Source organism: Microcebus murinus, chromosome 12, assembly GCF_040939455.1.
Source record: "Microcebus murinus isolate Inina chromosome 12, M.murinus_Inina_mat1.0, whole genome shotgun sequence".
Taxonomy (NCBI): Eukaryota; Metazoa; Chordata; class Mammalia; order Primates; family Cheirogaleidae; genus Microcebus; species Microcebus murinus.
Window position 1 is genome coordinate 20314644 of NC_134115.1, and position 288358 is coordinate 20603001.

At 39.3% G+C, this 288358-nt stretch overlaps 1 long non-coding RNA gene and 2 pseudogenes across 1 annotated transcript; 2 read left to right on the top strand and 1 right to left on the bottom strand.

Moving 5' to 3' along the window:
* Positions 1-53121: 53121 nt before the first annotated feature.
* Positions 53122-186968, bottom strand: LOC142874361 (uncharacterized). Its single transcript, XR_012922179.1, has 4 exons — positions 185790-186968; positions 130618-130726; positions 70872-70952; positions 53122-53791 (listed from the first exon to the last, which is right to left on the bottom strand). It is a non-coding gene; the product is annotated as an uncharacterized LOC142874361 (long non-coding RNA).
* Positions 157416-158303, top strand: LOC105868690 (ATP synthase F(1) complex subunit gamma, mitochondrial pseudogene; annotated as a pseudogene).
* Positions 186969-187091: 123 nt separating the features above from the next.
* Positions 187092-188786, top strand: LOC105868719 (torsin-1A-interacting protein 1-like; annotated as a pseudogene).
* Positions 188787-288358: the final 99572 nt, after the last annotated feature.

A 288358-nucleotide genomic window follows, 5' to 3' on the forward strand; every position in this document is an offset into this window, starting at 1 on the left:
AAATAATATTTATTGGTCTTTAGGCTTCAGTAAAAGCTAAAGACAAAGCACAAAATAATTATAGTTTCAGAAGGGAAGATAAATGTTTCACCATGACTATGCAAAATTAAAAGAGTCTCTGGAAATTGGGAAATGGAAAGGCAAGAGAGAAAATAGGAGGAAGAATAGGGATATAAGCATAATACTTAGTTTTATGACAGTAACCACGAAACAAACTAAAAATAACAGTGCATAAATGTGGTTGCTCCTTGGGAGTGAAACTGAGGTTGAGGAAGAATGAGCAGAAAAAATTATGCTTTTCATTTCAAATTCCTCTCTACTTATGAAAAGTAAGTAAACAAGTATGCATTATGTGTTTCCTTTAAAACAATGATATAAATAAAAAATTAATATGAACAAAAGGAGCCCTTCCATGAAAAATGCATAGCATGATCTGAGCTATTTGTTGGGGTGGACATAGACTTAGGAAAAAGCCTTAAAGGCTATATACCAAACCACTCGTGGTTTCTACATTTAGAAAATGAACCACTGGTGATTTTCACTTTCCTCACATATGACCTGATTCGTTCTTTACAATGAGCACACAAAAAAGGTTTTACTCTGGAAAATTAAATTTTAAAATGTATCCTTAAATCTTACAATTAGCCAATTATAAAATATCCATATAACTATTTCTAGATTTTTATATTTTAAAATATTTCTAATATTTTAATACTTTGTTTAAGAGGCATTATGAATACATATGATATTTTACATAAAATGGGATTATATAGAACATAATCATAATTTTTCAAATTAGTCACCATCCATTTATTTACATGTTCATGCCTCCATTCTATCACTTATTACCAACTAGCCATCATGTTCATTTGTCCAACATATCTGTTTTCTCCAGAGTATAAGATCCTGAAGTTAAGAATTGTGTTTTAATAACTCTGTATCACCAATCACTTGCCCAGGAAAGGCATGCAACATATATGTTTGAGGTACTTCTTTCTTGTGTGTGCAGTCACTGAAATTCCCTTTCTTAAATATTGTGTTCATGCACACAACAGAAGTGGCAGGGTGACTGTGCCAATGTGCTGGCCTCCACATAGACCAGTGTTCTCAACTCTCTCAATACTGTCAACTAGTGGCAATTTGACCCGGATAATTCTATATTGCAGGGGCTGCCCTGTGCACTGTGGCAGGTTTAGCAGCATCCCTGGCCTCGGGCAGCAGCACTTTCTTCCCAATCATAACACCCACATTGCAAATTGTGTGTTTCTTGAGTGGCTTCACACTGGATAGCTTACCCATCCTTTAAACATTGTAGCCCTTTATAGTAATCATCTTTTGAACTCTCCAAGAACAGTAGAAACTAAGAATGAGGGTGATCTTCATCTTTGTCATTAAAGATGTTTATCAGTATCCCATCAATACTGAAATATGTGAGATGTTTCAGTAAAAATTCAGCCTTCAGAAATTCCAGCTGGAAACTCCAGACAAGAAGGTACCATTCTCTATGTTCGCAGGTATCCCTAGAACTCCGGGGTAAACATTTCAGGCTCTCCCAAGAGCTCCCTTCCATGCACCACTCCATGCATTATGCAGCTCGGCAAGCCTTCAGGGAGGGAAAAGATGTCTTCTTCCCCCTGCTTTCTAAAATTACATCCTAATCTTTATGAATGACTCTCAAAGCCCCCTTTCTTGGCTTTATGGGAAACATTCACTCTTCTGCTCTCCATGAGGAAGAGAGAAAACATCATTTTTCAGATTTTTTTAAATTTATTTTTAATTATTATGGATATACAATCATTGTACATATTTATGGGGTATATGTGAAATTTTGATACAAGCATGCAAAGTGTACAGATCAAATCATGGCAATTGGGATACCCAGCAGCTTTAATATAACATTTTTTAGAAGACTGCAAACCTCAGTGACTTTCCCCCTTTCCCAGTCATTATGGGCTGAATTATGTCCTAAAAAATATATGTTAAAGTTTGAATGTTACTGTGTTCAGAGAAAGGATCTTTAAGCAGGTAGTTAAGTTAAAATGACATCATTAGGGTAGATCTTAACCCAATATGACTAGTGTTCATATAAGAAGAGGAGATTAAGATACTAGAATACAGACAAGTACAGAGGGAAGATTGTGTGAAGACACAGGGAGAAGGTGGCCATCTACAATTCAAGAAGGAAAACCTCACAGGAAACCAAGCCTGCTGACTTTTTGCTCTCAGATTTCTGGCCTCCAGAGCCCTGAGAAAATAAACTTCTGTTGTGTAAGCTACCACATGACAAATTATGGCAGTTCTAGCAAACTATTATACACCCAGACTTGCTGCTATCCACTTGGAGTAGGAAGATGGCTGAATGAGAAGGGAAGGTTGTGCCTCTGCTATTAAGCCCTGGAGACGTGTCTAGTCTCAGTTTTTTGTGGTTTCATTTAAATGAAGGATACTTGGACCCTCTTCAACTCTGAGCCCTTATCACTGATTCCAGAGTGACAGGGGGGAAAAAAAAAACAAACTCTCATTTGTTGTTGTATTATAAATGCATCTACTGGGATGTTAACATCATCCAAAATGAAAGCCAGAATTTCAGCATTGCAGAGAGAAAAATAGCTCCTCTGTTGTCCATTGCTGCCATACATCTCATAAACTCCTCTTCAGGCAATAGCACCTTGCCTATATGAACCCAGGTGAAGGTTCTATGATGCAGTGGCATGTCTGCTCAGTGATTTCATGGACGATATACCATAAACATGGCTGACTTGTGGAATTATCTCTTTGCATTGCTGGCTGGGAAATTGTTTTCAAACACTGGTCAAGGTCTGGATGGCATCTTTCTAAGTGGACATAAATCACTACCTTGAGTGCTCTGAACAATACGGAGACAGGAAATGATCCTGGCAGTCACCTAACCCAATCCCTCATCAGATGTTTCAGTGACTTCCTTCTACCTATGGCCATGTTAGGTTATACATAAAGCAGAACACTTGAGAAGTATAACCAGGCAAGGATTCCATATGCATAACCTCATCTAGAGAGTGAATGAAGCCTTATGCATATTCACACCTAAAGCATTGTTTTTAAAGAAGCTGGTCTTCAAGATTCCTGGTTGAATAGGAAACAGTGTCTACAATCCTGGTCACTTCCCTCCGCACTTTGCCATTCCATGCCCTGCTGTATGATTTGGGTCCACTAGAGTGAAAAAAGGATATCACGAGAATTTGATAGTCCAATCTCAGCCTGGGAGAAGCAGTTAGTTGAATTAATCACTTTTACCTTTTTGTTTCTTCATCTTAAAACAAGAGGATAAAAGTAAATAGCCATAAATGTTGCTTTCAGTTGTTAAATTCCCCAAATTTCATGCGATATGTGTGTATGTATACGTGTGTGTATATATATATATATATATATATATATATATATATATATATATATTCTGAAACTCTTCATCCTATCTTATTCTATTCATCTAATTTTGCCCACATTCTCCTGATAAAATTTTTCTGGCTGTGTTAGCTAAATCTCTACACAGACCTTTTCACTCTGGGTGATGTTATTCCAGTGAAACATCCTTGAAATTACAGCTAACTTTCACAAAGACTCGAAGGAAATGCTAAGAGTGTTAGTTTTCTACCACTGCCATAACAAATTACCACAAAAATGGTGACTAAAAACAACACAAATTCATTATGTCACATTTCTGTAGGTCAGAAATTTAGGTTGGCTTAGCTGGTTTCTCTGACAGAGGTTTCACAAGGCTAAAATCAGGGAGTCAGTCAGCCAGACTCCTGACGAGAAACTGCTTCCCAACTCATTCAGGTTATTGGCAGATTCATTTTTTGTGGTTTTAGGACTAGGGTCCTATCAGCTGGAGCTGCCCTTAGCTCCTAGAGACCTCTCTCTAGTCCTAGCACATGAGTTGTGTATCTCAGAGCCAGCTACAGCACACTAACCCTTTCTCATGCTTAGAAACTTTGACTGCCACTTCTGCTAAATCTCCTACTTCCAGCCAGAGAGATCTCTCTGCTTTTAAAGGTTCATGTAATTAGATTGCATCCATGGGAATAAGCCAGGATAATCCCCTTCTCTTAAAGTCCTTAATTACAACTGCAAAGTCCCTGTTTTCCTTGAAACATAATGTATTCACAGGTTCCAGGAATTAAGACATGGACATTTTGTAGAGTCCATTATTCTTCCCGCCACATGTAGTGAGAGCAGAAGGGATTGGTGCTTATAGAAACAATTTTCTCTATAGTATTGGTCTGTCCAAGGCTCTTTGTTTTCTCTAATTCAACCAGATGCTTATAATAGTAGCTAATATTTAATGTGAATTATTATGTGTGTAGCGCTTGACTCATATGATCATACATTCTTCTTTCATTGAACTTTATTGAAATTTGTAGATATTTCTGTTTTTACAAATCTAAGTTTTGTGGCAACCCTGTGTTGAGCAAGTGTATTGATATCATTTTTTCAACAACATGTGCTGACTTTGTGTTTCTGTGTCAGCATTCTTTAGCAATAAAGTATTCTTTAATTAAGGTATGTATTATTTTTTAGACATAATGCTAGTGCACACCTAATAGACTACAGTACAGTATAAACCTAATTTTTATATGTACTGGAAAACCAAAAAAAATTTGTGCGACTTGCTTTATTGCAATACTCACTTTATTGTGATAGTCTAGAACCAAACTTGCAATGTCTCTGAGGTATGCCTGTATTTAAATGCATCACTTCATTCAGTCCCCATGAACTCTTAGGCAGTATGTCTATTGTTTTCTCCATTTTACATTTGAGGCAGCAGAAGTTCAAAACCTTAAATACCTTGTCCACACAATTAGGTAGAAGAGCCAGGATTCAAACCGAATCTCTGTGACTCCAGAGCACACACCCTCAACATTGTGCAGCTGAGAAGTCAGGGGCTCACAGAGATCATGTGACTTCTCCAAAATGGTTAATAAAAGTGTCACGAAAGAAATCAGATCTACACCAGCTTTTGCACAACCTGCTTTGCCTGGCTGCCTCTCCAACTCGCACACGCTTGATGCCTTCTGTCCCAGTTGTTCCAACCACAAATTTGTCCCTACTTCACTCGCTTTTATGACTGTCTTCCCCACATGTCTGAAAGTACAGCTTCTTTCATGGTCACCATAGTCTTTGGAAATAGTGGCACTTTTTTTTTAATACTATAAATGCCACACTTTATAATGCTAAAATATAAATTGGATAGAACTCGTTTCTGGAGCTTGGACTCCCATGATTACTTTCCAGCACAGTAGCCAGAAAAGAGAGTAGCTACCTAGACCAAAAGGAAGTGGAAGGATATCACACCATCATAAATTCAGTACAAATGACTAGAGTTCATAATATTCCTTCTTCTGTTTCAATTTGCAAGCACTTGCTCAAGCATGTAAAGAGGCAAGTGGTCCTAGAACTGTTAGGGCCCACCACATAATTGGTGACACACAATCCTAAAAATGTACCCAGTCCCTAAGGCTGAATACAGCTTTCACCATAATATAGAGAGCAATTAATGAGCACTTTCCCTAACTCATAGGTAGGGCATTTGGAAATTTTACTGAAGTTTCTTCCAAGTATGGATTTTGATACCCTGGCCAATTCTGTGTAAAGCACTATTTTCAGACACATTCAGCAAATTCAGGAAGTTATTGTATAAGCCTCATTTATTGAATATTATTAAGAAATGAGATATTTGGTATAAATTAAGTATTCATGATCATTCTTGCATAGCCAATCAGTTAATCATAATCTTTACACACTTTCTCATTTAATCACCAAAGCAGCCCATACAAGGTGGGTATTATAATTCCCAATATGCACAGGAAGACTCTAAGGCCCAGAAAGGATAAGTAGATTATCCAAAGTTAGACAACCAGAGGCAAAATTCAGGATTCCAACCACATCTGTCTGATGCCAAAGCCCCTACTGCCTTCCCTGTTACTTTGCCAATACAGTAACAAAAGCCAAAAGTTCTAAAGTTTGATATTTTTCTAAACTGTTCTCAGATTCCTGCTGTATGAAGCAACAGCTCTTTCACATAATTTAGCCATTGTTGTAGTAATGGAACTAAAGGTTTTGATGACAACACTTTTGTTTACCTCCAGGTTGAACTGTCTTCTGGATAATAGAGATTGTTGGAAATCTGAATGCTCGATAATATGGGACGTTTCTATATATTACAAGTTTTAAACTTTTTTGCTATTTTTTAAAATGACTTATATTCATATCCCTTTTTATCTAATCTTTTCAAAATGTCTTGTCATCTTTCTTTTTAATTTGCAAAATAGAGCTATTATTCACTACAACCAAACATGCCAGCAAGTCATGCTGAGAAATTTAATGAAGAAATATGGTTTAGCCAACCTTTAGCTACTCCAAAAAGCAAGCTTAACAAACCACAAAGTATAAAATGTTGGTATCATTACTCTATTATATCTAGAGTGAAGGCACTGGAAAAAGATTAAAATAATATTATACTTCAAATTAGCTATACAAGCTAGAGCTGATAGACTTGTGTAAAGTATAATTACCTGAGAAATTCTATTTATTCAAATCCACACTCAAATATAAATATATTCTGATTTCATAATGGAATCCAGTTATCAGTTTGTAAAAGTCTCTCTACCAACTTACCACTAAAATAATTTTTAAAAAGTAGAAAAATATAAAGATCTCATAATCACATTGTAATTAAAGCAAAGCCTCTAGACTATTGCCAGACTCTTAGAGAAAATTCCACTTACTACTTATAGAAATGAACTGGGAGCTGACCTAGATTGGAATGGGGGGGAGGAGAGGACTTGCCAGTCCTAAAGATGGTTTTATTTAGGTAGTAATATTCTCCAGGAATTAGAGGGTTGCAGGGGCGGGGAGAAGGGGAGTAAGCTCACAACTAATGGACGCAGTGAGCATTGCAGAGTGGAAGGGCATGCCTCTAATCCTCACTTTGGTGAGGCAAAGACATAAAATGTTTGTACCCTCATAATATCCTGAAGTAAAAATAAATAAAAGATGGTTTTATTTGTTCACCACTGTCTGCCACCTGGTTCAGGCTCCCAAGACTCAGATGAACCAGGAAATAAATGGGTGGTCGTCTCTGTGCTGCAGTGATGGGCTTTGAGGTGGCCGGTGTGCTGCTACGCACCCCCAGTCAGCACCAGCCCCTTCTGTAGCCATTCAGCACCTGTAATTTATCCTACTCAGTTGACAGAAATTGGAGAAAAACAGAAGATTGGGCCCAAAGAAGGGAGGAGGAAGATGACTAACCCTAGAACCAGATCAGAGTACCCCTCTCCCCCAAGCCCCAACTTCAAGGGCTGGGGTCCAATCAGGAGCAAAGGGGGACAACAAAACCCCAAGTCTTGCTGAAGAAAGAGGAGGAGACAATACCTGAAAAAGATGGGATCTGAGAGTGGAAAGATAGAGTTTTTATCCAGAATTCACTGGAAAATTATAGAACTTCCAAGATTCCATTCCATGGGGGAAAAGGGAACTTTGACAAATCATTAATAAACAAAACATTAATCCATTGTATGTATTTACCCACTAAGCTGAGTCTTTTCAATTAACTGGTCATTTATACAAGAATGCATACTTCCCATTCACCATATTCACCCTAATCTATTCTTCATTTCTATGATTCTGTCATTTTAAAGATGTTACATAAATGGGATCATATACTACATGACCTTTTGGAGTTTGTCTTTTTCACTCAGCACAATTCCCCTAGATATCCACCCAGGTTGTCGTGTGTATCAGTAGTTTGCCCCTTCATATTGTTGAATAGTATCCCATGGTATAGATATGTATCAGTTTGTCTAACCATTCACCCATAGACCAAGGGCCAGTTCCAAAACATTTATTAGAGTGTTTGAACTTGCCTGCCTCATGAAAAAAAGATTTGTCAACTTACCTATAGAGATTGCTTTGGCCATGTAAAAGGAAAGATAAGCTCACTTTACCTTTGAGAGAATGGAAGGAGTTAGCAATCGTTAAGTGCTTATTAAATGGCTGTCATTTAGTTTTCGAAATAGCTCTACACTGGAGATTATACCCCTTTTACTAATAATAAAAGCAAGGCTCCAACGGGTTAAATAAATACCCCTCCCCCCAGCTACTAAGTAGTTGATCTATGATGAGGATCCAAATCTTTTCCACCCAAAATCCATACTCTCTGGCCTCCACTACAGCATACTGACTATAATATGAAAGAGGAAAACCAACAGGCCACCATGGATTAAAAAGCAGCATCCAACCCTGAAGAACAATGACACCAACCACAAATGAATTGGAAAAACAAAACTATGATTGCCCCCTTTCCAGTTTATCCTGACTACAGTGGCTTTTACTAACCCGGATTCTTTTACTTAACACCCCCATAACCCAGAATTACAAACCCAAAGTCCTCTTATGTCTAACAAAAAAAAAAAAAAAAAAAAAAAAAAAACCAAGCAAAAAACATAACCAGAGGGGGGGAAAATGAATAAAAAGCTAGAATCAATTGGTGGTTTTGTGGCAAATATGGTATAGCAAAGAAATCTCTGATAAGTGTGTGCTCCCACAAGGAATTAAGTGCTTGCAGATAAAATAGGCCCCCTTCAATTCCTCCCACATGCTGACAGGGCACTGCTCCATAATTTTTTTGTCACAAGCTTTCAGATAAATCATTAGAACCACTACCTCTCTCGTCAAGCTGGTTTCAAATGATACCGGAGCACCACGCTGGGGTCACAGGGCTGTCCCCCCTGCTCGCTTCTTGTGTGTGGCCACACCTCCAGCCACCTTCGCAGAAGACTGGCACCTTGCTTACTAGACAGAGATAAATTCCTCCCTGGCATGCTCATCAGACACCAAGCCAAACTCATCTCCCTTCCTCCTCTCCTTTCCTCCCTCACTCTGGTTATTTATAGAGATCACAGGTGAATCGGGGGAAATTATTACAGCGCAATGACTGCTGAAAGGCTAGAAGCTAAAGAAGATGGATTATCATGGCTCTGACATGATTTGTATGGATTTCCAAAATTAAGCTGTTCGCTTAGAGTGACCACCCTCCTGCCGCCCCTGGCTTCGCAGCCGCCCTGGTGATAACCTTCATCTGCACTTGCGAGCCCAGGAAGCTGAGCACGTTTCCCATTACCTTTCAAGCGAGTGTGTAGGGTTCTTCTGGCCCCCTCAGTAATAGCAGGGCTGCTGGTGAACAGAGTGATAAACACCTACTGAGAGGGATGTAGCGTGAAAAGATCTCATCACCTGCCATTAGCGCCCCGATGAATAATGCAACATTTTCCATGGCAGGTGTCAGGGGTGGGAGGGAGGATTGCTCCTGTGAATGCTCTGGTGAGCACATCAGCGCAAAGTAAGAGGTGAGAGCAACAGATGCATGTGACAAAATTACACGAGCTATTGTGTTTTAAAAGAAAAGGGAACTTTTACTTCCCATATACCTGGCAGGTTTCCTTTTTTTTTTTTTTTTTTTCTGTGCTCTTACAGTCAAGGCAGGCCAATGATGCTTTCTCTGAAAACTTTTACCACTCTGATCTGGACCACTTGCAAAGGGGACACTTTCTCTGCCATTCCATTACTCGGCTAATAGCACATTTCTCCCTCTGCTTCCAGTTTTTCTCCGATTTGCACAGCTGGATCTAGGTTTGTATATATGGGTCTTTTTCATATTGTCATTAAACTTTATAGGCTTGGGCTTAAATAGAAATGTCAAATAAGAGCAAATGTAGTAATTTTTGTGTGCATTTGTACCCACGTCTGCATGCACACGCACGCACACATTAAAGTTGTAATTTTTGACCAAAAGAATGGGTAGCTAATAGGCTTACTGCCTTTGAGAACCTGCCTGAAGAGAATAATATCAGACCAGCAGAACCTAAGACAAAAATGGGATCCATTACTGGTTATTCATGAGATACAAGTTCATTTGTCCTGAGAGCCACAAATTGAGGCGATTCTTAGCCTCAAATCAGACCATGAAAAAAACTTGTGATGAAGTTTAGGTCAACTTCCCTCAAAACTGGCACAAGTTTTGGGCACTCAAGGGTAGCTTTTCCATTTTTCAGGAAGTTATCCCATAACTTCCAATGCAGCCAGATATGAGATTTAAATTCCAGGACTAATTAGCCACCACCCTCAATCTTAAATCCTGCATTTTCTGAGCCCAAAATGTTGAATTCTTTTGTTGTATTGAGCGTCACCATTTAAGGCAAGTATGAAACTAAAAAAGATAGATTTAGTCCTCTGGTTAAAATTAGGCTAGAGAATCTTTAAATGTGAAGCACACTACTGCCACTAAAACAGTTCGTGAATAGGACGTAGCGTGGCTTACTCCCCATGCTGAATTCTGGATCCTCCCCTATCAACGGAGCAAAGAAAGTCCCCAGTCTTTTCCCCCATATCGTGAGGGAGTGGGCAGGGCTGGGCCAGACTGAAGCACTGAGTTTAATCAAAATGAAGTTTGCCTTTAACTGCATTGATTCCCCTTTTCGCCACTTTGGCCATCACTTTTTGGAACAAATATCTTGACAAGAATAAGGGCACTTAGACAGTTGATAGGACAGAAATGGAATGTCCCAGAGAGTCAGAGACAAACAGTCAACATATTATCCCTTTTACATTGTTATCTCAAGAGACTGGTACCCATATATTCCCTTCAGCTCTTCGATAATGTCTGTGATAGTTTAGTCTTGCCTTCCTCCAAAATATGCCAGATTCCCATATTACCAATAGTTCCTTACTTCCTCAAAACTTCCAGCCCCTTCTTAGCAAAGCTATCAGAATCTGCTCATTAATTCAACAATATTTATCAAGCACACATGATGTTGCCACAATGCAGCTAAGTGCTGGAGTTGATCATGTCTTTGCCTGAGGGCAAACTGCATTCTAGCCAAGGACACTGGTGGTAAATAAATGACCAAATAAACAAATGAGCACCTAAGCATTGTGATAATTGCTATAAAGGAAATAAAACAGCAGGGTGATGTGCTAAACAATAACCAGGAAAGGTGGCTACATTCATACAATTAGTCAAAGCAGACCATGTAGGAGTGGGCATTTGACCAGACAGTAAAGAAGGTAACACCAGCTGGGTTAGTCCTGGTCCTCTGAGAAGTAGACTGTAAGATAGGATTAAAAGTACAAGGAGCAGAAGGCATAGATTGTCATCAGACCACAATGCAAGTCTAAGCTTGCCTGGATAAAAGGTAGAGAGGGAGAGAAGTTGATGAGCAGAGTCCTAGACTTCTATGCAATCTAAGAAAGGTTCAGCAAATCCATCATGGATTCCTAGGGCCGGAGTCAACAGACAAAGCAGTCCTGTGTCTCTGAGGAATGGGGCTGCCCTAGTGACCCCACCACTTGATTGTTGGAGGGGAGCAGCACAGAAAGGCACAGCCTTGGTGTAAAATCTGTTATGGGGATTAGAACTCAGCACCTGGGGCCCTCAGCCAGCCCCACCCCCTACAGGAGAAAATCCACGAGGCTCATTCTCACAGCCGCCATAACAATCTTATGAAAAGCAGGAGAGAGAGAATTTCAGAGAGAAGGAGGAGCAAGGACAACTGCCTGGGAATGAGAAAACACCTGGGATGAATGAAAGGAGTTTGGGTTGATTTGACAATGGTAGATAAATAGAGGCCAGACCATGTTGGGTCTTATAAGTCACAGAAATAAATATGACTTAGTTATTAAACAAACACTCAAAAAATTGGAGCGAGGCATTGCTGCAATTGCTTTACACATGTAAATTCTGCTCATTATCACCACCTTTATAAGGTGCTATTATTAATCTAATTCTATAAGTGAGCACGCTGAGGCCAGAAAGATAAAGTAGCTCGCCCCAGGTCACATTAGCTTGTAAGTGGCAGGGCTGAGATTCAAACACAGACACTGCCTGCCTGCAACCACCATACTACACGTCATCTCTGGTAGGGGTCATGAATTTTATTCTAATAAAAACAGTAAGACACTGAAGTGGCATAAACAGAGTTAACTAATACATACTAATATGTAGTTTCAGGACATCTACTCATCCTCTTAGTCCTTCAAGAATCTTTTTAAATAAAACTAAGATAAATTTCTTACAGTTTGAACTAACTAAGTATACAATAATGGATACTATGTTGTGCTACGTTTACAGAGTGACCCAATTAGTCGGTTTCGCATAGAGAGAGAACAGAAGCAATGGCAAGGGTATGAACATATATTACTACTACAGGGCCATAAAGCATTGGGACCAATTCTTTGGTCTTCTGTACATTTGATAACTTTTCTTCTTAAATTATCTATCGTGGTTTTCTATTTGTTTGCAAACAAGAAATCTTACTAATACAATGCATGAAAGTAAAAGAAAGCAGTAAAATGAGAAAGATTGGAAACGGTATATAGGTCCAACAAGTTTAATTATCACTTAAACTATGACATAGTCATGAATGAAATACTGTGTGGTCAATAATGTGAATTTTAAGGTAAAGTATTTCAATGTCTTCCCCCCTCCCACATGCACACATACATTTTACATACACAGTAAAAGCTCCAGATTTTTCAAGTTAAAGGACAGCAGCCACTTTGCTAGTGGGAAGAGTATATCATTGTGCTGAGCAAAGTAAATAAAAGTCAAGTACATATGTAAAGGAGCAGAAGGGATCTCACTCTTTCATTGAACTGACATTTTTCTAAGGAAAATCAAGACTTACTGGGCTGAGAATGTGGTGCCCATCTAAAAGGAAAGGAATTACCAAGGTAATAAGGAGAAGGTCATGCTAAAAGATGCACAAAAAATTGAGACAGCTGCAAAAGGAAAAGAGGTCACAAAAAATCTGAATCCACATTGAATATTTCCAAACTAAGCTTAGAGCATAGATGTCTCAGACACTTAACTATATAAATAGAGTGTCCACCAAGCTAATTTTTTTTAGAGGGACTGGTTTGGAAAATAGTTCCATTAATCTTGTTTGTGATATTATATTTCTATTTTAAAATAATTAGAAAATAATTAGTTGCCCGTAATGCTGTACTGGCAATAGATTGAAGTCAAGATATATATCTTTTCTATTTAATTACCCCCAGATCTTAAAACTCTTGTTTGCCCTTAGTGGAGATTTCTTTCTTGAATTAAATTTCAATATTTTAAGACACTTAATAAGTGGCTTAAAAACACCCTCCAATGGAAATATCAAATGTTATCCATTAAATTGTCTTAGATACTTTTTTTCTAATATCTTCATCCAACTACCTTGTAGAAGTCTTGAAACTAATTATTGGGTTTTTATTGACTTTATTAACAAAGCTAGTTCTTGTTGGTTGTTTATAATTTTTTAAAAAAGTTTTATTCAATAATCAAGTCTACTGAAGAAATCTGAGAAAGTGGAATTTGGATGTTAGTGATGAAACAGGGGAAAAAAGAAGGCATGTGAGACAAACAGGCTTGTAGAGCAAAAACCAATTACAATGAGTTGAAATGTGTTCCCCAAAAACATATGCTCAAGTCCTGTGAATGTGACCTTATTTGAAAATAGGGTCTTTGCAAATGCAATTTAAGATGAGGTCATGCTAGATTATGGTGAACGCTAAGTCCAATCACTCATGTTCTTAAAAGAGAATAGAGATGTACGTAAAAGAAGGTCATGTGATGATGGAGGCAGAGATTGGAATGACACAGCTACAATCTAAGGAATGCCAAGGATTGTCAGCAACTGCCAGAATCTATGAGAAAGACATGGAATCGATTCTCTCTCAGAGCCGCTAAAAGTAACTAACCCTGCTGCCACCTTGATTTTGAACTTCTGTGCCCCAGAATGGTGAAAGAACACATAGTTGTTGTTTTAATCCACCAAGTTAGTGATAATTTATTATGGCAGCCCAAGGAATCTAGTATAACAATTGTGAAGTTCTTTTGTTTGGTGGGGGGGGCTTCTCTTGGACGGGCCTTGATCCATATTACAAAGTGCTTAACAAATAACAAAAGACTAACTTTAAAAACTTCTTAAATTGAAAAATGCAGTCTGGGGTTTTCACAGCATGAGTAGCTCTACCCTTCATACGAGTCCCATGTTGCAATAGCCTTGAAGGCTGTCAGAGGGGCAGCACATACAGGAGGGGCTGAGTGCAGCCATCTTGTTTGCTTACCTGCTCAGACGAGCAATGCAGCACTCATAATGCTTGGTGGATGTTGTCTTGATGGAGGGTATTCACGGAGCTTGGGGGGAAAAAGAATAGCAGGCCAACTCCTCAGCAACTTGAGCAGCTGTTGGGAAGCCAGCAAGATTGGGTCATGTGAACATGCTTCACCAAGTTCATTAGAACATGCCAGCACATATTACCATAACTGAAAATCATAAGCCAGAACATTCACTTTAGGGACTAGGTTATTATCACCAGGCTGTTCAGTAACATAGCTTCTCACAGATGTTGTTAACTGTATCCACTATCCTTGGACAAAGCTGAACTATGACGACCCTCTTTCCAATTATAACAATCACATCTTTGTATGCCATTGTTCTTGAAATGTGATGAATTCACAAGTTTGTCAAAAGCCTGGTCTCAAAAATGTAAGCATTTCTCCTAATGAAAACTAACTATGACTCCATGAGGACTTTCCCAGTGTTAGGAATAAAAAATAGAAAATCTTTTGAAAGAATTATTTGATGCTATTGTTAATGTTGTTGCTATTGCTGGCTTCTTAAATTATCTGGGGACAAACTTGCACATTCTCTTAAATCTTAGTGATAGGGCAGTTTTTTAGATGTCAGACTTTCTAAAAAAAAATACATGTATATTATATGTGTATTATATGTGTATAAAGGGTATACAGAAAAAGAAAACAGAAACAAAAAAGAGAAAATATGTGAAGTATATAAAAATAAAGTGTAATTAGGTGTATTTCAGTATTTCCATATCTTGAAGTAAATTATAATGTTCATCTCCAAGAACATCTAAACAGTTGTCAGATTTTAAGCACATACTTCATTTTTTATATAAACAATGCTAAATAAATTTCTTTGAAATATCACATCTATGTAGAATCATTCCTTTCTTAATGAAGAGGATTCATTCCTGTGATATGCTTTGTCAGTCGCTAGATAACCAAAAGCAAAGCAACAAAAGAACAAAAGGCTGCCTTCTGCAACAGCAGATAAAAGAAAAATGATATAAAAGGATTATTTAACAGTACATAAAATACTGTCAAATATGACAGTACCCATCAAATATATATTCAGGGATCTTGAGGTTGAAGGACAGCAGGGCATAGTCTTTTTGTTAAATGTTGAAAGATAAAGAGATAGCCTAGGGCAATAGTTTGGTATGAGGAAATTCAGCTTATGGTTGGCTTTCCACAGGAATATTTTCATGAATTTCAGGATCCTACACTATAGTTAGAATTATCTAAGTTTCTACATTTCAGTAGGTTTTAAGATAACTTCTAGCTAGCCTACATATAAGAACTTTTTTATGTTCTGGAAATCACATCCTCTACAAAGCAAAGCAATGTAGAGACTAACTTACAAAGAAGATATAAGATTTAGTCAACCTTTCCTGGTTTGTGTGCCCAAATTCTCCCCCTCAACACATATGATTACAGCATTAGAGCTTCAGAAGCCTTGTCCTTAAGATGTGACCTTGCCTTCCTGGTCCAATTTGTTTGGACATGGGTTGGACCTTTCATTCCACTAGGGCAATAAATTTATTTCCAGGAAATCGGAATTAGGCATACAATGTTATAGACATGATTTGGTTTGTTTCCTGAATGGAGAAAATATAAACTTAGGAGCCTTAGCAGCTATTTTTCTATGGTATGTATATTGGACAGCTATGTATATTGGACAATTACAAGTCTGTAATTTAAAAATAAAAAAGAAGAAAGAAAAGGAGAAGGGAAAGCAAATTCATGAAGAAGAAGGAAGATAAAAGTAAGTTTAATCTAGCATTTCGGCTTCTGGTTCCAGTTTGTTCCTAAAAACCAGATGCAACTATATTCCAAAAGATGTTCTTTATAATTACTTTCACTTTTTATTTAAGATATTTTTGATGAGCTTTTAATATTTTTAACACATTGACTGCCACACAAGAAAAGGAACATTTTTCCTGGGGCCACAGTGTTTTATTAAAACAAAACTATCCTTTCTAATGTGTTATTTTTTATGTTTTCTGTGCAGTTATCTGCAACACAATCCATGTTTTTAGAATTAATTGTCAATATTAATTGTAACAATAAGAACATCACAAGTAAAACTTTTACTAACCAACTATAGGGTTTTGCTTCACATGCCCTGGGCTCAAAACTAACCTAAGTTAAATACAACTCACCTGGAAGTCAATGTATTAAGTTAAAGAGTGCCAATAATATAAAAATTGGTAGAAAAATGAGTTAAATGGTAGAACTAGACGAGTTAAACATAAAGTGATATTGTGGGGTTTCATCAATCTCATGGTGGGGTATCCACCATTTTCATCATGCCTTATCATACAAGGAAAACCCTGTATGCACATGAAATAAATAGTAAAACAATTTTTAAAAAATGAAGAACAAAAAAAGAATCTTAAAAGCAGAGATAAAAAACTTTACACTCAAAGAAGTAACAATAAGACACCTGACTCCTTTACAGAAACAGTGTAAGCCAGAAGGTAATGAGAAACATCTTCAAATTTCTGAACAAAAAGAGCTGCCAACCTATAATTCAAAACCTTGTGACATGCTTATGGATCAGTAGAATCAACATTGTTAAAATGTCTATACTACCCAAAGTGTTGTTCTACAGATTCCGTGCAATCCCTATTAAAATATGAGCATCATTTTTCACAGATCTAGAAAAAATGATTCTACACTTTGTATGGAACCAGAGAGGATCTCATATAGTCAAAGCAACTTTAAGAAAAATGAGCAAATTTGCAGGCATCAATTTACCAGACTTCAATGTATACTACTACAAGGCTATGGTCACCAAAATAGCATGGTACTGGCACAAGAACAGAGACATAGACCAATGGATCAGAACAGAGAATCCAGATATAAAACCATCCTCATATTGCTATCTGATCTTTGACAACACAGACAAAAACATACACTGGAAAAAAGAATCCATATTCAATAAATGGTGCTAGGAAAATTGGATAGCCACATGTAAACCAAAACAGGATCCATACCTCTCACCACTCAAAAAATCAACTCACAATGGATAACAGACTTAAACCTAAGGAATGAAACCATAAGAATTCTAGAAGAAAATGTTGGAAAAACTCTATAGACATCCTAAAACTCTTATAGACAGCCTAAACAAGGGATTTATGGAAAAGACCCCAAAAGCAATCAAAGCAACAACAAAAACAAATAAATGGGACCTGATCAAACTAAAAAGCTTCTGCACAGCCAAAGAAACAATCATTAGAGCAAATAGACAACCTACAGAATGGAAGAAAATATTTGTATGCTGTACATCTGATAAAGTTCTGATAACTAGAATCTATAAAGAACTCAAGCAAATCAGCAAGAAAAATCAAATAACCCTATTAAAAAGTGGGCAAAAGACATGAACAGAAACTTTTCAAAAGAAGACAGACTAATGGCCAATAAACATATGGAAAAAATGCTCAACATCTCTAATCATCAGGGAAATGCAAATCAAAATCACAATGAGATATCACTTAATTCCAGTGAGAACAGCTTTTATCCCCAAATAACAAATGTTGTCATGGATACAGAGGGATAGGAACACTTATACACTGCTGGTGGAACTGCAAACTAGTACAGCCTCTATGGAAAATAATATGGAGATACCTCAAAGAACTAAAAGTAGAACTACCATTTGATCTGGCAATCCCCACTACTGGGTATTTACCCAAAGGAACAAAAGACATTCTATAAAAAAGACACTTGCACTCAAACATTTACAGCAGCACAATTCACAATTGCAAAAATGTGGAAACAACCTAAGTGCCCATCAATCCATCAGTGGATTAATAAAATGTGGTATATGTATGCAATGGAGTACTACTCAGCCATAAAAAATGGTGAGCTAATACATCTTGTATTATCCCGTATGGAATTAATCGATCAACACTTATGTGCACATATGGAAATAACATTCATGAGATATCATCAAGCCAGAGGGAGGGGGAGGACGAGATGGGTAAATTCATGCCTAACGCATACAGTGTATAGTCTGGGAGATGGGCACATTTATAACTGACTCTAAAGGTACAAAAGCGATTTACATAATTAAAACATTTGTATCCCTGTAATATTCTGAAATTAAAAAAAAAAAAAAACACTTGTGGCAATGTCCTTCAAAAGTGAAGGTAAAAATAAAGACATTCTAAGAAAAACAAAACTAAGTGAATTTTTCAACGGGAAAGAAGAAAGTGGAGAAATAACTCTTCTTTACACAGGAATGCCACAAAATAAATATGGAGGAGTTTTAGGATCCACCTCACCACCACACACATTAAGGATACAGAAGAAATTGTATCTATATATAAGAGACTACAAATAAGATTGCATCACCTATAAAACATTCTTGCAAAATCATTAGCCATCAAGCCCCTAGATCTACCTTCCAATTTACTAGCACTTCACAAGTTAGAGCAACAAGGTAAAGGAGACTATGTAGACACAACCAGACACATTCAAAATAAAGGACTTTTTTTTTTAATTATTATTATTATTACTACTGGTCTGGACTCTTTAAAAAAAAAGTCAATGTCATCACATTAAGTGAAATAAGCCAGAAACAGAAAGGTAAATACCACATATTCCCACTCATATGCATCACGTCAGCGTGTAAATCTTCATTAGTTCTTTATTCTGTAAAAACAATCTATACAAGGCACATTTGGAAAAAAGTTTAAATATAGAATGAATATTAGAATGTATTGAATTATTATTAGTTTTCTTAAGGGTGATAATGAAATTGTGTTTATGTAGGAGAATTCTTTATTTTTAGAATGTATATATATATATATATATGCTAAAATGTTTAGAGTAATAGGTCATGATGTCTAAAATGTACCTTCAAGTGGTTCAGCAAAGATGAGAGAGAGAGAGAGTTAACTGTTGAAAGTTGAGTGGAGAATGTATGGGAACCTATTTTGCTATCCTTAATTTTTTCTGTATGTTTAAAACTTTCTCTAATTTAAAAGTGGGAGAGAGAAATATTTTTTTAAATCCCTGGTCAAAGCAATTTAACCAATACCAATTTTCCCCGAAAATAAGGGTCTTATATTTATTTTTCCTCAAGAAGACACCCTAGGGCTTATTTTCAGGGGATGTGTTACTTTCCCTTCAAAGCCTCAGTTTATAGCACGCACAAGATGGCTGGGACCGGATAGGGGGAGCCGACCTTGTTGGTGGGGCTGCTTGCACCTTTCCGGTCACCTCTGGGATAGTAGCTGTCACGATGGGGCAGATGAGAAGGGCTGCTCGTCTTCTTTACCGCTCCACGACGAAATGCATGGTTTGTGCAGATACGCTGCGTAGCCACGCCCATCACTAGGTCTTATTTTCGGGGTAGGGTTTATATTGTGCAAATGCTTAGAAACCCTGCTAGGGCTTATTTTATGGATAAGTCTTATTTTGGGGGAAACACGGTAGTGTAAGTACTTATTGGTCAGGCCTTTATCTGTTGTTGTAAGTGCCAGAGCTCATTACAAAATGACTTATGGGGTGGGGGGTGGTGGGCAGAAGCAATTTATTGTTTCTCATAAATAGAATAAACGTAATTTAATATCTATTTTTGGATATAGATGCTTAAATAGTGTCACCACAAATCTTTTGGGTCCATCTCTTGCCTGAGATTTCTCCTAAGGCAAGCCTAAAAGGACCATGGAAACCACCCGGAACCTCTCCTTTATCACCTACCTGCTCTGCAGCTCTAGCAAAAAGGCGATGCCTCTTCCAACTAGTCCCAGCATAATTCCCTCACATCAGCTTGGCTCATATCTCTGGACTAATCGCTGTGCAAAGCATAACTGAATACACAGATGGGCCAGTTCTAAGACATACTCCTACCCTTAGAATCATGGGTGGAGTCAACTGTAGTGACGGAAGTGATTTAAAGGTCATCATCCAAAGGCTACTGGAAGGAAAATCTAGCTGTTGTCACCTCAGAGAGATGGGTAGAGTGGGAAATGGGCAGATGAGCACAAAAATGATGAGCACAGTAATGATCATCCACAGATTCTTCCCTCTTTGACAGGGGTATGGATAGTCAGAGACCTGGACCCTATAGGAGATCAGAAATAGGTACTGACATCTCTAGTGAAGGAGGCCCAGGAATAAAATTGTAACAGAAAATTATTTTAGCAAATGTATCGAAAGGAAGCTGTCAACTATAAGAAGTAGAAATTCTGAGTAGAATGGGCTACAAAGGAGGTTCCTAATCCTTGGGGATCTTTGAGACATCCGCATCGGCAATGTCTCCTCTATCTGGCCATAACAACTGCCCCTCATCATCTGGTTTTCAGGGATCCACTCCATACAGACTTTCAGGGTTCAGTTGCCCCATTGGGCAAAGTCTCTGTATGTTAATTATAAACCAGCTCTTTCTACTCAATAGCCCCCATCTGGTCTAGACAGAACATTCATGCATTGTAGGCACCAGAAAATTTACACATTGCCATGAATCTGCCTCGCTTTGCCTGGCTATGAGGGTAGCCTGCTAGCCAAAGTCCTTAGCCTTTACTGGGAATGATAGTAAGAGGAGTTTAAAGAGTAAATAAAAAAGGAGATTTTCAAAGTCCTTAGCCTCTAAATTTCTAAAGCAAAGATCAAATACCAGCTCCTTGTGTTCTTTCAGCCTCAACATACCAATAATAATATCTCTGTGCTCCTTTATAAAACCCCTTGCTTGGTGTAAAATGAAGAGAAATTCCCACCTGCAATGAGAAAGCAAAATGCCACTGCTTACCAACAGCCTCTTCCAGAAAGTACTCTCTCTCTCCTCATTTTAACCTCAGCCTTTTCATAGTCAAAGAGGGATGTTGGGTGAGAGTGTAGAAAACTGGATTTTTTTTTTTTGATACCTCCTTTGCAAATCAAGCATTGGGGATCTAGCATCCACAACTCTCTTTTGGAATGACAGATTATTAGCCACCTATTGCTTTTATTCTTGGGTCTTCAATCAGGGCTGAGATGCAAAGGATCCCATATTATTAATAACATCCTATTATACCTGACTGGCTTAACCCAGTAAAGATTTATTCCAGGGAACTGATAGCCTTACCAAGCAAACAGAAATAGAGTTATGACTTTAAAGGAGAAAGGCTGTTTTGCAGGCAACCAAATATGTATCACATGGCAGAATTCACATTCTTACCTCGGACAGGACCTATTTACCTTCAAATGGCTGGGGACAAATGGAAAGTATAAGAGGAGGTATTACATATCTTGGAGATAGAAAAATTTGAAATTCGACTATTTTTTTAAAACAGACCACTGGAGTCTAAGCTTTTAAGATTCCCTCTATGTTTTCTGACCACCACATTTTCAGTGCCTGGCATGAAGCCCAAGGTCTATAAATACTTACTGATTGGCAGACTATGAACCAGTTACTTCATTATAAAAGAGTTTGTTCTCAAAAGATTCATTAATGCCAGTATCCTTGCATATGTGATTGCATAGTATAAACATGGACAGTGCATTCTATATACTGTAACTCCTATTCTTCAAATGTTCCTGCTGTACTGTGTATTTGTCAAGAGTTAAAATTTAAGAGTTTCTGCATAAATGCCATTTAAATCCACAATCCAATTAATGCATTAAAAGCTGACAGAGTTTTGCTAAAAATCACCATTTGTCATGTATTCTGTGCCCTGGTATTATCCCCACAGATATATAAGGCTAAAAAAGGCCACCTATTACTGTAGAGATGTATCTAAAAAATCTCTCAGGCTGCCTGTAATAATCTCCATTATGTATAATGACCATTTTGATAATAGTCTTTAGAAGAGGTAATGGCCCTGCTGAACGGTTATTACCTGTCTGTTCATGCTGGAAGCAAGATACAGAAGCCAGAGGGGACAGTCAAATGGTCCTTGTGGTGTATTCTGAGGAAATAAGAAATATTTAACAGAATGCAAGAAACAGACAAGCAAGCGCCTTTTGCGGCAGAACTGGCCGCCTCTCCGCCACAAGCCTTCCTGAATTTCATAATTTAAAGCAAATGCTCCCAATAATGGACCTGCTCTCAGCCTTCAGACCAATTTTGTCCAAAGCATCACCACCTGGTCTATTAAGAGGAAGGGGAAAAGACAACCGAATGTTATCATATTCCTTCCCACATTATTGTTAGTGGCGTAAACTGATGTCAACAGCTACTCCCGTGGGGGAAAGTTGATTGTCTCTAATCAGCCCTCAAATGGGAGGCCTACCTGTGGCTTAGGTCAAACTCTGGACATGTCATGGTTCCAGGGACCGAATTTGATCCAGATTCAGCTACAACTATAATGAGAAAACAGACAATGTCTCTGAAAAGGGCAATTTCAGAGATTCAATAGTTCCATGTCCATGGGACAAACATCAAGCCCCATCTCCTGGGAGCAGAACAGATTTTTTAAATCTCAGAGAAGAGATCCCTCCTTATTCCTCCTTAAGCCTTTCTTATGTTTTCACTAAAATAGAGAAAGAAATAAGTGTGGCTAAATGTGTAACATAGGCTTTGAATAGGAAAAATGATCTGAAGACGACTTTTTCCAAAAGGGTTGAGAATGAGATCACAAGTTGTTCATAGACATTATTGAGGGGAGGGTAGAAGTTCCATGGTCAACTGAAGTCAGAAAAATTCTGGGTAACATCAATATAAACAGAGATCTGTTTGTTTTTGCAGTGAGAGTCTTAGAGCCTATAACATGTCCATGTATATAGTGACTCTCCAAAAAGGGGATAATATCATACAGGATAATACAATGCTTTTTCTCAAAAGCATCTATCTACAGGCACTTTGTTTATTTACAGGAATATGGGAGATAATTCTGTCCTTGTTCTGTATCTGTGATGTCCAGGATAGCAGCCACTAACCACATATGGCTATTTAAACTTAAATTAATTAAAATTAAGTGAAATTAAAACCTGGCTCCTCAGTCACACAGCCTGTGGCAAGTGCTCAGTTAGCCACTGTGGCTAGTGGCTGCTTCGTTGGAGAGTGCAGATACAGAACTCTTACATCAGTGCAGAAAGTTTTACTGGGCAGCACTGCTCTAAATAAGAAGTAGATTTTTAAACCGAAATTTGAAATGCAACTTTTTACCTCTCAACAGATAATTGTTCTAAAATATATACTTATTCTCAAAATAAATTTTCCTTCCACAGAAAAGAGAATGGGAAATATAACTGATATCCAATATTCATATTCATTCTAAATTAACATGAATTACAACACTTACGGGGATAAAATCTAAGTAAATTAGAAAGCTGAAGAAAGTTGGGAGGGCCTGAAATCAGAGAAACCTCCAATAACAACAGTAGAGAAGAGCTTGAGGATGAGAAGAAAGCTAAGTTGGTGGAAAAGTATTTCTGGCACAGACATTAAAAGAACTACATAGATTTGTTCAAACCAATCAGTGATCCATACCTGAAGCATTCTTTGCAAAACTCCACCCTGTGAATAGTGCTCTGTTCTAGGGACTATAATTTAGGAAATATTTTTATTAATCTTTGATGATTACAAGGAGGGAGAATTGATTTGAATTATATAATGCTTAGCATAGTTCTTGGAACACGATAAATATTCAAGACATGTAAGTAGAAGGACAGGAAAAATTCAATCTAACAAACAGTGTGCTAAAGACTGATACAAAGATACATGAGATTTTGCCCTTGTCCTCAAAGAGCTCATAGTAGTTCAAGTATAAAAACACAAGACTATATGTAGAGACACATAAATAAAGTATGTGGACATCTAAATGAGGTTGAGATCATTTTCAGACGGGAAGATGAGGGAAGGTTTCATGAAGAATGTGACATTTGAAATGATTCTGTAATGGTTAGAGTTTTCATTGGTTGAGATGAAGGAACAAAAGTGTTGTGGGAAAACTCAGAAACAATCTTTTTAGTGAAACTTAAGCTTCATCTTCTCCTTGAAGCCTGTGCTATTCCAATCTTCACAGACCTAACAGATCAAAAACCACATTGGTCATTTGCCTGATCTGGAATTGTAAGTATCTGTGACTCCTAAGATGGGGTCTGAAATTAGACACCCAAAACCTACATTCATCTATCGAGAAGTAGGCATGGGATCTACCAAGAAGGGGTGGCTATAAGTCTGTGACTATAGGAGATGGAATTCCAGTGTGCAGAAATCCTCCCATCCCCCAGACCGACACTTTCTTACACGAAAATGATCTGGAGTTTGTGTGACTCCTAATTCTCCTCTTCTCTAGAATAAAGACTTAGATTTAGACTAAGTCAAGATTTCTAGAAACAACACATCAGATAGAGGGATCAAATGCTTTTCATGATCACATGAGAAACAAACATGAAAATCAGTACCCGAGATGGAATAGGAGTTCAGGAAGAAAAGACAAGAGATGGAGGCAATGATGGCAGTTAAGTTCAAGTTTATCCTAGAACTGGGTAAAGTCAGATTTTAGAAATTAACAAAGAGGGACAAAAGGAAAATTAATATTAATGAGCAACTTTTATGTGCTAAGCAATATCTTTGTCTGGCTTCCCCAGACAAAAGAGTCTGAAGCAAGAACTAAGTGTTGATGCTTTTAAGAGGTGCAATTCTAGGGTTGGAAAAGAGAGGGAAATGTTAGAAGTGACATAAAAGGACAGGAAAAGATGCAAAGTATTGCATTTTCATGCTAGTCACAGGTCATGATGAGCCATGGAGCAACATAGTCTGGTCTGCTATGGAATTTCTCCAAACAAGAAATATGGAAAAACTTGGCCAAGGAACAGTCTTTGGGAGGAAGGGATGGAGGAGAGAAATTTATTTCCACATTCTCCCCATGTCTTGTTGCCCATTGGTCAAAATGTGTGCCTTAAGAAGTTAACTGCCCCACATATCTGGATGACGTCAGTCCAAAACCCACACCCTCTGTTATGGATTCAAGTCCAGAAGTGGCAAAAGAAGTCAGAAACATGGGGCATGTGGCTATTCCATCTGGCTACTCAGTGACAACCAAGGAGGGCCCAACTTGTCCAAGTGAGCAAGTGGTCAGCCGTGGTCAGCCCCAGTCAGCTAAACAGTATGGACCCAAACAGAGTCACTGGCCATAGTGGCTGAGGCTGAGCCTGCTGCTGAAGGTCTGGGAAACAATGGCACCTAGGGAACTGGGGGAAGCCTGTGGATGTGCCCGACATTAGCCATCATGTCACATGAGTTATGTAATCCTACATGGTCAGTGCTGTCATTGCTGCATTACTCATAGTGCATTTGGGTTCTATTTCAATCACTAGATCTTGACTACAGTCATATTACGAAAGCAACAAAATTACCCCAAATTCAAAGTCCAACAACCTGAACTTAGAAGTTCCACCTTTCTTTCCTATTTCATTTCTGCTTCACCTTAGATACTGAACTTGGTGTTGTGCTTATATGTGATAACGATTCTCAATTTATGCATTGTGTTAATTCACCTATCTATATAATATATATGCCAAATTCTAATCTTTAGAGACGATAAACTTCCTGCCCAAGGTCTCACAGCTAGTAATTGGGAGAACCATACTTGAAACTTATGTCTGTCAGAGTTCATAGTCACTCTCTGCTTCATCATGGCTCACACCCAGCAATGCCTTCCCTTCACCCAGCCCTGGACTAAACACACTCTGTTTCTTCCCTGTCAGGGTTCTCCCCTTTTTGGAATATCCTCACAAAATATACTATACTCATTTTATAAAAGATGTAGCTTAGGTACAATAAGTTTAAGGACTTCCAAGAACATAGGCATCAAGTCAGTGACAGCATTAGACCTAGATTTAAGTATACACAATGATTCTCTAGTTCTGAGACTAGAATTACAAAGATAATTCAAATTCAAATAACACACATGTAAGAGCAAATTTGCGTTCACTTCCAGGGGCAGGATCTGAAGGAAGTATAAATACAACAGATTTCAATTAAACTCAAAACATGCAAGTTTATAAAATAAAAACTAAGACTTCTGAAGCTTATGTATACTTTTTGCAACATTTCTGGAAGTTAAAATATTGTTGACATGTTTGAAGTGAAAAGAAAAAATGAATATAAATTTTATCCATGAAATATTCATGGATTGTTTTATTTGATTTTTGCTTTATTTTTTAATGTGACATAATTTTTGAAGGACAAGAAAATCCTTTTTTAAAAAATCCCTCATTAGCTCATTAATTTACAAAAATTACATGTCTGGCATTTCATTCCCTTGGTTCAAGATTTTGATTTCTGATAAAATGTAAACATTCTAAGAAGGCTAAGAATTGTATCTGTTGCCTAGTTTTTACACTTTAAGTTGTCATAAGGGTAAAATCCCATTGTTGGGAATAGGTTTGGGAAGAGAACTTAAGGTAGAAGGAAAAGAAGTTTCTTATTAGATGGTTGGGTCTTCAATTAAAAATATCAACTACTTAATACTTTTTCTAGAGCTGGTCTGACATATGTCACCACCAGGAAAAAAACATATCTTGGCAAGATCTTATAATAATGAGGGGCTGTTTATAGGATATGTTCCTTCTTAGCACCAAAATCATATCCACAATTGACAGGTAAGATACACCTGTCCAGCTGTCCTCTCCTAAGCAATCTGAGCTGAGCTGTAATGTCATTTTCCTGCATCAGAATATCTCAGTATTGCTTTCTGCAATTTCTCAAAGACTTTAAGAACAGAGTCTTCAACAACTATATTTTTACCATTGTAGCCATCCACAGTTCTATTACACTCTGTATAGCCCTGTGCACATGCTAGAAATTTAGATGTGCACTCCGCAAAACATTTCTATGGAGACACTTGTGGTCTGGGGGGCATGTCTGCCACCTGCTTTCTGAGTTACATGGTTGTAAGTCTCTATCCAAGATGCTCTTGGCTTTTTAATTTGAGGAGAGTAGTGAAGGCTGAGAACAATGAGAAAAAAATCTCTCCCAATGCTCAGAAGTCATAAAATCTGTCATCCTTTCTGAATCATATTATTGAAACCATCTTTTCTTTCCATTGCCTTTCCTGTATTCTATATTTAAACAACTTTCTGACCATGGCTTCTTTGTGAAGGCCACACTGCTAAAACTGAACAGCAAAACAAGGTATATGGGAATTTTGATTAACACAGAAAGGGCATTAGCCAAGGAGGCCACAGCTTACATCCCAAAATTCAGTTGGCTACTTACTTCCTCAACTTTCCATGCACTGGGCCATGTCCCTTTATGTAATTTCTCAATCATTTTATATCCATTTTGAATGAATGCTCATTTAATGGGAATTTGAGATTTGAATTTATATGCTTAGAAACTCAGCCAGTTTAGATTTTTGTCTGTAACTTCGGAGATAGGTGGTTTTGAGTATGTCACTATCTATAAGAATGAAAGCATTGTGGTAAAACTATGTGGATATAGAGGAGAATTCTCTTCAGCCTCGAGATTCCCATCTATGAAATGAACTTTCTAGATCTTCCAACTTTAATGCATATCGCTCTAAAGAGGAAGTAAGAAGGTATTTGACGCACATGATTGTCACTGCTAAACACTCACAAGGTATGATGGAAAATAGTACAATACAAGAGTTAAAAGCATTTTAAAGAGTTAATAGCATTTAAAATTGAAGTTGTATTTAAAAATACATCAAAATATTAAAATTTTAACTTCTGAGGCTATTATTTGAAAACTATAAATCTTTTTTTAAAAATCAGTAGGATCAAAGAATTCATCTTTTTATAAAGCTTTCTTTTAACATAAATAATGAAATCCAAGGAGAAAACTCAGTAGCAACAAACTGAATAAATTAAAATGCATGATACATGATGTAAAAGCCATGCATTACACATAATAAAATAGATGTAATTAACATATAAACAAATAAACTAGACATCATTGTCTCATGTATCTGTGACATTGATTTAAAATGAGAGTTAGATTGTTGTTATAAAACTTTACATAATTCAGTAACTTTCATCCTCTCATTCACTATTAGGTATTTTGAAAAGATGCATTAATGCTTTTCTAAGGTAATGAATAGAATGCATTTAAAAAAAGATATTTCTCAGTCCAGTCAATGAGATTTTATACCATGCTGCCTTGAGTGCAAACCTCAGCTGGAATTTTTGTCTACAGAATTATGAGAAAAGGCCCTATAATAGAAATGAAATTAAGGCAACTAAAAGCAATGTTTTCACTTTCCCTCAGGACTAACTGTATAGTCATGACCGTACTCTTGTTCCATCCAAATCTTGTGAAGCTCTTCAATTACGTGGATTTTAAAAACATCTGTGAAAGGGAAAAAAGATTGGAAAATAAAAAGGTAAAAGATAACTCAGGAGTATATGATTAATCTGTCTTTATAGAGAATGCCAGCAATAAGAAAAATCAGTAAAAGTTGGCACCTAGGATCTTTCTAGGAATTATAAGATGATTTGAAAGGGTATTCAAAAAAAAAGAAAAATATTAATTTCTCAAGCCTTATTTAAACTATTTGTGATTTTATTTCCAAGATTTTAAACTAAAATTCAGATTACAGAACAAATACTAGGCGGTATTTTTAATTATAGACATTATTTTATTAAAGCAGAAATCAAAATTTCTAGGGCCAGATGGTTGGAAGGAAAAGAACAGAATACAATCTTGTATCCTTGTCCCCTTGAGGTCAGGATACAAGTTCAAGTTACTGCAGTTTGATGATATTAACTCCCATTGTGATACAGACTTAGGTATGGATGCTGAGAATATTTTGCTATAAAGAACACTTTTTGTATGATATATAATTTCAGAGTTTGAAATATGTTTAAAACTGCCTAGTAAGACCACAGATCTATTGCTTGAATGCCCTTTAGGAGCCAATGAGTTCTAAATATAGAGGGGCAGGAAGAAGCACTCTTATAAACTCTCTGGGTGTCCAAGAAGGCATGTTCACCAAACACAATGGATATGATGATTCATTTCCTCTTCTGTATATGCCTCCCCCCCCCCTGAATTTAATTCAGAAGACAAAAAATACATTTTTGGTAGGAAGCAGCCAAAATACCTGGGACTTGTGCACTTATCCTTAGTACTTTGAAGCATTCCAGTAAAGTTCAGGACAATAAGCAAACAATTACATTGAGTAACTACTAAATGCCAGGCATTAAGCTGGTGAAGTAGGATGGGTGAGACTGTCATCACTTGACCAAGTGGATATCTTGTGAGCAGCTATTCACTTGATACCAAAAACTCTTCCATTGTGTGGCTCTGAGCATTCGCATGCACTCTTTTCTCCACCTAGAGAAATGTCCTTTACTTCTTTTCTTCCTGATGAATGTGCTTTTATCATTCAAGACTCAGATTAAGAAACACATCCTCAACTAGTCCTTCCCTGATTTTCTCCTCCTCTCTCAACTCAACCTGATTTAACTACTCACTTCTTTTCATTTTTCATATATAGTCCATGAGAAGAACTCCATGACAATGGTTCCGATATTTGCAGAAAACTAAAACATGCTGTTAAAGTCTCTTCTTCAGTTACTTAAATTCTTCCATATGATACTGAGTTTACTTTACACCAATCTTATAACTCATCTGTGGCCAGATTTGACTTTCTAGTTAATTCCATTAAAGTCATAACCAGAACCAACACCTGTACTTTATACATTGTCTGAATAATAACTTATTGAACAAAAGCTCCATGTGGGCATGGGCAGTGTCTATCTCATGGCTATGCGTCCATCACTCACCTGACTTTGTGGAGTCTCAATCAATATTAATAGATTCAATAAATGAGAACTATTGGACAGGCATGTGTGATGAATGAGATAAATTATTGGATGGATTAAAAGTATAGTGAAATTATTATTTCCTTTCCTCCAGATAGTACAATGCCCTCCAATGAATGTACCTTTGGGTTATATTTGATTTGAAGTATTCATATAACACAGAAAACTGGATTTGTATTAATGGTCACTTGAAATTGCTGACTCTTTTTCTCTTATGAATTTTAAGCCCCTATCTCATATTAGTGTAGTTGGAATATTGACCCAAATTTCATAGTTTAACAATTTTACCTATTAAGTTTAGTCTTGTTAGATTCACCCTATCATCCCAGATCTAAATCATTTTAAATATCACTGTTAACTAATATTTTGTACCAAGTATAACTGATGTGCATATACTTATCATGACATGCCCAGGCAAGTAACAGGCTGCACCTAACTTTGACACCAGTACTCTCTTAAAAATATTTGTTTAGCCCCTTTAGAGATGAATTTAATTCTATTTGATAGAAATGGAAAGAAAGTTGTCATTGGACTTCAGAGCATACAACTCATTTATTAATACAATAATGTCTATCACAAGCTGTGGCTATGTATGGGCCTGATTTTTCCTTATTGCCTTATTTTCCCCATGATAATATTAACAATATTTTGTTAAATCAAAAATATAAATATCACCTGCTAAAGAATCTGTAACATTTATAAAATTAATTTTATCCTTTAAAATATTAAAGACTTTTTAAAATTTTAACCTCTTAAGCTTAAACTGTTCTCACAGGTCTTGACAATTTTCAGTTAACTATATAATTTTTTAAATGCTTTTATGATTTGAATAAAACTTCTTTTTTGCAGAACAAATAGCATAGGCACTTTATCTACCCAAAGTGTCTTGCCAGCCATTGTCAACTTTGCCCTGAGTCCATGTCAAGTAGAGTTCTTGCTTTGCTAGTTGATGCAAATAAATGTGCTAGGGTTGGCTTATACCAGTTCTAGAAAGCAGACTGTGAGCATCTCTTCCCAACTCTACATTCAGTGACATCTTGTTGGTATCTTAAAATTGGCCCCCTTTGTAGTAATTTACCTAATAAAAATTGAGGACAAGTTCTGAGCTTTCTGTAACACCAGTGCACCACTGTGCTTTGTCCTTCCTGACCACGGGGTTCCCTAAGAAAATATTCCTTGACACTGTTTTTCCCCAATGCCTTCTATTTATTCTTTCTTCCTTATCTTTTAAAATGAAAATAAGACCAGAAAATATCTTAGGTTTTGGTACAAAGATCAAAAGCATTCATCATATTAGTTAAAATATACCCTTGCCAGTCATGACATACACCTTATATGATAATAGCAGATGCAATAAGATAGAGAATGTATCTTGCTGTTAGGTAAAAGTCCTAGGTGGTATGAAAGCACTCCGTCACAAAGTCAAGAGCAGCCCAGGCACTTGGTGTCTTCTGCCCCACCATCCCTCAAGCAATTATGCAAGAAAGTCCAAGCAAGTCATGTTGCAACCAGCAGGAAGGGGAAGAGGTGGAGGGGAGGGCAAGCTCCTTCCCTTGAAAGATGGGACATGGAAATGCAGCTCTCTTCTGCTCCCATTTCACTGCCAAGACCAGTTGACTACATGAGAAGTGGAGATTGGACAGCAATGAGCAGTATCTACCACATGCTTATTGTTTTTCAAATCTTGTTTCAGTTATTTGAAAGCTAGCAAATGAGTATGATAAAAATTCCAAAAAGTACAAGAATCTACAGTGCAAAGCAAGTCTCCCTTTAGCCACTGTCCTCTAGTTTCCCAACTCCTCTACCCAGAGACAACCAGTTCCTTCCATCTTTACAGAAATAATCTATGCATCAAATACAACTTAAAGCATTTTCTTTGTTATGGGCCTTTCCATTTTTCTGTTAGCCTCAATCGATTCTGGGCTTTTCTCTATTGACGTTGCTCTCATGCTGCTCCTCTGGGCCAGCATCAGCTGTATGGCATTCCTTTCGTCACCAAGTCACCCTTTCCCTCCCTTGTGCAATTTTATGGCTTGTATAGTTTATGAGTAATTTAAAATAGCTCATTTAACCCATATGAATCAACCAGGTTGAGCCCACTTAATATCAAGCTCTCATAAAGAAGGATGAAGGGCTAATTTATTGATGACTACATGAGGACAGTGGAGGATGTGACACTGATTCTTGTCCTCCCCTTTCCCCTCCTCTCATTCCAAAACAAAAAGTTCTTACAGAATGAGCCTTTTGTCCCTCGGGAGAGCTGCTAGTTCTATTTTAAAACAAGTTAGAAAAATTGCTTTGGACATCAACATAATATCCAAACGTGATGGATATTGAATCTGAATACAGTCCTGCTCGTAACTACGTAGTAATAATATTCTTTGAGAGTTCACTGCCTAGTCCTGATCCTGTGTATTAGAGCAGGTCAGAAACCACCAGAACGTTTCCCCCAGGGCTGTTGTCTGAGAAATGGGAGGAGACAAATATTGCCTCATTTATTCTTCAGGTGAACTCAGAACAGTAGCAGCTCCATAATGGCTGGTACTTCTGCTTTGGCTTGTTTAGGGAGACAAAGTTAATCAAGCACTAGAAATCAAAATGTTTTTATAGCTACACAGTGTTGGTCAGTACCAAGTTATCTTGGAACTCCATTTACCTGAAATACATATTTTACATAAAAATGTTATCTATTTTACTTCTTTTTCAAAGTTGAATTGATCAAAACATACATTATTTGTTGCAAAATGCCTGCATGCAATGGTAGCAATCCAATTTTAAGAGCTTCATCTCGCTGATGATCTGTCTCTAATTTCTAAAATCCACCTTTCCTAAACCTAGGATCCTCTGTCCCCATGTCCTAGAAACACGTTAGCATGTTTCTAATGTTTCCAATCACACACAATTTTTGGTACATAGCAGGGAGGAACTTAATAAATAAATAGTTTTTAAAACTGTTCCTCTCATTTGATCAGAATTAGATTGAGAATAATGATGTCATCATCAGTTTTTTAGAAAGATTATTTTGTTGAATAAGGTAAATAAAAAATGGTCAGATGTTCTGTTTGTGGCTGAATGAGACTCCCAAACAATATGCCGACCATTGCAGTCTCCCGTCACTATGATGGCCAGTCTCTGTGATGGTTCTGTAATTAAATCTTAAATATTTGGCCAAAGAACATGTAGTATGCCCAACAGAAACAGCATTTCCATTGCTCTCTTGTTTTACCCTCACTAACTACTCCATAATGAGGTTTAATCCTTTGACTTACGGGTTACTAGTAAATGTGAACGATCGTTCTGCTAGATACTTTTCTACCCCGTTGGCATTGCATCTATAACACATCCTATCAATCTCGTGATATCTACAAAATTATATTTACCACTTAGTGTTGAAATCTCAAAATCATCTCAATGATAAAAAAATTGAATTATAAATTAATATTATAAACCAATTTTCCAGTTGCTTTCTCCTATGCATAATAGAAATGTTCCTTTATGATGTTTTCTTTATTTCTATACCTGAAACAAAGCTCCTTATTATTTATCTTTATGATTTTATCAAGATGTTGTTCTACAATTTCCTTTTCCATTTAAATCCCTTGATTTTATCTAATTAGTTGACATTTAACCACTTCGGTACCAGCGTCGACTATAGTCGATAGCCACGGATGAACGCTCACAGCGACTTTAGCCAACAGTCACGATAGGACTTTTCTAATTTTTCATGTATCAATTTAAAATTGTAAACATTTAAAAATAATGTAATGAAAACATATATGTATATGTTACCTATTCTGATTTATATTACAAGTAAAGCTGCCTGTAAAGTAAAACAAGCTTTCAGTGCTTTAAAGCTTTCCTCATCACACAAGAGCAAAACAGACTCGTCGTCAATGCACAGCACACACTGTCATGGGGACTGTGAGTGCCGGCTGTGGGCAAGGTTTCGTGGTGGGTGAGCGCTGTACCGAAGTGGTTAACAGGATCATGAATCAAAGAAGTGTTTATGGACAGAAGAGCATGTGGTGGAAGATTCCCATTCGTGGAACAAGCCCTGACGAAAGAAAGCCATTAGGGGCCCAGAGAATAGTGCAAACTTTGGAGAAGAGATATCATGGAAGTGGGTTTTAAAGGAAGTATGACAAGTCACTAAATGCTATTGTTTGTTCTTCGCATTTTAAATTTAGTGGGGCCCATGGACCACATCATTCAAGAAAGATCCTGCATCAGAGAGCTACCAAATATCAGGTTCAGTCACTTCACCAATACCATGTGAATTTCTAGATAATTAATTTTGCTAGGCATCCCAAATATATTTATTTGCTCAGACTTTTGCCAGTTCCTAAATGCCGATGTCTACGTTGTATTTAAATGCACAATTATCAAGTGTTTCATCTCTGACCATCACTGTGTATCCTGTAAGATACAATCTTTAGAAAGCAGAACCCAACAGAGCTTGTCATCTGCCAGAAATGGAATCAATCCACTCAATAGTCTACGTAATCCTGCTCACTTATTTTTTTTACTTATTATTATTATCATTATTATTTTATTTCAGCATATAATGGGGTACAAAGGTTTAAGTTACACATACTGCCTTTGCTCCACCCGAGTCAGAGCTTCAAGTGTGTCCATCCCCCAGATAGTGCACACCACACTCATTAGCTGTGAATATCACTTTTTAAAATATTTTATAAAATATCTTTTTAAAAAAACAACATGCTCCCCCCCCAAAAAAAAAGAATATTTTGAGAAGAAATCACACCATTGGTTTATTTTTGCAATTAAATGAGATAATGCACAGAAAGGGATCCTGCAAAGTAGGGTATAATTGTGTGCCCTCAATAAATGTTTACGATCAACATGAGCTATATATATGATGTCCTATATACATTAAATTTAAAAAGAATGTCACAGAACATATACTAAATTAGATAAGAACCATAAGAACATGAAAATGATTATATGCGAAAGCTAGATAAAATATCACCATTCTGATAGCCAGAAGGAGACCATCTTTTCACCATTTTCCACATTGCCTGACTTTTAGGATCTACAGCATCAAAACTGAGAAACAGACTTCCTCATTGGGGAGTTCATGATAAATTCAGTTTATAAAATAAAATCGAAAGAATTCTAGAGAAGCTCTTCCTGGGATATATTTCATTTTTTTAAAAGGAAGAAATGATTTTAGCTCTCACCCCAGCATCTTGACAATGAGCTAGTATGTTATTAAGATATCTGTCAAAAACAGTTCAGTTAGCAGGAGCGGAGCTGTGGAATGTGTCCTCAGGGAACTTTTGAACCAATGCCATTAATGTAATGTTACAAAACAGGAAACAAAATAGACAACACAACCCCATTATTAGCTATAGAGTAAGACCTGGAAATTTCAGGCTGTATGATTCTTCAGGGCAGCAGTCCCCAATCTTTTTGGCACCAGGGACCAGTTTCATGAAAGATTATTTTTCTGCAGACCCACGGTACAGATGGTTTGGGGATGATTCAAGCACATTACATTTATTGTGCATTTTATTTCTATTATTATTACACTGTCACTTGCCACTCACTGATAGGGTTTTGATATGAGTCTGCAAGCAATTGATTTCCTATCATCTCTGTGCAGTCAAATCTCTCTGCTAATGATAATCTGTATTTGCAGCCACTCCCCAGCGCTAGCATCACCACCTCAGCTCCACCTCATATTATCAGGCATTAGATTCTCATAAGGAGCATGCAACCTAGATCCCCGGCATGCGCATTTACAGTAGGGTTTGCACATCTGTGAGAATCTAACACCGCGGCTGATCTGACAGGAGAAGGACCTCAGGTGGAGATGCCAGCGATGGGGCGTGGCTGTAAATACACAGGAAGCTCTGCTTACTCACCTGCCACTCACCTCCCTGCTGTGCAGCCCAGTTCCTAACAGGCCATGGACTGGTACCAGTCCCTGGCCCAGGGATTGGGAACCACACCTTCAAGGGATGACTCATGGTACCTGAAATATATAAATGATCCATGAGATAAGAATGTGGCCAGGAAAAAAATTTTAAAAAGCAGAGAGACAAAGAGAATCTGCTTCTCAGGCATTGGAAAAAAAAAATAATATCCGTTTTTGTTTCCGAGGGCAAGCAATAGATATGTAAGAATGGACTCTTTGATCTCAGCCATGTCCCAGTTCTCAGCAGGGCCTGAAGAGCTGTGGTCTAACAGTGCCATTCCTGGCCTATTGGTTCTCACCACGAGACAGGCTTTCATGGCAAAAGAGAGGCAGGGCAGTTAGAGGCAGAGCTTTTAAAGGCAGGGCAGGGATCCCACAAATATATCAGAAGTACCACGGCATTTCAGAAGGCCAAAGCACTGCAGTCCCTAACAGCTCTCTAATTCTTCCTCCATCCATCTAATAGCAGACACTTGGCCTCCTCTGCCTTGGACCACTCCTACCGCTATCAGAGCCCAGGCATCTGAAGAAAGACTTTGGCCCGGTGCTTCCTCATATTTTCAGGTCCTCTTTCATTTCCATTCTTTGGCTTCAAAATCAGTACAAATTGACAAAATGGAATCATTTCTGCTTGGCACAAGGCTTGGCAACCAGATAACACCGATTAAAAAAGAAGAAGAAGGAAAAAAAAAACCCACATTTACTCTCCTCCACATCCATCGGCATGCAAAGTTCCAAGATGGAAATTTGTTTCTCCTGCAGTTTTATGACACTTCTACTGCCTGATTATCCCACTTTATGGCAATTTGCATCGTTATGGGCCTGCGGCAAATGAAACAAATTGCCATAAAATGTTGGGAAAATCCTAAATCATGGCTCTGTCTGGCCTGCTGAATGATGACACTGGGGTTGAATTCAGATGGCTCGGTTCATTTTGCTACAAACAGTCATGCCAGCCTTAATGGGTGCCACTGGCTCGCACATCAGGCTGCGTGGTGACTACTAAATGAGGCAAACTAATAGAATTTTTTTCCGATGCACTAAGCAAGTCTTCAGTAAAGAAAAACACATTGATTCCGAAGTTGTTTACTACCAACTAAATAGAACCCCTATAGCTTTTCCCATGCAGCCCACATTAGAGCTAAATTAACAGCCCTCATATGTATCCATTCTACTAGTACCAGACAAAAGTGCTTACATCATTAGGAATGTAAGTTGCCTCAGTCTAAATCATGATACAGAAGATTGTCTTTCTCATTTAACTGCCTAGCTATCAAAAGTTGTAATATCAGGCATAGACAAGCCTTTAAAGAAAAAATAAATGCACTGAAAGGTCATAAATAATTGCTGCATTTTAATTCAGTGGTGATGTGTTAGCTTTAAAATAAAAGGAAGAGGACCCTGATGGCTAGACATGCAAAAATGAGAGAGATCCAGGAAGGGTGACAAATTTGATGAGTGTTATGATCGTTGGTGATCACAACCTTTTTTGTCAACCCCTCCTATGAGTAAATTTATGAAAGAAGAATATTCATAGTAAGAAACCCTCTTGGCTCACAACACAGAAGATTCATTTGAACAATGAGGCTGAAATAAAAGCAATGAATTGTATTTTTCATAACCTTCTGTATGTCACATCCTACTAACTTCTACGTCATCCTCAATATCCTGAACCAAGACACTAGGAGAGGATGCTTAGCTCTTCCTACACACAGAGGCAACTCTTCCAGAACCACCCACCCCCCATCTCCACTATGGAGGTTTCTAGTGTCATGTAAAACAAATGGTGGAGAATGCCGAGATATGAAGAGGCCCTGAAGGAAACTAAGAGTCCTGGGTATGGGATTCAAATTGTGATGAACAAGCTCCATCAAGAACTTTTTTCCCAAACAATTGTAAATACTCTAGAAAGCAAGGAGCTTTTATGGAGACTGGTTTGACATTATTTAAAACATTTTTCATGTTATATTTGACAAAAAGAAAGTAATTCAATTAACAATCATCATTTATTGAGAATTTAGCATGTGCCAAGCATTGTACTGACAGGTTTAAATGATTATTTGATCATTTCAACCACTTATAGGTGACTAACCTAATTTTTAGAGAGGATAAACTACTTCCTCAAGGATGGATGTAGTAAGAGGCAGAACTAGAATCTGAAGAAAGATCTAGTCTCATCATGAATTGCATGCTCTCTACCACAATGTCACACAGTGAATGTAAAAATCAATTTTTCTGCTAAATTAACATTATTATTAGTTAGACAATAAACTTCAAAAGGATAAAAGATCCTCAAATAATTTTAACAAGTATCACACATTTGGCTTCTCCTGGATGATTTTTATAACTCATTAGTGTAGCCATTTCTTCTTGTAACTCATTTATCCGTTTCTATTTCACTGTCATTTGCTACACAAAGTATCAAATTCTTTCAATAAAGAATGAACATCTTTTGACTCAGGACTTCACTTTCCTTCTTTGAACTCATTCATTTCTAAGGTCACAGAAGCTGCACCTGCTAAGCCAAGCACATAACACTAAACAATTAAAGTTCTTGTATTTGCTGTTTACAGCAGTTTGAATTCATGTTAGATGAATGACAAATGAATGTGCATATTTCAAAACTATACATATTTATTCTGATGTTCACTGAAATTTCACATATGTTATCATTTTATTTTCTGAAGTAGGAAGCATAAAAGCACTTCTAAAAATCTACATTGTCTTGAACCACAGGTCTTGATTTATAGTTTCTAAAGCACCTGCTAAGTTTATGAATCTGTATATTGCACTTAGATTTTGGAGCAGCCCTTGGCTTATCTTATATATTCAATCTCTTGTCTGAAAGAAGCATCGCTAAGCTAAAGTTCTGTAGTACCAATCAAGTTTGGGTTTGATTTTAAACCAATAGCTTGGTAGCTTTGGGACCCACCTGCATTGTTCAGTTCTAGTTTCCATTAATACAAACACATGGCAATTTCTCAGTAAATGTTCATGTGCCTGTGTGCTATGGATATGGCTCAGGGGAACTGGACAAGTCACAGGTTTCCATTCCTCCTCTCAACTCTCCAAAATGTATAGTGCAAATACAAACTTATTGATCTCTTTTATAAGAAGCAACCCAAATTCTTTTGTGGTCCAAGTATCTCTATTCAAGTATCCATTTTAAGAAATAAGATGTAAAACTCATTTAATTTCTTTTCTATGTTTGAGGCAATAGATTAACCTGCAAAAATAATAGCCACATCATGATGTGAGACTACCAATAATAATGTAAAAGTTGCCTTATTTTTATTTTTAGAAGTTGACCTACTGCTTGGTCTAGACTATAGGTAATCTCTAATCTCTAATAAGTCTTATCTACAGAAACTCTAGTTAAAATTTTCAAAGAATCCAGTCCATCAACCAAGTGTGTTAGAACTTTCTTGTGAGTCAAAAAGAGGTGTTTTGGGGTTAAGAGTGCAGATTTGAATCTCTAGTTCAAAATTGTAATTCTTAATAGTCTGACCTTGGGCAAGTTACTTAAATATTCTGCACATAAAGTTCTTTATTTTTTTCTTTTTTTAATTTCAAAATATTAAGTGGGTACAAAAGTTTTGTCATATGGGTACACTCTATAATGCTGAAGTGAGGTTTTTCAATGTGTCTGCTACAAAGATGGTGTTTATTGTTCCCAATAGGTAGAGTTTTATCCCTCGCCCCCTTTCCAACTTCCCCTCTTCTTAATTTCCAATGTCCTTTGCATCTTTTTGTTTCCACGTGTGCCGATCACTTAGTTTCCATGAATTAGATGTGGTTTCATCTTTTCCATGAAAAGATGTGGTGTTTGTTTTTCCATTCCGGAGATACTTCACTTGGGATAATGGTCTTTAGTTCCATCCAAGTTGCTGCAAATGACATCATTTCATTCCATTTTATGGCTGAGTACTACTCTATAGTACATATATACCACATTCTCTTTATCCACTTTTGTATTTATAGGCACTTAGGTTGATTTCATATCTATGCAATTGTGAATTGTGCTGTGATAAACATTCAGATGCAGGGGTCTTTTTAATAAAATGATTTCTTTTCTTTTGTGTAGATACCTAATAGTCGGATTGCTGAATTAAATGGTAGGTCCACATTTACCTCTTTGAGGAATCTCCACACTGTTTTCCAAAGAAGTTGTACTAATCCATAGTCCCAGCAACCCAGTGTATAAGCATATATTTTCATCTGCATCCATGCCAGTATCTGTTGTTTTTTTGACATTTTAATAATGGCCATTCTGACAAGGGAAGTTAGTATCTCACGATGGTTTTAATTTGCATTTCCCTGATGATTAGTGATTTTGAACATTTTTTCATATATTTGCTGGCCATCTGTCTATCTTCTTTTAAAAAAATTCTCTTCATGTCTTTTGCCCATTTTTTTTTTTCTTTTGCCCATTTTTAATGGGCTTGTTTATTTTTTCTTGCTGCTTTGTTTGAGTTCTTTGTTGATTCTAGAGATTAGTTCTTTGTCAGATGTATGGTCTGAGAATATTTTCTTTGATTCTATCGGTTGCCTGTTTACTCTGTTAATTGTTTCCTTTGCTGTATAGAAGCTTTGTAATTTAATTAAGTCTCATTTATTTATTTTTGTTGCTGCTGCATTTGTCTTTGAGGGTCTTAGTTATAAATTTTCTTTGCCTGAGCCTCTCTAGAAGAGTTCTTTTCTACATTTTTCTCTAGAAGTTTTAAGTCTTTACATTTGAGTCTTTAATCCATCTTAAATTAATTTTTATAGATAGCAAGAGATATGGGTCCTACTTCATTCTTCTGCATGTGGCTAGCCAATTTTTCTAGCACCATTGAACAGGGTGTCCTTTCCTCTGTATATGTCTTTGCCTGCTTTGCCAAAGATCAGTTGGCCATAGCTATATGGTTTTGTTTCTGGGTTCTCTATTCTGTTCCATTGGTCTATGTCTCTACTTTTATACTAGTACCACGCTGTTTTGGTAACTACAGCCTTGTAGTATAATTTGAAGTCAAGTAATGTGACGCTTCCAGATTTGTTCTTTTTGCTTAAGATTGCTTTAGCTATTCAAGCTCTTTTTTTGGTTCCAAATGAAGGTTAGGATTATTTCCTCTAGATCAGTGAAGCAAGATGTTGGTATTTTGATGGAAATTGTGTTGATTCTGTAAATCACTTTGGGCACATTTTAATGATTTTGATTCTACCAATCCATGAGCATGAGCTATTTTTCCATTTGTTTGTGTCATCTATGATTTCTTTCATCAGTGTTTTGTAGTTCTCCTTGTAAAGATCTTTTACCTCCCTGGTTAAGTATATTCCTAAGTATTTTATTTTCTCCATAGCTATTTTAAATGGTACTGAGTCTTTGATTTGACTCTCAGCTTGATTGTTATTATTATATAGAAATGTGACTAATTTGTATACATTGATTTTGTAATGTAAGATTTTGCTGAACTTATTTATCCGTTCTAGGACTTTTTTGGTGGAGCCTTTAGAGTTTTCTAGATATAGAATCTGTCTACAGCCATACCACCCTGAACATGCCTGATCTCATCTGATCTCAGAAGCTAAGCAGAGCTGGGCCCAGTTAGTACTTAGAAGGGAGAATTATATTGTTGGCAAACAGGGATAGTTTGACCTCCCCTTTCTCTATTAGAATGCCCCTTCTTTCTTTCTTTTGACTGATTGCTCTGGCTAGGACTTTCAGTACTATGTTGACTGGAAGTAGTGACAGTGAGCCCACCCTTGTCTTGTTCCAGTTCTTAGTGGGAATGCTTTCAACATTTCCCCATTCAGTATGATGTTGGCTCTGGATTTGTCATATATGTCTTCTATAATTTTGATGTATATTTCTTCTATGCCTAGTTTATTGAGGATTTTCAACATGAAAGGGGTGCTAGATTTTATTGAATGCTGCTTCCACATCTACTGAGATAATCATATGTTCTTTGTTTTTGCTTCTGTTTATGTGGTGAGTCACATCTATTGATTCATGTATGTTGAACCATCCTTGTATCCCTGCAATGAAATCCATTTTTTTGATGTGCTGCTGAATTTGGTTTGTTAGTATTTTGTTGAGGATTTTCGCATTAATTTTCATAATGGATATTGGTCTATAGTTTTCCTTTTTTGTTGTGCCCTTTCCTTGCTTTGATATCAAGGCGATACTGGCTTTATAGAATAAGTTAGGGAGGATTCCCTCCTTCTTGCTGTTATGGAATAATTTCTATAGTATGGGTACCATTTCCTCTTTGTAGGTATAATAAAATTTGGCTGTGAATTCATCTGAACCACAGCTTTTCTTTGTTGGCAGATTTTTAATTACTGCTTCAATCTTGCTGGCAGTTTTTGGTCTGTTCAGGATTTCTATTTCGTCCTGATTCAGGCTTGGAAGGTGTGTGTTTTCAGGAATTATCCATTCCATCTAGGTTTTCTAGTTCATATGCACACTGATTTTTGTAGTATTCATTGGTGATACTTTGTATTTCTGTGCTATCAGTTGTAATATCACATTTTTTTCATTTCCGGTTGAGGTTATTTGTGTACTTTCTCTTCTATTCCTGGTTATCTGGCTAGTGGTCAATAAATTTTGTTTATCATTTAAAAAAACCAACTTTTTGTTTTATAGCTCCTTTTTGGGGGGGTGCTTCTATTTCATTTAGTTCTGCTCTAGGCTTTGTTATTTCTTTTCTTCTGCTGGCTTTGAATTTGGTTTCTTCATCTTTTTCTAGTTCCTAGAAATGTGACATCAGATTGGTAATTTGTGATCTTTCTGGGTTTTTTGATGTAAGCATTTAAGGCTATGAATTTCCCTCTTAGCACTGCCTTTTCTGTATCCCATAGATTTTTGAAAGCTTGTGTCCTCTAGTGATTCACTTCAAAGAATTTTTTGATTTCTATCTTAATTTCATCATTGACCCAAGAATCATTCATCAGTGGGTTGTTTAATTTCCATGACTTTGTGTGGATTTGAGAGTTCTCTTGGAATTAATTTATAGTTTTATTCCAGTCTAGTCTGAAAAGATACATGGTAGGGTTTTGATTTTTCTGATTTTACTGAGACTTGCTTTTTAGCCTAAGATATGATCAGTCTTGTAAAATGCCTCATGTCGTGATGAGAAGAAGGTATATTCTGTAGGTTTGGGGTAGAGTGTTCTGTAAATGTCTGTCAGGTTTATTTGTTCTGGAGTTCCATTTAAGTCCAGTATTTCTTTGTTGATTTTCTGCTTCAATATCCCACTTTTGTCAGTGGGATATTGAAGTTCCTGGTTATTACAATGCTGCCATTTATTTCTTTGCTTAGACCTAGTAGAATTTGCTTTATGAATCTGGGAGCTCCTGTGTTAGGTGCACATATATATAGGATTGCTATGTCTTCCTGCTGAATTGCCCCCTATATCGTTATATAATGACCATCTTTGTTTTTTATTTTATCATTGTTGATTTAAAGTCAATTCCATCTGATATGAGAATGACTATACCAGTTCTCTGCCATCCATATTCTAAATTCCATTCTGACATTTTGACAATTTGCTTTTGGTTGGGGCCCTTTGCTGTAGAACTATTGTGATCCTTTGGGGGTGTCAAACTTGCTTGTTTTTTCATGTTGCCAGAGTTCTTTTGCTAGTTTCTTTTAATCTGAAACCTCTTCTCTCAGTTCAGGACAAATAGCTTTGCAATGCTCCTGTTCTCCTTTACTGGGAACACTCCCATTTAGGAAGAATAAGGAAAGGTCTCTAGATGATGCTTTTGTGTCCTATTCCAGAAGACTTATCAAGTAGGAGAAGGGTAGATGCACTGCAATGTTTTAGTGTAGCTCTTCTATGTTGTCCCATTCCCTGTGGTTGTCACAGCCTAAACTGGTGTTGGAGGATCTTTGTGTGGAGTGGTGGGTCGGTCCCTAGGCCACTGTTGGCAGCTCACACAAGTGGCTGGGAGAATCCTTCTCCACAGAGGCAGGCATTCCAGGAGATTGCTTTGCCCATGTATCCCTGAAGTGATGGCAGTGGCTGCTTAGCAAGGCTATCTAGACAGTGGCAAGTTTTCCTGAAGATGAAAAACAATAAATAAGATGATTCCAGATAGATTGTGATAGAGAATGGCTTGCAGGTGGGGTAGGCAATTTTAGGTAGAAGTTTTAGAGAAGTTTTCCTGAAGATGAAAAACAATGTTAATAGCTAATGTTGTACTTAGCTAAGCTGGACCCTACATTTTCCAGAATTCCCTTCCTCGCACAGTCCAGATGAACATGGGACACAAAAGATATGTCACAGATTTGGAAGGCGGAAGTGAAGCAATCACATTCTCTTTGTGCTCAGAAGGGCAATGCAGGACACCAGGCACTGTTGCACCACACACTTTGTTGCTGATCTGCTGCCTCCCTTTGTTGGCATAATGCATGTGAGTCCTTCAGCTCCCAGCTCTTCCATTTCTCCAACTCTTGCTTCAAGTCAATGTTTGGCTCTGAAATGAGGGTGCCAGCTTCTCCTACAGGACATCCACATCATTGAAGTGGAAAGCTTGGAGGCAGGGAGACACCAATCTGAGTTCTAGTTCACCCTTGTGTTCCCCTTTGTCCTTGTTCTCCTCCACTTCATTTTCACTCTTTCCTTGCTGATCATTGTGATATAGGTCCAACATCAGACACAGAAGCAGCAGCTTCTACAAATTGCATAAGGTCAATCCCCTTTAATAAACCCTATATTCTCATAATTTCTAAAGTTCTATTTCTACTATCAAACTCTGAGAGTTACACGAACATGCTGCATCCTTTCTATGGAAAAAAAAATACATATTGCTAAAGGCTTTATACTGTGATCCTATTTAATCCTCATAGCAACTATGGAGCATATACTATTATCATCCCCATTACAAATGAAGAAACTAGGCTCACCAAGACCAAGCACCTGCCCCATGTCACACTCCTAGTGAGTGCTGAAGCTGAGATTCAAACCCTGGGAATGTGATAAGAAAGTTACAATAGTTAAATGCTGTGCTGCCACCCCTAATTATATTCTTTAGGGCTGATCTGCAAGATCTAGGAGTTTACTAAGTGCTATTTTGAGCAGGGATTAAGCTCAGAAGTCTCTGGACTCGTAGCTGAGAACATACAATTGCTCAGGAAATAGAATTTGAGAGATGGAAAGAAAATTAAAAATCATTGAGCCCAATTACATATGAAAGAAATCTCAGAGAAGTGATTGTGCGAGTTGAACAAAGTGCCTTGATTAGGAGCTTCTGCCTAAACTCTGTGGCTTTCTCCCATGCCACACTCCCATGGAAGTAAGCTTAGCTCCACCTGCATAAGGCAATCCTGTAAGGGTCTAAGAAACACCATGGATCACCTCGTGAACCAGAATTAGTACTTAAGATTTGTTTATGTGTATGTGACTATGTCTCTGGTATCCTTTGGCCCAAGGTAAAATAATTCTATTTCTCTATTTGGGTGCTGCAAGGGCCCTTTATGGAGTTAATTCAAGTCTTTCTCAACACTTCAACTGAAAGTACTATTAGGAAAATACCTTCCAATAATTCTGCTAATAGTTTCCAGCAAACTTAAACCTGGAGCAGCATTCGAATGAATTTATCTGTAGTGGGCTTCTGCAGGAATCAATAAGTCATTCTGATTCATTCTCAGTTTTTAGAGGAAAGTATTTATTTTCTAAGGAGGAGATTGAACAGAAATGAGAGTCATTTGTATGGGGTGAAGAGTAGCTTGCTAACCAAGATTACCTCATTTTCCCTTTTTACACCTAAAGGATTAATCTATGGGAATTTTGGAATTTAAAGCTATAGATCTCTTTTTGGGATCTCTCCAATATCTTATAGAAGCACTAAATATTTCCATGGGGTTCTAATAATTTGCACTACATTGAGATTAGAATTTTGCCTGTAAAAAAAACCTTAGAAAGCCTAACTGGTTGAAAACTAGACCATGCTTCATCTGCCAATATAAATATACATGAAAATGTGTCTAGGAAAAAAATCAATTATATTATTTCACCAGTGAAGTTAAATAACAAAAATACAAGTCTTATCATTTTAAGGAGATGTAGGAAGTTATTACTGGTACCCAAAACTATGATTTTTCAATAACGAACAATTTTTTTTTACAACAATGAAAGGGTTTACACGAGTAAGAATTCTCCTGAGGAATTCAGATCAAGAATAAACCCCAAAGCTCAGAGATCTCTGTGAGACCATGTCCATTGATTTTTACCTTATGGAGATCTCAGTGCAATTGGAATGGATTGGTGTCTCCCGACTTGGAAGACATGGCCATTAGAACTTCAGAACATCACACTAAGAATTTTAAAATGTAAACAGAAATTAACCAGTATTGAATTAATAGGATTGAAATGGCATTTTTCTTCCTTCAATAGATAGTTCTAAAAAATGTGAAACCTGAGGCTCCTACGAGTCAATTGTAAAAGCTCTATGACTGTCCTTAGGACTAGATCATCTTAAAGTCAAAGTCAGCCTCTGCCACTTGGGAGAGACACAAATAAAAGGATCCATGAAGTCCAAGGCCTTACCCTGGTCCTGGCCCAGATGACTTCATAGACGCCAAGGTATGAACACAGACAGATTGTAGGACACCTAAAAAGAGAAGCCACTTTCAAAGATTCTGCCAGGTATAGCCTCTTAAGGCTAAAATATATAATATATTATGGTTCCAGAAACTGAGAAGAGGCCAGTCATGAAAGACCCCCAAGATAGGCTTTCGTCTCTTTTACCACGTAACACAAGAAAGCTCTGTCAGCAATGTGAATAATTGTGAATCAGCTGAAAAGATAACAGAATATAAAAGACAGCCTCTACTGCCATACCATGATCTTTCCCTGGGGTGCAGCACGCACTCCAGGCAAGTTTTATCATCAAAACTTGGCTACTAGGAGGCTAGGGAAAGCTGAAATGATTAAAAAAAAAAAATCAATGTTTTAAAAATTATTTCTAATTATAAAATATTTCAAACATACAGAAATAATATTGAAAATATAACAAACACATGTACCCACCACTAGAGTTAACACATTTTTAATATTTTACTATATTTGCTGCAGCTTACTTTTGCTTTTCCTTACAGACAGTTAAAATGCAATAATTTCTGTATCTTATTCCCTCTCCAAAATCCTCTCCTTCTACTCCTCAAAAGTTAACTGCAGTCTATAAGTTAGTATGTATCACTCTAAAGCATATCGTTCACTTTTAGGTAAATATATATATATATAGGACTTCATTTAAAAATATAATATGGTTTTTTGCAAGATACAAAGTTAGCACATAAATACCATAATGATTCTATATGCTAAATGAATTATCTAAAAAAGAAATTTAAAAAAAATCCCATTTACACTAGCTACAAAAAAATAAATAAAATACTTAGGAATAAATTTAACCAAGGAGGTGAAAGCTCTGTACAATGAAAATGATAAAACATTGATGAAAGAAATTGAAAAAGACAGAAATAGATGAAATGATACCCTTTGTTTATGGATTGGAAGAATTAATATTGTTAAAATGTCCATACTACCCAAAGCAATCTACAGATTCAATATAATCCCTATCAAAATTCCAATGATATTTTTCATAGAAATAGAAAAAAAGTTCTAAAATTCATATAGAAGCACAAAAGAACTCAAATAGCCAAAGTAATCCTGAGTGGAAAAAACAAAGCTGGGGGGATAATACTACCCGATTTTGAACTATATTAAAAGCTATAGTAACCAAATCAGCATGGTACTGGCAAAATAAAACAGACATACAGACCAATGGAATAAAATAGAGAGCCTGGAAATAAATTGATTCATTTATAGTCAATTGAGTTCTGACAGTGGGGCCAAGAACACTCAATGTGGAGAGGACAGTCTCTTCAACAAATGGCACTGAGAAAATTGGATATCCATATCCAAAAGAATAAAATTGGACCCTTATGCCATAAACAAAAATCAGCCCAAAATGGATTAAAAGCTTGAACATAAAACCTGAAACTGTAAAACTACTAGAAGAAAACAGGGAAAGCTACATGACATTGATCTGGCCAATTCTTTTTTGGATTTGACCCCAAAAACTCAGGCAATAAAAGTAAAAATATATAAATGGGATTATATCAAACTAAAAAGTATCTGCATAGCCAAGAAAACAATCAACAGAATGAAGAGAAAATCTATAGAATGGGAGAAAATATTTGCAAACTGTGGATCTGGTAAGAAGTTAATATTCAAATATATAAAGAACTCAAACAACTCTATGGCAAAAAAACAAATAACCTGGTTAAAAAATGGGCAGAGGTGGTTAGAACTGGAACCCATACTATTAAGTGAAGTTTCCCAAGAATGGAAAAACAAGCACCACATATACTCACCAGCAAATTGGTATTAACTGAACAGCACCTAAGTGGTCACATAGGTACTACAGTAATAGGGTATTGGGCAGGTGGGAGGGGGGAGGGGGGTGGGTATATACATACATAATGAGTGAGATGTGCACCATCTGGGGGATGGTCATGATGGAGACTCAGACTTGTGGGGGGAGGTGGGGAAATGGGCATTTATTGAAACCTTAAAATCTGTACCCCCATAATATGCCGAAATAAAATATATATATATATATATATATATATATATATATATATATATATATATATATATATTAGGAAAATAAATTCCACAAAGTTCCAAAAGGAAAAAAAAAAAAATGGGCAGAGGACCTGAATAGACATTTTTTTAGAGCATGCAAATGACGAACAAATATATAATATGAAAAAATGCTCACCGTCACTAATCATGAGGGAAATTCACATTAAAACCACAATGAGATATCACCTCACACCTGTCAGAATGACTATTGTCAAAAAGATAAAAGGTAACAAGTGTTGGCAGGAGCAATCACACTTCTGGGTATATATCCCAAAGATTTGAAATCAGTATGTTGAAGAGATGTCTGTACTTCTAGGTTCACTGCAGCATTATTCACAAATAGCCAAAATTTGGAATTAACCTAAGTATCCATCAACAGATGAATAAAGAAAATGTGGTATGTATATGTATATGTGTGTGTGTGTATGTGTGTGTGTGTGTGTGTGTGTGTATATACATGATAGAATAATGTTCAGCTTTAAAAAAAGGAAATTTTGTCATTTGCAACAACATGGATGAACCTGGAGGACATTATGTTAATTCATAAGGCAGGCACAGGAAAGCAAATACTACATGATCTCACTTAAATGTGGGATCTAAAAAAGTTGCACTCATGGAAACAGAAAGTAGAATGTTGTTTACCAAGGACTTTTTGGGGGGTGGAGGGGAGATTTGGGGAGTTGATAGTCAAAGATTACAACATTTCAATTAAATAAGAATAAGCTCAAAAGATCTATTCATAACATGACAACTTTAGTAAATAACAACTATATTCTAGAAAATTGCTAAAAGTAGATTTTAGATGTTCTCACCACAAAAAAAGAATAAATATGTAGGCAATGAATATGTTAATTAGCTAAATTTAACCATTTCACAATGTATATATATTTCAAAACATGATGTACATGATGAAAATGTACAATATTGTCAATTAAAATAATTAAAATTTAATAATATAGTATGGTTTTATATAATTTTTAACCTACAGAAATGATACTTATACCAGAATTTCTCAACCTTGGCACTATGGATATTTTGGGCTGTATACTATTGTATCCTATTTCTGCTATAACAAATAATCACAAAAATAGTGGCTTGAAACAACACAATTTATTGTCTTTAGTTCTAGATTTTAGAAGTTTGAAATGAGTCTTACAGGGCTAAAATCAATGTATCAACAGAGTTGGTTTTCTCTCCAGGCCCTAGTAGAGAACCCATTTCCTACCTCTTCCAAATTGTAATGGCTGTCCATATTACTTGACTTGTGGACCCTCATCTGATGGCCATTTCTCCCCCTGTTCCAGTGTAAAGTCTCCTTCTCCCTTCTTTGAATTTCTTATTGCCCTCTCATAAGGGCCTTGTGATCACATTTACTTATAGTCCACCAGTATCATCTAGAATAATCTGCCCATGTCAAGATCCTTGACTTAATCACATCTTCAAAGTCCGTTTTGCCATAGAATTATATTAAAAAAAAAAAAAGCTTTAGCTACAATAAATTTAACATAGTTTATTTGAGCAAAGAACTATTCATGAATCAGGCAGCACTCAGAATGAGAAGAGGTTCACAGAGCTCCATCTAGCTATGTGAGCAGTGAGCTTTTATAGACCAAACATGGAAACAAAGTAGAGAAATCACTTAGTTGATTGGCTACAGGTAGGCTTCTTCCCTATTTGCACATGGTGTAATGAGGCATTTGCCGTGTTTGGGCATGGTATGATTAGGTGGCTGCCTGTGATTGGCTGGAGATTGACTATTGCAAAAAGCATACTCATAAGTTAGGCTTTGGTTTGTTTGCAGACTAAGTTAGATTGCAGTTTGTTACATAGGAACTCAAAGTAACAGACAGCCTTAGGCTAATGGCCTCTTGCTTCTTTAATTTAAGAGAAAGTAACATTCACAGGTTCTAGAGATGAGCATGTGACATTTTTCGGGGCTGGGGGGTATTATTGAGCCTCTCCCAGGGCAGATAATTCCTTGTTTTGTAGGGGACTGTCCTTTATATTATAGAATGTTCAGCTGCATTTCTGGCTTCTACTCACTAGATGCCAATAGCACTCCTCCCCCAGTTTTGACAATCAAAAATGCTTCCAGACATTGCCAAATGTCTCCTGGGGGGAGGGGTGCGGGGGGGGGGGTGTAAAATTACCTCCAGTTGAGAACCACTGTTCTACATGTATGTTTGTCACTGGTATATTTCACTCTACATTGCATTTGAGAATTATCCCTGTTGATACATTAAGACCTAATTTATTAACTTTAAGTCCTCCATAATATACTATTGCATGAATAAAAACTTTTTTCCCAATTTTTTTCTTTATAGCAAACAATGCTGCATAAATCATATGAACATATTTCCTTTACACATGTACAAAGAGTTTCTCTATGCTAGGGCAATGGTTCTCAAACTTTAACATGGTCAAAATCAGCTGGAGAGCTCCTTCAAACACAGATTGCTGGCCAATACACCTAGAGTTTATGAATCAATAGGTCTGAAGTGCGGTTCAAATTTCTGAATTTTTAACAAGTTCCCAGGTGATGCTTGTTTGGGGAGCACTTTTTGAGAGCCATTGCTCTATGATATCTTCCTAGATGTTTGATTGCAAGTATGATTTACTAGGTATTGCCAAATTACTACCACAGTGGATATGGCAATTTCACTCCCACTCACAAATAATGAATTAATATTTCCCTATGACCTGACCAAGAATTGATGAGGGAGACTGTAATTTTCTGAAAAAGTGAGGGATTAGAGTGGCAACACCTAGTTTATTATTTTGTATTTCCCACAGTACTAAAGAAGTCACACATATTGTTATAAAATTAGTAGCCATTTGGGTTCCCTAGTCTGTGTATTTCCTGTTCTTATTTTTTGCATGTTTTTTACAAGTTATTAATAGGAGTTTGTTTTACACTCCAGATACTGAATTTTTGTTATTTGTACACATTGCACATATCTTTTTCTAGTATGTATTTTTCGTTTTGAATTTACTTGTAGCTTCTTTCAATAAAAATACTTTTTTGAGACAGAGTCTCGCTTTGTTGCCCAGGCTAGAGTGAGTGTCATGGCATCAGCCTAGCTCACAGCAGCAACCTCAAACTCCTGGGCTCAAGTAATCCTGCTGCCTCAGCCTCCCAAGTAAGTAGCTGGGACTACAGGCATGCACCACCATGCCCAGCTAATTTTTTTCTATATATATTAGTTGGCCAATTAATTTCTATTTTTAGTAGAGACAGGGCCTCACTCTTGCTCAGGCTGGTTTCAAACTCCTGACCTCTAGCAATCCGCCCACCTCGGCCTCCCAGAAGGCTAGGATTACAGGTGTGAGCCACAAGACTTTTATTTTAATGTAGTCAAATTTATCAATCTTTTCTCTTATGTTTTTTTCATTTTTGGTCTTCAGAATCTTTTTCTGTCTCAACATCACAAACATATTTCTGCTTCATTTTATTTTAATTTTTTTTTCATATCTGTGGACTTTAATCCATCTAGAATTTATTTTGTGCATGATGTACAGTAGGGATCCATTTTATTCTATATGAATAGCTGGTTGATGCACCCCCATTTATGGAGTGCTTAGACTCATAAATTTCTAATGTGTCTTGTGCCATATATATCCATATGTCTATTTTCAGCTTTTTATTCTATACCATTGAGTATTTCTATGCTCAAATCCTACTGTTTTAATTACTATAGGTTTATAACAAGTCTTTATAAATGTTAGGTTAAATATTCCTACATTTTTGCTCAAAAATGCCATGGTTCTTCTCTTTATTCTGCAATATAAATTTTAAGATCAGTTTAAATTGTATAAAAATAATCTATAAAATTTTTATAGTTTTTGCATAGAAATTATAGATTTAAGGCCAGTTGCTATAATTATAACTTCAAGTCTTCCACCTGGTAGCATGATAAATCTGCCCACTTATTTAAGCCTTCTTATATGCTCTTTAATAAAGCTTTAAAAGGGTTTCCATAAATGTCTTCAGAATCATGTTTGCATATTTGTTTCTAAGTATCTTCAAATATCATGCTATTCTTAATATTTTCATTATATGTTCTAATTGTTCCCTTTGTATAGGCAAACTTTTCATGTCTATGCATGGATAGTGCATCCAGCAGCCTTGCTGAACTCCCTGATTAGTTGAAAAGTCTATCTATAGATTTGCAAGGATTTTTCTAGGTAGATGATATTATCTGCAAATAATGATATATATGTTTCTTCCTTTCCCATTCTCATGCTTTGTCTTATGGTGCTATCTATGATCTCAAGTGCTATACTGAGAAGAGCTTTTGACAGTTAGAATCTCTGACTTGTTCCCGGCTTTGAAAATATTGCTTTTGTCCTATCATTATGAAATATAAATTTGCTACAGCTTTTTAAATTACCATTTACCAGATTGAGAAAGTTTGCTAAGAAATATTTTCATGGGTAAATGTTGAAAATTAATTACATGTGTGTCTTATATTTATTGGTTGATTTTTTCCTTTAAGTCGTTACTGAGATAAATCTCACTGATTTTCATTTTAAGATAGGTATTTATTCTATTGAAATTATAGATGAACATGTTTTAAAGAAACAAATGACTCTATTTACTTGTGAAACACAGTATGCTCCTTACCATTTCTTCATCCACAAAGGCAGTGACTTTTGTATCTTTTAACGGATTCTTTGAGTATCTATTTCTGTGTTTCTACATAACTAGCTTGCATTGCTACCGTTTGATTTTTCAGTTTTAATTTTCTATTGAGTTTCCACTGAATGATCAGCTTTTGCTCCCAGCTCCCACCACACACATATTCTCTCCCTTCTTTCTATCATCCATCCTAATAGAACTATATACTAATTTTACTTAGATAAATATTCTGTTTATATTATTACAACTATGCAAACACTATTCACAGCTGAACCATGTAGTAAACTATGATTATTTTCCCTTTGCTAACAACTTAATTTTCAAAGCATATATTGTCTTGTTTTTATTTGCTAAGTTTTCTATGAATTTACAATTAATTCAAGACCAAACTCAGCACTGTCTAAAACTCCTTTCAAGATTATCATATATATCCAGTAGTTTATCAACTTTACCTTCCTGAAGAAGTCTCTCCCACATCCTCTGACCTGCTCCAACCTGGATAGTTCCCCAGCATACCTGATGCACAGCTATTATCTTAGAATCCATCTTCACCATCATGCTAGATATTCCCTTTACATTTCTCCTGTGACGGATCTTCTATATGCCATGTCCCATGTCTTTATTATTTCGGTTTTATCCTCTGCTTTCATTCCTGGTTTATTCCTCATTCTTTGAAGTATCTTCTGTAGGAGATTTTAAAGAAAGAATGTGTAAAAATAAAATAGTATACCTGAGCACAGGATTCTGGGAAGACAATTATTTTTCTTCAGAATTTTGAAATATTACTCCATTGTTTTCTACCTTTTGGTGTTGATATTGACAAATAAAAAGCCAATTATTACTCATCTTTTGTACATTATCTTTTTTTTTTACTGGAACCTTGACAATCATAATTCTGGCCCCCCTGCACTGAAATTTTACAGTGATATGTGTTACAATGGGTCTCTTTTTATCCATTATGCTTACTTATTTCTTTTGTACTTTGAAACCCATGACCTTCAGTTTGAGAAAATTGTTTAATCTTTTGATTGATAATACTGATCTGCTTTTCCCTCTCCTTTGTAGAGCACCATCATTTGGATGTTGTACTGTCTTCTAATTTATTATCTCTTCTATTTTTAATATTTGTCTTTGTTCTGTCATATTTTCCTAATAGTATGTATTTATCTAATTTTAGGAACATAATTCTAGATATGTCTATTTGATTGATCTAGCCATTACTTTGTTCTACCCCTCCTTATTAATTTCTGTGTGCTTAATCTATTGATTACTGAGAGCAGTATGTTAAATCTCATTCTGTGACTTAAGATTTGATAATACCCTTGTGAAACTGTGCCAATTTTTGCTTTGTATACTGAGGCTATGTTCTGAGGTGTGTATAGAATCTGGATTGTTATAGCTTCCTGATGAGTTGTTTCATTATGTAATGATTCTGTACTTAGTAAGGATGATACATATAGCTTGATCCATTTTTTCTAGTCAATATTAGACACATTATTTCCTTACCTCTACTGACAACCTTCAGGTGTGTCTCTTTGAAATAACCTAAATCAGAAGATCTCTACTTTAAACTGGTAAAATTTATACATTAGATACTTAAGATATATTTGGATTATTTTGTACTTTTAATTTGTCATGCTTCTCACAAGTTGTATCCTTTCATGCCTTGTATCAAATAATCAAGTTTTATTCATTTTTTCTTTCTTCCTTCCAGTACTATTGAGTGAATACTTGGTATCAGCAGTGGTTCTAGAAAGAAGCCCCTTACAGAATGGGGTTTCTGTATTGGCTAGAATGACATTCTAACAATCAAGGGGAAATTGGGTTGCCTCTACACAATGAGGCAACAGGGTGTATGTCTGTAACCCAGGACTTCTCTAGGAAACCTCTGAATATATCTATGTTCAACAGAACAACAACTACAAAAAAAATTTAAGTCAGTATCACTGAGCATTCAGATACTTTAGAAATGAAGATTTAGTTAATCTAGGAGTTTTAAAAAAAATCTAATCTGCATCCCCTTCTTCTGTCTATGATTTTCTCAAACTCATTTAAGAGAATATAGAATACATAATTCTACTCTCCTATCTCTCACCTCTCTTTATCTCATTGTGCTGAAACATGGGTATTTTCTTTATATGTGTCTTCTAAGGTGCAAATTTTCTCTTCTCCTGAGTCTAAATGGATATTTAACTTCTCTATTCAATTTTAATTTCAAATTCTCATATTTTTTTTTTCATTTCCAGAAGTTCAATTTAATTTCTTTTTTTCAAACCTGCCTTGGCATCATTTGGTGCACTTTTTTATATTTCGCTGTCCTTCTTTTTTCTTTGTTAAACATTTAAAAGATACTAAATCTATAGCTTTTTATTATTATTTTATCTCAGGGTTTGGCATGCTAAACTATTTTTTTCTGCTGACTGTAACTCATGATAAATTATTCTTGATGCTTTTTATGATAGGTTTGTCTTAAATGGGAATTTTTTTTTCCTGTGGCCTGGGTTGTGAAAATACCCTCCAACTGTGTTTGCATTTATTTCTTGCTGGTATTCTAGGAATATCACCAGCCTGGGACCACTTTTATATTAATTTATCAGTTCGGTGGTATGGAAAACGCTTAGGTTCAACCCAAGTGTGGCTCACATGTGAATCTTAACAGGCTCCTCCTTCACCATTAAAAAAGATGTACTTTACTTTTGGATGTAAACCACCCCTGCCTTAGAGTTCCAATTTTCACCACGTTTCATCAAGTGACACTCCTTTGCCAATTGCCAGGACAAATCCTACTCATATCCTAGCGAATGAAAAGATACATAAAACAAATAAACAGCATAAAATAGTCAATATTATTGCAGAATTATTTGTTTCCAAATAGCTATTTCATCATGATCAAAATAGGGTTTAGGCATAGTATACTGGGAAGGGAAAAGAGCAAGTCCAAAGGCACAAAGGTATACAATCCTGGCATCTTATAGAAACAGGGAAGAGTGCTAGAAAGTTGGAAAACAAAAGATGTGATGTGTATGGTGTGATCAGTTGGGTGGACCAATCAGCTATCGTGATTTTATGAAATCCTCTTATCAACACAGAGGGGATGAAGTTCTGATTAGAAGATTATATATCTTATTTCTGATTAGAAGATTATATATCTTATAAGATATTATATATCTTATTTTTAAGATAAGATATATCTTATCTTAGTTAAAATAATGGAAATATGAAGTAATGGCATACATAAATTCTGCTTTTTTATTTATTAAATCATTTCAAACACAGGGGAAATATATAGTTCATAGGCTTTTGTAGTAAAAATTGGCAATTTCTTATTTAGTACTTGTTCATCTTCAGGTTTTGGGGGGAAAAGGGAGCAGCTGAGCAGGATTTTCCTCTTGGCCACTGTCCAAGGAAGGGGCTGGAGAGGAAGATGGAGGTTATTAGAGAGGACTGGATACAAGCCCAGCCTCGGCAGAATGAACGGGGCATGAGACAGAAGGGAATAAAAGCACCTGTGAAGGCATATTGCCAGCTCTGCTTTTCAGAGGATGGAAGAAATGGAAATTCCTGTGCTTTTGAGAAATGGACACTAGACATGTATACAAACTTGAGTCCTAAAGCACATAAATCTGACACCTTTTTTCTAAGGAATATCTTGGATTTTATATACAGTAGCAGAATAGAAATAGAATAAACAAAATTCTATGACCATGTTAACTAATAGTTTCAAAATACGGATGTACTATAAAAATCATCTGGGGAACATTTTTTAAAAATGTAAATGCTTAGAGCCTACCCTAGAGACTAGGGTAGACATTGTCCAAGTGATTCTTATATAACTAGCCCAGCATAAGTAGGCAGACCAGCACTTGGAAAATACAGATAAAATGCTCCTTGATTATACTTTATATTCATTTTCAATTTTTAAATCAGTTCTCTTTATCTTAAATTAATGTCCATTGTTTTAAAAATTATCTTAGAATTAATTATTGAGTTATTATTCCAAGGATTAAAATACAGTCACTTCAAATTTTCTAAATATTTTTATCTCATTTTTTGTTATTGTAAACACTGCATGGTATTGAAAGTCGAATTATGTCCCCATAGACAAAAGACTAATAATCAATGGTATTTGAAAATTAGGTAGCCATCTGGAAAAATAAAGTAAGTTAGATTTATTCCTCATATCTTACTTCAAAATAAATTCTAGAATTATCGAAATTGCAAATTTTTAAAATGAAATACAAACACAATAAATATTTTTTAATCTCAGAGTTGGAACAAACCTTTTTAAGTATAATACAAAACCTAAAATCCATAAAAATTAATACTGATAAATTTTAAAATATAAAACAGAATATTTCTACATGGTAAAAAAAAGTCATTTTACAATGTTAAAAGATAAACCACAAACTTGGAAAAAAATATTTACAACTCATTAATTATAAATATTTTTACAGAAATACTAATCTATTTCTGAAAATATTTCAGAAAATGGATATCTATATCTGTCATCTCTAATTATAGAGAGGATAGAGAGAGAAAGAAAGAGAGGTATGTAACTAGGCGTAATATGAATAGAGTTCCTATAATCAATAATATAAAGACAAATAAATCAATAGAAAAATGGTGAAAATTAACAACAGTTCCCACAGAAAAGGAAATAAAAGTCCCTTTTAAAAGGAGGACAAGGTGCTATACTTCATTCATAATAATATACATACATATGAAAACATACACATCATCATATGAGTGCATATGAAAAAATAGATATAACCTTTAATCTTTTGAAATTGAAAGATCAGAGTTTGATAACACATAGTGCTTACAAGAGTGTGGAGAAACTGACTCCCTCACAATTGCTTCGTGAGGGTGTAAGATGGTACAGCCTCCATAGAGGACAATTTAGCAATATCTACCAAAACTTTTGAAATACAGATTGAGAATTAGAAAGTTCACATCCAAGAAATTATGCTACAGCTATAGTCACAAAGGTGTAAGATGACATATGTACTAGAATATTTACTACATTATTATTATTAACAAAAGTTAGAAACAACTCAAACACCCAAGAGGGAATTTGATAAAACAAAGCTGCCATTAAAAAGAATGTGGCAGCCTTATATTGAGAAGCAGAAGAATATAACAAGTATGTTTTTAAAATTATGTTGTATACATATACTTCTTATTGTAGATACTTTATATCTTTATGAATTTTGTACTGTATGGATATATTACTTATTCAAAACTTACAAATGCAATTTTATAACACTGCTGTCAAATATACATGCAATAGGATGGTAAATGGAAAGCAATACTATAAAAATTATAATAATGGTGTTATGGTGATAAGATTATGGGGTTTTACTTTTTAAAATGGTCTTTAATGTTTTATATATTTATAGTAAGAAAACAGAGGGAATGAAAAATGATAAATAAACTTTTATATATACACACACACATTCCTGTTCATAGAGAGGTTATAAAATCTCAACTACTAGAGAAAAGAAAAAATATATAAAGGATAGTTCCTCCCCCCAAAAAATAACCACTGTTAGCATTCTGACGTTTTTCTATTTATATATGTGTTTGTGTGCTTACGTGTGTGTAGCATATAAAAATAAATATACATATACATGTAAATATATATTTCAGAAGATATTTGTGGCAGTATATTCTTTACTATACCGGTTTTTATAGTGTGAGGAGTTTAAATTATGGTAGATTCATAAAATCAAACAATACAGCAATTAAAATGAGGGTTCTGAATAATATCTATACATTTACTGTTACTCCTTGTATATATTTATTTTGGGGGGTTAATTAGCCTGACATTAGTAGATACTTGCGTATACCCCAACTGTAAATTTTAAAGAATACTCTTTTGACCAATAATATATTTGAAGTCCCTTAAAAGCAATGCCAGAATCTTGAACATAAGCTCTTAAATAAATAATAATGTTAAATATGATAATAATAATAATATGTTGCCACCACTAAGAATGCAGACTTCTAATAATATAGTTCTTAGCCTAAACCACCTACCAATAGTAGTCATGTAAAACAAGTACCATAGGAATTCAGGCATACTTCACTTTGTGGTCATGAGCAGGATAAGGATTAATTTTGAAGCGCTGCATTAAACTTTCTCATTTCAAAGTCACATTTTGGGGAAAAATAAAAACAATTTTTTTAGTGTTTTATAATATTATGGAGAAAAAATTATACTATATATTAATTATTGAATTTTAATAATTCTATTATGTCTATCAAAAACTATAAGTCAAAAAGTGGGAAATAAATATAGCAGCTACTCTATAATTTCATTCAAAGGCATTTTTTCAACATATGAATTCTATTCTTACATATTGAATTAAAGATTAGTGTATATTCCTTAATATCAGGTTTGTATTAACTTCATAAAGAAGTAATAAATGTATTTTTTTCCATCTTGAAAACCTGGCGATCAATGTTGTTATAAAATGTGATCATGTTAAACACTTATTTATGTGCCTTGACTTGTAAAACTTTTTAAAAGTCCCCAATGTCATTTATTCTTAATTCTGAACTTTCTTTGCATATTTCATTCCCCCCTGGGCTTTTATGCCCTTTAGACATTCAAAATCTGACTTTAAAATTCACATCTTCTGATGAATCTTTTCAGTTACATCCCACCACCCCCATCCTAGCTCCATCTGCAGATATCAATTCTGCCTTTCTGAATTGAAAAACACTCAAGATTAGGAATAATATCATGCCTTGCAATGTTTTTACATCTTTCCTTAATACCTACTTCATCGATCGGCACACAGTAAGCACTTAATGAATGTATTTAGTGATTGGTTCGAGGATCCTACAAATACTTGACTTTGTAATAGACATCAATTGCTACATGATAGACTTTAATATCTCCTTCCTCATTGCAGGGAGATGGAAATGGGTGTTAAAGAAACCCAGCCAAGTGTTCGGTCTCCTGGATCATAATTCCTCTTAACAACTGTGCTCCAGGTCTAAAACTATTTGGTTCTTGCCAAGATCTTATTTAGAAAAGCTGTAAAGTTCAATCCCATTTTATCAAACCATATTGTCTTCTTCCGTCATGATTTTTTTCTCTTACACAGAACAAGAACTGAGTTCTTCAGCATAAGCTAAGTTATCTATATTAATAAATCCTATTAATAACCTGTAAACCTCAGTGGCTTGACACAACAAATGTTTATTTCTCACTTATGCTATGTCTATATGGATGGAAGGAAGGGGCTGGCTCCGCTCTAGAGTCTTAAGAAAGGGAGGCTCCATTTCTCGCTGTGCAGGAAAAGAGGGAGCTGGAGGGTTTCATGTCACACCCAGAAACAAACAGTACTCATGCACTCACAGCTAATGGCCAAAACTTACTCATGGCTTCACCTAATGCAAAAGGGGCTGGAAAATGAGCAGCCCATGGGTATTCGGTGAGCATTAACCATGTCCTCCATAGGAACAAACACCCCATTCATCCTAATTCTGCATGGCAGTGTCACCATAGAATCTTGGTCATAGTGTGTGCCATTTATCTTTGCAAGTATTCCCAAGTGAGTTCTAAATGTTAAAAAAAAAAAAAAAAAAATCCAAGTTACCAGTTCATGCTATTCAACTCTCAAAACTCAATTAGGCAAACTTTCACCCAGAAACAACCTATTTTAATCTGTTTTCTTTTTTATGCTTCATGTCTTGCCTAAACAATGAACTTGACTCATTCATTCCTCCTTTTCCTTTCAGAAATATTTTCTGTCTTCTTTGTTGCTCTAGTGGTCTGCATTATCCAGCTCTTTTTAGAAGCATCCCAAACAGAACATACTCAGAGAAGAAGCTCTCCTTACCCTTATCCTTTCCCAGTGAAGATGTCATCCTTAACTGGGTTCTGCCTCACCTTCTGTTTGGTCTCTTCCACTTTCTTATTCTATAACAGGATCTGACACTTCATCGTCTCCTTCTTCCCTTTGCTAAGCATCCTCTTCTATCCTCTTAACATCTGTCAGTTCTTACCTGTGGCTACATGTTAGAATCACCTGGTCAACTTTTCAAAGTGAATGATGTTCTGAGGCCCAGAAGAGGGACCTAAGATGTCCGCCCTAGGATGTGGGGAGAGTCTTAGAAAGGGTTTTGCAAGGAAGTGCCACAGGAAACAGGTCCTGAAGATGAGTAGGAGTTTACCAAATAAAGAGGGAGAGTATCCCAGGTAGGAATTTTGTCAGATGAGCTTTCCCAGAGCAAGACAGGAACAGAGTCAGGTCTGTGAGTTTAAAAAAAAAAAAAATCCCTCTGGGGTCTGCATGCAACATAGACTGGAATGGAAAAGACTACAGGTCTGCAGGTCTGGACACAGAGAGGGCATTGATAGGATGGTCTTGGCAAGAGGTGGCCACATCCCTCTATCACTTTATTCATTCAACACTAATTGCTTATTTGTGTGGCCACATATTTGCATAGAATTATTTCAGCTAGAAACGTGTTCCATTTCAAAGAGCAAAATCACCTGATACTATAGCTTAAACAAATAAAGGTTTATTTTTATCATACACAAAGCATACAATTTTAATGCTTAGGTTTCACTTAAAAAAAAAAGTTAGCATCTCTGGGGCGGGGGGCTTCCCACAGCAGTCATCTCTCACCAGTGTACCCCCAGTTTGTTTTCTTCCCTTCCTTGTGTCATGTCTCCACTCCGTTACAGTGCCTCCTGGGATCATTTTCCAAATATAATTAACCCTTTGTACTGTGTGGTTCCACTTAGAGGCAGATTTTCTTCTGCCTCTGCCACCCCTGAGACAGCAAAACCAACCTCTCCTTTTCCTCCTCCTCAGCCTACTCAATGAAGAGGACGAGGATGAAAACCTTAATGATGAACTACCACTTAATGAATAGCAAATTTATTTTCCTTGTAATTTTCTTAATAACATTTTCTTTTCTCTAGCTTACTTCATTGTAAGAATACAGTATAAAATACATGTAGCACACAAAGTATGTGTTAACCAATGGTTTATGCTATCGGTAAGGCTTCCGGTCAATAGTAGACTGTCAGTATTAATACTTAGGTTTTGGAGGAGTCAAAAGTTATACCTGAATTTTCAACTGTGCCAGGAGTCAGTTCCCCTAACCTCCACGTTGTTCGAAGGTTAAATGCAAATTATTTGGACCTAAAGTTTTTTAACTGCTTTCAAAAATAGGAATAATCACAGTGCCTATCACATACAACTGTTGAAAGGGTTAAGTGAGCTAATAGATCTGAAGCATGTCTTACTTCCTGGCAAGCTCTAGTCCACACTCAAACAGGGCTAGCTCCTTCTCCTACTTCTCACCTCACCTGAAATGCCCTCTCCGTAAAGAAGCCTTGGCCAGGCACGGTGGCTCACGCCTGTAATCCTAGCTCTTGGGAGGCCGAGGCGGGCGGATTGCTCAAGGTCAGGAGTTCAAAACCAGCCTGAGCAAGAGCAAGACCCCATCTCTACTATAAATAGAAAGAAATTAATTGGCCAACTGATATATATATAAAAAATTAGCCGGGCATGGTGGCGCATGCCTGTAGTCCCAGCTACTCGGGAGGCTGAGGCAGGAGGATTGCTCGAGCCCAGGAGTTTGAGGTTGCTGTGAGCTAGGCTGACGCCACGGCACTCACTCTAGCCTGGTCAATAAGCGAGACTCTGCCTCAAAAAAAAAAAAAAAAAAAAAAAAAAAAAAAAAAAGAAGCCTTTATGTTACCTGAATTCCACTCTGATTCTTTCTCACACTCGAAAGACTTTTTTCTTTCCTAGCATTCAAAAAAATTGTAATTGTGCTTACTTGTTTTTTTATATGTCTCCTCCCACTGCAATGAAAGCTCAAAGAATAGGTGCTCTGATTCGTTGACTATGGTTTGCTGGTGTCTGACACACTGTAGGGACCCAATGTATAGCTTTTAAATCAATGCTTCCCCTGCGAGATAAGAAGTGGGTTTTGTTTTAAGCTGCTAAGTTTGTGGAAATTTGTCATGGAAGTAACAGAAAACCATACCATCTAACCCCAAGACTTGGCCTTGGTGAGATGTCTAATAGAGAAAGAGGCCCATGGTTTTAGAGAGTAATAGCAGAGATCCAAGGAGATCTCTGCAGCAAGTAAAGCTACAGTGCTCACTAAGATCCTTTAACTTCAGAAGAAAATATGTTTCTGGAAACCAGGAAGGAATGCTATTTCCTTTTACCTATATGTCTTCTCACAGACTTTGTCATTTAGGGTAGAAAGAGGTGATCATTCTGAGGTGATATACAACATGTAAACCTATTGAGACACTCAGCAACTTTTAATGACCTGCCTGCCTGGTTGGTGATTGCCAACTAGGGAGAGACTCACTCTAATTAATGCCACACTAAATATCAGATGTTAAAAAAAAAAAAATGAGAGGCTTCTTAACACTCCATTTCTCTGAATCAAACTATCCCCAAGTATGAAGTATGCTTGTGAGTGTGCACAAAAGCAGAGGCACTAAGTAGGCTTTTTCAGATTTAAATGTTTTTGCAGTTAAGGTATGTCTTTTTTTTTTAAGACAGAGTCTCACTCTGCCACCCAGTCTAGAGTGCAGTGGCATCATCATAGTTCACTGCAACCTCAAACTCCTGGACTCCAGTGATTCTCCTGCCTCAGCCTCCCAAGTAGCTGGGACTATAGGCGTGCACCACCACACCTAGATAACTTTTCTATTTTTTTGTAGAGATAAGGATTTTCTCTTACTCAGGCTGGTCTCAAAGTCTGGACCTCAAGAAATCCTCCTACCTTGGGCTCTCAGAGTGCCAGGATTACAGGCATGAACCACAGCACCCTGCCTAAGATATGTCCTTTAAAAAGTGTATAGTAATGGTGATTTTTCTCCTCCCCCTTTCAAAAAACAAAGCTGTTTTTAAACCAAGATTAGTTTCATAGAGGGAGGAAATATAGTACTTAGCACTTAAATAGTAATATGTCTGCTAGGACTGCCTTAATAAAGTGCCACTGAGTGGGTGGGTTAAACAAAAGACATTTGTTTGATCACAGTTCTGGCAGCTGGAAGTCCAAGATCAAGGTGTTTACATGTTTTGTTTCTCATGAGGTTGTTCCCAGTTTGCAGGTGACCATCTTCTTGCTGTGTTCTTACACAGCCTTTCTTCTGTGCATGTGTATCCCTGGTGTCTCTCCCTCTTCTTATAAGGACACTAGTCATATCGGATTAAGGTCATACCCTACTACCTCATTTAACTGTAATTACCTCTTGAAAAGCCCTATTTCTAAATACAGTCACATTGGGAGTTAGAGACTCAACATAGGAATTGGGGATAAGGGAGACACAATTCAGTCCATAAAATATGAAGAATGAAACTAGTGATTTCAGAAAGGAAAAGCACAGCTAAAATAGAAATTGGATTTTGCCTTTCCATGATAGACCTTCCCCTCTTGTCTTCTGGAGTGCTGGATGGCTTTCGGGACAGCCAAGGAAGAGTCAGTGGGAACATTTCATCAAAGATGAGCCATGGAAAGGATGGGTCACTGGGGTTGTTGGGATTGAGCAGAAGGGAATTGATATGGGAGGCAGCATGGGGTCAGAAAGAGCAAAGGGTTTCTGGGAGCAAAGGGTTTACCTTACAGAATAATTATCAGCCATATCTCTAAGTGATGCTAACCCAGTTTCCCTCTTGATGGAATTGTGAAGGTGCTCAGAAACTTGTCCTGAATATAGTTTGTCTGGATGCCATCAAAACACTTCAGAAGGACTCCGTGATGGGAACTCAATGGTGGATTTGCACACTCTAACACTCATATTCATGGATGGAGTCATGCCCCAGCCATGTCTCTAGTTGACGGCTACAGAGTTCTTTCCTTGGTTCTTTCCTTGTTGAAATTTGATATCAATGATTTAGATGAAGATGCAAAACACACTTACAAAATTTTCAACATGAAAACATTGGGAGGAATAAGTGTTATGCTAAATGAAAAGTTCAAGATCCAAAGATACCTTGACAGGATGAAAAGTTTGGACAAAGCTAATATGACTAAATTCAACTACAGTAAATGAGAAGTTCTGCACTGGAGGAAGGCAATCCTGTGCGAACAATACTGAGAAAACCCCACTTAACAACAGGAAGAAAAATCTGTTCAAATTAGGAATCATGGAAACAGACACATACTGAAAGCAGGACCCTAAACTGAAGCCATTCAACAAGAAAATGGCGCAAGGCAAGAGCTTATTGGACCTAGAATCAAAATTCTTTACACGATGATTTCCTTCTCCCATCTGTCCTCCTCCCACAGTTCTTTAGCTTTTGATAAAGAGAAAAATGTCAATAATCCCATTTGGTTTTATCTATAGCAAACTAACACCGAGATTAAAGAGAGCATCAACCAGTCCCTCAGCACCACATATTCCAGAGTGAAACCTAAGGTTTCAGATCCCAATAAGATGAAATAAGATGTACCTCATTTCAAGGTACATTACAAATGCTGCCTTTGGATACAGATTCCTGACATCTTTCTAGATTTCACTTTTTATAACCCCGAATCAATGCCTGTTTTCTTTTGAATTCTTTTTAATTGTCAACTCATATGCATTCTCCAATAGATTGTCAGGTCCTCAGCAGGCAGCAGGAATCATGTCTCATTCATCCTACTATCAGTGTTTGCCCAGTGACTAGTATATAGTATTGGCTTAAGAAACATTCATTGAATAAGTGAATAAATAAGTTTTTAGCTGGCCATAAATTTAATATGGTTCAACACTTTGGTCTGGCCACTATGAAAACTTACATAATGTAAGACTGCATCATATATGTTCAGAGGATAGAAACCTTTACAGCAAATACATACTGAAGACATTTATCATGTTCTTTCTATGTATGGGGAAGTGTCTTTGTCATAAGGCATTCTAAGCAGCGAGGCCCAGTTTTCTTCTCATTGCTCACCCAGGAAATGATCACCTTGCTTCTCTGCCTAGCCTGGCAGTCACGTTACCCTCTTACTCTGTGAGCTTCTTACTATGGGGGTGGTAAGCCAAGGCTCATTCCTCAAGGCCTAAAAACATTTGTTTTCTCTTCTGTGAAACTTTTTCTATCCATCCCTAGCAGAGATGATCATCACTCCTTTGTATCACACCTTTCCCTGGCACATGGTACTATTAAACAGATTTATAAAATGGAAATCGCCACATTCTCTCAGTTAGAAAACTACGTTTTTAAAATACCAATGATTTATATATAGAGTACAAAATTAAATGCTGTATTGGCATGTCAGTTGTAAAATACACAATGGCTCTAAAAGTGATCAAATATTTTTAAATAAGCATCCTATGATTGAAGAATATAATAATTGTTAACTCACATGCACTCTCCAACAGATTGTCAGGTCCTCAGCAGGCAGCAGGAATCATGTCTCATTCATCCTACTACCAGTGTTTGCCCAGTGACTAGTATATAGTATCAGCTTAACAAACATTCATTGAATGAATGAATAAATAAGTTTTTAGCTGGCCATAAATTTAATATGGCTCAACACTCTGGTCTGGCCTCATTGAAAACTCACATAATAAAAGATTGCATCATATTAGGATGTTCAGAGGATGGAAAGCAATAATCATAGAAAGAATCAATCACATTTGGAATATGATATTTGATATTTTAATTGTGTTAAATATTTTAAAGGGGACATTGATTGTCCAGGATGACCAGGACAGCGTTAGGCCCAGAAATCTTTTCATATAAAGAAAGGCTTAAAGAACTGGTAGATACAGCCTGCAAAAGAGAAGCAAGTATAAAACACGATAGTTGTCTTCACACATTTGAAAGACTGCCTATGTAGGTGTAAAAAGTCCTGATGTGTGGAGCTCCAGAGTGGCAAAGGCCAGTGCGATGACAGTTCTAGGAGTAGACCTGATCCTCTATACAAAATACCTTTACACATTGCTGCTATGAAGCAATGGAACAGATTGTCTTATGATATCCTGTATGTCTTGCCCCCAATCTCAGGATGAATCAAGGCAGAACCTTAACAGCTAAGAGTTATTCAGCACTGGTAAGAACAGCAGATCAAACTAGATGCCTCATTAGGCTGCCTGGAATATTTTAATTCTCTGACTTCATCAATATTGATTCCTTTCTGGAGACGACCACCATTACAGTGGTCACAATTGAAAAATGACAGGTGTTCTAGGGGATGGCCTGACAGGCTCCGGCCCCAGATCTGTCTATCAGTGGAAATGCATCTATCCATCCATTCATTCATTTATCCAAACAGCCAACAATTATTGAGTGTCTGCTGAGTGCCAGGTATTGTCCAAAGCCCTAGAGATAGAGTAGTGAGCAAAACAGACATAGTTGCTGTGTTCATGAACTTAGTGCCTAGGGCAGACAATAATAAGAACACATAAACAGAAATTACAACCCATGTTAAGTGCTATGAAGAAAGGCATGGGATAATACAAGAGCCAGCTGAGCTAGTTGGAGGAACCAGGGCAAGCCATTAACCCTCCCATTCATCCACAATAATTGCTAATTCTCGCCTCATCATGACTTTGATGAATTTAGAGTTTGTACCTGGGGCCCTCATTGTCTTTGTAACCCTGGAGAGGGTCATCTGATCTCTGTAAGCCTCGGTTTCCTCATAGCACGTAGGTAGTGAATCTGTGTATGCAGCAACCCTGCAAAGCCCAGTGCCTGCCACAGAGCACATTCCCAATAGCGGCAACTGGAGTTATTAAAATAAGTAGCAACCACCCCTGGTGCTTAGAAAGAAAAGTGCTACACACATTTTTGATGTCGTTACTTTTACTCTTCTAAAAATCCCCAGGCTGTTGCGTAAGAGGGAGACTAAGATAGCCAGAGGCCTGGTGATGTTTATCTCCATCTCACTGGAGGGCATCAACAGTCTCCCTGCGCCCGCACTTCCTTCCTGAGAGTTACTTGTCTGCCATAGGATAAAAAACATCCTTCTTTCTTTCATGTCCAACTCTTTCTTCCTTCTCTTCAAACATCGGAGAAGGTGAGAAGGGACACTTCTGGAGAAGCGAGACCACATCTGCCTCAGCCAGGGCAGCCACCAAATGAAAATTCACAGCAGCGGCTCCCTGGCGTTCCAGGAGGAGCCCAGCCCGGTATGAATACATAATCCACATTTCAAGCAGGATTATGGATATAAATGAAAGACGAAAAGCACATCAGGGTACCAATTCGTCACACATCTCCACACAAAAGCGCAGCCTTGTTGTTCTCCTCCTCCCCGGCTTATCCTACTTCCCACTGCACTTTGTGGGCCAAACAGGCACAACGTTGAAAAAGATAAAGAAAAAAAAAAAAAATAGGGCAGAGAGATAGTCAGACAACCAGACAGACAGGTGATTTGAGTGGGTCTGTGAGTGACATCCATCGCCTCCCTTCCTGTCAGACTCTACATTCCACCTGAACTTCTGGGGACAGATGATCTCTCTCCACCAGAGCTTGACTGTCACTGCAGCGAGTGGCATCACAGAGCACTGCCACCGTCTCGCCGGAACCTGCCCCTACACGCGTTCCCCTGTTATCTCCCACTTGTCTTGATAGTTAATACAGCTGCTCCAGTCGCTATATCCCATTAGGTCGGAGCGATGAAAACGAACGCCGTTTTCTTGATGGCTTATGCAGAACTGCTGTAATTTGAGGCAAGCCTCTCAGGCTGCTTCACCCCGTCTCCCTCCATCCCCCAACCCCTGGCACCTCCACCCCTTCCCTCGTTGCCGCCCCTCCCCAGCCCCTCTGCCTCCCCGTCTCTGTCTGTCCTTCTCCCTTTTCATACTGAATATATTGGGGCCCTGGCAGGCTGCCATTCTAACTGCACATTAGAAATGGTAGAGTTTTCCTCTATCTGATTCTATAAAATGAGTTCACCAGAAGGTGCAGACCCAGCACATTCGTGGTTTTTCCTATAAATTACTTTAACACTGTGTCCAATCATATATATAATTTCAGATTTTCAATTTCAACTCACTGCTGTGTCAGCACAGACTCCACTGATATGTCTAACGTATTTAGCTTAAAATGAAACGGATGGCATTTCATTACCAGGAAGATAATATTTTTGAATATGTTTCCTGCATGGCGGGATCCATCATTATTCTGCCATTTTATGTTCAGTGTGTGTAATAGCTTTTTAATGCTTTGACGTATTTTATTTATATGTGTAATATTTTTCTAATATCACAGGACAGTTTAACTCATTGGACACATCAGAAAATCTTAATTGAATGCTTTTAAATATTAGCAAAAGGGGGAAAGGCTGAACAAATTGCCAATATTTTTGTTTAAGATTTCATGAAGACTAACAAAAAAGGCACAAAAATTGTTCAACCTTTTGTTCTTTTCTTTTATCTATTCTCCCCAACCTTCTCCCCACCCCCTCCCACTCAGTAGTCTTCCCATAAATATACACACTTTGGAGAGGAAATAAAAAGATAAAGAAAAATCCCCCAGTCCCCCGGGACTTAGAAGCTGTCAGGGTGAAAGCAAGGAACACAAGAAATATTGAGCAAGCCCCAGTGTGAATGACAGGAGCCCTCTCATTGGCTGAAGCTTCTGACAGTGCTGAAATCTTTAATACCAGGTTCCTGGCTCTTTGACCAAAGTCATGGAATGTTTGAAAGGAGACTTTTCTCAAAAGCTGTCTTTGCAAAGAAAATGCAAAGGAATGTTTCACCTTAAAAACTTGCAGGTAACCTACTTTGCTGAAGGCATTTCAAATGAACAGGTAAGTGCTAGAGAGAGCACTTCTCTATTCTGGTTCTTTCTCTTTTCTATCAGAGCAGTACCTTACTCCAAATGAAAGATTTGGGAGTCAATGTGGGAAAAGTAGTTTGCCTTTCTCACTTTGAGTCAAAGCAGTTCAGTGGGCTACTGGCTGCTCCACACTGCTGGAAGCCCCTAGCTTGAGGTCACTCACAAGAGAAGGATGTGAGAATTCACATTTTCCTTGCCAGGGAAACACTGCCTTTATTGTGTTTAAAGTGCAGCCCCCATTTCTCTAACTCCAGACATGGATTCTAATAATAATTCTAGGCCACCTCTTATCACCTATGGGACTCCAAGCAAGTCACTGTAGTCCTTCAAGCACTAGAGTATTTATCTGTAAAACTGAGATAACAGTTTCTTCCTTGAAGTTTGCTGCAAGAATAAGACATAGTTCATGTAAGCACCTAGCCCAATCCATGGCTTACACAATAGACATACAATAATAATTATTTTTGCTATAATTAAAAATTGTTTTAGTCTTAAAAGTGAACCAACATTTTCCCCCCTCTCCTTCAAATTCTCCAATCTAAAACCAAACTCCAATCTGTATGCTGATAATGTCCATCCTATATAGAAAAGTCATCATAAAAGCACACACAATTACAATATTTCTTTTACTCAAAGCTCATTTTGGAGTGAAACTGAGTTTAGCCTCAGGATGTTTTAAAGAGTTATTTCCACATTGCTAGTTTAGCTATTTTATTTACCTTTTTGTTCTTAAAAGAGTAGAAAATAATAGTATAAGACTCTAAACAGAGCATGCCACTAACAATTCCTTGGATCAAATTTACAATTTGAAATTTCTTGTAACTTTTTCTAGCTCTCGCAGTGGGAAAAACAATGCTCTAGGACAGAGGTGAGCAAATTTTCCTCTAAAGGGACATATAGTAAATATTTTTGGCTTTGCTGGCTCATTTCTGCCATTGTTACTCCAAGACAACTATAGAAAACAAAGAATGAGGCCGCTTGTCATGGCCCTCACCTGTAATCCCAGCACTTTGGGAGGCTGCAGCAGGAGGATCACTTGAGGCCAGGAATTCAAGACCATAGTGAGACCTCATCCCTACAAAAAAATTAAAAATTAGCCAATGTGGTAGTGTGTAAGTATAGCCCCAGATATGCAGGAGGCTGAGGCAAGAGGATGGCTTGAGCCCAAGAGTTCAAAGCTACAGTGAGCTAAAATTGTGCCACTGCATTCCAGCCACTTTATGACAGAGCAAGACCCTGTCTCAAAAAAACAACAGCAGGAACAAAAGAAAATTCAGAATGAATGAACAAGGTTATGTTCCAATAAAGCTTTATTCACAAAATCAGTTAGTTAGCTTAGTTTACAGACCAATCTGATCTAGGACATTAATATACCTTAATAATTTTTGTATTTCTCAAAACCCAAAAGTCTCACAGTATATAATCACAAAGCCAAATACATGAAAAAAAAAAAAAAAAGGAAATGTCAACAATATAACCCTTTAGGTGGGGAAAAAGAATTTTAAGAATCAGATTACTAGATTCTGTATATTTTATTATTCTAATATCTATCTGCTTGGATATTCACAATTGTATAGAAATTTCAGTTTTTCACCCTAAGCCCCATTATAGATACTGTAAAGTTAATCTAATTTACTGACCAGTTGGACAATTTTGTTCAAGATAGAAATAGCATAAATAATTCAGACATTCAGCAAACTCCACTGAACAACCACTATGTGCTAGGTACAGCTGAAAAGCAGAGGATGAAATAGAAAAAATCCACATCATCAAACATTTACATTTTAATGATGAGAGACAGACAATATGTAATTAAACAATAACAAGATAAGTTGATTTACCAATAAGTATTAATGGCAATCAATAAGGTTGATAGAGGGATGGGTTTGTAGGGAAAGGGGGAGTCCTGGGAGAATGGCCTCTTTGAAGAGAGGGGACAACCTGATATTTGGAAGGAAAAAATGACCATGCTCAGCCCTTTGAAAAGTTAGAAATAACAATGCAAAAGTTACAAGGCAAAATAAAAGAGCTTGGAGAGTAGAAGGAAAAGAAAGGAAGCCAGTGTGGTTGGTGTTTAGGAAATGACAGGCACTAGGATAGTTAGATTTGCAAAACCATAAAGACCAGATTTTGTCCTCATCAATAGAAAAGTGTTTGCACTGGTTAGTTCCTAGTTATATAATTTGCTAACCACATTGAAGGAATCATCTTGAAGTGACCTCATAGCCAACTACAGAAGAAAAATTAGAAATTCTTAATTACTCTATTACAGGTTCCTTCTGAACCCCATTTCTAAATTCCTACTGTCTCAATTCCTGCTGTTCTAAAAGGAGGTGGAAACATTTAGATAGGCATGTGCAGATCAGCATTGCCTTATTTGGAGTTACTCTTTCAGGAAACAAAGCAGAAGCTATTTAATAATATTCCCTCTTCAAAGTTATAAGGCACTTTTCATCTAAGAATATCAGAGCACTCTGTCGCAATTAAATCATTAATCCTCATGACAACTCCATCAAGAAAGTATGTGCTTTATTATCAGTGAGAACACTTGGCATTTTACATGCTGTCCTTGAGGATGCTAGTCAATCACATGCAGTTAATTAACACATTCGACACATTCAGGAGACCAGCCTGAGGTCAGTATTCTGGTCCCCAGTCACAGATAAGGAAACTGAGGTCCCAAAAGGACAAGGCATTTCCAGCCAATTTACCAAAACACGAGTGGTAACAGAAACTACTTGCTACCTTAATCTTGGTTAAGTCACTTTTTATGCATTGAGCTCTCAAACATTTAAATACCTATAATTGTATAATTGATTATAAAATCATCAGCCTGCACCAATCTGAGGGCAGGAACTTGGCCTTCTTTAACATTCCCCACAGTTACATCTTTACAGCAATAGGAGGTTTGCACAATATTTCCACACACCTTTCTGCTTTGGGTATCATTATGATCTTAGGATGTTGATGCCACTATTTTGCAAGAGAAGAAATAGAGTCTCAAAGAGAATATAATATTTGCCCATCATTACATGGCTAATAAATAAAGAAGGCAGACTTAAACTCAGGAATTTGGACTTTAAGTGCAGTGCTATTTCCTCTGAACCCATGTTTCTCCTCTAACCTCTTAGAATTTTATTATAAGATGGTTTGCCCTTGACCTGCATCCAAGATATTTTGTTGTCTGACCCCCAAGATGGTGCTGATTATGTATTTGTGACACCCATAAAGTTGTCCCATGGTATGGAGTTTGATAGAAGGGTTATAAGAAAAGTTTCCTTCATTGATAATAACACCTACCATAAACAAAAGGGAAAAATAAAGCTGCACTATTTTTGTTTTTAACTCACTGTGTTGTATTTTGATATATTCAGTCAAAAAAATAGAAACCAGTCTAGGTATCTCAAACAGAGGGAATTTAATTCAGGGAATTAATATGAAGCATGCAGAATAGGGAGAGGGCTTTAAATTTAAAAAAAAAAAAAATAGGGGTGGGGAGGGATGGTAAGATCCAGATGCTGCTAATGGCACTTAGTTGAATGAAGCCCATGAGCTGAATTGTTGCTACACACTTTGGAGACACCACTGCAGTCAACTTCAGATTTATAGAAGGGGCATCTCCTCGGCTAAGGATGGGAACACTGAGACAGTGCTGTTCTACCTGGAGTTGAACACACCCCAGCAATTGCCACACTGAGTGAGCCCAAAGCCACAAGCCCCTTTCTTCTTCCCATCTATTGATCCCCTTTCAATGCCTCCTAATGACAGATGCAAAGGCAACCACCTGGCCAGGGAGCCTGGGAAATACAGATTGCAGACTCCAACCCCCAGCCCTGTCAGGGAGCAGTATGGGAAGTTGAGTCTGGAAGACATCAGGGAAATAAACTGCATGTTGTGTATTGTGAAGGCTTAGGCAGATCAAGCAGTAAGTGCTAGCACTGTCTTCAAGCACAGACAGTGCTCTGCACCTGAATGAAGATGTAGGAGGCATTATGAAGGCTACTCCCACACGCCCCCCGAAAAGACTGAAAATAAAACATGACACCACCACTTCCGGAAAACAATATGTACTGAGCTGAAAGGTTGATGTTCTTTTTACTTTAAAATCCATACAGGAGGACAAGAAGCCCACCAAGGCAAGAAGACAGTTGTCATTAAACAAAAAACATGTCATATGTGTCCTTGGATAGAATATGGACTCTGCTGTCCATATGGACTCTCACTTCCTAGCAAGTGGTAAAGGGGGGAAAAAAAGAACAGTAAAACAAGACACATGTGATGTTGGCAAAAGAGGTAGGAGAAGGAAAGGAGAACAGCAAGAAGATCCTGGGTTACAGGGAAAGCAGGATATATTTTCAGATTAGAACAAATGAAGAAAATATTCCAGGAAGAACCTATTGCAAAGGACACAGAAGGGAAGGAAGAGAAACTGAAAATAGGTTCACAGAGCCTAGACAGGTTGACAGTCAGTCAAAAGTGCTTACAAGAAAGCTATAAGCATAAGGCTGGCAAATGGCCATTAAGATCTGAAGCACAAAGCTCAGGGCAAAGACAACCAAATGCAATATGCTGCCTCAGTTTCCCAGAGATGATTAGCCTCCAAAGGAATGAAGAGATCTAAGGATCTAACCAGGATCTAAGAGAGACTGAAGTAAGCACAAGGCTTATTTATGGCCACTGCACCACCACCCCCTACCACTCTACCCATCCCAGCTGACATTGTACATTAGAGAATTGCCTCTTTAATGTCTAGTTCTTCTCATTTATTATGTCCATACATAGTAATTGGAGCACTCACTTTCCTAAGTACCTTGCTGTCATATGGGTTTCCCAGAATTCTAAACTGGTTAATTTTTTAAAATCAAGGTGTGACAGTTGCTTGGAATTATCTGATTTCTTCCATTTAACAGTTTTAAATATTGCTCCCACTCCCAACCAGGAACCCTCTGATAAATTAATTAATCAGGCAATTAATTAATTAATTAAACACCTCAAGTTGTCTCTTCTACCAACCTTCCCAATGACTATGTCACAGTTGTGCAGTCTCACACAAAGGTTGTAACATACAAAGGCTACAAAGTTGGAGATCAAGCTCTCTTTCGCTGAATTCTAGCTTACAAGACCTTCCTATGTGGCTACAGAAGTCTATCTAGAAACATCCTATGAGGCATGTGAAAATACAGCTAAAGAAACCCACAGTTAGTTTTGGGGGGTGTTTTTTATCTGCTAGGATGGATTTACCCCTCCTCACTTGGGGTGCTAAATTAATGCAAGCAAATAGGTAATGAAATGGCTGAATAACTGCAAATGCCATGCAAAGTCTATTCAAGATGTGTTTTCTGGCTGCACATCCAGATTTATCTGCATATTATCTGTGACATTTTCTTCATAGTAGTAGAAGTACTATGGTATGTTCCTTATTCCTTACCATATGAGATTTAATTTTTCTTAGCAAAGCATTCAGGTTTCTTCAGATCCTAATACAGGCTTAAAATTTCAGCTTCATCTCCCACCATCTCTAGATACATCCCCAGCTGTAGGCAGTTCAGCCACTATCTCTGAGCCAACACGTTCTGCCTTCACTCCCCCTGTAGCAGCCTCCACCCTTCCCTGTACTCCTCTTTCTCCACCTGGAAAATGCCTTTTCATTCTTCAGAGTCCAGCTCTGCTACAGACTGAATTGTGTCCCCCTCCAAAAATTATATGTTAAAGTCCTGGCCCCCAATGTGACTGTATTTGGAGATAGCACTTTAAGGAGGTCATTGACATTAAATGGGATCATAAAGCTGAACTCCTAATCCTCTAGGATTGGTAGCCTCTAAAAAGAGGGAGATCAATCTTTCTCTATACTCTTGCACCAAGGAAAGGCCACGTGAAGATACATCAAGGAGATTGCTGTCTGCAAGCCAGGAAGGGAGCTCTCACAAGGAACTGAATCAGCCAGCACCTTGATCTTGGACTTCCAAGCCTCTGAAACTGTGGGAAAATGAACATCTGCTGTTGAAACCATCCAGTCCATGGCATTCTGTTATGGCACACAAAGCAGATTACTACATGCTCCAGTGAAGTCTCCTGCTTCTGTAAATGCTTCCAATGCTTTCTACCAGGCAGTCAGTCATTCCCTACTCAGTGCTCCCTCAGCACCTTGTGCATACCAACAGAGATGACAGCTCTTACAGAATCTGTGCCATGGTAACTTCTCAAATTTTTATTTCAGCATCCACATACCCCCTGTGCAGCCCATGTTGTTGAAGATGAGAGACTCAGGCTTACACCAATTATCCTAATTCCTCACTGCAAGTAATGATTCATAGATGGACACATTCCCAAATCGAGCCAAAGATGCAAGAAAAGAGGTTTTACTTGCTCACTTTGAAAAAAAAAAAAAAAAAAAAAAAACCTTCCCTCTTCTTCTCAAGAGAGCTCCTGGAAAAAGAAAAAGAAGAACGAAGCTTCTTGCAAACATGAAAAGTCAGTTTTTGAATGATGATGATATTATGGAAGATAACCATGAGAGAGAGAAACAGGATCCTTAAGGATATCCTTGATCCTAAATCAAACCAAACATGAATCCAATAAAGCTAGATAGACATGTCATATAAAGGCTTAAAAAGAAAAAGATCATTATTGTTTAAGTCCATTGTAATTGAGTTTTCTCTTACAAGCAATGGAAAACCACTGTACCTCATACAAGTACCTGTATCGTACCCTCTTATGATTAAGATTATATGTGTATATCCCTCTCCTTCAGAAGATCATGAACTCCATGGTCTTCCATGAGCATGAGTGCCCACCATGTAGGAGAAAGCCCTAACATCGTCTTCACATCCCCAGCCTCTGGCCCACGTTAAATTGTCCGAAAACAAGGCTGCTGGATTTAACTGAATCGAGGTAGGAAGCAGTCCCACTCACCATGAGTAGGTCCTGAAGAAATGCAATGACCTCTCAGCTTCTTCATTTCTCAGCGTAGTTTCAGCCTGGCCTTCCTTCCGTCCCTGCGATTAGCACTCCTCTCTCCCAGTTGACATCTCCCTGTACCCCACACTTCAAATCCACGCTGCCACCAATGGCCAATCTGCTCTAAATCCCCAAAACCAAAGTCCCCCACATCTCTCTTCCCACTTGTAACACCTTGTTCTGACCACCCCCATGACCATTTTGGATGAAAGAAATGATCTCTAAAACTGGTTACCTGGCTCGGGTCTTGCCTTCCTTTCCTTCATTCTCTCTCTAATCTGCAACCAGCCTGATGACTCTAAAATGCAAATCTGCTCATGGTGTTCCATAATGGGAAGCCTTTGCTAGCTTCTCTTTGTTCTCATGTTAAAATCCAAATCCCTCACTATTACAAGCAGCCCTTGAAGATCTGGCCCCTGTTGCATTTTGCCATCCTCATTTTTCTCTACCTGCCCCTCGCCACATGTTAGAATACCACTCCACTACCACCACTATCTCTAACACATGAATCTGCCCCTTGGGCCTTTGGATGAGTTACTCTATCTGGATCACCCTTCCCCCAAATTTTCATCTACATAAATCTTTCTACCCTTCAGGACTCAGGTCAGCCATCACTTCCCCCAAGAAATCTTCTAATTTTCCCCCTGCCACTCAGCCTGTCAGCAGCCCTTTCTCAGTAACTCCAAAACAATCCAAATTTACCTATTTCAGCATACTTGTCATCCTGCATTGTCTTCAACTATTAATGTCTCTTCTGCCAGGTGTTCAGCCACTTCCAGCAGCCAACTGTAGGCAGGAACCTTGTCATATTCACCACTGAATATCCAGAATCCCACTTAGTTCACAGTGGGTGCTCGGAAAACTCTTCTAAATAAATTAGTGAATGAAGATAATACTGGATAGTCAAAAACATTCTAGCTTCCAGCTTCTTTTTCTCACTGTAAGACCTACCTAAAGGCCAGGCATGGTGGTTCATGCCTGTAATCCTAGCACTCTGAGAGACTGAGGTGGGAGGATTGCTCAAGGTCAGGAGTTCAAAACCAGCCTGAGCAAGAGCGAGACCCCATCTCTACTAAAAATAGAAAGAAATTAATTGGCCAACTAAAAATATATAGAAAAATTTAGCCAGGCATGGTGGCTCATGCCTGTAGTCACAGCTACTTGGGAAGCTGAGGCAATAGGATTGCTTGAGCCCAGAAGTTTGAGGTTACTGTGAGCTAGGCTGATGCCACAGCACTCTAGCCCAGGTAACAGAGTGAGACTCTGTCTCAAAAAAAAAAAAAAACCTACCTCAAATGTCCCCTTTCCCAAGTTATATTCTAAAATAAATTAATTCATTCGTGTTTTACTAAACAATGTCCCTGAAGGCAACAGAAGTCATTATCAAGCAATTCATTTGTGGCTCAACTTCCCACTTCGCTGGTGGACTTACATCTTTCCGCTACGCTTGAGTGTCTGCATGAGTCTAGTTAAAGATGAATTTTCAGGTTGCAGTGGTTTGCTGGCCACATATGGAAAACACAGACCGTGAGTACATCTAAAAGTAAGTCCTAATGCAGCTCCCTCTTTCTCTAGTCTCAGTGGGAAAAGAGAAGATTCCTAATCAAAGAGGAGAGTACCGCATTCTAAGTTCTCATCACTCCCTACAGAGCTCAGCTGCATACTGGTGGGACAGGTGGCATTATTTCACAGTCTGCAGGTCTCCACAGAGTCTAGCAGAAAGCAGAACCTCCCTAGTAGATCTACTAGGAGGCAATAACAGCAGCCCAGGCCTCAGGCTACCCTGGAGGGCTGGCCACAAGCCCAAGAAAATGGAGGGTCATCTTCCCTCTTAAGGAGAAGCCCTGGCACTCAGAAGCCAGGTTGCCCAGCCACAAGTAAACACTCCCCATACGCCCCCACACCCAATCCCTTTAAAATATTTATCTAAGAGCCAATTGCACTCTTATAACTTAAAGTCATTGTGGCCCTAGAGTTGCCAAATAAAATACAGGGCTCCCAATTAAAATTGAATTTCAGGTGAACAACAAAAATATTCTTAGTATAAATATCTATTTGAACAACGACTATTTTAGTATAAATATGGCCATGCAATAATCCTTATACTAAAGTATTTTCTCTGTTTATCTGCAATTCAAATTTCACAGGGAATCCTGTGTTTTTATTTGCTGAATCTGCCAAGTTTATATGGCATCCAAAATTCAAAACTGTTGTATTTAGTCAGCCTGCTTTTTACTTTTCAAGGTCTGCAGGCTTCAAGGAAGTAGACGGTCTAGTAACTAAAGAAAAAAATTGGAGATGAAATAAAAATCCCAAAAGAGGATTCTCCTAGAGACTTTCACTAATGCAATGACTTGATGAGGGCATAGGATATGGATTTATTTTCAGTTTGTTTGCTTGTTTTCTTCAATGAAAAAGTGAATTGTGGTGGGGTCCCCCCCCCACTTTTATTTGGGAGTTGTGTGTGAGTTTCATACGATTTGAGCTACGAGCTTTCGCCAGGGGGCAGCAGATATTAAAGACATCAGGGGTCTGTGAGACATTTCCTCTTCCCTCTCAGAATCAACGGAAAGCTGGCCCTGTTCTTCGTGAGAGTTCATCTCCTCATCTCTCCTGATCTCTTCAGGATCCGGACATGGATGAGTAACTGCGAAAGCAAGAAAGGAAGAATTGGGTGATGTGAGCAGAGAGACACTGCGGAAGTTCTCCTGGGGCTCCTCAGAAGGAAACGAGTCCAACCTTGCACGTTAGTTAGCTTGACTCATTTGCTGTTCATGGTGAGGAGACTGAATCACAGCAGCCCATAATAGCTAAATAGTAATGTTTTCTTTGGCTCGTTGCTCTGTGGTGAAATTTCCCCCTACGGTCACTGATACCATCCCCAGCACCCTAAATTGCAAAAAGTGTGCCCCATTCCCTCTGCGGGTGCGTTCACAGGCTCTTGGATAAGATGTCTCTATCGGAAGTCTTCAGGTAAGTATCCTGTCACTGGCGCTCCATGTTCTGTGCACCATCTTTTAAAAAGCCTGATTTCAAAACTTATTTCCAAGTCAGAAAGTAAAAATTCTTTAAGTCTTTTCTAAAGCAGCGGCATCCTCTTCCCTCTTCTTGATGTGTCATCAGCAGCTTTAAAAGCAATCCCCTTGTGTCTGTCACAGTGACTCAAAAAACTAGGCCAGTGATGATTCTGTCATTTAGTGGTTCTGCGGCGTATGTGCCCTACCGTCTTTCATTTCTATACTTCAAACTACTAAGTGGGCCACACGGAGACATCTTTTTATCACAAAGTACTCCGCGTAATGGCTTTGGGACACTGGAAGGGAATTGGAGACGCAGGGAGAGGCTGACTTTTTGCATAATTGCTGTTTATTTTCTGTGGCAAGTCACTAGTTGGGAAAACATGTATTTGAGGGACATTTAAGGTTTGGCATTTAAATCCTTGACTGAAGTGCCATTTCCGTGGTGACATTTGAAACTTGACCACCCTAGATAGCCTGGTTGCCAGACAGCAGCCACTTTGGCAAAGAAGTAACTCCAGAGGGATGGGAAGAGGCTGTCTTCTAAAACGAATAAATAAATGTCTGCTCGGGCTCCTGTATCAGCCCAAACAAGCAGCTGTGTTCAAAAGGTTTTTCCTATCTTGGAGAGTCAGAAAAGGTGAGCTGTTCCAGAGAAGGCCAGAGAAAAATGTACCAGAATGTGTGTGTGGGGGGGGAAACCACTTATTTTTTTTAAGGGAGAATGAAGGAGCTCAATTGTAAGATAAGAACGGTACTTTCTCTCCACCACCATTTGACCCCCTTTGCAGGGCATCTGAGTACAGAGCACATGAGTAGAGCACGATGCCCTGACCATGGTCATTGTGTGGCCTGACACTGACCTAAGTCCCTTTCAGTGGAGACTATTGTTTTCTCTTCATATGTCAGACCCCCTGTTATCTTTAGATTGCTGTAAGGTAAGAAGTTATTAACAGTTGAAATTCTTTTCCTTAATTTCTTCCCTGCCTCTCACCCCAGTAACTCTGCAGTCTTTCCCACTCACCAATTTCTCTTTCTTGACCCTCCCAAAACAAAAGACTTAAAGAGAGGCAAGATAGAGTCAAAGAGAAGAGGAGTGGGTCATGAGGGGAGAGAAAAGCCCTGAAGAAAGTCTCTAGAGGACTTGCCGCACAGGTTTTCACTCCCTAAGAAGCTGGAGGTAATTGAAACTCTCCTAAAAAAGGAAAGAGACAGACCACTCCCCCTCTCCCATAATAACATAACAATAATGACAATAATAGCAAACACAAATACAAAGTTTACACTGTCCTAAGCACTTGGCATATGTTAACCCATTTATTCTTTACACACCCTATGAGGTAGATACTACAATTATCACTTTTAGCAGGTGAGAAGGCAGGCTCAGAGAGGGTAGATAACCTGCCCAGCCTCACACAGCATATATGTTGCAAAAGAGCCTGAAGAACCACTCAAACCCAGCAGCCTAGCTCTGCTGTCTCTAGGCTGCCTTCCGTGGGTGGGAAGTGTTCATTTCTGTTCACACTACCCTCCCACTCTCTGTTGACAGCCCATATTTCTCTTCTCTTGGGGCTGAAATATGGAGAGACAGATTTATTGTTTCATAGATTTCACTGAATGTTCCCAGGGTCCAGAAATGAGGACCATAACAAAAGAAGGCAGGAACCATGCCAGCTTCACTCCACAAATCAAGGTCATTGCCCCAGCGTTCCCATATCAGTTGGTCTGGGCTCATTCAGAGAAGCGGGACAAAGTATGAATAAGAGTGAACCCCGACTGACTGTAGAAGTAGCTTGGGGTGACTTAGGATGAATTTGTTATGGGGATTTCACTTGCACGATTGTGGGGGCTGGTTAAGTCATCTCTGTAAGGCTGTTGTCCGTCCCCAGGAGTACTGCCGAAGCCCGAAAGCGAAATTAATCAGAGCTCGGAAATTTCAGAATTGCCCGAAAGCAGGAAAAGTTAGAACCCCACAAGGATGGTATAAAGTCTGTAAAAGTTCTCATTGACTCTGACATTGACCTTGATGGCATGAGTATCCTGCAGGAGCTGGGTGGGCAGGGGGGCACAGCACTTGTCATGAAGCTAGACACACACACACACTTGGCACAGGAGTTGAAGGAGCTGCGGGAAGAGGAAGGGGAAAGTGAGCAGGTAAAGGCCCTGCCCCGGCCTCACACCAATGAGGTGAGCCAGCAGAAAGGTGACCCCGAGTGGGAGCTGCAACACGGCTGCCACTGCATTTCTGCCCTCCAAATCGCCTGCAAGGATATCGCCTCCGACCCAGCCTATCTGGCTGTGCACACGGAAGGGAGTTCTCCACATGACTCACTGAAACTGCTCTGCACCACGGTCCTTGTGTAAGAATCTCACTATCTAACCAACTTTACCACTCAGCAACTATAGGAGACAGAAAAGTAGAATGCCATGGGCATAAACTCTGCAACCAAACAGATCTGAGTTCAATTCCTAGCTCCAAGAGTTATTTGCTGGGTGAATTTTATAGACTCTAATTTCCTTATTTGTAGAATAGGGATAATGATAAAGCTATCTTCACTGAGTACTGTAACAATTAAGTGCGATAATACCTGTAAATCATGAGGTTTTATGTCTAGTGCTAGAAAATATTCAGTGATATTTATATGCAATATAAAGGAACATATATATAATTATAAATATATAGGAATAAAGCTAACAGTTTTTATTAATGCTTTCTAATTTTGCAATAAATTATGCAATGATCGGATTAATTGAAGGTGTATTTTCTTAGCCAAATAGACTTTTTACCATGTTTCATGAAGAACAACAATCTAGGAGGTCTCCTAACTTGGTATCCCATATACACAGAGTTTTTGAATAAGATACACTAATATTAAAATAAAAATGACCCCTTACTAAAATGTGATTAGGGAATCCCTTAGGTAACTGAGTGGTTTTTGTTGAGGGTCTTTGACCTAAATACGCTTATTGTAAGCCAGGAGAAATCAGTAACAGGAAGACAATGGAAAACAAACACAGAAGCTTAGATCTACCCCACAAATTAAGTCTATGACTTGCAAGAATTGTGTGATCTCTGTGAGTTATAGGATCCCTGAAATTCAAAATTGGTATGAACCATAGAAGCAGTTTAATCAAACCCTGCCCTGACATGTCAATCTTCTCTAGCCCATTCTTGATAAGTCTGGGACTTAGAAATGTCAAGTGATGAGAAACTCACTCCTCCTGGAGGCAGACCTATCCATATGAAGACAACTGCAATTTTAAAAATGTTATTACTTATATAGTTGGATGCTGCCTCCTTGCAGCTCAGAGCTGTTGGTCATTGCTCTGCCCCCTTTAGCCACACAGAAAGAATTTAGCACATTGGTCTGTAGTCTTTGACAATCTGGTTAATTCTATGGATCTACTCCACCCAAAAGGTTAAATGCTCCCATACACACAAACTCTGCACATAAGCCCAAGGAATGCTCAGATCTCCTTTAACTCCTGGTGAACAAGTCTTCCCACAGACTCCCTTTATGTGAAGGCAGCAGTCAAGTTCCTCCTGAGTCTTCCTTTGTGCAGAGATCCATCGACTGGTTTTGGGCATGATTTCAAGATCTCTTACTACCATGGGCCTGTTTCCATGAATCAGGCCTTCTTTCCAATGTTCCTTTTAATGGGTTGCTCTCAGAAATAAACACAATGCTACACACTCCTGCTTCCCAGGAGTGACCTGGGAACTTCAGAATGTGGTAAAACCATCACTACTTGTGCCACTCATGTCCTGATCCAGTATCAGCCCAATATTGCACTAACTTCCATAGCAACCACATCAGGATGCCAGTTTGATTTGTATTAAATAGGGCCTCAGTTTTCTATTTTGCAGAATAAGAGTATTGGAAAAGAACACCTCTGAGTTCCTTCCAACTCTTAACAGTATAAATCTGCTTAAAAGGATACTAAATTAAGGTGATAACCTCACCAACAAATTCCAGGGCTCTCTTATTGTTCAAAGGAGACATGGAAGAAGATAATGGTAAAGACGTAATAGGTATGTTATATTTTTTAAGGCTTTGGCCACGGTTATGAGACTAGGTATAAAATGGAAAAGTATAAATTGTAATATTTACTAAAATGCAAAATTAAGGAGAAAGAAGCTTTTCCCATATTACCTTTGAAGAGCATTTTCAGGTTAATAAAGAGCTTTCATAAACATTAATTTCAAACTATCTTGTTTGGAAGACCACTTCTGAAGCTTTATTACACTGTCCTAATTAATGCTCAGCAAAGAAACACTGTGCTGGCTTATCAGTCTCTCAGAAATGAGAGGTTCCCAATCATTACCAAGCTCATCATTTAGCATTTATGCATGTGTAGGAAGCATATGAATTTGTAGGCTCCAGTTCAGCTGGTGTTCCACTGCTGAACTCCACTAATTTAAACGACTTGAGGCCAGATGTGTTGTAAAGTGGCGATTTATCTAGATTAGTCATCGCACATTGATAGCCACAATCCTTTTTTGCAAAATGTGCAGCACATTCTGAACCTAAGAAGCCTCAGCATTATGAATTCCTTTCACTTGGTTGAGTGTTTCATTTGCCTGCTAATATAAAATTCATTGAGGCAGCAGGCAGCAATCAGAGCTGTTGGGAGTTCTAGTCTAGTGCACCGCAATCCCACTGCAGTAAGACTAATGGCAAAAAGGGCACCCCAGAATAACCCACTTACCTGTTTGGAATAACAGTGGGCTTTCTGTGTATGTGAAGCACATGTACAGGGTTTACAGTGGTTTGGGATAAATTTGCAATTCTGGCCACCAGAGACCAGGACTATTTCCACTGCGGTTCTATAACTACTTAGCAAGAAATGCTTCAGAGTGCTCAGCAGGGAAAGGAAATGTGATAATTGTGGGAAGATTGGACATTATATTAGAGTGAGCTCTTTGGCACAAAAGAATAATGTCTGTGAAATGCTAGTTTCAGGCCGCATAACACTGAATTTTCATCATGCTGCTTTGAAAAGGCAAAATGAAGGGACAACAGGCAGTGATGCTTAGATCTGAACCAACTGAGCAACTAGCTGAGGGTTCTATATCGAAGAAGGGGAGAGGCAGATGGGCAGGAGAAGGCTCCAGGTCATTCTATGAGCTACGGAATTTTAACTTCTAGCTGCCACACTTGAAGCGTGGCATTTCAGCTCACCGAGGCATGAATAAGGCCTATTTTTTTTTTTTTTTAAAAAAAGGCTTGTGTCATCCAAATTCACAAGAGATTAGTTTATGTGAAAAACACAATGGAATACTTTTCAGAGAAAAATACAGAAGCCATTTTTGGATACTAAAATATGATGAGAAAGTTTCTTGGTGACTATATTGTCTTGAAGCTGGGAAAAATTTAATGGGATTTAACTCACTTAAGTTTCCCTAGACCCATATCTTCCCTGGACCCCATTTATGCTTTACAGCATAAATGAAAAAACATTGCCCAGTACTTATCACCAGGTTTCCTTTGACTAATGCTTAAAGTCACACAATTAGCAGGTGGTAGAATTGAAATTCCAAATAGTCCTATTGAACTACAAAACTTTTGTTCTTTATTTTCACTACCCTATTTCACCAAGTAACTATTTTTTAAGCACTTTTATTGACAAATATTTTTCATCGATGCATTAGTCAGGAGAGACTTGTCTATGTTGCAGTAATAAATAGTACCTTAAATCTTACTAGCTTGACATTTCACATAATCAAGTGTGGGGCATGCAGTTCTTCCAAGAAGCTCTTATCCAAGTAGTGACTTAGGAACCTATACTGTTTTCATCTTGTAACTACACCATCTAGAATCACCATCTACCAGAATTCAAGAGGAAAGCACCACATTAGCAGCACATAGGTCACATGGCTCTAGCCCTGTTGACCAGAGGGCAGAGAAAAGCAGAAGGATGACTCTTTCAATTTGCTTGAGAGGAGGCAGAGTTCTGCTTCTCAAGATAATAGTGGATTCTTCCTCAAAACAAAGGGGGATTGAAAGCTGGACAGCCAAAAATATTATGAAATGACCATTATGTCCAATATGTAAAGCTCATTGTGCTAGAAGCTATAGAATATAAGTAGTGCATGACTTCAGCTCTGAATGAAAATTATATGCTAGAGGTCTGAGACACTGATCTACAGAATCAGCTATAATTTCAAGGATAATGCAAGGCAGTAAAACAATGGAGAGGAAGCATGACAAATGTTGTTTATGGAACTAACCAGTTTAAAAATTCCAACTGGTACATTTCAAATTTCTCCTAAGTGATGAGGTCAACTAACTCTCCTCATTTATTCAGAATGGGGAAAAAAATATCTGAAGAGAGAAAAATGATTGTTTGCTTAGAAAATTTGGAGACAAAATTTTGTTTCTCTTGAACTTAATGATTTTTTCATTTTCTTAATATTACTGAAACTCCGTTTTTTGTCTGGAAAATTATTATAATACACACTATATATTTCCTTGAGTGATGTCTACTAAGTAGGTACTCAAATAGATAGTTTTCTCTCCCTTTTCTTAACCCTTCATCATTTTTTACTGCATTCAATAAAGGAAATAACAGTTGTACCTGCCATAGGTTGGTCTCCTGGCCTTAATCTTTGACTTCAATCTCACTGTTAGAACCTACTCTATTATAGGCCACATTCAGATCCCTAGTGGCTTACCAAGGGGTGGCAAGGTAATTTGATGAAATATTTTTGCTATTGTTTTAATGGATGATAATTCATTGGTATACTATTCCTCCAAAGTAAAATATATATGAACAGTAGTCCTCACTGTCTCAAGTTGATGTTATGAATAAATAGTAAGATTTTTTGACAATGTGTCAGCCCCGGAGGCAATTATAACCATGTCAGGGATTCTCTATCTCAGCACTATTGACATCTGGGGCCAAATAATTCTTTGTTTAGGGAGATAGGGGCTGTCCTGTGCATTTTGGATGCATTCCTGGCCTCTGCACACCAAAAGCCAGTTAGCGGAATCCCCTAACCCTCTTCTCCCCAAATTGTGACCATGTGACAATGTCTCCAGACATTGCAAACATCCCTGGTGATGGGGAGGCAGAATTTCCCCCATCTCCCCATGCCCACAGTTGAGAGTCACTGATCTATATATTAACAAAGGAATACTTTCCTTCTCTCTATGGTAAATGCTGGTGTTGCCTTCCAAAAGCCATTACACATTTTGTCGACAATAACAGAATCCTGATTTCACTGAGGTACACACGTTCCAGAGGTAAGGGTGATTTGATTCCAAAATCAGAGGTAAATCCTCAAAGTCTAATCCAAACATGGTAATCCTAAGGCCTTCACCGGAAGTGGTTCAGGAACAGTCAGATGACTCAACTCTGGCTAAGAAGACATAAAGAAGAGACTTCTGCAGGGCTTCTGTGACAGGTTTTATTACTGTCAAAAATGCGCACAGGAATACCTGTCCTACTTTTCTATTGGATATTATCATGCCTGCATATGATTACTGGAACCACTAAAATCACAAAGATTGTAGCCAGCATGAGAACAAAGGCAACAAGCTAAGAGCAAAGAACCTAGGTCTCTGATGTCATGGAGACATGAATTTAATTGATCCTGGAATTACTCCACCTCCAGACTTCTTACAAAGTATATTAATAATATGCCCTTTTATTTAAGCCAGCCAGTCACAGTTTCATGTTAATTAGAGCTAAGCATTCTGTCTAATACACTCCACATGTCACACCAATATAGTCAACATCAGCTCCAGCCTGTAGGGCCTATTTGACTAAGGCCGTTTCTATATAATTGAAAGGAACAGATAATACCAAAAAATAGGCAATTCAGTGTTTCTTATTCCTCAATGAATCATAGAAAAAAACATTTTCAGTGACTACTTATTTCCTCCCTCATTCACTAAATAAACATGTATTGTTGTGCCAAAAATAAACTGTACTAGGTATGACAAATTTGTACACTAAATCTTGTTATTCCAGGAGATCAAAAAAAGGTAAACATCAGATCAGAACTACATTAAAGTTACCCCCATATAAAAGGGTTTGTTTATTCATTTGTTTATTAATTTAACAGATATTTATCAAATATTTATTTCATAAAAGGTACTCTATGGATGTTAGGGAGGATAAACAGATTAGATCCAATTCATCCTGCCCCCAAGTTGCTTAAAGTGCAGTAATGAGAAGGCATATGCAGAAATCACTATAATACCTAGGTTTTGACTTTTAGGAATCATAAGAGTGGTATAGATAGAATACTATGGGAATTCACATCAAGTCAATGTTGCTTGTAGTCTTAGGCGATCAAGGAAAGTGATGAAGGAGCATTGAGCCCTGAAGGGTGGGCAATATTTATTTGTTTAGACTGGGTGGGGACATGGATTTAAAGGCATGGCGGCGTAAACAGGGCTGTATGAGGAGCTCCAAGCCACGCGGTTTGTCTGGAATCCTGAAGGTGTGGAGAGAAGTGATGGCCACACAGGAAACAGTGATTGTGGCTGGATCATGAACGGTCTTACACATCATGGTAAGGAAAGCTTGTAGCAAAGAACGCACAAAAGGCCAGTGAAAATTAAAGAGGACAAAGATCCTAAATGTTACAAGTTAGGGAATATATTTTTTTAATGATCAAAAGAAAGATGAAACCAAGAGAGAGGAGTATCCAAACACTTTGATTTACATAAAATAATGTTAATATAATTGTCTCTAATTATCATCTCAGTATAAGAACCCAAGATGAGAAATTCATGAGGTATCCAGTGGACTCTTTTGGCATTACAGAATTGACACATTAGGAGGCAAGAAAAAAGAATGGGTTATACATGATATAGGTAACACTTTCTAAAACTTTTACTTTCTCTCTCTATCCCAGAAAAACTCTTACACGTAGCCTATTTTCTTTAAGGCTTCTGCAAGTTCTCAACCCTCAAGTAAACACAGATAGTGTTAGCTTTTTAAATAAAGATGATTTGGTTTCTAGTCATATTCCCAAGTTGATTCAGTAATTCAACATAGATTCTGCTCTCAAATTATAGCATAAATCATTTACTATATAGTAGGTGGTTTAATGATTTCACAGAAAATGTAAAATCAATTTCGATGCAAATGCAACTTCAATAGAAATCACCACTTCCCCCACTTATCAACTGTGTGACTTTGGAGATATTATCTAACCTTTCCAAGTCTATTTCCTCGTGAAAAAATGAAATAACCATATCTACCTTTGAATGTTGGTGAGAGTATTGAATAAAATGATATATCTAAATCACCAAAACAAATTCTGTTCCATGGTAAGTGCTCAGCCAAAGCTGGCGGGGGGGTGGGGGGGGTGACGGGCAAGGACGGGGGGAAGGAATCATTTAATCAAGTCTCAGAAACAGAAAGCTGCTCAAAGTAGGATAAATGAAAAGGGGCATTTATGAAAGGACAGACGACTATCTCACAGAAACCAAGGGAAGAAATTATAGCAGGGCCAATAGACTGAAACTAGCGAATGGAAAGCCAGAAGCTGAACTCACTGAATGTTCTCTTTTAGGCCACGGTGTCTCTTGTCCACCTGTCTGTGTATCTACCTGGCCCCTTCCCACTCTGCAGACTGGCCACTTCTGCCTCACTGAGCACAGGGCAGAACTTACCAGCCCAAGCCCAGCTTTATATCACTGTAGACCTAAATGCCAAGCAATGCTTCGAACTATGCGGAGGGCAGAGTCGGGCCTGTGCCCATCAACCATCCCACCCACTGGACGTGCCCACCCATTTCTGAGAAAGGGTTCCCTAGGAATATGGAATCACTCATCACACCTAATTTAATCGATTAAAAGGAAATCCATAATGCCCTGACTTTAATACCTTCCACATTTAACAAAGAAAATAGTGATATATCCCTGGAAGAATCCTATTTCAGAGTTCAGAGGAGCTAAAGAGTTTTCAACAATGGCCTCTGCCAACTGCTTAGTTTCAGCTGAGGCTGTGCAAGAACAGCCCCAGCTCCTCTCCTCGGTGTAATATATTCTGGTCTCTCTCTTCCATTATGGCTGTGTGTGTATTTCAGTTTGGCATCTCCCTCCTTAGTGAAGCGGAGGTGATCATATTTCAGGAGGTGCTAGTTCCTGCGTGCGGAGTTGCCTCTGTGTTATAATTGCTTTCCGCCATGCAGCTGCTGCACATGAGCTAATCTACATGCTGTATTGCCTCGTTTACAGCAAGCTGCTCTCACACTGAGTTCAGAAAGAGGCAGGCTCCACCAGCAAATCTTGCTTCCCGAAGCATGTCATTTCTTTGGACGATCTGCGGCCCGATAATGACCATGTCATGATTGTGCAGTGATAGTTCCAAATGCCCCAACACACTTGATGGATCTCAGCATAAATTGGCCATTCATCAACATGTAGGACCTTTAGAATTTCCATATTTGAGCTGTTATGCCATAATGTTGATTAATTGTTAGAGGTCCAATGTAACCTCTACATCCTTTGTTACTGGGAGGTTACCGCTACCCACGTGGCTTCATTAGTTTGCCCAGGAGGAAAACAGTGCTAGATACCCTTTAATAATAAGCAATGACCTTCTGGTTTCTTGGTGAGCTCACAGGTTTCTTAAAGGATAGCATGTAAGTACTTATACATATCACCTATAGTTTAAGACAGAGTCTCTTTGAAGATATTAACAGGGTCCAATCTGTACACTTTCAAATCAGAGAAAAAAGTGAAAGCTATCACTACATTCAAAGTATGCCTTGTTCCCAATTTAATGAATCTGAATCGATTATTCAAGTTGTTTTTTCATAATTTCTAATTTACTTATTACTGGTATCCTTTATTGTCATTAATGGAATATATTCATTGATTCAAGAATACTTATTGAGCACCTACTATGAGCTAGGCACTGTTTGGGGGACACTAAGGATAGAGCAATAAAAAAATGCCAGTGGAATACTTCACCCCTATTTTAATCTTTTCAGTACATTTAAATGTTCCCCCCAAATCTGGAATGTCTGTGTATCTAGACAGATGATTTGGAGCAGGGGTGCTCAAACTTTTTAAACAGGGGGCCAGTTCACTGTCCCTCAGACCATTGGAGAGTGCACACTGTGGGCCCGGGACAAGTCAGCTGCTAAGCAGGACAGGCAGCTGCGACAAAAACACCGGAGGGCCAGATAAATGTGCTAGGCGGCCGCATGTGACCCTCAGGCCGTAGTTTGAGGACGCCTGATTTGGAGTTTTAACCCATATCTCTTTGGTTCTGAACTTTGCTCCAAAGTTCATTCCCATATTCCTGTCACTAACAGAAGTGTTTATCTTGAGATCTTCTGAGCGTCAAAAATTTGCATAAAAAAAAAAATGAAGACCAAAGAGTGGACGCTGTGAGAAGACAGAATTTGGTTTCGTATAAGAAAAGTTAGTAAAGAATTAGGGCTGCCCAATAACCAAAGGGCTGTTCTGTGAAGTGGCCAGGGCCTCATCACTAGTTTTCCACCAGAGTCATAAAGAGCAATTTTCAGAAATGCTGTGAAATGAATTCTGACATTCCTTATAAGAAGATCAATCACAATGGCCCCTTCTGATTCTAAGATTCTGTTTCTTCTAAAGCCATATCTGTTAACATTCTCCATTCTGCCAGTGAAAGAAAGGAGGGGGGGGGGACTTATAGCTGTTTCAAGTACACCAAGCATAAGCAAATGCTAAAGTACACTTCTTTCTCAACATCATCTTCTCCATCCTTATTTTCCGTCATGGGTTCTGGTGTCCTGTCTTCTCTCCTTACTGGTTTCTGCTTTTAGCAGCCTTTTTTATCTTGTGTGAGCCTTAAATTTCTCACTCAAATCATTGTTAGCTGTCATCTTTTTGTGCACATCACAATCTAGTTTAGGAATTTTCTAGTGACCTTCCATACATTGCATGTTCATAGTTCCATCCAAAGTTATTGCTGATAGGGATCTGTACTAGTTTCCTGTCATGGCTGTAACAAATTGCCAACCCTTTAGTAGCTTAAAACCAACACAAATTTATTAACTTACAGCTCTGGAAGTCAGAAGTTCACAATAGGTCTCACCGGGCTAAAATCAAGGAGTCAGCAGGGCTGCATTTCTTCTGGAGGCTCTGGGAGATAAGTCACTCCCTTGCCTTTTCCGGCTTCCAGAGGCTGCCCACATGCCTGGGCCCATGGCACCCTCCATCCCTGAAGCCACGAATGGCGGGTTGAGTCCTTCTCACATGACATCCTTCAACCACACTTCCATGGCCACATCTCCTTCTCTGACTCTGCCATCTTCGAAGGCCCTGGTGCTTACATTGGGCTCCCACAAATAATCTAGAATAATTTTCCTATTTTAAGATCCTTATCTTAATCACTTCTGCCAAGTCGCTTTTGCTACAGAACATAACATATTCACAGGCTGTGGAAATTAAGATGTGGACTCTTTGGGAGACCATTATTCTGCCAACCACTGGACCTTAGGGTAGATTAGCGAGGTCTTACAGGTGAAGAAAGAGGAGGTATTTGATCACCAAAGTGCCCTGAAGTAAAATCAGAGCTACAATTCACGTTGCCCACCTTCCAGCCCAGTACTCTAGAATACCCCACTGTCACCCTCGGTAGAATTATAACTTAAGAAGAACCATAGCTAAAAAAAAAAGAGTATTATTAAAGCAACTATATTCCTAAGACTAAAAGTTTTTCTGAATTCTATAAATTCTTCTATGATCTAACAGTTTTTTGATGATTAAATATTTTTTAAGGTAATTCCCTGGTTGTCTAGAAGAGTTAATATCTCCTTTTAAATTGACTTGATTTGCAGAAAGAATTCTCATTTCATGCCATAAAGAAAGTTGAAGAAGGTCATATTCACTTTCTTTATAAAGGAACCTCCAAATCAAATAAATTGCTTCATTTTATTTACTTATCATTGGGATTAATATTTGGGTAGTGGTTATAATTCCCTCTTTATTTTTTTGATTGATTGTTTTTTAATGGACTTTATTTTTTTATTTTTTTTTTTTTTTTTTGAGACAGAGTCTCGCTTGTTGCCCAGGCTAGAGTGAGTGCCGTGGCGTCAGCCTAGCTCACAGCAACCTCAAACTCCTGGGCTCAAGCAATCCTGCTGCCTCAGCCTCCCAAGTAGCTGGGACTACAGGCATGTGCCACCATGCCCGGCTAATTTTATATATATATTAGTTGGCCAATTAATTTCTTTCTATTTATAGTAGAGATGGGGTCTCGCTCTTGCTCAGGCTGGTTTCGAACTCTTGACCTCGAGCAATCCGCCCGCCTCAGCCTCCCAGAGTGCTAGGATTACAGGCGTGAGCCACCGTGCCCGGCTTGGACTTTATTTTTTAGAGCCATTTTACATTCACAGCAAAACTGGGAGGAAGGTATACAGAGGGTTCCCATATACCCCCAGTCCCTGCATATTTATAGCCTCCCCATTATCCCCTCCAGAGTGATACGTTTGTTATAACTGATGAACCTAAATCGCTACGTCATCATCCCCCAAAGTCCACAGTTTACATGAGGGTTTATTCTTGTTCCTGTACATTCTCTGGGTCCTTTTGTTTTCACAAGTAGCCAACCCATCCTTGTGAGATCAGGAGTAGGTGATGTGTAGCTTCCCATCTGTTGGGGAGCCATCTGGCTGAGCTCTCTGACAGTGGCTGATGTCCCATGGATGCTTAGTAAATTGAAGACGAGCACAGAAATGCCCCATTAGCTACCCGCTTTGAGCCCAAGCTCCTCTTTCCATGCAACAGAAAATGGCAACAAACAAGCCCCTGAATCGTCCCTACCATGGAAGAGACCACCATCATTAAGGACAAGGATGTACAGCTCTCATACCAAAGTACCCTCTTGTTTCCTAATAAACTTCAGCATCTCAATTCTTGGTATAGACATCTTTAAAATGAAAACATTTTACCAGCTATCAGACACCAAGCAAACTTCAAAGAATAGACTTTTCAACATTCTCCACCAAGGGCTGCGTTCGATAGGGTGATGACATGGTCCAAGGACTTCTGACTGATGGCTCTCCCACAGAGTGGCACTTGGGGACCATCCCACAACATCTTGCCTCCCCAACCACTTGACACTTAAACAATACTCGGCACAACATGGTTTACAGTACAGTTTTAAGTCAACAATAAACTAGGAGCCAGAGCCTGATAAGAAAAGAAAAAAAAAAATTAAACAAGTCAATCATGAAGCTAATTTTAGAAAGGGAATGGAACTCAACAAAAGAAACAATAGAAAGGAGATGCATTCCCCAGTTGAAATGTGAACAGAAATACAAAGCCGATGAAGCAAAAAGAGCCCAGAAACTCTTCAACAAGAGGCTGAGCTGCCCTGCCTTTCCACCGAGAACCAAAACAAAGCCTTGCACATCTCCTGTAATTCCTTTCTCTTGCACATCTGGGCTTCCCACAGCCTGAGCAGCCATGGAGCACTTGGACGCTCTTAGTAATAACTCGGGTGCAGCCTTGTGTGCATCAGATATGAGGCTCCTCTCCAAAGACAGCCCTCTGCCAACCGGGCCCCAGCACCTCGCCCTTGCAGCCTGCTGATAACTGCAGCTTGTCTGTAATTGTTGCGGGAACATGCACTTGCTTTCGCTGATGATTTTGGCACCCTGGCAGGGCTCTACCCAAAAAGGCACTGAACAATGGGATGTGATTGTTTTGAAATGTGCCCAACAGGAAGCCCTCCTCCGACATGCTCAGGCCCCAGGCTTTAGTGATTGAATGGATTAATGGAGTTCAGCTGTAGTTTACAGTTTATCATCAACCAAGTGTTGCTCTGGCTGCCTGTCCTCCCTTCTCCAGCTTCTAAAGAAAAATAAAGGGGAAGAAAAAAAGGAAAAGAAGAGCAGCAGCCCCAGAACATGCACTGTATAACAATCCGAACAAGGGAAAGGGAAAAAAAAAATGCCCTCGGTGCCCATGAAACTGACAAGGCTCCCCCAAAAATGGCTTCTGGCTTTCAGTTTGTCATGCAGAGCTGTCTCCCCTCGCTCTCCCAACCTTCTCCCCGTTTATAATCATCGTTCAAAGTGGTGAAAGGCCTAATTGCCCCGAGCAGTGTGGTCAATCTTCCTGGAGATTTAGCTGCCTGCTTTCATCTGGCAGCCTGGGAGGGAACTCAGCATTTCCCTCCAGGCAATCTATATGGTCTAGCAGTTCGCTGCAGAAAGTGGTGCCTTATCGATTTCTGCCATAGCTTCCATGGCTGACTCAAGGATCAGAGGCTCTGACAATGACTAACAAGTTTAAACCATTAGTCCCATTTGTAACTACTCAGCGAAAGGCTTGTCAGTCACAGCCTACCATATACTGCAGCTTTTAGCAGATTTCTAATCCCATTCATTTTGCCACAATGACCCCTGTAGTTAATGGGGGTTATCGGAAAACTATTTTTTCCCTTCAAAAGTGAAGCCTTTTTCTTCTTCTTCTTCTTCTTTTAGGAACATAAAAGCCATTTCAGTTGTGATGTTTCAAAACAGTGACGCAGGCAATAATCAGTGCCCCTCTTAGGAGAAAACCTGTACCCTGGAGCATGGTACATTGTGTCTGATCCCGAAAACTTGAACAGAGAGTCAGATGGCAGGTAACAATCCATCTAAGCAGATCCTCGTTGTCCTACTCTTAAGAGGTTTGTCTTACTACCTTTTCTCTCCTCCCTCTCTGACCTAGAAAAGGTTCATTTCAGTGCAAGAAAACATCTTTCATTCTGGATAACTAATCAATCACTCGGGAGTGGTTCTGGCTAAAGCCCTGTTACTCAAAGTGTGGTCCCAGCACCAGTATCACCTGAGAGCTTGCTAGAAATGCACAATTTCAAGGGTTGCCTTAGACCTACTGAATCAGAACCTGTATTCTAACCAAATCCTCATGCAATTTCTCTGCACATGAATGTTTGAGAATCACTGGTCTAAAGAAGCTATATTTCTTTTCACTTTATTTTATACTAAATAAAGCAAAATTTAACATTTCCACTACACGGTAGGATATTTTTAAGAAAAAAGTGAGTTTCTCTGCATAATAGTTCCAGTGATTTTCTCCTTGTGGATCTGACAATTGAACGTTTTTCATCTTCATATCCACGGTACCTAACCTAGTACCTAGAGTAGAGTAAGTACAAGATGAATAGTTGTTGAACGGATGAATTTACAAGAATGAACAAATGAAAGAGAATGAGGAAAGAAATGCGATGTGTCTGTCAGTGATATCAGGAGCCAGGACTGATATTAGAAACCTACTCAGAGGACCCAGCATGGAATAAGCCTCTCCATTCATTCTTTTTATTGGTATATGATAGTTGTATATATCTGGGGGGCACTTGTGATATTTTGATACATGTATGCAATTTGAAATAATCAAATTAGGGTAATTGGGATACCCATCACCTCAAACTTTTGTCTTTGTGCTGGGAACATTATAATTCTTCTCTTCTAGCTATTTTGAAATGTACACTAAATTATAGTTACCTATAATTTAGGTAACTGTGCTATCGAATAATAGAACTTATTGCTTCCGTCTAACTGTATGTTTGTACCCATTAACCAGCTGCTTTTCATACCCCATCCCCCTTTCCATCCCAACCTGTGGTAACTACCACTCTACTCCGTACCTCAATGAGATTCATGTTTTAAGCTCCCATATATGAGTGAGAACATACAATATTTGTCTTTCTGTGCCTGGTTTATTTCACTTAGCATAATGACCTCCAGTTCCATCCACATTGCCACAAATGACAGGATTTTATTCTTTTTATGGCTAAATAGTATTCCATTGTGTGTATATACTACATTTTCTTTATCTACCCATCCATTGATGAACATCTCGGTTGATTCTATATTTGAGTAAGGTGAATAGTTCTGTAATAAATATGGGAGTGCAGGTGACTCTTGGATATACTAATCTTTTTTTTATATATATATATATACTCAGCAGTGGGATTGCTGGATTCTATTTTTAGTTTTTTGAGGGTCCATTCATTTTTAATTGCCTTTACTAAATGATTACACAACCAAATTGATCCAGTCCTAAGATGGATCACAGATAAAACAATGCAGAAGTTGGGGCTTTTCCTAGAGCATCTCTTTATTTCTACTTCTGGTCATTGTCCCCTGATCTCTACTGCTTATTCTCTCCTGTCACTATCATCCAGGGTCTCATGTTTGTTTCCACTGATCATCACTGTCCATCTTCTAAAACCCTGTGCTCAGCTGGTTCAGACCAAAGTATCTGAAAACCAACACATACTAGCATAGAAGTGACTGCTAAGGACTTAATATGTTGAGGGTTATTTCTTGACAACCCAGGAAGCATACCACCTAGACAGTCTATTTTATCTAAGGGCCAGATCAGCTCCATCATTGCCAAATTAATTCCAGGAAAAGACAAAGTAACCTTCCTACAAGACATTCGTGGAAGAAATTTCCTCATGTAGCTGCTTCTTGTCTTGGGCTGGCCCTTCAACTTCCCAGAAAACATGTTTCAATAATGTATCTGTGGTCACAGGTCTTTATCTACACACTTGTCATTAAAAAAAAAAAAAAAGTATTTGTGGAGAAGCCTTGCCTCCATCTTATCTTGAAAAACAAAAATTGTAAATTTAAATGTAAGGGCAAATTTGATGGCAAAGTGAAAGACCACAGCCATCTGTATCAAAGAGAATCCTCACACCATGATTTTATTTTTCTTTCTAGTTTAAGACAAGGGCTTGGGAAATAAAATTTTCTTCCTCCAGTGATTACCTTTGCAAATGATTATTTCTGGAGCTTTGATCTATAGACTGCCATGTTGTGACTACTTAATTGCTGCCTGAAAAACAGAAAGCTGATTATGTGTTTTCGTTTTAAGGTAATCCTTTGACATTTTGAATAGTTACATAAATAGGTTGCTTTGTGGGACCAGCAGGAAATTATTCCATCTGGGGGCAGATGGTGCTGGTGACTATACGTATACATAAAAGGTTGGGTGGGTGGCAGGGCAGGGGTGGACCTGTACACACACCAGCACGGAGGATGCCACAATGCTGCCGTGTCACAATTCTCAGCCTGAATTTGTATACCTTTAAAAAATTATTCATCGATTTCCCACACACAAGTTAAAAAGTGCCCTGAGAGTCAGGGTCTCCTCCCCCCAACCCACCCACTATGAGTTTTAATATGTAATTGGAGAGCATGTAAAATAAATGGAAATGTCATTTGGCTTGTAACAAAAGAGCTAAATCATAATGGATTGTTGAGCGGCATCTTGTGGCCAAAAGTGAGTATGACACCTCTGCAGAAAGCCAGCTCTTCTGGCCAGCATGCCACTCCAAAATGTGTCGTCACCTAGTATCTGGCTTTTGATAACGTTAATAAGAGGCTGTGCAAAGTTATCAATGCAGCCTTATCATTATGCCACCTTAAAATATTTTTGTGAATGAGCGCATTAACTTATAATTAATCATCATGCATTAATGTAAATGTATCCATGTAGGAACATTTAATCAGCACTCTTTCTCTTTCATAATATTTTAATAACAGAGCACTAAAGGAGACTTACAAGATATAAAGTTATGTGAGCAGTGTTTATGATCTAAGCCGTTTCAGCAAAATTTGAAAATCAAGAAAAGGAAAATAATTAACGCTTCCTTATGAGATGAAATATGAAATCGTTCAGTGATTTCCTAAATAAAATTCACTTTCTCAACATTATATAGATCATAAAGAAAGGAAGAAACTGCATCTCTCTCCTCTGTGTCTCATAGAATCATGTGATTTTGATCAATACATGAAATGATAATCTAATGGACCTTCATAAATAGAGAACTCAGACACAGCAGCTATATACCCAATAAGCTTTTTTTATATGACAGTAAAAGAGCTAGCTGTCAGTTCAATTTTCAAAAATCAATTCAGTATTTTAAAATCATGCAGATTTTACCAAATTTCTCATTCTGGATATCATTCTGGCACCATAGGCACAAAACCAAACAAAAAAAGAAAACAAAGACAGTATATGAGCTATCAAGTCAAAACTCAGATCTCAAAAAAATACTGGAGGAATTCAACAATTGTAATAAATTTTATACCACCTCTAGTTAAAGTATTAATGTATGTGGCTCAAAAATCTCAGTATATGCAGGGGAAGTATTACTTTTCACCAGCTTACTGTGGACAAACTGCTTACCCTTTCTGGGGTTTTCATTCTTCTGAAAAAGGAGAGGGCCTTCTATCCCTAATACAGCATACTGTTTTAAATTGTGCAAGCTCAGACATAAAATTGCTACTGAAAACAAAAGACACCTGCTTAAATAAATCTGCTGTATGTATCAGACAAGGTTTAAACAGGAAAACGGAAATCGTTCAAGTATTAACATTTAAAGCAGAAAAAGAATTTAATGCAGAGAATTGGTTACACTGGTGATAGAAGAGCCGAGAAATTCAATGGCAACTGTCAGACAGTGAAGCAACCCAGAGAGTAGCAACAACAGGAAGCCACTAACACCCCTCGCTAGAGGAACAACTGGAGGAGGCAAGGGAAAAGATGGGCCACAAAGCACAGAATGAAAGGTGAAAAACCATGACTTCTTCCTTCCACCCTGCTCCAAGCTCTCCCTGGTGCTTCCCATTGGCTAAACACAGCTGGGAAACAGCAAATTAACAACTGACTTTCAAAAAAAAAGCTCTGATTGGTAGCATTTGCTGATTTCCATAGGGTAAATACTCTCACTCCCAGCTGGCCAATTTCAATCCACCACTTGTACAGTCACTGAATGTGAAGTTGAGAAGAAATGCACAGCAGCACACCATTAGGTACACATGCAGGCATAATACCATAAACAACCTAAAGAGCAGAGTACAGGTATAATACCATAAACAACCTCAAGAGCAGAGATAGTCTGAAAAGAGTAGTAAAATAATTAGGAAATGATGAGTTTGGGTTATATATTATCTTTGCGTTTAAATACACAATAATTTATTTAACTAGAAGGTTAGATAATTTAAGTTTTAATTATGCTATTAACTGATGTTAATAAATAGTTCACAGGATTTTTGAATATTTAACAATCGGCTCTCACACATTGATATGAGCCAGCTCCAGCAAACCTTGTCCAGCAACCAAGGAAACCTGGAAAACGAAGCCTAAATGTGGCTGAACAGAGCAGGGAAGAGCTAGTAATAAAGCTGAGGCAAACAGATACAGAAAGGGTACATTATAAATCCACACAGGGCACACAGATTAAAGATTACTCAGATCTATCCAACAGGCAGGAATTTAGCATCTCTATAACTGACTTCTTGCTAAACCCTGGTTAGAAAGATCATAATTAGGTTCACAGAATACTTGCCAGGGGAAAATGTCTATCAATTGATCCCAATGATGTCATTTCCAATTTTTTGTCTCTTTTTTTTTTCTTTATTTACTACTGTCTTTTGAAGATGGCAATTTCCAGAGCACCACAGATCAAGAAAGGGAAAGCATACCAGTGATTTTTATGCTAATGAAATTTTGATTGATTTCTCTCACTATCACATTTTTTTGCAAATTGATTCATCAAGATGAGTGTATGGTGGGAAGCCCCATGACAGAAAGAATTCAGAAATGCTTAGAGAAGCAAAGAGTTTTATTTGCATATTGTTTTTTGGGTTTTTTTCCTTTAACAGACCTTGGGAAAGTCACTTGGGCTCCCTGGGTCTCAGTTTCCTCATTTATAACATTAGAAATGAAGGAGTTTAATTAGATAATTTCAAAGGCCGTTTCTGGCAATTGTGTTCCATGATTTTATTATGGTGTGTATGAATGCAGGTTAACTATTTTATTCTAATTCTCTTCCTTTTGTTTTTTCTTCCTCTCTTTACCTACCCATTGTATTTGCATAGATCATTCCTTTTGATCAAAAGCACAAGCCAAAAAGACATAAAAATAGAAAAAAAAATGAAAGATGATAATCAGGAATCTTTTCTAAATGGCCACATCTTGGGAAAGCCTGATCCAGCTTATTTTCTGGGAACTAATGATCGGCTGAGATGAGTTGCTGATAGGCCACGAGGCAAGGACCATTAACACTTGATTGTCACTAATTCTGAGTCAATGTCCCATTTCAAAGTCATTAGTAGTATTAAAAACTGCAACAGAGCATACACACAAAGGAAAAAGAAAAAGAGAAAGAAAGCATTAGTGTATTATTAAGATTAACATATCACTACTGGAATACAAAAGAAATTTCCATGAAAGCCTTAATTCAATAAATGCCTATTCAGAGGCTTCTTTGTGAAAATGCTATACAGAGCATTATATGAGATATAAAAATATAAAAAATAGAAAATATTTCTTCTACCCTCAAGAAGTTTAGATTCTATACAATATGAGGTTCATATGGATTTTGTACTTACTTGGCACTGATGATCTTGTAAAACTTCCAATTTCATTTTTTTAATTATGTAACAAACCAACCAGCTTCAAAAGCCTTTCAGAGCATGTTCTATATATCTACTTAAGTCTAATTATTTAAATAAATGTTTATGAATTCTCTGCCAAGTGCCAGTCACTGTGCTAACAAAGCTAACCTTCCAGTGGCGTTACAAACAAGAATCCCACTGAGTGCTATGAAAAGAAAAATAACAGATGACAATTACAGCAGTGCATGGAAATGTCTCCTAATTCAAATTTGAGGAGTCTGGAATGGCTGCTATGGCAGTCATCGGCTGTCTTTGCCTGCTCAGCCTCCTTTTGCTTCTTTTTGAATCCTAGCACTGAAACCACCCTTTACACAAATCAATAATGGTTTGCAAGGGGGAAACTGTGGTAAGGGCCTAGCCAAAAATAAGGCACAGGCCTAACTAAAAATAATGATAATCATTAGCCACTGTCTCCTGTTTGTTTCTCTGCAATTGCCACTCTGGAGCCACATATCTGGTGGGCGTAAAGATTCTTAGCTTTCTCCATAGATAACATCACCTTTTTGAAACCTAGGGGTAGTTTCTGAGATATCTTCCAGGTCCTGAGTTCCAGTGGAATGGCTGACCCACCCAGACCAGTGGCCCATACCAAGGAACTGACTCAACTGGCCTTGTGACCCCCACCCAAGAACCTGGTCAGCCAAGAAGACAATTTCTACAACCCTATGGTTCCACCCCAAACATAGCCAGTTAGCAGGCTCAATTGCCTATGCCAATCTGTCTTTAAAAACCCTATCTCTCAAATTCTCAGGAAGGCAGATTTGAGAAATTTCTCCCATCTTTCCACTTAGCACTATGCAGAATAAACTCTTTCTCTGCCGTAAATCCTGCCGTCTTAGTGTATTGGGTTCCTCTTGGGAAGTGGGCAAATGAACTTGGTTGGGTGGCAACAGCATCTAATGTCTCTTTGGAAACTCTCTTCTTTCACTGCAGTTGAAGAACTCTCCCATTAACTGTTGAGAGCAGCCCTCTCTGCTCATGGAATGAATCTATGACCAAAGCTAGGTCAATTGTACAATTATAAGATGTTTTCTCCCAGAAATATTAAGAGTAGAGGAATATCAGATCCAAAACATGGCTGGAGTTCTTCCAATGGCAAAGCCTTAAAGAGACAATACACTGGTTTCTATCTCTTAGAGTCCTGGAGCAGCCATCATTTGTGTCTCTCCCAAGTCCTGAGTTTTGGGGAGTGTTTTTTTTTAATGTTTTTCCATTTATTGTACACTCTGCATGCCTGCAGAATTAGCACCACATGGACACCACCATGGCTCATTTCTTGGAGCTTCTGGAGTAATGGTCCAAGTCATATTGGGCTCACTTGAGCCACAGCTAGGTATGCTGAGGAACACTGCACTGGAATTTAGAGAGCAGAGACCTGAGGTAGCCCTGGGCAATGAGTCCTGAGGTACCTCCTATGCCCAGGGCCCTTCCTTTAAACTGTCTTGCCCTCAAGGCCCCTGGCACTCTAGCCTCTGATGGGCATGGCAGTCCCCTGAGATCTCCAAAATGCTTTTGAGGTCATTCTTTCATTATTTTGATGAATAGCACCTGGCTTCCTTCCATCCATACTAACCTCCTTAGTGGTTGCTTGGTCACCCCCTTGGTATTCCCTCCCAAACATGCCTTTTTATTCTTCATAGGGCCAGGCTGAGAGTTTTCCAAATCTATAATGCTGCTATAAAAAGGGCTTATGTTCTGCTTCCCTTTCAGTTATAAATTTCATCTTTAAATCAATTCTCTCTTTTCATACTTTTCTATAAGCAATTAAGAGAAGCCATGCAACATCCTGAATGCTTTGCTGCAAAGGGCTTTATTCTGCCAAATATCCCAATCCATTGTTCATAAGTTCTGCCTTCCATAAAGTCCCAGGACATAAACATAATTCAGCCAAGTTCTTGGCCAATACATAACAAGTATGGTCTTTCCCCTAATTCCAATGTCTTGTTCCTTATTTACACCTGAGACTTCATCAGAATAGCCTTTACTGCCCATATTTCTACCAGCATTTTGTTCATGACCATTTAAATAATCTCTAAGAAGTTTCAGACTTTTCTTATAGTTAGCCTTTTCTTCTAAGTCCTCATCAGAATCACCATAAATGCTTCATTCATGCCAATATTTACTTTTTACAGCATTTACTTTGAAACTGTGCTAGCCTTTACCCATCACTCAGTTCCAAAACTGCTTCCATATTTTTAGGTACTTGGTATAGCAACAATCCACTCCTTTGGTAGCAATTTCTGTCTTAGTTTGTTTTGTGCTGCTATAACAGACCACCTGAGACTGAGTATTTATAAAGAACAAAAATTTATTTCTCACAGTCTAAAGACTGGGAAGTCCAGGATCAAGGTGCTAGCCTCTAAGGAGGCTCTTCTTGCTGTATCCTCACAAGACAGAAGGTGCAAGAGAGAGTGAAGCCACTCCTGCAAGCTTATTTTATAACAACATTAATCCATTCATGAGGGCAGAGCCCTCATCACCTAAAATCTTCTAAGAGGCCCCACATCCCATCACTCTTGCATTGAGAATTAAGTTGCCAACACATGAATTTGGGGAGACACATTCAGACCATAGCACAAAGTTTGTTTCTGTAAAACTACTGATTACATCCACATCCAAAACCTCTGTGAGAATATTGCTTCTGACTCCAGTTCTTTTTCTTCTTGTTGCTCCAGTCTGAACCTTTACCCAATAGCATCCTGTTTGTCTAGATCAATACGGAAGACACAATGAATAAAATGGTATCATGTGAGCTATCAAAAGCAGCCCCTCAGTGTCAGCCTTCTCTTGCCTTTGACCGTCTCTATGTTTGTCAAGTGCTAATTCAGGAAGAAGATTCTCACCAGCAAAGGAATGTTACTGGAGATCTGTTTTTCTCTTATTTATTGTTACCTCACTTAAGATTCTGATAAAAAGAGAATTAGGATAATAGCAAGGAGTACACATTGATTTTATAGCACTATAAGAATTAAATCATTCATCCATTTAACAAATATTTGTTGTGTGCCTGCTATGTGCCATACATTGTCCCAAGCATAAGTACTAATAAATAAGACAACGTCTTTGTCCTCATAGAGCTTATATTCTACAGTTGGCAGCCAGACAATCATCACATAAATAAATAAAACAAGATGGTTTCCAGTAGCAATAAGAGCCATGAAGAACATAAATTATTATGATAAAGAGCATGTGAGGAAGAAAGAGGGATTACTTTGACACAGAGCAGTCAGGAAAGACCTCTTTGAGAAGGTGATTTTTGAGCTGACACATGAAATGTAAGAAGAAAAGGGCCATTCAATGATCTAGACTTTAGAGTCTACAGGGAGCTTTTTGCTGACAGTGCAAAGTCTTCCAGCAAGAGAAACTCAACTTGTTTAAGGTATGGAAAGAAGTGTGGTTGAGGGAGGGAGACAGAAATGAAGCTGGGGAGGAAAGAAAGGGCAGATGCTGTCTTGAAAGTCAAGACAAGCAGTGTATATTTCTTGCTTATAAAATAGGGAGTCAGGCCAGGCGCAATGGCTCACGCCTGTAATCTTAGCACTCTGGGGGGCTGAGGCGGGTAGATCATTTGAGCTCAGGAGTTCGAGACCAGCCTGAGCAAGAGCGAGACCCCGTCTCTACTAAAAATAGAAAAGAATTAGCTGAACAACTAAAAATATATAGAAAAAATTAGCTGGGCCATGGTACATGCCTGTAGTCCCAGCTACTCGAGAGGCTGAGGCAAGATTGCTTGAACCCAGAAGTTTGAGGTTGCAGTGAGCTAGGCTAACACCATGGCACTCTAGCTCAGGCAACAGAGTGAGAATCTGTCTCAAAAAAAAGAAAAAAATAGGGAGTCAGAGGAGGAGTTAAGTAGGGAAGCAATGTAATCTTATTCCTTTATAACTAATACACAACAAACTTTACCTCCATCTTAAAACGTGAGCACATCCTACATTGTAAAATGGTGAGCCAAAACATACTTAGACTCAATCAATCTGATTCATATGCTTCATATGCTAAGAGTTTTCATTCTATTTGGAAGAAACGTGAAAACTATGAAGAATTGCATTCTGTGTTTCTCACCATTCATTTGATCCAAACTGTACAGGATAAATTTTCATTAAGTCTTACAGCAAGCCCTCTCTGCCTAAATTATTTCATAAACTCATATAATTACAAATTATAAGTTTGCTTATAATGAAAGCCATCAGGATTGTTTAAAATGCAAATTTAAACGAAAAAGATCAACAGCCTAATAAGGATACTATAAATTTCATTCAGTATTCTTCTGTATTTGAAAAATTTGAATTCCAAACTCATATTCCCCTTGAAATCCTTGTTAATTAATATTAGACTTAACTCATTTTCATTTAGTTTTTGTAGGTTCAATATTTAAATTATAACACCTAATGAATGATTAGCATTTTGAGGTATTACATTGAGTGATTATTAAGGGTCCAAAATACATAAACCACTAAAATTATTAACACAATTCTAATATAATCTCATAAAAATAGAATAAAAACCAATGAGTGCAAAAATCCTACACTGTGATCATATTGTTATATTTAAAATTAATATAAAAGAAAAAACAATGCCATTATGGCTTTTCAGTTTCAACATTTTGATCAATGACTTGTAGGAAGGCACTAATATCGGGCTGATCCAATCTGTAGATGAGAGAAAGCTGAAAAATAAACACAAAGTTGGATAAAAGAAGCAACTTCTCAAATCTTAGCAATAGACAAGAATGATGGGCCAAATATCACCAGACAGAAATGAATAAGACCATAAACACGTGGGATGGAGAAGATGTTTCTCAGTCAACAGCCACTATACGAACCTAAATACTAGAGATTTCAGCTGTAAGCCCAGTGCTTCAAAACAATCTTAACATAAAGTTAGCAGAAGTATTTCAGTGGTTCAAATAAGGAAGCCAGTGATCTCTTTCTGCAGTGTGCCAGCTGGATCTTCCCTGAATATTTAATTTGGTCCTGAAGACTAAAGGCTGATGATCACAAAGTGAACATGCAGACAAGATTTACAGCTTAGTAAAAAGTCATATGAGGAAATACAAAGGACAATTGATGCCATTGGTATGGAAAGCAAAAGAAAGTAAGGAGAATCAAATAGTTGTTTTTTTTTTCAAATGCTGCAGAATTCCCATGTAGGAGTAAATAAAATGAGAAATAAAAATTCTTTTTATGCAGCCTTGATGGGAGGCTGTTTCTACCCTAGAACCAATGTGTGGAAATTACAGGAAGGTGGTTTTGAATCAATATAAGTGAAAACTTTATAACAATTATGTTATAAAACAGAGTGGCTTCCTTAGTCCATAGGTAATTCTCTGTCACATGAAATCATTCAAACTGAAACCAGACATCCAGAGTTGAGGATATTGTCGAGGTTAGGATGACATCAAATGTTGCTTCAGGTCCTCTTCCATCTTGAGGTTTTACACATACTATTAGAGCATAGTTGTTAACATGATAGTGATATGTGTTAAGAACGAGGACCTCAAGACGGTAAAATACTTGCTAAATATTTATAGCAGAATGGAGAGTGAAAGGCAATTCCAGATATGTTGCAAAAATAATCAGCTAACCTACCATACATATAATTTCCCCTTTGAGAAATTGTTTAAATGCCTCCACAATGATGAAAGTCACACAGCTGGAAACCAGGCAACGAGCATGATCATTGCCTCTCATAGAGATGTTTCCATTCCTCATCACAAGCGTAATACCTCCTGGGAGAGAACTGGTTTATACAACGAAGATCCAGGGTCCAAAGCATTGAAACCACTAAATAAGTCAAGTACAGATGTCGTCAACAGAATTCACAGAGAGTCTGAGCCATTCCAATGAATTCAGTCATTGAATTGATTTATTTGTAAGCCATCATTATATATTTGTTTTCAGGTAAGAAAAAAAGATTTGTAGCACATACTCAAAAAGATACCTTTTAACCACTGACTGATCATAGGATCAAGGCCAATAGTGGACTATATTTGAAGCTATGGGATCTGGTCATAAACAGTTGAAGCTGGTTAATGAATCTCTAAAGCAGCATTTTCCAAACTGTGAAATCAATATTTGCACAGAGAGAAAAAAGAGTTGGTAGTCAAAAAGTTTTGGAATCACTATGCTAATATGGTACTAAACTGGCTTCCCCACTAAAGGACTTCTCAAAGTTTTAATGTTTCCTGTGAATCTCCAGGAAAGTCTATGCAATGTAAGAAATATACTCTATGTTCAGAACAAGGCACCTCAAGACACAACAGTTATACTTTTAAGAAACAGTATCAGAAAGTAGAGAATAGAATGCAGTTCCGATTATGGTTTATAAATAATCAGATATCATGTATACCAAATGCTGACTTGGTAAACTTTTAACAACCAGTTTTATGGGAAATATATGCATGTATGTACATATGTACATAAGTTTATCATAAATGTTATTCACATAAAGATGTTAGCACACAATTAACAATTATCATAAAATAAATAATATTCTTTATCATAAATTTCATATGGTCAATTAGTTCTTACAGAATGTTTTACTTGATTTTTGCCTAACTCTTATATCTGTAGCCAACCTATGGTTGCAATTAATGAATAGGCACAGCTTCAATATGAGTACTGGTTGATATTTTTGTTTATTTTAATGAGTAATACCAAAGTGAAACATCAAAGAGTTATGCCACAATATTTTTAAGCAACTTCTTTGTTGAATCAGACAATAGTATTGAATACTAGAAAACTATTTCCTCAATTTTTTGTGCTTTGAAAATGTAATGGCTAAAAAGACAACAAATTTTTTAGTTTAATTGCATTATTAACATTTTCTTCACCACTTTCTTCATTCTGGACAGTCATCAAAACAATAAATCCAAGCCCCGATTTATAATGTCTTCTGATTCCTATGATGTAAATATTCTTACCATGCTCGATTTCAGACAATCAACCTGACATCACTGAATGCGGAGTTGGGAAGGTGGCAAAGAAGGGTGACATTACACACTGCTGTTTCCACCACTTAGATACAATCGATGTAAATAACCTCAAGGGCATAAATAATTATGAAATTTAGTAAAATAGGAAGCAACAGTTTTGAAAATGTATTACCTTTATCTATAAAGGTAATACCTTTATATACAGCTGTGTATAATGACCAGCTCACTAAATGCCTGAACATTTAACAGCCAGCGTTTGTTATCTAGTGTGAACTGGCTCTAGCACACCACTCCTGTGACTAGAAAACCCTTTTATCTCTAAAGAAGCCCTCACAAGACATGTAGAACATAATTCCCAAACCTCTTTATCTTTCACACTTAACATTAAAAATACATATACGTACATGTGTATCTCTAAGATATATATATATATATATATATATATATATATATCTTTAAATTGTTTTTAAAAATTATACGCCAGACATGATGACAAACCCTTGTAATCTCAGCACTATGGGAATCCAAGGTGGGAGCATTGCTTGAGGCCAGGAGTTTGAGACCAGCCTGGACAACATAGTTAGCCCCTTACTCTAAAAAAATAAAAAATTTAGCCAGGTGTAGTGTCACGTGCATAGAGTACTAACTACTCAGGAGGCTGAGGTAAGAGGATCACTTGAACCTAAAAGTTCAAAGTTACAATGAGCTATGATTGCACCACTGCACTCCAGCCTGGGTGATAGAGCAAGACCCTGTCTCAAAAACAACTGAAAAATAATAGTAATAATTTCCTTTCACATTCATATTTGAACTCCACTGACATACAAAAATAGCCTTTACATTTTGAAATACCTGTTAAATTGCTCATGTTATGCTTCAACTAATGTAGGTCCTTTTCTTGCTGTAGTTCTGGTGTTCAGTAATTGGTTCATTTGAAGACTAGATCAACCTTGCTGGTCATTCATTTCTAAATTTAGATTACGGTGGTAGAAAGAAATCTAGGCAGTGGGGAATAATATTGAGAAACCTTCTTGCCAGTTAGTTATGTCTCATTGCTCTGGCTGCAGAGGTGTGCCAAGAAACCCATTGCTGGAAAGTGTTATACTTTTGCATAATAAGAAACTCAGGATCCGTGAGTATTTCAGAACAAGTGACTTCAAAACAAGTCCTTTCCCACGAACAGTTTCCCTGGATCTACTGGTGCCAATGGACCTCATACTAGAATGGAAGGTGAATGAACATATCCTGGGAGCAAAAGCGAGAGCCTGAATGGAAAAGAGGGAAACCCTCCTTTTGGAAGACCGGCTCACTCATTGATGAGTGACCATCCGTGAAATGCTTGATGGCAAATGCTGTACTTGGCAAAGCCACTGGTGGAAGGATGGTTTTTATGTCCTCTTCATGCTTATAATGGCATCCATCAGCTCATCTTTCTCTGAGCATTTAGATTTCTCTTTTTTTCAGTTATTTGACAAGGGAGGTTATTTCATGCTTAAGTACAAAGTTGATTATATCCAGGTTTTCATAAGTTTCCTCCAGACTTGAAGCTTTTGATGACACTCTTTTAAGGCTGGCATCAGTTAAAGATTATTCTGGTCTTTTATACTCTTTTTTAAATAAGGCTAAGCTTGTCAAGAAATTTACATCTTTCTTCGATTTGTTCAGCAAGTTTTATAGGCAAGCTGTTTTCCCTTCTTAAATAACACCCTATGTTTAACTGATTAAAAACTTCTGAACAAGAACAAGAGAACTATAAAAAGTGCAATGACTGCTGCACCTACCCACCTCCTACCATAGCCCATTGTGATTTCTTTAGGCAACCCTAGTGTCTTAGACTGTTTTGTGCTGCTAAAACACATACTTGAGACTGTGTCATTTATAACAATCATAAATGTATTGGCTCAACCATTCTGGAGGTTGGGAAGTACAATATCTGGATACCAGCATCTGCTAAGGGCCTTCCTGCTGCATCATCACATGACACAAGGCAAGAAGGCAAGAGAGAACTAAAAAGAGCCAAACTCATCCTTTTATAAAGGCACCAATTCCACCCATGAGGGTGGAGCCCTCACAACCTAATCATCTCTTGAAGGTCCCTCCTCTTAACCTTGCTACGATAGCATTAAATTTCAACATGAGCTTAAAAGGGAACAAATATTCAAACTGCAGCATCTACCAAAACCCTGTACAGCTTCTCAAAGACCAGCCTCGATTAAAGCTTTGCTCCCTTCTGGAGCTCTCCTGGCCCCTGATCTCTCAGGAGAACTCCTACCAGGAGCCAAGGATTCATCAGGCCCCAGAGGACACCCACGACCACCATCCCCAATGCACAGCATTTTCCCAAGAACCCAAATCCACATCTGACCAGAACAACTGAGTGATGATAGTTTAGCTAGAACAGCGATGAAAAAGAATTCACGTGCCCACTCTACTGCTTAATGTTCCCTTGTCTCTACTTTTGACATGAACATTTTAAGACATAATATGCATAAAGAAGAGTGTACAAATCATAAGTGTATCATTTGACTAATTATCATAAATCAGACATATCCATATAGCTAACACCCAGGTCAAGAAATAGAACAATACCTGACCCCCAGAAACCCTGCTCCTGTCCCTTTGAACCCGTGTATAATCTCTCTTTTTTCCAAGGTAATATATATTCTGACATCTAACACCATAGATTCATTTTAGCTATTTTTGAGCATATAATATATATTATTTAAGTTGAGTTTTTTGCAAAACTTTACATTTGTGTGATTAATCCATCTTGCATATAGCGGCACTTCATTCATTTTCATCATTGCATAGAATTTCATTAAATGAATATATCACAATATATTTATCCCACCATTAATGAACATTTGGGTCCTTTCCAGTTTCTGCTAAAAAAAAATGCTGCTATGAACATTTATTGCATATATCTTGTTATGAAAATATGTACACATTTTTTGTTGGCTATAACCCTAGGACTGAAACTGGTAGGTCAGAGAATAGTCATATATAATTGATTTTGCCAGTTTCCAGAGTGGTTTACTAAACTTCCATTTTTACCAGCAATCATAAGAGTTCTAACAGCTCTGTGTTCTCCCCAAGTCTCACTAGTATTATCTCTAAATTTAGCTTTCCTTATGAATTGTGATTTTAAAATATTCACAATATTTTCAATATTATAATACTAAATTACATTTTCCTAATTATTAATACTAAGATTTAGCACCTTTCTGTATCTTTATCTCTCATTTCAACATTGTCTTTTGTGAAGGGCTGCTACAGTTCTCCCACTTATTTATTCAGTGGGCTCTTTTTCGTTTGGATTTATAGAAATGTATAACACAAGCCTTTTCTTCGTTTCCAAATATCTCCTCCCAAATTGCAGCTTGTGTTTTTCAGTCTCTAAACAGGGACTTTTTATACAAAGAAATTCTTACCATTGATGTGAACAAATTTAACGGTGTTTTCCATTATAGTCAGGACTTTTCATGCCCTGTTTAAAAATCTTTCCTGACCTCCAGATTATGAAGATATGCCCTAAATTACCTTCTAGGAGCTCTATTATTTTACCATTTATGTACTATCCACCTAGATTGGTTTTTATATTGGTATGAGGTACAAGTAGGCTTTCTATTTTTGATATGGATATATAATTGACAATGTACCATTTATTGAATATGAAACTATTCTTTCCTTACAGACCTTAAGTGTACATTATAATAAATTAAGTCTACATGTATTCATGGGTCTTATTCTGGACTCTACTGAAATCCATTAGAATATTACATATCTGTGTGCCAATATCATACTGTCTTAATTACCATAGCTTTATTATAAGTCTTTGCATAAGGTAAAATCATACCACTCTACTCAAGATTGTCCTTGTTGTCCTTTGCATTTCCACTAAAATTTTAGAATTGGGTTAATTAATTTAATTAATTAATTGAATAACATGCAAGCAGGCATTAAAAAGAAAAAGATACTGGGTTTTGACAGAGACAGTATTGAATCTACAGATCAACTCTGAGAGATTGACATCTTTATAATAATGAGTCTCCCAATCCATGAACACAGTATATGCCTCCATTTATTGGGGTCTTCCATATTCTTCAATGGTTTTTGAATACATGAAAAACTATGCAGAACTTTCTATTTCCTCTAGTGTCAGTTTTGGTAGGTTGTGTTTCAGCAGATTCGTCCATTATATCATAATTTTCAAATTTACTGCATTAAGTTGTATGATGATACACCATTTTTTATAGCTAATATTGTTCTGTCTCTTGATAGCTGGAAAATTTGGCAGGGCTTATAAATTTTATTAGTCTCCACAAAAATAAATTGGCTTTGCAATCTGCTCTATTTATTATTTTCCTATTTCATTTGTTTCTGAATTTGCCTTTACTATTTTCCCCCTGGTAAATTTTAGTTTAATTTGCCATTCTTTTGGTGACTTCTTGAAAGAATACTCTTAGATAATTTATCTCTAGCTATTCCTTTTTCTAATATAGGCATTTAAGACTACACATTCTCTCCACTCATGGCTTTGCCTGCATTCCACAAGTTCTGATACATTATTTTCATTACCCTTCATTTTAAAATATCTTCTAGTTTACATTGTGATTTTCTTTCTGATCCATGGATAATTTAGAAGTGTTTGTTCAACATATGGGTATCTTATCTTTTTATTATTAATTTCTAGTTTAATTCTACTGTGGAATTTAAATGTTTTAAATCCTTTGAAATTTGCTAAGATTTGATTTATAGCCCTGTAAGTGATTCATGTGCACATGAATAGAATGTATTCTGTTGTTTATAGGCATAGGATTCTCTGTATGAGTATTAGGTCATACATGTTGTTCAAATCTTCGGTATTCTTATTGACTATTCCCTTTTTATCTTTTCAGTTACTGAGAGATATATGTTAAAATTTCCTCCTATGTTTGAAAATTTGTCTTTGATAGATAAATAGATGATATACAGAGATAGAGATATATAAATAAAATGAGAGACACAAACAGAGACCAAAAGACTGAGACACAGTGACAATACTTTGTATAATGCATACAAATTTAGAATTGTTGTGTCTCTTCCTTCTATATTCTTATACTTTAAGTCTATCTCTTATAAAGTAACATATTTGTATTTTGCTTTTTATCCAGCCAGTCAACATGGGGGTATTCAGCCATATACATTTAATAAAATTATTGATATATATGAATCTAAATCTACCCATCTTACTATATGCTTTCTATTTGTTCCTCTTGTTTTACAACATTCTTTCTATACTTCTTGCCTTATTTCAAGTTGATTATATATTTTATTCTATATGTTCCCCTCAATAAGCTTGTTAAATATATAATCTTATTCTAACATTTCAGGGTTTCCCCCACAAGTTACAACATATATCTCAATTTATTGAAGTCTTATATAAACCAGTGTTTTAATATTTTATTAATATGTTAATATTTTACTTTAGGGATATAAACCTACAGTTATCCTCACTAAAATACAACATATATAACTTTTTAGTGAAAGCAATTTGATTACAATGCTTCACGATCTATGAAAATCCAGATTTAACTCTCTGAGATAAAATTAGAATAACTGATTTTAATCTCAAGCTTATGTCAATATTTGATTGTGTGACATAAAAAACCTACCTCAGAAAAATATATAGACATAAAAGGAAAAGTTCCCCACACTTACTAAAATATGACATGTCTTTCAATCTCACCCTTCAATTAGGTAAAGTTTCTCTGGATATTTAGCTAGTACATTTTTATACTCCCCGAATTCAAGTATTTATTTCTATACATTAGTTGGAAATTTTTACATTCTTATTTTTAAAAAATTGTTTTGAACATGTGTAATATGCTTCAATTTGTCAGAATATTTTTTCCAATGTTAAGTATGCTGATAGAATGTTTAGACCATTTTTAGCAACAAAATCACATAACAATTATAACCTTTCCAAATGCCATTTTTCAAAATGCTCTTTTCATAACATGAGTATCTTTTGAAAAGCAGTTACTTTCTCATTCACAATTAAAATATCACCTTTTATGTTGAAGGGACTGATTAAGAGTGTATATTTTAAAAATATATTTTGAGGGATGTACTGAAGAGAGCCACTTGTTATCATATAAAAGGTCATCAAATTTGCAGCATTGACTGTTTGTAAAAGAACAAAGTACAACTTATCTTTTAGCTTTACATCTCTTTTCGGTAAATTGCCACAGGATCAAGAACAAACTTCCATGTGGTTAAAATTATTTTCATGGTCACTCTTCATTCCATTACAAACACTGTAAAGATGCAATATTTAAAAATCTTACTTTAAAAAGAAAAAATAACCACATCAATGACACCACGTAGCACTGTGGGCATATCTAGCTTCAACTTCTTTACTGCAATGTTTCTGCTTATTAATGTTGCAGGAAATAAATTTCACTTGTGGTTCTTACTTTGTGTTTTTCGCCCAGAATCCTTTTTTCAATTCCAGTGAAAGCAGCTATCCTTGCCCAGACTTTCCAGAAAAGAATTGTTTCAAAGAAGTCAGTTAATCTATAAAAAATATCTTATTTGATACTTGCTTTTTTATGGGTCACAAAGGAGGTTTTTTTATGTTCTTTAATTGAAACAGAGACTCATAAATACCATAAACTGAGACATGATAGAGCCATCTGTACTTTGAGGCAGCTATACAGCAAACGTCCCATGTTTGCTCTAGTATTTGTTTTTTCAAATGATCAGCAGTATTTTCCCTGGGCTTTCCAGTACTATATGCTGGCAAAGGAATGCATTTTAGTTTATTGCCATATTGTTTGCCAAATACAGTGTTAGTTATATTTACCATAACTGCAAAAGTAAGGTATTTCCCAATAGCATGTGAAATCTTTCTTTTTCTTTCTTAATTACATGTATTTATTCATTTAATAAATACACTGATTGTCTATTGCATGCCACATATTTTTTAAGCTCTTAGGGTATAGCATTAAATTGAAAAATGATGCCTGCACTCAGAAAGCTATTTGTTAAATCTCAAAAGCTGCTTCTAAAAATGTATCATGAAGTTGAGTAAATTTTAGTAAAAGATGAACTCACGATTTTAAATGTCACTGAAAATTCTAAAGATTTTTCTTCATGTTTGGTTACTTTGTTTTTAATTGTCTTGATAATGGCTTTGTCTTCCTTAACAGTATTGAATAAAAATCCATTTTTCAATAGTTCTTTTTTTTACTTATTACTTGTCTAATTAGATCATCATGGTTTTTACTTCATATTGTCACCACTACCACTTTATTGTTAACTGATGCTTGCATTATTACCCTGTGCTTTAAAATATGGTGTCTCCATAAAATAGGGCCCAAGCAACAAATAGACCACTGTAGTTATTTTAACAGAGAATTTAATACAGGAAATTGGTTCAAGAGGTATTTAGGACTTTAAAAAAAAAGAGAACACTGTGGTCACAGAGATAGGAACTTTAGAAGGCAGCTTCCACTCCTGGGCAGAGATCAAAGGGAAGAAGAAGGGGTTAACAGACCTAGAAGCCTGGGGGACGCTAGGGGACCTGGGCCCCAGATCCCTGGAGAGATGCCAGTGCCGGCTCCCCAGGTGCTCACAGAAGGGGCCCATGGAGTAGGACTCAGACCTCTGAGGAGGGGCCACTGCCTGGGCCTGGCTGGTGCTGCTACTAGTGAGTTTCTAAGTGTGAAAAGAAGCTGAGAACTAGAACCAACTGCCATTGAAAACAACGGGGATGACAATAGCAAAAGCAGCAGGCAAGTAGGAAGGAGCAAGTTCTTGCTCCTCCCTTCTACCAACTGATAAAGCAGAAATATGGTTTGTGGAATCAAACTCCCCGGGGTCAGAGTGCAGAGTGAGGCAAGAGACAATAGTATAGTACTCAGTAGTATCTTTGCAGAAATATTTTAAATCATGTGTTCATTTTGGGAGGGCCAGTTCACTCAATAGATACCTATTATTATAGGAAACCTAATTCATAAAATCACATAACTAGGCTGTGTAGACTGCATTATGTCTCAATGTGTTAAAAAAAAAAAAAAGGCGGGGGGGGGGGGGAGTAGGGAATAAAACATGCCCGTGAGCACACACCCCTGGGTTGTGGAATTCTCACCTAATGCATATCACATGTGACTGTCTAACAAATGGGCCAAGACAGAAGAAGTCAATGCCAATCAGGATCATGAATACAAGTAAAGATTCATGACTTTTATTCTTAATATAAATATAAATTGAAGTTCTAATGTTTTCTTACCACACTTAACTAAATGGTTTATAAAAGTGGGTGCCATCCCTTTGGAGATCATTGTTCTAGACCAGGGGTTGGAAAATAAATGGCCCATGGACCAAATACCATCTGCTGCTTGCTTTTTAAAAAAATAAAAATAAAGTTTTATTAGAACACAACTATGCCTATTTGCTTACATATTGCCTACAGTTGCTCTCACACTACAACAGCAGAGTTGAGTAGCTGTAACAGAGACCTATGTCCTGCAAAGTCTAAAATATCTGCTATTTGGCCTGTAACAGAAAAAGTTTGCTAACCCCAGATCTTGATATCACTGCCCAATCAAAGTTTTTTGCAATGATGAAAATATGCTATATCTGTACTTTCCAGGATGGTAGCTACTAGCCACAAGGGCTTGAAATGTAATTGGTGCAACTGAGGAAATAAAAATTTTGTTTTATTTAATTTTTATTTTAAAAGCTACCTGTAGCTAGTGACTACTATATTAGACAGTACAAAAAACAAATAAACAGAAACAGGAAAAGTGACAGCTCTAGAGCCATCTAGAATTGATTTTTGATTATACTTTAGAGTCTTGGTGGAGATGTATCGGAGTGTGCTGGCATTTCTATGCCCCCGTGGTAGACATTTCTCATGAGCACCAATCTTCTTCCAAGCACATTGAGGATTATGATCCCTCGCACCTTTGAAGTCAAGTGTGGCCCGTATAACTGGGTTTCTATGACAAAGTGATGTGTATCACCTCCAGGCCAAGGCATTTACGTGTCACGCTCACCTCCCCAGTGCACCCCTGTCCTGCTGAGACAGGCTGTGTTGAAAAGTCAGTGTCACAGAAGATGCTATGAGCTCTCTGCACTCAGCTTTTGACTGACAACCGTATGGAGGAAGGCACTCCTCCAGCCCCTGCTGGACATGTGCATGAGTGACGGGTCAATATTTTTTGTCTCAAGGAACTGGTGTTCGGAGGTTATTTTTCACCCCAGCATTAGCTAGTCAGCCCTGACAAGATCCCTTAATACAGCATTCAACTGGCCTCAGAAAATTCTACCTGCCTTCCTTGTCTTGCATGTATCAGATAAAGTTAGAGGTATTTTATGCTACCCAGGGAGACATGACTGCAAAGTGAATAATCTATTAGCTCTGGGTTTCTTTGGTAATAGTGAGTTCCTAGAGCTCTGTGACAGGATGATTTGGAGTCGTTTTGCCACCTGATGCAATAAACGACTTTTAAAGGTCTGTTCTTCCCCTCTCAGGTCCCTGCTTCCTGTTGCACCTGGAGGATTAGATAGGGAGTCATGCACGTGAAAATTTGAGTCCTGACTCTGTAACTTTGAGCGAATCACTTGGTTTCTTTAAATTTCAATTTCCTCTTGTTTGAAATGTCTGTAAGTACAGCAAATTTTCCTGACGAATACAAGCATCAGCAATGATTTATAATAACTGTCAGTGTCCCCATCACCCTGAAAAGAATTCTATTCACCCGCTCCTCCTCTCATTCGAAATCCCCTCGGCATTCCAAGTTGCCTCTTCGTACACGTTAAGTTCTTACTCAACAACACTTTCTCTTGCTGCCTGAATTGACCATAATGTCTCTCTCTTCTGAACTGTCATTCAACTCTACATAGCTCCTCCTCTTCAATAGAAATCCAGCAGGAATGTCACCTTCTCACTAAACCAAGTCAATGTTCACCCTCCTCTTCCCACCTGACCCCTGCTCCGTGCTCCCGTGGTACCCTGTGAGCCTCCGATGGTCCCATTCACCACAACTGCATTGCTGCTTTCCATTCTTTCTCTTGACAACTCATTAATGGCAGCTCTGTGGACTTATCCTCATATCCACACCCGGTATCTACTTTGCTCTATCCTTAGTAGAATTTCCAGCACATGACAGGCCATTTGTAATCATGAAAATCAAGCAGGGAAACAAGGAGGAAGAAGAAAAAAATAGAGAGGAAAAGGAATCAGCTGGAAAAAAAAGAAGGAAAGAGAAAGGAAAAGGAAAAGGAAAAATTAGGCAATTTTTGATGTCTATCAAATAGAAAATGCCTGGAATTAATTATAGTCTTCCCTTCCAAGAAAAGTGTACTTTCCTTTTAAAGAATTAGTTCAAAATCTTTCTCACTGAGTCATGCAGAATTTTTAAATGATTTTTTTTTAGTTGACAGGTAATCTATAAAAGGAAACAGTTCATTGCAGATTGATGAAATGGAGGCAGATTCTTTTCTTCCTCTTAGCTCCCATCTCCACATTTTCATAATTATTTATATTTCATTAATCTGTTAACTATAAAAAGCAATTCAAGAGGTGAAAGGAAATATATTTGGTTGCCCACATTACTAATGCCACAAAGAAAGAATTGGCAGACATCTATTATAATAGCTGAGGCCCGGTCCTAGCACAGAAGAGCTTTCATAAAAAATGTGTCGGACCTTCTTTATTACAATCATGCTTCCTCTTCGGGAGGGAAATGGCCCCAGTAACACACTGTAATAAAGCATTACAATTTTTTAAACTGGGAAAGAAAGCAAACCCTGTGACATGTAACATAAAAACCAAAGGAGAATCTTATAAGCATTCTGGGGGCCACATAAGGTAGAAGCCGGTGAGGTTATCATCAATTTTTCCTTCCTGCTGCCCCAAATATGCTACCAGTTCAGGTTGATGGCAGGTATAAGGGGAAGGTTATCCCTCCCAGTAAAGGACATGGGAGCAGTGACAAGAAAGAGAAAGAAACTAATATTGGTTATGAAACTCAAGGAAAATCACTGCTGAATTATTTATGTCTAAGTTTGAATGTTCCCTTGCTGTTTTTAGCTGTCAAGAAGTCTAAAAAGGAAGTCACAGGATTTTCTCCCTCCAGCCAAAAAAAAAAAAAAAAAAAAAAAATATATATATATATATATATATGACAGCTTCTTTGAAAAAGTGGCCCTTGGAGATGAAGACCTAGAAGTCTTAAGGTATAGCATAGAGTTCAGGGTTAGTTGGGGTGAAAGCTCAGAGGAGAGGTATTTCCAGGTGCACCAAAAAGTCAGCACTATCAAATTGCTCTGAGACAAGAGTAGCTAACAGAAAATTATCTGTCATCCTGAGAAGTCCTTCCATGATCTTTCAGAGGCCATATGTCTCTTAATTTGTAAGATGGTCAGCAATTGTGTGCAGTCAACCACACTGTCTCGGTTCAAAATAATGAAAGAAACCAAAGTTCAAGATGGAGAGGTCAAACTGAACCCATTCAGCATCTAGAGAAAGAAGATTGCTACTTCTTTATTAAGTGAATTGCACAGATTGGGTCTCGGCTGACCCAAGTGACGTTTTCCTGTACTCTGGAAGGTCATCGTGTGCTGATGGTTTGGAGTCAGCATTCTCAGTGAGGTGAGGGAGAAGCCAAATCTTTGTGACCACATGCATTGCTCTCAGGGGCCCCAAGAGAGAAATTTCCTGACCCCATTTATCAGTGAACAACTGGATGGATGGTTGAACAGAAAAGAGCACTATAGGTTTTCACCTCCAAAGAAATCAACTGCTGTAATTTTTGGAAGGCAAAGAATATTATTCTAGGGGTTCCGAGTGCAAACCCCATACCTGTGACAGTGAGACCCCCAGATATCATCACATATGCTAGACAGTCTGATATTCCTGTACTCTCCATTAGAAGGACAAACTATTGAACAGTAAGATCTTAAAAATTTGGTTAAAAAAAGATTATCTGTCAATTAAAAATAAAATAATTTTTAACACTATTTTTGTTGAGAACCAAAGAAAAGTTCATCACAACATTAATTACTCATAAAATTGACTCTACTATAAATTAAGTCTTGTCTCCCAAAATACAGTTAATTGCCAATATAAACTTGAAGTTTCATAATGTTTTAGTTATCTCCCAGGGACCAATAAAAATCTAGCCTCTGTACTCTGGCCTTATTATTCAGGGAACCACATATTCTGACTTGCCTGGGACAACTGTAGTTTCCAGCTCTTATCCTGGCATAATTATTAATCACATCTTCTTTCATTTTCCAAAAGTGACCCAGCTTGGACAGTTATATGGTCATGCTATTTATAAATGGTTCACACTGAATATACATGCTTTGTTCCTTCTTATTTGGAAGGTGAAATGAGCTTCTACACAAATAAGAAAAGTCTCAATGTAATACCATGTGTTACACAAAATCATAAATAGGTTTAGCCTCACAACTGGACATCAGAACAATGCATCCCAGGATGCTGAGATTAAGCTAATAAAATTATCCTCAATGCCTTTACCAGTGGAATTTCTCCCTCTAGCTCTCTTGGGTTACATGGCATTTTAAAATTTGACATTATTGACATGATCTTATAATACCAACATCAGATTTACCGTAAAAAGAGAGAGAGGCTGCTGACAAAGCTCACATCTGTAGTGTACCTGTTAGCGGCACGTGTTGTTTTTTCCTGCCCTAAAGTCTTCCTCTGAGCATCTTCCATGTTTCGAGTTATGCCTTCAAAATTGCTCAAGACAGCTGGGCTTGTTGCCTGTTTCTTGTTAATTAATTCTTGTATTTAGGCCTCTGTTGTTATTACCATTTGTTTATCAGCTGTTGTCCTTGTCATAATATTTGTTTATCTCTCTAAATAAGCTAAATACTAAGATTCTGAAGTGAACACAGCACAGTAATACAAAGCTTCTGAAGGAAATGAAAAGAGGGTATTGGAAAATCACTGTAGATTTTGTTCCTGACAAACTACTTACAGGAATAGATTCTCATGAAAGAGTTGAAGGAAAAGAGGATGTATCACTTCCTTGCATGGAAACTAGCAGGTCCATGTTATGGAGGACATGAAGGTAGAATGAAGGGATTCCCGCCAATGTTCAGGAGGGCACTCCCACCCTGTTGAGATGAAGTCACAGGGGTGGCCCCACCTTCAGGGATTGCTTAAAAAAAGGAGTGAGTGGGATGCCCTGGTGTCTTTGCCAACGATCCTTTGTCCAGGATGAATGAGGTCCCGTGGTGCCTCTCTTGGAGGAGAGGACCATGCCCTGGAGACAGCCCAGCCCTTGGCCCTGTGACTCTGGAGACAGACACAAGCCACAGTCAATCTTCCAGCTCTTTCTCAGCAGCCACCACTTCCACCAAACTGTTACCACAGCATCTTGCTCACCCACATCCACACATGTCCTCTCCCAAAGGGTTTGTTTTTCAAGCTTCCACTGTAGGACAGGGAGTAATGATGAACCCAAACAATTATCCACCAAGTAAAAAATGAAACATACGAGCAATGAAAAGCTTGGTTTTCATGCTTTTGACGCCAAAGGAGTGCCATCCTGACTCAAGATCTGGTCTTTGCCTTGGGTCAGATACTCTTTCATTAGGAGAAGGGAAAAATGAGAGAATCCACTAGAATAATGTGAGCCAACCCAGAAGTCAATCATGAATTGGATAAAAATGAAATGTCAGTATCAGCCCTAAAAAGGAACTAGTCATTAACATTCATCCATTTACAAGGAAGAGGTCACTTTCTTCACATGTGCATCGCTGAGGGTGCAGTCACCATGCAAGGGCCATGTGCTAGACCCCACAGAAGTACTTTCTGGACATAATCTTTGAATATTAAATACTAACTACTTTTCATTATGGTTGCAGTGTATTTTCTCAGATTGTTTTTATTCTAGAAAAGAGGACATGGGGGATAGAGAAGAGCATTGTCACTCATGTCAAATTCTTCATTTTTTTCATTTCAATAGACGCTTCTAACTTTTACCTTTTCATGGATTTACAGATTTCAATTCTTTTACAGTACCAAAAATGTTCATCTACACGTGCCATTTCTCTCAGAAAAAAAAAATTATTACTTCTTCTTTCTAAGCATTTCCAAATATGAACTCAGTTAATCTTCGCAACAATCCCATGAGGTAGGCACTATTATAACCCACTTTACAAATGGAGAAAATGGAGCCAGAAGGGCTAATTAACTTACCCCAAATCACTGAGTTTGGTTCTAGAGTTGAGCTTTTAACCACTATACCGAGTTCAGTAGCCAGGGGCGGCTGTGTCCATCAAAAAGAGGTTCCATCAATGTGCAACATACCAAAGGCAGCCAATTCACAAGAGCAGCTCCAAGTACAATTTGGCTCAATTAAGCAAACATTTATTGAGCACCTACTAGACACCAGACATTGTACTACATGGCAAGATCAACCAGATTAACTAGGCAAGGGGCACTTTGGAGAGGAGAGAAAAATATATTTGAGAAAGGGAGGAGATGGTGGAGTCCACAGAGCATGCTGGGCGTCAGAAAGAAGGAGGCACAAATGAGGACGAGAGCAGTGGTAAAACAACACTGCTAGAGACAGCTTACTATTTTGTTAAAATCTGCTTTTTCATGATTAATGCCTTTTCCTTTTGCTACAATAAATTTATCACCTCAAATTTATCAGGATTGATATATAGGAGAGACACAGTTCAGAATTTACCTCTGACTCACAATTAATTAAATGCATTGTTAAAATAAAACGTGCTCTTTGTGTTTCAATCAGATTCACCCTACCTCCTCGTACCCCTACCCAAACCACCTCTTTGTTTCCAGTGGCTCCAGAGAGAGAGAGAGAGAGATTTTTCCCTCTCAGCCCTTTTCAGTCAAGTTTTGTAGACATTTATCAACTGTGTAGTTTCCAAGTCGGGATGTCTGTCACTTAACCTTCATCCTCCTTGAATTTTCATCCTGATAGGTTTGGATTAAACCACAGACTGATAAATGAGCACGGCTTTGGAGACACAAAAGAGCAGTCATTAAGGAAACCTCTCTGAAGGTATGAATCAAAGCCAGAAATCTCTTGTTCCCCCCACCCCTAGTTCACGGATCGCCTGCAGTAATACATTTTTATTATTTTTATTTATTTCTTTTTTTCCCCTTCAGTTTCCAAATGGTTTTCATCATCATTTTCTGCTTGTTTTTCTAAAAGAATATAAGTATGTCCCGACGGCAGACAGTTCTGTGTTTACTGCACTAATGTGACCAGCAAAAGCATTTTATCAATTTGAAATTTAATCCAGGATTAGGAAGCAAGGGGAAAAAAGGAGGATGAAGGTTAAGTAACAGGCCCCCTGATGTGAATGGTACGTTTCACTCATAAAGATTTAGGATAATTAAGAAAGTGATTGATTTTTTTTTTCTTTTAAGGCAACTGTTTTAGCTAAACCAGAGTTTGTAGTAGGGACATTTCTTCTATTTATTAAGCTTCCAGATTTCCAATTCTTTAAACCACCACTTACTTACATATGATGTTTGTTTTCTTTTTGGATCAGGAAGTTGCACACCATTTTAGTCCTTCTCTGAATTTTTTCTTCTCCACTAGACCAAAAGGAACTAAATAGCAAAAAAAAAACAAAAAAAAAAAACCCTAGGGCTTGCCAAAGACAACAGTTGTATCAGACGTGACAAGAGAGTATTGGAAAAGATTTTCGTGAGCCACCTTAGAAAATAGTACAGAGTGTGTCACAGTCACACCTGTGCATGCCTGGTTGCTCAGTTTCTTTGTTCCTGAAAGAAAATGCCTTCAAAGTCAAAGTAATGCCTTACTATCTGATCAACATTAGTTGCAACCCAAATGTTAGCTGCCTGAATTTGCTTGAGCTTTTACGAGTCATTCTTATCTTTTAAGATTTTAGCAAGGTTGGCTTAAATCCCAATTTATATAATACAGGCAACCCACCATCTCATGTCAGCTCTGGGAGTTTGGGGATGGAGTGGAGGCTTATGTTCCACGAGCCTACTCAGTTTCCCCTTCCACCGAATTCTCGGCCCCATTCCACATATAGCTAACTATTCCTATTGGCCCTTTGGGGTGCCATATTGCCCTGGTAGCACTTGTCCCCAAGGTCCTCCTGACACAAGGCGGTGGGCAACAAACCCTTTTCCAAGTTTTGGGAACAGCAGAAGAGGATAATAAAAACCTACCACATAGGACTATTGAAAGTATTCGATGCCTACAACAGGGCTCAGAAACAGTAATCAGCTGTATTGTATAGTGTGTCTTCAACATGCTTCACGCCTAAGCTGGCTGTAGGGGTGACATACAAGATCTCCTCTACTACATTTAACAGAAAAGGAGACAAAGGAAGGAAAAGGTGAATGACTTGCACAGGAGGCCATTTTTAGCAATACATTTATCGACTTCTTGCTACCTTCTAACTACTACCACACTAGACCCATTGTCTTGCACGAGTAATGTTAAAGTAATACAATAAGCCCCATAACCGGAGAATGTACCAAGTACTGAGGAATAAATTACCCAGAGAAATTAATACTGCAAGGACTAGACTTCTAGCCTTTTGAAAAAATTCTTTTAAGCCTTCAGTTTAAGATTCATGACAACCTCAATCCCACCTTAGAGCTCAGTTGCATTGAGGATACAATAGCCAGTGCCAAAAGACAGGGAAAGGAGTGGTATGTAAGATGCTACCTCCACCAATAGACTGGAAACTATCTACAGACCATAACACACAGAGAAAGTTTTCCAAGGAAAAGCACAGAAGTCCACTGCTTTCCTAGGACCAGAGGATCTCATTCTTCCAGCGAGCTTTGGTCCAGCACTGCTGGCCATAGTGGCTGGCTCCCTGAGACAGTGGTCTCCAGATTTTTTAACATCGGTAAGGAATCCTGCATTTCAGCACCCAAAAGAAATAAGAAACTCCTATCTGATTGCTGATAAACACATGTTCACTTCTCTGGGCTCCAAGTCCACTTCTGATAAACAGCAAAGAGCCAGCTACTCTTACCAGGACCTAGTGGGGTTTTGCAACCCAAGATGAGTCACATGCTTTAAATGAAAAGCAAAAGAGGTGAGCAAAACCACAGGCCAGGTAACAAGGGTCACTCTTTATTCCTGTAACAAATACTTCCAAGGACAAATGCACAAAAAATCATCTAAACTATACAAAAAGGCGGAGAGAAGGAAAAATCATGTGTTATTTCAAAGAGTAATTCAAGAGTTTTAATGATCTCTGTTTTCCTCTTTGAGGAAGGTTAAGACCCAAGATGCAGGGTCACTACCAAAGCTCTTATTAGGAGTGAGATTTAACCCTTTACGGAATCAAACACCTAGAAACATGCTAAATAATGGAATATGGGCAAATGGTGACAAATACAAAAAAAAAAAAAAAAAAAAAAAAACACTGATGCCAATATCATGAAAGCTACATCAAAGTGCTAGACAAAGTTCATGGGCATTGAAATCAGACAAAAACTGGGTCTAAATCTCAGCTCCATTACTTTCTGTTCAACCTAGGGCAGGTTACTTAAACTTTGTAAGCCTCGGCTTCCTTTTCTATAAGATTAGTATAATAATATCTACCTCTGTTTTTTGTAAGATTGAGATGAGATAACATGGCAAGTGCCTGGCTTACAGAAGATACTAAAATTATTGAAAATCCTCTTTCAAAATTCCAATACCACACCGCAGCCAGCACAACTTTGCTGGTGTTAAAGACAGGTTTAACTGTTCTCTGATACCTTCTGCTATGTTCTCAAATCAGCCAAGCTTTTATTGACATGCTGAGTATTCTGATCTGTGGCCGCATTTTTTTAAACTATCAACAACTATTTTCAAGTCATTCTCCAGAATTTATTTTATTTCCTCCCCTACCCCAATATTTTTCTAGGGAGTCATTTGATCAGATTTTCTTTTTCAACATTACCAAAGTACTTAATTAGAAGATGGCTTTTCATCTCCTACCAGATCACAGAGGGAAAGCATGTGGTTGTTGTTATCCAACAGCAACTCTTTTTTCATTAATTTCAAAATATTAAGAGGGTACAAATGTTTTAGGTTACATAGATTATTTTTGTAATGCTTGAGTCCTGGCTATAGGTGTGCCCATCACCCAAATAGTGTTCATAGTACACATTGTGTTGGTTTATTCCTCTCCCTACCCCCCTGGTTGCTTTCCACTGAGTCTTACTTCCCTCTGTGCACTTGTGTGCTCATCAGTTAGTTCCAATTTAATAGTAAGTGTACGTGGTGTTTGCTTTTCTATTCTTGTGATACTTCATTTAGGAAAATGGTTTACGGTTCCATCCAGATTGTTGCAAAGGGTATTACTCATCTTTTTTATGGCTGAGTAGTACTCCATGGTGTACATATACCACATTTGATTAATCCACTCATGAATTGATGGCAATGGCCGCTCTTACAGATGACTTCCGGGCACAACTCAAGGCCAGATGCAGCTTCGTTCCTTCCCTGTGGTTTCAGAAAGGACTTCTAGGTGGCAATTACTAGCACAGCCTGTGTGCAAACAATTAAGGTACCCATTGTTGTTACCTGGCCAACTTCAGTTTCAGTTTCAGTTTTGCCCCTTCAGTTTCACTGAACCAAAGCAGAATTTGACTTCTCTTCCTTTTTGTTTGGGACATTTGGTATCATGTGCCATAAAGGTCTACACACCAGCTTGTTCAGCTCCTCTCACTGCCCTTCTCTCTCATCCACATGATTCAGAAAACCAGAACCTACAAACTTTTCCTTCCTACCCTCCTTCCCTCGTTTTTATTCTCTCCCTTCTTTCAATCAGAAAAAGAACAGCTATACGATGTGAGAATCAAACTATACTATAGTCATCGTGGATAATCACTTTGCATGGAAAATGGCTTTTTACCAGCAGATGACAATCCTAATCCCTACATTCTATCCAATAAACAATTATTGAGTGTTCATTGTGTGCTGGGCCCCATGCTATCTGCTGAGAATATGAAGATATTTGAGACATGATCCCTATCCCCATGGAGTTTTATATAGAAGTGGAAAAGTCAATAATGTATTGAACTACTCTATGATACTATAATAATATAATATTACAATACTACAATGCTCTATGGTGGCAGGAAATAATAGGGTGTGTAGTAACTGCTTTGGGTGGGTAATTTTGCTGGGGAAAGTCACGGTGGAGAGCTGTCCTTAGTTCAAGATTTTATTGTCTGAGGGAGAAAAATTGTCAAAACTTCCTAAAGTTTCTCCCAGATTGTTTTCTCAAACCTCCCTGAAAATCCTCCACGGTGCCAACAGAATCATGTTTGTAAAGCACAATTTAAGCCACGCCCGTCTCAAAATCACTTACAGGCACCCCATCTGCCTCAGAATAAAACCCCGAAGGCTAGAGCTTTTCTGCCACATGTTCCTCTAGCCACACTTCATGGCCTCTCTCCACTCTCCAGAACTATGGTGAACTGTCTCAGGCTCCCTCAAGTCTCCATGGTCTTGCACACCTCAATTCCCCTTGCCAAAAGGTTCTGCATCCCTTCCATTCCCCACCCCTTTTCTTCCTGGTGAAATCCTACTTATCCTTTGATATCTACCTCAGACATCAGCTCTTTTTATGACACCCTACACCCTCCCTTTGCCCAACCCCCATCTCCCCATCCAGGGAATTCTGCACCTCCAGTAGACAATGTTGGTTGGCTGAAAGAATTCCTACTCCCAACCCCACCGTTTTATCAGTCAGATCCCCACAGGAAGTAGACGGTACATTCAGATAGGGCAATTTGAGAGCTTTGTAAAGAGACTATTTACAAAGGAATGTCAGTGGAGAAAACCTCATAGATGCTGCGTATGGGGACGAGAGACAGCAGGGCATCTCCAGGCTCAAAAGCATAAGGGGAGGACACCTGACAAGCTTCCAGTGCAGCCCACTGCCACCACAGAGGGAGGGAGCCAGGGGAACAGACACCCCAGGACAAATCCACCCTTGTTCTCCTCTCTCCCTCCGCTGTCTACTGCTGCCCATCTACCAAACCCAAGGGCAAAGGGTCTTGTTGATGGCATTTATCTGTCAGCCTCCTGATTCAGAGAGCAAGTCTTAGAAAGGAGGAGAGAGAAATTGAGAAGCACTACATTCTCATTTTCTGTTCCCCTTGCAGCTGGGGGAAATGGGGGAGAAAGGGACAGCATTTGACACAATCAGGGCTTATGAGATGTCAGTGGAAAAGCTTTTATTCTTTTGATGAACAAGCCAAGTTGGTCCTCCCTGGCGCCCCCTTCTGCTCCACCCCAAGAGGGGACGTGCTTCCTGGAGCTAGGGCTGCCATCTTAGATGCTAGGGGAAGGTCCAAGAAAATACAGAGACACCAGCCCCATGCTGTCCGGGGCATTCAGCCCACACCGCAGCCGCCTGCTGCCAGACTGTTTGTTGTGTGAAAAATATAAACCTCTATTGATTGATGCCATGTTAAATGTTTCTATTACCTGCAAAGGAAAGCATTCCTGAGGTGGCCTCCTTGTGTTTGTTTCCATATAGCAAGTCCTATGGCCACTGAGTAGGTGTCTGTCTTCCCCTCTAGAATGTGAGTTCTGTGAGGTCAGGGCTGACACAGGGCAGGCCCTAATTGCTGCTTGTGGAGTGAGCAAATAAATCAGTACACCAAGCACTGCGGACATATAAGTAGGACTCAATACCATCTTGATGCCTCTTCCAAGCGCTGTTTCTTTCCTTTGCCTTATTTTACCCTAAGGAACTTCCTCTTGAATGCCTTGCTCCCTGTGTGTTCTCATCTTCCCTTTGCCCTCGAACGTCCATCGAATATCAAGCAGACTTGCCTTGCACAAACTGTTTGCATTCTGTTTAATACCTATTTTAAAAAATGATTCTCACTCTAAAAGCGATGGGCTGATTAATGTACTCAAAATATCTTGCACTACACAGCCAATTCCTTTATCCTTCTTCTATTCATAATGTATAACCCTTCTCTCTTCCAATGTGTATAAAAGGACCCGTTCCCCACCAGCATTATTTGTAACTGCGGAGCTTGAGGTGGTACTAGATGTCAAAAATGAAAAATTGCTAAATTCAAAATTGCTTCTCCCTTTGTTTTAAAGGTGACCTGCAAGTAGTTTTTATTTTTTTTAATGAACTAATTGTAGGATTATATGCTGAATGCCCCAAATGCAGACAGTGAGAGAACACTCAGCACATACCTGCTACAAAATACCTGGTATTGTTTCCGAGCCTCTGCAAACCCAGAGGTTTTGCTGACACCCGCGTTCCCCGCAGCCCTAATAAGGAGATGACTCAAAGGCAGCTCTGCTTTTGCATTGGGATAACGGGAGTGTAGGGCAATGGTAAGCTGGGCCGGGAGTAGGGAGGCAGTTTGGCTACTTGCTGAGTGATCCTGGGCAAGTGGCCTTAGCCAGCAGCCCACCCTCTTCACTGCCCCCCACTGAAGAACCAACAGTTATGACTCCCTGTTCAATATCCCCCATCCATAAAAAGAAGCTGTCGGAGCTGTGAGTGATTTTCAGGACTCACTAGGCCCCTTTTGTTTGATCAGAAAAAATTCTGAAAAATATGTAGAGAACCTGGCTATGTTCCCCAGTGCCGGAGCCTTCTCCCTCTGGTTCCAAACGCAGCCTGAGACCAGACTGGGATTTGGAAGATCTCAACTCCTGTCCCGTGCTGGGATGCAAAGGCACTACTCCCTCAGCATGTCACGGATTCATGACCTCTTTCAGATCATCTATGATTCTAGCCAGGAACAAAATTATGCCAAAGAGGAAGTGGACGTTAATTAGATGATGTGGTCTGGGGAAATCACAGAAACGGCCCCTCCCCACTGAAAGCAGTGTCCTGGGATTGACAGGAAGTTCCGCCTTATTTACTCTGTCTCTGGTTACCTGCCACCTACTAAAATGAGCACAACCTTTCCAGGGAGCACATTAAATTATTCATTATCTACTATGACACCTCAGAGAGCATGGGTTGTTCGGATTCCATCCCAATGAGCCGGCGACTTCAGCAGCAGCAGAGCAGCAAGCAGGGAAACTTCGCCGCGGAGGCCAAAGGGAGAAAATCAGAGCGAGTACAATTGCAAAACCCGGACACTAGAATGAAGGATTCTCAGCACCACTCGTTTATATTTATAAAGTGCCTACTCTGTGCCGTGGAGTGTGCTAACGGTGGCTGATACATTGTAATGTAACTTTCTAACCACAAAAACCACAAAGGACACCCAAGATGGACTTGACCCACTTCACAGGGGGCCCCTCAAGCCAGCACTTCTTGATGATTCCTCTCTGGGAGTTGGCAAGCCCTGGCCCCCAAGTGCAGGGGCTGCAGGGCCTCCAAGCTGGCCTCGCGAGACTCAGGCATCACTGACCTTCTGAGTGTGGTGCCTCTTGCCCACCACGCCCCGCCGCACTCCAGCTGTTTCCGTGAGGCTGTGGTTTTCCTGTTCTTTTGCCTGCTGATGTGGCAGCTGTGTGGGCCTGACAAAGAACAGAAGAGGGAACACTACCAATCAGGGAAAATATGAGACCTAAATCACTATCTGTGCATGAATTTATCATACCTCCCTACACACGAAAACGAAAACAAATAAGCCATCAGGAGGACCATGCTAAGTGCATCCTGCAGAGTCCAGCTCGGTCCTCTGAATTCTCTGTGGGCACCTGAGACTTTTGCCACCTGAGTCCCTGAGGGGACCAAATCCCAGTCTCGGCTCTCACTTCCTCTCCCTGAGGCTTGCTGGACCCAGGGCTCTTTCAGACTCTGTTTTGTTCAAATGTTAAATCTCCCAGCTGGGAACAGTTGGTGTTTTTGTTTGTTTGTTTGTTTTGTTTTTGGCTTCCTATTAAAGTATCAGAAAGAGACTGGAAACAAAAGCCCAGGTCTGGCCTTCCGGTGAAGCTACTTGGGTCTTGCCAAGTGCACACAGGGAAAGCAGCCACTTCAAGAGGTTAAAGCATCAGCACATTGTGCCTCTGGATTTGAAAATGCCAAGCTGGTACTTTCAGGTCAAATGGAAATACCACGCTGAACTCTATGCCTTGGGAGCTTAAGACAGATTATGTTACTGCTGAGAACCTACCTAGTCTGAATCCATCTGCAAAAATGAACTACAAGAGCAAGCCATCCACAATCAGGTAATTCCTATCATAAACCTAATGAGAAAATAACTCAGAAGCCACCAATGGCTTTTGCCCAAAGAGATGAATAATGTGGAGAATCCTTGGCTGCGAGAAGAACAGGAGAAATTAATTGCTGAAGCCTTCACAGCATGTTGAAAGCCAAGAATTATCCCCTGGATCTGCACTTATAATTTACAGCAGCTGCCTCCTTCAGACAGGCCAAAGTGACTCTCAGGCAGAGCACAAAAGCACAGCTGATTGCAGCGATGAATCTGCAGCCGGGTCAACACTCAGCCGCCACGGAGGATGCTCGTCCTCGAGCGCGTGGGCAGCACCCAGCCTGGAGCCCAGGACTCCCCTCACTGACTGTGGCTGGCACTTATCTCGTGATAAAGCATCTCCCCACTCGCTATACTATCGTCATAATAATTCTTTTAGAATTCCACGGAGAGATGGCTGAAGCGGTCTATTTATTGATACTTTCCAGCTACTGGAAACTACAGTTGTCACAAATGCATCATTAAAGAGCATCTTAAGCCCTTAGTGAACTCATTGCAATATGGCCATACAAGCCACAGAGAACAACATATCCAGACATTCCCTTGGGGGCAGTGCCTAAAGTTAAGGTACTTAAAAAAGAATATAGGCCAAAAAAAAGTAGGATAGAAGCAATTAGGAGAAAATGAAGCCAGAAAAGGATTTATTAAAAATAAATAACTGTTGTAAGGGGTAAAAACTTATATATACGCAGAGCCTTAGAGAGGCATGGTTTCTGCTAAAAATAGATACAGGTCTTGGGGAAAGCAGATCATAACCTTTTGTGACAATCTATTTCCTGGTTCATACCTGAAAGCAGTGTTTCTATCTGAAAGACAAAGTCTTAAACTACACACAGAGTTAACTTGCCCGCCAGACCATTTCTACTTGCTTAATTTGAGCCTCAAATGGTGAAAGTACTATTTGGGAAAGAATAGGAACGGTGAGAGCAGGATTTAAACAAAATGAACATGTGCTGAATGGCAGATTTTTTTTTTGAATTGTTTTAAAGACTTGCAGCTACTCTTCATATTATCAGTCCTGAAAAATTGGGCTGCAGATTTGGTTATGGGTTCTCAGCAGAGAGAAAGCGAAGGACACTGTTACAGAAAGGCCCAATTCTCCAGTTAAACTCCTTTGAGAAGAACTTAGCACAGTGATCTCATGACCACCTAAAATGCCAAAAATAATCAGATGATTTATTTAGCTTAAAGGGCCAGCTGCTTTTAATTGATGTCCCTAAATTAGGCAAGATACTAAGTCCCATCAGTTATTTACACCTTGCTATGAGTTTGTTTAATAGGTCCTTTTCTAAGAAGGAGCACTGACAGGAGGAAAGAGAATATGTGTGATGAGTAGGTTGCTGGGCATGAAGACAAGGGTGTGCATTTCATAGTGAAACACGTTTCCCTCTCTAGGAGTACCATGTTCTTCCTCGGGTCATTGTACTCACATAGATATTGAGACATCTTAAAAGTGCTTAGGGCATATTATAGTGGTCATTTAGTGCATCAAAACCAGGGGGGAAGATGATTGGATGATACACAGGACGGCCAAACTCCCTGGCTCCAATGGCCTTATTTCCCAGGTAATCTCCCTCCTTGCTCCCGTATCAACCACACCTTACCCCACCCATAGACGATTCCAGTTGCACAGGACGACAGGAGTTTGGGTCCACTTATATATAAGCCACCTGTGTGATTCTGGGGAATAATTCAGAGACACGCCCCGACCTGTCCCCCATGGATAATTAGAGGCAGTTTCTGCTGTTGTTAGTGCTTGTTCCTCCTGCCACCTGCTCTTTGTCAAATGTATTAACTGTGAAAGCACACATTATGGCCCAACCCCCTCAGCTCTTTCTTTTCTTTTTTCCCAGTGAGAAGTGTAACCCCATAACCCATATGCCAACCTCCTTCACAATAATTGTTAGACATAGGAATGGGACCCAGCCTTTGAGAGGGGCCCATCCCCAGGGCACGGTGGACTAGCAGGCGGAATTGTGCAGGACTCAACCCTAACAGTGACACCACGTGGCAGCAACAAACAACGGTGATAACAGACTCACCAAGCAGACTCCAGTTCCTCCCACACCAGGAGGAGAGGGCATCCCACTGCATCCTCCACCCCCACGCCTTGAACTGAGCCAGCCTCTGTGGCTCCTGCACAGATTCACAGGAGAGGAAGATGCTTGGGCTTCCTAGTGAGAAAACAGGCAGGTGCTCTAGTAATATTAATAGTTGGGAAAATTACATTGCCACCCTCAAGTTTATGTTAAGTCCCTCTGTTCTATTTCCTGAAAGAGAGACATAAGACCAAAGTTTAGCAACTCTATGACAAGACATACATTTTGAGCAGCAAGATTATTTAGGAAAACAAAGCACCCTTCCATGTCATCTAGCAAGAGTTCTTTCTCCCCAGCCTCTTCCCTCCTCTCCTTCTAGAAACCTCTGCCAACAGCACCAGCAACCTTAGAACCTACCTTGCTCCTCGCTCCCCTCTCACACCCTCTCAGTTAATTCCTGCTAAAATATTAACTGCTAATTAAAGTACCAACTGATAGTAATGACTTCAGATGAACATACCTGGAAATATTAGCATTTGTAAAGATGACTCTTAAAAGAAAATAGCTGCCTCCCTTGTGTTTCTACCACCTTTGGAGGCTGCCCTGTGAGCAGGCCTCACCCTTCTTTCATTTGCCCCCACTAAGGAGTACGGTGGGTAAAGGCTAGACATTCCACTCCCAACAGGGCCACCCTTTGTCCTAAGTGAATCTGGCCTTAGGATGCCCTGTGCCTAGATTTATTAAATGTACATTGGTAGAATCATGATTTTCACTTAGTTGGCATGCTATCTTTTATTTAGGAATTTTTCAGTTATATAAACTCAGACTGGTCTCTAGTCCATTGGGCCAGAATTTCCCAGGAGCACTCAAAGGCTTATGTGGAGAGCTCCACATCCGTGTAGAACCAAGAGTCCTAATCCTTGCTCCGTGGTTTGCTGGAATTCCTAGAGGGGAAGACAGTGTAGACAGCAGCTGACTTCCTATGAAAACTTTTCAGTCCCCCGGTTCAGGGTAGAGTGAGATTTCAGAGCAACTGGGAGCAGTTCCTCCTCTTGAAAACTGCCCAGACTTTTCTCTTAATGTCTAGCACTATTTCACATATGTGAAATGTTCACATATGTGTCTCACTCCTCCCACCTGATGCTCCAACGGAGTGAGGTCTGATTTGTCTTCCCTTAATAGCAGGGATTCAGTAAATGTTTGTTGAGTCTATAAATGATGAATAAATAAGTGAAAAAAATGAATGACTATTGCTTCTGATGCTGGCAGAAAAAACAAAGATGCTCACCAATTTAAAGCTGTTCTTCAAAATATGCCAATTGCAACATGGAAAGTTGGCGGAAACTCCCTCTAATAAGGACATGTGAGCATCATCAAGAGATTTCAGCCATGCAGCACTGTGATGCGAAAGACAACTGTGTGCTTTGGCAAAGGATTATTATATAAGTATTTTCAGAAGCATAAATAATAACCAGTTTCTACAACTATATTTTAGGATGTGGTAGACTACGGAATTTAGTATCACATAAATCAGTGTATTAAGTGTGCTTTGCCTGAGAACCAAAGGAAGCTGAGAATCCTTTCACCCACATCTAAAGCACTGCCTGATGTCACCAACTACCTAGATTATATGTTATAGCTTGAAATGTGTCCCCAAAAAATCCATATGTCAAAGTTCTAAACCCTAGTACTCAGAAATGTGACATTTTCTGGAAATAAGGTCACTGTAGATGTAATTAGTTAAAATGAGGTCACACTAGTGTCCAGTGAGGCCCTGATTGAAGATAACTAGCATGCTTACAAAAAGGAGAACTTTGGACACAGAGAAGCACACAGGACGCCATGTGAAACTGAAGAAAGACTGGGATGATGCAGCGGAAGCCAAAGAGCGCAAAGATCCCAGCACACAACCAGAAGCCAGGGGAGAGGCAGAGGCAGGGAGCAGACTCTTCACAGCCTCAGGAAGAACCAACTCTGCTGACATCTTGACCTCACACTTCCTGTCTCCAGAACTGTGAGACAATAAATGGCCGCTGTTTCAAGCCATCTAATTTGTGGTACAGCAACCCCAGGAAACTAATGTCTTGTGCTACCTCCCCCCCACCTAGCTCTCTTCTCTCATCTTATCCACTCTCCAACTAAATGACCCCCACGATACAAGCCTGGTTCCTCAGAGTATCAGCCTGAACATCCTGGTAAACAGTGATCATCACAAAATCAACCCCCACTCTTCCAAGTAGGGCAAACCACCCACAGTGTTGTGTTTCTCATTGTTTCTTTGAGGACACCAGAAGCTTCACCATGTGCACTCCTGCCTCAGGCTCTACCTGTGTGCGCCAAGTCTCATCAGCTGGGCAGCCTAAGACAAGCCCCAGCACCTCTGTCTGTAAAGGTGGTGTCATTTCACTGTTTTTCAACTTGGGTAACTAAGAAGTCTTTGGGAAAGTATAATTTACAAAACATCCACGCCTAGACATTTCCTGAAGAATGAGGGCAGGGGAAAATGAAGGTGTCTCTGCGGCAAGAAGGGTGACAGAGAGAGTATAATATCCACAGTGGAGACACAGGAGACGGATCGGTGGGGATGGCTCATGCCCAGACCTGAGCCCACACAAGTGTTCCAGCCGCAGTCTAAACACAGGAGCTGAGTCTCCTTGTGTAGGACCAAATATCTCAATGATGTGAACCTAGCCCTTGGTTGGACCTCTCCCTTCATAAGGCCACAATAAACAAGAACACATCAGCAAAAGGCCCCTTCTGCCATTTGTCAAACTTACTTGACCACGAGAACATCAGTCAATCACATTAATTTATTCAACCTTCGTGGAGGACCTATACATGCCAGGCACCGTTCCAGGGACTGAGAATACAACAGCAAATAAGAAATAAAAATCCATCCCTCGTGGACTTTATTATTCTAAATGGAAAGGGACAGAGGATAAGCAAGGTATAGAAATAAACACATAGAGTAAGTCCTGGTGGGGACAGGAATGGGAATGTTCAGCCGAAGTTTTCCGAAGAGCACTGTATGTTTGTTTTGCCATGTCATGTAGAGCAGCTAGAGGTAGGCCTGATGGAGGAGGTGACATCTGAGGGGCCAACTGGAAGTCACTATGAGGGAGGGAACCCTGCTGCTGTCTAGGGAAAGAACCTCTCAGGCAAAGGAAACAGCACAGGCAAAAACTCCAGTGGACGTGAAAAGTGCCACACACCATGCACACACAAACTAATAGCGCTATTAGAGAGTAAAGTAAGAATCAATATTCAGCAAAACCTTTCAATTCAGAGAAAACAGAAAAAGAATATAGTTTAACGCCAACAGAATGCATGAGCTCGTTCTTTCACTCCACAGTGACCTTTGCCTCTCCTTGCACTCATCTTGGCCATCGAAAATGCAGCAAAACTACCCGAATTACATAAAGGCAACAAGATTTCTGAGTCATGCTGGTAACAGGGTTACGTGTTACCACAGCAAAGCCCAGCCTACCCTGACTCATACAAAGGTGCAGAGAGTGACAAGAATTAAACAAATAGTTGAAGAAAATAGGATTTCTTTTATAAGTTAAAAAAAAAATGAAGTTATCTTCAACTATCTGTAAATTATAAAGTAGACATAGTCTGGAACATTCTCAGATACAGTGTTGATAGGTAGATTTCAAATCATTCCCAAATTAAATAAATATATAAATTTTGTAACAATTAGACCAGCCCAGTACCCACTTGAGAAAACAGGATCCAACCAGAGATGCTGCCAGCAGCTTGGGGTGGAGCGTGTAAGTTTTGGAATTCCTGAAGTAGCCCTTTTTGTCTGTCTGTTTGTTTTGTAGCTATCCCTTGTTGTCTAATATCTCTTGGCTTTGACAGTGGTGTGGCTAAAATCCACCAACATTCATCCCAGGGTGGCAGGGTTGGTGGTTTTTTTTTTTTTTTTTCATTTCAGTGGCCTGTGTAACTCACAGCTGTCATCATCAGGTATCATTTGATACCGGAAAAACATATATACTTGTGGTTTCTGACCTCAGGCATTTATCAGAGTTTACCCTTACTAATTATGTCAGACATAAGGTCATTAACGGGGTTCAAATGGTACCAGAGGATCCCCAAATAAATTCATTTTTTTAAGAGTAAATGTGTATTGACTGGTGTTCTTCTTGACACATTTCTGATAAACAAGAGATGAGGATATTTTCAGTGTATGTTAATACTACAAATTAGTCTAAATTCCCACCATGAGAAATGCAAATTCCTTTCCTGAGAGCTCTGCTCCCTTGTTTGCTTTCGATGAGGTCGTGATTACAATACTGTAAATACCAGACTTTGCTTTGGCTGATGTTCAAGTGATTTTTATTAAGACCTTACCAGCCAAATAATCATTCACTTACTCATTTTCTGCACACATCCACATGCCATAGCAAAACCGCCTTTCCCCCCACCGATTGGGCTTATCCCTTCCCTCAAACATATTTTCATACATTAGGTTTTCAAGCAGATACTAGCCCTGTACATGGTGGGCCCTCAATCAACGTAAAACAACAATATCTGTGCACCTCTTAGGGAGCTCCGTGATATTAAAAGTTTTTCATTACTTTTCTCGCATTCTCTCTTTTATTCAGCAAAGCCTACCCTGTGGGTGTATTTTTTTCCCCCTCAAAACATCTTTATGCTGTATTCTTCTCTTCTGTGACTGAAATTCATCTATGTTTATTCCTCAAGCTCTTGCACTTAGATATTTTATTACAACTCCTTCATACCCTTTCCCGTTCCCAAACCTAATCCTTTCCTCTTTACCCGGAGGGCCCCTGCCAATATAACTTCAGGTGAAGCAAATGAAAATACTAGCTTTTGCCCCAGGCTTCAGCCTTCCTCCACCAAAATTAAAACGTAAAAACACTATATGGATATTAATATTATATTCCCTGCCCTGTACACCTTCTATAATGTTCTGTGGTCTGTCAGTCAACAACATTTATTGAGTGTCCACTCTGAAGAGTAAGTTGGTGCCCTTCTGAGGAGAGATGATAAAGGAAGAAAAAGAATTTTTTGTTTGTTTGTTTGTTTTCTTTACTACTAGTAAAAGTTCTGTCTTGTTCTCTGCTTGGAATTCTCCCACCCTGGCACCTGCGTCCACCTGCTGGAGGAACACTTGCCGTGATGTGTTGTCCCTCTCAGACACCCATTTTCCTGGTTCCCCAGAGAACTCTTCCCGGTACCTACAAATTGTCAGTCTATAATAAGCTACAACATCCCATCAGCTCCAAAAGGTCATAATAGAGACAGTGAACTAAAATCTGCGAACCCCACTGATGCTCCAGGAACTGTGGTAAATGCTTTACATTCCTTACACAGGGTGTCCCAAAAGTCGCCATACATAGGGAAAATGGGAAATTGTAGCTAAATGGACCTTTATTTACAAAATATGCATTACAAAATTTTTCCTTTGTACAGAGATTTTTGAGACACCCTGTATATTCCTCAAGGCTACGCTACAAGATAGCCATTGTTGCCATCTCACAGGCCTTACAAATCAGAATCAGAAAGTTCCAGTAACTTGACATGTTTATAAAAGTGGCAGAGAGTGGAGAGCAAACTCAGATCTGTCTGATTCTAAAAAGCTCCCACAGACAACAAGTTTATTTTTGTAATTGGTCCAAAGAAAAATGCCCATCCCTTTATAAAAAACTCAATAGAAACCAAGTAGGTGGGAGGCGGAGGAGGGGATGGGTAAATTTACACCTAACAGGTACAATGCACGCTACCTTAGGGAGGGGCACACTTATAACTTTGACCCAAACTGCACAAAAGCAAATCATGTAATCAAAATGTTTGTCCCCTGTAGCATTCTGAAATAAAAACAAAAAAATTTGGAGAGGGGATCAGGAAATTCAGATTATGCCATGAATAAGCAATGCATTTGCAGCATATGCTTATTGAAACCACTCTCAGTGGTGTAGCAGAGGCCAAAGAAAAGATGTAGGGTTTAGAACTGGGCGAGAACATGGGAAAGATAAAATGGAATGCAAGTTTGCAAGGGCTTTAGGAATAGTGGAGATGGGTTTCAACAAAAGAATCAAAGGATTTCCTGGGAATCATCTGTTAAGGACCCAATTGATCGCCAAAGCTGGATGATCTTGGGAAGGGTGCTGGGAACAGTGACAGAGGCTGTGGCCACACCGTTCTTGAGGACAGGACTCTTTCCCTCTAGAGAGTCCCCTGCATTTCTGCCCACCCTGATGGGTCAAGGTTCCAGGCATCAGCTACAGCAACAAAATGGCTTCAGGAAGGATAAAGAGAGCCAAGATCTCTGATACCTCGTGCTTTTGCTATGAAACCAATCTTACCAGCCTGTTCACAAAGTCAGGGAGTCAATGCAACATCAACAAGCCACACCACCACCACCCAAGGCAGAGGTGATCCAAGTTATAGCCACATATCACTACTCTATAACACAAGGGATCACGTATCAAAAGGGTCAACATGATTGGGAAGATATTCACACAACTCACAAGTAAGAACCAGATTAGCTCTCAGTAATCACCACTCAAATCCTCTACTTACGCATTTATAAAATGAGGTAGGGGTTGCCCATCCAAGTGCTGGCAGGGACAGGAAGGTCACATGTGTGAGAGGCAATAGGAAATGGCGGGGCCTGTGCAAAATGGGTCTGACACGCCTCATCCAGAAAGAGGAGCCGCAACCCAGTGAAGGCAGTTGTTGACAAGTGAGAAGGGCTGCCCAGCATTGCCAGATCTTTCCATCGTCCAAGATAATATGGAAATAAGTAGTATATGTGTATTCTCTGGATTTTTTTAAATTGGCAATTAATAAAGCATTTTTAATAGTCAAAATTGAGCTGGGTTCGAATCCCAACTCCTCTACCTACCAGCTGTGTGATTAAAAAAAAATCATTCAACCTCTCTGTGCCTTAATGTTCTCAATTGTAAGATGGTAATTATAACAACACCTACATCGATGGTTGGTTATGATGGTTAAATGAATTATTATATGTAGACCCCTCAAAATGGTACCTGCCACAAGCATTACATGATTTTGCTAATGTTGTAATTCAAAAGGATTGAGCAGCATCATTAGCGTTAAGTATTGCCAAAATGGGATGCTAATGAATAGAGATGGAGAATTAGAATGTAAAACAAAGCTCACAACTGCACAGTCCAAACCTACTATTGCCCTCCTTCAATTAGTCACTCTTCCCCACAAGGTCACAGTAAAAAAACTGCACAAAGTTGACACCGTTATCATTTTTATTGCTGGCCAGGACTGGAGTTAGCATTGAGGCGAAAGCTGGTCTGGCCTGGTGCTGGGGCACAGGCTAAGGCCCCTGACTCTAATGTTGAACTCTTGAGAACTACATTTGAATACACAGATGACACTTTTGGCCTAGCCTCTGTCACTCTAGGTGGTCTAGAAGCAAACTGTATCAAGGGCATGCTGTGGCTCCTTTCCCCAAAACCAAAACTTAAACTTCAGACATAGCCCTGGCTGGGGAGAGGCAGGGAACAAGGCCAATTTTGCAAACACACACACACACACCCTTCCAGAGGCAACAAATAAATAAGAGTTCTCTGGGTTTTATTGCACAGAAGGAAATTGGTATAAACAACCATGTCTGGTCTCTCCCAGGTTGGACAGCAATTTCTGGAAGGCTTTGGGGGACAGGCCCTCTTATTTCCCCAGGCTCCTAGAAGGAAGAGACAACTTCTAAGAGAGGGAAGTGCAAAGGTAATCCCTCTCCTAGCACTGTGACACCTCCATGTCCTGGAAGTTGGCCACCACCATCTCTTCCTCCCTGGAGATGGAGTGATTGAACCTGGGTGATCCTGACTCACCCTCAGGAGAAGTAAAGCAGAGAGGGAGGAGGAGGAGCAAGGACCCTTGAGCTCCTGCTACAGACCAACTGTAAACAATAAATGGGAACAATAAACACAGCAGGAGAGACCTGCTGTTACATCCCTGAGGTCCTCACTTTTTCTTATGTGTGAAACGTAAGTCCCTTCTCACTCTAATGCTCTGTGAACTATAAGGCCGTGAGCTCAGGTGCCATGTCATACCACTGCTCAACTACAAAAACCATATTGCCATGGCCTTGGCCTACAGACAAGCTATCACAAATTGAGTCACCGAACTTCATCAGCCTAATTTTGTAGCTTGTTCACATTCAAGAAGTGCCTTCTCTGTACTCCACCCATGTTCACTGAAGGATTTCCACCCAACCAGGGAGCTTTGAGATGTGGAACTCTAAGACAAGTGGAAAGTCACTTTGAAAACCCCGGTTCTCTGGCCAGTGAGGATTAGGGCATTCTGTTGGTCAAGGGTACATTGATTTCAGGCACTTCTGACTTGCTGAAAACAATTACCACTTGTTGTGCAATTCTTCAGCTTGTTCTCAGCTCAAATTTCATCTGGACGTTTCAGAGTTAGCAGAGCATATAAAGGGTAGTGTTTTTCACCTGCACACACATTTTTCACATGCTTTTAGTGATTGTGTAACTCAAACATCACTTTGTTTTAAACCTCCAGACATGCTATATATATTGATGGGGAAAGGAAGTTGTAGGAAAGGGAGATGTTACCCTCATTTTGATTCCTATATGAAAGGGTAGACTTGAAGGTAGGCTTTATTTTACCAGCACAAACATGGCCTCCTAATGAAAGAGACGGCTCAGAGCATTACAAAGAAGATAGAACTCCATAAGGGACATAAAGAAGACAGAATCAACAATTAAGATTCTATCTGACAATCCCAGTTTCCAACATGAGTGCAGATTTAAGTGATGCAAGATTTTTCTTTGCAATGAAAAGAAATCAAGAGCTCGCTGTAATTTCTGTCACACCATATTGTGATGCTGTTATTTAGAAAACTAAACATATGTATATATAATTCTTCAAACAAAGAAGTTGTTGTTGTTCTTTTAAGTGTAAAGCCCACAGCAGCTATGTTTGTTACAAACATTGGATCTAATCCAGGGAGGGGGAAAAATTACTTTTTCTGCCACAGGAAGTCTTACTTCATTAGCTCTAGAACATGGTTTTTCAAAATTAGTTTCCTTCCCTTTAGACCCCAAGAAAATATGAAGATGGCAAATTGACTTTGGGTCTTTGCTCACATAAGTCACAACATTTTAAAGAGCACAGAGGAATTTGAGACTAATCCTTAGAATCAGCTATCTTTTTCCTTCCACGTAGTATTATTGTAAGATCCAAAAGAAAGAGCAAATAAAATAAAATGGGACGAATGTCAGAGGGAGGGTATTTGGTGTTATTTATTACTGCTGATAAATAGCATTCAGCGCATACTATGTGCAAGTCCCTGATCTAGGCATCTTTGTGTGTATTAACTCATTTAATCTATCTAACCACCTTCTAGTTTAAGAGCTATTATTATACCTGTATTATATTAATAAATGAAGAAACTGAGATACATTGAGATTAAGTAACTTTCTTAGTAAGTGAGGGAACTAGAATTCAAATCTAGGCAATATGGCTCCACCTTTGTAACCACCACGTTTTTTAATTGCGTACCACTATGTGCAATACTAAGATGTTGCTAGTGCTTTAAATTCATTGTCTCTTTGAATCCACACAGCACTGTAGATTTCCACACCCTAGTTTACAGATGAACCAAATACAGATCAAAGGGACTAAGTAACTAGACAAGGGGCACACAATAGGCAAGTAGCGAAATCAGGATTCAAACCCAGGCCTTACCAGACCTTAAAGTTTATATGAAGTTTTCTGACAAGCACCCTGTGCTGGGAGGCAGGAATTCACATAAAACATGTGCCATGGACCCCATGCCCAAAGATGATGCCTCCACCACCTGTCTAGGGAGGAAGATAGACAAGGAAATAGATGTTACGATATAATGTGATCATCCCAAAAGGCCCTTATTTTGTAACCACTAGACTGAGATCTTAGAGTTCAACAGTAGGGTCTTGTCTTTTTATCACCACCCCATTTACCATCAGTCCTGGATTGGAGCAGGTCCACCATGTCTGTTTAGCTCATCTTCTACAGTAAAGCAGCAAATCCAAAGAATCCACGAGCCTCCCTTGTGCATCCAGGGACAAAAAGGGGAATAGAACACAGATTCTGACCAGTCCAACATTTTACCTACATAACAAGCTTAGCTTGAGCTTTCCAAGATAAACTCAGTAGTTTTGAGAAAAGAGAAGAGGTGCTTAAATATAAAGAGCTCTAAGAAAGAGAACTGGAGACTGAGAGAAATCATGGAATGAAAGCAATCAGGGGGTCCTCCCAATTTGGCTACTGGGACCTAATGTTTCATTAAGTTTCTAAATTTGGTCCTGGAAGTGTGAGCAGAATGAGGAAACTCTGTCTGTGGATGAACACTGGTCCTTCTGACTTCCAGGTGTGAGTCAGAGGGTGAAAAAGGAGTGAATAACTTACGTATCTGTCCAGATGACTGATGGTGGGGAAAAATCTCATTTTTCACAAATTATGGGCCTCTTTTTTTGCTGCTACTAATGCACAGAAGATTAAAGTGAAGTCTATATTTCACAAAAGGGAGGACCAAATGATTTAAACCCTTTGTTATAATGACCTACTTTGGAGTGAAGAATCAATTTCTTTTACAGCAAGAATCTGTTAATTTAGGGAAAGGGGAAGAGGGAGGAAGCACATGAACCAAGCATATAGAGAAAACGAGGAAAAGGCGGGGAGAGAAAATAGCTAAGGAGGTTGGGTGGGTTTTTTCTGATTCTATTATTGTATATCAAGCAATTTCAAAGTCATTTTGCATAGTGAAGAAAGGATAAACTTTGGATTCTGGTTTGAGTCCAGGCTCTGCCTCTTAGGGGCTGTATTAGTTCCCTATAGCTGCTGTAACAAATTAGTACAAATTTAGTGGCTTAAAATGACAAAATTCATTATCTTACAATAAGTTTTGAGGGTCAGAGAGAAGTCTGATGCAGATCCCACTGGGCTAAAATCAAGGTGTCAGCAGGGTCATGTTCCTTCCCGAGGCTCTAGGGAAGAATCTGCTTCCTTGTCTTTCCAGCCTCTTAAGCTGCCCATGTTCCCCAACTCTCGGCCCCCTTTCATCAACAAAGCCAGCGATGGCCAGGATTTTTTTCATATCTCATTCTGTTGGCATTGACTCTCATTTTGCCTCCTGCTTCCACTTTTAGGGACCCTTGAAGTGACATTGAGCATCCCTAGATAATCCCAGATAATCTCCCTGTCTCGAGGTCAGCTGATTCCTCCGTAAGTCCACCTGCAAACTGCCTTCTTCATGGAACCTAACATATGCATGGTTTCTGGAGATTAGAACATAAACATCTTTGGGGAGCCATTATTCTGCCTACCACAGGTCCTGTGGTGCCTCAGCAACGTGCTTAGCTGCTGACCCTCAGCTTCCTCACCTCTCAGATGGGAATAAACAAACTTGCCTCATAGGCTTTCTGCAAAAATTAAACATTACATCTATAACTCACGTGTAAGAGTGGGCTCTTGGTAAATAGTGCCTATCAGTATCATTACTAACTCTTAGTAAACTGATGGTTACTAAGAAGGCAGCAATGTCATTAAAAGCTTTAGTTAATGATCTAAGTAGCCAATGACAGGATATGTTGACATTCTTATTTTAAGTCTTTTTTTTTTTTTCCTTCCTTTTTCATTATAGCACTCTCTAGAATGTGTCTGGGAGGCCATCCTCAACTTAAGTACATCTATGTGCTCCTGCAGCCTGGCACAGGACTGGCAGGAAATAACAAACTTGGCTTTCTACCTAAGCCAACGGGGCTTTTCCCACCTTTGCTTTTTTGCACAGAACCCTGCCTGGAGTCAAAGGGAGCTAAGAAAATAGAGAAGTTAAAGTAGTGTCTTCAGTAATTTGGCTTCTTCTGTCACATAAAACAACAGGATCTTTCTGGCAGGAGCCCCTTCAGATCTCAGTATGTCCAAAGCACCCTATTGACCTGCCTGAGCAAATGGCAGTGTCTTATGTTAGAAAGGTTGAAAGTTCTCAATTTTGGAAGATAAAAATAAGAGAATTGCCAAGAAATGCACCTTGCTTCTCACAGTATTACAGTGTTACAGCTATCAGACATTGCCTAATTATTATCCAAACATTCTGAGCAAGCTCCCTGTCAGTGAAGCTAAGCATATTAGAAGTTCTTCTGGGCGCCCACCAATAAACTAGATCCTTTACTTCACACCTGCTGAGACTATAGGAGTTTCAAGGCAATTGTCCTAAGGAGCTAGCCAGGCATAAGACTCAGCTGAAGATGAAGAAGGAGGCATTTGGAGGCACAGCCAAGCTACAGCTGATCCAGGATGGGGAAGTAAGGGGTTTCTTCATGGTTACCATAAAATCGGTGACCTCTAACAAGCACTTCCAGGTCAAATCATTCTGTTCTTTACAAGCACAGATACTAGGACAAGTTGCTGCACACAAGAGCCACCGAACTCCAGGGATCTTAGCTCCCCACAGCTTCTCCGTGGACCAGGAAGGCCTTGTCCCCTTAGTTCTAACCACAGAGACTTGTGGTACTGGGGCAGCAGCCTTCCTGTCAAATCACTTCACTTTTTGTTGGGAGAGGATACATATCTCACCCATTGTCATGTGATGAAATAGAGCAGAACTTGGACTAAAACTACATCTTCTGATTCTGTGGCTTTTTCCCCACCACACCAAGATGTCCCTTCAAATTAAAGAAAAAGAAGTGGTTGCCAGAATACACTCAGTATAATATAACATTTAGAACAATATAGATGCTGCTTGTATTTGATGTCATTCAACTTTGACAGGAAAAAAAATCTTTGCATGTTTCCATAATGTGCTGACAGTCTGTTCTCTTAGAGAAAACAAACTGTCCAAAATTATCTGTGCCCTGACCTCTCCCCCTTGCTCATTCTGGAAGATTCGGGGAATAGCACTACTAAATGGAGGCTGCAGCTGGTATCTAGGGAATCAGAAAACTTCCAAGAGTGGCAAGGGCAGTAATAGGAGAAGGCAGAGCCCTTGAGCCAAGCACTCACACAAACAGGCTCTCCCGCAGACAGCTGAGCCTGCCCCAGAAGAGGGAGAGGCAAAGATTCAAGGGCAACAAGAGGGGTTATTGGGCAACCATCCGTGCATCAAAGGACAAGTAGCTATCTCCCTCTGACACGTGCGCGGAAAAATGGAGCAGACGGAAAACCATAAATGTCAAAATGGTATAGCTCCATGCAATCACTGAGAGAGCTAATGGGGCTACAAAAAGAAACACACACACCCACACACACGTTCAGAGTCCCATGAAATATAACCGAACGCGTCCTTATGAATTTTCATACTCCTCTGTGATCCATCACAGCAGAAACTACACCCCCAGCTGTCATCCATCCTGAAGAGCAACACAGGCGGGCAGGGAGACACAGCACCCAGGGGATTGGCGGCCTCCACTCGCTGAGGTGCCTCCCCCTACCCCTGCAAGCTATAAATCGGGAGCTCGCAAAGGAACCAAGTACACCCGCGCCTGTGAGGCAGTGGGGGTGGTGAGGGCATCCCCGTCTGTCAGGGAATCCACCCGCACCTCGTGTGCAAAGCTGGGAGTGGAGAGATGTCCTGAACGAAGTTCCGTCTTCCTCCACACCCTGCTCTCACACCTGACAGGCCTGGTAATCTACTTCCGGATTTTCCTGCTGAGGCTCCATTCTATGAAATAGGCACTTTTTTGTTTGTTTGTTTTTTTAAGAAATTCTGGTTTGAGACCCCAATCTGATCCTTCCCTAGCCTATTAACCTAGGGACTCAGGAGGAGCTGTGGGAAAGAGGAAAGAAAGGTAGAAGAGAGGCTGGGACAGAGGAAAGAGAGATTGAATACCGCTGACACCTCCATATATACTATCTCACTTCATCCCTGCAACAATGTTCACAAGAGAGCTTGATTTACTTCCATTTTACAGATGGAAGAATTGAGACGCCAAGAGGTTACTTGGTTTATCTATGTGAGGTTACTTGGTTTATCTATGTAACAAGATTAGTCCATGCTTGCTTTAGTTTCTCAGAAAGCCCACTAAAGCTAAGAACCATAGGCTGTGAGCACCCCCACATTGCAGTCTTGCTAAGAAGTGGCCACACCCACGCTTGGATCCCACGATCACATTCAGCCTGTGTAAGCAGAGTCTGGAGCTTGTTGAGAAGGAGAACAGGTGTAAGAGTTGTCCATCCAACAGGGACTTCTACAGGATGAGGCGAATGAGGTTCCAGTCCTCGGCTGGAGGCTTACTGAGTCAAAGAAACTCATTAGCCTACCCTGGTACAGTCACAAGAGTAGGATGCAGTTTGACAACGGGATATTTGTTCCTGGGAGTTTGTGGGCTGACCAAACCTCCATGTGGTTGCTGCCTTAAGCCCAGAAATTCAGAGACTTTTGAAGGCAGTAGAATTCCAGCTTGTTGTCCTAGCACATGACACAGCCTCAGGGTGTGTGGGCCTCCCAGGGACCCAGTACAGTCTGAGAAGGGGACTTGGTCTTATTTGTCTTCGTGGGACCCAAGAGGGTTTACTGGCAGGGCAAGAAGGCCCCAGCCCTACGAGGCTGTGGGTTAGCCCACGACAGATAAGACTTCAGGAGGGATTTAAGAGAACAGACCAGGACATCATGCACTGCAGGGGTGCCCAGGAGGTGCCTCTGAAGGACCCATGGAAGGCATGGAGGACCTGAGAGTTGCCAGTGGTAGTCGTGGAAAAACTGCAAATAGCCCCAGCGAGCTGGAGACTTTTGCCTCTTTTCTTCTACACTTTGCTCCTCCTGCCCCAACTCTGGAGGGCCCAGAAGACAGGAAGGGAAAAAGAACAAAGAAAGTAGGGGACATAGGAAACCATGCCCACCTTCCCATTGCAGAGCTGCCCTGAGCTGGGATCTGGTACCGATGAAGAAAGAAGATAGGGAAGAAGAGTGACACTTTCAGCTGCTACGTGTGAGCTTCAAGTTTTAAAATGGACTGGACTAAAACTTTATAACGTCTGAAAAGGAGCTTTAATTATCAAAAGGCTGTCAATGACTAAAAGGCTTTGGTATCCTGGCATGAGAAAGTGGGGTTCAATATGGCTTGATAGAAGGTGGTGTTGGGGAGAAAAACAGTGCTTTCCTACTTGGACCCTATCAAAGTCAGCTCAGCCAATAGTTTGATCATATTGAATATTATAGATGTTTGCAAAGTCAGAATTTGAACTTTTTTTTCCAACTCCAAAGCAAAGATTATTCTCATATTATGGGAATAGAAAATCAATGTCAAGGCCGGGCTCTGTGGCTCATGCCCGTAATCCTAGCACTCTGGGAGGCCACGGTGGAAGGATCACTTGAGCTCAGGAGTTCAAGACCAGCCTGAGCAAGAGCAAAACCCTGTCGCTACTAAAAATAGAAAAATTAGCCAGGCATCACGGCACATGCCTGTAGTCCCAGCTACTTGGGAGGCTGAGGCAAGAGGATCAGTTGAGCCCAGAAGTCTGAGGTTGCAGTGAGCTATGATGACACCACGGCACTCTAGTCTGGGCAACAGAGCAAGACTGTCTCAAAAACAAACAAACAACAACAAAAAAAATCAATGTCAGTTGAGGTTAAACTTAGAGTTAAACAGACATTTTGGAATCACTTTTTCCCTCAATTATCAGTGGCAGCACAAATCTGTTTCAGGAATTCAGGGGATCTGTTTAGGAATTCACGTAGGGATCTGTCATGCAAATCAGTCCAGTTCCATATACTTTTGTCCACTGTTGTGTCAAAGTTGGTAGCAGGAGCACACTCTGGCTGTCCAACTTAGTAGAAGACACCAAGAAGCAAGAACAGACAAATATTCCCTCCTTCACCAAACTTTTATTAGGCTCCTCTGAACCCCTGTCTGCTAGGCCTGCACCTCGGCCTGCTTTTAACAAGAATTCTTCTAAGTCACTTTGGCAAGAATCCTCCTACCCTTGGCTTTTCCTCTTAGCACTTTTCCATGTACTGAGCCCTTCACTGAGTGTATAAATCCCCAGGTGTTTTTGCTGTCTTCGGAGTTGAGCTCAGTCACTCTGCCCTGTTACAACAGTCTCTCCTCTACCAAGACTTGAAGAAAATCCCTCTCGTCATTTTTAACAAGTGCCCGGTGAATGTGTTCTGTTTAACAGTACCGACTCCAGGAACCTTATTGACTTGAACACTGTGGAAAGATAACAAGAACAGCTACCTCTGTTTCATGTGTCTGTGGTTTTGCCAAGGCTGGTTTCTTTCACTGTTGCCAAACACATTTTTAATTTTCCCATTCTTTTTGGTTGTTTGAATTAAAGGAAAAGAGGGAAACGATTTGAAAAACAAAGAGAAAACATTTTTAAAATATTACAAATAGACTGAGGGGAAAGGACCAATTAGTACCTGTGACAAAGAAAGGCCCTGCATTAAAGGCTGGGGAGGAAGAGAAAAGGAAGGGGTTGGGGGGAAAGAAGAGAAAGGAAGAGGATTTAGCCAAGTCAGGCTTATGTACTAAATGTTATAGCTTTATAAATTCCCAGAAGTACAAAAAAGATCTCAGTGTATATAATGCTTTAAAAAAGTCACAGAAGGAAAAAGGAAATGAATTCAACTCACTTGCTTTCAGGGCTGCCTTTAAAAGAGAAAAAAAAAAAAAGAGGTAGATAAATGCTGCTAACAGAGCTCTTTGCAATGTTTCAAAATGAATAAATAAAACCTTCCCTGCCAACTTTTTTTTATTATTATGTCTGTCTCTGACTTTTTAAATGCTTTCCTTAAAAATGTTTTCATGCTTCCTTTTCCCTGAACGTTTTACAGTTCGCCTTCTTAAATTTCACTGGAGACCTGCAAATCAAGTTGCATCTTGCTGATTTGATAGCTGCTTTTACGCAGCCCAGCGGAAGGCAATGCCTTAGCATCACTCTTGCTGGGAAGAGAGTTTATTAGCAAGGCCTCCCCTGCTTGGCTGGCAGGAGGACGTGCTAGGAAGGCCAGACGAGGCTCGAGGCTCCGTCCGGCCCAGGGGCCAGCCAGCAGGTGTCTGGATCAGACAAGCAAGCCACTCAGTGGTGACCTTCAGTCTCATAGCGACAACAAAGGAAATCACCTCTTTCCCCAAACATCATTAGAGGCCCTTGCTTCCCCACTCTGGTTGGGAGAGGGGAAGGGAAAGTGGGCAGAGGCAAGAGAAGAAAAATCCTTGTTTTGCAATCCTAGTAATTAGTCCTAGAGGATTTCTCCAACTGCTACTGCTGGCAGGAAGTCTTGGAAAGTGGCGGCTGCGTCAGGCTTGCTGCACCGGCCACCGCGGTGCGGGCTCCCTACTTGAAATTCAAATGAGAGCTGCTCTGACCTTTCCTGTCACATATTTTATTTCAGAGACAGTTTACAAGGCCTCTCCACCATGCAGGTCATGTTTTAGTTTAAACAGAAATACTCTCGTAGGTGTTAGATGCGAGTTAATGATTACACTGAAATCGTTCTAATTAGGCTCTGTTGTTACATGCTGCCCTTTGGGGGCTGCTGCTGTTGTCACATAAAGTATTTTGTAGAAAAATAATTGGTCTGAGGTCTCTTCCTCCTTCTTTCACATACACATCTCCTCTCTCCCTCTTTTTTTTTTTTTTTAATAATTATTGATCTTTCAGCACTTGATCAGGAAGATCATTCTCCTCCTGGTTCTTATGAACCTTCAGGAAGACATTGAACTGTCAACTGCAGCTGAGAAGGAGGTAACCTCCGCCAGTTCAGTCCAGCCTCACTTCCTCAGAGGCGAAATGAGGATGAGGTTCCTATTAGGGCTCCTCCAAAGCATCCTTACATTTTGTTTTGTTCTGTCTCGTTTTGCAAGGAGCCCCCAGAAGGAATAGTTGACATATTCCGGGAGTCTTGTCACCTTCCTGGGCCGTGTCCTGTGTGGTGTGGGCAGTGCTTATTTCCCTGTAGGGTTGTTTCTGTGTCATTTACCTACATCTATATGGATACGCCAGGCACAGTGCACTCTGGAGCAATTCTCAATCTTGTTACTGCTAGGATGAGCCTATATTGATTTTTCCCCCCTTTCTCTCAACTTTTGTCTTTTCTCATTTACCCTCAATAATTGACCCAGCTGCCTTATAGAAAAGGCACTTAAGCAGTTTGAGGGCATATACTTAACACTGGAGGAAGAGGAAACAAAGTAAGGGAACACTGAGTGAGCCTATTCTAAAGAATGGACAATACTGATGAAGATGAGATGGCCTACCACTTGGAGAGAAAAACACTTTTTTCCCCTAAACTTCTGACAGTTAACAGCTTGGCTGAAGAGTTAAAAGGAGCAAGGATGAGGCTTCAAATGAAGGGGCAATGATTCAAACTGAGGCGAGTATGCTAACCTACTATCCCAAGTAGGAGGAGAGGGTGCTTAACATCCTCTTCTGTAATTGAGAGACTTCACTACACTTTTTAAGGTTGCTTCCGTCCTACAAGCTATGAAAAAAAAATATTCTGAGGCCAGCTTGTCTCAGCCACTTTAAATCTACATCAAGTGTCATCAGAGAATTCAGAAAATTTAAAAATAAAAGACTTTGCAGCAAAAAGCTTTTTGAAGCAGGTTGGCAAAAAAAAAAAATTTACTCATCCAAATCACAAAAAAAAAGTATGAAGAATCAACAAAATTATAAAAGCATTGCTACTGTTTACCTATCTTAAAAATTCAATATCTCTAGGATTTGCTGTCTGGCCCAATAATCCAAGGACTGCTCAAAGTGTGGTTCACAGAGCAGCAGTGCCTGCTTCCCCTGGGGGCGCTAGAAATGCGTAATCTCAGGCCCCCACCCAGACCTGCAGGGTCAGGATTGTCACTTTAACAAAAGCCCAGGTGATTCACCTGCACATTCAGTCTGACAGGCCTCGTTTTACCTTCTTACCTTCAGAATTTCTTCCTCTCCACAGAAGGATTCCCTGACTCTGTAACTTGTATCCTGTGAAATCCATCTTGTGTCTCACACCACCACAGGGAGAAACGTGAGCTCCGTCTCCTGGCTCAGTTTCCCCAAGAAGTTGAAAAGAATAAAACAGAGACATTAATTGGGCTTTCAAGAAAAAGCATAGTAACGACAACTTCCTTGAGAAATATGTCATTGCAATGTTTTGGTCTATTTTCTTTTGGCATGGGGGGGGGAGCAGTGCAGGGACAGTATTCAGGGAACCTTGAATCCCTAGGAAGAAAGTCATAATAATTAAAATACTGAGTTAGAGACTTCATGTTCTTTTTAGCTTCACTTAAGAGCTAAAGTGAGTTATCAGTCCACAAAAACCCTTGTTATATGAATAAACATTCTGCCAGCGATGCTAAGAATTCAATTAGTGTTCTGTGCAAGTATGAATGGACTAGTTTCTCATTGGTTTATTAGCTTGCCCCTTGTTAAGACCTAGTTTTAGGGGTTTGTCTTCCTTGGTATCTTTTAAATAAAAATTTTTTCAGCAAGTATATACATACACACTCACCATATATATACAAATATATCCACACTGAGTGTATGTGTGTATACCTTATCTGAATTGTTTAAGAGAGCAAGTCTTTATTATATATAAATACACATGCATCTATATAAGTACATGTATATATACTGTGCCTGTCTATGTATATCTGATAAAGACCCTTGCTATCTCTTCTAAACAATTAAAAGCAAGTTCATTTCATGACCCCCACTGACCCTAGACTGCAGCCTAACAGCCTCCTGCCTGCCAAAACCTCCAACTGCAGTGTTTGTTGCTAACATCTTTGTCACTGCCTAAACAAGGCATCAATAATTAAATTCCCATTTATAAAAAGAGGAAATTATTCATGCCATCAGCACTCCCCATCAATAACGGGAGGAAACCTAACTATCTCATTACCCCATCACACTGTGTGCAAACAGAACTGCCCGTTGTTGACGATAAATATTTGATAAGTGAGGAAACAGGAAGGATAAACCAAGGATGCAGTGCAGGGCTGCGGAGTTGCCAGGGCACGTGGCCCTGGTGGCTGTGGTTTACCTCCTGGGTCATCCCCGAGATCGCCTCCCGGATCAGCAGAAAACTGACCACAGCTGAGTGGAAAGCAGGACCTCGCCTGCCTCTGAGTCATACGGCCTTGCTTCCTCTATTCACGTCTAGAAATAAAACATTATAAACCTCTATTTTCTCTTTTCCTCCTTTGCTTTTTCGATAAATTCGAGAAGTTTCTCGATCAATGTTTTAAAATAAGCCATTGGTTCTGAAACATTCTACTGTGCCTCAACGTCCTGCCTGCAAGTCCAGTGGAAACCGCGCTGGTCCATGAGGTGGGAGCTGTGGTCCTGCTGGGAAGCATCGGGGCAGCTGCTTTGCCTCTTTGTGCCTCAGTTTCCTCACGTCGGAATTGAGACTTTTGGAAGAGCTGATTTCTCTTTCAGCTCTTATAAATAAACTGTTTCTTCTCATGGAAAATCTTCCCCCAAAATAAAAAACAAAATACAGGAAAATCACAAGTGACCCAAAAGTAGTGAGGCAGTATAACTTTAAGTTTGGTACTGACTTTGCTGCTGACCTCAGAGGAATAGTAAATCCAGACCCCATGTTCCTCTGCTCCATTGAATAGAGATAATGCTGATTATTGTCTTTTGCAAGGTTGTTTTCTGTTCCCATACACCATCTATTCTCCGCCCTTCTCAGTCCTTCTCGGCATCTCTGGGCGCTGACCCCTGCAGACAGCATCACCCATGTTCCCTTCTTTTCTGGTTTCCTGTTGGACTGGGCCAATGGAAGGTTCTGGCAAGAGATTGGAAGGGAGGAGTTGAGAGATGCTAGGATATTTCCTTGCCACTCTCTCCCCATTTCTGCAACCCTTCCGTGACAGCAGTTGTGTCTTCCCCTAGCTACAGCTCCCACCAGATGGCCCCTTTCCATGGCTCCCGTTTTCACTGAGCTCTGGAAACCTCTTTCCTCCTCTGTCCCCTTAGCCCTGGGCATAGCAATAGCTCCCACCGTAGCCACCTCTGCCCACATCTCCGTAAGAAGTCCTTTCCATAAAGCCCTCTATTAGGTCTCTCTGAGGTCAGCTCCATTTCATAACAAAACTATGAGAGAAATCCAGGTTAAATATTAAGAATAACCGATTTAAAATAATTTAGGTATTGTATTAGTTTGCCAGGGCTGTCATAAAAAGGACCAAAGACTGGCGGCAAAAATAACAGAAAATTATTTTCTCACAGGTTCTAGAGTGTAGAAGTCCAAGATCAAGGTATCAGTAGGGTTGTTTCTTCTGCAGTCTCTCTCCTTGGCTTGTAGATCCGCCCTGTCCCTGTGTCTTCACAAGGTCTCTCCTCTGTTGTGTCTGTGTCCTAACTTCCTCTTCTTAAAAGGACACTAGTCAGATTGGATTAGGGTCCACTCTAATGACCTAATTTTAACTTAATTACCCTGTTAGGACTCTAACGTTCTGGTTAGGATTTCAACATATTAATTTGGAAAGGGACACATCTCAACCCAAACAGGTACTTTCAGCATAATTTCAATAGGAATTTTCAACATAGTTAAACCACAAGTTTTCATGAATGAAAACTGGCTATATTTCTAGCATATTCTTCAAGTGAGGTCTCCCAGATCATAAAACCAAACCACAACTAATGTCATGCTATCAATAGGGTATGTGGTACCAGAAATGAACTCCAGCCAAACATTGGTCACACTGCAGTGCTGTCCTTACCCACCTCGACCAGAGGAAACTGTGGCCAGAACGGGAACATGCTGTGGTGAAAGAGGTTAATTGGGAAGCAGAAGATGGGGGCTGCGAGCTGAGTGGCCTGTCACTCAGGGTTTCAGACGCCCCACATCTGCATTCATAAAACAGCAATCAGACCTACCGCTTCATGAGGTTATCAAAAGGACCAAAGGAGACAGTGTAAAAGGCTTTTGCAAACTTAAAATACTGTTCTATATAAATAATGCAATGGCCCTAAGTTTACCTGTATTACAATATTTTCTGTTTTTTAGAGTATTAAGGGTTTAAAGACAATAAGTCTTTGAAAAGAACGAAACATTTGCCATACATTCATTTATTTCTTCCACAGCTCCTAGCTAGGCACACAGTGGGTTTTCAATAAGTATTAGCTGAATTAAAGTTTCAGGTGTGCAGTGTTTATCAACCTGATTTCTAATTAAAGAGCAAAACATTAAACAAAGACACCCAGTTCTGGAAGATGAAACTGGAAGCATCTATTAGCTTGCCTATTACGTTGAGCTTATGAGAATTTCCCAACATTTTCACCAATATCTTTTGGTAATTAAAACACATCAATATATTTAGAATGCATTCAGGAAAACATTTATCAGTATTACGTCCAGGGGCCATCAGGTATGGTGCATGATTCTTGCCTGATGATGAGAGAGCTTCTTCAGTTTCCTGGCATGGTCTTACCCATGGCAGATATGTTCCAAGACCCCAGTGGATGCCTGAAACCTTGAACAGTACTGAACCTTATTTATACTATGTTTTTTTCCTATAAATACATACCTATGATAAAGTTTAATTTGTAAATTAGGCACAGCAAGAGATTAACAATAATAACTAATAATAAAATATAACAATTATAACAATATACTGTAATAGAAATTACATGAATATGGTCCTTCTCTCTCTCCCAAAATATCTTCTTGTACTGTACTCATCCTTCTTGTGATGATGTAAGATGATAAAATGCCTACATGATGAGATGAAGTGAATGACATAGGCATTATGACATAACATTTAAAACTTATGAACTGGTTATTTCTGAAAATTTCCATTTAATATTTTCAGACCACAGTTAACCTCAGGTAACTGAAACCATAGAAAGTAAAACTGCAGATAAGAGGGTGCTATTGTACTTACATGGAAACTTTAATGTAACTGGAATTTTTATCCAATAACAACTCCATCCTCAATCACCACATCATGGTTCTGTGTCTACTAGGAAATTTTATTTTAAGGTAGACTGAGTTTTGCATCATTTTTATGTTCTATTAAGTGACACTGATTGCTGGAATCCTAATTCTTCCTCAAATTCATGCATGGTAGAAAGTGTTATAAAAAATACTAAGGAAGTCTAACTGGAAGTAGGAAGTATCACATGATGAGTAATGGGAATTATAAATTTGGATACTTTTTACTTTAAAGAAATACTTCATTGAGTCTTTTGACCTTCCCTTGATCTCTTTTGGCAAATCCCTTCATTTCAATTCAGTATCACACACTCAGATCATTATAATAGATGGTCTTTCCTTGAGTTAGGGTTGGTAGGTTTTCTCTAATTTAGTTATATCATGATTAAAAGTATGATTTTAATTGAAATAGAACTGTGATGTATGCTTCACAATTTACACAGTTGCTTTCTTATTCATAACCACTTCCTATTATATAACATTCCTGCGACATTATTACAAATCCAGAGAGAGGGAGAGAGAGAGGATTATGGGGAGTTGAATAATCTCCAAAGTTTCCATTTCAGATGCTATCTATTATATTACCAGAAATAAAGAGGAACGACGAACAGCTAAGGGAGAAGGAAAGGAGAAATGAGAACAGCAGATGTTTCAATGGGAACAACAAGAAAATTATTTTTCCTGTGCTTGGACAGGAGGATATGTAGCTGAACGTGAGGGCAGGACCCAACAGGGTGTGGGCTCTGAAGTCAGACTAGCTGGCTTCATGCTGGCTCTGCCACTTCCTAGCTGTGTCAATGTGGGTGCATTCTTAACCCCTCTATGCATCCATTGTCTCTTTTGTATTAATAAAAGCAGGATAATACAAATATCTACTTCATAGGGTTGTTCTGGGAATCAAAAGAACTAACTAATGTAAGACTTAGGGCTGAGCTTGGTGACTAATATCTGAATAAATATTAGCTGCTACTGTTATCATCGTTGTCATTGTTGTTATAAAAATGTTCAGTCCTCCTTAAGTTAAAACTTTGCCACTGGCACCGTGAGGCCTGTCTGAGCGACCTTCAGTGCGGTTGGGTCCAAGTTTGAAATATGGCAACTTTGAAAGATATTACCAGGCGACTGAAGTCCATCAAAAACATCCAGAAAATTACCAAGTCTATGAAAATGGTAGCAGCAACAAAATATGCCCGAGCTGAGAGGGATCTGAAACCAGCTCGAGTGTACTGAATAGGATCTTTGGTTCTTTACGAAAAAGCTGATATTAAGGTACCTGAAGACAAGAAGAAGCACCTCATCATTGGTGTGCCCTCAGATAGAGGACTTTGTGGTGCCATCCATTCCTCAGTTGCCAAGCAGATGAAAACTGAGGTGGCTTCACTCACAGCGGCCAGGAAAGAAGTTATGATTGTTGGAATTGGTGAAAAAAATCAGGGGCATATTTTATAGGACTCATTCTGACCAGTTTCTGGTGGCATTCAAAGAAGTGGGCAGAAAGCCCCCTACTTTTGGAGATGCGTCAGTCATTGCCCTTGAGTTACTAAATTCTGGATATGAGTTTGATGAAGGCTCTATCATCTTTAATCGTTTCAGGTCTGTCATCTCCTATAAGACAGAAGAAAAACCCATCTTCTCTCTGAATACCATTGCAAGTGCTGAGACTATGAGTATCTACAATGATATTGATTCTGATGTGCTGCAAAATTACCAAGAATACAATCTGGCTGACATCATCTACTACTCTTTGAAGGAGTCTACCACCAGTGAGCAGAGTGCTAGGATGACAGCCATGGACAACGCCAGCAAGAACGCTTCTGATATGATTGATAAGTTGACTTTGACATTCAACCGCACCCGCCAAGCTGTCATCACGAAAGAGTTGATTGAAATTATCTCTGGTGCTGCAGCTCTGGATTAATGAACCATCCTCAGATAAGAGGTAAAGAAGGAAAATTCAGCCAGCTGATTTGTTTTTAACTTACTGCTATTTTTGTCAGAAGAAGTTGTTGCTCCACTGCTGAAGACAGCAAGATATTTGTAAATTATCTTACAATAAACAACTTAAAATAAGAAAAAAAAAAACTTTGCCACTGGTTAAGATCCTTCCAAATGTGTCAACATCTGAGTCAAAGGTAGGCAAGTAGGCAACGTATATCCCAGCCCTTTTGTGAGTTAAGAGGGATGGACTGGTCTGGCCCTTCCCAGCCCTCACATTCAATGTTTCCATTCCATGAGCTCATCAGACCTGCCAAGCTTTCAGGCTACATATATTCTAGAACAGGAAGCAATCTAGAAAATAGGAGTGTCAATTTAACATATTTTGTGATGAAGAGACAAACTTAGAGAGATTAGCTCCGGCTGGATTTCTTGCACGGGTCTATGTGTCAGGCATGGGGCTAGAGTGGGGATGACACTGCTGAATGAGGACAGGCTCCTCCTCATTACACACCCAGCCGGTGTTGCCACAACCCGCCCACCTCCTTATTTCTCATACTCCTTAGCGCAAGATTCTAAAAAATTAATCCATGCATGGCTAGATAGAAAAATGACCTGGAAGACCAAAATGTATGTTTCTTGAGGGCCAGAACCTTGTCTTAACCTTTTCCTGTTTCTTCCAGAAAACCTATCACTTCGCCTCACACACAGCAGGTCTTGAAAAAAAAACTTGTTTAAAAATATTGACTTTGTTCGATTTGCAATGATATATCTACCATCATTCTTTCCTCCCTCTTAGCATGATTTGACAAATGAGCATAAAGAAAAGATCATGAAAAGAAATAGTTCATAATAAAAATTTTTAATTCCTTTTAATTTCAGAACTCCTATCATATTCCTTATGCCCATATGTCAAAAAGTAGATACTAGTTTCCTGAGGGGCCACTACAGGAGCACAGGGTGACATTCCTAAAATGTCCTTCTACCAACATGCATCACCAGCTGCTCACTGTCCACTTTGGAAGATATACCCATTAGCACATGTCTTAGTCCGTTTGGGCTAATATAACAAAACACCATAAACTGAGTATCAAAACAACAGAAATTTATTTCTCATAGTTCTGGAGGCTAAAAAGTCCAGAATCAAGGTGCCAGCAGATTCAGTGTCTGGTGAGGGCCCCCTCTCTGGTTCACAGATAGCACCTTCCTGGGGTGTCCTCACATGGTGGAAATGAGAGCGCTGGTCTCTGCATCTGCTTATAAACTCACAGATCCCACTCATGAGGGCTCCACCCTCATGACCTCATCACCTCCCAAAGGCCCTACCTCCTAATACCATTACATTGAGAATTAGGTTTCAACGTATGAATTTGGGGGGGACATAAACATTCAGTCCATAACAATACACATATAATTACTTTGTCACATCAAAAGACATTTTTTGTTTCAAATTAAATGCAAACTTTGGATGGCTGCCAAATCCTATTTATCAATGTAACAAATAATATTTACCAATTGCTTCATTTCCCTAAATTGTTTTCCATCCTCAGAACACGTTGTTTGCATCTTAATTTAGCACTAATTTTTCTACACTTGAAACTTCTCCCATGTGTTTTACCTTGTTCCTGCATCTGACAAAAGTAAACACTGTCTGGGACAGCTCTGGCAACTTGCTAAAACAATGGATTAGTGCATCCTGCCTTAGGCAAAGCCTTTCTTTCTGCCCTTTAGGGATTGCACAGCTATCAGATGTAATTTTGATTCTTGATATTTTAGCAATCATGCATGGACTTCTTTAGGCAAGTGAAACTGAAATATCTCTCTGACAACATGTTGGAACACGTCCCAGTCAAGGACACAAACCACAGTTGCCTCCCTGTAAAAGATGAAGAAAGCTAAAAAGGAAGGTAGCCATGGATGAAGAATAAAAGAGAGAATCAACTCGGAATTCAGACCTTAGTCTGAGTCATGGTTAATCTTCTACCAATCATAGCTTCATTTTTTTTGTTGTTTCCATATTTACTGCAACCAGGACATGGAAGACCAGAAAACAAGAAAGCATTTGAGACAAGTAGAGATGACAATGAGATCTTAAAACCAAATCAACTCCTCCTTCACGCAGACAATAAATAAATTTTGTGGCTCCTGAGTAGACAAGAGCCCACCCTAAGGATGGCTCCAAATTAAGATCTTCATGTGCAACCAGGTGAGCCACATTAAGGAGACAGCAAGTGGTAACTCTGGTGACAACGACTCTCTCCTTTGAGCAAAACTTTAGTCGGATTCCTCTGAATCCTCTGCTTGACTAGGATTGACCTTGGGCTTCCCTTCCTAAACTTGCAGAACCCAGTTTGAATAAGAATTCTGCTAAGTCAGTTTAGGGAAAATCCCCTACCTTTGGTATCTGCCCACCCTTGCTATCTTATCACCCTCACTTGCCTTAAGCAATAATTCTATTAAGTCATTTTAGCCAGAAACCCCTTATCCTTGATGGTTTTCTTCTCAGTAATTTTCCATCCACTAACCCCATGTTGTCCCTTGATTATAAATTCCCATTTATCATTATTGGAGTTGGATCCAATCTCCCCATTGCAAGACTCCATTGTAGGGGTCCCCGTACCTATCGCCATGCCCTGTCCCGCCTTTGAATTAAGTCTTCCTTACCCTCTTTAGGAAGTATCATGAATAATTTTTTTAATACTTGCATTGGGAAGAGCGATGTCAAAAATCAGACTGGTTGTTCCTCTAATCAAATTCCCCTCTCTACTTTTTTCTTACTCCTCAGCTTGATGAGCTTCAGGGCACCCCATCTCAAAGATCTGCAATCAGTCAGCTCAGTGTTTCCAACATTAGTGTGCATCCGAATCCCCCGTGGAGCTCGCTCAAAATCCCCATCCTCAGAAGGTCAGGGTGCTGAGCGCCTGAGCATCTGTGTTTTTAATAAGCCTCCTATGTGAATCCAACACGAATGTAGTTCATCTTACATAGACAAAACGGTGACAAGAGATGTTGGCACAGTGTCCCAGGCCACATAGTGAATACTAATGCTCGTTAGGTATGGAGCTGGGCTTGGCTCTAGTCCCTTCTTGATATCCTGGTTGCAGTAATGAGCCTGCACTTCTTACAGCATCAATGGTCAATGCCTCTGCCTGACTTTCTAGGTCCTTCTTAATACAATACTTTGCAACTAGACTCTCTCCAGTCACCCTCATCCCACCTCCCTGGGTACCCTCTACTTAGGCCAAGCAGCCTTCTGTGTTTTGTCCCTGATCATATGTTGTCATCTTCACTGGAATATCCTCTCTTCTCTGCCCCACCAATAACTCCACCAGTTTCTCAAATTTCTGCTCAATTCCCACTGCTTCCTCAAAGCCTTACATGACTGTTCTACCTTCCCTCTTCTTTCCTTTAATCACACTTCAGTCCTTACTGCACAGCTGGGCCATTAACTGCATATTCTTATAGAGTTGCTATGATGATCAATTTTACATGTCAGCTTGACCGAGCCATGGGATGCCCAGATAGCTGGTTAAACATTATGTCTAGGTGTGTCTGTGAGGATGTTTCTGGAAGAGAATGGTATTCAAATGAGTGGACTGAGTAAAGCAGATGGACCTCCCCAGTGCAGCTGGCTGTCATCCAATTCATTGAGGGCCTGAATAGAACAAAAAGGTGGAAGAAGTTTGAATTCGCTTTCTGCCTGACAGACTGAGCTAGGACATCAATCTTGTGCCATTGGTGTTCCTGGTTCCCAGGCTTCAGACCTGGACTGGGATCTATACCACTGGCCCTCTAGCTCTTAGGCCTGGAACCACACAGCCAGCTTTCCTGAGTCCCCAGCTTACAGGCAGCAGATCATGGGACCTCTCCATACCCATAATTGTGTAAACCAATATCTTATTAAATATACATCTATCTATCCTGTTGGATAGATATCCATATATATCTCCATCATATTGGCTCTGATTCTCTGGAGAACCCTCATTAAAATGCTTTTGTTTCTTTTTATATTATTTATATTATTTCTTTTAATTTTTATATTGTTTCCTTAAATTTTTTATATTGTTTCTTACATAAAATAATTTCAAATAATTTCTTATAAAAGAAATTATTTCTTATAAAATAATTTTCAATTATTTTGCCCAACTATAATAGATGGTGAGTTCCCAAAGTCAGGGCCCATCCTCTACATTTTTTTTGGTATTTCTCATAGCACCTAACAAAGTGTTGAACATATAGTGGGAAATCAATAGATATTTGCAGGTGTCTTGTTATTATTCTGCTGTCATTACATTGCCAATTGACATATGTTTGTCCTGTTTTTAAGATGTAACCTCTTTAAATGAAGTTTTATTATTATTGTTATTATTATGATGATGATGATTAGATTGAGAATCACAGGCTGTCAGGCACTTGGATATAAACCAAAGTTCATAAATTGCCAGTTTTACAACATATTTTGTTTGTCCTCCAAAATAATTTTGAAAATTAACCATTATTTCAAAATTAGGAGATTTCACATAAAATGAAACCTCTCTTAGAAAATATAAAATCTGAGAATTCTGCGCTCACATCCGTGCAGGTCAGAGATTGCCTTGGGCTAAGTAAAAGCAGGGGCCTCCTTTAGACAGGAATTGCGTGGTCCAATTTGCCACAGTCACCATCCTTCCTGTGGTGTTCCCAACATCAAAAGTGAGAGTCACGAGTCATATTGCATCATGCTTGACTGCTGTTTCATATCTAGCAGGAAAACAGCTGCTGGGACTATCACTCTATCAAGGGAGAGAAATCAAAAGATATACCAAAAAGGCTGTTCATTAAAAAAAAAAAAAATAGGAGAGAAAACATGCCTTTATAAAGCAAGGAATATGCCTATATGTTTAACATGCAAACAAAGCCAGTCTGTACCTTTTTTCTCATGCCCTCCCTGCCTCAATCACTCATATGGGATGTCAAAGGCACTGACATTTGACATAGGCCCTAAGTGAATGGCCCAGCCATAACATATTGGTGAGGCAGGCTAAGCTAGATTGCTGTTGCCATAAGAAAAGGCCCAATAACAACAAATCTTACCTCTTATTTATCCAACGTGTCCACTAAGAGTCAGCAGGGGGCACTGATCCAGGTCTCTTCGCTCTTACTGATAAAGCTATCACCCCCTTGAAAATTGCCATGCATAATGATAAGCAGAATAGAGCTCTAAACAGGTCTCACATTGGCAACTAAATGCTCCAATGTGAAAATGATGCATAACCCTTCTACTCACAGCTGACTGGCCAAAATTAGTCACATGGCCTCAACTCAACCGCAAGGAAACACAAGCCCACCTTGTGCCTGAAGCCAAAGGACTAGAAATAAGTGATGAGCAGCAGTGATGACCAACCCATGAAGCCAGCAGTACCCTGATCCTGAGAAGGCTAAACCTTCCCCTGGAGCATGAGGACCAGCCACTGGTGGTCACTTTTTTGATGTGGTGCTTTGATCCTCAGCTGGATGGCCAGGGTCCAGCAAAGCTTTCATTTAAAGCCTTTGCACAAAGAAGAGCCCCACTTTGTTCTTACATTTGAGGATCCCTAGAGAAGCATAAGAGAACTGATTATTCTTCAAATCTGTGGCAGGAGTCCCTACACATCTTAGCCGTCAATATCATTTCAATAAGAAGGATGCTCTCCCCATTAGTTTAAGCCACAGTTATATGTGCAGCTATGAAGACACTAACCGATAAGAAAGGCAAGATTTTCAAGTCATAGGGGTAAGAATTTCATCAAGAAGAGTGTAATTTGTTCAGGTGGGAAGCAAGATGAGAGGAACCACATAAGCTCACTGTGCAAAAACCATGTCTAATTCAACATTTTGTGTGGCACCTTGCATATTATGGCTTTAACCTTTTAACAACTTTAATAATATCCTTGAACCTTATTCTTCTCTGAAAGGCACATCATAAACGACACCTTTAAAAATGATGCTAGAAAAACTACACTTAGTGTTATTTCTGGCAAGTATATACTACTTGTAATGTATAAAAAGTATTCACTTAATTTGCCTTTTAAGACCACAATGAAAAAAAATCACAATCAAGGAATAGGATTGAATCATTGAAGCCCATAATAAGGCCTGATCATTCAGATCCATATGAACATCTCTGCATCCATCATCAGAAATCAGCACACTCTCTGGGACATACTCAGCAAGCCTACTCAGCTCCTCTTTTTTCACAGTGTTGAAAATATTCACATACTCTTTACCACATGCACTGACATTTCTCCCATAGTCTTCTTGTGTGGGGAGAAAACATTTTAATCAGAACTCAATTTATCATAGAGAATAATGAGTGCTTTTAAAAAGCACAGATAAAGATAGCTTTACAAATAAGCTAGGAATTTCATAAATTGCTACCTGCTGAAAGCACACAATGAGGGCCCTGTCATGGAATCACAGTGAGATAATAACAGTTTTATTTAATAAAATTTGGTGACCAACTGAACACATAGATTAAGAATTATGCAATAAGGATGTGTTTTTGTATACTTTCTGCCAGCCACTCTGTCGGAAATCCAGACTGTATTCCCAGCAAGCCAAGCTAGACGATTCCCAGTCAACAAACAGTAAGATGTCTTGATGTCTGTACTAAAAAGTCTAATTTGGCCATTTGGTCACTCTTAGTGCATGGCTTATGCAGGCAAGACATCTGAAGATTTCAAAGTTTGGCTTATGATTAACATAACTGTCATAAAAGCAAAGAAAAAAATGTTTTATATGAATTCTTTTAAAATTGAAAGCCAGATAGATGTGTGTTCTAAGAAGATGCAAGAAATAAAAACAAGAGGACAAAATGTAGATGGCAACTTTAGAGCCAAGAAAACCTCCAATGCTAATATCATGAAAAAATACTTCTTGAAATCACACAACCTAACAATAACAAAACACAGATGAAAATCCCAGAACATGCAGAATATTGTGGGATCACTCTGAGATTTTAAAAGACTTGATATCCCATTGCAATGGCCCCATTCTGCCATCACATAGCCCCATCGGGCTTCCAGAGAGCTTCAGCCTGTGACGTCCCAAACCACTGTAACAGTCCCAGAAGAGTCCAAAGGATGATACAGACAGAGAGGTTTTTAAGCTCAATGATTTGGAACCGTCGTGACATGTGGGGCCCCATGAGTAAGTCTAGCAGGGAGAAGGTGGGGAATAAAGGGAGATTGTGAGGCATTGGAGTGTCCCCTGGCACAAAAAGTTGATGCCCAATTAGATTTAGAAAAAGTGACAAAAGAGTTGATGCCCAATTAGGTTTAGAAAAAGCTCTTCTCTGTAAACCTCAATTACCTGTGATGCCTTATGACATTCAGCATTTACAAAGTATAATTACACAATAGTGTCTGACATTTAACGTCTATGGATAATTTAAAAGACTTCTACTTCAAAAAGGCTGCTCGTGAGCAACAGTAATCACTTCAATTAGCTTGGCACCATTACAATGTAACAAGACCATTTGACTGCCTATTAGAACCAGCCAAGCTCTTCAAGTGTGTTAATTTAGCAGTCATTGCTAATTTCTGGGCTTTGCTACATTTGCATAGGAAAACATAGCCCTTTAAGCAAGAGAGGAAGTTTCATTCGTGAACTGGCTTCCTATTCTTAGAGGGGCTTTTTATATTTTCACATACAAATCAGAAACATATTCAAAACGTGGGCATCTTTAAATAGGACTGGGTAAGATAAGACTCTTACCAAATTTAAGCAACCTACTGGTTCTCTAAGTTTCATTTCATAATATGTGTGTGTGTATATATACTTACACATACAGATAGAAGTATATATATAAACATATATAAGAAATATATAATAGCCAACATGTAACATATATTGGATATTATAAATATATTGTATATTATGATATCCAATATATTATTAAAATATGTTTTATCCAACATATAATACATACTTTGTAATGAATTTAAAGTAAACTAGGCAAAATTATAGTTGGAAAAAAAGCAAAGGCTTTTGTCTCTAAAAATGTCTTCAGTGGCCAACCAATCCACTAGAATTAGAGCTATGGGTATAACAGTCTCCTTTATTGTTATTTTTGTTGTTGTTGTTATGCTTATTATTGAGAGCACCTGCATAAACGAATCGGGCTTTGTTTAAATCATATTCTTTTACATGGATATTGCCTTTTACCACAAAGAATTTCTATTTTACAGAAGAGGAAACTTACGCACTGAGTTGCAGTATACAAAGTGATGCGCAGGCACAAACACACACACACACATCCCTAAAGATTACAACATAGACCTTTTAGCTTCAATGTCAATCAAAATGCATTGAACATATTTCATAGCTGAGCACTATAAGTACTAAATGCTTATGAGCAGAAAATCACTAAAATAACTTGACATAGTCTGGACTCCTGGTCTAGTGCTCTTTTGCCAGGATGCAATAGTCTTTTCCTAACTAGGGTCCTCCTGACTTGCTATGGTTTGTATGGGGTTTGTCCCCACCAAAACTCGTGTTGAAATTTGATCTCCAGGGTGGTCATATTGGGAAGAGGAGCCTAGTGGAAGGTGTTGGATTAAAACATGACTCTGATCTCTTTGATCTAAATTTACCTATCACTATTTAGCTATTTATTTAGGAAGGTATATTATGTTCCAATTTATAATTTCTTCTGTTGAAAAAAACTTCAAAGATGCAGCTTTTTTTTTTTTTTTTTTTTTGAGACAGAGTCACACTTTGTTGCCCAGACTAGAGTGAGTGCCATGGCATCAGCCTCACTCACAGCAACCTCAAACTCCTGGGCTCAAGCGATCCTCCTGCCTCAGCCTCCCATGTAGCTGGGACTACAGGCATGCGCCGCCATGCCCGGCTCATTTTTTCTATATACATTAGTTGGCCAATTAATTTCTTTCTATTTATAGTAGAGACGGCGTCTCACTCTTGCTCAGGCTGGTTTTGAACTCCTGACCTCAAGCAATCCACCCGCCTCGGCCTCCCAGAGTGCTGGGATTACAGGCGTGAGCCACCGCGCCCGGCCAACACTTGTTATTGTCCATCTTTAATATCATGGTAGCCTAGTGAGTGTAAAATAGTGTTATCTCACCATGATTTTCATTTGCATTTTCTTACTTCCCAACAATGTTCAACATTTTTCCATGTGCTTATTGGTCATTTGTATGTCTTCTTTAAAGAAATGTTTAAACTCTTTTCTCATTTTTAAATTGGGTTGTATTTATATGGTTTACTTGTAGGAATTCTTTAAATATTCTTGATACTAAAACTTTATAAGATATATGATTTGCAAATATTTTCTTTAATTCTGAGGGCTGTCTTTTCACTTTCTTAATAACATTCTTTAAAGTTCAGTTTTTAATTTTGATGAAGTTCAAATTATCTATTCTTTCATTGGTTGCTTCTGCTTTAGGTATCATATTTTAAAAACTCTCTGATCCAATTGTCTAAAAAACTGTCTGATCCAAGGTCATGATGAGTTACACCTATGTGTTCTCAGGAAAGTTTTATAATTTTGGTTCTTACATCTTTGGATATATTTTGTATATGATGTGAGGGAGGGATTCAAATTCATCCTTTTACACATGGACATCTACTGTCTCAGCATCATATAAAGAAAAGATTATTCTTTCCCCATTGAATTGTCTTGGCACTCTTTTAGAAAATCAATTATCGGTAAATATACAGTTCATTTCCAAATGCTAATTTTATTTCATTCATCTATATGCCTATCCCTACAACAGTAGCACATAGTCTTGACTATTGGGCTTTGCAGTAATTTTTGAAATTGGCTAGCATGAGCCCTGCAATCATTTTCAAGATTGTTTTGGCTCCTCAGCCCCCTTGAATTTCCAAATGAATGTCAACATCAGCTTGTTAATCTATGAAAAAAAAGGTGAAATTCTGTTGAATCTTTCAATTCAGGAATAGTACCATTGACAATATTAAGTGTTCCAATCTATGAACACAGGATGTCTTTCCATTTATTTAGGGGTGTTTTTTTAAAACTTACTTTCAGCAATGTTTTGTAGCTTTCAGCATACAAGTCTTGCATGCCTTTTGTTAAATTTATTCTTAGATATTTTATTATTTTTATGCTACTGCAGATGAAATTATCCTATTTGTCTTTTGGATTGTTCATTGTTAGTGTACAAAAATACAACTAATTTTGGTATATTGATATTGCACTCTGCAACCTTGCCAAATTCATTTTTCAGCTTTAAAAGTTTTCTGTGAATTCCTTAGAATCTTCTACAAACAAGGCCATGCTACATCTGCAAACAAAGAGTTTCACTTCTTTCTTTCCAATTTGAATGTCTTTTTTTTTTCTTTTTCTTGCCTAATTATTCTGGGTAACACCTTCAGTAGAATATTGAGTAGAAGTGGCAAGTGCCATATCTTTATTCTAGTTATTTTTTATTGGTTTCCCTGGAGATTACAATTAACATCTTAATTTATAACAATCTAGTTTGTATTAATACCAACTTAGTTTTAATAGCATTCAAAAACCTTGATCCTATATAGCTCTATTTCCTCTCCGCCTTTGTGGTGTTATTGTCATACAAATTACATGTTTTTACACTGAATGCCCACTAATACAAATTTCTAATTATTGCTCTATGCAGTTTTCTTTCAATTACATAAGAGAAAAAGGTTACAAAGAATATATTTATACTATCTTTTATATTTACCTATGTGGTTACTTTTACCAATGCCTTCTATTTCCTCATATAGATTCAAGCTATCATCTAATGTCCTTTAATTTCAGCCTAGAGGACTCCATTTAATGTACTTGACACTTGAACAAGATGGGGGTTAGAGGCACTAGCCTTTCACATGGTCAAATATTCATCTGTAACTTTTGACTCCCCAAAAACTTAACTACTAATTGCCTACTGTTGATCAGAAGCCTTACCAATAACATAAACCATCAATTAACACATATTTTATATATGTATTATATATTTTTATAATAAAATAAGCTAAAGAAAAAGAAAATATTATTAGGAAAAACATAAGAAAATATATTACTATTCATTAAGTGGAAGTGGATCATCAAAAAGGTCTTCATCCTTGTGGTCTTCACATTGAGTAGGCTGAGGAGGAGGAGGAGGGGAGTTGGTCTGGCTGTCTCAGGATCGCAGATGCAGAAGAGGTGAAGAAGAGATGGAAATGGAGGAAGGAGAGGCAGGCACACTTGGGGGTGTAACTTTACAGAAATATCTCATAATTTATGTCTCATTTTTGCTTTTTCGTTTTTCTCAAAATGTTCCTACATGGTACCAATTTTTCTACCATTTGCTTTAGTTTCAATGCTTATATCATAGGTCTGTGTCCCAAAATAAGTCAAAGCAGTCTTAAATAATTAGAACCCTTCTGCCAGATTGTCTAATGTCAATTGGTTTCCTGGCACTGCTTTTTCTACATCTTCTTCCTCATTGTCCAGCACTCGTTCAGAAGCACTCATTTCCATCAAGTCATTTTCTGCTAATTCCTCTGGTGTGGTGTCTATTAGCTCTTGAATTTCTTCAAGATCCATATCTTGAAACTCTTCACTCACCACCCTTTTTGCCATAACTACAATCTCTTTCATGATTTCCTTGATTGGCTCTATCACAAACCCTATGAAGTCATGCCCAACACCATGCAGTTTTCTCTAGCGGGAATTTATTGTTTCACGTTTGATGGCTTTATGGCTTTTTCTATAACAATGATGACACCTTTAATGGTGTAATTCTTCCAGATTTTATGATGGTTTCTTTACCAAAGCTCACTTCCATACAGTTGACAATGCTTTCCATAGAATATCATGTATAATGAGCCTTAAAATGCTTTATAACCCCCTAATATACAGGCTGAATTAGAGACATGGCATTTGGGGGCAAGTGGACCACTTGATGCCTTCAGTATTGAACTCATGGGGTTATGGGTGGCCAGGGGCACTGTCTAATACCAAAAGTATCTTAAAAGTCAGTCCCTTACTGACTTCAAGGACAAAGCATCAATGTAATCAATCCAGAAAGAGTACTGGTCGTCCAGGCCTTCTTTTTGTACAGCTAAAAGACTAGCAGCTAGCATTTATCTCTTCCCTTCAAGGCTCAGAAGTTAGACATTTTATAGGTAAGAATAATTCTGATCATAAACCTGATTGCATTTGCACAATATGGCAGAGTTAGCCTATCCCTTTCCGCCTTAAATCCTGATGCTCACTTCTCTTTCTTACTAATAAATGTATTTTGTGGCATTTTTTCCAGAATAGGACAATTCCATCTGCATTAAAAACTTTTTCAGGAAGATATCCTTTCTCTTCAAAGATTTTTTTAACAGGATCTGCGAACTTATCTTCTGCCTCTTATTTGGCAAAAGCTGTTTCTTCTGCTATATTGAAATTTCATAAGCCAAACTTCTTTCTAAAATTATCAAACTATCCTTTGCTGGCATTGAATTCTCCACCTTCCTTTAGCTTTAAGTTGTCATATAATGCCATTGCTTTTTCTCAACTCATAGAGTCCATAGGTATGCCTTTTTATAGCAATCCTACACTCACATAAAAGCTGCATTTTCAATAAGAGATAAAAAGGAATTTTGCAAAGAATGCAACGTTTTTGTGCTTGCTGGTATAGCTGCAGTGACGGCTTCATGAATTTCCCTTTCTTTTCTTACAATGATCCTTACGCTGTATTCATTTATCTTTAAATGGGGGGAAACCACACTGCAGATCTCAATCTATGGTACATATTCAGCAATTCATCTTTTTCTTGTAATGTCATGACTTTTCTCTGCTTTTTGAGGGCATTTCCAGCACTGCTAGTGGCACTTCATATGGGTCCCATGGTGTTATTCAAAGTTTACAGTATTGCACTAAACATGATGAAAAATATGCAAGAACCATGAGAGATCACTTTTTACTGTGCTACTCAATTTACTGGAGAAATGAACTGTTCATGCAGAGATGATTAGCATCACACGGTGTTTTAAGCAAATACTGACAACACTTGAGCTCACTGCAATAGCAACAGGAGGTGGCTACAAAATTATTAAAGTAGTATAGTATGTCCTACAGTCAATTTTACATGGTTATGATTTAATACTTCATCTTTACATTTGTTTTCATCTCTCAACTGCAAATGGCAACATGTACAGTTTGTGTTTATGTGCATCAGTTTTTATAAACTTTTAACCTTTTATAATAGATTTGTGTATATTTTATGGTAGTAAATAATAAAATAGACTAGCATCTACACATATTTTATGCATTCATGGCATAATCTAATTTTGTCTCAATTATTTTTGATATTTCTTGGGTATAAGGTCCATCTGTGAGTTTTTTCCAATTGTCACATATCTCCAAAAACTTTTCCAATATACTTACTGGAAATAAATCCACATACAAGTGGACCTGTGCACTTCAAACCCACGTTGTTCAAGGTTCAACTGTATTTCTTATATAAGAGATTTGCTAGTGACAAATTCTTTCAGTTTTTGTTTATCTGACACTGTCTTAATTTCTCCTTCACTTTTAAATGAGTTTTCCTGGATGTAGAATTCCTGGCTAACAGTCTGTTTCATTCAGCACTTTGATTATATCATCCCACTTCCTCTGCATACATGGGTTCTGATGAGAAATCAGCTGTTCATCACATGCACGTGAGTTGCTTCTCTTTTGCTGCATTAAAGACTTTGTTTTTGTTTTGGCTACCAGCAGTTTGATTATGCTCTTTCTAGGTGTGGATCTTTTTTACTTTATTCTACATGATGCCATTGAGATTCTTAGATGTATAGATTAGTGTTTTTCACCAAATTTGGGGAGTTTTTAGTCTTCATTTCTTCAAAGATTCTTTCTGCTCCTTTCTCCTGTCTTGCTGGGACTAGCATTATGGGTATTTTATAATGTTAATTATGTCCAGAAGGTCTCTACAGCTCTATTCACTCTTTTTTCATTCTTTTCTCTTTCTTTTTCTCACTGAGTAGTCTCAGTTAATATATCTTCAAGTTTTCTGATTCTTTCTTCTACCTGCCCAAGTCTGATTTTAAACTCTGCTAGTAAATTATTTTATACAGTTATTTTTTTCAACTCCAGCATTTCTATTTGGTTATTTTTTATATGTAATTTTTATATCTTTATTATTACTCTCTGTGAAGACATCATTCTTATACTTTCCTTTAGTTCTTTAGACATAGTTTCCTTTAGTTCTTTGAACATATTTTTAAAATCTAACTTAAAGTTTTTACTTAACACATTAACTGCCATGTGAGTTGTATTCAACTCATGCTAGTGTTGAGCCTGGGCCTCATGAAACATATGTAACTCACATGTCTCTTTAGCTTGAGCCAAGTGAACTATTTTTCAAGTTGCGTGTAACTCACACACAGAAAACAATAAAAAATAACAAGTGTTTCATTAAATTAGAAAGAATTGTTTTGTTTTTGAAGTTTTTATTCTGTTTTTGTAATAAAACACCAAGGCCCCGGGGAAATTGTTTTTTCCTAGTGTGGCAGTCAATGTGTTAATCCAATATCTAGTCTTTCTCTGGGACAGTTTCTGTTGATTACTTTTTTTTTATTTGTATGGACCGCAGTTTCTTATTTTATTGCATGTCTTATTTTTTTCTTCAAAACTGGACATTTTAAATTCCATAATGTAGCAATTATAGATATCCGACTCAACACTCTCCCTAGGGTTTTATTTTGTTGCTTTTTGCTATTGTTTGTTTAGTGACCTTTTATGAACTAAATCTGCTAAGCTTGTATTCTTTGTCACATGTGGCCACTGAGGTGAGCTAATTACTGCATAGAGTTTTTCCTAAGCATCTGGAACTAATAAGTCTCCTACTCTTGGCTGAAAGGCTTTGTGCATGCTGCAGCATGGATTCTTTACTCAGCCGGACAATTGACAACTCTGTCTTAGCCTTCATTTCCTGTCTACACAGAGCCCCAGAGCCAGAGGTGAGAGTTTAGGTCCTTCCCAGGTCTTTATCTATCATGTGTAGAGCCCCCAGCATGCACACAATCTACAGCCTTATAACAACACTTGGCCTTATAGAGTCCCAAGAACACGGCAGGGGTTTTCAAAGCCCCTATGGACATCTCATCTCCCACCTTTTCCTTTTATGCATTTGGTTAGCCTATTGCTTGCCCCAACTCTTCTCCCTGCCTCAGGCAGCTTCAAAATTAAATGATTTCTTCTAAATATTTTCATAAATGCCGCTGGAGAAAAATTTTCTTCCTAGATGAGTTTTCAGTCAGAACAAATAAAACAAAACTTGCAAGTGAGTGTTTAAGGGAACCACCAGACAAGTTAAACAGTAACAGTTCTCTAAAAATGAAGCTTTGGAGGAAATCCAGTGCCCTTTTGTTCCCTCTGGTGGCTGTCAGGATGCTGGTGTTTACTCTGTGAGTTACTATCTTTTTATTTCCAGTTATGAATTTGTTTATTTAAAGTTCTTGACTTCTGCGCAAGTGATTTCTAAGCTCATAAATTTCCAAAATGCAGAACCATATTAAGTTTCACATCCAGAACCAAAAATTCCAGGAAAATACACCTTATCCTCTATTGCTTAGCAATAAATATCTTTTTAAGTTCCATGGACTCAATCAACTGTTAACATGTACTTAATGCCCTTGGTTTGTCTTTGCCCTGGCTCCCCTGGATAAAGTGAGTAAAGTTTTACTTGTAGTAGTTCTCTAGTGGTGCTATTACTAAGTACCACAAACTGGGTGGGTGGTTTAAACAACAGAAGTGTATTGTTTCACACTTCTGGAGGCTAGAAGTCCAAAATCAAGCTATTGGCAGAGTTTGTTCCTTCTGAGTGCCGGAGGGAGAATCTTCTCTGTGCCTCTCTCCAAGCTTCTGATGGGCTGGTTTGCTAACAGTCTTTTTTCCTCTTCTTCATTTATTTTGTAAGTGTTTTATTGAAGCATAGAACAGAGAAAAATCTGTAAGTTAAATGTTTATATCTCGATGAATTTTCATAAACAATACACCCTAGTAACTAACACCAGAAGTCCTAAATCTGTTTAATATAGCTTATGTCTCAGCATCTATTCTTAGGTCTGACAAATTTGAAACCCTATCACCCCATCACCTTTTGCCTGGTTGTTTTTAGGTTTTCCAGTTTTCTTATTGCATTTATGGAGGAGAGAATATTTGTAAGTTTTTATTCTACCATTTTCACTGACATCACTCCAAATATTTTCTTTTACTAACAAAATTCAAAATTCCTCAATTTGATTCAAATCTCTCCCACTGTGTATCCTAGCCAAACCCACTTCCACCTCCTCACCCTCTTTCAATTACACGAACTCTCCATTTCAACTAACTTGATAGTTGATTTCCTTCCTATTGCCTGAATATATGATGCTCATTCCTACCTGTGGGGCTTTCTATACTGTTACCCTCATTTGGACTTTTCCTTTTGTCTGTCATCAAAATCCCATCTATCCACTGGGTCCTGCTCTCAGTTTCCTTCAGTCTTCCCAAGCACTCCTATCTGTGAAGGTTTCTTCCTTCTCTTCTCTGATAGCACCTAGAGTCTCTTACATTCATTGTATCGGCTGACTTTATATTGTCTTGTACTTTTTTCATGAATCATATCTTGTTTAATAAATAAGGCTTTAAACTACTTGAGAATTCACCCATATTTAAATTTAACTTCTTGAAAATTAGTCCATATTTAAATTAAAATGATTCCAGAGCACATGTTTAAAAAATTTTAACTTAATTGAATCAGACAGAATTAGATGTGGTTGCTTTGGAATTGGTTCATAACTCCCTTCACACTTTCACTCTTCCACTTGTACTTTGTTTTTCTTCTGGGGTGCCAATTGAATGTATTGACATTTTTTTCTCTGCAACAGCAATAGGGAAGACAGTAAAAGAGTAGAATTGTCCTGATTGGCTCTTTTCTAAGATGAACTTCAGTATATAGTACCAGTAGACAGGACCTTGAAAAATATTCAGATAATAGTGAATCTCCCTCAATTTTCTAAGCAGATAAAAATGGGAAATGGACAAGCATTTTCTTAAGTTGATTTTACCAAACTGGTATATGGTTTATTTTAACCTAGTTGATTTTTTCCTCATATTTTAATTATGTGTGTCCAGGGATTTACTAATGATACAGTAAATCCAAACCAATTCTCTTACTCATCCATTCTAATAATAAGGAATGTGTGTGTGTGTAATTAATGTTCTGTTGAGCACCTTTGCATAGCAGTTAAATAACAGATAATGAAGAATCATTATCAATATCATCAATAATAACAATGAGAAGAAATTCTCATCTCTGAGATTCACTGAGTCTGTCACATTCGAACCTCAAGAAGTGTTTGACATGGAAAAAAGAACAACTATTATAAGGCAATAATAGAGTGAGCCCTAGTATTATAAGTGACAATAACAGAATATTATATATATAACAATTATAATTATTATTGTATGTACATTGTACAAATAAATAATTAATTAAAACCTGGCTGCCAGTGCACCAAGAAAACAGGCTCTCATGGCGAGTAAAAGAAATAAAAAATAATGGACACTTAGGGCCACATATCAACAGTCTCATGAAATAAAACAGTGCTCTATAATAAACTTTTATTCAAGTTGTTCTTCCTAAGAGGTAGCAAGAGCAATTCTCTCAAGTTCCTTTTTATTCGATTTTTAAAACATCAAGTGGTTCAGGTGAAATAAAGACATCAGTGATCTTCATCCTTCAAGACCATATTTTCCTGGCTTTAGTGATGGCTTAAACAAAACTTATTTTTGCCCTGAATTATCAATAATTCACAAGAGTATGTTTTTCTATTTAATACATTGAAGCACATCTTCCATTTTGCCTTGTAGTAACTTCTTCCAGCCTGACTTGGTTCCCCTCTCTGACCTCATGCACAACCCTTCATCCTGACTCTGATTCCAGATATGCTGACTTTCATACTCTTGCCCCAGGGCCTTGCATTTAGTGGCGTCTCTGCCTTCAAGGAACCTCCCTCAAGTTTCTACCAGATGTGCTCACTCCAGGCCCTGGGTCTCTGTTTCAGTGTCATTTTATCAGTAAGGCCTCCAATGACTATTTATTTAAAAGAGCAACCACTCCACTTCCTATCCCACTTCCCTCATTTACTTTGTCCTTCATAGTCACTGTTAACTGAAACACAATATATCTTAAATATGTATCTGTTTATTGTATGTTCTCACGACTAGAATGTAAGCCATACAAGATTAGGGATTTGGGTCTCTTTTGTTCATTGCTTCATACCCAATATCTATATAGTGACTTGAACAGAATAGGTCCCTCAAAGGTAAAGGAATGAACAAACCATATACCACAAAATGCCTGTAGATCTTGTACAGGAAGACATACCCAGTGGTACCCAGGATAAACTAAAATGCCTCAGAAGCTAGGCAGGGAAAGTAACAATGAAACTAAAACAATAGTTTTAGTCGTGAATGGCAAGGCTGGTTGATGAGGGCATAACGGGACACTTCTAGACAGAGCTGACAGGAAAGGACACAGCACTCCCATTCTCATACACAATTTTAAGAAGCTATCTTCCAGGCCAGAACAGCAAGGTAGAACTATAGTGGTCCACAGAACTATTGGACAAGATGTGGGTCCTGAGGCCAAGAGCTGTTTTTTGTTGTTCTTTTTGGTTTTGTTTCTTTAAGGTCACCAGAGGGACAAGAGCAAATTGAAAAATTGAGGACAAAAAGTAATAATATTGACTAATTCAAGGAGTTTCCTTTTTAGTGATACATAATAGTTGTATTATACATATGTTTATAGCACATGTGATATTTTGATACATGTATACAGTGTGTAATGATCAAATCACAGCAATTGGGACATCCATCACCTCAAACATTTACCTTTTCTTTGTTTGGGGAACATTAAAAGTCTTCTCTTCTAGCTATTTTGAAATATGAATAAATTATTGTTAACTATAATTTCCCTACTGTACTATCAAATACTAGAACTTATTCCTTCTACCTAACTATATTTTTGTACCCCTTCACCAATTTCTCATCATTCCCCCTCCCCTCTTCCCTTTCCAGTCTCTTGTAACCACCATTCTACTCTCCACCACAATGAGATCCACTTTTTTAGCTCCCACCCATCAGTGAGAACATGCAATATTTATCTTTCTGTACCTGTGTTATTTCACTTAACATAATGACCTCCAGTTCCACCTATGTTGCTGCAAATGACAGGATTTCATTCATTTTATGGAAGAATAATATTTCATTATATATATATATATATATATATATATATATATATATACCACATTTTCTTTATTCATCTGTTGCTGGGCACTTAGGTTGATTCCGTATCTTGGCTATTGTAAATAGTGCTACAATAAGCATGGGAGCACAGATTAGTTCTTGGAGATACTGACTTCCTTTCTTTTAGATATATATACCTAGCAGTGGGATTGCTAAATGATATGATAGGTCTATTTTTAGTTTTTTGAGGAACCTAGGGAGTTTCTTTTTAAGAAAGGAAAACTAAACTAGATTTGAATAACATCAAAGAATGCAGGGAAGATATTGGAATTAAAGCATTTTAAAGCCTGCCGTTTTCAAAGGAAAGATAGAGATATTGGTTAATTTTAAGATTTATTAAGTCAAGTATGTATGTGAGAATTTTTCATCAAAGGATAAAAATAGCACATATAACTCTCAAACAGCAAACAAACTGAATTTGATTAACACAATATAAGGATGAAAAGATTAAAAAATAGATATTAATAAATTAAAAACATTATAAATAGAGAACACAGAATAAAATGGTAGAATAAATCAAAATCATGTCAGTATTTGCAATAAAAGTAAATGGAATAAATTCACCAGTTCAGAGAAAGAGACACTGAAATTAGATTCTTTTTTAATCCTGCTATATTCAATTAAAGTGGCTACCTATGGACAGGAAGGAAGAGATTATTGATAAGAAAGGGCACATGGAAACTTTCTGAAGTGAAAGAAATTTTCTATCTTCATCTGAGTGATGGTTACATGGGTATATACATATATAAAATTCAAGGAGCTTTATACCTGAGATTTGCACATTTTCCATGTAAATTTTAAAAATAAACAATGTTACTGTATGTAACACTGGATACCTATTTATACATATACACACATATATGCATATATATTTTATATATTTTTGAAGTTTGAAAGGGATTATTAATAAACCAATATAAAAGGGACCATGAGTTGTCTGTTTCCTGCAAAACATCCTGAAAACCACATACCAAAAACACTTAAAAATGCTAAATAAAATATTGAACATTAAACACACTTTTAGATTAGTAAAATATTTATTAATTTGAACATAGCTGATTTCTCTAAGTATTTTAGAGGTAATATATTTTTCTAGATCTCCCTTACACAAGTTTTCTACCCTCTAGCAGCCAGAATTTGAAGAGATATGTGCAAAATTAACCATTATGAAATGGTACAAAGTGGTAAGTGATATTTAGAGAATACGTCAGGGGAGATCTTGCTTTTTAGCAGGGGGATCAAGGCAGGATTCCCAGGAGGAGGTGGTTTTAGAATCAAGCCATGAAGGATGGCCAAGATCATCATATGAGGCAGGTAAAGTGAAGACCAGCCATATGCGGCAGGTCAGGTGAAGACATGCCAAGCAGAGAACCCTGTGCAAGCAAGATTGAAGATGGGAATGATAAGAGCACCAACAGGGTTGGGTATGGAGAAAGCAATACTGTTCTAAGCAGAGGGCACTGCAAGAACAAAAGGGCACAGGTGCGACATGTTAAGAGAACTGCCAGGATGGAGAATAAGGAGGAAGAAGGGAAATGGAGAGTCCCAGAAGGTTTCTGAGCAGGAGAGACATGTAGAGTCTGCAGCAGGGTGCTGTGGCTAGGGATGTGGGTGTGGAAGCTGTCATGGCAAGTGACCCACTACTGACCTCATACCTGGGAGACTTGGTAGAGTGGGCAGAGCCATCAGACAAAGCCAATTTTCTTGCTCAATTCACTTGACAGGGCAGATGGGCAGAAAAGAAAACAGGTACCCAGTTCTTATGAACATATTCTTAAGTGCATAACTGAGAGCAGGCATCCAGCAAGATAAGTAAGCCCTACTAGATGCCAGATAACAACCTCAAGAGTGAGATTAGCCCTGATGCCAGACACCAATCTCAAGGTGAAAGCCTCATTTTTAGGAACTTCACATTCGGGTGGCAGAAGGTGACACTTGAGCCCTACCACCAGGTATAGAACTGAACTGGAGCCCCTTTTATGAAGCTAGATCCCCAAAAGGCCACACCAATTAGAAAAAGGTTAACTAATTTTTAAAATCTGCCCTACAGAGGCATGCAGCTGGAAATTTGTGACCATGGACAGCCCTTACACTTTTTGGATGGTCAAAAGAATCAGAAATTGAGAACTTAGATAGAAAGTGAAAATACCCCTATGTCCCTGGCAGAAGCACCTGTCAAACCAGCTTCAAAGAATTGAACCCTCCAGGTTCTAATTAACAAGAACTCACAGTTAATTCCACAAAAAACTTACATGGTTAAAAAGGTGCCATGGGCAAGAGTCAAAAGAAACAACAATCAACATCAGAAGCATACCCACAAAGACTTAGATAGTGGAATTTTCAAATATAGGATATATTGAATGTTTAATATGTTCAAAGAAATAATAGAATTAAATCACACGATACATTTTTCCAGGTTAAGATGGCAGATTGAATACACACATCTAACTTTGTTTCCATCCAAAACCTAAATCATATTGCAGAAACCTTAAAAAATCTAAGGAACTCTGACTCAGGCAGGGGAAAGGCAATATATATAACCTAAACATTTGTACTTCCATAATATGCTGGAAAAAAATCTAAGGAACTAGTCACACCGCCTACTTCTGGAAAATAGAGGCTGAAAGTTGGGAAAGTAGGGGAGGCTATAAGGAGAAAGACTGTGTGAAACCTGTTTGATAAATATTTAAGTCCTAGATCCCTCCACTTTCTCCCCATACCACTGGGAAATGCTCTTTTCTAACCCTGGCAAAGGTCCCCAGGTTTATTCTCTGTGTACAACAAAAGGTCTCCGGACTGCGTTTTGCCATGCACAGTTGAAGGCCTGAGTACTGTACCATGTAGTAGATTATTTACCACATGATATAATGCTAAGCCCCTCAACCTCCTTCCCAGCACCACCAGCCCCAGGAAAATTGCAGCCAGATCCTTATCTGACAGATAGGAGATTAGTGGATGATCCTTTGGGAACATGATCTACCCAGAGAAAAGACCTAAAGAAAATTACATCAGGGGTTCCACAGCAAACCACCCACAAGATACCACTTGAGTAAAGCTTAGCGCCAATAAATTTCCCATTCCCCACCTGCTCAGAGTTTCTAATTCATTTTCAGTCTCTCATTATAAATCATGAACAAGCAACCAAGCATTACCAGATACCAAAGGAAAACTTTAAAATATAGAAAGAGATTTTTTTAAAAACCCATATAGGAATATAGACCTAAATTTTAAAGGAATACAGGCTTAAATAAACTTGAAGTTTAAAAACTATCACCAATATCCTCAAAGAGATAAGAGAATCTATTGAATCCATGAAATGAAAGGATGCTCTAACAAAAACTCAAAAGATCTGTCAGAAGAATTTGTAAAACTTCATGTATTGGAGAAGAAAGAGTTAACATCTGATTAGACTACCCTTATATTGTAATTTTTCCTTGAGGAACTTTTAAATTTTATAGATTCTCAAAACTCAAGATCAGAAAAATGATAGAGAACCAATGTCCCAATTTGTCTTTGATAATTCCCAATATATTATATGGACACCCCATTGATGTGGCAACCTAGTTCTAACAGTAATTATTAAGATAGAGCCCATCCAAAAATATGGCCCCTGTCCCTCTGTGAAGATTAATGTTCTCTTCCCCTTTATATGACTTTGTAATTACAGGATTTGATTCTTTCATAATGGTACCCTTTATAAGTTATTAACTAAATGATGAAAATCACAATCTCAAAGTATTAAACCCCCAGGACAGATTCACAAACTCAAATATGTTGTCTCAAAAGAACTAATGTTAACCTTGCAAAAACAAATGTTGCAGCTTTTGTTTACACTATATACAGGTAGAAGTCAAGTGCACTGAAAACTGACACTATCACTGTTCTGTCATCACATACTGCAAACTGTGTGCCCATTATAAAGGTTAAGATGTCTCAGAAACACCTGTCCAAATTGTCTTCCTTGGCCCAACAGTGAAGAGAAAAAGAAGACAGGGAGGGAAAAGTAAAGGGAGAAGAGAAAATTTTATTAATAGAAAAGCTCTGAAGTTCTCATTCATTCTCTTAATCAGAAGTACTGACTTCAAGTCTGCTCAAAATAACCATGGCAGTAGATACAGAAGAACTTACTCTTCCCAGTTTACAGATGGGAAAGCTGAGATTCAAAGACTTGATGACTTTGTCAAAATCACACAACTAATTAATATGCTAGAAAGTTAAAACACACCAGCAATGCTTCTGGCTCTAGATACTGCATTCCAACTATATCACCGTAAGAAACATTTTGTTTCTTAAGTTAAAACAAAATGAGAATTTGAAAGACCTAGGTAATGCTAAAAGTCATGGGTAAGACTGTTCAAAGTTCTTCCCAGCAATGCTACTAGCATCCTTGAATTCTGGGTGCTTAGGCAAATGAACAGAGAGCTCCATGTAATCAGTTTCTCCCTTCAGCAACTATTGTAAAAATATTAGCTAACATCTTTTCTTAAACATAAATGTCACTGTGCAAAAAGAGGATATATTGTGTAGTATTTGTCAATTAAATTCTTTAATTAGATGTTTATAATCCTATTTTAGTGTAGCAGGGACAATTTTAGAATTTGTTTGCTCTGCTTGGATATAAAAGGCTTTTAGATTTTTCTCTTTTCACCTGCCTATCATGGAGGGCCTGCTAACCCTTCCTTGGGGGTGGGGAGAAACCATTTTGAAAGGAGATTCTTAGCATAACTAATATCCTAAGATGTGCATTGCACCTTGGGGAAGAAGAGGAGATTTGGGGGGGCAAGCTCAACAAATTTGCTCCTCACTGTGTCCATGCTGAGCTGCTTACATAATTCTTTCTGGTTCAACATCTATTAGAAAGTCACAAACTCCACCAAAGCCCATTCAAACAATAGAAAAGTATTAGCTGTTATCCTTTGAAGAGGCTATGCAGTGGAACACACATGAAAAGAGTTCATCCTGTGACCTCCTTCAGTCAGTCAACTTGAAAGGCAGCCATTATAATTATCAGTCACTACCGTGGGTACTGGGATCATTCTGAGCAATTTCCAAAGTCAACACTTAAAGTCTTCTGTAATGGCACAAAATGGTGTTTCTCCCTAGGCATGGTGAACTGTCATTACTGTTTTTACCTCTTGGCTAACTCTGGAACTTTTCTTATTCCCCTTTTTCTGGTAACAGGCCTGACCAGTCATAATCCATTCCTTTCCCCTCCACCATCAGCGACTGCTCCAAGATATGGCCATGTGACATCAGCATGATCCTGACTATATAGACAATCTCAAGATGATGAACTCTTTCCATTTAAATTGTTAAATGGGACCACTGCAGCCTGGAGCTCTAGTGGCCATCTCTCTTGGCCATGCAAGGGAAGGTTGTCTTCAGAAGGGGAAAATGAGCCAACATACATGTATCAGTCTGCTTAGGCTGCTATAAGAAAAATACCACAGACTAAGTGGCTGAAATAACTTATTTCCCATATTCTGGAGACTGGTAAGTCCAAGATCAAGGTACCAGCAAGTTAGGTTTCATTCTGAGGCCTTATCTCTTAGCTTGTAGGCATCTGCTTTCTCTCTGTGTGCTCATGTGATCTCTTTGTGAGAATATAAGCTCTCTGGAATCTCTTCTTATAAGGACACTAATCCGACTGGATCAAGGCCCTATCCTTATGATTCATTTAATCTTAATTACTTCCTTAGAGGCCTTATCTCTAAACATAACCACACTGGGGGTTAGGGCTTCAACATATGAATCTGGAGGGTTGGGGAACACAAGCATTCAGTCTATAACACATAAAATCAGATCCTAGTCGAGATGAGAGACAGTTAGACAGCTAGGCTTCATGTCCATGGTTCCAGGGCCCGTGGCCAAATTTCTCCCAGCTAATCTTTTATGTCTGTGCATTACCCTGGTGTTTTTCCCAGCCATATGAGCAGAACCATTCATTTCACACCCAAGCTACTTTTGGTTGGGTTTCAGTTGGTGGCAACTTAAAAATTCCTGATTAATAGATATAATATTAGATATACTGACAATCAAAATAGAACTTCCAAATAAGGAATATGAGCATGCTGGCTCATTAAATGAACGTGAACTTGCACCAGAGAGTGTGCCTGGCCAGGAAAACCATTACCCAAGACCCATCCTCATACTTGGTAGCAGTCCCTATTGAGGTTAAAACTCTTAGCACCACTATCCCTATAAGAGATGGAAAAACTGAACTTCTCTAGCTTCTTCTTCTTCTTCTTCCAAAGCAACAGCTGAAGAAGTTTGGGTTTAGGAGTCAGAAACATCCAAGTTCAAATCCTGGAACTACTTCTTGCAGTGTGATACTGGTAGGTTACTCAACATCTCTGAACCTCACCCTCCTCACTTGAACAGTGCAAATAATAGCACCTGCCTCACCAGTATAGTGTATAATGAGAGAATGTATGTAAAGAGCCCACCCTTGTGGCCAGCACATAGGAATCACTCAAGACAGGCTGGTTCCTCCTTGTGCAGACACAGAGATTCCACCAAATCTCATGCCCATCCCTCATGGCTGGACAGGAGCTGCAGCAGTTCTATTTGCCTTGCTTGCACCTCAAAATACCCCTGTGGGTAATTTCATGCCTCCAAACATTCATAGGGTTCATGAGAGGAGGCCAGGCAGGCCTCGGAACAATCGCCTTTTCATTCCCCTGCTGGAGAATGCTGGGGCTCCACCCAGAACCTTTCACCCCTGACTCTGTAAGCCAACTGTAAATTCAATTACTGTGAAATTAACTAAGCATTAAACAAAAAATCCCAACCTGGAAGTCATCACTGCTAATTAACTGGTTCCCACTCACTGCTGCTGCCTTTCAGCGGTCAGCTGACAAGGAGAGCTGTCAAGAACTTGCCCACGGGGTGGGCTTGAGCTGCCGTGACTTGATTTGAACTGACAAGGCACAGCAAGCTAATATCAGAGCCCTCTTTAGGCAACCCACGTGACACTGGAGGGGCACTCACAGAATGAGGAAAGCAGTGGATACACAGACTGGTCTAGACACAGAAAAGAGACAGGTTGAGACAGGTAAGAGTGTCAAAAAGAAGAGTGACGGCCCTGAAAGTGGGATGTAGAAATGATTAGTCAGGCTGTGAATGGGCTGCTATTAAGCACTATGATAGCATCATCTTGCCAAATTTGTGATTTTATCTAATAGTAGGAACTTAGTAAATATTGGTTGGTTGGATGAATTAATAAATTTCACAAAATAGGGAGGAATACCCTTCCATTTCCATCTCTCACTTTTATTAAAGCACTTCTGAATTTATCTCCTCACTATCAAGAAACCAAATTTCTTAAAACCTATTGAGAAAACTATTTCTTTCCAAACCCTAAACATATGAACCACAGGTTCCCTCCTTTTCATCCCACACAAAGTGAAAGGGCCGTATATACTGACTTAATTAAAAAGATGTATAGGGTCTCTCGCTACTTGTCAGGTATAACAGGGCAGTGGCCACATCTGTTTATTTTACTAAGTCCAGTGGCCACTGTGCTTGTAACAGAGGACACAAGCAAACAAGAAGGGGCCCAGTCCAGGCAGCATTCTGTGGAGGGGTTTTGCTCATTCAGCTGCAAGGCAACTCCACTTTTCATCCAGGCCCATCCTGACCAGATAACTATCTTTAACTACACCAATGGGATTCTTTTAATTTGAGCTTCCTAAAGACAGATGAAAAATTTGTTACAAAAAATTAAACTAAAACTAAAGAAAGAACTCTAAAGGGTTTGTCAAACTGTTAAACTATGAGATGAGTTACGACCTATACAAAGAAAACTACAATGAAGATCATTTGTTAAATGGCAAATCCTCAACACAACAGTTGCCACAAAACCCCTCTTTTCTGCAGTTTGCTACGGTAATGAAAAGGATTCTGGAATGCTCCCAGACTCTCAAGGTTCTAAGAGAACAAATTTCAGACTGTCTCTACAGAATCTTGCCTGCACCTCCATCCCCTTTGCTCAAAAGACAAGCAAATGATTAGCACCCAATAGTTGGACCCTGTGTTGTTCTATGGCACATCCCTAGGACTGTGGGGCTATAACTGTTCAAGTCTTTCGTGTCCTCTTCTGTGGGAAGAACGCAGGTTAAACAGAAACTTTCTGGCCAAGGTGGTGATGGTACAAAGCCACCATCAAAAACTAGGACCCAGAAGTGGTTATACTCACCTTGTTATTTCCTTCTTCCTGCTTCCTTCCGCTTCTAAGCTAAAGGTCAAACAACTTATTAATTGCTAATGACTAAAAGTATCACGCTAACAGGTGGTAACAAGTACGACCTTTCTATAATTAGTTTGCGAGTCTGAAGTGATATTCAGCGATATCCATGGAGTCTACAGAAGTACATCAAGGACTGTATTTGAAAGCTGAAGTCAGCCTAGTTTTCTAAAATTGGCTGAAGCAGCAACCAGGAAATATCTGTGGTAATAGGGGCTCCAAGTTGCACAAACTTCTTATTGACTTTGAAAGTGAGGGATGCAGGCCTCTCCTACTCAGAGTTGCCCTGCTGACCAGCTCTCCAGGATTTAACAAATCCAGACCAGTCTCTGAATGGATGTCCTCGGGGTAAGCATCCTCTGAGAGGCAGGAGGATATGAATGCCTCCAGCACTTCTCAAACTGGAGCCTCTGCCTTCCTGAAGTAGGGCAGTAGTTCCAGTCAGCAGGGGGCGCGCTCTGTATCAATGCCTTGAATCTTCTCAAATCAGGGCCTTTCTGTCTCAGAAGTTGACTTGTAGCACCACAAGTGTTTCTTCTGACCCATAATGTTTTTGAATCAAGTGTCATTGTGTAAATACTACATACCCAACATCTTTTGAAAACAGAGATTTGTTAACACGAGCCCTATAGTCTTCCCTGGTCACAGCAGCCCCCTCGCACAGCCTGATATGGACTCTCCACATCACCACAGTCTCTGCCTCTTCTTATTGTCTCACCCTGGACTAGCTTCACCCATCTGTTTTACCTGCCAGGCTCCAGCAGGCACCTGAGTTTGGGGCCCCAGGCTAACGAATTTCTCTGCACCAAAATCTCTGAGAGCTAAGATCAAAACATAGGTTCCTACAGGTCAAAAATATAAAGTGCAGGGCTTCTCTGCCAAGTCTCACTACCACTTCCTTTTCATTGGTGGAGCCATCTTTCCTACCCCATAATATTCACACCTAGCTCAGGCTGCTGTAGCAGAATACCATAGACTGGGAAGTTTAAACCACAAACATTTGTTTCTCACAGTCCTGGAGGCTGCAAAGTCTGAGATCAGGGTGCCAGCGTGTTCGCCTTCTGGTGAGGTCTCTCTCCCAGCTTCCAGAAGCCAGCGAGAAGTGAGGTACCGGAAGTGTACAGCGACGTGGATCCCGGGGTGACAAAGAAAAGGTCCCCAGTGGGAAGACTCACCCTGCCAGAAGAGTTCCGGCCCTCGGCTGTGAAAGAGGAAGTGAGAGAAAGCGGAAGTCGGCGCGCAACCCCAGGAAGTCGAGGAGATGACACGCAGGGCTGCCGCCCAAAACAGCGGCGTCACAGGAGCCTCCGCGGCCGCCAAGAGAGGGGTACTGGACCCTGGTTCCTCTGAAGAGGATGAGCCATCTTCCCAAACTGTTTTCAGCCAAACAGTTTCAGAAAACAGGAGAACACAAGAGGTTCCAGTGATGAGAGAAAATCTTATCATCAGCCTATGTAGACCCCCTCTAAGAAGCTCAAGATGCGATTGGGCATACAAAACAAATGGACCTACTAACATGGGTGAATTCGAAACCACTTCTGTCAGACAGAAGGTCAATTTCTCTGAAGAAGGAGAAACTGAAGAGGACGATCAAGAAAGCTCTGACGGTGAGGTCACCACTGCTTGTTCAGAGCTGCGGATTCTGCTGAGTCTGGGGACCAAACCACCAGATCACCCGGTCAATGTGATGACGGTCATCACCAAGTCCAGACTTCACAGCTCATGATAAGCAACCTTTAGTGCTGAGCTCAGGAGATCCAAAAAAAAAAACCTTCAGGAATGGATCAAACTGTAAAAATAAGGACTAGGATACAAAAGGACAACATTCAGAAATCAGAGCTTGGGAACCAGTGTCCCTCAACCTCCAGCCAACAAGCGACTAGACAACCCCAAAATGCACCTTTTGTCAAGATGAAGTGGTGGTGACCACTTTTTCTTGCCTTTGGGAATTTTGGGTTCTTTTGTACTCCTGAGGTAGAAACCACTGCTCTTCTCAAGTTCCAGAACCAGATGAAAAAACTTATGAATACGTACCAAGGTCGAGATGAGAAGCTGTAGAAAAGGAGCCTAATATTACTGGGGAAACATCTTAATAGCTCCTATCCTCAGCCTCAGCCTGCTATCTTGCTGCTCACTGCTGCCCAATTTGCTGAAGAACTTAAGTGTCTGAGTGAATAAATTGCTGAGGCCTCTTCTTCCTTTCATAGTGTCCATACCATCTGGATTGATGGGGCAGGCAAAGCTGCCCCAGACAATGATACTATCAAACTAGAGGTAGACCAAGAACTGAGCAATGGATTCAGAAATGGCCAGAATGCAGCTGTGGTACACCCCTTCAAGTCACTGCCCACAGGCTCTACTTTGATCCTCTATAAATACTGTGACCATGAAAATGCAGTCTTCAAAGATGTAGTCTTCCATTATCCTAAGTGAAACATCTCAGGAACAGAAACCAAATCCTTATAAGTAGGAGCTAAGCTATGGGTATGCATGGTCATATAGAGTGGTATGTTGGGTATCGGAGATTCAGAGGGGAGGGAGATGGGAAGGGGGTGAGGAATGAAAAATTACCTGTTGAGTACAATGTATATTATTCAAGTGACAGGTATACTTAGAGCCCAGATTTCACCATTATACCATTCATCCATGTAGCCAAAAACCATTTCTACCCCCTAAATCTATTGAAATAAAATGATTTTTTTAAAAAAAGACATAGCCTTAGTCCTGACTGTCTCATTGGAGGAAGAGACATTTGGCACCAGTCTAGGCTTAAAGGAAATTGAAGAAAAAGCAAGAGATTTCCTCAAAGTCAGGTTCACCAGTTCTGACACACCCAACTCCTACAATCATATGGACTCAGACAAACTGAATGGGCTCTGAAGCCGTACTTCTCACGTTGTCCTGCCTGTGCAACCTGAAAACGCTCTGGAAAAGAGTGTCTGCTTATGAGAGGTGAGAGAAGAGAAAAATCACATCTCAAGTTCTGAGAATTTTTCAGACTTTCTAAGCAGAGACAGGATTCAGAGCTTTTTGAAAAAACTGATTTCTTTTTAAAGGAAGTTAAGATCCTATATAAACATGGAACATCTAAATTGTTTATTCAACCTAATTATCTGTTATATGAGAATCATTTCTGTTTCCACTGAGAGCAGTGTTAAGAGTTTCTTAGGAGTGTAAATTATATGCAGTTTCATTGAGAATCTAAAAAACAAAAAACTTCTCATATCTTCATGTGATAAAGAGTGAGAGACTGCTCTACAATCCCTTTTAAAAGGGCACTAATCCCATTCATGAGCACTTCACCCTCATGATCCAATTACTTCCCAAAGTAAAATTAAATTACATTTATATATTAGTATTTAAACTAGCCACTCAAATTCCTACTATATAATACAAGTAAATGCTGAATAAATATTAGTTCCCTTCTTTTTCCTAGGAAAGAGGGCTCGGTCTTTAATACCCTAGGAGTTGTTTTCAGTTTTGCCTCTTCACCCACCAAGGAGAGTGATTATATATGAGTTAATTTCTAAAAACATTGGTCAATTCCACTCCACAACATTTTATCTCCATTTGTTCTCATTTCTTGCCCCTGAGATTTTTCCCTCACCTATTATGGTTCTTTTACTTTTTCCTCTTCTGCTTTCAGCATCAGACCCTCTGTTCCCCTCTGTTGCTGTGCAGTCCAGGGGTTGCAAACTCAAACAGCTTCAGGGTTTAAATAGGCCAGGTAAGTATATGAAATCCCTGAGCTGAAGACAACAGTAAGCGGTCAGGCCTGTAGTCACCTGGAGCAGGCCACAGCCTAAAGTCATTCACATATGATTTTTGGAAAGAATGGAAAGAATGGGAAGGGAGGAAGGAAGGAAGGCATGCTTCTGAACAGTCTAATCTGTTTGTGGACTAGACCAGCTGGCCACCAGTTGGCAAAGAGTATTTTAGCCATTCTAAGGTAAAAATCTAGGTTTCAATCCAGCATCCAGATCAGTTGATTTCCAAGATGTTTGATTTATACATTTTAATCAGTAAATTATATTTAGCACAAGCTCCATTATATGTAATCATATTCATTTATAAATTAAATTCATGTACCACTATATTAATGCATTTTGAACATTCTAAAACACATATGAGGACACCAAATAGCACAAACAATTGGATCCCCCCTTCAGGACTTAAAGACTTGCCCTCCAGCTGCTGGAGAGAGCCTCCTAGCCCACAATCACACCCCACTGCAGGGCAGCCTGCATCCAACCGGTCACTTACAGCAGTATAAAGAGCCAGCACCATCTTAGGAACTCAGGAGAACTCTGAAAAACTTTCCCTACTTCAGAGATCCCTGTGGGTCAATGGAGGTGTTTATTTAAATGTACCACAGCCAACATCTTCCTCTCCTCCCAAGCCCTCCTTCCTCTATGGGCATTGACCCTGAAAGTGCTCCCTAATAAATTACCTGTTTATTAAGCTGTATCTCAAAGTCTACTTCACGGAATGAGATGGAAAATTGGCAGTTCTGATATTAATATTTCCTTCTCCCCCCCCCCATGGGGTTGTCTTGCAAACCCCTTGGGTTTCTCTCATCCTACTTTGAAGAACAATGGTCTAAGCCAATGCTGCCCACTAGAATATTCTAGAATAATAAAACTATCCAAAATGGCTGCCACTAGCCACACATGGCTATTGAGCACTTGAATGTGATTAGTATAACTAGGTTAGTGAACTTCTTATTTTATTTTAATTAATTTAAATTTAAAATAGCCACATGTGACTAGGACTGACCAGTGCAGCATAAGCTATTTGTATCCAGGGGGGCACATTGAAAAGGTCCAGAGATGTTTTTACTTTTCTTTTGAGGAAGTAAGTGTGCCACAATGAATAAAATATATATGTGTGTGTGAAATACATATATATGCACAGGAATGTATTTAATTTAATCACCATAAGTTGTAAAAAAAAAATCATCTTCATGTCAGATGAAATATTCAGTAACATCCCAGACTGTTCCTTTGAGCTAGAAACATCGACAGCCTTTGTGAGTTAGCCAGGACAGGTGCTGAGGGACAGAGACGAGACAAAGCCTGCCACCTGCTTTGGATTGATCATTACATCCCTGATGTAAGTGAGCATCCCCCAGTCAAACAGCTTTCCTCCCACAAACTAAGCCTCCATTTAAGAGATCTAACCAAGAATCCGCAGCTCCCACCCCGGAGAAATGCTGCCGCTAAACCCCAGCAAAGCTTCCCCGGGAATTCATTCATCAGCAGTAGCCTAATAATTTGGTTTCCTGGGGACATAGTTGGAAGTAATGGGAGATCCCAGTACCTCTGGAATCCAAATCTAATTATGATTGTAAAGGGAGACATACCTAAGCAAGGTGAATCTGGAGAAAATAGTTACATTTCTATAAGAGACACTTCCTCAGCTCTCTCTCTCTCTCTCTCTCTCTCTCTCTCTCTCTCTCTCTCTCTCTCTCTCTCTCTCTCTCCAGCCCCTCCCTCTGTTTGAAATAATTTCCTGGGCTGTGATTATCAAAAGCAAATGGGAGATACACTCAGGCTTAGGAGGCAGCAGATACCACAGTGCCCTGGGAGCTGGTGGAGTGGTTTGAGGTGTTAATGCATTATCTACTCCTCTGGAGAAAGGTTAAAGTTTGGGCTTGAATCACAAGTGAAAATGAGGTTGGTGGCCTGGTTGTTGCCCCTTGTGGACATTTATCCACAGCATAGAAGCCTGGCCCAGCTGGTGGTCTCAGCTCATCAAAGCAGCGAGACAAGAGAAAGGGGGGGTTAGAAGCCCAGAGTGCTTTAGAAGTGGAACACTGGCTCACTTTCTCTTAAAATGGCAATTAAGCTATGCATGAGTAGAAATTCCTCTCCTAGGGAGCAAGCAAGCCACAAGTTTTGCCCTTTCCTTTTGCAAAATGGCCTTGCCTCTGATGTGTCTAAACCTCTGTGAGTGATGAGTGCAATGCTATCTTCTTCCATGGGCTAACTTGAACTTGCTAACCAAAATTCACCTCCTCTCATGCTTTCATTCAACAAAGAGTTCTATGTGCCAAGCCATGCTGATTCGGCAAACATTTTTTAGACATGGCCATGAAGAGGACAGACACAGTGCCTGCTGACATGGAGATTATAATCTGTCAGAAGAGACAGATAAAGAAAGAAAGAAAGAAAGAAAGAAAGAAAGAAAGAAAGAAAGAAAGAAAGAAAGAAAGAAAGAAAGAAAGAAAGAAAGAAAGAAAGAAAGAAAGAAAGAAAGAAGAAAGAAAGAAAGAAAGAAAGAAAGAAAGAAAGAAAGAAAGAAAGAAAGAAAGAAAGAAAGAAAGAAAGAAAGAAAGAAAGAAAGAAAGAAAGAAACCACTATGAAGGAGAGTAGAATGCAATGAAAGGAAGATACAAAGAAGAACTAAGCAAGTCCAGGGGTTCAAGGAAGCTTGTTTAGGGAAAAATTGTCAAACTGATGCTCCCTGAGACAGACCCCTTTCCCTAACTTGAGGCTCAACCTACCTCAGTGTTGATCTTTATCCCATGCAAACTGTCATTATAACACTCGCTGTTGTAGCCTATCTCCCAATGCTGAAATGATCTATTACCTTCTCTGCACTGTAACTATCTGTTTATGTATGTGGTGTCATATGGCTGTCCACAAGTATTCTATTTCTCCTTCTCTCTGGGTAAATTTTAGGACTGGACTTTCCATGTTCCCTTAGGTATAGTCCTTTGACTTGCTTTAGATAATAAAATGTGAGCAAAAATGGCATGTGTCTTTTCTGGGCAGAAGCTTTAAAAATCGGTGTACAATTGGCAGTGGTCCTTTCCCCAGTCACAGAGATGCTGGGGGGATCACATGATGAGATGAAGCCTCCAAAAGCCTGGGTCCTGGGTACCTAAGGAGCAGAGGCCCCCTTGCTCGCCTTACTTGGAAGTGAAGTGAGAATATGAAACAAATTTTGGTTGTTAAACCACTGAGATTTGGGAGGGTTGTTTGTTACTGCTCCATAATTTAGTCTAAGCTGACTGTTGCAATATATTAACTCCCCACTGGATTGTAAGCACCTTTAAAACAAGACCATTGTATATCATTGTGTCTCCACTGCCTAGCACATGGTAAATATTTGTTGAATTAATGTATAAGTGTACTTAGACATTTTTTTTAATTGGCCTAATGGAAACTCAATTCAGATGTTGTCTAAAAAAATGGTGAAAAAATCAGAAAATTGATTCCAGCAGACAGCCAAAATAGGAAATGGTCATTTGTGAATTAATGCGAGCAGTATCTTCAAAGGTGACATAGATCATGTGGCACCTGTCATGACGTATAATGTTTATGAAGGTAACCCAGTTATTTGCTTAGAATGCTGACCTGCAGCGAATGCAAATAAGAGCAAAGCAAAAAAAGTTTAATAATGTCCTAGATCACATCCATTATTTTTGTAATTGCATCTCTATCTAACTGACACTAGGGGGATTAGCTTCATATTCACAAACCAAGAATGATCTGTAATTAGGGAGAGAATTGATTGCCCAAAGGTTTTAAATTTGGAATCTACTCAATTACTTCCTCCTTGAAAACTATATCCATTATTTGAAAGTAGTTTTCAAGCTTCTCAATCATCCTATTTATGATACTTTATCTTCAATTACTGTTCTCATTGTATCTTTCATGGAATACATTTCCAATTTCTTGCTTAATTCCCTGTCTACACCCATGGGTATCCAAGGATAGTCATTTTAGGGTTGGAACATATGCAAAGTAATAATGCAATATGATATTCCTCCAAATATTTAAGGGACAAATATTTCTCTGCATTACCCATTAATTTGGAAATAGATCTTTTGCTGAAAGGATAAAAGGAGAATCTGCTATAAATTTGGAGAAGGATGTCCTTTTCCAGAATATCTCTGTAGAAAGAAGTCATTAATGATATTAGCCTTTAGTACAGTTTCAATTTATGTGTCATTGAGGAATATGAATCACTGTGAATTCTAATTAAAAGGTTATTATTCAAGCTAGTGTTAAGGTAGGGTAATTGCTGTAACAAATAGACCTGAACATGTGATGTTCAAAACAATAGAAATTTATTTCTTGCTCACTTACATGTATTTCTTGCTCACTTGCTCCTGGACTAGTGTTCAGACTTGTTCTGAATGCAGTCAGCTCTCCTCCACGTGGTCATTCCAAGGCTCCTTCCACCAACTCATTGGCCTTTATCCTGATCCCATCACACCAGAGGGAGGAAAAGAACACAGCCTAGCATGCATGGAGCATTTCCATGGGATGGGCCTCATGGGAACACACAGCCCTTCCTCTAACATTGCTGTTGACTGAGTCCAATAGTCATATCTAATGCAAGAGAGGCTGTCTAGGAAAAGGAGGTAGTAGATTTAGGGAACATCTAGCCATACTTGGCCACAACACAACTTTGGGTAGATGTGCAAATACCAGTGAAATTTGAGAAAACAGATGAAAGAGACAGAGATGCAAATAAATTGGGCTTGGTTGTTCATTGACTGGTATATTCTAGTTACATCATCAGTCCTGCCCCCAAAAGTCAGGTCTGATCCAGTTTGGTCATTTACCATTTTCTCTCTCAAAGTCATCACCAGGCAGTAGGTAACACAATGTGATACTTACATTTGGCTGTTAGTCCAGCAGTTCTCAAAGTATGATCTGTAGACATGTAGAGGTCCCTGAGACCCTTCCTGGGGGACTGAAGGGGTCAAGAACATTTATATAATAATACTAAGACATTATTTGCCTTGTCCATTATGTTGACATTTGCACTGATGGTACAAGATCAATGCCTGGCATTATGCCAAAGGCCTGGCATTTTAGCATAATTTAAGGCATGCACTCACAGTAAAAAAAGGAGGGGGGGGGGGAATGTAGAGTAGAGTGTGTTCATTTAAGAATCTTTAAGGAAACAGTAAAAATGATTATATTATTAAATATCAACTCCTGAGTACACATCTATTCCATGTGACAAAATGGAAAGTATACATAAGGCACTTCTGATGCATACCCAAGTATGATGGTTACTTCAAAGAAAAGCATATGTGCAATTGTTTGAATTCCAATTTGCACTAGCCACTTTTTCATGAAACATTTTTCTCTGAAAGAATAGCTGACAGTCATACCATAGTTATTCAAACTAGATTACTGGCAGACATTTTATCAAAAATGAACAAAGTGAGCCTGTCACTTCCAGTAAAACAAATGGCAGTATTTATTGCCAATGATAAAATCTGAACTTTGAAGTGAAAATTAAAATTTTGGAAAATTTGGATGCTCCACCATGAGCTTAACGACTTCCTAATACTTACAGACTTCTGATAAAATCAGTAATGATACTAACTAATGATACTAATTTTTGTTTTTTGTATAATGAACTATGCCAATATTTGGAAGATCTGCATAACTGAGTAAAAAAGTATTTTCTAGGCCGGGCGCTGTGGCTCACGCCTGTAATCCTAGCTCTTGGGAGGCCGAGGCGGGCGGATTGCTCAAGGTCAGGAGTTCAAAACCAGCCTGAGCAAGAGCGAGACCCCGTCTCTACTATAAATAGAAAGAAATTAATTGGCCAACTGATATATATATAAAAAATTAGCCGGGCATGGTGGCGCATGCCTGTAGTCCCAGCTACCCGGGAGGCTGAGGCAGAAGGATCACTCAAGCCCAGGAGTTTGAGGTTGCTGTGAGCTAGGCTGACGCCACGGCACTCACTCTAGCCTGGGCAACAAAGAGAGACTCTGTCTCAAAAAAAAAAAAAAAAAAGTATTTTCTAAATGAATGATGGATAATGCTCCAAAATCATGCATGGGAAAAATATTAAGGCAAATTGAAAGACAGACTAGTGCATTTTAATGTAACAGAGTAAGAAAAGTTCATTAATATGAGTTCAGATTCCACATAGCAACTAACTTTAAAGAAACTATCATTTTTCAAATTCTGGTATAGTATCCAAAATAATATTCACAATTATCTGAAAATACCATTAAAATATCTCCTCTTTTTCCAACAAAGTCCCTTTGTAAGGCCTATTTTTCTTTATATATTTCAACAAAAACAACACAGATTGAACACAGAAACATATATGAAAATCCAGCTATCTTCTATTAAGCCGGACATGAAAGAGATTTGCAAATGTGTAAAATTGTGCCATTCTTCTCACCCAATTTAATTTTATTTTGGAAGATATAGTTATACTTCATAAATTATGTTATTATTAACATATGATAAAAATATTATTTTTCAATAAACTAAAAATTATTTTTAATTTTTTGCTTTTAATTTCTAATATGGTTAACAGCACAAACAAAAGTTCTTTGGGATCCTATCTAATGCTCTCATTTTGTTGATAAAGAAAAGTTGACAGAAACAGGTGTATTAATTCAGCAAATATTGTGTCTCTACCATGTTTTAGAACTTGTGGGGATACAAAGATGAATAAAATAAAGTTTTTGCCATTAAATGACTTGTCCAAGGTCATGTGTTAATTTTTATGGACAGATACGCAATCACATAGAGGTTATACAAACACCTGAGACATATCACCTCAGAACTGAGAAAGCTATCTGGGGTTAGGTAAAGAATATTTGACTTGAGTCTAAAAACCCGCTTTCAAAATATGGCTTAATAGTTCATGCCTCAGTAGCTTAGTTTCCCCAATTTGTAAAATGGAGAGCTTACCTACCTCCCAGAGCTGATGTGAGGATAAAACAGTGTTGGTTGAACTCTAAAGTGACTTTCAAAATACAAACGTTAGCATTCTTAAAAAGAATGCAACTGTCATTCTTTTTAAGAAATTAAGCAAGCTGATAAGATAGAGCGAGGGGAACACATACATTAGTGAGTGGGTTTTGTGTCACCATTAGAACATCCAAAAACACTAAATTCTGAAATAGATCTGACTCTAAGGCTTTCTGGTCAGAGACTGTGTATCATTTACCTTAGTTTAAATCAAGACAAGACCAAGAACAGACTAGAATACTTTTCCCCAAATAGGCATCGAACCATGGTCCACTATGCTTGGAATCTACCAAACTATATGATCTTCATGGATATCATGAGTGACTGCTAAAATTCAGGCATATGTTATGTCCACAGCAACCCTGTGATCTAGAAGCCTCCTTTCCTCTATTAAAAGAAGTATTCTTCAATTAGCTTGAAATGAGTAGTTCTCCAGGACCTCAACTGGCCCACAATGATGATCAGTTTCTCATATAAATAATCATAAATCATCTGTTTAAAAACTTTTTTTATGCTTTGAGAAATGTCCCCATGAAACTCAACAGCCTTTTATCTGATTTGAAAACTCAAGAAGATTTAATGTATTCAGTTAATAAACAAGCATCTCCTCAGCATGTGGCACTTTGCTAGGCAATAGGAGTGAAAGACATATTTGGTTCTTACTCTCTCAGATCTGAGAATCTGGCAGGAAAAATAGGCGATGAGTAAAGAAGTAGCATAAAGGGAAAGGATTTGTGCTAACATGGGCAAGTTCGGTGTTACAGAAGCACGTTTTAGAAAGCACCTCACCAGTCTCGTAGAAAGATAAAATGGAGAGAGTCGTCAAGGGAGGCTCCCTGGAATAAGAGGTGTTTCAGCCAAGACCCAAAGGCTGAGTGGGTATCAGCCAGGCAAAGAGAAGAGGGAACAGTATTTTAGGTAGAGGGCACAGCTGTGAACATCTGTCCCTCCATCTGGGACTGAAAGCCCTCCTCCCCTTCAGAGCAATTACCTCCCATGCCACCAGACCCAACATGTATTTTTTGTGGTCATTTTCATTGACCTCTCATGCTTGTTTGGCACTCTCTCTTTTCTGGAACCCTGGTTTCCCTTTGCTTGTGTGATGCTACAACACAATACTAGTCCTCTCACCGCTCTGACTTCCTGTGCTTTTTATGATTTCCTGTTCCATTCCTCCATTCGATGTTGACTTTCCTCAAGGCTTGAGCCTGTGTCTTCTCTTCTTCATGCTCCATGTCATTCAAAGCCCATGGCTTCAGTTATGATTCATACAAGATGTCTTAAAGGTTTGTGTATCCAACCTGGACCTCCTCTCTGAGCTCCAGGATGGTGACTCTTACTGCCTGTTTGATCTCTTCTCTTGCACAGCTCGGTGGCTCCTCAGACTCTGTCTGTCCAACACCAAACTCATCAACCAATCTCATCTTCTTCCATCATTTCCTCTCAACTTTATCTCCCAAATATCTCTCAAGTCAATCCACTACTCTCTATATGCTCCACAGCTACCCTAAACCAAACCAGAGCATCAGTTGCCTGGATTACTGCAACACCCCTGCCAAATGTTTTACCCAAATCTTTTCAACCTTCCTCTGCCAATTCCTTCTACAGACAAAGTGACCTTTTAAAAATATTTTATTCTCTTCCTCCTGCTTAAAATGTGTTGGTGACTGTCCACCGCCTTTAGTACAGAGACAGACATTCCTAACCACAGCCTACAAAGCCTTCATGGTCTGACCCACCTCCTCCCTACTCCCACACTGGCTTTCTTCCAGTTCATCTTTATTATGGGGTTCCTTCATGAAAACAGGACTTTGCAAATCTTGTTCCTGATATTAGGAATATCCTTCCTCCCTTTTCCTCCAGCTAATGATGATCATCCTCATCACTTTACCAGGGACTCCTTTGGCCTGGTTGACAAGGTCATACACTCTCACGGCATCAGACTTCTCCTTATCCCTGTTATGATGTTATCATTTATTGAACTATTTGATTATTGACCATCTCTCCTCATAAAGACCAAGAATCTTTCTGGGTTTTTTTCTCCTTTGTATCTCCCAATGTTTAGCACAGGCCCTGGCTCAGTAAATACATTTTTTTGAGTGAATTAAGATAATATGTGCAAAGGCTCAACAGAAGAGAAGAAACAATGCATGCATGAAAGGCTGGAAAAGTTTAATAAGGATGGAGCCTCCAGGGAAGGGAGGGGAAGGTGAAGGAAAGGGTGAGTAAGAGTTGAGGCTGGAGAGGCTCACATGAGTCAGATCAAATAGCCACAATAAAGGGTGAAATGAAAAGTCCTTGCATTGGTTTTGACAAGGCAGTAAGATGATCGAATATGCACCACTTTGGCTTCTGTGTGGAAAATACACAGGAGAAATCAACTCCAGAGGCAGAGAGATGACTTCAGCTATTCAATAATCTGGGAAATGAATGACTAACTAGGACATAAAATAGACTAACAGTGGTGACAGTAGGAATGGGGAAAATTGGGTTGATTTGAAAAACAGAAAATGAGGAGGACTCGGCAAGACTGTGACCTCTCTTCTATTCCAAATGACTCCATAATCACCTACCAATTTCAAAACCCTAGAATGTGTCTCTTCTGGCAGACATTTGAATTTGCTGGAAGCAGCCCAGCTCTTATACTCTTATATTTCCTCTTGAATAAGTAGGCCTTTGTAGACTGTGCTCCCTGGTAGAGAACACAGAAGCAACGTTCCAGTAGTTCTTCCAGGTCCCTGCCATGCACTAACACTATGCCATCTGTCCCAATCATTGTGCTAATAATAGCTTTTTAAAGGACTTTTAATTTTTTAAATTATCTATAGCATTCTTTATATGTTTGAATTCAATCTTGGTAATATTCTTAAGAGTTCATTCCATTACATTTATACATTTTATTGCAAATATCAGCTCTTTTAAATTCACCCCTGATGAAGTTTGACCTTTCATCTGTTCACACTTTTTTCTTACACCGGAGTTCATCTGCGAGTACCCTTCATTCAGCCTTCAACCATCGATTCAGCATCTATTTTGTGCTAGACATTTTCTAGGCACTGCAGATAAAATGACAAATAATACATGACTCCTAACCTCAATGAGTTATAGTCTAGTGAAAAAGATAGAAATATAAGGAAGAATTTAATATATTTAAATGTTGTCCAATAAATTTACTAAGAGTATACAAATAACATACTTTCAAAGACCCAATGCCTCTCCTGGAGGATGTGAGATTTGCTTCATATAAGAGGGGTCTTTTGTTCTGAATCTTATAGGATAAGTAAAGTTTGACATGCAAAGAATACATGGGAGGCATGGCCATAAGAGAGAACAGCACACATAAATTCATGGGCTATTATAGTAACATGATGTGATCAGATTCGTTTTTAGGATAATAATTCCGGTAGTCATGTGGGTTTCCTTAGCTGCCTTACACTTTTCTTCTTTGTAGGTAACTTTTAGGATTATATCATGAATTTCTTTTAGAACACCTCTCTTTGGTATCATCTCTCTTAGAAAAGAACTAGTAGGAAAAGAAAAGAAAGAAAAGAACTAGTAAAAACAACGGGATATGATGTGTCCTACTCGTGTTTCACTAGACCAGCCAGAACGACTTCTGTGGGATTTCACAGATGTGTCCTAAGTTGATTTACATAGGCACTGAGTTGAGTCACTAAATCTGTCAGTGAGTCTTCAACAAGACAACTTTTCATTTCTGAAAATGATTGCGCTTTGCTCACCAACTCCTAAAATCACATTGGGAGGCAATTATAGCAACTCAAAAGAAACAAACATACTAACATGAATCACACATCCCTAGTGTCATATATACCAGTAGGGGGAAAAAAATAATCTTTTGTTTCCATTACTATTTAACTGCAAGCAAAGTCCACTGTGGCTCTCTTTGGTCTTCTCCTCTCTCTAAAAAAAAAAAAAATACTACCCAAATGTTTAGCTGAAAAAAATAAAATAAATAAAATAAAATAAAAGGAAACCCACTTTGGTCATTAATCCTAATCTAAAAAGCAAATGTGGCTTCTGCCTTGAATAGAAATCTAGGTCTTCCTACTTAAGCTAATTTAGTGTTATGTTCTTGAATGGTCTTGAACTTCTAGAGTCCGCACTCTGTGTATTTGTCAGCATTTCTCCTTCATATCCCAAAACCTGTGCTGAGTGGAAAAACCCCGCACGTAGCAATATTGTTCTCTCTTCATCTCCTAGATGAACTGTTCATTCTCACATCTCCAAAAACACATACCTGTCTCCCAACATGCTGGAAACCAAGGAATTCTTAAATAACACAATGAGAAAATGCCCTCAATGAGACCAACAGCTCATCAGCAACCATCTCCAGGAAAACCCATATATATGCACCTACCCAACTGTCGTTCTCATTAGCTACAAGGGAAAAACAGGAACTAAGGAAAAGGGTCAAGAGCAGTTTTCTGCCATTGCCATGAAAAGATAGATTTTTCAGAGCTGAAAATGGTCCCTGTTGAAACTGTCATTCTCAGATTACAGCTGGCAGTACCAGGAGCACCGCAGAACCGAGAGAAAATCACCAAGCCTGTTTCCATCTGGTTCCTGGGAACGGCATGCTACCTGTCAGCGTGCGTCTTTGCCCACCGAGCAGAGCAGCCCGTCGCCGGAGCTACACCCCGCCTGACAGCACCCTCTCCAGAGGCCTCGTATTATTACAGTCTGCCCTTCTGCTGCCGTAGAATTAACTTGTTTTGACTGTGTGACAGTTCTGACGACCTCACAGTTTGAGGCAGGGAGCTGGGTCACATGCTGCTACATGCATGGGCTGTCACTAACTGTGCCACTAAAGCCAGACAAAACCTTGTCAGGGGAGATAAACTCCTCTGGAGACAGAGGTAAGTGACTCAACTCATGGCCTGCTTGTGAGGGTTTTGTTCAGTTCAAGGACAGCATCAACTGACAAGAGGACTTACTTGACGTTGCGGGGAGACGCAATCAACGCCAGCCAGAGGAAGGAGGCAGAGAGGCAGAAAGAGAAAAACACACCCGGACAAATTCGAAAGTGCTAAAGGAGACCGGCTGTTAGAAGGTGGCAAAAGAAGACAGTGTCCTCACTTTTGAAAATCGATGATATAAACTCCCAAATCACACCTCTTTTTCACAATCATAAAATCTCCACCAAGAAACGAAAGCAATCAACCCTGGTTTTATTTATTACGGTGTCTTCTCTGTGCTTGACACCACGCTAAGTATTAGAAAAGCTACAAAAACACAACACATGACCCCGGACTTTAGCAACCTTGCAATTTAGCTGTTGAGATAAGACACACTCTCATAAAAATATAGAATGTGGTGAACATAAACTTCTCTCCTCAGGCCTGTTCCCCAGCGGGAATCTGAGGAGCTAGATAAGCCCCAGAAAGAGAAGAAGACTCGGAGAAGAGAGAGACCCAGAAAGAAGAAATCACAGGGAAGTGACTCCATAGGTCCCTTAAGAAATGACTCTGGCCGTCCTTGGCGTCCTACAGGAGGTCAGGATTCTAGCTGCTCTTTCCTCTCTTTTTGGCTGTGCCTGAGGAAAGGCCCTCTAGGTCCCAGGCTAACGTTCAGCTTGTACACTTTTCATACCAGCACGACGGTGTGCTGTTGAACTTACTCTTCCTTCTAGAAGTGGGCAGACTCAGGGATCCTGACAACGTTGGCAAACCCCAGGTGTCTTCCTCTTCTGTCACCTCCATCCCCTATCCAACCTAAACATACGCAAAAAAGTGATAAAAAAAAAAAAAAACAACCTGAATATCCCTCCCATGTTTGCCTGAACTGAAGAGATGCACTTTGAGTTGTAAGTATTGACCCTAAAGCCCAGCTGGGGCATTTATTAGCTGTGTACATTTGGTCAAATTATTTAGTCTCTCTGAGTTTCCATTTTCTTAACTGCAGGGATGAATATAAAAAAGAAAAGAGAAATTACATGAAAGGACCTGGTGTGGTGTCTGGTACTTGGTAGATGATTAATAAATATTGGTTTATTTTTATCCATTTCAATCCTTTAATAGCAACACTGAATACTTTATTAAGTGTAAATTTGCATGTGCAAGTCCTTAGTACAGTCTATCTTCATTAGTCACAGATTCCATACTTAAGAATTCACCTACTCACTACAATTTATTTGTAACCTCAGAATCAATACTCACAGCATTTTCATGATCATTCACAGATATGCACAGAATGACAAAAAATTTAGTCACTCAATGGGAACATTCTTAGCTGAGGTTGAATAAAGTAACTCTCTGCCTTCTTATTTCAGCTCTTGTACAGTAAATGATTCTTTTTTTTTTTTTTGCAGTCTATTTTAGTGCCAGGGTTTTTTGCATTTTTGTATTTCTTGTTGATTATTTTGCTATTTAATTAAAAAGCTTCTCAGCCAGGCCTAGTGGCTCATGCCTGTAATCCTAGCACTCTGGGAGGCCGAGGTGGGCGGATTGCTCAAGGTCAGGAATTTGAAACCAGACTGAGCAAGAGCGAGACCCCATCTCTACTAAAAAATAGAAAGAGATTAATTGTCCAACTAAAAATATATACAGAAAAAAATTAGCCAGACATGGTGGCACATGCCTGTAGTCCCAGCTACTTGGGAGGCTGAGGCAAAAGGATTGCTTGAGCCCAGGAGTTGGAGGTTACCATAAGCTAGGCTGACATCACGAAACTCTAGCCTGGGCAACAGAGTGAGACTCTGTCTCAAAAAAAAAAAAAAGCTTTTGCATAGCCAAGGAAACTATCATGAGAGCAAACAGACAACCTACAGAATGGGAGAAAATATTCACATGCTACACATCTGATGAAGGGCTGATAACTAGAATCTATATAGAACACAGAAAAATCAAACAACCCCTTTAAAAAGTGGGCAAAGGACATAAAGAGAAACTTTTCACAAGAAGACAGACTAACGGTCAAGAAATATATGAAAAAAGGCTCAACAACTCTAATCATCAGGGAAATGCAAATCAAAACCACAATGAGATATCACTTAACTCCAATGAGAATGGCTTTTATCAAAAAGTCCCCAAACAACAAATGTTGGCATGGATGTGGAAAGATAGGAACACTCATACACTGCCGGTGGGACTGAAAACCCAACCTCTGTGGAAAGTAATATGGAGACACCTCAAAGAGCTAAAAGTAGAACTATCATTTGATTCAGCAATCCCATTACTGGGCATCTACCCAAAGGAGAAAAAGATATTCTATAAAAAACACATCAGCACTCGAATGTTTATAGCAGCACAATTCACAATTGCAAAAATATAGAAACAACCCAATTGCCTCTCAATACATGAATAGAGTATACTTGGTGTATATATATGCCATGGTATATATATGATATATATATACCATACATATACACCATGGAGTACTACTCAGCCACAAAAAAACAATGGTGATCTAGCATCTCTTGTATTATACTGGATGGAAGCTGGAGCCCATTCTACTGAGTGAAGTATCACAAGAATGGCAAAACAAGCACCACATGTACTCACTGTCAAATTGGTATTAATTGATCAACACTTATGTGCACATATGGTAGTAACATTCATCAGGTGTTGGGCAGGTAGGAGGGGGGCAGAGGAGATGGGTATATTAGCACCTAATGGGTGAGGTGTTCACCGTCTGGGAGATGGACATGCTTGCAGCTCTGACTCAGGAGGGGCGAAGGAAATATATGTAACCTAAACATTTGTATCCCCATAATATTCTGAAATAAATGAATAAATATATATATATATATATAATAAAAACAAAACAGACCTCAAGCATAGTGCTGAAGGGCCTAAGCCCCAGAGGCCTGTGATGCACCTTACGGAGACAATACATGTGTCAGATAAGCTTTGTTCAGGCATGAGTCATAGCGCTGCTGGCTGTGAGTGCAACATTAATGAATTGACAATATATATTAAATAAGGTGTCTGTAAACAGAAACTTGCACTAAACAAGGTTATCAATCAGTTGATGAAAATGTTGCGACCAGAGGCTCACAAAAACCTAACTCTGTGTCTCATCTAGGAGCAAAGCCTTCAATATTTGCTAATTCGGTATCCACAGTAACTTCACAGAACATAACTACCAAGAATAATGAGAATTGATGTACACTTTTTCTCATTTAATTTCTATGCCAGTTCTTTGAAGCAGGGGGATAATTAGCAGAGTCAAGAAGCACATTATGAAAAACACACGACCTTGATATGGGTCTTGAAGGGTCTTAGCGTGGGAAGATACTGAGAGAGGGGAGAGGAAGATGATGGTGGGAATAGGCATGGTGTGTTCATTGGATGACTCTAAATATGCTTTTTTAAAATCCTGTTTGAGATTTAAAAATCTCATGGAAAGGTAAGTTAATGTTTTCCACCATATTTGGGAAATTATTTAGTGTTTATTTCTTCAAACATTTTTTTCCTCATTTTCTCTCTCCTGTGCTTCTGGAACTAGAGCACGAGGTGAGTGTTGGGAATTTGTGGGACATGTGTACTTCTTGTGGCTTCCCTCAGTATTATTCATAAGTCATTTGGGATCACTAGATGGATTATACTCATTTTTCTTTCTTTCAAATCTCCTAATGAGCTTAGGCACTTGTATGGCATTGGTCTATCAGCAAGATAGCAGGTAAAAACTAAATCTGGGATGAATTTCCAACACCAGCATCTAATGCCATATCAAAAACATCAGAGTTCTTTTCATTTAGTCAACATCTCAGCTAACTCAGGCAAGAAGAATAAAAGGATTCAGTGGGTCTCTATCTTGACATTATCTCTTCTTTACTGTTCTTTCCTACCCTGACCACACACCGTCTCTTGGATGGCATTGGGGATTTAGGCAACTCTAAATAAAACTCTTTTCTTTCAGGAAAACTTAGAATCATTATTTTAGGGACAGGGCAGGAGCTTGATAGCCATCAGTTTCGATTCCTTCTATTTCAAATGAGAACTCTGAAGCTCCAGAAGTTACTGTGACAGACTGGGGACCACAGCGTATTTCTTCTCCCAGTCAAATGGACTTTCCACACCTAGAGCAATCATGCATGCAGATTTTCTGGGAGAGCCTTGATTCTGAAGATGTTTGGTTCCATCATTGCTCTAAGAGTAGCTGTTCCTGTTAGTCTCTGGATTCTGAATTTGAGGGCAGATGATATAGTCACCACAATTATAATACCATGATTTCTCTAGCAAGACTTTTCTCGGCTTTCATTCTCTTGTGACAATTCATCCAGGCCTGTGGCTTCTACTGTCACATCTGTGTGGATGATCCTCATAACAAGTCATAAAGTCATAGAATTTTAGGAGCCTGATGGGTCATTTAGTCATCTTCCCCATTTTACTGATAATGATGGAATCAAGTCCCCAAGAGGCCAAATCATAATCCAAATCACATAGCTAGCAAGAGATGTAGTCAGGATGTAATATAGGCATCCAAAAAAATATTATTAAAACATAAAGCTGGTTAACATACTCATTTGCTAGTTCAAAATCATGATAGGTCTAAAGATTCCAAGAACGTCAAAAGATGCATTACAAATATATTCATGCAAAACAATGATAATGATTAAGACCTTTATTTGTCTCTCAGTTGAAAGGCTGTGGGCTCTGGCTTTCTTATTAGAGCAATATTTATTGGCCTATATCATCATGGAAAACGATTACCCTGAATATCTACCTGTAAAAATAACCATGAAAACATTTTACCAGGATTTATATAACAAAAAGAACATTTTGAATGAAATACAAATAATTGGTCTACATTTTATTAGCACTTAAAAGTCAATTATTTCACACCAGAAGTGAAAGCAGTGACATTGTCAGGCTTTTAGCAATAAACGTGCACATTTCTAGCTCTTAGGTCACTCGGAGAGCCTTCTCAAGCTGCTAAAGGCCAGCAGGTCACATTGTAAGAACAATTGGTTTCTAAATCAGAGAGTGTCAGACGATGGAAGAGTGTGGGAACTATCATCATATCACCCACCCCCCACAAAGGATGCTGTGATAACCGGGCTTTTTATTTGCTGCACAAAGTAACTGAATTATGCAATAACCTCCTTGTTGAGTTCCCTGACTCACCCTTCTTGTCTTTCTAATGCAGCCTACATTCTTCTGCCAGACAGTTCTGCCTGAAACAGCATGTTAACCACGCCAGCCCCTGCTCAAAATCCTCAGTGATTCAGAGGCCAAGAAAGCCAGAGCTAGGAAGTGTCATCTGTGACAGGAGCCTATTCCTGCATTCATGGCCTTCTGAGGACCTGCGGTCACAGCAGACAAAGACCAACTTGGACGATTCATTATCCTCCAATAGCTAAAAAGCCAAATGGGTTACAGGTAGGTTGACCTTGTGCTTCAGTTTGCCTGGTTCCTCCCAGTTTGTGCCTGTTACCACAGCAATCACACTCCCCTTGGCTCTCAAACGCGTCTTGGTTTGGACAATAAATTTTACGATAACCCTAGTTATGGCCATTATGATGCCACATGCCTGCCACCGACATAAACATTTTTCACCAAAAGTCATAGATGCTGCAAGGAACCATCCAATACAGCTTCTTGCAGCCTTCTAACCCCATCCTCCCCCAGCCCTGCATCACAAGCACGAGAGTGAGGAGGAGTGGTGCACACGGGATCAAACTCCGCCCCACACCCAGAGCTTGCTTCCGATCTTTTCTTTCTACCTCTTGGCATCTTGTGATTCTCCATCCAAAAATATAGGATCAGACCTTACTACACATCTTGATGCTTGACTGCACCCTGCCTGTCCAGCATCACTAAGTCAGCAGCTAAGTGCCCAGAATCACACAGGTCCCACATATTAGACTGGGGGGGGAGGTACATGCCTCCTGCTACACTGGGAAAGGGATCGTCCCCAGGATACCCTGGTTAACAGATTAAAAAAAATATATATATATAGGCCAGAAGGTGTAACCTTGCTTAATCCTGAAACATTTACAAAGCCAAATCTTTGATACTTACATGGAGGACCTAGAATCTTGTCCCTGTCTTATTCCTACTGAAGTTGCTCTAACAAAAAGGAATTTTAAAATAGAGTCAAGCTCCATCTATTTTGAAAATAAGCCTTAATAATCCTATTGTCATGTGGCTATTCATATTTTGTGTATTCCCTTCCAATCTTTGTCTTGCGTAAAACAATTTTCACAGTCTGCATCATAGTATACAGAGTTAATATAATTTTGTAACAAGCTTTGATCAAAACCTCTTTTCCAAGTTTTTACATGGAGTTGACAATTATAATTATAAAAGCATTGCAATGATTTTTTTAATTGATAGATTACAATTTAACTAATGATTTCCCTGGTTGAAATGTTATAATATTTCAATTCAGTTCTTTAGTCCCTTTTTCTAGTAGTACAAAGCATTTTGCTAAGCACTGGGTATGATAAAGTTTAAGAAATAAAAATTTTTTTACTAGGTAAAACGTATTGGCCTCTTTTTGAAGATCAAATTTGAAATTCTTGAGAAATATTTGAACAGCTCTGGTATCATCTTCACATATTAGTCACAAACCTGAAAAAATAATTTGAAAGAGGGAGAGAAGATAAGAAAAGAAAGAAGAGGAAAATAGGGAGAGAGAGGACAGAGTAGGGAGAAAAAGGGGAAGGAAGGACTTATAATTACAAGGATAAATTGAGGATTGTACTTCTGTTCTGACATTTGCTTCATGTAAATGATAGAAATACCATACCAATTCATTTGAATACATGTCAAGTCTCTCCATGAATTATAATAAATGTCAGCATCATTCTAATATTTAAAAACAAAAGCTATCTATAATTCAGACATGACCCTTTCCCTATTGTCTACTCCATCATGTAAAATATCCATTCCCTGGCCTTTAAGTCTTTATACACTCAGCCTCCACAGCCAAACCAATTAGTCTCCTTTTCTCCACACAAAACCTCATCTCTAGTCAGAACTGCTTATGGGGAAACAAACACAGAGAGGTTGCATTTTCAGTAATGGAGGAGAAGCTTGTATCAGAATAAACCTCCTACAGCTAATAAATTATAATCTCTGGACAAAATTTAAAAAAATAAAAAACTACCTGAAGGCATGAGAGAATAAACCAAAAATACACATGAATTGGAGGGCAGGGGGCCCTTGAAAAAAGGGAATCAAACTGGGAGAGATCATCATTCTTATAGTTTTTCTCTTAAGAGAATTCCCCAGCCCAAGGCATGCTAGACAGCTAGAATTCAAGCAGAAATGCAGAGTTCTAACGGCTTGCAGAGTTCAGTTGCACCAGAGTGGGTAGAAATTAAGAAAGGAAGTTTTCAAGAAAAGGAAGGAGCCACAGGAAGGAGCCCTAAAATTTTTACATAAACTCCCCTGAAATCTTTGGCTGACTTTTATATCACATTTGCACAAGAAAGACTGCAAGGAACCCACCAGAAAGCAAGAGCTGAAAGACTAAAAGAGTTGAGCAAAACTATCTAGTGCTTCTCACTGCACAGGAGGAAGACTTTGAAGTGTGTTTCCAAGTTAGAGGGTTCTGGCAAGCATCTTGAGTTGTCCATTGAAACCTCAGAAGGGCACATTTTATGATTAAATTGTATGTCTCTGAATTAAGGAATTCACCCAAGTAATACAAAGGGCAAAATCAACAGAACCACTTTAATAAAACCCAACTTCTTTATAAGTACAGAGGCAATCAGCCAGTAACTTAATTAACTGGGAAAACAAAAACTAATACTCTTCAGTGGAAGAAAAAAGCATCCAGAGATTTCACAATAGATAGTCCATAATGTCCAGTAGATAATAAGTGAACAGCAGACATGCACAGAGACAGGAAAATGTGAGTCATCATCAAGAGAAAAGATAGTCAATAGAAATTGATTCTGAGATGACCTGAAGGTTAGAATTACCAGACAAGGACTTTAAAGCAGCTATTTTAATACTGCCAAGGACTTAAGGAAAAACTTGTCAGAATTACAATACAAATGAAAAAATATCAACAGAGAAATATAAAATATAGAAAAGAACCAAAAGGAAACACTAGAACTAGAAAATGAAATTAGCTAAAATTTTAATTTTTACTAAAAGGGCTTAACAACAGATTGGAGACTTCAGCAGAAAAAGTCAGTGAACTTAATATAATAATCAATAAAAATAATTCAGTGCAAATTGATTCAGAAAAATAAACAAAGCTTCAGTGGCCTGTGGGGCAATATTAAGCTATCTAACACATATGATTAGAATCCCAGAAGCACAGGAGAGAGAAAATGAGAAAAAAATATTTGAAGAAATAATCACTAAAACACTTCCCAAATATGGTGAAAAACATTAACTTACTGTTCCAAGGGATTGTATAATTTCAAGCAGGGTTTAAAGAAAAAGCATATCTAGAAACATCATAGCTAAACTGTTTAAAACTAAAGGTAAAATGAAAATCTTAACAGCACTCAAAGGTGGAGGGGAAGATATCAAATATAGGAAAATGACAATAAAAATGAAAGCTGAGTTCTCATCAGTAACCACAGAGGCCATAATAGAATATTTTTTTAACTAAAAAAATAAAAGGGGAATATTACTACTATATGTGTACATAAGTACTGGAATAAAAATTAAATAAATAAATAAAAGAGGAAAAACTTACTAACCCAGAATTTTATATCAAGTGAAAATCTTCTTCAAAACTGAAAACTGGACAATGACATTCATCACCAAAAATCACATACTATAAGAAATGCTAAAATTCCCTTTAGCTAAAGAGAAATGAAAGCAAATGGAAACTCAGATCTACAGGAATAAAAAATATCAATAATAATAAATATGAGAATAACAATAAATGAAAATTTTTTTCTTCTGTTAACTTCTTTAAAAGGCAAATATCAATTTAAAGCAAATAATAATAATAACATAGTATAGGGGCTCTATAACATAAATACATATAAATATATGACAGTTATATGACAAATGTCAGGATAAATAAAATCATACTGTTGTAAACGTTCACATATTTTATAAGAAATAGTATAATAGTCACTCTGTGGTAAGTTAAGAATATTGCATACTGTAACACCTAGAATGGCTACAAAATTAAATAAAATATAGTTTAAAACCCAATAGAGGAAATAAAATGAAAAGCTAAAATAAACATCTGATTAACCTAAAAAAAAAGGCAGGAAAGGAAGAAGAAACAAAAAAATGGAACAAATAGAACATAAATAATAGCTCTATATCCAACCATGCCAACAATTAGATTACTATAAAATAATAGAACTAAATCCTACCACATCGATAATTACATTAAAAACAAGAGAACGGGGTGTCTGGTCCAACATGTGAAGAGCTTAGAAGTCATCACCACCTTCTTCGCAACAAGAAAAAAAGCTGAACAGACTGAACATCAACAACTCCTCTTAGATCCATCGCAGAACTGAGGTCACAGGACAAACTGCTGCCCCGAAAACTGGAGAGAGAGGTAGATATAGGAGCAAAACCTTACAGCTGAAACCAGTATCAATAGGAACACTTTAAACTATAATTGACAAATTGTTGGAGGCTCAGGGTAGAATAGTCTGAGAGCTAAAAACTCCAGGGTGCTGGACCAACAAGGGCCCCCACACTTACGTGAGTTTTACCTCCAAGAGCCCTGGCAGGTTCTCACTGTGAAGATCAGAGAGAAGTCTTTTTGTGCTTCAGGAAGGTGGAGGTAAAAAGAAATCACTCTGAAATAATGACCCGAGCCTAACAAGGCCTGCCCTCAAGGGAATCTATTTTATTAGAGCCTAACTGGCTGGGGTTTTACCAAAGCCTAACTGATCCTGGGGAAGAGGAATAACCAGCTCCAACTTCCTGTAGCCTTCGATATGAGGAAAACAAAATATTCAAGAATAGTACTATAATATGCTCCCCTTCTCCTACACTTCACATCAATGAGATTCCTGTATAATAACAGAGGATTAACGCTAAAAGAACTGCAAGCTTTGCACCCTAATAAATGGTCCGTAAGGACAACAAAAGACAACAGGAGAGACAAAAACAAGCACACCAGATGAAATTTTAGCCCCTGATACCACAGCTACAGCAAATAGTAAACACAGTCTAACTCCTAGCCAGATAAACATAAAACCTCACATTAAATATCTATCTCCATTCTTTTTTACCCAGTACATCATGGCCAACTTTCAACAAAAAGTTACAAATCAGACCAAAATGAAAAGCCATGGTCTGATGAGATTTAAAAAAAAAAAAAAAAAAAGCATCAGAACCAGACTCAGATATGGCAGAGATTTTAGAATTATTAGACAAGGAATTTAAAATAACTGTGATTACAGACACATCTTGTGTTATTGCACTTCACTTTATTGCATTTTCAGATATTGCTTTTTATTTTTTTTAATTAAAATTTTGTGGCAACCCTGCATCGAGCAAGTCTACTGGCACCATTTTCCCTACAGCATGTGCTCACTTCACGTCTCTGTGTCACATTTTGGTATTTCTTGAAATATTTCAAACTTTTTCATTATGATTATATTTGTTATGGTGATCTGTGATCAGTGATCTTTGATGTTACTATTGTATTGTTTTGGAGCTCCACAAGCCATGCCGATAGAAGATGGTGAATTTAACAGATAAATGTTGCCTGTGTTCTCACTGCTCAACCATCCAACCATTTCCCCATCTCTTTCCCTTTCCTCAGGTCTCCCTATTAACTGAGACATGACGATATTGAAATTAGGCCAACTGATAACCCTACAATGACCTTTAAGTGTTCAAGTGAAAGAAGAGTCACATGTCTCTCACTGGAAATTGAAAGCTAGAACTGATCAAGCTTAGTGAGGAAGGCGTATGGAAAACCTAGATAGGTCAAAAGCCAGGCCTCTTGCACCAGTTAGCCAAGGTGTGAATGCAAAGGAAAAGTTCTTAAAGGAAATTAAAAGTGCTTCGCCAGTGAATACACACACGAGAAGAAAGTGTAACAGCCTTATTACTGATATGAAGACAATTTTAGTGGTGTGGATATATGATCAAACCAGCCACAACATTTCCTTAGGCCAAAATCTAACCTAGAGCAAAGGCCCTAACTCTCTTCAATTCTATGAAGGATGAGAAAGGTAAAGAACTGCAGAAGAAAATTTGAAATTAGCAGAGGTTGGTTCATGAAGTTTAAGGAAAGAAACCGTCTCCAGAACATAAAAGTACAAGGTGAAGCAGCAAGTGTTAATGCAGAAGCTACAGCGAGTTATCCAGAAGATCTAGCTAAGATGGTTGATGGAGGTAGCTACACTAAACAAGAGGTTTTCAATGTAGATGAAACTGCTTTATAGACTGGAAGAAGAAGACATCTTGAACTTTCCTAGCTAAAGAAGAGAAGTCAATGTCTGGCTTCAAAGTTTCAAAGGGCAGCCTGACTCTCTTGTGAGGGGCTAATGCAACTGGTGACTTTAAGTTGAAGATACTGCTCCTTTACCATTCTAAAAATCCCAGAGGCCTTAAGAATTATGTTAAATCTACTCTGCCTGTGCTCTATAAATGGAACAACAAAGCCTGGATGACAGCACATCTCTTTACAACATGGTTTATAGAATGTTTTAAACCCAGTGTTTCTGACCTACTGCTCAGAAAAAAAAAAAAGATTCCTTTAAAAATATTACTGATCACTGATGATGAGCCTAGTCCTTCAAGAGCTATAATGAAGATGTACAGGGAGATTAATGTCGTTTGCCTGCCTTTTAGCACATCCATTCTGCAGCCATGGATCAAGTAGTAATTTTAACTTTCAAGTCTTATTATTTATCAAATATATTTTGTAAGGCTGTAGCTGCCAATAGATAGGGATCCCTCTAGTAGATCTGGGCAGAGTAAATTGAAAACCTTCTGCTAAGGGCTCACCATTCTAGATGCCATTGAGAATATTTGTGATTGATGAGATGGTGTCAAAAGATCAACATTAACAGACATTTGGAAGAAGCTGATTCCAACCCTCTTGTATAGGTTGAAAGGTTCAAAACTTTAGTGGAGGAAATAACTGCAGATGTGGTACAAATAGCAAAGAGAACTACAATTAGAAGTGGAGCCTAAAGATGGGACTGGATTGCTGTAATCTCATGATAAAATTGAACAAATGAGAAGTTGCTTCTTATGGATGAGCTAAGACAGTAATTTCTTGAGAGGGTATCTATTTCTGGTGAAGAAGCTGTGAACTTTGTTGAAATGACCACAAAGAATTTAGACTATTACTTCAATTTAGTTGAAAAAGCAACAGCAGAGGACTGACTCCAGTTCTGAAAGAAGTTCTACTGGGCCTAAAATGCCACGAAACAGCATTGCATGCTACAGAGAAATCTTTTGTGAAAGGAAAAGTCAATCAATGTGGCAAATTTTATTGTTGTCTTATTTTAAGAAATTGCCACAGCCACCCCAACCTTCAGCAACCACCACCCTGATCAGTCAGTAGCCAGCAACGTCGAGGCAAGAGCCTCCACCTGCAAAAAGATAGTAACTCACTGAACGCTCTGATGATAGTTACCATTTTTGAGCAATAAGGTATTTTTAATTAAGATGTGCACATTGTTTAAACAATGCTATCACACACTTAATAGACTACAGAATAATGTAACATAACATCTATATGCACTGGGAAACCAAAAAAGTCACGTGACTCACTTTAATGCGGTATTTGTTTTACTGCAGTGGTATGGAACCAAACCTGCAATATCTCTGAGGTATGCCTGTCATATTCCAAGGGCTTCACTGGAAAAGGTGGACAACATGCAAGAATAGATGGGTAACATAAACAGAGAGGCAGGAACTTTAAGAAAGAATCAAAAGGAAATGCTAGAAATCAAATGTAAGTGAATGAAATGTATAAATTAAAAGGTAAAGATTGGGCTGGGTGCGGTAGCTCAGGCCTGTAATCCTAGCACACTAGGAGGCCAAGGCAGGAGGATCCTTTAAGGTCAGGAGTTTGAGACTAGCCTCAGCAAGAGTAAGACCCCATCCTACAAGAAATAGGAAAATTATCCAGGCATGGTGGTGCATGCCTGTAGTCCCAGCTATTCGGGAAGCTGAGGCAGAAGGATCAGTTGAGCCCAGGAGTTTGAGGTTCCTGTGAGATATGATGATGCCACGGCACTGTAGCCCAGGTGACAAAGTAAGACCCTGTCTAAAAAAAAAAAAACAAAAAGGGAAGAAGCCAAGGATTGCCAAACTGGACTTTTTCAAAGGTAAGACTCGTGTAATAAAGAGCCTGACATCATTTTCACATTTTACTGCTGACGGCTTTCAAGTCCTGCCACTCTTCACCCCCCCTTCTAACTCACATCTAGACAAGCTGATAAGAAAGCCACGTGCTCCTTCCTTGGGTGCTGGTGAAATGTCCAAACCACACAATCCCCAGTTTATGTACAGGAGCCTTCGCCCCCAGCTCCACCCTTCAATCACAATAAAAGGCAAGCCATTCTCCTGGGTTTCTTGTTGTTTTGTTTTGTTTGGCTTTGGGTTTTTGTTTGTTTGTTCAAGGGGTTGCTTGTTCTCAAGCCATTTGCTAACCAGTTTGGGTGCCAACCCTGCTCTCCCCAGAAAGCCTCATCATGTGAATGATAAACCTTTTCATCCCCTCCTAGTATAATGGTGGCATCATGAGTCTAGACACCCAAACCTAATTGATGTTGGGAGAGTGGTCTACAAGAGATCCACTTTCAAAGAAGTACCTAACAAGCGGGGTGGTGGCTATGGAAGTTGGAATCCACTAAGGTTACCCACTAAGGAAGGAGTAACAACTCACCTGCCAAATCAACTAGCCCTGAAATTGAATTTTAAAAAAGAATTACTTAATAATAAGTATTATGAGAGAAAAGAGGAATATTTTGCAATGATAAAAATAATCCATTCATCAGGAAGACACAACAATCCTAAATGCGCAGGTGCCTAGCAAAAGAACCTAAAATAAATGAAATAAAACTGACAGGAGTCATAAAAAGGAATGAGGTGTCGATACATGGTACGACATGGATGAACCTTGAAAGAGTTATGCTAAGTGAAAGAAGTCAGACACCAAAGGTCACATGTTGCACAACTCCATTTTTATTAAATATCCAGAATGCGTACATTCACAGAGACAGAAGGCAGATTAGTAGTTACCAGGAGCTGGGAGAAGAGGAAATCAGTAGTACCTGCTTAATGTCATGGAGTCTTCTTTGGTGGTGATGAAAATGTTTTGTGACTAGATGGAAGTGATGGCTGCACAACACTGTGAGCACACTAAATGTCATTGAATCAGACACTTGAAAATGGTTGATTTTATGTCATGTGAATTTTAGCTCATTAAAAAAAAATAACAAACAGAACTAAAGGGAGAATCACAATTCACAATCTTGGTTGAAGATATTAACATCCTTCTCTCAATAATTGAAAGAAGTAGCTTTTAAAAAGAATAGTAAGGCTATACATAATCTAAACAATAATATCAGCCACCTTGATCTAATTGATATTTATAGAACACTATGCCCGATAACTGCATACATAGCACACATGAAAGCAACAATTACCAAGGTGGACCATATTCTGAGCCATAAGATAATTCTCAAAAAACTTGCAAACTGATAAAGATGCTTATAGTTTGTTATAATACTAAATCCACTTAGTTATCATGTTGATTTCTGATGTGATTCCACTGGATCCCAAAATATTTGCAAATTAAGCAACACAATTCTAAATAACCCATAGCTTTAAAAAAATCACAAAGGAAAATATAAAATATTGTCAACTGAATGGCAAAAAAACATCTACAGCCAAAGCAAAGTGTGTAGGAAATTATATGGCATAAAATGTTTATATTAAAAAGAAGAAATATTTTAAATCAATTATTTAAGTTTCTACCTTAATAAGGTATAAAAAGACAATGAAATTAAAAATCAAAGTAATGAGATGAAAGAAACAAAGATATGAACGGCAACAAGTGAAATAGAGAACAAATGATAGGTGAATTTTAAAAGTCAAAAGTTCGTACTTTGGAAAGAATAATAAAATGGATGAACACAAATTGCCAAAATCAGAAATGAAATGGGGATTATCATACAGAAAGTACAGATATAAAAAGAATGACAAAGAAATATTAGAAATAATAAATTTGACAACTTAGATGAAATAAAAAAATTATTTGAAAAATACAATTTATCAAAACTGAAACAATAAGAAATAGAAAATCTGAATAGCCTGGTACCTATTAAAGAAATTTAATTAATTAACAAAAGCATTACAAAGAAAGCCTACAAAGAAAGTCCACTAAGTTTGAATAGTTTTACTCAACATGGAAGAAAAATATAATGCCAATCTTATAAACGTTGTTTCAGAAAATACAGTAGGGAATATTCCCAATTTATTATATGAGACATCATAAACCTCATACCAAATGCTGACAAATAACTTGAAAGGAAAGAAAATTTTGAACTAGTTCATTTTGGAGATAGTATTCTTTATAAAATATTCTTTATAAAATATTCGAAAGTTGAATCCAGCAATATATAAAAATGATAGTACATCCTTTCTATGTAGAGTTTATTCCAAGAATTCAAGGTTGTTTTAACACTAGAAATTAATCAATTGAATTCACCATATTAACAGAATAAAAGAGAAAAATGATATGATAATCCCAACAGACACATTAAAATAATTTGAAACTTTAATGTCATTTTAATATTTTTTAAAACTCCTAGAAATTATTAATAAAAGGGAATATTCTCAATCTTATAAAATATATCTATAAAAGACCTACAGCTTATATATTACTTAAGAGTGAATGACTGGATGCTTTCTTCTGAAATGTTTACTCTTACCATTTTTATTCAACATTATTACTGGAGGGCCTAGCAAGAACAATAAGACAAGAAAAATGGGGAAAGGCAAAGACATAAAATGTATCCAAAAGGTCAAAAAATATATATATATTTATTGAGTGTCAGGCAGGTGGGAAGGAAGAGGAGGGGATGGGTATATGGGTATATACATACATAATGAGTGCAAAGTGCACCACCTGGGGGATGGACACGCTTGAAGCTCTGACTCGAAGGGGGAGGGGAGGCAAGGGCAATATATGTAACCTTAACAACATTTGTACCCCCATAATATGATGAAATTAAAAAAAAGAAAAAGAAATAAAGATTAGGGAATTACAGAAGATGGCGGACGAATAACACCGCCAGACAGAGGGTCTCTGCAGAAAAGACCGATTCTAGCAGAAACTAGAGGAAAGAAGCAAGAAGACGAGCATACAGCGGACAAGGGCCGGAAGGAGGGGTACCTGAGACCCCGGGAGACTCCACGGGAGGAGGCTGCGGAGGAGAACTGGAGGCTGAGACCACCGGAGCAGCCCGGAGACCAGCGGCAAGGGTAGGTGGATCTGCTGTTTCCCCTCTCCTGCATTCGGGACTGCTGGCGGGCTCCCCAGCGGGTGGAGAGACCTGCGGACACCAGCCCAGAGACTGCCGCCACCGGCCAACGGTGAGCCTGTAGCAGACGTGGCACCAGGTTCCCAACTTCCTCCGGGCACCTCCGTGTGCACGGACCCGAGCCGCGCGGCAGGCACCATATTGCCTCCTCCTCCCCTCCGCCGACCCTACCCGCGGCTGCCCAGAGAGACAATACAGCCACCAGCCGGAGGCACCTCCAGGGAACGGGACCTTCCCGTTTGGGACCCCGCCCGCCCTCCCAGGTGCTGCTGGCACCGTGTTCCCAGGAAAACGGTGCCGACTCAGAGGCTGAGAGACATAGACCCAGCTTGGGCTCCCTGTGGGTGAATTAGGACCGGAAATCCTCTCCCAGGTGGGAATACAGTTTGAACTCTGGGACCCAGAGGTCAGACCTGCAGACCAGATCCCCTGCACCGAGGGCTAGCATTGCCCGGGGCACAGAAGGGTTATACGTGAACAGCCTACTGAGGGCTGTGTGCCTCCAGGGGCGGATCGGCGTCCTAGAGGGCAACCCTCCTCCCAGGAGGAGGCCGTGCGCCCAACCCAGGGGCGTTCCTGTGCAGGGAATCTCCCCGCCGGCATCACAGTCTGGGGAGGCCTGGTGGCTTGTGGTCTGGCCTGCTGGCAGAGGCCCAGGAGTAGCTGCCGAGTTGGGGAGGGTGGAAAGAAGCGAGGCCTGCTGCAGACTGCGGGTCTCAGACAGCCCCACCCCCACACCCAGACTTTCTGGCTCAGCAGGATCATTCCAGCCCCGCCCTGACAGCTCTCCCTGGAAGCAGAGAACAGAACTTTGACCCCTGCTAACGGCCTGAGGGCAGGCTTACCCAACCCAGCTCCGCCCAGAACAAGAGCTGATAACAGGACTCAAAATCCATAAAACACCATAGCCTGTTCCTCCAAGCAAACGCCACCTACTGACAGGGACGGCATCTTGCACAGCCTTTCCACGGCACCCACTGACTCAATATACAGGGAGTGGTCCAATTTCACCCACAGGCACCACCTAACGCCTCAGAAACTAAACAAGGTGTGTGAATACCCAAACAATAACCTAAGGAAAGAAACAACAACTGATCAACATGGGAAGAAATCAGCGAAAGAACTCAGGAAATATGAAGAACCAAACGGAAAACACACCCCCAAAGAGGAGCACCAGCCCCCTAGAAACGGACACCGACCAAAATCAGGCAACCAATATGACAGAAGAGGAATTTCGTATGTGGAACATAAGAACACTCACCCAGCTGCAACAACAACTCAATAACCAACACCAAGAAACCACAAAAAATCTCCAGGATATGAGAAAAGAAATAGACACATTGAAGAAAAGTGTAGCCGAACTCCTGGAAATGAAGAATCAATTCAAGGAACTACAAAATACAGTGGAAAGTCTCAAGAACAGGGTAGATGAAACAGAAGAAAGAATCTCAGAGCTTGAAGATAACACCCTCCAATTAAATAAATCAGTCACAGAAATAGAGCAGAGAAACAAGAGAAAAGAGCAAAGCCTACAAGAGCTGTGGGATTATGTGAAGAAACCTAATGTGAGGGTCATAGGGTTACAAGAAGGGGAAGAGGACAACACTCAAGGGTTGGACAAGCTGTTTGAAGATATAGTAGAGGAAAATTTCCCAGGCCTTGCTCAAAATCTTGATATACAAGTTCAAGAAGCTCAGAGGACCCCTGGGAGATTCAACGCAAACAGGAAGACGTCACGACATGCAGTCATCAGACTGACCAAAGTATCAACTAAAGAGGCCCTTCTAAGAGCTGTAAGACAAAAGAAGCAAGTAACATACAAGGGAAAGCCAATTCGAATAACATCAGACTTCTCTAATGAGACTTTACAAGCAAGGAGGGACTGGGGCCCCATTCTCACTCTTTTGAAACAAAACAATGCCCAGCCTAGAATATTATTCCCTGCAAAACTAAGCTTTGTATATGAAGGAGAAATAAAAACATTCTCAGACAAGCAAAGGCTCAGAGAATTCACCAAGACAAGACCAGCCCTACAAGAAGTACTTAAAACAGCGTTATGCACGGAACATCATAATAATAACCCACGAATATAAAAACAACCAAAACCCAAAGATATTAAAGGCCAGATATTACAATGGCTCAAGACAGAAATCATAGCAACAACATCCAACCCAACAGAATGATCAGTAATCTACCTTACCTATCAGTTCTCTCAATAAATGTGAATGGCTTAAACTCTCCACTCAAGAGACATAGGCTGGCTGACTGGATAAGAAAATATAGGCCAAGTATATGCTGTCTTCAGGAAACACATCTAACCTGCAAGGATGCATATAGACTAAAAATAAAAGGGTGGAGATCAATATTCCAAGCAAATAGAAGCCAAAAGAAGGCTGGTGTGGCAGTTCTAATTTCAGACGATTTAGTTTTTAAACCAACAAAAGTAGTAAAAGACAAAGAGGGTCATTATATAATGGTGAAGGGCACAGTCCAACAAGAAGAGATAACAATTTTAAATATATATGCACCCAACTTAGGTGCACCCAGATTCATAAAGCAAACCTTACTGGAGCTAAGCAAATGGATTAATAGCAACTCCATAATTGCCGGAGATTTCAACACCCCACTGACGGCACGAGACAGATCCTCCAAACAGAAAATTAATAAAGAAATAATGGACTTAAACAAAACTCTAGAACAATTGGGTCTGACAGACATCTACAGAACATTCTACCCAAAATCCACTGAATATACGTTCTTCTCATCAGCTCACGGGACATTCTCTAAGATTGACCATATCCTAGGACACAAAGAAAATCTCAAGAAATTTAAAAAAATAGAAATCATACCATGTACCTTCTCAGATCACAGTGGAATAAAACTAGAAATCAACCCTAACAGAAACTCACATTTCTACACAAAAACGTGGAAATTAAACAACCTCCTACTAAATGATTACTTCGTAAATGAAGAAATCAAGACGGAAATAAAAAAGTTCTATGAAGAAAATGACAATGGAGAGACAAGTTATCAACTCCTCTGGGACACAGCTAAAGCAGTTCTGAGAGGAAAGTTTATCTCCATAAATGCCTATAACCAAAAGACAAGAAGATCACAAATAGACAATCTAATGAAACGACTCAAAGAGCTGGAAAAAGAAGAACAGACCAACCCCAAACCCAGCAGAAGAAGTGAAATCAACAAGATCAAATCAGAACTAAATGAAATTGAAAACAGGAAAGCTATTCAGGAGATTAATAAAACAAAAAGTTGGTTCTTTGAAAAAATAAACAAAATTGACACACCACTGGCTAAGCTAACGAAAAGCAGAAAAGAGAAATCTCTAATAAGCTCCATCAGGAATAAAAAAGGAGATATCACAACTGATCCCAAAGAGATACAAGATACAATTTATGAATACTACAAAAATCTTTATGCACACAAACTGGAAAATGTGGAGGAAATGGACAAATTTCTAGAAACACACAGCCTCCCTAGGCTCAACCAGGAAGAAATAGATTCCCTGAACAGACCAATCTCAACAGCTGAAATAGAAACAGCAATTAAAAATCTCCCTAAAAAGAAAAGTCCCGGTCCAGATGGCTTCACACCTGAATTTTACCATACTTACAAAGAAGAACTGGTACCTATCTTGCAGAAACTATTCCACAACATCGAGAAGAACGGAAACCTCCCCGACACCTTTTATGAAGCGAATATTACTCTGATACCAAAACCAGGAAAGGATGCAACAAAAAAAGAAAACTACAGACCAATATCCCTAATGAATATAGATGCAAAAAATTTCAACAAAATCTTAGCTAACCGAATCCAGACACTTATCAAAAAAATAATCCACCACGACCAAGTGGGCTGCATCCCAGGGATGCAGGGATGGTTCAACATACGTAAATCTATAAATGCAATTCACCACATAAACAGAAGCAAAAACAAAGACCACATGATTCTTTCAATAGATGCAGAAAAAGCTTTTGACAAAATTCAACACCCTTTCATGATATGAACACTTAAGAAAATAGGCATAGAAGGGACATACCTAAAAATGATACAAGCCATATATGACAGACCCCATAGCCAACATCATACTGAATGGGGAAAGATTGAAATCATTCCCACTTAGAACTGGAACCAGACAAGGCTGCCCACTATCTCCACTTCTGTTCAACATAGTGCTGGAAGTCTTGGCTACAGCAATCAGACAGGAAAATGGAATCAAAGGTATCCAAATAGGGGCAGAAGAGATCAAACTTTCACTGTTTGCTGATGATATGATATTGTATCTAGAAAACCCCAAGGATTCAACCAAGAAACTCCTGGAACTGATCAATGAATTTAGTAAAGTCTCAGGATACAAAATCAATACACAGAAATCAGAGGCATTCATATACGCCAACAACAATCTAATTGAAAACCAAATCAAAGACTCAATTCCCTTCACAATAGCAACAAAGAAATTAAAGTACCTAGGAATATATTTAACCAAAGAGGTAAAAGACCTCTACAGGGAGAACTATGAAACACTGAGGAAGGAAATAGCAGAGGATGTAAACAGATGGAAATCCATACCATGCTCGTGGATCGGCAGACTCAATATCATCAAAATGTCTATACTACCCAAACTGATCTACAGATTCAATGCAATACCTATTAAAATCCCATCAGCATTCTTCACAGATATAGAAAAAATAATTTTACGCTTCGTATGGAACCAAAGAAGACCCCGAATATCAAGAGCAATTCTAGGCAACAAAAACAAAATGGGAGGCATTAATATGCCAGATATCAAACTATACTACAAAGCTGTAGTAATTAAAACAATATGGTATTGGCACAAAAACAGGAATATTGACCAGTGGAACAGATGTGAGAATCCTGATATAAAACCATCCTCATATAGCCATCTCATCTTTGACAAAGCAGACAAAAACATACGCTGGGGAAAAGAATCTCTCTTCAATAAATGGTGCTGGGAAAACTGGATAGCCACCTGTAGAAGGCTAAAACAGGACCCACACCTTTCACCTCTCACAAAAACCAACTCACGCTGGATAACAGACTTAAACCTAAGATATGAAACTATTAGAACTCTAGAGGAAAAAGTTGGAAACACTCTCCTAGACATCGGCCTGGGCAAAGAGTTTATGAAGAAGTCCCCAAAGGCAATCACAGCAGCAACAAAAATAAATAAATGGGACATGATCAAACTACAAAGCTTCTGCACAGCCAAAGAAATAGTCATGAAAGTAAACAGACAACCTACAGAATGGGAGAAAATTTTTGCATCCTATGCATCCGATAAGGGACTGATAACTAGAATATACTTAGAACTCACGAAAATCAGGAAGAAAAAATCAAATAACCCCATTAAAAAGTGGGCAAAGGACTTGAACAGAAATTTTTCTAAAGAAGACAGAAGAATGGCCAACAAACATATGAAGAAATGCTCAACATCTCTAATCATCAGGGAAATGCAAATCAAAACCACAATGCGGCCGGGCGCTGTGGCTCACGCCTGTAATCCTAGCTCTTGGGAGGCCGAGGTGGGCGGATTGCTCAAGGTCAGAAGTTCAAGACCAGCCTGAGCAAGAGCGAGACCCCGTCTCTACTATAAATAGAAAGAAATTAATTGGCCAACTGATATATATATAAAAAATTAGCCGGGCATGGTGGCGCATGCCTGTAGTCCCAGCTACTCGGGAGGCTGAGGCAGAAGGATCACTCGAGCCCAGGAGTTTGAGGTTGCTGTGAGCTAGGCTGACGCCACGGCACTCACTCTAGCCTGGGCAACAAAGCGAGACTCTGTCTCAAAAAAAAAAAAAAAAAAAAAAAAAAAACCACAATGAGATATCACTTAACCCCAGTGAGAATGGCTTTTATCAAAAAATCTCCAAACAATAAATGCTGGCGTGGTTGCGGAGAGAGAGGAACACTCCTACACTGCTGGTGGGACTGCAAACTAGTTCAACTTCTGTGGAAAGCAATATGGAGATACCTTAAAGCGATACAAGTGAATCTACCATTTGATCCAGCAATCCCATTGCTGGGCATCTACCCAAATGATCCAGTGACACTCTACAAAAAAGACACCTGCACTCGAATGTTTATAGCAGCACAATTCATAATTGCAAGGCTGTGGAAACAACCCAAGTGCCCATCAATCCAAGAATGGATTAATAAAATGTGGTATATGTATACCATGGAGTACTATTCAGCTCTAAGAAACAATGGTTATATAGCACATCTTATATTTTCCTGGTTAGAGCTGGAACCCATACTACTAAGTGAAATATCCCAAGAATGGAAAAACAAGCACCAGATATATTCTCCAGCAAACTGGTATTAACTGAGTAGCACCTAAGTGGACACATAGGTGCTACAGTAATAGGGTATTGGGGAGGGGGGAGGGGGGAGGGGGGCGGGTATATACAAACATAACGAGTGAGATGTGCACCATCTGGGGGATGGTCATGATGGAGACTCAGACTTTTGGGGGGAGGGAGGAAATGGGCATTTATTGAAACCCTAAAATCTGTACCCCCATAATATGCCAAAATAAAAAATAAAAAAAAAAAAGATTAGGGAATTACAAAACTATGTTTATTCAGAGATGGCATGATTGTTTACATAAAAAAAATCCTAGGAATATTTTTAAAACTAATAGAACTAATAATCAAATTTAGCATGGATTCAGAATACTAAAACAATATAGTAAAAACAATTGTATTTCTATATACTAACAGCAAACAAATGGAAAATAAGTTTTTAATTTCATTTATAATAGCATCAAAAAAAAATATATATATATATATTTAAAGATACATTGATTGAAAGAAGTGAAAGACCTAAACACAAATGTCTACAAACATTGCAAAGAGAAATTAAAGAACAACTGAATAAATGGAGGGGTATATCATGTTCAGGAATTAGAAGATTCAATGTCTAAACACTGTCGTAGTATCAGTTCTCTCCAACTGACCTATAAATTCAACAAAAGCTCAATCAAAATCCACCATAACTTATTTTGTAGAAATTGGCATATTGATCTAAAAGTTATACAGAAATGAAAAATACCTAGAAAAGCTAAAACACTTTTGAAAAAGAACTAGTTTATAGGACTCATACAATCTAACTTCAAAACTTACTCTAAAATTATTATAATCAAGACAGTATGGTATGGATGTAAGAAAAGTACATCAATGGACAGAATCCAGAATCCAGAAACAGGATCACACATATAGTCAAGTGATTTTTTACAAAGCTGTCAGGTAATTTAATGGGACAGGGTCAGTCTCTTCAACAAATGAGGTTGGAATACTGTATGTTCAAATGAGGGGGGGAAATGAATCCCAACACTATCTTACACCAAAAACAAAAATGAATTTCAGATCAATCATAGACCAAAACATAAAAGCTAAAACTATAAAGTCTAAAGGAAAACACAGAAAACTCTCTTTGTAACTTGGAATATGCAAAACTTCTTAATAAGAACAAAAATATCATAAAAGTAAATGAAGATGAATCAGTCTTTATCAAAATTAAAAACTTCTTATCTTCAAAAAACACGTTTAAGAAAATGTCAAGTTCAGACCAAGAGAAAAGACTTACCTGGTGACAATTACTTTGTTTCCATAATATATAAGGAACCCCTACAAATTGATAATAAAAAGACAGATATATATCTTACAAAGGAAGATAAACAAATGGCCAATAAGCAAATGAATAGGTGCTCAATATCATGTTATCAAGAAAATGCAAATTAAGACCAAAATGAGTGCCCTTTCATACCCACTAAAATAACTAGAATTAAAAAGACTGATACCACTAAATGTTGGTCAAAATGTACAGCAAATGAAACTCTCATACTTGCAATTCAGATTGTTAAATTATGCAACCACTTAAAAAGTTTAGACAGTTTCTTATAAAGTTAAATATACATCCACTATATAAAACCCAGCAATTCTATACCTAGATGTTTACCTAAGAGTAATGAAAATATTTGTCTACAGAAACATAGAATGTTTATTTTTCATTATTTATAATAGCTAACAGCTGGAAGCAATACAAATGTCCATCAACAGGTAAATAAAAAAAAATCATGGTGGTACCATATATTCATACAAGAGAATACTATTCAACTGTAAAAACAAATGACACAAACAACAGGGATGAATCCCCAAAACAACATTACAATGAGTCAAGAAAGCTATGTTCAAAAGAACACATACTGTATGATCTATATTACTCTACATACTATATGATATATGATCTATATTTCTATGTTAATATCCAGAACAAGAAACACTAGTCTATGGAAATATAAATCAGAAAATCAGTGGCATGAGGGAAGGGAATGACTATAAGTGAGCAGGAGGGAACTTTCTGAGATGATGGAATTTTTTTTATCTTTGAAATGATGGTAGTTACGAACATACATACATTTATCAAAACTCATGCACGTATACTCTAAAGACCTATACATTTCACTTTATGTAAATTTTAACCTTAATCAAAAAATGTAAAAACACAGAAACTGATATGCCTTTAGAGATTCTCACCAACATCATTTAACTTCCAAAAACACCCTTCCATATCCCTTTCTCCATCCAAAACCAACAAGTCCATCCAGGCCCTCCAAAAGTTCTCCCTCCCTCAGAAAGCATCTCTCCATGGTTCTGGTTTTCCTGGTGTTCTCTCCCCTCTGAAATGTTAAATGTGTTTTATCTTTATCTTCCTAAATAGATGGCAAGATTCTTGAAGGCAGGGATTGCACATGGTTCTTTCTTTTGTACACCCACGCACAATTGACAATGTTAAGAGCACAGAGAGCATGTGATTTATTTCAACATTGGTTAACGTCATCCCCTGGGCAAGGCACTGTGCTAGGTGTTGTGGGAAACTCTCAAATGAGTAGGACACAGAATTGGCCCTCAAGGAGCATCCTTTAATGGATGAGATAGGCAGACACACAAGTCATCATGATCCGAGGAAAGCTCAGAAAATGAGAAAAGAGGCCCATGAGAATTGAAAATAGAAAATCACTTCCAACTTGGGAGATCTGGAAGTCCTTGCTAAAGAAGTGTGAATTCAATTAAGGTCCAAAGAGAAATAATAATATTTTGCATTTATTGAGTGCTTATTACATTCCAGGCATGGTGCTAAGTACTTACATGCTGTGTGCCATTTGATCCTGATAAAAATCCTGAGGTCGGTCCTGTTATTTTTCCATCTTATTAATGATGAACTCGGATTGCAGAGGTCATGCAATGAGGCTACATGGCATGTTCATATCTAGTAAGTGGATTCAAACCCAGAGGAGATGTGTACAACCCTGGAACCTGACCTCTTAGCCACTACCCTAACTCTATACTAACAGGGAGAAAGAGAAGAGAACTAGGGCACTTCAGGCAGAAAGGACAAGAGGCAAATCACAGAAGAGAGTGCAAGGAGTAGTAGCATGAGATGATTTGTTACAAAATTAGGGATAGAGGTGCAGGAGCAGATTATGGAGGACCTTAAAGACCAGGCTGAAACTTGTGGATGATGTTTTGCCCCATACCATAGGTATACCCTTGCTGAAAGCTCTTCTCCAGTAGGTTTTGTAAGTAGTAAGTTAAGGGATCATTTTCTAAGAAATGCTTAATAACTGTAGATTGGAAACTTAAAGTAATGCAATTACTCTGTTGTCTATGAGAGAGCTGTCTTTACTTTATATCACATTATGACTTGTTACATCTATATAATTATGGCCTCATGAGAGGTCTCTGCTCTGAATTCACTGTGGTTGGTCCATGACACTGAGTTTTGCAGTCAAAAATATAGCAGTCATATCATCCATATGCCACCAAGATAGGTTTAGATAAGCAAGAGAAACTCGTCATTTAGAAAACAGGAGACTAATCCACAAAAGTCCTCCTTAATGGACAATCTGAGAATAGATTTCTCTTACTCTCAACTCCCCTGAATTCAGCCCTAACTAACCCCACCCCATACCAAGAGATCAGAAGGCTTTACCAAAAAGGACCACCTATTCACTGGAGAGATTGCCATAATGATCAAACATATATATAGTTTTATGTTTCCCATTAAAAGGTTGACAATCAAGTTCAGCTATGAGAGAAAGAAAAACAAAAGTTATTCTCAAATTGGATCAGAAAGAAAATATTACTGCATTCATCAAAATTATAACAATAATTGATCAACTAAAGCCCAATAAAAGATTAATCATCTGTATATTATATACTATACTAAAGTTGAAGGGTATGCCTTATCGCATGCTTTAAACCAATCTTATCCCCTTCTTTATTTAGACACCAATTTGCAAAAATAATTATACTTTTTCTGAATTCAAAGCTTCGGGTACTATTGTTGACTGAAGTCCTTGAAATGTGCACTGATTACAGTGCCAATGTAATGTACATTAGCAGAGAGCTCAAGTATTATACAATAACCTTAAATCAAAGAGAGTTATAAGAGGCTAATAATGAAGATGAAGTAATGCTGAAAGTGCCGGCCTTTTATTCTGAACTCAAGAAATGCATTAGAAAATATGTTTTAAGAACAGGTCCTGGAGAATATAAATGTAAAGTAGAAGAAAGAAAAGGGGAAAAAAACTCTACTGGGCTGGGGGAGGAGAAATGGAGAGAGTGAGTGGGAGAGAGGCTGTACCATAAAAGGACATGCATAATTTAGAGAATAGAGATTGAAGAGACTCCAGGACAAAAGTACCATTCATTTAGATATAGTGGCAATGGTTTCAACAATAACCAAGAAGATGCTGCCTGCAGTCTGTAAGAAGCAGCATTTGAATTTAAGAGTGCATTTAAATGAAAATCTTTAATATTGCATTTCTATACCATGCTCTAAGAGGCCAACCCATAGCTCTACCAACTGTCTAGTTTGCAACAGCCCATAATAACTTACATAAATCTTATGATTAAGCATTTTAAAATAAAACAAAGCAATGTGAAAAGTAGATTATAAAATCATTTAGAAGGAAAAGTAAGGGTTAAAAATAAAAGAGTACGTAGGGAAATATAAATCCATGAATTCTATGTCTTGTGGTCTCAGTTAAACACTGAAGGGGGACTAAACATATGGTCTGGGTTTCCTAGTTTTCAAAACAAAGAAGAAAAACACAGTTGGTTACAGCAACAGTTCTCAAACTTTTTGCCCTTAGAATCTATATGCACTTTTAAAACTTATTGGGGTCCTCAAATAACTTTTGTTTATGTAGGTTACATCCATTGACATTTACTTTATTAGCAATTAAAACTGAGAAAATTTTTAAATATTTATGAATTCATCTTAAAATAACAATAAACTTATTACATGACAGCATAAATGACATATTTTCATGGGAAATAACTAGATTCCCTCCACCCCAAAAAAATTAGATTAGCATTGTTTTACATTTTTGCAAATATTGTTAATAACAGGCTTAATAGAAAACAACTGGACTCTCATATCTGGTTCTGCATTCAATGTGTTGTGATACCACATGTGCTACAGCTTCCAGAAAACTCCACTATGCCACTGTACATGTATGAGATAATGGAAGTGCAAAAGTTGAATAGCACCTTCATATTATTAGGAACATAGTTTTGACCTCCAGGACTCCCTAATCGGATCTCAAGAATGCCATGTATCCCTGAAAGACACTTGGAAAACCATAGAGGTTTCAGGAATCATAGATTCTATAAGACAAAAATAAATAAGGGGTGTATATAATAAGGAACAAGATCTGAAAGAGAAAAAAAAAAACATATTCCCATGAGTTCTCATAAAGAGACGGTCATGGAATGTGGTATACTCCACCCTCAAATCCATCCTGATAATAAATGCAATTGTGAGTGGTACATGATTAGACATTCAGAAAGGAGGCATACACACATTCCCCTATTTCCCATAATTTATAACTCTGGACAAGATGTGAGTTAATGAAATCAATACTTCCTATAATAGATGTCAAGTGCATTTTGTAATTATGTTTTGTGGCCTGTGACTTTTACGAGCTTGCTCCATAAAACAATTAACAACTCCATAAAAATAATACTTTTGACATTGCTATTTTCACTTACAAGCTTCTGCTAGACCCATGTTGTGAAAAAAGTATATGACACCACTAAACTTTATGATTGATTTTTAATACCTGAAAAAGATATTATTTCTCCTATCTCCAAAGATTCTATTTTAATATTCTTTTTAATTATAAATCCTTAATAGACAAACTTGCCTAGTAGTTAAGAGAATAACATTGGAGTCAGAGGCACCTGGGTTTGAATCCCAATTCTACCTCCTACTAGCTTTGCAAACTTGAACACTTCATTAGACTTCAAGCCTCAATGTCCTCATATGTAAAATGGGAGTAAAAATAATAGCCACCTTGTTAGGTCGTTTTGAGAATGACAGGTAATACAAAGGAAACCATTAACTCTGTTCTTGGCATTTAAAAAACACTGGAAAATGTCAGTTATCATTAACTACAAGTATAGAATCTCTTTCTGACAGCCTTTCCCTCCCAGAATCACTCCTTTGATCATCACTCCATAGTCCAACACAAGGGACCCAAAAGGAAAGTGAGAAGTGATAGAGGAATAAGGACCAAGAGAAGGGAAGGCCAGAGAAGACACAGAAATAGAGCTAGGGACTTGGTGCTGGGGCCAGATCAAGGTTGGGGGTGACTGGAATAGGAATTAAGCAGACCATGAGGATTTCCATGTCTGAACACTCTGATCCTTCCGCAGGATAAGTAAGGAATACCAGCTAACACTGAATTTCTATGCCTGTGCTTCTATTTCTTTTGAGAGATCATGACTAATACATTTTATTGATGGACTGCTTGTACCTAGTGCATTACCACTTGGTTCCCTACTGGTCATGCTGGTTGACTTCCAATAACCCCAGGTGATTAGTTTATTGGTAATAATCATTGGCCATTATTGGCAATAATTCATTCCCCTTTTTGGTGATTGGTTTAGAAAGTAACATTGGTTTAGAAAGTAACAGCTCCAGCTTAGGTGACATGAGACAAAATCAGCTTTGGGAAGACAGGGTATAATCGATGGATTATTGTTCAATAAATATTTGCTACCTTCTTCTTCCTACTATGAGTAGAGTTTACTTCCCCACCTGACTTGTGTTTGCTTTGACTGTGAAACTTGCTTTGGCCTATGGCATGTTAGGAGATGGGAACCACAGGACTCCAGTGTGCTTACACTATGTGACTTGTTCTTGCTCTCTACTGATTGATGTTCAAAGCAGATGTTCTAAGTAATTGCTGTCAACCTAAAAATAATCAAAAGGGTCAGAATCTAGTTTAAAGAAAGTTTATTCAAGTGCAAAATTTGAAGACAGTCAAGGAATTCATGATATCCCATCTCACTTATATTCTTTGATCCTGACTACTGCCTTGCAGCTTCCAGACAGAATGCAATGGAATGCAGACTGGGAAGATATCAGAAGATCCCACGTCACCAAACAAGTACTGCCTTGGTGTGCTGGAGCACCATGAAATCAAACAGCCCCTCCCATATTTAGACAGCAATTACTGTAGATGGCTTCCCAAATCCAGGCATGCCCCCTTTGTGGAGAGGACTGTGTGCCTAATGCCTTCTGTCCAGGTCTCCTGTGTAGAAAAATGTAGAACTTTTCTACTAGTCACACACACACACACACACACACACACACACACACACACGTTTCCAGTGAATCAAAGGGGGCCGTTAATTATCAGACTAGGATCTATCTTACAGTCCTTCTTGAAGTTTCTGAACCTATTTCTAACTCCTCCTTGCCTTTCAATAAACTTCCACCCTTGATTAATAATCCTGACTTTACCCATCCAGCAAATACCTACTATGCATTAGGCACCATGCTAGGTATTAGAATGTTCACTAGACCTTGCAATTAGCTACTGCCACATTTGCACAGTTGCCCCCTCCATCCTGCCAGGGTCGAAAGCAAGTGCTTAAATGCAAAGAGTTCCTGACACTCTTTCCTAAAGCCCATTATTTGTTCACTGAAAGCACTGTGCATAAAATTAAATTGAGCTGTCAAATTGCATTTCTATATCTGGTCATTCGCTTCCTAGAACCTCCTTTTTCTCCCAAAGTCACTACTGACACCCAGAAGAAATGAAAACACTGTCTGTGCCCCAAGTCAGTTAGTTTTCTTCCTTGAACTTCAGGGTGACTAGAGATCTATTTGCTGTCAAGAATGGGCAACTCCTTCAGCCTCCCATTATTCAGTAAGGAGTTATTCCAAAGGTTTATTAAACCTTGGCAAATTTCCCATATGGCAGCCATAGTGATCTTCATAAATTGTAGAGAAGATCACGTCTCTGGTCTTTCTCTCTCTTAGAAGGAAAACCAGATTTCTTACTTGGCAATATAAGGCCTTCACCCTCTCTAATAAAATCATCCTTCCTGTTTAGTCTCTTCCACATTTCTATCACATAATTTTCTACCATTTTTCACTATCTGAAATTATATCACTAATTTGTTTAACTGGCTCCCCCAACTAGAATAAGAAGCTCCTTGAAGGTAATGGGTGTGACTGTCTCATTGTCACCGGTTCAATATCTAGCAGAGTGCCTGGCTCATAGCAGGCACTCAATAAGTATTGTTTAATGAGTTACTTCATTAATAGAGGAATAGTGTTTGGCTCTCCATATTTTATAAACACTCTTGGGGAGGGGACAGCACCTTTTATTTCAGGAATTTCTGTTCTTTCCTTTGGGGAGTCCTAACAACTACTTTTTCAGTCACCCTCCTGGGACTAGTATTTATAATAATCTCCTTTTGTACTTTTACAAACCAATGAGCTCATTGAGCTTGTGGGCATCAGAAAGCCTTGTGAACCACCACAGAATTGTGGTTAGGTTTGACACAACCTATGGTTGCTACAATATTTTTGTTTTACAGAGTGATTTTTTTTCCTTCAGAGATGCAAGATCCTCTACAAACAAACCAAGAATCTACACACAAACCAAGAATTTACCTTTCTTTCCTCCAATAACCACCAAATATGGTACTGAACTTTTGTGGATTGTCTAATGTTACCAGGTCTGAGGTTTTTTTCCCAGATGTTACATGATACCTCAACGTGTCACCAATAACTCTAAATTCTTTAAAATGTTTTTTAAAATCTATGGATTTATTAAGCACTAAGTTGTAACTATAGTTTAATTAACTTTGAAGTCCAAAGAACTCATTTTCTGGGAAAAGAGTAGAATTACAGCACCCAGGCAGGCTTACATCAAAGATGTAATTACAAAGGTGGCATGAAGAATGAACTAGAGTGTGGGGTGTAGCAGCTATCAGTATAGTCCTCAAGGTAGTTCCTCTAACTGTAGGGGTATTTCAGTATCCTGTTCTTTCCCAGGGACATGAATGACTCAGAACCAGCAAATGGACAAGCTGGACAAGCCCTAAATATCAGCTCGTCCATACTTCTACTATAAACTGACCTAGAAATTTTGGGCCAGGAAAGAAAAACCCATTGAGCATAGAGGAATGGCCACAAAAAGAATTTCTCTTGCCATTGGCCCTGTCATGCCCATGCCCAGACCTACCAGTCTGCTCCAATGGATGGAACTTGCAGAAGACTGATAGACTCCCAAAGATGCGTTTGCTCTTGTTCCTTTCACTAAAAGCCATGGTGAGGTCTCAGTGCAGTGAATAAATAGAAGTACAAGTCCAGATTATCACTGGGAATGAGAGTGAAATAAAACCCCTGGAATTTGTCATCAAGAAGGGGAAAAACACAACAGCTGGGAAACACACATGCCGATCCACATCGGTGTGTTCTAACTGATAGCCCAGGATGTTTGATTCGTCACCCCTGTGAGCTAAAAGCAGGGAGAGCTGACTCGAAGGCCAGCACACCTCATGTTCTGGAGGAGGAACAGGCAGCAAGGGATCAGCAACTTTTCATAGCTGTGGATGGAATATTTCCAGAAAGCTACACTGCCTTTTTTACTAAGAAGCTGTACATCATCAAAGGAGGCAGGGAAAGGCCATATTCCCAAGGGAGTTCACCCTGCTTTAAATGCAATGCCTAAGCAAGACCATTTATTCCCTTATTATTCATTTCCCTCCAGCTGCTACCAAGAACCCCCAAAATGTTCAGCTCCAAAGTTAACGCACATTTACAGCCTGGGAGTATTTTCCTTTTGCCAAATTGGGAAAGAGCGGGGAGGGAGAAGGGAGGTAATTCAAGTTGTTGGGAGTGAGGGGAGTAATTCTTGCTTATATCAGCAGCTTGCCCGAATTCTGCCATCATTCCTACCCCCTTTATTTTATTTATCTCTTTACGGCCTATCTGATAATGCTATAACCATTTCCTGTTGTATACTGGCTGAGGAAGCTTTCTCCAGGCCCAAGAGCAAATCAATAAAAGTAAGCCATAGCGATTCATAAAAATAAAATTGTCATCATTATTGTTCAATTATTGCTGTGTCTGTGGAAAGAATCTCAAGAACTGAAGGTTTCTTGGCTAATATTTATAATCTGCGCTGAACGGTGTTAATGAATGAGTGGGTGTGCATTAGACTGAAATGCAATGGTGTTTGATTTATACCAAGTCCAGGTCTGATTGCTAATGTTAAATCCATTAAAGTGTCTCTTAGATCTGCCTTAATGTACTCCCCTGCATATAATAGAGCTTAAACATACCCGTTTACTTAGCTTTTCATTATTGGTTGAATATTTGTCTTTATTACATTATCCCCATGATAAATTTGACTTACGATAGTTTAAAAAACAGTACTTCGGGAAAGCTAAGCTTTTAAAAGGGCTACAGAAGTAACTCCAGATTCCCCAGTCTTCCCACAGATAAAAAGAGCAGAATATCCTCAAATAATTACTATTTTTAAAAGTTCAAACTGTTAAATCTGAGCATGTCCCAGATCACAAAATCGAGATGCTCAGGGGAAGAAGAAATATTTCATCCTGGAAGGAAAATAACAAACAGAGAAATGAAAGCTATCTGCCTAAGCTGCCACCTTTGGGGTGTCTCTGGGGTGGAAAGCCTTCTGTATTCCTTTAAAACGCCTCTCCCGGAAGGAATCCACAAAGCACAAGTGTAAATAGGAACAACAGGTTGAAAAGACTTAGGCGTAATCATCAAGAGTCTCTTCTAAGGTCAACCATGTCGCAGGGATTCTGTAAAGGACAGTGAGGATGAAACACACCCGCCGGCCTGTGCTCCCCTCCTTCCATCTACAAGAGTTCTCCATTCACAGCCTGGGCAGTCCCAGGCGACAGACGCCAAGTCAATTTGGGGTGTATTTCTGATGCTTCTCCCTCCGCGCTTCGCTGGCTTTACTTGAAAGCTTGGCTCCTGCTAAGTCCGTGTTTGCTGATGTGTGTCTGGATTAGGGCGAGGAACAGGCTTCCTGTTCGTTTCTGACAACACTGCAGCTACCACCTCTGGCTTCAGGGGTCCAACCCATCCTCACACAGGAGACCCAAGATGGAGATGGGAGACATGGCACAGAAAAGGAACCCTGAGGATCTGGATTTGATGAAGCAAGAGAAACAGATAGGTAAAATGAATAAGTCACTCCAATAAAGCAGCTAGACATGAATCTTAAAGCAATAGGGAGATGATTCTCTAAATACCTTCCTGGTCATTTATTTGGTTCTTACCTGGGGTGTGGGCAAAATTGTTCCAGTCAACAGGTATTGGGTATGCCCACGATGGGTGGTGTGGGAGCTATAAGGAATAGACCATCTAGCTTCTTCTCTCCATAGTTTTATTTTATTGAGAGAAATAAGAAAAATATTTACTAAATGGAATAACCAGAGATAAATAAACAATAATCTCAACTATCGAAATTTGTCAAGAGTAGCTCAGACAGTAAGCGCCGTGTGCACAAAGGTGGGGAAGCGATAGGCGGGTTTGCGGGGGATTTTAGGGAGCAAGATGGTCTCAAGAGGGATGTGAGGAGTGGCTTTATGGGACAGGGACATGTGCACAGAAATAGCAAAGAATCACATGCATTTTGATGTAAATTAGGCAGAGGCATATTTTAACACTGAACCACGTATACACATACACACAAATGAAATTACCAAAATCCAAGTATCTGTCACATATTTTTCATTAAACCTGTACATCTCATTGAACCTGTACATTTAGTACCACCTGGTAGTAAACACTGATATATCTTTGGATTTACATAAATAAATCTAATCCTGGCTTGAATCGGCAGTCAACTCTATTTTTGATGGCTTCAGATTTCATGATGAAATTTTGACACAGCTTACTAAAAGAGACACACTAAAATTAGGCTTTATCAAACTACAAGGTTTTCTTTAAAATACATAGAAAGATTTAAGGTCACTAGATTTATGTATTTAGCTTTGTTCCATGAGGTACTAAGTAAGAATGAAAAAAGAGTAATTCAAGTCTTGCAATATGTGTTGCTAAGGAGTTGTCACGTTATCTGGCTGTTGAAATTCAGACAAGAAACACTTTCCCCATCATAAATATTAGTTATAGACAAAAAGGTCCTTCTTGGAATGATGTATAGACTAAGAATTAAAAAAAAAAAAAAAAAAAAAACCATGTACTGTAATTTGAAATAATGCTACTGATCCTTTTTCCTTAGGGGATAATGGTGACAGTTCTCCCCATAACAGGGATGAATTTACTGTTGTGAGCCTTCCACCGTCTCTCATTCCATTTTTCTTTGACTAATGGAGGCACAAATTTGGGAGTTGACTAACCAGGTTAATGATGCAATGAGTGCCCAAGCAAATACAAGACAAAGTATAAACAAAACAGGTATGCACCTTGAATTAGAAATGCATACAGGCAGAAAAGGCAGCCCAGATAGTGGTCTGGATTATAAGTCAAAATGTTTACCAACATGATAGATCCCTGAGCCGGAGGGTACTGTTGGACATGATGGCATTCCCTTCAATCTCTGAGGTCCTATGATTCTGTGATTCCCGGGACAAGAAAGGACAGGGATCCCTGACAAGGTCAGGAAAACAGAGGGAAAAGAAGATGAGAAGTAACATTTATTAAGCACCTACTATTTGCCAGAGAAAATGATAAACATTCTACACACAACATCCAATTCAATCTTCACAAGCAGACTATTATATTATCCTCATTTACCAATGAGTAAACTAAAGCCCCAAGAGGTTACTTAATAATAACACATAGTTACACAGCTACTAGGTAGCTAGGCAAGGATTTTAGCCTTAGTAAATGTAACCAGGGTTAATACTCACAATATTTATCAGCCAGTATGGTGTGAATACTGGTGAATCGGCAACAACCAGTTGGAAGGGACACAAGGTGTGAACAACCTGCACAGTCACACCTGCAGGAATCAGCCGAGGTTTAACTCAGTGCCCAAGTTCTTTTTATTAAACATCAAAGACAAACTTGAATTCAGTCTTCAAATCCTAGCCTGTCTCTAAATTAACCTTCTCATTTACTTAAATAGTCGTGTATGCTTTTGATAATTAAAACATTTTAAGTAAACATCCAGCAATCCACTTAAGTACCTCTTATTTGGGGAAGAGGTAGTTGTTCTCTGAATAAAGTAAAGCAAAAACAAGAAAAAAAAAATTACTATAACATTTTATCTGCACTGTAGTACACAGGATATGCTTCAGTTATCACTGACAAATAGTCAAATCATCATTCACTTTCCTCAGTGCTAATGCAAAGTTAATCTGGAAAACACCAAAACAAATGAATTGTTTTGAAATACAGGGACTATGCCTTGCAAAAGTGAAATATACATTTATCTCTAAATTGTAAGGCAATATCAAATCAAGACAAATCTAAGTTACTTTAAACTTACCCCAATGGAATATGATTCCACAATTATTATTTATAACCTGAAAATAAATCAATATGGAAAGAACCTATTGTAAATGGCTTTTCAGAGTCACCATTCACACATAACATCAAAGATATTGACATTTAGATGATAGGTTACATAGATTAGATAAATAATTGATAGATGTATAATTTCATTCATCATGTAAAGATATTATTGCTATTATCTGACCTTTCCAAAAATTATACAGTGACCTTGTATTCACCATGTAACTCAAGTTTAATCCTTGACATTGAAATATAGTACCTCAGAAGGCATATTAGCATGGAATGTAGCCATGGGGGGGAAAATAAAAGTTTTCATTTAGGAGAAGCATGCTTTAGAACATAAATGCTTTATAGAGAGGAAATGAGAATCTGGTAGAGACAGCTAAAACCTTTTAAAAAAAATTACATAGCAATTACACTAACCCCTGTGTTCTCCAGCAAAATCTGGAAAAGAGATGTTCTTTTCAATCAAAAGTTGTGGATTTCCTATGTAATCAACTACATTCTCTGAAGATAAGTGGATTCTTGACTGGATAGGCTACAAACAAATTCTCTAGAGAAGTGCTAAATATTCTAGAAATTTCTTCAGGAGGAATTATAATAAATGTCCTGTCCTTCAGAGGCAAGTTGGCTTCAGTGGTGAGAGCAGAGACGGAAATGAGGGGCTTCAGCTTGAGTCCCAGCAGCGCCATAGCTCTGTGACCTTGGTCAAGCTACTTTCTCTGTGTCTCAGTTTTTCATCTGTAAAATGGGATGATTACCTCCTCCTGTCGTGTCTAGTGATCATGTGAGTGAGAGCTGATACTCCAAATACGTAACATCTAATGCAATGTGGTCATTGAATATCAACCCTATTTATCTCTCATGTCATTCCACGAAGGACTCAAGGAAACTGACAAAGAAAGCACAGTACCAAAAGAAAAATTGCTTTTTTTTTTTTAAGTCAAAGAATTAAAGGCAAGTAGAACATAAAGTCCAACCATAAGATAAAGCAGAGAATTAATATACATAAGAGTACCAAATTTTGAAACACATTTCTTGCAAGGGCTAAATTGACCCTGCATCCAATAAAGAGATTCTTGATTTCTCAGTTACACGATCTGTCAGCCTCTACTACTGAGATCTTTGGGGTTTTTCCAGGTGTTCTTTGAGCCTCTGCGAGAAGGAAGAAAAATAAAGAAACATTTATTCTGTGTCCACAATTCCCGGTGCAATGTTAATGTCAGCCCTTTACAAATGTTATCTCATATAATCCTCACACCAGCACTAATGTAAATGACTTATTACCCTCATTTTACAGATTACAAGAAACAGAGGTCTTGAGAGGATGAAACAGCAATCTGAGTCTGAACCCTCAAACGTCTATTTACCTCATTGCTGTAGCCATAATTTCAGATGAATAAAATAGAAACAAATATTCTTAAGCAAATAATGGGTTAACAGACAACCCTGAATGCTATTTTGAAAATGTTGGTGGCCCCAGGAGACACAGATGTGGGGCACCATCCTGAAGATGATAATACAGTAAGCCATCAAATAGGGTTAGATATGGACACGAAGGATTTACTTCTACCATAGAAACTACACTATTGACCCTAAAGAAATATTTTCAGTCAAAAAATCATCAGATATTTAAATTCACTTAAAATTCAAATTATAACTTGTACCATACAATAAATAGTCCATTCACCGATAATATATATTCGGCATCACACAAGATACTGAGACTATAAAGGTGAATAAAATGTAGTCTCCACCCTGAAGAAACCTGTATCATTTTAATAATCATATGTTTAGTTATAACAGACAATATGATGTGTTAAGAATTATATCTTTAAGTTGTGTTAGGGGCATGATTTGTAGTTAAAAATAGGTTTTTGATTGGTCTATAAAACTGAAGAATCTGGTATCTTAAAACATGAATAATAGATATTTGCTGAAAATCCATTATGTTCCTAGCACTGGGTCAGGAATTACAGAACTTATAAAACCATTAAACAAGTGCAAAGTATGAGCTTCCCAACGTCTCCCCTCAGATGTGGGCAAGTCAGCTACTAGGGTAGGTAGGTTAGCAAGACTAAACACCTCCGCACCAACACTCAAATTGAGCAGCATGATTGGTTATTTTTTGGCATCACAGCTAACTCTAACCAACACAGCCAGCCGCCTGCTATGAACAAAGACCCTCGATCTAATACTCAAATAGCTTCTTTCTTCAATTCCCTTCTGTCCATTCTTAAGCCTCAGCATCCTCCTGACTGTCCCCTGGCACCCCTGACTTGACCCAACAGCCTTTCCTTTCTGAAAGGTCAGGGCATCCGCCCACTCTGCCACCCCCACTTCCCTTTCACAGTCGCTCGCTCCTGCTTTCTGGCTACCTTCCTTGCTCCTTCAGACCTTGGCATCAGCATCAGAGTCCTTGTCTGAGCCTGTCTCCTGGCATCCTCCTGGTCAAACTCAACATCCAGGTCCAAGATACTCCCACACTCCGTAGTAGCCACACCCAGCCTGGATCTGCCTGTCTTCTTTCTTCTTCTTTCTGCAGTCCCTTCCTGTAGCTTATCCATTGCCATGGCCTCGATTCTTATCCCTAATCATGCCCAAATTTCTATCTTCCCCTACCCCAAATAGTCCCCAGAACCCTCATCTGCTTAGTGGGTATGTGGGTAGATAATCTAGCATGTCCTAATTAAATTCTTTATCTTTCCTCAACAAACTCTCCACCCCACAGTTCCCTCCTCCTGTGTTCCTATGGCTCATGGCTCCAGCATCCTGTTCTGCTCAGGGTTCATATCACTACTGGCCTCCCTCGAGCTCCTTGTGCCCTGTCACATCTATTATGTTTCCAAGTCCTGTAGATTTCCTCCAAGCAACATCTTTCTTTACTTTCCTGCTGCTGTCACTGGTGTCTCCAATGTATCGTCAGATCCTTAACAGCAAGGACTATATTGTGTCATTCTGTGTTTGCCACAATACCTACAACACTGTGGATGGTTAAAAAGCATTTGTTAAATTTGATTCTATAATAAAATGCTTTCTCACTTATTGCCAGAAATAGACCCAAGTTTTGGGTCCTGGTTTTCTCTACAACTTAGGGAAAGTCCTTTTCCAATATACAATATTATGGATACAAAATTAGATACGGGGCCTTTCAAGGAGCCCATGCAAGTGAAGTGTCCTGAAGTTGAAGATTCATTGGTTTCACAGTAATGCATACTTTACTTCAGAAATACAAATGCACCTTCTCATGGAGGTATATGTTCAGCGCAATTTTTAACCCTAACCTCTTCTATTAAAGTAATGCATTATGCAATCAATGGCATTTTAGAGTCAAAACTTCCATTATCTCTTATAATAAGCTTCTCCAGCTTCAATCTCATATTGCTCTAAATACACCTCCATACAACTTGCAGAATAATCTTTCTAATTCATAGGTACCATCATGTCATGCTCCATTAAAAAACTTTCTATGCCACCCTACTATCTATGGACCTGAGTACAAATCCCACAATCTGGCATTCAAAGCCTAGTATTAAAAACTGGAAGGATGATAGTTTTGAGATTTTAACTTTTTTCCCCTCCCTCTAATATCAGTCTTCCCATTCTCCTCCCTCCACCCACAATAAGTCCAATCAATGTTTACTGCTTTGAAAAAAAAGATGTGACAGACGCAAAGCAGACAGAGCCTACCTGTCTGCTTATATCTCTAATATCTTCCTGGCCCTACCTACCAAAAACGTGAGCTCTCAAGGAAATGGAGAGGATTCAGGGTGGAGTCAAAATAGTAGAAAGAAATTAAATTTGAAAAGAGAAAATCCTTTCCCCAGCTTTGAGGAGAGGAGAGACAAGAGAGAAGATCTGAGTCCCATGAAGAAGTGTTCTGATTCCTGTTTTCCATATAGACACCTCAAAGTCTTGGAAAGTTCTGGAGGGCCCAAGAGCAGGGAGGACCTACACCCTACTTCTCAGTTAGAATGCTAAAGAAAGAGGAATACCCCAAAACTGTCCTGGTGGACTGAGCCATGTGCTGGCCTCGCTGAGATTTTGGTGTCTCTGTGAGACAGAGAAGTATCAAGTGAATCACAGGCCCTAAAGGGACAGCCTGTGTGGACGTTGAGGGAAAACCCAGATGGGCCCGGCCATAACTTGATCACCACCAACCCCTAGGACTTAGCCACAGTTCTGGGCAAAAAGGAAAGAGGGAAACACATGGAATTGACTGAGACAAGCTTTTGTCGAGCCAGAGTAATATGAGATCTGTCTGGAAACTATCCAGCCATTGTTAATATATTTTTCCTATTGCATGGCTGGATACTTTCTGTACAGACCTCATATGGTCATGCACCACATAACATTTTGCTCAACCATGGAGCACATATACAACCAACGTCCCATAAGATTAAAATGGAGCATATATAGAAACCTGACATGCAGCACTTGATATTGGCATTGCAGATCAAGTAAAGGAAATGACTGACATTTAGTAATGATGCTGGAACATTTGATTTTCTATGTGAAAATATATACATAAATATGTATATACACACCATCTATGATTGTATAAGTACACTCTATGATGTTCACGCAAGAATAAAATCATCTAATGACACACTTCTTACAACGTATCCCCATTGTTAAGCAAAGCATGACTGTATAAATTAAGTTGAACTTCAGAAAAATTAAGAAATGTATGTTTCTTGCATACGTGAGAGTGCATTGAGATTCATACCCATGCCAGTGTTTGTGTAACCCTAGGATTACATATTGAATCTATTCCAAATATAAGGCATTAATTCCACAAAAGTCGTTTCAGAACTGGTGAAGAGCATCCTCCCTAGGCCCTTCCATACGTAACCACACAGTTGGTTTCGTTTTTAAACATCTATGGCTGAACACATGGTCTAGGGTAACCTCTTTTTCCCCAGGAAGATGGGCATCAGAGCAGGTTAGCACCTTGTCAAGGAGACTCTTCTTTTCAAAATTCAGAGATTTGTTAGTTTTTTCCCCCTAAACTACAAACCTAAAGACCAGAAAAAATTGATCAGCAAATAATTCTGCTAAGAAAGCAACAGCCTATTCTAGGTCAGATTTCGGTGACAGATATGCTTACTTTGGCTGGATAACCACCAATAAATAATCTTTTTGGTAATGCATGGAAATGATTACCCTGTGTAAATGTCATCCTCCTAGAATTTGTACAGGACAAAAGGGAAGATTCATTAATAAGGGAAAATTAGACATGGAGGACAACCCAATATAGGGAGATAAATGAGATAGGAATTCTGGCCAATCTACTGTGCACAAGTTACAAAGAAGAATGGGCACTTGGTTTTGAAAATATAATATCTGTACTTATTTTTTTCTATTTTGCAAGATGCACCAAAGCACACTTCAACTTTATTCCCATGACACTAATAGAAGAAAGAAGAGCATAAGAAAGTGATAATAATACAGTCGGACTTTGCTTTTATCTTCACACCTTTCATCCAAGGATCTTTCTGCCCTTAAATAATAATTGATTAAATCTCACAATATTCCTCTGAAGGTATCTTCTGATGGCCCCAGACCTAAGCAGAGAGAAGTGGAATGGATTGGATCACCCAGGTTCAGGCCACAGGGCTCTAATAGAGCCAAAAATAGACTCAAGAGAATCACCACTCATTACCTATCTTTAATCACCTGGAAATATCCTGGCCCCTTGATATAGTTAGCCTGCCGGCTCCCTCCATTTTTGGAATGAGCTATATTTTTCATTTAATTATGTGCAGGACATCCGCCTTTGACAGCTGTTCTTCCAGAAACGTGACTAGAAAGTTGTCAAAGGCCTGCCTATAGCCTCCAAAGAGTGTCACTTCCCTGGACTGCCGCCGAGAGCCTGCAGGTAGCACATATCAAGTATAGTTCAGTAATTGGGGGGCTGCCTCAGAAGTACTTTCATGCTGACTAATTAATCTCTAGTAATTAGCACTCAGATGTAACAAGTGTAGCATTTAAGGGCCATAGCAAGGGAAATAAAATCTGCTCTTCAGAAATTTTCTCAAGAGTTTGATTGCCTTTTTTTAGATAAATAACGGCACCCATCCACTCAGGCACAGAAACTGGAGTAAGGAATCGACTTCACATGTCCATGCTAAACACTGCTAAAACTCCCCGAAATATTAATAATAATACTTGGTCTAATTCCGTCGCAAATCTTAGCAAAATTCACAGACTCATAAACTATTAGAACTGAGAAGGGCTTCAGAAACCATCTAGCCCAACTTTGTTCCTCCAGACAAGGAAACAGAGGCCAGAGAGGTGAAGCAACTTGCAGGGCTCTGAAGCTGTGTGGGGCCAAGCTGGGACTAAACAGTGTGTCACTAGTGTTCCACCACAGCCCCTGTTTTCCTACATGAACAAGGGTTTGGACCCCGCCCAACCTTGGGCATCCTTAAGAACTGCCATTGACAAGCAGCAACCGGGGCTGGCCCCAGGGCAGCTGCTACCAGCCGGGCAGGGATGAAGTACCCCTTTGGTGCCTTGCTTGTCTCTCTCACATAGGGCCATGTCTTTGCCCTCCTGTGCCTCCTCCAGCTCACCATCAAGCTCTGCCCTCTCTCATTCCTGTGGGGCCTACTCTCAGACTGAAGAGTGACGGCATCCCTACCGTGGGCAAGAAAGGCACACCTAGCCCAGGAGACCCACTGGGTGTTTGTATCTGTTGAAGGGACAAAGCTATGTATGTAACATGCACGTACACCTGCAGAGAGGTGGAGGGAGCAGGGAGGGACGGGGAGAGAGAGAGATCATATTTCCTCTGAATATCCCTAACTCCGGTCTAGAGACACCTGCGCTCTCTCTCCTATTAATCTCAGGGTTAATAGGGTCAGGGATGGCAACCATCGCCTCCATTTTTGCCATCCACTCCCTCTCCCTTGACTCCTTTGTCCACATCTCTGCATCCTGGCCTCCTTCCCTGGCCCCAGCTCTGATTCCCTTCTATCTCGTTATCTGAACAAAATGGGAAACCAAGAGAAGGCACTCATCAATGGAGTTTCTCTGAAAGTGGGAAAATGAGAAGCTTTGCCATCTGCTTCCCGCAGGGAGCCCTGCCCTCTCCTGGCAGTTGGAAGTGAGGAAAGAGAGGGAGGGAGGATGACAAGACAGGGTTTGGACCTCTGCAGCCCCCCAGCTGAGTGGTGCTGTGTTCATCATCCATTCAGTATGGAAATTCAACTCCCCCTGAGCTGGAGCCGGGCAGGAAGGCTTAAGTTATTGTTCTTTGGTTTTTGTTTCATCTTCTCTTTTCTGTGAGTAGAAGGTGTGAAAGCAAATAACAAAACTTTCCAGAGCGTTCCCCTCCTGTGCTCACCCCTTGCAGCCGGCTCTGCAGAAGCAGTCCCAATGTGGGAGACAATGGGTTGCACTAAATATAGCTCTGGAGGGATCCAGAGGGAATGCACTATTTAAATAACTCCTAATTTCTATATGCCTCAGGCTTCATCGGCAAAACAGGGGGCTTAGATGAGATGTTCTCAGATGTTTGGTTCTCCCCTAAAAGTATAGTCCTGAGTTGTTTTTTGTTTTTTTTTTTTAGCAAGCGTTTATTGAGTACTTATTTATGCAAGTCACTGTCCAAAGCCCAAGAAATACAGAGGTCAGTTGAGCCACAGTTCCCACCCTCTTGGAGTTTATGTAAATGAAATGGCCACACGATTTGAGAAATACTGTGACAAAGCATATTCCAGTGAGGTCATGGGCAAGGATAGGGGAGAAATCATGGAAGACTTCTCAGGAGAAGGGAGGATTGTACTGGGTTGTGAAAGATGAGTTGGAGTTTCCAGGTGAACAAGGTGGGAGGTGGGGGCGGAGCTGAGGATGGAAACTGCTCCAGGTAAGAGAATGGCCTGGCATAAACACGCACCAGGTCTAGGGGACTGTCCCTGTGGCTACAGGGAGAGGAAGAGCACAGGCTGAAAGGTGAGTTTCCATATCACACTGAGAAGTCCAGGCTTTGTATGCAATCTGATTTTACAAAATGCTAACAAGTCAGCGACATTCCAATTTTTTTTTTCATTGACAAAATGATGTAGGGGGTGGTGGTGTTATGGGACTCCCTCATAAAATCTTAACATCTCCTGACATCACTTTGAAATGACTCTTTTTTTCCTTTTGTGTGGAAAACAGGGTGTTAACAGAGTGCGAATATAGACACAGCCTATTGTTTCCAAGCAAGTTCAGACAAGATCCGGGAGATCCTTTCCCCAAAGATGATCTGCATGTAAAAATAAAGGCAGGGACATGTAAGGACTGCAAATTTTCTGGTTAAAAATCACTTTTCACCTAAAGATCATGCTTTTTTGCTTTCTGTTTCAATTAGAGAAGCAAGAAATGCTGTCCGCCCCCACCAGAGTCCTGACAACAATGAGAGGTATGCTCACAATTTCTCCCCCACGGACCACCTACCCCTTTTTATAGCAATCTCCCCACCAAACCCAGAGAGCTTGGCTGTGGCTTGCAAGCACACTCCCTCGGTCTGTTTCTCTGATCTTTATGCCAGCTTGGGGGTCCAGGATTGTTCAGACACATAAAGAAGTCCCACGGTAGAAGGCTGAGGGCTAAAAGCAATGCAGATAATATCTGAACATGGCTGAGCATTGGGATTTAAAACAACAACAACAAAACAACAAAAAAACAAACAACAAAAAGGGACAACAAAACTCCTGTGATTGGGCGATATCTTTTGACATCCTGGAAACCGTTCTCCCATGCAGCAGAAAGATTTAAGCAGGGTCTAGCCCAGAGAAGGAAGGCATCCCTGAAAACCGAGCAGATTCTAAAAACATCTACCATATTACCTCATAAGCCAAAATACCAAATGCTTTTGGTATACTATTTCATAAACTCCAAAAGTGTAAAAGAATAAAGAGTATCTCTTCAATCCTCATCCACAGTCTCAAATCCCACTTAGAAGTTTCTGTCAACAATTTGTAGTACGTCCTTCAAGACCCCAAAGCACTTTTCACTCCTAGGCCAAGTAAATTTTTGATTGGGTTAATTGACTTAATTAATTTAAAACTGCAGGTATGGTTCCAGGGCAGGGGTCAACCAATGTCTCTGTAAAGAGCCGAATAGGAAATAGTCTCAGCTTTGCGGAGGCACAATGTGTTGCGACCCCTAACTCCACTGCTGTCACATGAAACGGGCAGAAACAAAACTGGCTGGGCTCCAAGAAAACTTGACTTCCAAGAACAGGCCAGAGCGGCATTTTGTCTGCAGGCAGTGGGTTTATTGACCCCTAATCGGGGGCATGAACTCTCGTATTTTGTTTAAAGCAGACGAGAATTTCCTGCGCTTGTAAAGCTTCAGAACCGAGCAGAGTTTAAATATCTGAAACAATTACTAGAATGAAGCAAGACAGCAAAATAGCACTTGTGACGTTGGGGACAGGATCTTCACACCCGATGAAGTTCAGACACTGGGACCACAACGGGGTGGGGCCGGTGTGAGCCCTTCCAGGAGACAGGTTTCCAGTCCTCTTCATTAAGGCCATCCACAAATGGCTTGGAAAATGTTTGTGGAGTGAAGCAATTGGGGAAACCTGTGAAACGGAACAGACAACCATTAGCCGCCACCCCCACCCGCTCGCCACCAGCACCAGGGCCACCCCCTCCCAGACAGACACACTGCAACATAGAAGCACGCACAAGCGTATTTTCAATGATTAATCTCACTGTTTCACTTTGAAACCTAAAAGAAAAAAAGAAAAAAAAAATGGAAGCATTCCTATTTCCCATTGAAAGTAATCACAGTTTTATATCCCTTGGTGTTTACATAAAGAGAGCTGTTTATTTAGAATCCTTGCTGATAAGGACACCACACGCTCATAACTTATTATATATTCTCTTTCCATTTTGTCTTTTTTTTTTTTTAGGGGGGAGGGAGAATTATGTATATTTTATGATAACCCAAAATGACTTATACATAAAAAATACAGACTTTAAAGATAAAAAGGATTAGTCGCAGGTAATGCATTTTCCATGAGTGGCTATAGGGCTCTCGGTTCCAAGAGGTACCGGCTGCATACAAATGAATTGATAAAAGTCTGACGCGGTGGATGGGTAGCAAGGCTCATGCTTTGCTGGAGATGATTCTTAAAGTTACAATAAATCAGACAGACAGTGTCGGCCTTTGAGGATAAACCTGTGATGGCTTGTTGTGCCTCTCTGAATCGCCTCAGAGGCCCAGGGACTAAAAGTGGCTAGATGTCACATTAAATCTACCGGGAGGATGGAGCACTTCAAAGAGGAACGCAATCAGATCTGATGGAAAATACATTTTCTGAAAGCTACTGACAAAAAAGTAATCTTTGATGTGGATGTTGAATAACAATTGATATTGTCTTTCCTGACATTTTTCATTATTGCCGTCTTATACAGCCTACTTCATGTATTAAAGCAATATTAACTGTTTGACAGAGACAAATCCTCCAACTATCACATAAGCAATTGTTTCTGAATTGTCCTAGCCCACTGCCTGTAAAACCTGTCCCAATAACTGCTTTTTAATATGATGGTAGACTCTTTTCCCTGACTAGCTAGACAGTATCTGAGCTCCGGCATAGTTCAGTAGAGTCCGGGGAATATTAAAAATGGTTAGGTGGTTACGAGGCATCATTTGATTATAAGGAAGGAGCAGGAGTGTTTTTTGAAGGTGAGTTTTAATGAGAGAGGTCTATAAAAGTTAGTCCTTATTATTCCCCCATCTTCGGTATACATTTATGTCAAGTATATGTGTGCAAATCTCAGATCTGCTGCAATTCTTGTAGCTCAAAGGGAGAAATAAAGGAATGTGCAGAAGATCTTTGTTATTTATGCAATGAAATAAAGCAATCTCTGGCTGTGCAAGCACCTATAAAATATACTGGAATTAAGTCGCCCAATATGTTCCTGGGGGAAAAAAAATGCAAGCAGATCTAGAAGGCACATGTCATTTTCAAAACCCAGGTTACCTCCTGAGGTTTGATGTCTTAACCTTCAGCTGCAAATGCATGTGATTTGACTGTAGGTATTTGTAAGGCTTAAAATCTCTAATTTTCTGATGACCTTCAGCTGCTTGAGAAATGGGAAGAAAGCTCTACAAAAGAAGAGCTGGGATTTTCTTTTTCCCCATGAAAAGGGGCTAATTGCACCCCAGAGTAAAAGATAGTAAACAAATACCCCACAATTCAAATCACAAAACCATGACAACCGTGTGTTGTAGACTCTCAAAAGTTATCATTTGCTCCTAAGCTACCCAAGGGATATGATATATATTCTTCACTTATATTATTATTATTTCCCCATATTCCCTGGAGCTTCCGGCTTTCAACGCTTTGACACTATTGTAACTCACCTTTATTTTTATGGCATAGAAGTTTTAGTCAAAGTTGCCTTCTCCACTGGGATCTGGAATGGGCTCTGTCTCCTTCACAATACTTGAAATAAGGCAGGTGACAGTGAACAAAGAGGGGGAAAACATTGCCCCCCAAAAATGAGGAATTATAAAACAAAGCATTGCCATTTAGGAAATTTTGGTGACCTTAGGCAAGGTCTTGACCCCTCTCTGCTCTAGATCAGGGGTCAACAAACTTTTTCTTAAAGAGCCAGAGAGGACATAGTTGAGGTTTTGTGGATTACAATATCTCTGTTACAAGCACTCAATCCTGCCATTGTAGCACAAAAGCAGACATAGACAATACATAAATAAGTGGCATGGCTGTATTCAAATAAAACCTTAATTTAAAAAAAACAGGTGATGAGCCAGATTTGGACCCCAGACCATGGTTTGCCAACCCAGCTCTGGACCCCTTGTCTATAAAATGGGTCTACCAGGACAAGACAAGATCTAGCTCTCTTTACTGCTGAACAGATTAAACTTGCTAACAAATGGGACAGTGTTTTTACTTCAGAAAGGAAAAGACAATAGAAAAAAATTGATAAGACAATGATAATTACCTTCCAGGAGTCATTTGATGAATATATTTATCTTCTCTTAATAAAATAAAAGAGATGTATCATTGCAGTAGCAACAGTATATTAACCCACTCAGAGCCAATTTTGTTCTGATTATGTTTTAAGATTTAGCACAGCTTACCTTCTCTTGAAGTTCTTTACAAACTCAGGAAATACACTATATACAATAGTTTCTCACCTAGGCCAGAGGGTGGGAGGCTGGTAAAGTGTATCTAAATTGTTTAAGAAGAGAAGCTTCTAGATAGAAAGTTGGCCTCGGGCTGGCCTTTTTTGGATGCTTGAGTAGCCCTTCCCAATAACATAAATGTAAGATAAATGAGCATGTTTTATTTATCAGAGTGCAGCAGGAACTTGGGGCTAGAGCTGTCTTCTGGTGAGCAGGAAGGTACAATTATGTGAGGGCCGTATCAGTCAGGACTAGTAAGGCTCGCTGCAATAACAAGTAACTTGAATTTCTCCATAGCCTAAAAAGCAACAAAGGTTATTTTTTGTTCCATGCTACATTCACATTACAGATCAGTAGCATGGCTCTGTTCACTGAAGGTACTCAGGGACCCAGCCTGAGGGAAACACAATCCTGACCAGGTTTCCATAATCCAGAAAACAAAGGAACAGCAATCATGGAAAACTTTGCTCAGACTCTCAAAAGTGGTACACACTGCACTTCCTCTCATATTTCATGAGCCAAAGCAAGTCCCCAAGGCCAAGGGTGACAACACTATGGTAAGGGAACAAAGTCCTTCCTGCTGACGACAATATTCTCATTTATAGACAACAGTAGTGTCTATCTAGGGATCAAGAAGTTTCTTAGTGGAAAGAATTAAGGCTCTGATTTGTTGGCCTCTGACATATAACTTTTTTGCAAGCTCTACTGAACTGGGAAGGTATCTAGCTGGAAAGTGCACACAAGACCTCACAGAGAGACTCACCATGAAGAGGGGCAAGTCTGGATTAGACCTGGGATCCGCTCCAGGGCCAAAAGCTTCATGGCAAAGGGCTGGTTCAGTAGGTCAGAGGCCCTCTAAGCTTAGCTCCCACCTGTAAGCATTAATGTCAGCTAAAGGAAGCTGAAATTCTGATGCTGCTGAGGCCTAAATGGGAATCTAGGCTTGCACAGGCTTCACAGACAAGACAGAGCTGCCTGTGCAGGCTCAGTTGTCAAAAGGAACCTCCCATAGAAGGGACAGAACATCAGAGACCAAGATCCTGGGTGGCCTCATCAGATTCTCAACTTCAGTGTCCCTCTCTGCTTAGAATGTGGAAGCAGGACCGACCCCACTGGACTGACTCAGTGCCTAGAAATCTTGGACACGATGGGGCAGACCTCAAAAATGAGATGAGAGCAGTGATCACGACGTGATCTTAGGCTGGCAAAGGGATCATGTCAAGTGGCACAAAGAGGAGGATCTCTTCCTTTTTTCTTTGTTTATCCGTATCACAGTGTGAGCTGATCTGAAGAAGCTCCTCCCTTCCACTGAATTTGTTATAGCAGCCTTTCCCCCACCCCTAAGTTAGAATTTAAAGAAATATGTTGTTGCCACTGGCTGGGAGGAGAGATGAGTTTTGCCATTTAAGCGCTAAATTGATGGAATAAAGGCTTTGGGAAACGATAAGGGGAGATGAACTTCTAAAGCTCCCAAACAACACGAAGAGGCTATGATTCAAGCTGCATCAGAGGGTCCTTTTCTAGCCCCTGAAAGTCATTTCTCGCAGCCTTTTGTTCTACCTGTGGCTCACCTGCAACTGACCCCAGTCAGTCCAAAGACTGTAGCACACCTTCATTCCCTGCTTTCCTCACTTTCTGACACCACATCTGCCCTGCCCAGGGTGACCCTCACAGCCAGCCACAAGGCTGACTTCCCCTAGAGCAAGTGCCTTACTCTTACTCGAAGGTTTGCAAACAGCCTCTGCACAACAAGCTGTATGGCCTTGGCCAAATCACTTAACCTCCCTAGCTTGGATTTCATATCTGTAAAAAGGAGATAATAATTCTTATCTCATACAGCTACTGTGAAAATTAAATATGAAACCTAAAGCATTCAGGACAGTGTCTAACACATACACTGGCATCTACACACTCTTCCATAGTAGCAATTCTCATGCTACCCCGTCTAGCCTTTCTGAGACAGTGAAGATAATGAAATTACTATTTATTGAGCAACTACTACATAATCAGCAGATTAATATATTTAATCTCATCTATTTATTTAGTGTCATTTAGTCTCCACAAGAGCCCTATAAAGGAGACATGTTTGTGCCCATCTTACAGGTGAGGAAACTGAGGCATGGCTTCAGAAATCTGACCAGACTCATAGCTAGAAAACAGATTTGGGAATGACTCTGAAGTGCTCATGTTCTCTCGCTAAGGTATGCTGCTCTCCCTGCCCTGCTGAGCCGAACAGAGCAAGAGGAGGGGTGGGGGGAGAGAGAAAAGACCTCCTTCATGCATGAATCCTTCTCGCAAAATAAAAGGGCAGGGGGAGGAGGAGGCCCAAGAGAGGTGGAAGAGGGGACTGCAGAAAAGAAGGTGGGAAAGCAAGGCCACCTCTAGCTCTTAGGAAGGCGACTGTTTCTTATCTCTTCACTCCCTGAGGACCTGCCGCTCTGCTGTCGCACAGCCAGAAGAGGACAAACTCGTCCCTCGCGAACATCTGTCTGAAGTTCATCGCAGGCCTTTCCACGCCGCAGCACCTGCTGCTGGTTCCCAGAGACCCTCGGAGAACCTTCTGCCCCTTTCCAACTTTCCTTCCCACTGGAGACACGCACCCGTCTGGGTGTAACATCCATCCCTGAGTTTCAAAACAAAGCAACTCGACCAACTGAAACCTCTTTGAAATGTCCCCGAGGATGTGCGTGCTGCCAGGCTCAGCCGCGTCTCCAGCAGCCGAGCTCGGGCCTGTGAGTCAGGAGGTCTGGATTCTAGTCCCGACTGTCACCGGCTCACTGAGGCAGGACCGCCCTGGGGGCTTGAGGAGGCCCCTCCTCACCCTGCTCATCGTGCACCCTCCAACCCTCCACAATTTGCCCAACTCCAAACAGCAAGTTCCAGATCTAACCTCTGCCCCGATGAGATGTTCCAACTCCACCCCTTTAAGTTCCGGAAAATCCCAAGGAAAGTGGAATATAGCATTGTCTTTGTCAGATGGTGCTCCTGGCCTCCCTTTTTTCATTTGAGTTCAGTGTAACAACTTTAATAGAGGAGAGAAATGATTTGTCAATTAATCTCAAATATCCAAATAATTAAAATTGGGTAAAACATCCCTTAGATGCAGGAAAGACAGCATGCAAGTTTCAAAGACATTATTACAAAGAAAAATAGAGTGGAGCTCTAGAAAAGCAGAGCTCTGGAACTGAAGGTACTATTAGCAGGAAACCAACATAAAGGACGAGGAGATTTTGTGCCAAAGCACGAAGTTAGAAAATGTGTGTGATGATGCTTGAAAACTACCAGGCATGTACCTTTGTATATCACCAGTGCCTTGTGACAGCAGCAGCAGCCACTGCCTGTCCTCAGACTTTGAGTATCATTCTCCTGAAGTTATGACAGAGAAAAGTTAAGAATATTCTCTCTCAGAAGAGGGAGGGCCTCTAGGGGGCACCTACCCTATGATAGGCCCTGTTACACGTGCTTACAAGCTTTACCTCAAAGACTCCTCACCCCTGTCCTGCAGGGAAAGGACCTCGGTCCTCGGTTTTCAGATTAAGAAACTCAACTTTACAGGGGTCATAATGACTCCAAAGCCAAAAGCAGAGGCAGATTTGAACTTCAAGTCTCCTATTACAAATGCAAGTGTATCTGCCCCTGTTTCCAGCCACACTGCCTAGAAAAAGAACTCACATTCCATGCAATGAAACAGTTAGAAACGAGTATAAGAGTGTAGTAGACATCATTTCGCTGCTGAATATCCATTTACCATTGTTTTAGTTAAATAGAAGCCAGTGCCCAGTGGGCACGTTCTGAGGCTGGTGGTTTTACTTTCCTGGCTCAAAAAGTACAAAGTTGTGATCCCACCTGGCCAGTGGCACCCTGACCTCCACCAACCACAGGGCCATCTTCAGAAACAGCTGGGGCCACCTGTTCAAATGAAACAGGTCTGGTCTTAGTGGCCTTGGCTTCCATCTCAGGCAGCTGTCCCCACATGGTAGAAAAGACGGCCACCAACAGTTGTAACCACACATCCTTCCAGTTCAGCAACCCCAACAGATTTTTTTTAAGTACTTCTTTCCCCAAAGCGCCTGCAAAAGTCCTGGGCTGATTCTTATTTGACCAGTTTTGGTCAAACACCTTTCTGAAAACCAATAGAATTGCCAGATTAAATACAAGATGCCTTACTAAATTTGAATTCCAGATAAACAACAAATAATTTTTTAGTGTAAGTCTGTTGCATGCAATATTTGAGACATAGTGAAAAATCATAATTTCTTATCTGAAATTCAAAGTTAACTTAGTGTTGTGGCTTTTGTTGTTGCTATTGTTTTGTTAATTCTGGCAACTCTAAGAGATAGTCATTATGGCCCAAAGGGGTAGAATAGTGGAAGACTTTGGGCCAGAGCTGGTTACACGCCCACCCCACAGCAGGAAAATGATGTCAACCTCATCTAAGCCACATGGACTGATATGGGCAGAAGGATAACTCCCCGGAAGAAAACCAGATGCCCCTCCCAAGAGAGGGGAATGGATGTTTCGCAGCCAAAAACAACAGATGTGCACTAGAATTGAAGTGGGTGCTTCTGGGGAAGAGGAGCATATGTTTTTGGCAGGGGTGAGGGGCCTGTGGACCAGCTGAGTGGGAAAAAGAGACAGCCTGAGCTGACTCCTTCTCAACCTTCCAAGTTTGTGTTTTTTACCCACACACACTTTGCCAGATTGCTTGAAAAAGGCAACAGCTGTGGAAACTGACAGTTTACAGTTGTGATAAATCGCATTAGTAAAGTATTTCAATTAAAGTGATATCTAACTAAAAAACAAGAAGGCATCTCCGAACAAATAAATTAGTACTTCAATTTGTGGAGTCTTCGAGTGGAAGATTTCAACACTTACCTACTCTTCTATTGTTTTGCTTGTCTTTCCGGAGAGTGCCTGACGCAGGGGTGTGGGGGTGGTTCATTGTTTCTGCTGGAGAAAAAGCAATTAGTAAGGACACATGCAAAAAAAAACAACAACAACAACAACAAAATCTGTAACTAGGCATTCATTTCACTCCCTTTAGGCATTTCTTAAGGACTAAAATCCAAACGGAGTCTCAGATCTGCCTGCAATTTCCCTTATTGTGTGTCAGAAGAGAGGACATTCAAGAACCTCCCTGTGGGGTCCACTGGACCAGCCCCATCAGCAGGGTGGCCAGGCCCCACAGGGCTGTGCTCTCTTTCCCAAGCCAATTCATCTACATCTGTAACATTTTAAAGGGACTCAGGGGCATGTCTTCCTTCCAGATTCTTTTTCCTCGGTTCAGGGTTTAGAAAGGCAGTCGCCTGCACAAAATGAATGGCCTGGGGCATCACTGAGCCCCTTGTTCTCCCAGGGTCAGGGCCAGCACAGCCCCCAGATCGCAGGGGCCCAGAGCCCTACAATGGGCTTCAGGCCTTCACCTCCCTCCCCTTCCCACCCGCCCCCCTCCTCCCCAGAAATCACATCCCTCTCTCCAAATTCCCCACTTCAGCTTGATTTTCAGCAGATCCCTTACCCTGCCAGTTAGTAATTCAGGACTAATTAGGTGATTGCTTTCATTTATGGTAGCCGTTGGGAGAGGGGGATGAAATGGCATTGCCCCTATTCTTGTTGGAAAAATAAATTACGCCCATTGTTACTTGAGATCTTATTTTTCCCCCAATCAAGCAAATTAGCAGCTTGGTTCATTTTCCCAGCAATTCACTCCCGAGCAGACGGCAGCGCCCTGGAATGTGGCTTAGAGCTGTGTGGTCAGTGCAATTGTTTGGAGCTGTTTGTGCCAACAATGAGAGGAGCCGGCTGTCTCCCAAAGGACGAGTGGCACTTGTCTTCCTTAGCCCAAAGGAGCCACTGCGAGCGGCCGCCGGGCCGGGCTTCTCTGGAAGACGTACACCGCCATCTAGTGGCTAGCGGGGCTAGCTGCAATGCTTTCGTTTCCAGGGCCTTTGCTTCTGGCCAGTAAGGACAAGCTATAAAAGCTTCCATTAGCAAGTTACTAAAAATAGGGGGGATTCTTTCTATCTCCGGGAGTGAGGAAATGTTTGCCTCAAGAGCTGTAATGAAAGTGCAACTATCAATGCTTCCATAACGTCTCTTGCATGAGTAGCTCTCCGCGGTCCTGATTTTCTGGTCCAAGTCAAGGTCCTTGGCATTGTCTGTGTGAGTGAGGTGGGGTGTTCCCAGGCATCAGCACCTCCGGGGACCTGGCTCCTTTATCTCAGCATCCTCTCCATCACCCCTGTCTCACCAGAGCAAGCCTATTGCGAAGTCCACAGGGAGAGGCATTCAGAACCTGCCCGGCTCACCCGTGGGGCCCGGCCACTTCGGGATGGAGATCAGAGGCCCAAACAAATCCTAATAGTTTTTCCAATCTGGGTGCTGAGGGACGTGCCCATTCCCGACCCCTGACAACACATTCTTCAGCGTCTTTTTTCTTTCCCTTCGTTCTACCTATATAAACAGCGCTTTTGCCTCTCCCTGGCTTACAACAGGGAACTATGATTTGCCTGGGGTTTAGGTAAAGGAAGGAAAACCTGGAGAAGCAAATAAATCCTAATATGGACAGACTTCAGTGAGGGATTCTCTACCAGGGGTGATTTTTGCCCCCCCCCAGGGAGACATTTTGGTAATGTCATGGGACATTTTGGGTTGTCACAACTTGGGAGGCTGCTAAATATCCTACAATGCACAGGACAGTCCCCCTACAACAAAGAACTACCCAGCCCAAGACGTCAATAGTGCCACGGTTGAGGAAGCCTGGGTTAGGGTAACAAAGATTGCCCTCCAGTAATGGGGTTATGACAACACTGATTGTCCTCAAATGAGCCACACTGCACAGGCTGGATAATTCACCCTCTCCTGAGTCGGTATTTACCACCTTTCTTTCTTCATTTAGACTCTTCCATTTTAAACGTAATTTAGCTGTCTTTTAAATTTTTTTTTTCTTTGTGCTTCTGGGAAGAGAAAAGATTGGAAGGGGGAGGGGAAGGTGATAGAAAAGGAGGATTAGAAGCATGACCTGTTTCTCCTGGAAGAGCTCGGCACATTCCTCTCTCAGATGTGCTTTGTGACCGAGCAGGGTACAATTAAAAGCACAATAATTTGCTTGTTATTCAAGTCAGGCATTAGTCCGGGTAATGGCGTGCTTGGTGGAGAGATGGATTTCCTTGTTAGGAGCTAAGCACAGGATTAGCTGAATTCTCCATGGAGAAATCTTGATTTGTTCAAGGTCTTTCATGTTTTCTACAGAGAAGGGATTATGTCTTCTTAAAGAGGGGCCTTGCTTAAAAAGCTACAAAGTATAAGAAAAGGATTTAGGGCAGAGGGGCCTGTGGTTAAGTAGCTGAGGGGTACAGGGAATTTTAGAGCAAAGGATTATTTAAAGCCATAAAGTTCAAAAAATAATTGGTTTAGCACTACTGGGTCAGTGCCGGCGAGTGCACTATAAAGGCAGTTAAGCATGAGCTAATATTCATTTTACTTTGGCTAATTATTGCATGGATCCAGGAGAGAGAAGGAAAAGAAAGCGTGCCCCCTCCTTGGCAATCACAGAGTGCCTTGTTTTCGGTTTCTTTGCCTTACAGGCATGTTTACATGTTGGGATGCCCCAAATCGAGGCATCCCAAGGACTTTATTCGTTAAAACACAGGAAAATTGTTCTCGCAAAGCAGAACATCACACCCCTGCTCTCCCGGTGACCGAGAAGAAACCACTGCTAGCTTTAACTTTACCGATTTCAGTAACCAGAGAGGACATGAAGTAAAAATCCTAACTCCACCAACACTCCTGCTTAAGTCTAGCTCTGTAGTTCTTAACCAGGGACAACTCTGTCCCCCAGGGGACATTTGGCAATGTCTGGAGACATTTTTTGTTGACACAACTCAAGAGGTGCCACTGGCATCTCGAGTGCAGAGGCCAGGAATGCTGGTAAATATCCTCCAATGAGCAGAATAGCCTCCTACAACAAAGAATGGGCTGACCCAAAATGTCATCACTGCCGAAATTGAAAAATCCTGGACTGGCTAGAGGCATTTTTTTCTTTTTGAGTAGATAAAGGTTTTCAGTATCCTCCCTTCCCCAAATCTATAATTGATGATTAATCACATGACCGTATTTAATATTGACTATCACACTTTTCTTTCCCTTTTCAATACTGCACATTGCCACAATTTGAGAAAGAAAGCGCTGTCCAGAGAAACCTGCCCTTGGGGTGCCAGGGCTCCCCGAAACGTGTGCTTGTGCCCACCTACTCATTCCACGACTGACACGCACCCAGGAGAGGAAAAGGCTGGCTTCTCTGCAATTTCCCCAGATTCAGAATTTTGAAGACTTGTAGATTACTCATTCCTCCCTGCATGGAGCATGTTCAATTAAGTCATTTGTCCCGCAGCTTCAAAAGAGTTAAGAGCCCCAAGCTACAAGACATCCATTTTCTCCCTAGTGACTGATGTCTCTCATCCTGAGAGAGGTTAACGCTCTGACAGGAGCTTCCAGAAGCTAGTTAGAGCCGAGGGGCCGTGGATCAGGACTGGTCCAAGGCACAGCCATCAACTCGCTGGGAGATCCACAAAGGTTCACTCCCCCTTCATCCACAAGAGACGGGGAAGACAGAGGGCTTAAGAGGGGGAGTTAGAGCGCACTGGGGAATAAAACGAAACCCAAACAAAACCCTGCCCCTACCACCCAGGGCAGACAAACACAGAACAGCTGTGAAGAAGGAACAGCCTGCCTCAGCCCCATGGCCATCCCTTCCGCACCCTGCCCACACCCGTCTCTCTGCTTCCCCGCACCCCCAATCAGTCCACTCTCAGAACAGGGTCACCGTGATCCGGATAGATCTCATGTCACCCCTGAGCTCAAAATCCTCCAAAGGAGGAAAAGCAAAGACCCCTCTCTCCTTTCCCTCCCTCTTCCTTCCTCCCCTCCTCCAGTCTCTCCCCTCCCGCTCTGTTGTGTGTGTGTGTGTGTGCGCACACGCACTAGCTTGCGCACACACACGTGCACACACATGTGCACACACGCACACATACATGGTGCTCCTCCTGACTTCATCTCCCTCCCAATATTCCTCACCTCCTCACGGCCTTCTCATTTCCTATTCCCTCTGTCTAGAATGTTCTCCCTCTCCAAATCTCCTGGGGCTGCTCCCTCACATCTGTTCAAATGTTCCCTTCTCATTGAGGCACCCCACTTCGTCTTCCATGCTTTATTTGCCCATTACCCTGATCACCTTGGATCCTACTAAAACTTCATGTTAATTTTGGAGTCCTGCCCCCAGCCCACCCCCGCACTTCCAGATGGCAAAAGCAGGGTTTTTGTGTACTTTTTTTCCTCCAACATCTCTAAGACTGCAGTAGGCACTCAAATATTTGTCGAATAACTGAGCAAATGAACCAGGCTACTTTGTTTCAGGTCTGTCATGAATGTTCCCATTCACGCAGTACCTGTTCTCTGCCAGGAGCCTGCAGAATAGCAACCAAGTGAATGACAAAAATCTGTACTGTACCTCCTAGGGGGCATTTGTGTTATTATATAATTGTGGCAAAATATGCAAAACATAAAATTTACTACCTTAGCCATTTTAAAGTGCTCTGTTCAGTAGTGATAATTACATTCACATTGTTGTGCAATTCATTTCCGAACTTTTTCCCTCTTGCAAAACTGAACCATACCCATACACTCATTAAACAAGAACTCCCTATTCCACCCAGCCCCTGGAAGCCACCATCCTACTTTCCCAAGGAATCTGTAGCTGAAGTACAGCTGAAATAACATGGAGGATTTGTTATTTGTTTTCTCCATCTTTCTTCACATATCCTTCCCTTTTTTCCTCTCATGTCATGTCTGGGTTAGGGTAAAGTAAGGAAGCTACTTTTCCCTCACTCCCTGCAATATCACTGGTGATGCCTCCAGCATCAAAAAGCTCCACCATCCTTGCAAAGATGGATTGTCTAATTTGGAGAGAGGAGCAATGTCAAGTTCCTAACTGGAGAAAAATCCCATTCATCCCATGCCTTGCAGGGATTCAGGTTTAAATTTGCATAATCACAAAGCCCATCTTCATGGACACTCTAGCCTCTTTGAATCTTAATATTTTTACTTATAAAGTGAACATGGACAAGCACAGCACATGTCCAACATTAGCCCTGAAGAAATTTTCAGTGCTCCCTTACATGAAAATAAAATGTAGAACTTATAAAAACAATGCAGCTATGATTGAAATGAGGGCAAGGAGCCCCCAAACCTGCCTACCTGACAATTCCCACTCACACCTTGACTTCTTGCCCTGCAAAGTGGTCCCCCAAGGGCCATCCTTGGGTGTTCTAGGATTTAGCACAGCATTGAGCTGGACTATGGGTTCCCTTCTAGCTCAGTAATTCTCTGTTTGCATGACTGTCTTTTCTAGACTCTAATTACTTAAGCATCCTTGACAGTAAAGCCAATCATAGATCTCCATGTCACCCTGGGGCTGGCATGCCAAGAGGTCACTGACATATGTTTTATGCCTATCCTTAGAGATTAAGTGACAGTGTAATTTAGAAGAAAACACACTACACTGGATGTCAGGAACCCCAACATTCTATAATTAAACATCTGAATGACCATGGCCAAGGAGTTTTAACCTCTCCAGATCTTTTATTTCTCATCCTCAAATGGAAGAGCTGGACTACATCAATGTTTCCTAGAGTGTGTACACCAGTATGGAAATTAAGCAATAGGCGAAACAAAGATGAATGCTTTACTATTACATATTTTTCTACCAAGCCTGAAAATAAATGCATAAGTAGCTCATCGGCCCCATGATTTCTTGGATATTATTGCTGCTGCCATGATGATGCACCTCACAGACAAGCAAGGCAAGACTCAGTGCTTGCATGTGCTACACAGGTTTTAAGCCTTCAGCAATTGTTCCTTTCGTGTGAGCTGTCAGAAGTATCAATGACACAGGTGAAATGGATTACTGATGTGGGTTCTCATGTACTGAACTCTCATGTGTGTTGCTGAAAAGACCTTAACAGTACATCAAAGCATCACTTCCAATGAAATGTGAATAAGGTAAAAGATTTTTAAATGGTTAATATGATAAGTGATTGCAGTTGGGGAACCTCAACATGTGATTCTAAGGTTTCTCCCACCTCAAATAGTCTGTGACCTATGTCGTAAGGGGGCTTTAAGGGGTGGGCTATAACAACCTTGAATGTCTGGCTTCAGCATTTAAGCTTTATTCTGAGGCACTGACATGCTACAGAAGGATTTATCTCAGTATGAAATAAGATGTAAGTGATATCTCAAGAAATCGATTTGAAACAGAGTGAATTGGAGACAAGGATACTAGTTCAGGGACTACTTGTGGGGGGAACCCTGATGTTCAATGGTGCCTTAGTCTACTTGAACTACCATGACAGAATACTAAAGACTGATGGCTTAAATAACAAAAATGTATTTTCTCATAGTTCCAGAAGCTCAAAGTCCAAGATCAATGAGCCAGCAGGGTTGGTTTCTTCTGAGGCCTCTCTTCCTGACAGACAGGCAGCCACCTTCTCGCTATATCTTCAAATGGCCTTTCTTCTATGATCATAAAAGATCACAAAGAGCTCACTGGTGTCTCTTCCTCTTCCTACAAGAATGTCATTTCTACAGAATTAGGGTCCCACACCTATGACCTCACTTAACTTTGATTACCTCCAAATACATGCCTGATCTCCAAATACAGTCACATTGGGGGTTAGGGCTTGAACATACAAATGTGGGTGGGAAGAGGACACAATTCAGTCAGTAACAAATGGTACGAGCTGGGACTAAGTTAGTCACAATGGAAATGCAAGAGAAGGAACAGACAGGAGAAACTTTGGGAGGGCAAATGGAAAATGTGTACGAAGGATAAAGAAGAATCAAAGACAATGCCAACATTGCCAACTCAAAGTCGTGGAGGGATGGAAGTACCTCCCAGAACAGAACAGCCCCCTTGCAGGGCTTAATATGCTATTATCCCCCGTCTCCTCCCTCCTGCAGGATGACTCATGCATATGCCAATGAAAGAACAGCCTGTTCTTTTATTATATTAGAATTGTTAGTACCAAGTATAAAGAGTTTTTAGAGTTCTGCAAGGGACTATAACTAGGGAAAATGGGATGAAATTAAATGAGGGAGATTTAGACTTCAGCAACAAAAAGGCCATAATATTGAATTCTGTTGGACAGGATAATATTCGGTTTCCAAAAAGAAGTCAGAACTGCAACATTCATTCAGCAACCCAACGCCAGTTTCAAAATTGTGCAGAAGTGTGTGCAGCAAACCGCTGTCAGAAGCCTTGTAGCCCCTTCCTTTCTTATGTCATTACTGGGGTGCCTGAGATCCAATGCCATTACCCAGACCATTGAAACATCCCAACTGCCTAGCAGTTGTTTTAGCTCTTAATCATTTAAACTAAAAGCCAATTTAGTCAAAAAACTGAATGTTGTTCACAAACTAGCTTGGATTGCATTCCCCAGAAACAGACACTGAGTAAAGGATCCATGCACAGTCTTAGGTCAGGCTGCTGTAACAAAGCACCATAGATTGAGTGACTTATAAACAACAGAAATTTATTCGCCATGGTTCTGAAAGTCCCAGATCAGGGTACCCACATGGTTGGGTTCTGGTGAGGGCCCTCCTCCAGGTTGCAGATTGCCATCCTCTCAGTGTATCCTCACATGGTGAAAGAGTGCCAGAGGTCTCCCTGGCCTCTCTAATAAGGGCAATAATCCCATCCAAATGGCTCCATCCTCATAACCTAATCACCTACTTCCAAATGCTATCACACTGGGCTTAGGGTTCTAACACAGGAATATCTACATGTGGTTTATTAAATACATGTTTCCACAGGAGGCTGGCAAGTGACTGGGGGGAGCAGGACAGAAACAAAGAGGAAGCCAAGCAATGTCATGCCAGGCAGGTCACCTAGAAGGGACCTTCATCCTGATCCCTCAGGGGGACTGTGAGGTATAAGTTATGCCTCAGGGCTGGGGAGAGGGAGCTGGGCTTCCACACTCCTTTCTCTATCTGTCATTGGCTAAAGGTTGCACTAGAGTGATTTCCGGGCACTTCAGACTCTCTGGGTATTCAGGCAAATTCCAGTAGCCCAAGTACAATTTTCCTAAAAGGAGCCTGAGGTAACTACTGTTGTCAGTAGAAGCCCATCAAAGCCAAGTATAAACACAAAAAGTGAGAAAAGGAATTCAAAGGGACTTGGGGAAGCACCAGCATTATCTACTAAACACAGTCCCTAATTCCATAATTCTACTAACATGTACGCCAATGAGAAAGTCATAGATAACTGTGTACAAAGATTTAACTACAAGTATGTTGATCATGGCACTATTTAAAATGGATGTGTCACCTAGGATGCCTTTGGGTGATAAGCAAGAGAAAATGCTACTCAAACTGAGTTCAGTAATAAAGGGAATCTGCTAGTTCACATACTGAAAGGTTAAGAAGCAGTTTGAGTTTTTGCCGTAGTTTTATTTGGGCTTAGCTTCACTTTCCACCAGGTCTCCCCACTTTGCCCTCCTCTATGTTCTGACTTTGTCCTTAACTTGGTTTCCATATGACTTTTTAAAAAAAAAATGACTGCAGCTATTACAGAAGGAGAGGAATTTTCTCTTTCCCCAACCATAGAACACATGTCCTAACCTTCATTTCAACTGAGTTAATATGGGTTCTTTGCTCACTCACTCCTCAACAAATCACACTATGGCAAAGGGCATGGAGTTACACAGACTAGTTTACACCAAACCAGGCTAATGGCAGGGGGCAATCCCGCCCAAACAACTTAGTTGACAAACAGTGGAGAGGGGAAAGTACTAAACAGCCACCAAAAGAAAACAAAAGTGAAGACAACTGAAATATCCATAAACAGGGCATTCGTTTTATAAGTTAAAATATAATCATTCAGTGGAACCCTACACATCCATTTAAAACAAGTCAAAATATAAGACGATGTTCAGAACGTGCTTTAGATATAAAGAGTAAATTATAAAACTCTTGGTGCCCAGAGCCACCAGTGCCCAAGTGTGCCATCCATGGGCCAGGGATCAATCCACCCCACTGGATGCAGCCAGCACCTGCACGTACCATCATGGGGTATGAAGATAGACCCTCACTGCTGACCACTGCTATTAACACGCATTTTCCCAGAGTATAGAGATAGCCCTGCTCCATGCACATGTGGACCATCCAGGGGCATAAAAACAGACCCACCTCACCCATCACCAGCATCTGTACATGTCACCTTGGGGCCCAGGAACTGACCTGCCCTGGCTGCCACTATCACCACCACATCTACATGTGCTGCTCAGTGGCCAAAATGTTGGCACACTACCACTACTGCCACCACAGATGCTACACACACCAGCCTTCACCCACCTGCCTGGCCTGCCACTACCACTGTTAGCACCCAAGGACCAGCCTACCTGGCATCCTCATCTTTAGCAAAAAGCTTTGGCACAGCCTCCACTAACAACCACAATCTAAGCCACTGAGAAACTCACAGAGACCACTGACACAGATTACAGCTGAAGAAAACATACAAAGACTAGACTATTGCACTTACCCCAAATCAAAGCCAAAGCACCATACTCAAACAACACTACAGATAAATCAATAGGAAAAAATCTTTTCCTATAAAAGCCAATTCATAAAATTGGAAGAAGTGATTGTTACACAAGATGCACAGATATCAACATAAGGACAAAAAAAAAGCATGAAAAGGCAAGGAACTATGACACCTCCAAAGGAAAATAATAATTTTCCAGTAACATACCCAAAGAAAAATAAATCTATGAAATGCCTGAAAAATAATTCAAAATCATAATATTAAAAAACTCAGTGAGATACAAGAGAACACAGATAAACAATACAAAGAAATCAGGTAAACAATTTATGATCAGAATGAGAAATTCAACAAAAAGCTAGATATCATAGAATAAGACAGAAACCCTAGAACTAAAGAATACAATGAATGAAATAAAAAATATAATTTAAAGTATCAACAATAGACTAGATCAAGCAGATGAAAGAATTTCTGAATTTGAAGACAGGTCTTTTGAAATAACCCAGGAAGACAAAAAAACGGGGGGATAACGAAGTGAAGAAATCCTGCATGACATGTGGGACACCATAAAGTAACCTAATATTTAAATTTAGGGGATTCCAGAAGAAGAACAGATGGGAAAAGACATAGAAAATCTATTTAACAAAATAATAGCTGAAAACTTCCCAAGTCTTATAAGAGATCTAGACATCTAGACACAGGAAGTTTAAAGATCCCCAAATAGATTCAACCCAAAAAGATCTTCTACAAGGCACATTACAGTCAAACTGTCAAAAGTCAAAGACAAAAAGAGAATTCTGAAAACAGCTCAAGAAAAGTGTCAAGTCACATTAAAGGATTCCTCATCAGACTAACAGCAGGTTTCTCCACAGAAGCTTTACAGGTCAAGAGAGAATGGCATAATATATTCAAAGTGTTGACAGTGCTAAAACAGAGAAATGTCAGCCAAGAATACTATAGCCAGCAAAGCTATGCTTCAAAAATGAAGGAGAAACAAAGTCCTAGACAAGCAAAAATGGAGGGAATTCATCACCCTAAAAGAAATGCTTGTGGGAATCCTACATCTGAAAGTGAGATGATAATATCTACCCTTATAAAAATATGTGAAAGTATAAAACTCACTGGTAGAGCAGATACATAAATAAGAGAAAGAGGTCAAATATTATCACTATAAAATAACCCAGCAAATTGGAAAGATAAACAATAAAAGAGGAAGAAAAGAGCAAAGCATATATAAAACAATCAGAAAACAATGAACAAAATAACAGGAGAAAATCTTTACCTATCAATAACAACTTTGAATGTAAAATGCTTAAATTCACCAAATAAAAGAAGCAGACTGGCTGAATGGATAAAGAACCAAGGCCCAACCTATGCTGCCTATACAACAAACTCACTTCACCTGTAAAGACATACATAGACTGAACGTAAAGGAATGGAAAACATATTCCATGCAAACAGTAACCAAAATCATGAAAGAGTAGATATACTTATATCAGACAAAATAGACTTTAAGTCAAAAAAATACAAAGAGACAAAGAAGGTCAGCACATAATGATAAAGGTATCAATTCAACAAGATAAAGCAATTATAAATATATATGCACTCAACACTGGAGTGCTAGATATATAAAGCAAATATTATTAAAACTAAAGCAATAGACCCATTATAATAATAATTAGGGAGTTTAATACCCCAATTTCAGCACTGGACAGATGATCTAAACAAAATCAACAAAGAAACACTAGACTTAATACATACTACAGACCAAATGGGCCTAACAGACATTTCATCCAACAGCTACAGAACACACATTCTTCTCATCAGCACATGGAATATTCTCCAAGATAGACCATACAGTAAGCCACAAACAAGGGTCAACAATTTTTTAAAAATTAAAATCGTATCAAGTATCTTCTCAGAATGGAATGAAACTAAAAATCAATAACAAGGGGAACTTTGAAAATTGTACAAATACATAGAAATTAAACAACATTCTCCTAAATGACCACTGAGTCAATGAAAAAATTAAGAACAAATTGAAAAATTTCTTGAAACAAATGAAAATAGAAAAATGGCATACCAAAACATATGGAAAACAGTAAAAGCAGAGCTAAAAGGGAAGATTACAGCAATAAATGCCTATGTCAAAAAAGTAAAAAGACCTCAAACAATCTAATGATGCAACTCAAGAAACTTGAAAAACAAGAACAAACCAAACCCCAAATTAGTAGAAGATAGATATGATAAAGATATGAGCATAACTAACTAAATATAGGGACTAAAAAATACAAAAAAATCAACAAAGCAAAAGTTGTTTTTTTTCAAAACATAACAAAATTGATAAACTTCTAGCTAGACTAACCAAGAAAAAAAGAAAGAAGACCCAAATAAATAAAATCAGAAACAAAGCAAGAGATATTACAACTGATACCACAGAAATACAAAGCAAAGAATCTGAACAGACATTTTTCCACAGAAGACATACAAATGACCAACAGGTATATGGGGAAATGTCCAACATCAATATTCATCAGGACAATGCAAATCAAAACCACAGTGAGATTTCATCTAACCCCAGTTATAATGGCTATTATCGAAAAAGACAAAAAATAACAAATGTTGGTAAGGATGCAGAGAAAAGGGGACTCTTACACATTGTTGGTGGGAATGTAAATTAGTACAGCCATCATGGAACACTGCATGGAAGTTTCTCACAAAGTTAATAATAGAACCACCATATTGTCCAGCAATCCTACTACTTAATATTTATCCAAAGGAAAGGAAATCAGTATATCAAAGGGACACCTGTACCCCCATGTTTATTGCAGCACTATTTACAATAGCAAAGATATGAAATTAATCTAAGTGTTCATCAATGCATGAATGGATAAAGAAATTGTAGCATATATGCACAATGGAATACTAGTCATCCATAAAAAAGAATGAAATCCTGTCATTTGTAGCAACCTAGATGGAACTGAAGGTCATTATGTTAAATGAAATAAGCCAGACACAAAAAGACAACCATCACATGTTCTTGCTCATACATGTGGGAGCTAAAAAAGTGGATCTCACGGGATCTCATGGAGGTAGAGAGTAGAATGATGGTTACTAGAGTCTGTGAAGGGTGGGGGAGGGGATGAAGAGAGGGTTAATGGGTACAGACATACAGTTAAAAGGATTAAATTCTAGTGTTCAATAGCACATAGGATGACTACAGTTAAGGATTTATTATATATTTCAAATAGTTAAAAGAGACCGTTTGAAATGTTCCCTACACAATGAAATGATAAATGTTTGAGGTGACGGGTTTACTAAATACCTTGATTTGATCATTATACATTGTATGCATGTATCAACATATCACAGGTACTCCATAAATATGTGCGATTATTATATATCAATTTTTTAAAAGCATTTGGAAGACTATACACCCATTTGTTGACAGCAGTTACCTCTATGTGGTGGCATTTTGTTTAGTATTCATAATTTTCATATTAAACTTTTGCCTATATTTATTCATATTTTCCAAAAACTTATAACAAAATGTATTATTTTGTCAAGAGAAAAATACCCATTTCCATTGTCTTCATGCTTTTAAAAGGTCTGTGTGTTTCTCATATCATTTTGCTTTTCCTATGAGCCGTCCAAAATAGGCAGGCTAACATTTATTCTTTTTTTTAATGAATGAAAAACAGGCCTCATGAAATGAAGTGACAGGCTCAAGCTCTCACAGTAAGTTATTACAGGAATTGATATTAAAATCAAGGTGTCTGGGTTTCCATTACAATTCCGTTGCAACTCTCCCTGTTCCATCTTGCCTCCTCCTAGCTGGTAAGGAATGTTCACACTCTTGACACCCTTCCTCCAAACAAAATCAGTGCTGACAAAGGAGCTTCTCCATAGGCACCAAAAAGGCTCACCATTTCAAAGACACACCAGTCCCTTTCTTTTCATACCAGAAGTAATCTAGGCATCCCCTGATGAGGAGGGCTATTAGTGATACCTAATAAATGAGGTTCTCTGGGAAGCCCCAAGAAGTGATGCATGGCTAACAGCTGGTAACAGCCCTGCTGGAACATGAAGTCTGGCTCCACTTCCATGGGTTATTTTGTCATTCTTTCTTTCTTTAATTATTTGTTCCTATGAGACAGAAAATTGATTCAGCTGTCAGGGAGCAGAAATGTCCCTCGACTCTCAGGCCCAAAGATATGCTGGGCTGCCTTTTTTAATCCCACTTCTGAGAACATAGAAAGAGTACACTTCGGTGCTTTTTTTTTTCATTACTATGGGTACATAATAGTTGTATTTCTGTGCACCTGTGTATGTTTGTGTGTGTCCCTGCTTTGGGGTCATGTGGCTAATCCTGGCCAATTGGCTGTGAGTGGCAGTGATATGTTTCATTTCTGGTCCAAAGAAACAACAGTGAGGACCAGCGAGACCCTAGGTCAGCCCCTGTCTGCGTCAGCAACCATGCAAGTGGGTACTGAGATAGAGGTGCTGTGCTGTCAAAGCAGCCTTTATCATTGAGCCACCCCTTGGAGGAATCTTCCAGACTCACACCCATCATTAGCAAAAGGAAAAACAAATGTTTGCATGTTAAAGATACTTAAACCGGACATTGAGTTTCACAACACAACTAGTGTACCTTGACTCATACAAGTTCTTACTCTAGACCAGGCAGTGTGCTGGGCACTTCACATCCGTTGTCTCGCTTACTCTTCCAAACAACCTGATGAGTTGGATTCCATGATAGTTCCACTTCCCTGATGAAGAAGCAAAGAGAGGTTAAGTAACTTGCCCAAGATCACACAGCGACTAAGTGCTGGAACCAGGATTAGAACCAAGATTTGACTCCCAAACTTGCACTCGTGATTACCACCACACTGCTAGTGTGGAATGGAGATAAAAGAAAAGAAGGAAATCAAAGCTGATCTACATAATAAAAAGCTGAGTCAGGAGAAGGAGAGAAGAGGGAGAACAAAAGAGCCTTAAGGATTAGGGTTGAGAGAGAGATTTGAAGATTAGAGTGGAAAAGAAGGCACCTTTGGGAAAAAGGCCTAAGGCATCAAGTCCCAAAATAATGTTCAACAATTTAACTATACAAGGAAAAGTATCTCAGGGGTAAAAAAAAAAAAAAAGCTAGTAGTTCTCCCAACTGAATTACATTTATATAAATTGAGCATCTCACAATCACAAGGAGTACAGGAAAGTTTTGCCTATTATAACATAAACGCTAAGAACAATTACCTATTTTTCTATCAGGTGTGAGAATGAGCCATTTTTCCTCACAAAATATCTTACTTCCAATGACTATCTAGATGTGAATCTTCATAGAAACCCAACAATAATTTCAGAAAATTTTTATAGATGAGTTATTTGTTTAGAATGTAATCTGGTCTGGCGTTCCATCGGATGGTGAATTAAAGAACCCAAAGCAATAATATCAAACCAGAGTGATCACAGCAGACCTTAAGATACCAAAAAAGTGTGGCCACTTTTAAGAAATTTTTACAAGATACAAATATAAACAGACATCCCCAGAAGTTAATAAAAACGTATATCTAAATCTAAAATTTCTATCAGTAAACATGAAAGATGATTCTCCAGTAAGTTAATATTCACATTTCCTAATAATGTCAGAAAATATCTACATATACACGTATTTATATAATAACATTTTATTATGCTTTAAGAAAATCTAATTGGAAGAATCAACATAAATACGCCATTATTAATACAATATTTCCAGAGTTTAACTCCTCCTGAATACTGACCATGAAAATATCTATTTTAATTTGACCCAAAACTGTGGCTTTGTTTTAGAATTTATAGGACTTTGTTTCAATTTCTTAACTTGTCACAACTTCAGAATCCACTTCCCTCCCTGTCTTACATTTTCATTTTTGGTTTTAATTTCCTTCCCTTTCCAGCCATATAGTCTTCATGCTTTTTGAGTCAGACTCAGGGCTGGACTTCAGCAAAAGACAAAGCACCCCACTAGAAGAGATGGGGTTAGCTACGCCTCTACACACGTACATAAATGCCCTAAGGAATAAACATACAAAAACTGAAAAATGGGCTGTCATTGACGAGACAGTTGCAAAGGTTGTGATCATTGTGCACAAGCACTCTAAAATGATCCAAACTGCTTGATGTCTCACATATTGTCACCTTTGTTAAGCAACTGAAAACCAAATAAAAAGATAAATCTTGGGAGAGATCCAATAAAAAAAAAAGGGCAACCCACCATCCTCCTTTCTCACCCCTGTCCCACGCACAACTGTTACTCTGATTTGACTTCTCTGGGATTCCCAACACACACCAAGCCTGCACGTATTCCTGTCCCTTTGAAAATGCTGTTCTCCCTGAATCTTCTTCCTACCCACAGCCCACATATCCATGAGAGCTGGTTCAAGTGCCACCTCCACCATGAAGACCCCGTGAAATTTCAACCCACTAGGATTTCTCTTCTTAATTTCTATTGCTCTAATCTTCTTTTATCACATACTTACAATGGGGTTATTCTATAAGCATTTCTATACGCTTAGTCTTGTTCCTGCACCTACAGAACACCCTGCTTAGAACCATCTCTTATACATCGGTTTTATTCCCCAGCGTATCTAGCATAATATTGATCACATAGCAGGGGCTCAGTTTAAATGCGTTGTTTGGATAATTATGTGTATTTATAAAATATAAATGGAATGAAAATGGAATATTGAAAATGGAATAAACAGAAGCTTAAAAATTAAAAATCCAGTTTCCTCAACACAAGCAAATATTGATCTTAATTGTGACAAATCCAGCACCAATGACCTGATTAGTCATTTAAAAATCCATAAATATTTTAAAATATCCATCTCATCTAGAAGGGGACAAAAGGTTACAGCCTCAGACTGATAGTGACCTACTAACGCATTCTCTGGAGCAATGTGGATTGGAAAAAGCAGCTCAAAAGTCATGCCCAGACTGAGTTTCTTTATGGGGAGACTAGTGTGGAAACGAAGACTCCACTGTTGTAGTAATATTGATTTTCTGGAATACTTGGTTTCGGTAGTACCAGCTTTTGTCCATTAAGCAGCAACCATTGCTGAGCATGTCAAAAATTCTGAGACCCCTAAATTAATGTGCTTTCATGAGAAATTATTTTATTGAACAGGAATCAAACTCTGAAAAGAAGTTCAATGTCCAACAATATGAGAACAGGTAATAAAAGTAGAGGACACTATTGATATCTTTCTTCCCCTCCTTCTCCCATGGAGCTGCAAGTGCGCGGCTTGGGCAGAATTTTCCCCAGCCCCAATAAAAGCCAATCTGCATAATCTCATCCCCCAGCTCCGAACTTCTCACCCCTTGCTACAATAATTCTGTTAGTTGTGGGCAAAAAACCCCAGCTAATCAGTTCATGGCACTCCCTGGCTACAATGACTGATTTAAGTTATTCCGACAAGAGTGAAAGCAGAGCTTCTGTTTGATAGTTTGGGGCAAAGATCTCTGCCTGGAAAGTCCAGTGTTATGAACTGAATTTCATGCCCCCCAAAACTGATACATTTAAGTCCTAACCTCCAATGGGATTGTAGTATTTGGAGATGAGAACTTTGGAAGGTAATTAGGCTTCGATGAGATCACTCGGGCCCTCATAATGGGATTAGTGGCCTTATAAGAAGGGACACCAGAGAGCTTGCTCCCTCTCTCCTCCACTTGCACACCAAGGAAAGGCCCTGTAAGGACATAGCAAGACTGCTGTCTGCAACCAAAGGAGAGAGCCAAAGCCCTCACCAGACATCAGTCCTGCCAGCACCTTGATCTTGGACTTCCAGTCTCCAGCACTGTGAGAAATAAATTCCTTTTGTTTAAGCCACCGGTCTATGGTATGTTGTTATGACAGCCCAAGCTGACTAGACATCTTGCACGTAGGTGTGAAGCCTGAAACAGGAGCAGCCACTTAATATCCCCTGAAAAAAGTCAGCCTGAGGATGGAGCCGTCTGGAGCAGAGCAGAGCTCCCAGGGAAATGGAAATAATATCCTAATGATATCACATCTAATCCCACTTGAAGTTTGGGTTTCTTTCACACGCAAATAAAACCTCCTAGCTTGTAGAAATTATATATGCATAAGGATAAAGGCTGAAAGAGAATAAGAAAACATGAAAACTGATTGAATTTTGAAAGTAGAGAAATTGGTGGGTTTTTTCTTTAATTTCTAAATCGGATTACCTTCATCAAGGCTTTACAGAAGATCAGGCATATGCATTATCTCATTTAATCTCCATTTTACAAAGAGAAATGTAGTTTTACTGTTGTTTGTTCTATAAATAAAAACTTACACAACTATAACTGATTTAAAAATAAGACTACTTTACCTGCTCCTAGAAACCATCCTCCCATAGAATATAATAGTACAAAGGTTGGTTAGTACAAAAGAATCACGATCTACAATTCTTGAAGGACAAGTGGACAATCTCTTACCCAAACAAGTTTCCATAGGAAAGGTAGCTCCAGCTGAACCCAACATAAAAATCATTTAATCTTGCCTTCTATTACAGTAGCATCAGTATGGTGCATAGAGAAGGTGACTATAACACTAGGGACGCAGTAAGGATTCAATAAATATTTGTTGAATTTTATGAACAACCATGCAGTTAATCCTTTGCAATGTATGCCATTCTTTTAATAGTGTTTATTCAAATGCTTCTGTTAAAAGTTTCGATTTGAACATCACAGCATGGAAATGCTAGCACTTATACTCTACTGAACAATCCAGATCAAACCACATCTCATGACTATGTCTAAAAACATTGTGCTAGGCCGGACGCTGTGGCTCACGCCTGTAATCCTAGCACTCTGGGAGGCCGAGGCATGTGGATTACTTGAGGTCAGGAGTTCGAAACCAGCCTGAGCAAGAGTGAGACCCCGTCTCTACTATAAATAGAAAGAAATTAATTGGCCAACTAATATATATAGAAAAAATTAGCTGGGCATGGTGGCGCATGCCTGTAGTCTCAGCTACTTGGGAGGCTGAGGCAGCAGGATTGCTTGAGCCCAGGAGTTTGAGGTTGCTGTGAGCTAGGCTGACGCTATGACACTCACTCTAGCCTGGGCAACAAAGCGAGATTCTGTCTCAAAAAAAAAGAAAAAGAGAAAGAAAGGAAAACATTGTGCTAAATACCTTCTGTTCACCACTCCAGACCCATGCTCCACCCTTCTCCACGCTGATGACCATTATGGACCATTATGGACAGCCTTCCAGTTGGGTCTGGCCAAGGGAGAGGCCAGGCAATAGACAAAAGAGAAGAGAATAAAGTCAGGATAGTTATTCCAATGGCTTCCCCTGGAGCGTCACCGCAGGCTGGCTGCCTCCTCCCATCAGCCTGTTGCATGTGGCCTGACCCATCTCCAGTTCCAGGAGCCACTGTCCCCCATCCCCCCCGGGCCCCTTCAGGCCTGGGGGTGGTAGGAAGAGACTCCTAAATATCCTCTACTATTTCTAGCCCTTGCATGCCACATAATCATTTGTGATTCTGGTCTACACTTATATAAATAATCCCTTTATTGAATTCACTAGAAATTATCCAATTATGAAATAACATTTGATTTTGGCAGGACTGCAACTAATACAAACATGGTGCCCAACTGATTGTGTAAGGAAACCTGAGATCAGGAAGGATATAGATGCTCTCTTTGCAAAAAACTACCTAAACGATATACAGTTATGAGAGATGTATCTCGTGTTGACATAGAGACAGGGTACTAAGTCTTATAGGTACTAAGACATTTAGTTATTTTTCAGATCTCCATAGAAACCAAAAAGAAAAAAAATCTCAGGTCATTACCCAGTTAAAGCCCACCTCAACTTCTCTCCTCCCCTCCACTACCCTCCAGATTCTAAGTCTCACTTTCTCCTACCTAGAAGTGAAAACGAGTATGGGGGAGAGAACAGCTGTGATTCACACCCAACTTTGTAGACCAGAAGATGAAGGAAGTCAGGGCAAAGCCAAAGCTTTTCAAAGCCAAGGGAGTTGGTGACTTCAGGGGAAGGGAAAGGATTAAAAGGATTAGCCCTGAGGTTAAGGGGGATAGAATATGAGAAAGTGTGTCTATGACAGAACAACCATCACTGGCTCAAGGAACCTCCACGTGGACAGGTCCTCGTACCAAACCATCACAAGTGGCTGCGCAGCTGTTCCACAGCATGGTTCCCAGGAGCACTGGACACTCTGCCACTCAGCTGAAGGGCCATAGCAGTAGCCCTGCTGAAGTCCTGACCACTCAGCTCCTACATCCCCATATCATACACTGGGATGTTAGCTAGACCAGGTGCCATGCCCTACGTCTCATCCTGTAGCTTCTATAATTTGCATTCTATCACAATGAACATGAAGAACAGATCAGACGTTTGTTGGGCTTCCTCGGCTTGCTTCCAATCAAAAGGCTCACAAGATTCCTTCACCAGAGTGACAAACAGGGAAAGAGGGCTACTGGAGAGCAGACCAGCAGTGCAGTTGGGGTCTGAGTGTATATATAATTTGCATTGTTTGTCAACCTAAAAGTCTGATCTCTAGCATCTTTTGAAAAAATTCATAAGATCTGGCAACACTGGGTCCACGTTCCCAGAAAACCACTATCCCTGGGACTGAGCGACAGACAGCCTTGCCCTTACAGACCTGAAATCACTGGTCACCACAGTTTCCACCACCTGGCTCAATGACTTATGTTAAATGCTGGCTTCTGGAACCATCTGAGTGGGCCAACCCTGAAAATTCAAAGAACGAGTTTTACCCTTCCCCTTCCACAGGGAAGAACTACAAGACACTGGTTTTGTGTTGATTCAGAGATCTTACAAGTTCACTCCGATGAGCAGTGAAAATATTTGCACCCTCATGATCAAGGGACAATCTCCTTGATCCTGAGAAGTGGCACTAGCTTTACAGTCACCTGATTAATAAACAGTAACTGTCCTGGATCATAAGAAGACTCCTAAAGAAAACCACGTTGTTTAAATTCCATCCTCTCTCCATCTCAGGAAAAGATCTAGAGTTCTACATTCACGTAGAATGATTTTATGAAAACTCCTTGACTTTAAAGTAGCATGTTGTTTTACGTTTTGCTCTGCGGCAAAGTCAAACTGGGTCTCTGACCCCCTCCTCTTCCTCCATAACCGCCCTCATCCCATCCCTGTGAGATGCTGAGAAAATGCACCCACACCTTCAGCTCAGCCCCCTTGAAAGGTTCTAGATCTGCCCCATATTTACCTGTCTGGGGAGCTTTACATCAAGTTACCACTGGGCCCCTGATAGGAATAGATGAGAAGTGCAAGAGCTTTTCCACATAACAAACTGGAAGCCACCCTTCTGAAACTGTCAACAGTGGACAGCTGCCTTCAACACTACCATGATGAACAGAAACATGCACAGCCTGGATGAAGCCTTGGTTAACTTCTCAGCCAATATCCCCTGGAAGGAGAGGGGAAATCTTTTACTTTAACATTTCAATCATGCTGACAGCAAGCAGTGAAGGTTGTTGCTTTGGGGATAAGTCAAAGGCAAGGTAGAAAACTGGAATGGGAGAATGTCAGCTTGGCTGTAAAAACCAAAGAGAAGTTGAAAGGCACTTTAGAAGGTCAGAGGCTCAGTTTCTTAAATATCATTGACTGCTAGAGCCGAGGGGGACCTGAAATCTCATCCATCTCCTATTTAAAAGTGAGGAAGTAGAGCCCAGAGCCATTAAATGGTTTGGCCCGCATGTCTGTCTTGTTAACCTCTATCCCCAGTGCTCAGCCCAGTGCCTGGCACACAATCGCAGTGAGTTGGCTAGATGGTTGGTCGGTTGAATGAACATATGGCAGAACCTGAACAAGGGTTCAGGACAAAGGTTTTATAGCCAGTGTTTCCCAATCCCACTCATTATCAGATCACCTTTCTAAAAAAGATCCCTGGGTCCCACCCCAGACCTCAGATATGGGAGCCTGTTGACTGGCTTAAAAATTAATTAATTAATTTAATTTAATAAGATATGGGAGCCTGATGAAGTTAACAACCTCCCCCAGTTCGTTCTGATGGTCACCAGGTTTAGAAACCATTGCCCTGAATGGTACTGCCTCTCAATACTTTACACCTAAAACAGTTGGTATTTATCCTACTGTGTCAGACCATGATAGACAGCAATCATGCCCTTTTACTGGTGGAAAATAAATGGCCTCATAAATCACCACTAAAAAATTTTTTAAACATAACACACAATTTTCAGGGAAGTTACAACTTTTAACGCAACTTGGACCCAAGGGTAAGTGTTGATTTTGAAGCAATAGGATTCCATGCACTAAAATGGCATGGGATTCGCTATCAAGGAAAAAGATGTGTGTGGATACATATGACTTCATAGCAAAAGCTTTGTCACTCAGACTGACAATGAGGTGCCACATGGTCTATACAGAAGGGTCCTGGCAGATGCTACGGAAATGAATTCAGAAAATAAAATAACTGCATTGGGGCTTCTTTAATATGACAAATAGGGTATCTTTTTTTTATTCAAAAGATAATAACTAAGCTTTGTCCATAACAAGTGTGCATGGTTTTTTGCTTCTTTCTCCCCTCACATGAGGTCTGGCATTCATCATCATGGGCTTGTTCAGACCTGTCTGAGCTTGCCTGTGAACAGAGAAAGAAGCTAAGCATTGGCCGTAACAAATCAGAGGGTAATATGTTAACTAGACACGATTCTCAAGGGGTCATCCCAAAGATAAATGCATTTATGTTCATGAGGTTCTTGAGCTCCCAAGAAGAAAGATATGCTGTACATCTGGTCTTATTAATAACTTCTTTGGTTTCATGTGTGCTTGTACCCACAATAATAAAAGCTGTACAGTCTGAGTCATTCATTCAGGTTATGCAGGGAAAGTAAAAACTGGGTCCTCTTGCTTTTTCCTAAGTCTGTATTCCTACCTCCAAATAAAAGGATGGGGGAGCAAACCAAATAAAACCTCTTTTCATCCTTGCTTAAACCCAAATCTCTAACCTTTTGTAATTAGGATATTCCGAAATGCAAGTCTGCAAGCAGAAAGAAACTGCCCTGTCCTGCCTGTCCTGGAGGTGCCATCAATAATACCTCATATTCCGGACATCTATGTCTCTGTAATGGCCTCTCCCCACTGAAAGAGCTCTACAAAATCCAAACGCAAGTTTTTAAATTATCCAGACCCCTCAACTCCTGAAAGAAAGCAAAGAAAAACTAAGGGACAGGGAGACTATGGAGAAGAGAAGAGTGCTAAAGCAGAAACACAAGCCAATAAACGCAAGTAAGTTTGGAGTCGGGGCCACCACGGAGTCTTAAACCAGGCCTGTCGTGTTTTGATCTTGCGGAAGCACATATGGTCTTCCATTAGCAGGTCTCAGAGCAGTGGGCAACGTTACCGTACCATATGCGCCGATCGCAGCAACGGGGCTGATTTATGTTAGTGAGCACAAGGTTTTTCCTTTGTATTTCATCTCCTTGTTATTTCAAGAGAAATGTAAGGGTAGATTTATTCTGCCATTACAAAGAGGCTTCCTAGAGTTTGTTTGTTTAAAGTTGATAGTTTCCAGTAGGGTGAAGCAGATCTGTTTCCTACAAAAATCTGGTGAAAGTTAAAGGTTCCTTCTCCCTCTCCTTGAAAATGAAAGTCAGTTTATTTACCTTCATCCCAACCCCAATCATCCTAGAACAATGGACAAATAGCCAAGAATATTGTACAGAAAAGTCATTCTATAGGTTTGATGTTTACATGTGGACTCTCCTCTGTTTTTTTTACTTCTTTTCTCACCCCAAGGAGTTACTCTGGCCAGTGTTGAGTGGTTTCACAAGGGAAATCAGGAAAATCCCAAGGATGTCAAATAACTCTACTACCTTCATCTCCCTAGCAGAAGCAAAAACTCTTCCCCCCTTGGCCAACAGTTAATTTCCCAGTAGTACAGTTGAAGTGGGTAAAAAGGAAGATGAAAGCCATGAGTAGGGCAGGGGTTGGCCAACGCATGTACACGGACACAGAGGATGTTACTGCTCGTGGGATGTACAAACAAGATGTCAAGAGCTGCCACCACATACCCCATAGGGTTCAATCACCTCTGTTCCTCTGAGGCTAGAAAATCATTCATCTTGGGTGTCTCTGTGCCTCCACCCCACTCATTGTCACCCCCATTGCTGAAGCCCAGCCAGCCAGCACCGTCCTGCAGTCCACAAATAGCCGAAAACTGCACCTGCCCTCTTAGTGCACTCCTCCAAAATTCTTTCATCATCCAATCTCCTCCTTCCTCTAATCAACAGACAGCAGATGGGTGGAAAGCATTCTAATGACTAAACTAATTGAGCCTGAGGTGTGAGTGACTGACAGCCATTCCGGAGCTAGTGAGCTGTTGGTAACAACGATGAATTTCTAATAGGAAGAGAGGCAAAAGGTGAGATGGATCAGAAAGAATCTTCGTAGGCATTATAAGGAAGAGACACATTTTTGGACTAGTCTCTAATGTTTATCAGATTGTCTTCATCTCCTACAAATACCCCACGTACCTCTCCTCTCTTTTCCTCACTACTCTTCCCTAAAAGACCAGGAGTGGGGTGAAGCTCTGAGTTAGCGATAAAGTCAAGGGTGACGACCCAGTGTTTGGAGGAACCTTTATCGTTTAGCTAACAAACCTCATTGCTTTATAGTAGAGAATAAAGTTCCCTTTCCCTCGTCTACCTTTCTTTGAAAGTGGGGATGTGATATAAAGAATCAAATCATTTCCCAAGTCACCACTGAAATTTTCACTAAAAATATAATGCACAGTTTTAGGGGCATTTTGTCACATTTCAAACCAGGACTAAAGTCTAGTTGTTGATATGTGTTGCAATAAGATTGTGGTTTTATTTAAAGGGTACCAGAAAGCATTACATTTCTTGGCTTTGTGGAGGGTTTTTGTGGTTTCAATTAAAATTTGCATTAGAAAACGTATTCAAAGGATGTTAGGAGATATATGGGATCTTCTGTCTTGGACTGGGCTAGGTTTTTATGTTTTATTTATTTATTTAGAGAGAGTCTCACTCTGTCATTCAGGCTAGAGTGCAGTGGCGTCATCATAGCTCATTGCAAACTCAAACTCCTGGGCTCAAGGTGAGTAGCTGGTCCTACAGGTGTGTGCCACTGTGCCTGGCTAATTGTCTACTTTTTCTTTTAGTAGAGATAGGGTCTCCCTCTTGCTCAGGCTGGTCTCAAACTCCTGAGCTCAAGTGATCCTCCCACCTCGGCCTCCCACAGTGCTAGAATTACAAGGGTGAGCCATTGCTCCCAGCTTGGGCTAGGTTTTATAACTCTAACCCTTTGATCATTCCATTTTGAACCTACCTCTTTTATATAACCAGTATCCTAAAAAGCAAAATAAGGTGTTTGAAAACAAGGTGTTGTGGAAAACTCAACAAGCACAGCTTTAGGCTCAAACAGACTTAAGTTCAATGTTGGGCTTTGTCATTTAATACCTATGTGATTTAAGGTACTTACTAAATCTCTAAATTTTAGTTTTCTCATCTGTAAAATGAGTTTATTAATACCTATGTCATGAAGTGCTGAGAGGTCTCAATGAGATAAAGTCTTCAGACACTTAGCAAAGTGCCCAGCACGTCCTGAGTGAGCACAAATTGGGTGTTGTTGGGGACAGGGTTATGCTTGTTGATGTAGCCCATTCCCATCACGTTGCGCTCTGGTGGAGAGAAGCACCATGTCTTATTTACCTCTTTACCCCTCACCACAGTCCCATCCAGAATGGACATACAATAAGTACTTGCTGGACTGAGTAGAAAGCACAGTGGGCACAGTTCATTAAGTCATTCAACAACTATCTGTCAGACACCTAATATCTTCCAGGGAATATCTTAGACTGGAGAGATAAAGCTATGATGAAAAAGAGAAACTCCCATCCTCCATGGAGGAAACATTTTAGCGGTAAGAGGCAGATAATCATCACGTAAGTTATTAATGATAAGTGACATACTCCAAATGATATGGCAATGTGAATGATTACACATTAAAGAGAATTAGAAAGTGGAGAATGACCTCAGGTCAACTTTATATAGAGTCATTAATGAAATCATCTCTGAAGAAGTGACCTTATATCTGAGAAATGGATGCTGAAAAGGGGTTAACCCTGAGAACATCTACGGGGATAAGGTTCTGGGTAGCAAGCATAAAAACCCACAATCAGGTATAAGCTTTTCATATTTGAATAACAGAAAAGCAGCCAGTTTCACTAAAGCACAGCGAGTGAGTGGGAGAGTGAGATAGGGGCGGGGAGGGGGAGGCAGAACAAACAACAGAGGCTTGGGCAAGCTAGAGTAAACAGTTTAGATTTTATTCTAATTATGCTAGGAAAGCATCAGAAGGTTTTAAATAGCTTCTCAGAAAAGATGCCTGCTTAGTGCATGATTATGTGATGGAACAAATGAGGCTATTCTGGCTGCTGCATAATTGTTTCATGCTAATATAACACGCAAGATTGTCAAAGCAACCAGGTAGTTCTGTGGTCGACATTCAGAGGTGTTGTATCTAAGGAATGTATTTCCTCAGTTAGAAAGGAAAAAAAAGTCAGGACTTGCTTTATAATTTTAGAGAATAGAAAATTAGATCAAACTTATCAATTCATTGAATGAATGAAGGTGATAAAGATTTAAGGGAGTGAAGTGGAGAATCTTGCTTTGAATTCCCAATGCCTTCTGAATCAGAAAAATTCTAAAATCTTACCGCTATAAGCAATTGCTTTCCTCTTTTTTATGTTAGAATTCAAACACCATGTTTACCTGATTTTGTACCCTAATCCCCAGGAAAGTAAAATTTTACAAGAATCAATCTAAGCCTCAATAACCTGGAAACATGCAAAATTCATGGGGAAGGGAATATGCCGTACAATACTAGATCATTCCATGTCTCATCAGGAAAACAGAAGCCACTCTACATATTTCAAACACAGGGAAGGTGGTACTGGAAATGGAAAAATCTGGGAAGAGTAGGCAGAGAGAAAAGGGGACAGGTGAACTTAGCCAAAGATTAGTGATTGTAAGAAGCTTCTCCCACCCCAGGGCTGGAGAAGCAAAAGGGAAAATTACTCAGAATCCATGATGTCTATGCCTCTGAGGCTGGCAAAGCGCCCATGGCTGGTGCTGTTGGAACCACAGCCATGGTTGCTTTGCAGAAAAGTCTGGAGCCTAAAGTTGTCCAAAGCAGTCATTATTGCTACTGGAGCCAAAGCCCACAGGTGCTCTGTTGCCGAGGGTGCTAGGGTAAGTACTCCCTGGGCAGGAAGCCGGGGGAGTCTAGACTTGCCTACCACCACTGCTGCCTCTGCTACACTTGCAGAAGCATAGAAAATATCTCCTTCCTTCCTCCTGCCTCCTAATCTCCTGCCAGTGCCTCCCACTTGCAGAAAATAGCTGGAAGCTGTTTAGCAAGGAAGTTTTAGAAATGTAGTTTGCAGACTTCTGGGTCTGACCCCCACATCCAGGAAGGGCACAGAAGGGCGGGAATGGAGCCAACAGCCAACAGAGAGCACTTCTGCCCTCCGATTTCTATCGACAGAAGTCTTAGGAAACCAAGGTCAATATAAGCTGCCTGGAGATGTTCTGAGAAGTGTTTGGGACTAAAGAGAAGAAAAGGGAGAACCTGAACATCCAGGGAGTTCAGGAAGTTACGTGCATGAGACAGTAACAGCTTCAGCGCTTCCTCCGCATCTCATCTCTGTCTTCATCTCCCTTCCTGCATCACTCCATCCAGTCTCGAGAAACCGACCAGGCCTCGTTCACTGTAAAGTGTGAATGATTGATAATAGCTTCGAAAACTGTACGGCAGGCAGGAGAAATTTAGGAGTAATGTCAGTTAAAGCCATTTGTTTAATAAATAATTCTTAATATGTTCTATATGCCAGGAAATAAAATCATGTCCTCCAGTTCACATAATCTAAGGAGAAAAACGTATGGTTTAAAGAAATGAAATGCCATGTGGAAGATATATAAGAAATAAAAACAAAAGAATAGTCATATGAAAAACTGACCTAAAGCAGAGTTTCTCAAACTCAGCACTAGTGACATTTGGGACCAGACAATTCTTCTCTGAAGGTGCTTTCCTGTGCATTGTACGGTGTTTAGCACCATCCCTGGCCAGCAGCACCTCCAATTTGTGGCAATGAAAATTTTCTCCAGACATTGCCAAATGCCACCCAGGGAACAAGATCTAAAGTAGCTTCAAGAAACTTAAGCTGATAATTAAAGTCTATGGAGGAATTGCCTAATAAAAGAGGAATGGAGGGATTCCAGGTGGAGAAATCACATGCAAAAGTGTGAAGACATAGGAAAGCAATGGAGCCGGAGCCCAGGCTTACAGAGGGGATGGAGAGATGTGAAGCTTGGAGGCAGAAGGTGTGTAATATGCCTGGCTCAAAGTTTAAAGTTTAATCATTAGGCAATGGACAGCCATTGAAGTATTTTGAGTAAGACATTGATTTATTCAAATTTGCATTTTGGAAGCATGTCTTTGGCCACTGTGTTGATAACAGGATAAGAGTAGAGATTAAAAGCAGGGAACACGGTTTCCTAACTAGTTGCCATCATTCTGATCAGATAATGAGGATCAATAGGAAGGCCATGAAGGCGAGATGAGAAATACTTAAGGAGAGGGAATCAATAGAATTTAGTGATTAAGTGAACATGGAAGGCAAAGAAAAGGAGTGCAAGAATTACAAGTTGCAGGTTTGAAACAAAGGGTAAATGGAGCAGGCTGAGGAGTGAGTCTTCCTTTGGGTATGCGAAGTTTGAGTTGTCTGTGGGACAACCAGGTCAAGATATCTACTAGACAATCTTAATATGGGTACAGGTGTCTACATATGTACATATATGTGTGCATGTGTGCATATATAAACTCAGGAAAGAGTTAGCCTTGGTCTGTTTGAATCTTCGCAATAGGCAGCAACTGGCACATCCATGAATTACATCAAATGTTTTCTCTTCTCCCTCCATGGATAGGTTTCAGTGGATCACTTGGGGAAAGGAAAAGGAAACATTTTAAGAAAAACCTTAAAATGATTCTGAAAAGAAACAGAAAAAATAAGATGTCGTGTTGTGATATGAATGTTTGTGTTCCCCTCAAATTCATATGTTGAAACCTAACCCACAAGGCAATGATATTAAGAGGTAAAGCCTTTGGGAAGTGATGATAGCGGAACCCTCATGAGTGAGATTATTGCCCTTATAAAAAAGGCTTAAGGAAGCTTGTTTGCTCTTTCCACCACATGTGGACAAAGAGAGAAAGCAACGTCTATGAACGAGGAAACAGGTCTTCTCCAGACTGCTGGTGCCTTGATCTTGTACTTCCCAGCCTCCAGAACTTGAGAAATAAATTTCTAATTTTTACAAGCTACCCAGTTTATGGTATTTTTATAGCAGCCCAAACAGACTTAGACATATAAGAGGTGATAGAAAAGCAGCAGCACTATAAAACAAAACAAAAGAGTTTGAGCTGGAAAGAGTGGTCAATGGTATAAAATAGCCAAGCAAGAACTGAAAACTGGCCCTTGGATACAGTGATCCGGAGTTCCTGGTAACCTTTACCAAGGCAATGTCAGGAGCATCTAAGAATCTGATTGCTGTGAACAGGGGAGTCTATGGAAAGTGAGACTGTGAAGTCTACAAATGCAAACTCTTCCAAGAACAATAGCACTACCATTATTTCAATGATGAGATCAAGCATGTTTATAGGCTAAGACGGTGGACTCAGACAAGGAATGATTAATAGTGGTCAGTCCTCTAGGAAAAGATCATGGAAATGAAGAATGCAGTTGGTGGAAGGGACCAATCTAAAAAGAGGGAAAGAGATCTCTACACAGAGAGGGGTTTGAAGTAGATGTGTGCAGGTGACAGAGGATACTCGTGCCTCTGAAAAGTAGAAGGCAAGGCCACCTGCTAAGAGTTAGATAAAATGAAGTTCTTTGAGCACAAGAGCTAGGTTGGGCATTTAGGAGTGAGTAAATATTTCTAATAGCTATCACAGGAAAATGGAGAGAAATAAGAAATACAAAGAAAACTGACCAGGCAGTTGAGCTCTGAGGATGCAGTTGAGATCTGAAATCATTTGTTTTTAGTGAGGCCACTCTGTGGCGATGTACAATTTTTCTGGGCTTCACTCAGCAGCTCAAATAAATATGAGAGGAGAGGCAGAGATTGCCCATGTTTGGGGATTGGAAGGAGAATTCTGGCAAAAGGTCTAGGAAGTTGGGAACTCAGATTGCTGGTGAGAAACCAACTAGCTGGGTCAGGTGGGTAGGAGAAGTCCAGAGGACTGTGACAGGGAACCAGTGAGGGAGCACCCCATGAGACTAGGGTGGATTAGAGAGGGCCACAGCCTCCGACATTCTCCCATTAGGACAAGTCTCCTCCCCATCTTGAGTCTGGGTGGACTCCAGCTGTATTAATAGAAAATGGTGGAAATGAAATGATGTCCTGGGAACTTCCAGGTCCAGTCTTTCCACACTGATAGCTTCCACTCCTGGTCTTTGCAACACCCGCTCTTGGAGCCCTGAGCTGCCAAGTAAGAAGTTCACTTATCCTGCTGGAGACAACAGAGAGGAAGAGGGGCCCAGCTAAGCCGTGGAGTCCAGCCAGACCACTGGGTGCCAGGCATGTGAGCAAAACCAACCTGCACCCTACCCTCCAGACCAGATGAGCACTACTGAGTGACCCAGTCCCCCCAGCACAGAGCAGCGAGTCGAGCCCAAATTCCATCGATGGGAAGTTGTGATCTATTCTAAGCTGGAGTTTCCAGAAGTCAGTCTGTCCCAAGTTTGACATGAGCCATGGAGTTGCCCAGGGAGTATGTTGCCAGAGCCAGTAGGTAATGAAGATCCTGGCTGTGTTATAAGTGTGTGGGAGAAAAGTTATTGTTGAAAGGCTGGGATGGGGGCTGGGGGACTTACTCAGGTTCAAATCATTGCTAATCATTCCTGGCTGTTCTTACTCTGAATTTTAAAAAAGGAATGGAAGGGGGGGAATTATTCACCAGCAGTCCCCTCAGCTGCCACTGTGATGCCTGGTGACACATAATTAGAAAACAAATGACAGATTAGCTTAATAATATTCATTAGCAACTAATGAAACTGACGGTGTTTCCTATTGAAAGCAGGTTGGGTTGTTAGTTGACTTTAAGCAAATTTGGCCCCACCACGTGCACTGTCCCTCCCCCACCTGCCTTTCAGAAGCCTGAGAGGCTGGAGGTAAAGCGGGGAGAGGATTGTAAATGGGTCATAAAATGGCATAAAGGATGAGACTGTGGAGGGGACAAAGAGAATAAGAGGAGACAAAAATCAGAATGGGAGGGAGGAGGTTCCAGGGGGTCCAGAGGGGAGGAAAGAGAAGGAAGGAGCTGGGTTTAACCTTTCCCTCCTGGATGTCTGCAGTCTTTTAAATGCTGTCAAAAACAAATTTCCATTTGCCTCAGGGAGGAAACAGTTAACAAAGAAAAATCAGTGCTTCCTTTCAGGCATTGTTGTTCTTTTCTTTTTCGTTAAAAAAAAAAAAATTCTCCTAAGTAAGAATTTTAACGATATGCAGAAATCATAGCTGTCTTGCTGAATCGCTGTAGGACTGACCCCCCTTGACAGTTCTTAAATTATTCAGCTATCAAGGGCCTGCTAAACATTAAATTAAGCATCCTCTCTCCCCTGTCCTAAACCATTAAGTTATGCAAATGCACAGATAATGGGGCATATGACAGCTGGAGGCATTAATCACGCAGCTCTGTCTCTGGGCTGTTGTTATGTAGAAACTGCATCTGCCAACAGACCGAGCAGCCACAATTAGATCTCACTTAATGGAATGAGGAGACGCTACCTAGCCCTCCACACTCGTGTTAGGTTGTAGACCTGGGAGTGAATAAGGCACTGGGGAGATCTCACTGCTCTCATTCTTTCTCTCCTCCTCTCTCTCCTTTTTAATACCTGCTCCTCCAATAGAAATGAAAAATTACCTGTAATTGTTATCATTTGCAAACAAAACCTGTCAGAAGACAAGCCTGCTGTTTACAATGGATGTTTTTGTTGTTCCCCAGGAAGGCTCTTTGGGGAATTTCCTTCATTTGTTTTTTTAACTAATTTTCCATCTTTGAGGGGAGGCTCAGGGCTTGGGAGTGGGAAGAAGCAAACAAACAGATTTTCTAACACAGCCCCCAAATTGCTGCCTTGAATATGCAGACCAACTCACTCTGAGAAACCACTCACCTGGCACTCATCTGGGGCTGCCTTGCTCCCACCAAGACATAATTGTATTAACAAAAGCAAGCAAAGAGGGCAAAGCCAAAGCCATGAGCTCCCAGGTTCTCCCCTGCAAGAAGTCATGAATCAAATGGGCTATGGAGATGTCCCATCATCTTCCAAAATACTTTCACTTCCTCATGATTTAACACACTCAATTTACAGCTTGTGTATTTTTTAACATTCAAGTTATTAAGCATTTTTACAGTGGTCAGTTGTTTTGTCTTTTATCTGTTTTTTTAGTTTTACTCTATTAGGATAGGAGGACAACACAGATAGTTTTGCAGGACGTGATTTGCCAACAGTTGCCATCAATATAGGACTTGAGTTGGCATATCTTCTTTTTATACCAAAATGTAGATTTCCAAATGGCTGGTCAAGAATAGCACTCCACATGGCATTTATGCATGGATAGTGTTACCAAAAATTTGGCACTTGTCCATGAGGCCAAATCAGAAGAACAAGGACAAATGTTTGGGGAATGAGGAAAGAGATTTTACTTTGCCAGCAAAGTAATAAACTTTCGTCTTTCCCCCAAACGCTTGTCCTCGTTCTGATTTGGCCTGGTGGACAAGTGCTGAGTTTTCAGTAACGGTAGGGGGCCCAGTTTGGGGGTGGATCATGAACGCCACCCTGCCCACCCCACAGACAGCAGGAGCACCACTTTTAACACAAAAGCTCAGCATGCGAAACAGTTGAGAAGAAAAAAAGTAGTATTTATGAAATAGTTTTGGAAACTACTGTTCTCAAACGAAGGTAAGGAAACATTTAGACTTGGTCCCTGATGGTATCATTCAATTTCAGATCTGCTCCCCCTATTTGCTAAAAATAGAATGATCCAAATAGCCAACAATCAATGGCACTGTTTTTGCTCCTTCCACCGAAAGTTCTGCAACCCCTTTAGAATGTCTACATATATTTATGAGCAAGAAACCAAGGGTAGAGGGGAGGGGTGAAGATTTGCCAATAATTGAAGCCAGCCTGCCCTTCCCCTTCAAGTCCACTAACCACCGTTTCAAGACAATTAGCTCTGAGCTGGGTCAGCACTCCCCAAGTTCAGGCCTCACCCCTGACCTCTAAAATGCTTGCACAAAGACAGACAGCAGGCCAGCTCACAGGAATCCATAATTACTACTGAGGGGGAAAACTCATGCAAAGGTTTATCTGGTCAGTAAAGTCAACTTGAGCATATACAGGACACATTGTGCTATTTCCAAGCCTTTCAGCCCTGGCCATACTGTCTTTTACTAAAATTTCAAGCAGTTCTTCCTAAAGCCTTTCCAGAGTCTGGATAAATCCAATTGCAAGGTGAGCTAACTTGGTTTCAAGTCCTTCTTTTTTCATCTGGAACAAGATCTCAATGGCTATGGGACTGGTTTCCCCGATTCTGTTTCATCATTCTCCAGTTCATCACCTCACAAACCAA